Below are 288,358 nucleotides of genomic sequence, written 5' to 3'. Positions count from 1 at the left end.
GGACATAGCAGGTCCCCTGCCTGTGCTCAGTAGATCGGGGAAGACACGCAGCCTCCCTGTAGTGGATGCCACATGGGATCCAGAGGCTGGTGGTCTGGCCGCCATCACTGTGGCACAGGTAGCAGATGAGGAGGAAAGAGTAGGCCTAGGTGACAGGGTAGGTTTCCCGAGTCATAGGTCGACAGAGGAGGATTGGAGGGCAGGTCTGACAGTTCGGGCAGACAGTTGCCAGATAGGTATGACGGAGGTGCAGTGCCTGGGGCACCATGTGGGAGGAGACAGGGGTAGGCCCAAACCAGAGGGGGTGGAGGCAACCAGAGGCTGTCCCCGACCCACATCACCCAGACTGGTACTGACCTTAGAACTTCTAAGGCCCTACGGATATGTTGTCATTGACTTTAGTCCTGTAGTGAACCCCTTTACAGAGATGGCTAGGAAGGGCATTCCCAAGTCAGTGGACTTTGCACCTGCTTGCGAGTTGGCATTCCAGTCATTGAAGGAGGCTCTGGTACCCGCTCCAGTGCTGATGGCGCACATTCTTGACCAGGACTGTGTGTTACGAACTACTGCGCCACTGCATGGACTGGGAGCAGTACTGAGCCAGAAAGAGCCATATGGGCAGGAGAACCCTGTGGCCTGTTTGAGCAGAATACTGCTATGGTGGGAGATGCCACAATTGGGACACCGTGGGAGGCACTTGTGTGTAACTGGCCCCCCACCGTGGTGACTTACCACCCACCCGTTAGGTGGCTGCAACCTACCTTGGGGAAATTGGACAGACTTTTGTGGTGGTGCCTTGAACTTGGACTTCAGGTGGACTATTTGAACATTGTGCACCCACGAAGAGAGGCCCACTACACTATGGATGAACTGTCTAGACCGGTGCCTACGCCCCCCAGGTAGCGTCACCTTCAACCCAACAGACTGCGGGACCAGGGACCAAATCGTTGAGACATGGGTCCCTGGTTGACCCGCTTGAATGGGGGGGGAGGAGTGTGGCCGGAGAGACCCCAGCCCACGTGGACAATGGCCGCTGCAGCACTGAATGGGGTTAACCCCTAGTGCCCGGCGCCATGTTGCGGACAATAGGCGCTTGGCGTCGCTGTTAAATGTACTTACGGCGCTGGGCGCAGACTGTTTAAAATATGTTTAATAAGGTGTTATATGTTCTATTGCTGCGCAGTTGGAGAATGATGAACTGGTGGACAGGGCACTTATGAGGAAAGTACAAGGTATTTTGTTTCTAAAAGACCTTGACAATTGTTGTTCAGCAACTTGTACATAGCCAGTCATATGTTAATTGTCCTAGCTAAACCAGGGTGTCGATTAGCAGGCCTTTTGGTCGGCAAATGTTTTCTTTCAGGTACAAATGAAGGTTTGGAAAGAAGACTGTGCCTTCAGCATCTCCTGTGGTGTGATGACTCAAAACTAGTTTTGCATCGAGACACAAGTTGCTGCTAAATCAGATTGTGTTTTATGACTGCAAACTAGTGGGTTTCATTTACCAACAGTTTGATTTAACATTTCTTAGGCTGCATTATGTGTGATGCAGATTATGTTTAATTTACAGTATAAGAACGTTGTCTAGGTGTGAGAGGATGAATGCAATTGAAATACAAGTTACATTTACATGTGTGACAGAGACAGGAAGATGATAATCAGATTGTGTTTGGGAAAGCCACTGGTTTGGTTATATATGAAAAGGAGCAGGAATGTGCTTTATCTAATTCTTAACTTTTGAAATGTAACTTGTATTTATTTATATTTTGTGCGATAACCTGATTGGTTGGAGAAGACAGGGAGGGCTTACCCCCCTGTGGTACTGTGTGTAGAACTGAGATAAAAAAGAGGATGCCTGTGAGCCTCCAAGTGTATTGTACCATCTTCATTCTGCTGGAACATCTTGCTGTATGCTGTTGCCCCTAGCAATAGGGATGAGTCTTTGTTAAGGCTATTATTGAGCAAATAAACATCATCTGCCTCAAGAAGATTGCTTCATCTTGTGACCTACAGGGTTATGCCAAACATAGCCCCGTCCTCCGGCTGTCCAGGGAAGCACCTAACGTCTCCAAGTTCCGCCTTCCGCCAACTACTGGTAGAGGCCTAGCAAGTGGCTAGTGGGGATTCGTCAACACCACACAGGTGTGGTAAGGCAGTGCGTCGGCACATACAGAGCAGAACCGTGGTTCCAAACGCCACGGCAGGTTAGGAGTTTGGTGGTGGCAGCATAAACCCGCCCACAGCGCAGTGGGTGGAGTCAGTAACAAGCGGTTACTGACGGTAAGCGGGAATCCCCTATGTGGTCAGGCCTCGTGTGACCTGACCTTCCATTCTGTGCGCAGGAGAAGGGACGCGAAGGCGGTGAGTGCTTTCGTACGGAACCGTCCTGTCACAGAGGCCCAGAGTGAATGTACATTAAACACCACAGTACTGTGCTACGGATTTGCGTGTCTTACGCCCGACAGTTAGTTATGGAAACAGGTCTTTTCTTGTGTGCATAATTCTATTGAATGTAATTAAAAAAATAATAATTAAAAAAGTGTAAAAAAATAAAATAAAACCAAAAATACAAAGGCATTTGCACTTTGGGAATTGAATCTGGGACTCTGAGCATTGGGTGCAGGACACTTCACCGCTTGGCCACGACGCCTGGTGATAGAGACACAAGCTGTTTTGCAATGGGCCCCTACACATTGGCCGATCCATCACCGAGCTGCCCGACGGCGGATACGGGCGACCCGGCGGAGGGCAGTGAAGTTACTTCACTCCCCCCGTCACACGGCTCCATAGAACTGCAGACAAATATGGACGAGAACGTCCATATTGACCTGCATGCACAGCCGACGGGTAACCAGCGATCAACGAGCGCGCGGCCGCACATCGTTCATTGCTGGTGCCTCCACACTGCACGTTATGAATGGTATCTTGTTCATTAATGAACGAGATCCTTCATATCGTGCAGTGATGTCGGCCAGTGTGTAGGGCCTATAAATGTAAGCAATGATCCCTTCCCATGGGTTTTGCTGTATTGGCAAAGAAACTTGGACACTCACATACAGTACTGTATGCCTAACGTCAATGGACCATTGCTTTAACACGTTCGTTTGCGTCTGTATACACTATTTTTATTTATCGATTAGTCTACTTGATTTGGATGCTCACATAACCCATCAGTGGACCATTGCTTTAACACAGACATGTCCAAACTGCGGCCCTCCAGCTGTTGAGAAACTACATATCCCAGCATGCCCTGACACAGTATTGCTGTCAGAGAATGCTAAAGCTGTGTCGGGGCATGCTGGAATGTGTAGTTTCTCAACAGCTGGAGGGCCGCAGTTTGGACATGCCTGCTTTAACACATTCGCTTGCGTCTATACACTACTTTTATTGATTGATTTATTGGTTTCTTTTTATTAAATTGACTCTCTGTCTGACCATTGTCTGTGTGTACAGTAACATTACAGTCATCACTGACCAGTTGCCAGAGCTTGTAGATCATTCCGCCGTTATTCGCTCTACAGTACTGGATTAGTGGAGCATTAGCCACCCAGTGGTGAAGATGTGTATTGCATGCTGTGTATGTAGTCATGCCTCAACGCGCCTGTCCGTGCAACAACTGAACAACCCTGATATTGCTTAGGCGTAACTAATCCTCCATTTAGGCACAGAAACAGCAACGATGAGGGAGGCTCCATCTGTATTGTGTCACATTGTAACCATTATTCACAGAGAAAGTATTTCTGTGATACAGTGTGTGTTACATTCATTACTGTCCCCTCAGCGCCCCGTGTGTTACATTCATTACTGTCCTCTCAGCGCCCAGCGTGTTACATTCATTACTGTCCCCTCAGTGCCCCGTGTGTTACATTCATTACTGTCCCCTCAGTGCCCTGTGTGTTACATTCATTACTGTCCTCTCAGCGTGTTACATTCATTACTGCCCTCTCAGTGCCCCGTGTGTTACATTCATTACTGTCCCCTCAGCGCCCCGTGTGTTACATTCATTACTGTCCCCTCAGCGCCCCGTGTGTTACATTCATTACTGTCCCCTCAGCGCCCCGTGTGTTACATTCATTACTGTCCTCTCAGCGCCCCGTGTGTTACATTCATTACTGTCCCCTCAGCATGTTACATTCATTACTGTCCCCTCAGCGCCCAGCGTGTTACATTCATTACTGTCCTCTCAGCGCCCCGTGTGTTACATTCATTACTGTCCCCTCAGCGCCCCGTGTGTTACATTCATTACTGTCCCCTCAGCGCCCCGTGTGTTACATTCATTACTGTCCCCTCAGCGCCCCGTGTGTTACATTCATTACTGTCCTCTCAGCACGCAGCGTGTTACATTCATTACTGTCCCCTCAGCACCCATCGTGTTACATTCATTACTGTGCCCTCAGCGCCCCGTGTGTTACATTCATTACTGTCCCCTCAGCACCCATCGTGTTACATTCATTACTGTCCCCTCAGCACCCCGTGTGTTACATTCATTACTGTCCCCTCAACACCCTCAGAGATGTTCCCATTAAGTCCCCTGCGTGCATGGTGCAGGACACTGTGCGGGGAGGGCAGGTTCTCATGAAGTCATCAACTCAGCATGACATTTGCATTAGGGTTAGTGCGGGATAGACTCGCATCAAAAACACATTGTCGACACTGGGAGGATAACGAGGTGGTTCTTGGCATTGCAAAACTAATTGTTCAGTAGAACACGGGTCAGGAAAACTGGCAAGACTCCCTAGGAACCCTCTGTCAGAAATTGCCCCTGTGCATAGCAGTGAACTGGCCGTGCATGCACAGAGGCCCAAACACCGCACTTGGCACATTGCACTGCACAATAAAACTAGTTACGGCTAGATTGCACAAAAACCCTGGACTGGTGTGCTGTTTCCTGGCTGCTGTGTGTTTGGAGGTGCTCATCTACCCCAGGAGACAGCACCCCTACCCTGATCCCCTCACACCTTGTTCTATAGAAAGAGAACAGCCATCATTACAGCTTTCATAGTTGCAATTATCTATAGATGTATCCAGGAATACCACTAGGTGGCAGCAGAGGTGCTCCATGTGCATTATAATATAGAAGGGAGAATTGGAAGGAAGCACAAACCACAAATGTCCACTAGGGGGCATATAACGTGGTCTATGAAGCTTTCTGTATCGTTTAAAAGTTTGTAAACTCTAATTATTTTATTATTTATTAACAGTTTCTTATATAGCGCAGAAAATTCCGTTGCGCTTTACAACGACACAACGATAAAACAAAACTGGGTGAGAGGGCGTGGCCACGGCAGCTAAGGAGTAGGTTGCGGATCTTGGGAGCTCCCCGGCTACAATAATCCTATCACCCATCCTGACCCCCTCTGGTGTCCCTACCCAGGCTGAATACCTCCCTCATACTGCTGGGCACCGGCGGGCATCCTCCTCTGCAATCTCCGGGACCCGTGGAGCGGCGACGGCTGACTTCCGGCCCTGCGGCCTGTGCCTCCTCCGGATCCCCGGCCTCAATTTCGGCACCCTCGGCCGCGTGATACCCGGAGCTCGAGCGGCGGGCTGCCGCTGCCGCCAAGCACCCCGGGACGACTGGGAGGTGGAAGCTGCCTCTCCTCTCCCCGACAGGCTGCGGCCCGGAGCCCCGATACCCGGAGACGAAGCAGGTACTCCTAGGGAAGGGGAAGGGGCACTGCGGCCATTTTGGGAGAAGCTTATACAGACGGCCCCACTGCTCTGGGCTGATATCCATGCTTGGAAAGGCTACATTCATCTGAAGGGGATTCTCATGTGCCCTGTGAACTGTCTCTGCACTCTGGGTCCTTGCTGCATGTTGATCTCTCCCATTCTTAATCTCTTAATAACTTTGCTTCCAATCACAGGTGAAATTTAGCAAAGTCAGCTACTACCACTGCACAGCTCTTCCATTCTACCACACAGGAGCTGCATATAGATTGGAACTGACTACACTGCTGTACTGCACTAATATCCTACAGTGTACTACACACCAATATCCTACCTTTGCCTCCCGGAATTTGCTGCAGGATATTCCCTCCTCAATATTCCCGTCCTTATTGTTACTTTTACACAAGCCTGTGCTTCCTATCCATTGATATTTTGACCTACAGACCGGGCACGGTTGGTTCCCGCCACTGATTATACACAACCTTGCTGCAGCCGCCTTCTAATTACACTTCTATACTGTAACCCTAACTTGGGGAGAGTGTGACTGCTCCTGTCCAATATGGTTAAGGGCGGCCAGAGTGCGGCCGCGGCCAAACTAGAAAGATTTGCCAGACAATCCAATCTCAAGGTCCTTCTCATGGAGCCTCTCCGACACACTCGACCTCTCCTCCTGAGTCTGCAGTCAATTCCCCGGAGGCAGCGGAGGCGCCGTCTATTCAGCAGGTGCTGGAGGCTATAGCTGGCAGTGAACAGCGTCTCTCCGATAAGATGGAGAAGGTGCAGTGCGATCTCTCCTTGCTCCGACAAGATGTTCAACGTATCCGAGAGAGAGTGGGTGAGGCGGAGACACGGGTCTCCAATCTGGAAGATGTGTGTGGCCCCCTAAAGCAGTCCGTATCCACGGTGACCCAGCAGGTTTCCTCCCTCCAGACCAAGCTCTTAGATATGGAGGGACGGCTGCGCAGGAACAATGTAAGATTTGTAGGCCTGCCTGAAAGTGAAGAGGGCTCGCAGCCGGAGGACTTCCTCGAATCCTGGCTTAAGGAGATGTAAGGCGCTGAGTCCTTTACGGCCCAATTCACGGTGGAGCGGGCACATAGGATACCATCTCGGCCGCTACCTCCTGGTGCCCCTCCTAGCACCCTCATCGCCAAATTCCTGCACTATAAGGACCGTGACTCGGTTCTCCGCTTAGGTCGCACGAAGGGCCCGTTGGTCCGCAATGGAGTCAAGGTGTCGGCCTTCCCAGACTTTGCCGCAGACTTCCAGAAGGACCGAGCCCAGTTTATGCCTATTAAACGGCGTCTGCGAGACCTCAACATTTCATACTCCATGCTGTTTCCTTCAAGGCTCCGGGTTGTGGCGGATGGGGAGACCAAGTTTTTTAATTCCCCTAGAGAGGCGGCCCAATGGTTGGACAGATTTGCGCCAGGTGCTCGGCAGCTGGCTCCGGATTGACCTCCTGCGTTGAAGAGCCTGGGGCCTGGTCTGCCGGAGGAAACAATCACAGATCGGGGAGCCCCCCTCCTTTGCATTGGTGGCTCAAGACTTTTACGTCCAAGTGGTGTTGGTTAGAGAGGGTTAGAGGTTCAGTTGAGAATCTAGGCCTTCTTAGCGCTTGGTAGTTTGGGTTGTTTGTTCGGGATATAAGTATGCCGGAGTTTGGGGTGGTGTACGGGGACGGAATGGTTAATTGGGAAGCTGCTAGTTGCGCCTCCTTTTGCTGTTTTCGGTTTTCTTTCTTTAGTTTGTTATTTTTCTTATTTAAGTATTTTCTGAAGCAAGGATGTTTAATATTTCAGATGCAATGGCTTACACCGCAGGGCTCATATACGTCATGTGTTGCTGGTGTTAATAATGCTGATTCTCAAGATGTATTTTGGGAGATGTCTATCTGGGTGGTACATAGAGCTTACATGGGATCATGATTAACCTAAAATTTCTGGCATGGAATGTCCGAGGTCTGAATAACAAAATCAAACGATCTTTGGTTCTGAATATGATTAAGAAATATGACCCGGATATTGCATGCCTCAGTGAGACCCACTTGGAGGGACATAGGTTACTGTCCTTACGTCGGGCCTGGGTGGGATGGGCTTACCATGCCTCTCCCTCCTCCTTTTCTAGGGGTGTCTCGGTTCTGATTAAAAAGTCAGTGCAATTTGAGTTGTTATCGATTAAAACTGACCCGTATGGTAGATTTGTATTTATGGAGTGTAAGCTGAGCTCCCAGCCCTATTACATTTTAGCGGTGTATGTCCCCATTCCTTTTTCATATGCTGTGCTGCAGCAGGCTGCTTCTTTCATTGCTCCTTCTACCACCCCAGTGATTTGCTTGGGCGATTTTAATAACATCCTAGATTTATCTTTGGACCGATGGCACTCCCCGAAGGTTGCGCTGGCGGGTGGTGGTCCTACCAAGTTTGCGGATTTTTTGAATAGTTTGCAGTGGGTGGATGTGTGGAGGCTTCGTCACCCTGCGGTCCGTCAGTTCTCCTGTTTTTCCAGCACTCATGGCTCCTTCTCCAGGATTGACCTGATGTTGGTGTCCCCCGCCCTCGTCCCTGGGATCATTGATATCCACTACGAGGCTCGAGGGGTCTCTGACCACTCCCCTCTGTTGATGACTCTTGCTGTGGAAAGTCAGAGGGGGCACTCTTATTGGAAGTTGGACCCCTCTTGGCTGACCCAGCTGGGTGGCTGCGGTGATCTGGAGACTCAGTGGGGGGGTTACTTTAACGACAATGCAGGATCTGCCCCGGGTACAGTAGTTTGGGATTCATTTAAGGCGTTTTTGAGAGGTTCATATATTGGACGTATAGCGGCTCATAAAATGTCCTCCAGGGAGAGAGAACAGGACCTTGAAAGGGATGCTAGGGAACTGGAATCCCAATATTTGTCCGATGGTGCCCCCGCGACAAAGACACGCTGGCTAGTGGCTCAGTCGGCTTGGTTGGCCCACCTGTCTGATAAAAACTCTCGATCCCTCCTCTTTAAGGCTACTAATATTTATATGCAGGCTGATAGGACGGGGGGCCTCCTGGCCCGTCTTATACATTACGATCGTCCTGGGACTACAATCACCCAAATGTCCGGTGGAGATGGCTCCCTTGTTGACACCACGCCGGACATTGTGCTGTTGTTCCGATCTTATTACTCTGAGGTTTATAGCTCACAATTGACATGCTCTACTTTAGATCTTTCATATTACCTGGGGGGTATTCCGCTGCCCGCACTCTCCTCTGAAGCCTGTGAGCTGCTGGAGGCACCTTTGTTGCTCGAGGAGGTGACTGCGGCCATTGGTATGTCCCCTAATGGCAAGGCTCCGGGTTGTGACGGAATTCTCTCTGAGGTATACAAAAAGCATGTTGATTTCTTTGGGCCCAGGCTCCATGCCCTATACTTAGATATATTTGCCAATAACGAACTTCCCCCCTCTATGTCAGAGGCAGTTATAATAGTGATCCCAAAGCCCGGTAAGGACCCATAGACCGATATCCCTGATTCCCACCGATGCTAAGGTCCTGGCAAAGATTTTGGCAGTACGGCTTAACACGGTGATCACCTCCCTCGTTCACCCGGTCCAGACTGGCTTCATGCCAGGGAAGTCCACGTCTATCAATTTACGTAGACTGTATACCATTTTACAACTCCCACATGACTCCCCTTCTGACTCGGCTGTGGTCTCGTTAGACGCGGCCAAGGCCTTTGACAGCATTGAATGGGCTTATTTATGGGACGTGATGGCTTGTATGGGCTTTGGACCCAACTTTATCAGATGGACTAAATTACTGTATCAACATCCGAGTGCCAGGATCTTGGTGAACGGCTATGTATCCCCCTCTTTTCAACTGTCCCGTGGTACTAGACAGGGCTGCCCCCTATCCCCCGCGCTGTTTGCCTTGGCCATCGAGCCCCTGGCCTGTTTGATAAGATCGCACCCAGATATTGTGGGAATCTGTACGGGTTCACGTGAGGATAGGATCGCTCTCTACGCCGATGACATGTTGTTGTTTTTGCAGGATTACACCAAGTCAATGCCCGTTCTGCTCCGTGTGATTGAGAGCTTTGGAGATCATTCGGGTCTTAGAATTAACTGGTCTAAATCATACATTATGCCAGTCATAGGCCCCCCTCCTACTGTCTCCAAAATCCCCCTGCCATTATGTTGGACGGTACAATTTAAGTACCTCGGAATCCAAATAACTAACGACCCTTCTGATTTTGTCCCTCTGAACCTGGACCCGACCATGCAGTGGGTCATGGGCAAATCCAAAACTTGGTGTAAGCTTCCACTGACGGTGTCGGGCAGGGTTAACCTCATTAAAATGATTATAATGCCCAAACTCCTATACATTATTCTCCAGTCCCCGGTATATATTTATCCAATATTCTTTAGGAAATTAAATAGCGTTTTATCCTCACTGATATGGGCTAACAAACGACCTAGGATACAGCTAAATAACCTTACCAGGCAGCGATCTGACGGTGGCCTGGCTCTGCCTAATTTTCAGATGTATTACTACGCTGCTCAGCTGACTCATATCAGTGCGTGGGCGCAGGATTCTGGGGTTAACTCTTTACATTGTGAGTTTATTCCCTGTTACTTTCCTCACCTCTCTCCTGTGCAGGTGCTGCTGAGCGGGAGCATAGCTCGGTTCCTTCCCCCTATTATTTTCCAGGCCTTAAAGATATGGCGGGCCCTGAGGGACCTCTTGAGGTATGATGGCCTGGACCCAGATACCCCCCTCTGGTACTCTGACTGGCTCCCTGAATTACATGCGCTTGAGGGGCGGGAGATATGGGCCCCTAGATCGGTGGTTTCTATTTCTCAACTCTACCTAGATAATGTACTCAAATCCTTTCAACAACTGAGAGATGAGTTTGACTTACCCAATTCCTATTTCTTCAGATACCTCCAGCTTCGTCATGCCCTCCAGTCCCAATTTGCTAAATCCTCCCCACGAATCCTCCCGTTCCCCATCAAGACCTTTGTGGCTACTTTGGGTCGAGCTAAGATGGTCTCCCTTGCGTATGGATATCTTCTTACCAAGCTCCATACGGACCCTCTGTCGCGTCTCCGTGGAAAGTGGGAGGAGGATATGGGTCTAATAACTGAGGAGGACTGGACCCTTGCTCTGGAATACCCTGCCAAATCTCTCAGATATCAGCAAATTCAATTCTTCATTTTACACAGAACATATATGACTCCAGCTAGGCTGGCTACTTTTGGGACAGGCGGATCTGGCCTTTGTCCTAAGTGCGAGGGGGCGGTGGGAACATTCTGGCATCTAATGTGGGATTGCCCGAGGTTGAGGGTGTTCTGGTTGGGGGTCAGGTCAATTCTGGAGAGTACGGGAGTGACTGGCGGACTGCTTACCCCACAATTCTGTATTTTGGGGATGGGATGCTCTACTTCTTTGTCTGTTTCAATGGGTCTTTATGCTCGCAGTGTATGTGCCTTGGCTAAGGTTTGCATTGCGAGGCTATGGATGGCCCCTAGAGGCCCTTTAGTATCTGCGCTTAAGACCTTAATTAATGACACAATAATTAAGGAAAGATACATATATATGAAACAAAACGCATCAGCCAAATTTGAAAAGGTTTGGTCTCCATGGCTAGACTCCCCCCATTCCCACCTGGTTCCCTAAATATAGTGGGCACTGAAGTGCTAACCTACCCCAAAAAATTTAATGTTTAGAGATGTATATTGGGGATGCTTGGCGGGAGAGCCCTGCGGGTTCGCCTACTTAAATACATGAATAATGCGGTCCTAAATTAGTTGATTCCTTCTCACTTTGCTTCTGTTTTTTCTTTTTTTTTCTTACTGTTTAGTTTAAGGGCGTAAATATAAAAGTTAATGGAGATTTATATATTTGGCTACGGATTTTGCAGACCCAAATGGTCTGAACAATAGGAAATCCTTGTATATTCCCTCATGGACTCGGCCTATTATTCCACTGCTGTAAACTTCTCTCAAAAATGTGGCTATGATTCAAGATGATTTGATGTATTTTTTGTGATATGATGATGCTCTGCAATGTCTGTACCTTTTTTCTCCAGACTACTGAATAAAAATTACTTTATTTAAAAAAAAACAAAAAAAAAACTGGGTGTGACAGGACGATACCGTACGAAAGCACTCGCCGCTTTCGCGTCCCGTTGACTGCGCACAGATTGGAAGGTCAAGCCGCACAAGGCCTGACCACATAGGGGATTCCCGCTTACCGTCAGTAACCGCCTGTTACTGACTCCACCCACTGCGCTGTGGGCGGGTTCTCGCTGCCACCACCAAACTCCTAACCTGCCGTGGCGTTTGGAACCACGGTTCTGCTCTGTATGTGCCGACGCACTGCCTTACCACAGCTGTGTGGTGCTGACGAATCCCCACTAGCCACTTGCTAGGCCTCTACCGGTAGCTGGCGGAAGGCGGAGCTTGGAGACGCTAGGTACTTCCCTGGACAGCCGGAGGACGGGGCTAGGTTTGGCCTAACCCTGTTGGTCACAAGATGAAGCAGTCTTCTTGAGGCAAAGATGTTTATTGCTCAATAACCTTTAAAAAGGCTCCTCCCTATTGCTAGGGGTAACAGCATACAATCAGATGTTTTCAGCAGAATAAGATGGAATAATACACTCTCCTATGGGCCAACTGCCCTCCTTTTATCCCTCTCCAAGACCCCTTACCACAGGGGGTAAGCCCGCCCTGTGGTGCACAACCAATCAATGTTTACCCATGAGCTGTGCATGCCTTGGTCACATGCACAGCTAACATTGTCCTCTATGGACAGTGGGGAGTGGTCGGTCTCCTTTGACTCTCCCATCTTGGAGAGTCAGGATACTCCCCGGTGCCGTTCAGTCTGGCTGGGGGAAGTTTTCCCTCCTAAATCTGACCTCCAGAAACCTGCCCGGGACCCATCTCACTGCCTGCAGCCTGGATTTGGGCTCCAGAGCTGGGCAGCCTGGCTCCCCGGTCCAGGTCTCTTGGCCACTACGGGTGTTCTCCATGGAGCTCCAAGAAACCACTCAGCTTGTTTCATAGCTGAGCTGCTTCTCTCTCTCCCTGTGCCCCTTGGAAGTGTGAGGCTGGATGGGAAAGCATTCCGTTTTTGAAGGAAAATGTCTGGGAGAATCCATCAGCCTGCACAGCCATGGATTCCCCTCTCCTGGGACACACAACCAAGTAAGTGCAATTTACCTTTAAATACATTACATTTAAATCACACTGTACATGTTATACATTTAAATACACTCTGAGCCTGCACAGGCTCCACATACCTAGGCACTGCAGTGCCTTACAACACACTGTACTTTCTACATTTAAACAATGTCTGGTTTGTGGAATACTGTGTCCTTGTCCTGCAGCCTGGCTGCTAGGACCCTGTCTGTGCTGGCTCCCCTAGCCCTGCAGCCTGGCTGCTAGGGCTCTCTCAGTGCTGGAGGTATGGGGCTGGCTTCCCCCACCCTCCAGCCTGCCTGCCTGCCACTGGGGTCCAGGGAGCTGGCTCTCCCTGTCCCCCCAGTGTGGCACTACCTTTGTGGCCTCGCCGCATGCAGCGGCGCACCCCCCTGTACTGAAGCCCGGCGGCCCGGGACACTTGTCCCGGCCGCCGTGACTCTGGCTTTGTTGTAGCGCTGAGGCGCCGGGAGCGTAGCTCCCGGACCCCAGCGCTCATCAGCCTAATTCACCCACGCCGCTAGGGAGCCGGCTAGCCCGGTCCCCCATGAGCGGCACCTGTCTTGTAGCCTCGCCACAGTGTCCGGCGGGGAGCCGGGCTACGGCGCACCCCCATCGCTGCCCAGCAGCCCGGGACGTCCGTCCCGGCTGCTGCGGCTTGCCACCCGTGCTGGGCTGAGGCGCCGGGAGCTCTCCAGCGGCGGCACACACAGAGAGCACTGCAGCGGGAGCCGAGCTCCCAGCCACAGCGCTCACCCTTCTCCCTTCTCCCCGGCGCGCACACTCCAGTGCGCCCGGGGCTACACTGACCGCTGCCGGGAGCGGAGCTCCCGGACTCCGGCGGTCAGCGGCTCCCTCTCCCCCGGCGCGCACACTCTGCTGAGCGCGCCGGGAGCTGTCCTCACTGCCGTGGTCTCCGGAGGGGTCCGGGACCACGGCACATTGAAATATATTTTGAAACAGTCAATTGTTCATTTTATAAACATGGCGCCTAGCGCCCACAGCATTTTTAAATCTGGCGCCAAGCGCCCTTTGTACTTTCAAATGGCGCCTGGCACTAGGGGTTAACCCCTTCAGCGCCGCGGCGGCCATTTGCCTCGTGGCTGGGCCTCTCCGGCCACACTCCTCCCTCCCCATTCAAGCGGGTCAACCAGGGACCCGTGTCCCAACGATTTGGTCCCTGGTCCCGCAGTCCTTAATGAGGTTACCGGGAGTTCTTTGGGGGTTCAGGCTCCTCCTGACGTGACAGTCCATCTGCATTGCTATGAGCCTTGCCTTGCTTGTGGATAATATGGAAGTCATAAACCTGCCGTTTTCCCCCGTGGTGTGCTGGAGCCACCGTAATGGATTGTGGTCCGTTACCACCGTAAAATGGCGGCCATACAAATAGGGCTGAAGCTTCTTCACAGCCCAAACAATAGCCAAACACTCCTTTTCAATTGTGGCATACCCCACCTCCCGCGGTAGCAGCTTTCTGCTCAAATAGGCCACAGGGTGCTCCTGTCCATCCGGCCCCTCCTGGCTCAGTACTGCCCCGAGTCCGTACTGTGACGCATCAGTTTGTACAACAAAGTTTTTACTATAGTCCGGCGCCATCAGTACTGGGGCTTGTACTAGAGCGGTTTTCAACGACTGGAATGCCAACTCACATGCGGTCGTCCAGTCAACTATCTTGGGGAGTTTCTTCTTCGTCAGATCAGTCAGGGGTTTGGCCACGGAACTAAAGTCGGGGACAAAACGTCTGTAGTACCCTGCGATCCCTAAGAAAGCCAGGACCTGTCTCTGGGTTGTGGGCCGGGGCCAGTCGCGGATCGCCTCCACCTTCGCTGGTTCAGGCTTCACCTTACCTCCCCCCACACGGTGCCCCAGGTACTGTACCTCTGTCATCCCCATTTGGCACTTGTCTGCCCTGATGGTCAGACCTGCCCACCGAATCCTCTATAACACCAACCCCACATGCCCCAGGTGCTCTTCCCAGGTTCGGCTGAAGACAGCAATGTCATCCAATTAGGCCTGGGCGAACTCTCGGAACCCCTTCAGCAGGTCATCGACCACACTCTGGAAGGTGGCTGGCGCATTCTTCATCCCAAATGGCATGATCTTGAACTCAAACAAGCCAAAGGAGGTGATGAAGGCGGACCGTTCCTGGGCCTCGGGAGTCATTGGTATCTGCCAATACCCCTTGCTCAGGTCGAACGTAGAGATGTACTTCGCCCCAGCCAGCTCGTCTAACAGGGCGTCAATGCGGGGTAGGGGATAGGCGTCTGATTTGGTTACTTCGTTCAACCGGCGGTAGTCTACGCAGAACCTGGTTGTCCGGTCCTTCTTGGGAACCAGCACAACGGAGGCGGCCCAGGGACTGTTGGAGCGCGTGATTACGCCTAGCGCTAACATCTCCTGCACCTCTTGGTAGATACTCGCCTGCGCCTCTGGTGAGACCCGATACGCGGGTTGCCGAATCGGCCTATGCTCACCAGTGTCTACATGATGGGCACGTAGGGAAGTCAGGCCGGGCTTCCTGCTGAACTGGGCCTCAAAGGACTGCAGCACTGACTCCAGCTGCTCCCTCTTGTGGTTACCAAGCTCACTGCTCCAGCTAACTTCCTCTACACCACCCTCACCCTTGGCATCCGCGAGGAGGTCAGGAATGGGATCTTTTCCTGGTTCCTCCATCGGCAGGCAGCACACAGCGGCTACCGACTCCACACGCTCGTGGTATGCCTTCAACATGTTTATATGGTAGGTACGCTGTCTCCTACCATCGCTGTCAAATGACACCACGTAGGTGATGTCGCTTAGGCGTTTTGCGACCGTGTACGGTCCCGCCCAGGCAGCCTGGAGCTTGTTCTGACGTGTGGGCACCAGGACCAGCACATTCTGCCCTACTCCAAAGACCCGAGCACGCGCGCCCTGGTCATACCAAGTCTTCTGCTTGGCCTGTGCTTCCGCAAGATTCGCTTGCGCTAGTCCCATGAGATTCTCTAACCGATCTCTGAGCTTCAACACATACTCCACCACGGACTCATCCTGGTGGATCAGCTCCCCCTCCCAAGACTCCCGGAACAGGTCAAGAGGTCCACGGACTCTGCGGCCATATAGTAACTCGAAGGGCGAGAATCCGGTTGACTCCTGGGGCACCTCCCGATATGCAAACAGGAGGTGCGGCAGGTATCGCTCCCAGTCTCCCCCCTCCGAAGTCACAAATGCCCGTAGCATCTGCTTCAGAGTGCCATTGAATCTCTCGCAAAGTCCGTTAGTCTGGGGATGATAGGGGGCAGTGCGGAGTTGGCGCACTCCGCACTTCGCCCAGAGACACTGGACCAGATCACTCATGAACTGTGTCCCTTGATCGGTAAGGATCTCACTGGGGAACCCTACTCTACTAAATATGCCTAGCAGAGCGTCCGCTACCTTTTCCGCAGTGATGGCGGACAGAGCCACAGCCTCTGGATACCGGGTAGCATAATCCACCACGGTGAGGATGTATCTCTTCCCCGATCTACTGGGCACAGGTAGGGGACCGACTATGTCCACGGCCACTCGTTGGAAAGGTTCCCCGACTATTGGCAAAGACTTCAGGGGAGCCCGAGCGCTGGGGCGTCCAAGCCGTTGGCACACATCACAGGACTTACAGTAGGTCCGGACGTCATCCGACACTCCGGGCCAAAAAAAGTTCTGCGTCAGGCGCCTCAGTGTTCGATCCCTCCCCTGGTGTCCCGCCAAAGGAATTTCGTGGGCAACTGACATCAGTTGCTCCCGAAAGCTCCTGGGAACCACCAGTTGAACTTGCTCCCGCACTGGCCTATCCCCTTCTACCTTGGCTACCCGGTACAGTAACCGTTTCCACCAGGTCACACTCCCTGCCCCCATCCCAGCAAGGCCGCGGCCAGCTTGGCGCCTCATACCTTCCAGGGATGAGTCAGAGAGCTGAGCTTCCCTAAATTCCTGCCTGCGGCCCTCACTTTCTCCTAAGTTTGGACACTCTACAGGGGGAATATTGGGGTCAGTCAAGTTGGGGTCAGTCATGGTAGGGTCGGGGTAGTCACTCATACTCACCGCCGGAGTTGGCAAACCAATAGGGACAGGAGCATCACTGGGCACCCCCACAGGATTCAACAAACTGGAACCGACATCCTCTGCGTTGCTAGGGGACGTAGGCCCACCAGAGGCAAGGGGCAGATGTGCTGATCTGGCCGCTGTGGTCTTTTCCTCTGGGATGGCTGACGCTGTGGTTGGCAGTTGTTCAGCCGCTGTGGTCGTTTCCTCTGGGCTGGGCGGTGCTGGCAGAGACGATGAAGACTGTAGTCTGGCCGCTTGACTCCGGGTGATGGCGTTCGCGAAGGCAGTAACGATTCCTCCACCAAGATCATTCCCCAAGATGACATCAGTTGGGAGGCCATCCATTACGGCAACATCTCTTAGCTCTTGTCCAGCTCCCCAGTCGAGGTAGACTCTGGCCATGGGCACTTCTCGCTCTAGCCCATCGGCCACTGTAACTTTTGCAGTGCAACCCTGCAGTACGGCAGCAGGGTCGACCAGGTGGGGGCTTACAACGGTTATGGAGGCCCCAGAGTCTCTTAAGCCTTCGCCCTGCAGGGATCCCACTTGGACCGGCTGCAGGTGCCGCCACATATTTGGTGGGGGCTTCTTAGCCATACAGGTGACTCTTTCCGTGGAGTCCACATGCTTCTTGCCACACTCCATCGGACTGACTGGAGGGGGTACAGTCTCTGGAAGCTCATCTTCACGGGTTAAGCAAGCAATCCGGGCTCCAGCACTCGGATTTGGGGCGCGAGTCTGGGGTGCTTGGGATGCAGGACAGTTCATCCTCAGATGTCTGATCTTCCCACAGCCATAGCACTTTTTGTCCAGGCGTGGCTCCGATGGCCTCTGATTACTGGCAGGGGCACTGCGGGGCGGTTGCTGGCCAAAAGCACCCGGGTTGGAAGATGCTTGCTTTGGGGGGCGATGAGCTGAAGAGGGGTGTCCCCAAGGTGGTAGTCTTTTGGGGCTGGCTGCTGGTTGGGCGCTTCTGCCCCTGCGGCCGAATTGCCACATACTTGTCTGCTAACTGGGCAGCCATCTTTAAGCTGGGTGGCTCCCGATCTAGCACCAACTCCTTCACTTCTGGGGCGCACCTGCGGTAGAACTGCTCCCTGCAGATCAGGTCGATCAGTGCGTCCCACGTAGTGGCTTCCGAATCCTTCACCCACTTCACCACGTACTGCCGCAGCTGGGTGGCGAACTGCTCATGGGTGCTGCTAGGATTCTTGGGCAAGTCTCTGAACTTCTTCCTGTAAGACTCTGGAGTGATGAAGAATCGCTGGAGGAGGGCCTTCGCGACTTCATCGTAGTTCCCACAGTCCTCTGTCGCCACTCCTCGATAGGCCTCCAAGGCCTCTCCATGCAGAGTGGGCACAAGGTGTCTCACCCACTCCGACTTGGGTAGATCGTGTAGTTTGCAAGTCCTTTCAAAAACTTGTAAATGTCCATCAATGTCCCCATCACTGTCTGCAAACTTGGCAAACTGAACTCGTCCTGATCTGTGTACAACAGCTGACAACGGCTCCCGGGGTACCACGGCTGGTGATGCCCGCTCCGCATGCCACATCCGGATGACAAGCATGCGTTCTTGCTCCGTTGCCCTTTCCCCCAATTCCGCTAGCCGATCTGCTAGGGTATCCGGGCCGCCCCCCCCCCCCCGGGACGTTGGGATCCTGGCGCTGCTAGGGATTGCTGGGAAACATGGCTGCTGGGAGAGAGGGCGGGGCTTGTGGTTCTCACCGGTTCTGTGCGAAGGTCCACTGTTGGGTCGTCCTCTGCGATGCTGACGCCGTCAGTGTTTTCCACCTCCACCTGATGAGACTTCTCCCAGCTCCTGAGCGCCGCCTGCATGACGCTCCTGGACGCGTTGAAAGGGATTTCCACACCCTTCCCCTGGCATACGATCTCCAGATCCTCCTTGGACATTCCGCTGAATTCCGCCATCTTGTGCGTTCTCCTGCGCTGCAGTTACTCCTCTCCTCAGTAACTCGGCTTCTCCAGTCGGGTGATGAAAAGCCGCCTGGGAATATCCCACCACTATGCCACCAATTTCTGTGACAGGACGGTACCGTACGAAAGCACTCGCCGCTTTCGCGTCCCGTTGACTGCGCACAGATTGGAAGGTCAAGCCGCACGAGGCCTGACCACATAGGGGATTCCCGCTTACCGTCAGTAACCGCCTGTTACTGACTCCACCCACTGCGCTATGGGCGGGTTCTCGCTGCCACCACCAAACTCCTAACCTGCCGTGGCGTTTGGAACCACGGTTCTGCTCTGTATGTGCCGACGCACTGCCTTACCACAGCTGTGTGGTGCTGACGAATCCCCACTAGCCACTTGCTAGGCCTCTACCGGTAGCTGGCGGAAGGCGGAGCTTGGAGACGCTAGGTACTTCCCTGGACGGCCGGAGGACGGGGCTAGGTTTGGCCTAACCCTGTTGGTCACAAGATGAAGCAGTCTTCTTGAGGCAAAGATGTTTATTGCTCAATAACCTTTAAAAAGGCTCCTCCCTATTGCTAGGGGTAACAGCATACAATCAGATGTTTTCAGCAGAATAAGATGGAATAATACACTCTCCTATGGGCCAACTGCCCTCCTTTTATCCCTCTCCAAGACCCCTTACCACAGGGGGTAAGCCCGCCCTGTGGTGCACAACCAATCAATGTTTACCCATGAGCTGTGCATGCCTTGGTCACATGCACAGCTAACATTGTCCTCTATGGACAGTGGGGAGTGGTCGGTCTCCTTTGACTCTCCCATCTTGGAGAGTCAGGATACTCCCCGGTGCCGTTCAGTCTGGCTGGGGGAAGTTTTCCCTCCTAAATCTGACCTCCAGAAACCTGCCCGGGACCCATCTCACTGCCTGCAGCCTGGATTTGGGCTCCAGAGCTGGGCAGCCTGGCTCCCCGGTCCAGGTCTCTTGGCCACTACGGGTGTTCTCCATGGAGCTCCAAGAAACCACTCAGCTTGTTTCATAGCTGAGCTGCTTCTCTCTCTCCCTGTGCCCCTTGGAAGTGTGAGGCTGGATGGGAAAGCATTCCATTTTTGGGGAAAAGGTCTGGGAGAATCCATCAGCCTGCACAGCCATGGATTCCCCCCTCCTGGGACACACAACCAAGTAAGTGCAATTTACCTTTAAATACATTACATTTAAATCACACTGTACATGTTATACATTTAAATACACTCGGAGCCTGTGCAGGCTCAACATACCTAGGCACTGCAGTGCCTTACAACACACTGTACTTTCTACATTTAAACAATGTCTGGTTTGTGGAATACTGTGTCCTTGTCCTGCAGCCTGGCTGCTAGGACCCTGTCTGTGCTGGCTCCCCTAGCCCTGCAGCCTGGCTGCTAGGGCTCTCTCAGTGCTGGAGGTATGGGGCTGGCTTCCCCCACCCTCCAGCCTGCCTGCCACTGGGGTCCAGGGAGCTGGCTCTCCCTGTCCCCCCAGTGTGGCACTACCTTTGTGGCCTCGCCGCATGCAGCGGCGCACCCCCCTGTACTGAAGCCCGGCTGCCCGGGACACTTGTCCCGGCCGCCGTGACTCTGGCTTTGTTGTAGCGCTGAGGCGCCGGGAGCGTAGCTCCCGGACCCCAGCGCTCATCAGCCTAATTCACCCACGCCGCTAGGGAGCCGGCTAGCCCGGTCTCCCATGAGCGGCGCCTGTCTTGTAGCCTCGCCGCAGCGTCCGGCGGGGAGCCGGGCTGCGGCGCACCCCCCTCGCTGCCCAGCAGCCCGGGACGTCCGTCCCGGCTGCTGCGGCTGGCCACCCGTGCTGGGCTGAGGTGCCGGGAGCAGAGCTCCCGGCCCCCAGCGGCGGCACACACAGAGAGCACTGCAGCGGGAGCCGAGCTCCCAGCCGCAGCGCTCACCCTTCTCCCTTCTCCCCGGCGCGCACACTCCAGTGCGCCCGGGGCTACACTGACCGCTGCCGGGAGCGGAGCTCCCGGACTCTGGCGGTCAGCGGCTCCCTCTCCCCCGGCGCGCACACTCTGCTGAGCGCGCCGGGGGCTGTCCTCACTGCCGTGGTCTCCGGAGGGGTCCGGGACCACGGCACATTGAAATATATTTTGAAACAGTCTTATTGTTCATTTTATAAACATGGCGCCTAGCGCCCACTGCATTTTTAAATCTGGCGCCAAGCGCCCTTTGTCCTTTCAAATGGCGCCGGGCACTAGGGGTTAACCCCTTCAGCGCCGCAGCGGCCATTTGCCTCGTGGCTGGGCCTCTCCGGCCACACTGGGTAATAACAAACAGTCATAGAGGTAGGAGGGCCCTGCTCGCAAGCTTACCATCTATAGCAGGCCTGGCCAACCTGTGCCTCTCCAGCTGTTGTAAAACTACAAGTCCCATCATGTCTTGCCACAGTTTTGCTATTAGGGAATGCTTAAACTGTGGCAAGGCATGCTGGGATGTGTAGTTTCACAACGTCTGGAGAGCCACAGGTTGGCCAGGCCTGATCTATAGGGAAAAATGACTGCACGTTTTCGTAACACTGATGAAGGGTGTGATACTGGGTATGGGACGCATGGTCGACACCAATTAGGTCGACACTGGAAATATGTTGACATGAGTTCTTTGTTTTTTTGGTGTCGTTTTCTCCGTCAAGTGACCAGTAACCCCAATTAGTGCACTGCATCCACCGGGCTCCGCAACTGCTGCGATCGGCACAGGTCACCGTTCCCAATCGTAGTCCACGTGGATCGTAAAGTATGAAAAAGTCACCCCTAAAATAAAATTGTGAAAAACTCATGTCGACCTTGTTTCACGTATCGACCTATTTGTAGTGTCAACCTACCCACTGTCGACCAATGGGTGTCGACCTGATTGCTGTCGGCCTGCAGTCTGGATACCGTAATACTGCAGTAACAATTTGTGCATTACATGAATGTTTTCTGTTTGTTTTTTATTGTTCAACATTTTTCATACTCAGAAAAATGCTATAAAAACGTGTCAGTTGTGCGCATTACCGGGAACCTTCACATCCAATCCCTGCTGTGCCGCTCATCCGCGGGAAGAAGACTGGGGCATTACCTGCTTCCTGAGGAGGGGAACGGTCACATCCAATCCCTGCTGTGCCGCTCATCCGCTGGAAGAAGACTGGGGCATTACCTGCTTCCTGATGAGGGGAACGCTCACATCCAATCCCTGCTGTGCCGCTCATCCGCGGGAAGAAGACTGGGGCATTACCTGCTTCCTGATGAGGGGAACGCTCACATCCAATCCCAGCTTTGCCGCTCATCCACGGGAAGAAGACTGGGGCATTACCTGCTTCCTGATGAGGGGAACGCTCACATCCAATCCCAGCTTTGCCGCTCATCCGCTGGAAGAAGACTGGGGCATTACCTGCTTCCTGATGAGGGGAACGCTCACATCCAATCCCTGCTGTGCCGCTCATCCGCGGGAAGAAGACTGGGGCATTACCTGCTTCCTGATGAGGGGAACGCTCACATCCAATCCCTGCTGTGCCGCTCATCCGCGGGAAGAAGACTGGGGCATTACCTGCTTCCTGATGAGGGGAAAGCTCACATCCCATCCCTGCTGTGCCGCTCATCCGCTGGAAGAAGACTGGGGCATTACCTGCTTCCTGATGAGGGGAACGCTCACATCCAATCCCAGCTTTGCCGCTCATCCGCGGGAAGAAGACTGGGGCAGTACCTGCTTCCTGATGAGGGGAACGCTCACATCCAATCCCAGCTTTGCCGCTCATCCGCTGGAAGAAGACTGGGGCATTACCTGCTTCCTGATGAGGGGAACGCTCACATCCAATCCCTGCTGTGCCGCTCATCCGCGGGAAGAAGACTGGGGCATTACCTGCTTCCTGATGAGGGGAACGGTCCCATCCCATCCCTGCTGTGCTGCTCATCCGCAGGAAGAAGACTGGGGCAGTACCTGCTTCCTGATGAGGGGAACGCTCACATCCAATCCCAGCTTTGCCGCTCATCTGCTGGAAGAAGACTGGGGCATTACCTGCTTCCTGATGAGGGGAACGCTCACATCCAATCCCAGCTTTGCCGCTCATCCGCGGGAAGAAGACTGGGGCAGTACCTGCTTCCTGATGAGGGGAACGCTCACATCCAATCCCAGCTTTGCCGCTCATCCGCTGGAAGAAGACTGGGGCATTACCTGCTTCCTGATGAGGGGAACGCTCACATCCAATCCCTGCTGTGCCGCTCATCCGCGGGAAGAAGACTGGGGCATTACCTGCTTCCTGATGAGGGGAACGGTCCCATCCCATCCCTGCTGTGCCGCTCATCCGCAGGAAGAAGACTGGGGCATTACCTGCTTCCTGATGAGGGGAAAGCTCACATCCCATCCCTGCTGTACCGCTCATCCGCTGGAAGAAGACTGGGGCATTACCTGCTTCCTGATGAGGGGAACGCTCACATCCAATCCCTGCTGTGCCGCTCATCCGCTGGAAGAAGACTGGGGCATTACCTGCTTCCTGATGAGGGGAACGCTCACATCCAATCCCAGCTTTGCCGCTCATCCGCGGGAAGAAGACTGGGGCAGTACCTGCTTCCTGATGAGGGGAACGCTCACATCCAATCCCAGCTTTGCCGCTCATCCGCTGGAAGAAGACTGGGGCATTACCTGCTTCCTGATGAGGGGAACGCTCACATCCAATCCCAGCTTTGCCGCTCATCCGTGGGAAGAAGACTGGGGCAGTACCTGCTTCCTGATGAGGGGAACGCTCACATCCAATCCCAGCTTTGCCGCTCATCCGCTGGAAGAAGGACTGGGGCATTACCTGCTTCCTGATGAGGGGAACGCTCACATCCAATCCCAGCTTTGCCGCTCATCCGCTGGAAGAAGACTGGGGCATTACCTGCTTCCTGATGAGGGGAACGCTCACATCCAATCCCAGCTTTGCCGCTCATCCACGGGAAGAAGACTGGGGCATTACCTGCTTCCTGATGAGGGGAACGCTCACATCCAATCCCAGCTTTGCCGCTCATCCGCTGGAAGAAGACTGGGGCATTACCTGCTTCCTGATGAGGGGAACGCTCACATCCAATCCCAGCTTTGCCGCTCATCCGCTGGAAGAAGACTGGGGCATTACCTGCTTCCTGATGAGGGGAACGCTCACATCCAATCCCTGCTGTGCCGCTCATCCGCGGGAAGAAGACTGGGGCATTACCTGCTTCCTGATGAGGGGAACGCTCACATCCAATCCCAGCTTTGCCGCTCATCCGCTGGAAGAAGACTGGGGCATTACCTGCTTCCTGATGAGGGGAACGGTCCCATCCCATCCCTGCTGTGCTGCTCATCCGCAGGAAGAAGACTGGGGCATTACCTGCTTCCTGATGAGGGGAAAGCTCACATCCCATCCCTGCTGTGCCGCTCATCCGCTGGAAGAAGACTGGGGCATTACCTGCTTCCTGATGAGGGGAACGCTCACATCCAATCCCAGCTTTGCCGCTCATCCGCGGGAAGAAGACTGGGGCAGTACCTGCTTCCTGATGAGGGGAACGCTCACATCCAATCCCAGCTTTGCCGCTCATCCGCTGGAAGAAGACTGGGGCATTACCTGCTTCCTGATGAGGGGAACGCTCACATCCAATCCCTGCTGTGCCGCTCATCCGCGGGAAGAAGACTGGGGCATTACCTGCTTCCTGATGAGGGGAACGGTCCCATCCCATCCCTGCTGTGCTGCTCATCCGCAGGAAGAAGACTGGGGCAGTACCTGCTTCCTGATGAGGGGAACGCTCACATCCAATCCCAGCTTTGCCGCTCATCCGCTGGAAGAAGACTGGGGCATTACCTGCTTCCTGATGAGGGGAACGCTCACATCCAATCCCAGCTTTGCCGCTCATCCGCGGGAAGAAGACTGGGGCAGTACCTGCTTCCTGATGAGGGGAACGCTCACATCCAATCCCAGCTTTGCCGCTCATCCGCTGGAAGAAGACTGGGGCATTACCTGCTTCCTGATGAGGGGAACGCTCACATCCAATCCCTGCTGTGCCGCTCATCCGCGGGAAGAAGACTGGGGCATTACCTGCTTCCTGATGAGGGGAACGGTCCCATCCCATCCCTGCTGTGCCGCTCATCCGCAGGAAGAAGACTGGGGCATTACCTGCTTCCTGATGAGGGGAACGGTCCCATCCCATCCCTGCTGTGCTGCTCATCCGCAGGAAGAAGACTGGGGCATTACCTGCTTCCTGATGAGGGGAAAGCTCACATCCCATCCCTGCTGTGCCGCTCATCCGCTGGAAGAAGACTGGGGCATTACCTGCTTCCTGATGAGGGGAACGCTCACATCCAATCCCAGCTTTGCCGCTCATCCGCTGGAAGAAGACTGGGGCATTACCTGCTTCCTGATGAGGGGAACGCTCACATCCAATCCCAGCTTTGCCGCTCATCCGCGGGAAGAAGACTGGGGCATTACCTGCTTCCTGATGAGGGGAACGCTCACATCCAATCCCAGCTTTGCCGGTCATCCGCGGGAAGAAGACTGGGGCAGTACCTGCTTCCTGATGAGGGGAACGCTCACATCCAATCCCAGCTTTGCCGCTCATCCGCTGGAAGAAGACTGGGGCATTACCTGCTTCCTGATGAGGGGAACGCTCACATCCAATCCCAGCTTTGCCGCTCATCCGCTGGAAGAAGACTGGGGCATTACCTGCTTCCTGATGAGGGGAACGCTCACATCCAATCCCAGCTTTGCCGCTCATCCGCGGGAAGAAGACTGGGGCAGTACCTGCTTCCTGATGAGGGGAACGCTCACATCCAATCCCAGCTTTGCCGCTCATCCGCGGGAAGAAGACTGGGGCAGTACCTGCTTCCTGATGAGGGGAACGCTCACATCCAATCCCAGCTTTGCCGCTCATCCGCGGGAAGAAGACTGGGGCATTACCTGCTTCCTGATGAGGGGAACGCTCACATCCCATCCCTGCTGTGCCGCTCATCCGCGGGAAGAAGACTGGGGCATTACCTGCTTCCTGATGAGGGGAACGCTCACATCCAATCCCTGCTTTTGCATGCTCCTGATCATCTCCATAAAACAGCTGAAATTCACCACAACTGACCTATAAATCATCATAAATATCCAAGGACTTACCTTTAACTTGTTCTACTCTACGCGGTCATCTCATCAAAACCAACGGATTGCATTCCTGCGCTGAGATACACACTAGATTGAAACCTCTGCAACTCTCCACTTAGAAGTCCTTCAGTTTGGAATCTACTGTGCTCTGTATTGGACATCCCAGACAAGGTACTGTGGACTACAACCTATATTTGGCTCCATCCAGCCCCTCACTTAGACATAATCCACCTCTGTTCTCTGAGCAAAAAATAACTGACTTCTTGCATTAATGAACTAATATCCGTATATTCAGGCTCTGAATCACTGAAGGGTCACTGCTCACTTCAATTTGCAAGAGCCATTCCACAGGACACATGTTATCACTACCCCCCACAAGAAATTTACTTCAAAGGCCTCTCACACTGAGATCTTTCACACCTACACAACAGGAATTGGATTCTAACACCTCTCCATAAGGCTGCTTTTGACTAAATGAGCAACAGAAAAAGCAGTTATTTTATTCACAGTATCACTTGTTTCAAATATACCCATTGTAGTAAGGAGCAGCAATAGGTTACAGCAACAACGATTATAGCGATTACAATCTAAGATGGCGCCGCAGATGGATGCCTCAGAGCTACGCAGCTCAGCCAAAATACCTGTTTCCCCTTGTTTTCCCCTTGTTTTCCCCTGCCCTTGTCTACCCCACCGGTGACCAAATACAGCAGGGAAGCCCTCCTAAGTTGGAGCGCTCCCGAGGTGCTTACCACACGTTCGAGCCCGTCGGCGGGCGGATCAACGGCCCTTGCAGCCCTCGCTGCCCTGTGTGGCAAGGATGCAGACATTGTGGACACCGAAGTGGATGACCGAGCGGCCGCCCCCCCCCCGCCCCCGCAGCATGGGTGGCGACTGGTGGGTGGATCGCCGGCCCCGGAAAGAGAATGACGGAGGCCCTCATGTCGGCCCTAGTAGAAGGACCTGGGCTCAGAGGAGAGGCTGTCGCGCAGGCGCCCTAGTGAGGTGGCGGCGGTGAGGGCACCGGTCTGCACTTCCCGCGATCCTGCTTTCAAATGTGCACTCACTGGCAAACAAGTTCGATGAATTGTCCCTCCTTTTGGGCAGCGCAGGGTCAGGCATTACAGGGTCATCTGTCCTCTGCTTTACGGAGACGTGGCTGGACGACCATATTGCGGACAACCCGATGTCTCTGCCGGGCTTCAGTCTCTTCAGTTAAGATCGCTCCAAGGTTCTCTCAGGAAAAACGAAGGGTGGTGGCATCTGCTTCTACATCAACGACGGATGGTGCACCAATGTCATGATCATAGGCAAATCATGTAGCCCTCACTTGGAGATGCTGAGTATCAACTGCAACCCCTTCTATTCCCCCCGGGAATTTGCCTCAATTGTTCTTGTGGGAGTGTACATCCCCCCCTCGCCTGCGCGAACGAAGCCCTGCACCACCTGGCCGTATGCATATCCGGCATAGAACAAAAACACCCAGACTCTCTGCTTATAGTACTGAGCAACTTCAACAGAACTAACCTGAGCAAGGAGCTACCTAAGTACAAACAACAAGTCACGTGTCCCACCAGAGAAGGGCGCACCCTTGATCACTGCTACACTACCCTCAAGTCTGCCTTCCGGTCTATCCCGCGTGCTGCACTCAGCCTATCTGACCACTGCCTCGTCCACCTACTCCCTACCTATACACAGAAGCTGAGAGCGGTTAAGCCTGTCGTCAAGACTGTTAAGAAATGGACCAATGAGGCCAAGATGAAGCTCCAGGCCTGCTTTGACTGCATGGAATGGGGGGTCTTCGAAGCCTCAGCAACCGACCTGAATGACCTGACAGACACTGTCACATCCTACATCAGCCACTGTGAGGACATGTGTGTACCTACCATGACTTACCGCATTTACAACAACAACAAGCCCTCATTCAATGCCCAGCTCAGGCAACTTCGTCGAGCCAAAGAGGAGGCCTATAGCAGCGGTGACAGAGCACTATACAACCGTACTAGGAACCCTCTGACTAAAGGAATCAGGCTAGCAAAAAAGCGGTTCTCGGACAAGCTGACAAACGAATTCTCCACCAATGACCCCGTATCTGTATGGAAAGGGATGCAATCCATAACCAACTATAGGAGAACATCAAAGTCCACCACCATGCACCAAGACCTAGCAGACGAACTGAACTACTTTTATTGCAGGTTCGCAAAAGAAGTCCCCTGCAACCCAAACAATCACCTCTACGATGCCCCGAACACCGACGGCCAACCCCAGGCACTGCAAGTCGCCCAAGAAGAGGTGGAGGCATTGTTCAAAAGGGCCAAACCCAGGAAAGCTCCGGGTCCTGACGGAGTGTCACCATCTGCCCTAAGAGCATGTGCGGGTCAGCTCGCCCCCATATTCACCAAGATCTTCAACAAATCGCTGGAGCTACAGAAAGTCCCTTCCTGCCTCAAAAGGTCTACTATCGTCCCGGTCCCCAGGAAACCCTCTATCACGAACCTGAACGACTACAGGCCGATAGCACTGACGTCTGTGGTCATGAAAACGTTTGAGCGTCTGGTTTTGAATCACCTGAAAACTGTGACTGGCCCCCAACTGGACCCCCTGCAGTTCGCCTATCGATCGAATCGGTGTGTCGAGGATGCAGTCAACCTGGGCCTGCACTACATTCTACAGCACCTAGACATTCCCGGTACCTACGCGAGGGTCCTGTTTGTCGATTTCAGCTCGGCCTTCAATACAATCATCCCCAGCATCCTCCACCCCAAATTACTTCGCCTAGGGGTCCCAGAAGCTACCTGTTCCTGGATAGTGGACTTCCTGACAGATAGGACACAGGTGGTGAAAGCGGGGGAATTCACCTCTCAAGCGCGGTCCATTAGTACATGGGCCCCTCAGGGCTGTGTCCTCTCACCCCTGCTCTTCTCCCTGTACACAAATGACTGTACCTCAGAGGCGCAATCAGTAAAGATCATCAAATTCGACGATGACACCACTGTCATCGGCCTCATGAAGGACGGGGACGAATCAGCCTATAGACGGGAAGTAGACCGGCTGGCCCAGTGGTGCATCCACAACAACCTTGAGCTCAACCCCCTCAAAACTGTCGAGATGATAGTGGACTTCAGGAAGAAGTCATCTAGTGCACCTCCGCTAACGATTGCTGACAGTGTAGTATCGCTAGTGGACTCTTTCAAGTTTCTAGGGACCACAATCTCCTGGGACCTTAAATGGGGGTCCAACGCTGACGCCACTGTTGGGAAAGCGCAGCAGAGGTTGTTCTTCCTCAGGCAACTAAGGAAGTTCAACATCCCACAGAAGCTTCTGCTCCTCTTCTACTCCGCGATTGTGGAGTCAGTACTGTGCTCCTCAATACTCGTATGGTACAGTTCCGCCAGCGCGATGGACAGATGCAGGCTCCAAAAAGTGGTCAAAACCGCAAAGAAGATCATCTGGGCCGACCTTCCCTCAGTTCAGAACTAAAAAGCGGGCAATGAAGATAGTAAAAGACCAGCTACACCCCAGCCACAGCATGTTTAACTTGCTTCCTTCAGGCAGGCGTTACAGGGCTGTCCCCGCCAGGTCCACCAGAAACCTCAAAAGTTTCTTTCCCCAAGCGGTCCGCCTGCTGAACTCCTGAACATTGACTGACTAGAAGTACATGTAACTAACTTGTGTCCCTATGGTATACTTATCTGTATACTTATCCCCACCACCTGCTTATCTGTTACCTACTTGGCTGTTGTATAGCAAACGGGAGACAAATTCCTAGTATAAGGAAGTATACCTGGCCAATAAAGCTGATTCTGATTCTGCTGTGCCGCTCATCCGCTGGAAGAAAACTGGGGCATTACCTGCTTCCTGATGAGGGGAACGCTCACATCCAATCCCTGCTGTGCCGCTCATCCTCGGGAAGAAGACTGGGGCATTACCTGCTTCCTGATGAGGGGAACGGTCACATCCAATCCCTGCTGTGCCGCTCATCCGCTGGAAGAAGACTGGGGCATTACCTGCTTCCTGATGAGGGGAACGGTCACATCCAATCCCTGCTGTGCCCTTCATCCTCGGGAAGAAGACTGGGGCATTACCTGCTTCCTGATGAGGGGAACGCTCACATCCCATCCCTACTGTGCCGCTCATCTGCGGGAAGAAGACTGGGGCATTACCTGCTTCCTAATGAGGGGAACGCTCACATCTAATCCCTGCATACATTGTATTAATACGGAAAATGCAGATTATTCTTCACTATTATATTTTTTTTTAATAGTTATTTTTATTCAAAAGAATGGAGATATAGTTACAGAAATTGCACATCAACGACATATCACGTATAACAAACAAATCAAGGTACCATTTATGGCACAGAATTTACATCAAGTGGAGTAATAAGCTATGTCACTGATGAAATGAGCAAATATATACAGTTGTTCATAATACATGGACTTGCAAGATCCGCAACCAATGTAAAAATCCTCATTAATCTTTTTGTTTTTTAACCCGTAAACTAACCCAAGAAGAAAGTACAAGAAAAGAAAAAGGAAAGAAAAAAAAAAAGCATAGAAAGAAGCATAGTGAGGAGGAATCACCCAACTCAGAACCTCTTCAGCCGTCCATAGAATTAGGCGAGCATGCAGAGCTCCTCAGACAAAAACTGAGCATACATCATTAAACATTAATTCAGAGACACGATAGCATTCCAGTGACCACTATAACTGAGGGACCAGGTGGGAGTGGGGAGAATCCAGCCATGGAGACCAGACTCTATCAAATTGAAAGCAGAGACTAAAGGGCCACCAGGGGCCATCCAGAGCTTTGCAATGCATACCTTAGCCAAGGCACATACATTACGAGCATATAGACCCGCCGGATCAGACACAGAAGCAGAGCATCCCATCCCCAAAATACAAAACTGTGGGGTAAGCAAGCCACCAGTCACTCCCGTACTCTCCAGAATCGACCGGACCCCCGCCCAGAATACCCGCAGCGTCGGGCAGTCCCACACTAGATGCCAAAATGTTCCCACAGCCACCCCGCACTTAGGGCAGAGGCTCGACCTGCCAGTCCCAAAAGCGGCCAGTCTAACTGGAGTCATATATGTTCTATGTAGAAAGAAGAATTGAATTTGTTAGTACCTGAGAGACTTGGTGACTGTAGCAGGATATTCCAGAGCAAGGGCCCAGTCCTCCTCAGTTATTAGACCTATATCCTCCTCCCATTTTCCACGGAGACGTGTCAGAGGGTCCGTATGGAGTTTGGTAAGAAGATACCCATATGCAAGGGAGACCATCTTAACTCGACCCAACGTAGTTACAAAGGTCTTGATGGGAAATGGGAGGATTCGTGGGGGGGACACAGCAAATTGGGACTGGAGGGCATGACGAAGTTGAAGGTATCTGAAAAAGTAGGAGTTGGGTAAATAAAACTCATCTTTCAGTTGCTGAAAGGATTTGAGTACACTATCTAGATAAAGTTGGGAAATAGAAACCACAGATCTAGGGGCCCAAACCTCCCGTCCCTCAATCGTATGCAGTTCAGGAAGCCAGTCAGAGTACCAGAGGGGGGTGTCTGGGTCCAGGACGTCGTACCCTAAGAGGTCCCTCAGGGCTCGCCAGATCTTCAAAGCCTGGAAGATAATAGGGGGAAGGAACCGAGTTATGCTCCCACTCAGCAGCACCTGCATAGGAGAGAGGTGAGGAAAGTAGCAGCGAATGAACTCACAATGTAAAGAGTCAACGCCAGAATCCTGCGCCCATACACTAATATGAGTCAGCTGAGCAGCGTAGTAATACATCTGAAAGTTAGGCATAGCCAGGCCGCCATCACAGCGTTGCCTGGTGAGAGCATTTAACTGTATCCTGGGTCGTTTGTTAGCCCAAATCAGTGAGGATAAAACACTATTCAATTTCCTAAAGAATAATGGATAGATATATACGGGGGACTGAAGAATAATATATAAAAGTTTGGGCAGTATGATCATTTTAATGAGATTAACCCTGCCAGACACAGTCAGTGGAAGCCTACACCAAGTTTTGGATTTGCACGCGACCTGCTGCATGATCGGGTCAAGGTTCAAGGGGATAAAATCAGAAGGGTCGTTAGTTATTTGAATTCCGAGGTATTTAAATTGTATAGTCCAACATAATGGCAGGGAGATTTTGGGAACAGTAGGAGGGGGGCCTATTACTGGCATAATGTATGAGTTAGACCAGTTGATTTGAAGACCCGAGTGAGCACCGAAGCTCTCTATCACACGCAACAGAATGGGCATTGACTTGGTGTAATCCTGCAAAAACAACAACATGTCGTCAGCGTAGAGAGCGATCCTATCCTCGCGTGAGCCCGTACATATTCCCACAATATCTGGGTGCGATCTTAACAGACAGGCCAAGGGCTCGATGGCCAAGGCAAACAGTGTGGGGGATAGGGGGCAGCCCTGCCTAGTACCACGAGACAATTGAAAGGAGGGGGATACATAGCCACTTACCAAGATCCTGGCACTCGGATGTTCATACAGTAATTTAGTCCATCTAATAAAATTGGGCCCAAAGCCCATACAAGCCATCACCTCCCATAAATAAGCCCATTCAATGTTGTCAAAGGCTTTGGCCGTGTCCAGCGAGACCACAGCCGAGTCAGAAGGGAAGTCATGTGGGAGTTGTAATATGGTATACAATCTACGTAGGTTAATAGACGTGGACTTCCCTGGCATGAAGCCAGTCTGATCCGGGTGAATGAGGGAGGTGATCACTGTGTTGAGCCGTACTGCCAATATCTTTGCCAGGATCTTAGCATCGGTGGAGATCAGAGATATCGGCCTATAGGAGTCTGGAGACCTAGGGTCTTTACCGGGCTTTGGGATCACTATTATAACTGCCTCTGACATAGAGGGGGGAAGTTCATTATTGGCAAAAATATCTAAGTATAAGGCATGGAGCCTGGGTCCGAAAAAATCAATATGAGTTTTGTATACTTCGGAGGAAATTCCGTCACACCCCGGAGCCTTGCCATTAGGGGACATACCAATAGCCGCAGTCACCTCCGCGAGCGTCAAAGGCGCCTCCAGTACCTCACGGGCCTCAGAGGAGAGTACGGGTAATGGAATAGCCCCCAGATAATATGAGAGATCCAGTGTAGAGCATGTCAACTGTGAGCTATAAACCTTAGTGTAATAAGATCGGAATAACTGCGCAATGTCCGGCGTGGTGTCAACAAGGGAGCCATCACTGTCGGACATTTGGGTGATTGTAGTCCCAGGGCGATCATGATGTATCAGCCGGGCCAGGAGGCTACCTGTCCTATCAGCCTGCATATAAATATTAGTAGCCCTAAAGAGGAGGGACCGTGAGTTTTTATCAGATAGGTGGGCCAGCCAAGCCGACTGAGCCACCAGCCAGCGTGTTTTCATCGTGGGGGTACCATCCATCAAATATTGGGATTCCAGATCTCTGGCGTCACCCTCAAGGGCCTTTTCCCTCTCCCTACAGGATATTTTATGAGCTGCTATGCGTCCAATATATGAACCCCTCAAAAACGCCTTAAATGAATCCCAAACCATCGTCCCCGGGGCAGATCCTGTATTGTCGTTGAAGTAACCCCCCCACTGAGTCTCCAGGTCACTGCAGTCACCCAACTGAGTCAGCCAAGAAGGGTGCAGCTTCCAATAAGAGTGCCCCCTCTGACTTTGCACAGCTAGAGTCATCAACAAAGGGGAGTGATTAGAGACCCCTCGGGCCTCATAGTGGACGTCAGTGACCACAGGGAGGAGGGCGGGAGACACTAGGATCAGGTCGATTCTAGAGAAGGAGCCATGTGTGCTGGAGAAACAGGAGAACTGGCGGGCTGTAGGGTGACGAAGCCTCCACATATCTACCCACTGCAAACTATCCAAAAAATCAGCAAACTTGGTAGAACCACCACCCACCAGCGCAGTATTCGGAGAATGCCATCTATCCAAAGACAAATCTAGTATATTATTAAAATCACCCAGACATATCACCGGGGTGGCAGGAGAGGAAGCTATAAAGGAGGCAGCTTGCTGCAACACAGCATATGAAAAAACAAGATTTTACTCACCGGTAAATCTATTTCTCGTAGTCCGTAGTGGATGCTGGGAACTCTGTAAGGACCATGGGGAATAGACGGGCTCCGCAGGAGACTGGGCACTCTAAAAGAAAGATTAGGTACTATCTGGTGTGCACTGGCTCCTCCCTCTATGCCCCTCCTCCAGACCTCAGTTAGGATACTGTGCCCGGAAGAGCTGACACAATAAGGAAGGATTTTGAATCCCGGGTAAGACTCATACCAGCCACACCAATCACACCGTATAACTCGTGATACTACACCCAGTTAACAGTATGAAATATAACTGAGCCTCTCAACAGATGGCTCAACAATAACCTTTAGTTAGGCAATAACTACATACAAGTATTGCAGACAATCCGCACTTGGGATAGGCGCCCAGCATCCACTACGGACTACGAGAAATAGATTTACCGGTGAGTAAAATCTTATTTTCTCTGATGTCCTAGTGGATGCTGGGAACTCCGTAAGGACCATGGGGATTATACCAAAGCTCCCAAACGGGCGGGAGAGTGCGGATGACTCTGCAGCACCGAATGAGAGAACTCCAGGTCCTCCTCAGCCAGGGTATCAAATTTGTAGAATTTAGCAAACGTGTTTGCCCCTGACCAAGTTGCAGCTCGGCAAAGTTGTAAAGCCGAGACCCCTCGGGCAGCCGTCCAAGATGAGCCCACTTTCCTTGTGGAATGGGCTTTTACAGATTTTGACTGCGGTAGTTCAGCCGCAGAATGCGCCAGCTGAATTGTGCTACAAATCCAGCGAGCAATAGTCTGCTTAGAAGCAGGAGCACCTAGTTTGTTGGGTGCATACAGGATAAAAAGCGAGTCAGTTTTCCTGACTCCAGCCGTCCTGGAAACATAAATTTTCAAGGCACTGACTACATCCAGTAACTTGGAATCTTCCAAGTCCTTAGAAGCCGCAGGCACTACAATAGGTTGGTTCAAGTGAAAAGCTGATACCACCTTAGGGAGAAACTGGGGACGAGTCCTCAATTCTGCCCTATCCATATGGAAAATCAGATAAGGGCTTTTACATGACAAAGCCGCCAATTCTGACACACGCCTGGCCGAAGCCAAGGCCAATAACATGACCACTTTCCACGTGAGATATTTCAGATCCACAGTTTTAAGTGGCTCAAACCAATGTGATTTCAGGAAACTCAACACCACGTTGAGATCCCAAGGTGCCACAGGAGGCACAAAAGGGGGCTGAATATGTAGCACACCCTTTACAAATGTCTGAACTTCAGGCAGTGAAGCCAGTTCTTTCTGGAAGAAAATCGACAGCCGAAATCTGGACCTTAATGGAACCCAATTTTAGGCCCATAGTCACTCCCGACTGTAGGAAGTGCAGAAAACGACCCAGCTGAAATTCCTCAGTAGGGGCCTTCCTGGCCTCACACCACGCAACATATTTTCGCCAAATACGGTGATAATGGTTTGCGGTTACTTCTTTCCTAGCTTTTATCAGCGTAGGAATGACTTCCTCCGGAATGCCCTTTTCCTTTAGGATCCGGAATTCAACCGCCATGCCGTCAAACGCAGCCGCGGTAAGTCTTGGAACAGACAGGGCCCCTGCTGTAGCAGATCCTGTCTGAGCGGTAGAGGCCATGGGTCCTCTGATATTATTTCTTGAAGTTCTGGGTACCAAGCTCTTCTTGGCCAATCCGGAACCACGAGTATCGTTCTTACTCCTCGCCTTCTTATTATTCTCAGTACCTTTGGTATGAGAGGCAGAGGAGGGAACACATAAACCGACTGGTACACCCACGGTGTCACTAGAGCGTCCACAGCTATCGCCTGAGGGTCCCTTGACCTGGCGCAATCTCTCTTTAGCTTTTTGTTGAGGCGGGACGCCATCATGTCCACCTGTGGCCTTTCCCAACGGTTTACCAACAGTTGGAAGACTTCTTGATGAAGTCCCCACTCTCCCGGGTGTAGGTCGTGTCTGCTGAGGAAGTCTGCTTCCCAGTTGTCCACTCCCAGAATGAACACTGCTGACAGTGCTAAGACGTGATTTTCCGCCCATCGGAGAATCCTTGTGGCTTCTGCCATCGCCATCCTGCTTCTTGTGCCGCCCTGTCGGTTTACATGGGCGACTGCCGTGATGTTGTCTGATTGGATCAGTACCGGCTGGTTTTGAAGCAGGGGCCTTGCCTGACTTAGGGCATTGTAAATGGCCCTCAGTTCCAGAATATTTATGTGTAGGGACGACTCCTGACTTGACCAAAGTCCTTGGAAATTTCTTCCCTGTGTGACTGCCCCCCAGCCTCGAAGGCTGGCATCCGTGGTCACCAGGACCCAGTCCTGTATGCCGAATCTGCGGCCCTCTAGAAGATGAGCACTCTGCAGCCACCACAGCAGAGACACCCTGGTCCTTGGAGACAGGGTAATCAGCCGATGCATCTGAAGATGCGATCCCGACCACTTGTCCAAGAGGTCCCACTGAAAGGTTCTTGCATGGAACCTGCCGAATGGAATTGCTTCGTATGAAGCTACCATTTTTTCGAGGACTCGTGTGCAGTGATGCACCGATACCTGTTTTGGTTTCAGGAGGTCTCTGACTAGAGATGACAGCTCCTTGGCTTTCTCCTGCGGGAGAAACACTTTTTTCTGTTCTGTGTCCAGAACCATCCCCAGGAACAGTAGGCGTGCGGAAGGAACCAGCTGTGACTTTGGAATGTTTAGAATCCATCCGTGCTGTTGTAGCACCTCCCGAGATAGTGCTACTCCGAACAACAACTGCTCCTTGGACCTCGCCTTTACAAGGAGATCGTCCAAGTACGGGATAATTAAAACTCCCTTTTTTCGAAGGAGTATCATCATTTCTGCCATTACCTTGGTAAACACCCTCGATGCCGTGGACAGTCCAAACGGCAGTGTCTGGAATTGGTAATGGCAATCCTGTACCACAAATCTGAGGTACTCCTGGTGAGGATGGTAAATGGGGACATGCAGGTAAGCATCCTTGATGTCCAGGGATACCATGTAATCCCCCTCGTCCAGGCTTGCAATAACCGCCCTGAGCGATTCCATCTTGAACTTGAATTTTTTTATGCATGTGTTCAAGGATTTCAAATTTAAAATGGGTCTCACAGAACCGTCCGGTTTCGGTACCACAAACAGTGAGGAATAGTAACCCCGTCCTTGTTGAAGTAGGGGCACCTTTACTATCACCTGCTGGGAATACAGCTTGTGAATTGCCTCTAGCACAGCCTCCCTGCCCGAGGGAGTTGTCGGCAAGGCAGATTTGAGGAAACGGCGGGGGGGAGGCGCCTCAAATTCCAGCTTGTACCCCTGAGATACTACTTGAAGGATACAGGGATCCACCTGTGAGCGAGCCCACTGATCGCTGAAATTTTTGAGGCGGCCCCCCACCGTACTTGGCTACGCCTGTGGAGCCCCCGCGTCATGTGGTGGGCTCAGAGGAGGCGGGGGAAGAATTTTGATTCTGGGAACTGGCTGACTGGTGCAGCTTTTTCCCTCTTCCCTTGTCTCTGTGCAGAAAGGAAGCGCCCTTGACCCGCTTGCTTTTCTGAAGCCGAAAGGACTGTACCTGATAATATAGTTGTGGCCGGAGAGCCCCAGCCACGAGGAGAAAGGCCGCCGGCGGCACTGAAGGGGTTAACCCCTAGTGCCCGGCGCCATTCTACAGGGCAATGGGCGCTTGGCGCCATATTTAAAAAGTAATGGGCGCTAGGCGCCGGGCTGTATAAAATGTATAAAAATGTATTTTTTAATATGTGCCGTGGTCCCGGACCCCTCCGGAGACCACGGCAGGGAGAACAGCCCCCCGGCGCGCTCAGCAGTGTGTGCGCGCCGGGGGAGAGGAGGCAGCCGCTGACCGCCGGAGTCCGGGAGCTCCGCTCCCGGCAGCGGTCAGTGTAGCCCCGGGCGCACTGGAGTGTGCGCGCCGGGGAGAAGGGTGAGCGCTGCGGCTGGGAGCTCGGCTCCCGCTGCAGTGCTCTAGGTGAGAGCCGCCGCTGGGGGCCGGGAGCTCTGCTCCCGGCGCCTCAGCCCAGCACGGGTGGCCAGCCGCAGCAGCCGGGACGGACGTCCCGGGCTGCTAGTCGGCGAGGGGGGTGCGCTGCAGCCCGGCTCCCCGCCGGACGCTGCAGCGAGGCTAACAGACAGGCGCCGCTCATGGGGGACCGGGCTAGCCGGCTCCCTAGCGGCGTGGGCACATTAGGCGGCCAAGCAAGATGATGAGCGCTGGGGTCCGGGAGCTACGCTCCCGGCGCCCCAGCACCACAACAAGCCAGGGTCACGGCGGCCGGGACAAGTGTCCCGGTCCGCCGGACTTCGGTACAGGGGGGTGCGCCGCTGCGTGCGGCGAGGCCACTGATTAGTGCCACCCTGGGGGGACAGGGAGAGCCAGCTCCCTGGAACCCCAGAGGCAGAAAAGCAGGCTGGAGGATGGGGGAAGCCAGCCCCATACCTCCAGCACCCAGAGAGCCCTAACAGCCAGGCTGCAGGGCTAGGGAAGGCACTGCAGTGCCTGAGTATGTAGAGTCTGTGCAGGGCACAGGCTCAGTGTATATTTAAAAGGAAAAATGTACAGTGTGATTTAAAATGTAAATGTATTTAAAGATAAAGTGCACTTACTTGATTGTGTGTCCCAGGAGGGGGGAATCCATAGCTGTGCAGGCTGATGGATTCTCCCAGACCTTTTCCCTAAAAACGGAATGCTTTCCCATCCAGCCTCACAGTTCCAATGGGGACAGGGAGAAAAAGAAGCAGCTTAGCTATAAGACAAGCTGAGTGGTTTCTTGGAGCTCCATGGAGATCAGCCGTAGTGGACCAGAGACCTGGACCGGGGAGCCAGGCTGCCCAGCTCTGGAGCCCAAATCCAGGCTGCAGGCAGTGAGAAGGGGTCCCGGGCAGGTTTTTGGAAGTCAGTTTAGGAGGGAAAACCTCCCCCCAGCCAGACTGAACGGCACCGTGGGAGTAGCCTGCTCTCCCAGATGGGAGAGACAAAGGAGACCGACCACTCCCCACTGTCCATTGGGAACAATGTTGTGTGTGCATGAGACCAGAGCATGCACAGCTCATGGGTAAACATTGATTGGTTGTACACCACAGGGCGGGCTTACCCCCTGTGGTAAGGGGTCTTGGAGAGGGATAAAAGGAGGGCAGTTGGCCCATAGGATTGTGTATTGTAACATCTTCTTCTGCTGAAACATCTTAATTGTATGCTGTTGCCCCTAGCAATAGGGAGGAGCCTTTTTAAAGGTTATTTTGAGCAATAAACACCTTTGCCTCAAGAAGACTGCTTCATCTTGTGACCAACAGGGTTAGGCCAAACCTAGCCCCGTCCTCCGGCTGTCCAGGGAAGCACCTGACGTCTCCAAGCTCCGCCTTCCGCCAGCTACCGGTAGAGGCCTAGCAAGTGGCTAGAGGGGATTCGTCAACACCACACAGGTGTGGTAAAGCAGTGCGTCGGCACATACAGAGCAGAACCGTGGTTCCAAACGCCACGGCAGGTTAGGAGTTTGGTGGTGGCAGCGAGAACCCGCCCACAGCGCAGTGGGTGGAGTCAGTAACAGGCGGTTACTGACGGTAAGCAGGGAATCCCCTATGTGGTCAGGCCTCGTGCGGCTTGACCTTCCATTCTGTGCGCAGTCAACGGGACGCGGAAGCTGCGAGTGCTTCCGTACGGTATCGTCCTGTCACAGAAATTGGTGGCAGCAGTGGGATAATCCCAGGCGGCTTTTCATCACCCGATTGGAGAAGCCGAGTTACTCAGGAGAGGAGTAACTGCAGCGCAGGAAGACGCACAAGATGGCGGAATTCAGCGGAATGTCCAAGGAGGATCTGGAGATCGTATGCCAGGGGAAGGGTGTGGATATCCCTTCCAACGCGTCCAGAAGCGTCATGAAGGCGGCGCTCAGGAGCGTGGAGGAGTCTCATCGGGCGGAGGTGGAAAGCACTGACGGCGTCAGCATCGCAGAGGACGGCCCAACAGTGGACCTTCGTAAGGAACCGGTGAGATCCACAAGCCCCGCCCCCTTTCACAGCAGCCATGTTTCCCAGCAATCCCTAGCAGGGCCAGGATCCCAACGTCCCAGGGGGGGCGGCCCGGATACCCTAGCAGATCGGCTAGCGGAATTGGGGGAAAGGGCAACGGAGCAAGAGCGCTTGATCATCATCCAGATGTGGTGTGATGAGCGGGCACCACAGGCCGTGGTACCCCGGGAGCCGTTGTCAGCTGTTGTACACAGATCAGGACGTATTCAGTTTGCCAAGTTTGCAGACAGTGATGGGGACATTGATGGACATTTACAAGTTTTTGAAAGGACTTGCAAATTACATGATCTACCCAAGTCAGAGTGGGTGAGACACCTTGTGCCCACTCTGCATGGAGAGGCCTTGGAGGCCTATCGAGGAGTGGCGACGGAGGACTGTGGGAACTACGACGAAGTCGAGAAGGCCCTCCTCCAGCGATTCTTCATCACTCCCGAGTCTTACAGGAAGAAATTCAGAGACTTGCCTAAGAATCCTAGCAGCACCCATGAGCAGTTCGCCACCCAGCTGCGGCAGTACGTGGTGAAGTGGGTGAAGGATTCGGAAGCCACTACATGGGACGCACTGATCGACCTGATCTGCAGGGAGCAGTTCTACCGCAGGTGCGCCCAAGAAGTGAAGGAGTGGGTGCTAGATCGGGAGCCACCCAGCTTAAAAATGGCTGCCCAATTAGCCGACAAATATGTGGCAATTCGGCCACGGGGCCAGAAGCGCCCAGCGAGCAGCCAGCTCCAAAAGACTGTACCACCAGGGGGACCCCCCTCTTCAACTCATCACCCCCAAAGACAAGCATCTTCCAACCCGGGTGCTCTTGGCCAGCAACCGCACCGCAGCGTCCCTGCAACTGATCAGAGATCATCGGTGCCACGACTGGAGAAGAAGTGCTACGGCTGTGGGAAAATCGGACATCTGAGGATGAACTGTCCTGCATCCCAAGCACCCCAGACTCGTGCCCCAAATCCGAGTGCTGGAGCCCGGATCGCTTGTTTGACGAGAGGAGATGAGCCTACAGAGACTGTTCCCCCTCCAGTCAGTCCGATGGAGTGTGGCGAGAGACAGGTGCACTCTGCGGAGAGAGTCACCTGCATGGCCAAACAGCCCCTACACAACATGTGGAGGCACCTGCAGCCGGTCCACGTGGGACCCCTGCAGGGGGAAGGCCTAAGAGACTCTGGGGCCTCAATCACTGTGGTGAGCCCCCACCTTATAGATCCTGCTGCAGTATTGCAGGGTCGCACTGCCACGATCACCCTGGCAGAAGGAACAGAAAAAGCGGTTCCCATGGCAAGAGTCTACCTGGACTGGGGAGCTGGACCCGAGTTGCGAGAAGTTGCCGTCATGGATGGTCTCCCAACTGATGTGGTCCTAGGAAATGATCTGGGTGGTGGGATCGTCACTATGTTTGTTGGCGCCATTCCCCGGAGTCAAGTTCCAAAACCACCATTGACATCAGCTACTCCAGCACCGCCCAGCCCAGAGGAAAAGACTACAGCTGCTAGACAACTGCCAGCACAGCCAACCACAGCATCAACCAGCCCAGAGGAAAAGATTACAGCGGCTAGATCAGCACATCGACCCCGCATGCCTTTTGCCTCTGGTATGCCCACGTCCCCTAGCAACGCAGAGGATGTCGGTTCCAGCTCGTTTGATCCTGTGGGGGTGCCCAATGATGTTCCTGACCCAAGTGGTTTGCCAACTCCGGCGGTGAGTATGAGAAACCACATTGACTTTTCCATGACTGACCCCTACCAGACTGACCCTAGTAGTCCCCACCTAGATCCCCCTGTAGAGTGTCCCAATTTAGGAGAGATTGAGGGCCACAGGCAGGAGTTTAGGGAGGCTCAACTCTCTGACCCATCCCCGAAAGGCATGAGGCGCCACTCTGGCAGCGGCCTTGACAGGGTTGGGGCAGGAAGTTTGGCCGGGCGGGAAGGGTTAAGGTACAGGGTAGCCAGGAAAGTGGGAGGGGATAGACCAGATAGGGAATGTGTCCAACTGGTCCCCTCAGGGAACGTTCCTGCGCAACCGGTGTCGGTTGCCAGCGAAACCCCTTTGGACAGCAACCCGGAGATAGACCGTACCCTGAAGTGCCTGACACAGAGCTTACCCTGGTCTGGAATGTCGGATGACGCCCAGACCAACTGTAAGGCTGGTGCCATGCGTTGGCAGCCGGGGCACTCCAGCGGTTGTGTTGTCTCTGGGCCTCTGCCCATAGGAGAACCCTTGCAGCAAGTTGCTGTGGACATAGCAGGTCCCCTACCTGTGCACCGTAGATCGGGGAAGACACACAGCCTCCCTGTAGTGGATGCCACACAGGATCCAGAGGCTGGTGGTCTGGCCGCCATCACTGTGGCACAGGTAGCGGACGAGGAGGAAGGAGTAGGCCTAGGTGACAGGGTAGGTTTCCCGAGTCATAGGTCGACAGAGGAGGATTGGAGGGCAGGTCTGACAGTTAGGGCAGACAGTTGCCAGATAGGTATGACGGAGGTGCAGTGCCTGGGGCACCATGTGGGAGGAGACAGGGGTAGGCCCAACCCAGAGGGGGTGGAGGCAACCAGAGGCTGTCCCCGACCCACATCACCCAGACCGGTACTGACCTTAGAACCTGTAAGGCCCTACGGACATGTTGTCATTGACTTTAGTCCTGTAGTGAACCCCTTGACAGAGATGGCTAGGAAGGGCATTCCCAAGTCAGTGGACTTTGCACCCGCTTGCGAGTTGGCATTCCAGTCATTGAAGGAGGCTCGGGTACCCGCTCCAGTGCTGATGGCGCACATTCTTGACCAGGACTGTGCGTTACGAACTACTGCGCCACTGCACGGACTGGGAGCAGTACCGAGCCAGAAAGAGCCATATGGGCAGAAGCACCCTGTGGTCTGTTTGAGCAGGAAACTGCTATTGTGGGAGGTGGGGTATGCCACAGTTGGGACACCGTGGGTGGCACTTGTTTGTAACCGGCCCCCCACAGTGGTGACTTACCACCTACCTGTTAGGTGGCTGCAACCTACCTTGGGGGAATTGGACAGACTTTTGTGGTGGAGCCTTGAACTTGGACTTCAGGTGGACTATTTGAACATTGTGCACCCACGAAGAGAGGCCCACTACACTATGGATGAACTGTCTAGGCCAGAGCCTACACCCCCCAGGTAGCGTCCCCTTCACCCCAACGGACTGCGGGACCAGGACCCAAATCGTTGGGACATGGGTCCCTGGTTGACCCGCTTGAATGGGGGGGGAGGAGTGTGGCCGGAGAGCCCCAGCCACGAGGAGAATGGCCGCCGGCGGCACTGAAGGGGTTAACCCCTAGTGCCCGGCGCCATTCTACAGGACAATGGGCGCTTGGCGCCATATTTAAAAAGTAATGGGCGCTAGGCGCCGGGCTGTATAAAATGTATAAAAATGTATTTTTTAATATGTGCCGTGGTCCCGGACCCCTCCGGAGACCACGGCAGGGAGAACAGCCCCCCGGCGCGCTCAGCAGTGTGTGCGCGCCGGGGGAGAGGAGGCAGCCGCTGACCGCCGGAGTCCGGGAGCTCCGCTCCCGGCAGCGGTCAGTGTAGCCCCGGGCGCACTGGAGTGTGCGCGCCGGGGAGAAGGGTGAGCGCTGCGGCTGGGAGCTCGGCTCCCGCTGCAGTGCTCTAGGTGAGAGCCGCCGCTGGGGGCCGGGAGCTCTGCTCCCGGCGCCTCAGCCCAGCACGGGTGGCCAGCCGCAGCAGCCGGGACGGACGTCCCGGGCTGCTAGTCGGCGAGGGGGGTGCGCTGCAGCCCGGCTCCCCGCCGGACGCTGCAGCGAGGCTAACAGACAGGCGCCGCTCATGGGGGACCGGGCTAGCCGGCTCCCTAGCGGCGTGGGCACATTAGGCGGCCAAGCAAGATGATGAGCGCTGGGGTCCGGGAGCTACGCTCCCGGCGCCCCAGCACCACAACAAGCCAGGGTCACGGCGGCCGGGACAAGTGTCCCGGTCCGCCGGACTTCGGTACAGGGGGGTGCGCCGCTGCGTGCGGCGAGGCCACTGATTAGTGCCACCCTGGGGGGACAGGGAGAGCCAGCTCCCTGGAACCCCAGAGGCAGAAAAGCAGGCTGGAGGATGGGGGAAGCCAGCCCCATACCTCCAGCACCCAGAGAGCCCTAACAGCCAGGCTGCAGGGCTAGGGAAGGCACTGCAGTGCCTGAGTATGTAGAGTCTGTGCAGGGCACAGGCTCAGTGTATATTTAAAAGGAAAAATGTACAGTGTGATTTAAAATGTAAATGTATTTAAAGATAAAGTGCACTTACTTGATTGTGTGTCCCAGGAGGGGGGAATCCATAGCTGTGCAGGCTGATGGATTCTCCCAGACCTTTTCCCTAAAAACGGAATGCTTTCCCATCCAGCCTCACAGTTCCAATGGGGACAGGGAGAAAAAGAAGCAGCTTAGCTATAAGACAAGCTGAGTGGTTTCTTGGAGCTCCATGGAGATCAGCCGTAGTGGACCAGAGACCTGGACCGGGGAGCCAGGCTGCCCAGCTCTGGAGCCCAAATCCAGGCTGCAGGCAGTGAGAAGGGGTCCCGGGCAGGTTTCTGGAAGTCAGTTTAGGAGGGAAAACCTCCCCCCAGCCAGACTGAATGGCACCGTGGGAGTAGCCTGCTCTCCCAGATGGGAGAGACAAAGGAGACCGACCACTCCCCACTGTCCATTGGGAACAATGTTGTGTGTGCATGAGACCAGAGCATGCACAGCTCATGGGTAAACATTGATTGGTTGTACACCACAGGGCGGGCTTACCCCCTGTGGTAAGGGGTCTTGGAGAGGGATAAAAGGAGGGCAGTTGGCCCATAGGATTGTGTATTGTAACATCTTCTTCTGCTGAAACATCTTAATTGTATGCTGTTGCCCCTAGCAATAGGGAGGAGCCTTTTTAAAGGTTATTTTGAGCAATAAACACCTTTGCCTCAAGAAGACTGCTTCATCTTGTGACCAACAGGGTTAGGCCAAACCTAGCCCCGTCCTCCGGCTGTCCAGGGAAGCACCTGACGTCTCCAAGCTCCGCCTTCCGCCAGCTACCGGTAGAGGCCTAGCAAGTGGCTAGAGGGGATTCGTCAACACCACACAGGTGTGGTAAAGCAGTGCGTCGGCACATACAGAGCAGAACCGTGGTTCCAAACGCCACGGCAGGTTAGGAGTTTGGTGGTGGCAGCGAGAACCCGCCCACAGCGCAGTGGGTGGAGTCAGTAACAGGCGGTTACTGACGGTAAGCAGGGAATCCCCTATGTGGTCAGGCCTCGTGCGGCTTGACCTTCCATTCTGTGCGCAGTCAACGGGACGCGGAAGCTGCGAGTGCTTCCGTACGGTATCGTCCTGTCACAATAGTGCTTTCTTATGCTGTGAGGAAACCTGAGGTAAAAAATTTTCTTCCCAGCTGTTGCTGTGGATACGAGGTCCCAGAGACCATCCCCAAACAATTCCTCACCCTTATAAGGCAGAATCTCTATGTGCCTTTTAAAGTCAGCATCACCTGTCCAGTGTCGGGTCTCTAATACCCTCCTGACAGAATGGACATTACATCAATTCTGGATGCCAGCCGGTAAAATATCCCTCTGTGCATCCTTCATATATAAGACGACGTCTTTAATATGCTCGAATGTTAGCAAACTAGTATCCCTGTTTTACAGGGTCACAGACCACGCTGCAGCAGCAATATCTGTAGGTCTCAGTCTAGTACCTGAGTGTGTAAATACAGACTTCAGGATAGCCTCCTGCTTTTTATCAACAGGTACCTTCAAAGTGGCCGTATCCTAAGACGGCAGTGCCACCTTTTTTGACAAACGTGTGAGCGCCTTATCCACCCTAGGGGATATCTCCCAGCGTAACTTATCCTCTGGCGGGAAAGGGTACGCCATCAGTAACTTTTTAGAAATTACCAGTTTCTTATCGGGGGAACCCACGCTTTCACACACTTCATTCATTCATCTGATGGGGGAACAAAACACTGCCTGCTTTTTCTCCCCAAACATAAAACTGGGATCAAGTAACGGATGTTCCTAGTGGATTGTGTATATGTCTCAACCTCGTCGACACTGGAGTCAGACTCCGTGTCGACATCTGTGTCTGCCATCTGAGGGAGCGGGCGTTTTTGAGCCCCTGATGGCCTTTGAGACGCCTGGGCAGGCGCGGGCTGAGAAGCCGGCTGTCCCAAGCTGTTACGTCATCCAGCCTTTTATGTAAGGAGTTGACACTGTCGGTTAATACCTTCCACCTATCTATCCACTCTGGTGTCGGCCCCACAGGGGGCGACATCACCTTTATCGGCATCTGCTCCGTCACCACATAAGCCTCCTCATCAAACATGTCGACACAGCCGTACCGACACACCGCACACACACAGGGAATGCTCTGACTGAGGACAGGACCCCGCAAAGCCCTTTGGGGAGACAGAGAGAGAGTATGCCAGCACACACCAGAGCGCTATATAATGTGGGGATTAACACTATAACTGAGTGAATTTTCCCCAATAGCTGCTTGTATATACAATATTGCGCCTAAATTTAGTGCCCCCCTCTCTTTTTAACCCTTTGAGCCTGAAAACTACAGGGGAGAGCCAGGGAGCTTCCTTCCAGCGGAGCTGTGAGGGAGAAATGGCGCCAGTGTGCTGAGGGAGATAGCTCCGCCCCTTTTTCGGCGGACTTTTCTCCCGCTGTTTTATGGAATCTGGCAGGGGTATTTATCACATATATAGCCTCTGGGGCTATATATTGTGATTATTTTGCCAACCAAGGTCTAATTATTGCAGGGCGCCCCCCCCCCCCCCCCCAGCGCCCTGCACCCATCAGTGACCGGAGTGTGAGGTGTACAAGAGGAGCAATGGCGCACAGCTGCAGTGCTGTGCGCTACCTTGGTGAAGACTGAAGTCTTCTGCCGCCGATTTTTCCGGACCTCTTCTAGCTTCTGGCTCTGTAAGGGGGACGGCGGCGCGGCTCCGGGAACGAACATCAAGGACGGGTCCTGCGGTCGATCCCTCTGGAGCTAATGGTGTCCAGTAGCCTAAGAAGCCCAAGCTAGCTGCAAGCAGGTAGGTTCTCTTCTTCTCCCCTTAGTCCCTCGTTGCAGTGAGCCTGTTGCCAGCAGGTCTCACTGTAAAATAAAAAACCTAAAATATACTTTCTTTCTAGAAGCTCAGGAGAGCCCCTAGTGTGCATCCAGCTCGGCCGGGCACAGAAATCTAACTGAGGTCTGGAGGAGGGGCATAGAGGGAGGAGCCAGTGCACACCAGATAGTACCTAATCTTTCTTTTAGAGTACCCAGTCTCCTGCGGAGCCCGTCTATTCCCCATGGTCCTTACGGAGTTCCCAGCATCCACTAGGACGTCAGAGAAAGGAGGGGGGACATACACCGCTAAAATGTAATAGGGCTGGGAACTCAGCTTGCATTCCAGGAATACAAATCTACCATACGGGTCAGTTTTGATCGATATTAACTCAAATTGCACCGATTTTTTAATCAGGACAGACACACCCCTGGAAAAGGAGGAATGAGAGGCATGGTAAGCCCATCCCACCCAAGCCCGTCGTAGCAATAACAACCTATTTCCCTCTAAGTGGGTCTTGCTGAGACATGCAATGTCCGGGTCATATTTCCTAATCATATTTAAAACTAGAGAGCGTTTGATTTTATTATTCAAACCTCGGACATTCCATGCCAGAAATTTCAGATTAATCATGACCCCAGATGAGCTCTATGTGCCACACGGATAGACATCTCTCCGAATATATCTGAGAATCAACATTATTAGCAACAGCAACATATATCATATACAAGCCCTGCGTTATAAGCCATATCATCCGATACATTAAACATCCTTGTACCAGAAAATACACAGATATGAAAAATAACAAACTATAGAAAGAAAACAAAAAACAGCAAGAGGAGCCGCAACTGGCAGCTCCCCAACTATCCCTCCCCTCCCCATACACCACCCCGAACACCGGCATACTTATATCCCAAACAACCAACCCCAACTACCAAATGCTAAGAAGGCCTAGATTCTCAGCTAAACCTCTTTAAACAAAACCACTCAAAAGTGAAAAGTCTTGAGCCACCAAAGCAAAGGGGGGGGGGGGCTCCCCGAACTATGGTCGCCTCCTCCGGTAGTCAAGATCCCAGCATCTTCAACGCAGAGAGTCAGTCCGGAGCCAGCTGACGAGCACCCGGCGCAAATCTGTCCAGCCATTGGGCCGCCTCCCTAGGAGAATTAAAGAACGTGGTCTCCCCATCCGCCACAACCCGAAGCCGAGAGGGAAACAGCAGTTTTTAGGCATAAACTGGGCTCGGTCTTTCTGGACGTCTGCGGCAAAGTCTGGGAAGGCCGATACCCTGACTCCATAACGGACAAGCGGGCCCTTTGTACGACCCAGGCGGAGAACCGAATCACGATCCTTATAATGCAGGAATTTGGCTATGAAGGTGCGAGGAGGGGCACCAGGAGGTAGCGGACGAGATGGTATCCTATGTGCACGCTCCACCGTGAATTGGGCCGTAAAGGATTCAGCGCCATACATCTCTTTAAGCCAAGATTCGAGAAAGTCCTCCGGTTGAGAGCCCTCCTCTCTCTCAGGCAGGCCCACAAATCTTACATTGTTTCTACGTAGCCAACCCTCCATGTCTAGAAGCTTGGTTTGGAGGGAGGAAACCTGCTGGGTCACCGCGGACACGGATTGCTTGAGGGGGCCACACATATCTTCCAAGTTGGAGACGCGTGTCTCCGCCTCACCCACTTTCTCACGAATACGCTAAACATCTTGTCGGAGTAAGGAAAGATCGCACTGCACCTTCTCCATCTTATCGGAAAGATGCTGTTCACTGCCCGCTATAGCCTCCAGCACCTGCTGAATAGACGGCGCCACTGATGCTGTTGGGGAGTTGGCAGTAGACGCAGAGGGGGAGCATGAGTGTGTTGGAGAGGCTCCCTGAGGAGGAGCCAGCGACACCTTGGGGTTGGGTTGCCTAACAAACCTCTCCAGTTTGGCCGCAGCCGTACGCTGGCCGTCTCTAACCATGTTGAACAAGAAGCAGTTACACAACCCCCCCGATAGGGTCTCAATATAGAAGTGCAATCAGAAGGCGGCAACAGCGAGGTTGTATGTATTCAGCACCGGTAAAGCAGCCGTGTCCGATCTTTAGGTCAATATATCAATGGAGAGGAAAGCACAGGCAGTGTGTAAAAGTAAAAATAAAGGTAATATTGAGGAGAAAATATCTTGCAGCAAATTCCAGGAGGCAAAGGCAGAGTGTTGGTAGGTAATATACTGTGAGATAGTAGAGCAGCACAGCAGTACAGGCAGCTCCAGGCTATATGCAGCCCCTGCAGGTTAGAAGGGCAGAGCTGTGCAGTGAGGCTGTGTGTGGAGCTGCACCCAAAATGGCCACCGGGTTCACTGGCACTTCTCCCCTTCCCCAGGAGTACCTGCCTTCTTCGTCCAGCCAACAAGTTGTGGGCCACAGTCAGCCAGCCAGGCGCAGGAGGGATATCAGTGTCCCCCAAGGTGTCTCCTGCAGTCAGACAGCGCCGCCCGCCCACCAGTGAGGCCCCGGGAGTCGCGCGGCCGGGAGCGCCAAAATCTAGGCCGGGGATCCGGAGGAGGCACAGGCCGCAAAGCCGGAAGTCGTCCGCCGCTGCCCGAAGGTGAGGGGGGACCAGCACTGGGAGGTAGACACTCCGGAGGGGCTCAGGATGGGTACAGGAGCTATGTAATCGGGGAGCTCCCGGGATCTGCTGCCTACTCCTTCACCGCCGTGGCCACGCCCCCTTCACTATTATATTTATAGCTGTTCTACCCATTCTCCGCACAGGAGTGTCTGATTGTCACGGTTGTACATATAGATGTGTGTTAGTAATCTGGGTAATATATAGAGATGTAAATTTGAGGGTTCCGGTATGATAGATAGACAGTGTCTAGTTAGACAGTCAATAGATAGACACCATACAGTATGTTAGACAGACATTAGGTCCACAGGGTCAAAAGGTCGACAGGAAAGGGTCGACAGGGTCAAAAGGTAGACACCATGTTTTTTGTGGTTTGTGTGGATAGTTTTGTCATCTGGGACCCCCAGTTGTAGAAAGGCATACCCTCGCGGGGCTCGCTTCGTCCGCCACGCTTCGGCATGGTGGCTCGCAGCGCTCGCCACAAGGTTTAGAACCAACTCTATGCCGACATGGATAGAGAAAGTATGAAATAGTCCAAAATATGTTACATTAAAAAAAAACATTTGTCTATCTTTTTTATGTCGACCATTTTCATGTCGACCTTTTGACCATGTCGCCATTCTGACCTGTCGACCTTTTCCATGTCGACCTTTTGACCCTGTCGACCTAATGTCTGTCTAATATATGGTGTCTATCTATTGGCTGTCTAACTAGACACTGTCTATCTATCAAACGGATAGGAAATTTGAGACGTCTTAATGTAAGTAAATATTAATCCATGGTTCTTGGCGTTGTGAGGAGCCCCCATAGCGGATACAGTAAAAAGTGACAGGAGCATTTTTGTAGTTTATTACATTCTACACACTGGAGGTGCAATCCAAATTCTGATCCAATTGGGCGGTATCGTTCCCGCAACGCAAGCCATGCATCGGTAATGATGTCATTATGTCACCCCCTTTTCATCCCCTTAGGGGAGCTTTATTACATTTCTAATTACATCGTTTTCCTATTTCCCACCTGAAGAATCCCTGTTACATTTCATCTTCCTAACATATCGTGTGTATGTATATATATATATATATATATATATATATATAGCAACCAAGTCGTACGGTATATATATATATATATATATATATATATATATATATATAAAATGAATTATAGAAATTTGTTGTAGAGTTGTGTATATTACAGACACATTTATCTTGTAATGTACAGGTAAGTGATACTTCTCTATTTCATCCACATTATTAATATGTATACCATAGCCCCTCCCTTTTTGCACAGCTCTCTCATCTTTTCACACCTTTCCCTTGTGAACGTTTGCATACCTCCCAACATCTGGACCCTCTAATCCCATCCCTCGCCTGAAAAGGGCCGTGGCTTCACAGGAAGTCATGCCTCCAATTTTCATCACTGTGTGTGTCTATATAATTTCTATTTATTGATTATATATAAGGAGAGTTATGGTAGACTTACCTTTGTTAACTCTCTTTCTTCAAAGTCCATAGGGTCCATAGGGAGACAATAGGGTATAGGTGGTAAAGGACAGAGCACCAAACAGTTAAGCTTTTAGGTATGCCAAGATGCTCTGGTCCTTCCCTTCAATACCCTGTCTCCAGCTCAGGCTCCCCAGTTTTGTAAGCAAGCCCAAGGCAGGAGCAGGATAGGAGAGAAGGAAGAATTGGTACACACAAGAACTTACTCTCACAGAGAGGAGAAGAGAACCGGTGACCAAGGAAGAGAGTCCCATAGAAGCTAGCTGCATCACAGTGGGTGCCCTGTAGACCCTATGGACCTCAAAGAAAGAGAGTTAACAAAGGTAAGTCTACCATAACTCTACATTTCTTCTTCAGGTTCCGTAGGGCTCCACAGGGAGACAATAGGGATGTCCCAAAGCAGAGCTGTTTGGTAGACGCGCCACTGTGGGCTGCCCACGAAGAACCCACAGAGCGAGTAGAATGAGCAGAGACTGTATCCGGCACAGCGGGGTCAGCTTTCATGTAAGCCTGTGAGATAGTCATGCAAAGCCATCTGGCCGGAGTCTGTCAGCTAGCCAACCCGTCTTGTGGAATCCGTAGAGAATAAAGAAGGAATCTGATTTCTGGATGGAACTGGTACATTCCACGTAGCTCTGAAGGGCACAGACCACATCCAAGGAGGCCTCCTCAGCCGAGAGGTCCTGGGAGTAGAAGGCCACTACCACAGTTACTTTGTTAAGGTTGAAACGGGACACCACTGTGCGAAGATAGCCAGGGCGTGGGCGAGCCCTGTCCCAATGAAAGATCAGAAAGGTAAAGCAACAGGATAGTGCCCCAAAATCAGACACTCGTCTGGGCCAATGCACTAGCCAGAAAAAAGTCTTCGCAGTTAGCCATTTGAGGTCCACTGATTCCAGGGGTTCAAACGGAGGCTCCTGAAGTGCGTGAAGAACCAAATCCCACTGAAGACAAATCCCACTGAGCGTCCGGAGAGATGAAAGGGAGGTTGAAATACGGATGACACTCTGAAGAAAGGTGCAAACATCGGCAGTGGAGCAATTCTGCACTGGAGCCAGATTGACAGAGCAGAGATGTGCACTTTCAGGGAGGCCAGGCGGAGTCCATGATCCAATTCAGCTTAAAGAAAGACCAGGATTCAGGACACTCCAAACATCAGAGAGTCATAGCATCTTGCAGCGCACCACTGGAAGTATGTATGCAACACACAGTAATAGATACAGGAGGAGGCCGACTGAGCATGGTCTGGACCACGGAGAAAGAGAATCCTTTGGACCATAGGTGGGATGACTCAAGAGCCACGCTGTCAAAGACAGACGGGCTAGGTGCCGGTGTAGACAGAGACCCTGAGACAACAGGTCTGGTCGTAGAGGAAATGGAAAGGGAGCATCTATGGAGAAACTCTGGTGATCAGAGAACCAATGGCGTTTGGGACAGGCCGGAGCTAAAAGCTGTGGAGCAAGGGGCAGACCACTTGCTGTAGAGCGGAAATTTTGTCTGCAGGCAAAAAATAGGATTTTAGTACCTACCGGTAAATCCTTTTCTCCTAGTCCGTAGAGGATGCTGGGGACTCCAAAAGGACCATGGGGTATAGACGGATCCGCAAGAGCTTGGGCACAACTGGGTGTGAACTGGCTCCTCCCTCTATGCCCCTCCCCCAGACCTCAGTTAGAAAACTGTGCCCAGGAGAGATGGAGATTTCGAGGAAAGAATTTATAAATTAAACACAATGAGTGTTACACCAGCTCCCACCACGAACATACCGCAAGACATGGCCTTCAACAGAATACCAGCCCACGGTATGAAAAACATACAGTCATATGCTGCGAGAATATGTAACACAACCCGTGTGTCAACCCAACCAATAATAAGGAAACACATGCCATGGCATGAACAACGCCAGTAATAGCCTGACAGAGAAGAATCACCACAAAGTGCAACCAAAATCAATAACTGCAGACAGTACGCATTGGGACGGGCGCCCAGCATCCTCTACAGACTAGGAGAAAAGGATTTACCGGTAGGTACTAAAATCCTATTTTCTCTTACGTCCTAGAGGATGCTGGGGACTCCAAAAGGACCATGGGGTCTATACCAAAGCTCCAGAACGGGCGGGAGAGTGCGGACGACTCTGCAGCACCGATTGAGCAAACATGAGGTCCCCATCAGCCAGGGTATCAAACTTCAAGAGCTTTACAAAAGTATTAGAAACCCAACCAAGTAGCCGCTCGGCACAGTTAACCCGCCGAGACACCTCGAGCATTCGCCCAATAAGAGCCCACCTACCTAGTAGAATGGGTCTCCCCCGACTACGGTCACGGCAATCCAGCCGTAGAACTAACACGCCGAATCGTATCATAGATCCAGCGTGTAACAGACTGCAAAGACGCAGGCGCCCCAAGCACGCTGGGAGCATACCTGACAACCAGAGCCTCTGTTACCTCAAACTGAGCCCAATTGTCGACATAAATCTTCAAAGCCCTGACTACATCTAGAGACTTTGAATCAGCCAATGCTGAAGTTACCACAGGTATCAAAATAGGAAGATTTTTGATAAACCCCGAAAACCCTTTTCGGCAGAACTACTATCCGAGTTCTCAAATCTATCCGCTTGGTAGATCAAACAGGGACTCTTGTGAGACAAAACCGCTACTTCCGACAACCGCCTCGCAGTTTCTCAAAAGGCAAACGTATGACCACTCTCCAAGAGATAAAATTTAACACAACTGTGGCCGGAGACCCCCAGCCACGTGGACAATGGCCGCCGCGGCACTGAAGGGGTTAACCCCTAGTGCCCGGCGCCATAATCGGGACAATGGGCGCTTGGCGCCATATTCAAAATATTGTGGGCGCTAGGCGCAGTGTTTTTATAAATGTGTAAAAAATGTATTTTAACAATGTGCCGCGGTCCCGGACCTCTCCGGTGACCGCAGCAGTGAGGGCAGCCCCCGGCGCGCTGAGCAGAGTGTGCGCGCCGGGGGAGAGGTGAACCGCTGCAGCCGGGAGATCAGCTCCCGCTGCAGCGATCGGAGTGCGCTGCTGACCGCCAGGGTCCGGGAGCTCTGCTCCCGGCAACGGCAGCGGTGAGCACAGCCCCCTGGCGCACTGAGCTGTGTGTGCGCCGGGGGGAGAAGGGTGAGCCGCTGCGGCTGGGAGCTCAGCTCCCGCTGAAGCGCTCTGGGGGTTGCCTGTGCTGGGGGACGGGAGCTCTGCTCCCGGCGCCTCAGCACACTGGAGGCGGCCAGCCGCGGCAGCCGGGACGAACGTCCCGGGCTGCTGGGCGGCAAGGGGGGTGCGCCGCAGCCCGGCTCCCCGCCGGACGCTGCGACGAGGCCACCAGAGTGCGCCACTCATGGGGGACCGGGTTAGCCGGCTCCCTAGCGGCGTGGGGGCAAACAGGCAGTGAGTGCTGGGGTCCGGAAGCTACGCTCCCGTCACCTCAGCGCTACAACGGACACAGAGCCACGGCGGCCGGGACAAGTGTCCCGGGCCGCCGGGCTTCGGATCAGGGGGGGTGCGCCACTCCGTGCGGCGAGGCTACAAAAATGAATGCCGCTCTGGGGGGACAGGGAGCGCCAGGCTGTGGCTCTGTCCGCCATCACTGCGGAAAAGGTAGCGGACGCTCTGCTAGGCATATTTAGTAGAGTAGGGTTCCCCAGTGAGATCCTAACTGATCAAGGGACGCAGTTCATGAGTGATCCGGTCCAGTGTCTCTGGGTGAGGTCCGGAGTGCGTCAACTCCGCACTGCCCCCTATCATCCCCAGACAATGGTACTCTGAAGCAGATGCTACGGGCATTTCTGACTTCGGAGGGGGGAGACTGGGAGCGATACCTGCCGCACCTCCTGTTTGCATATTGGGAGGTACCCCAGGAGTCGACCGGATTCTCGCCCTTCGAGTTACTATATGGCCGCAGAGTCCGTGGACCTCTTGACCTGTTCCGGGAGTCTTGGGAGGGGGAGCTGATCCACCAGGATGAGTCCGTGGTGGAGTATGTGTTGAAGCTCAGAGATCGGTTAGAGAATCTCATGGGACTAGCGCAAGCGAATCTTGCGGAAGCACAGACCAAGCAGAAGACTTGGTATGACCAGGGCGCGCGTGCTCGGGTCTTTGGAGTAGGGCAGAAAGTGCTGGTTCTGGTGCCCACACGTCAGAACAAGCTCCAGGCTGCCTGGGCGGGACCGTACACGGTCGCAAAACGCCTAAGCGACATCACCGACGTGGTGTCATTTGACAGCGATGGTAGGAGACAGCGTACCTACCATATAAACATGTTAAAGGCATACCACGAGCGCGTGGAGTCGCTGCCTGCCGATGGAGGAACCAGGAAAAGATCCCATTCCTGACCTCCTCGCGGATGCCAAGGGTGAGGGTGGTGTAGAGGAAGTTAGCTGGAGCAGTGAGCTTGGTAACCACAAGAGGGAGCAGCTGGAGTCAGTGCTGCAGTCCTTTGAGGCCCAGTTCAGCAGGAAGCCCGGCCTGACTTCCCTACGTGCCCATCATGTAGACACTAGTGAGCATAGGCCGATTCGGCAACCCGCGTATCGGGTCTCACCAGAGGCGCAGGCGAGTATCTACCAAGAGGTGCAGGAGATGTTAGCGCTAGGCGTAATCACGCGCTCCAACAGTCCCTGGGCCACCTCCGTTGTACTGGTTCCCAAGAAGGACCGGACAACCAGGTTCTGCTTAGACTACCGCCGGTTGAACAAAGTGACCAAATCAGACGCCTATCCCCTACCCCGCATTGACGCACTGTTAGACGAGTTGGCTGGAGCGAAGTACATCTCTACGTTCGACCTGAGCAAGGGGTATTGGCAGATACCACTGACTCCCGAGGCTCAGGAACGGTCCGCCTTCATCACCTCCTTTGGCTTGTTTGAGTTCAAAACCATGCCATATGGGATGAAGAAAGCGCCAGCCACCTTCCAGAGTGTGGTCGATGACCTGCTGAAGGGGTTCAGAGAGTTCGCCCAGGCCTACTTGGATGACATTGCTGTCTTCAGCCGAGCCTGGGAAGAGCACCTGAGGCATGTGGGGTTGGTGTTACCGAGAGGATTCGGTGGGCAGGTCTGACCATCAGGGCAGACAAGTGCCAAATGGGGATGTCAGAGGTACAGTACCTGGGACACCGTGTGGGGGGAGGTAAGGTGAAGCCTGAACCAGCGAAGGTGGAGGCAATCCGCGACTGGCCCCGGCCTACAACCCAGAGAGAGGTCCTGGCTTTCTTAGGGATCGCAGGGTACTACAGACGTTTTGTCCCTGACTTTAATTCCGTGGCCAAACCCCTGACTGATCTGACTAAGAAGAAACTCCCCAAGATAGTTGACTGGACGACCGCATGTGAGTTGGCATTCCAGTCGTTGAAAACCGCTCTAGTACGAGCCCCAGTACTGATGGCGCCGGACTATAGTAAAAAATTTGTTGTACAGACTGATGCGTCACAGTACGGACTCGGGGCAGTACTGAGCCAGGAGGGGCCGGAAGGACAGGAGCACCCTGTGGCCTATTTGAGCAGAAAGCTGCTACACGGGAGGTGGGGTATGCCACAATTGAAAAGGAGTGTTTGGCTATTGTTTGGGCTGTGAAGAAGCTTCAGCCCTATTTGTATGGCCGCCATTTTACGGTGGTAACGGACCACAATCCATTACGGTGGCTCCAGCACACCACGGGGAAAAACGGCAGACTGTTGCGGTGGAGCCTTGCTCTTCAGGTTTATGACTTCCATATTATCCACAAGCAAGGTAAGGCTCATAGCAATGCAGATGGACTGTCACGTCAGGAGGAGCCTGAACCCCCAAAGAACTCCCAGTAACCTCATTAAGGACTGCGGGACCAGGGACCAAATCGTTGGGACATGGGTCCCTGGTTGACCCGCTTGAATGGGGGGGGAGTGTGGCCGGAGAGGCCCCAGCCCACGTGAAAAATGGCCGCCGCGGCACTGAAGGGGTTAACCCCTAGTGCCCGGCGCCATTATCGGGACAATGGGCGCTTGGCGCCATATTTAAAATACTGTGGGCGCTAGGCGCCGTGTTTGTACAAATGTTTAAACATGTATTTTAATGGTGTGCCGCGGTCCCGGACCTCTCCGGCAACCGCGGCAGTGAGGGCAGCCCCCGGCGCGCTGAACAGTGTGTGCGTGCCGGGGGAGAGGTGAACTGCTGCAGCCAGATCAGCTCCCGCTGCAGCGATCGGAGTGCGCCGCTGACCGCCAGGGTCCGGGAGCTCTGCTCCCGGCAACGGCAGCGGTGAGCACAGCCCACCGGCGCACTGAGCTGTGTGTGCGCCGAGGGGAAGGGCGAGCCGCTGCAGGCTGGGAGCTCAGCTCCCGCTGCAGCGCGCTCTGGGGGTTGCCTGTGCTGGGGGACGGGAGCTCTGCTCCCGACGCCTCAGCACACTGGAGGCGGCCAGCCGCGGCAGCCGGGGCAGCCGGGAGGAATGTCCCGGGCTGCCAGGCGGCAGGGGGGGGTGCGCCGCAGCCAGGCTCCCCGCCGGACGCTGCGGCGAGGCCACAGATCCAGCGCTGCATACAGGGGACCGGGCTAGCCGGCTCCCTGGCGGCGGGGGGATGACTAGGTTGGTGAGTGCTGGGGTCCGGGAGCAACGCTCCCGGCACCTCAGCACTGCAACAGACAGAGCTACAGCGGCCGGGACAAGTGTCCCGGGCCGCCGGGCTTCGGATCAGGGGGGTGCGCCGCTCCGTGCGGCGAGGCTACAAAAATGAATGCCGCTCTGGACCCCAGAGGCAGGCAGGAGGATGGGGGAAGCCAGCCCCATACCTCCAGCGCTGAGAGAGAGGGCCCTAGCAGCCAGGTTGCAGGGCTAGGGGAGCCCAGCGCTGAGCGCTGGGCACAGCATTTAAAGGGGAATGTACAGTGTGTTTTAAATGAAATGTATTTAAAGGTAAATGCATTTACTTGGTTGTGTGTCCCAGGAGAGGGGAATCCATGGCTGTACAGGCTGATGGATTCTCCCAGACCTTTTCCCCAAAAACGGAATACTTTCCTATCCAGCCTCACACTTGAAAGGGGCATTGGGAGAGAGAGAAGAAGCTCAGCTTTGAAACAAGCTGAGTGGTTTTCTGGAGCTCCATGGAGATCACCCGTAGTGGCCTGGAAACCTGGACCGGGGAGCTAGGCTGCCCAGCTCTGGAGCCCAAATCCAGGCTGCAGGCAGTGGGCTAGGTCCCGGGCAGGTTTCTGGAAGTCAGTTTAGGAGGGAAAACTTCCCCCAGCCTAGACTGAACGGCACCGGGGCGTATCCTGATCCTCCAGGATGGGACAGTCAAAGGAGAACGACTACTCCCCACTGTCCATAGAGAACAATGTTAGCTGTGCATGTGACCAAGGCATGCACAGCTCATGGGTAAACATTGATTGGTTGTACACCACAGGGCGGGCTTACCCCCTGTGGTAATGTGTATTGGAGTAGGATAAAAGGAAGGCAGTTGCCCCATGGAAGTTGTATTGTACCATCTTTATTCGGCTGAAACATCTTGTTGTATGCTGTTGCCCCTAGCAATAGGGAGGAGCCTTTTTAAAGGCTACTATTGAGCAAATAAACATCATTGCCTCAAGAAGATTGCTTCATCTTGTGACCTACAGGGTTATGCCAAACATAGCCCCGTCCTCCGGCTGTCCAGGGAAGCACCTAACGTCTCCAAGTTCCGCCTTCCGCCAGCTACCGATAGAGGCCTAGCAAGGGGCTAGTGGGGATTCGTCAACACCACACAGGTGTGGTAAGGCAGTGCGTCGGCACATACAGAGCAGAACCGTGGTTCCAAACGCCACGGCAGGTTAGGAGTTTGGTGGTGGCAGCATAAACCCGCCCACAATGCAGTGGGTGGAGTCAGTAACAGGCGGTTACTGACGGTAAACGGGAATCCCCTATGTGGTCAGGCCTCGTGTGACTTGACCTTCCATTCTGTGCGCAGCCGACGGGACGCGAAAGCGGTGAGTGCTTTCGTACGGGACCGTCCTGTCACAGCTTCCTACCACCCACTTGAAGCCTTCTGAACTAGCAGATTGACAGATGCAATGGGAAGAGATGTTGTGCTCTTCATAACACTTTCCTTTAGTACACAGCACCCCCTAGAGGGGGATGGATGGGAACATTGACCATTGGGGGGATAGAGCTGGGACAGGACATTACTGGGTGATTTGATGATTATAGCCCAGTTTCTGGAAGATGTCCGCTGTCCTTCTGAATAAATAATGGACCAGCAACGGAGAGCTCCCGGAACACCGAGCCTGCAGCATGGTGTACGCAGCAAGCCCGCAAGGGGCTTGTTGCGCTTTCCCCCAGCGGCATTCCGCTGCCAGGATCCTGGCGGAGGTATGCTGACCTCACGTATTCCCAACCCAATGGAGCTAACCCATGTAAGGCCTGACATGGAGTACTGAAGTAACCTGGCACCTGAAAGCCAGGTCTCCTATAGGCAGCTGCTGTGCCACTCAATGACGTTTAGATTTCCAATGGCACCAGAGTCTTGTGTTCTGGTTTTGCAAAACCACTCTCAAGTGTTCTGGTTCAGAATTCGGATTTAAAATCAGAACCTTGGGTTTTGATTTCTGGAAAAAGGAAAAAAAAAAACAGCTAAAGGCAGGAAATGTTTGCAATTCAAAACCCGAAATTCTTATGTAAAAATAAGAATTTACTTACCGATAATTCTATTTCTCGTAGTCCGTAGTGGATGCTGGGACTTCCGTAAGGACCATGGGGAATAGCGGCTCCGCAGGAGACTGGGCACAAAGTAAAAGCTTTAGGACTAGCTGGTGTGCACTGGCTCCTCCCCCTATGACCCTCCTCCAAGCCTCAGTTAGGATACTGTGCCCGGACGAGCGTACACAATAAGGAAGGATTTTGAATCCCGGGTAAGACTCATACCAGCCACACCAATCACACCGTACAACCTGTGATCTGAACCCAGTTAACAGTATGATAAAACTTAGGAGCCTCTAAAAAGATGGCTCACAACAATAAACAACCCGATTTTTTGTAACAATAACTATATACAAGTATTGCAGACAATCCGCACTTGGGATGGGCGCCCAGCATCCACTACGGACTACGAGAAATAGAATTATCGGTAAGTAAATTCTTATTTTCTCTGACGTCCTAGTGGATGCTGGGACTTCCGTAAGGACCATGGGGATTATACCAAAGCTCCCAAACGGGCGGGAGAGTGCGGATGACTCTGCAGCACCGAATGAGAGAACTCCAGGTCCTCCTCAGCCAGGGTATCGAATTTGTAAAATTTTGCAAACGTGTTTGCCCCTGACCAAGTAGCTGCTCGGCAAAGTTGTAAAGCCGAGACCCCTCGGGCAGCCGCCCAAGATGAGCCCACCTTCCTTGTGGAATGGGCTTTAACAGATTTTGGCTGTGGCAGTCCTGCCACAGAATGTGCAAGCTGAATTGTACTACAAATCCAACGAGCAATCGTCTGCTTAGAAGCAGGAGCACCCAGCTTGTTGGGTGCATACAGGATAAACAGCGAGTCAGATTTTCTGACTCCAGCCGTCCTGGAAACATATATTTTCAGGGCCCTGACTACGTCCAGTAACTTGGAGTCCTCCAAGTCCCTAGTAGCCGCAGGTACCACAATAGGTTGGTTCATGTGAAATGCTGAAACCACCTTAGGGAGAAATTGAGGACGAGTCCTCAATTCTGCCCTGTCTGAATGAAAAATTAGGTAAGGGCTTTTATATGATAAAGCCGCCAATTCTGAGACACGCCTGGCTGAAGCCAGGGCTAACAGCATTACCACTTTCCATGTGAGATATTTCAAGTCCACAGTGGTGAGTGGTTCAACCCAATGTGATTTTAGGAACCCTAAAACTACATTGAGATCCCAAGGTGCCACTGGTGGCACAAAAGGAGGCTGTATATGCAGTACCCCCTTGACAAACGTCTGAACTTCAGGCACTGAAGCCAGTTTTTTCTGGAAGAAGATCGACAGGGCCGAAATTTGAACCTTAATGGATCCTAATTTTAGGCCCATAGACAGTCCTGCTTGCAGGAAATGTAAGAAACGACCCAGTTGAAATTCCTCTGTGGGGGCCTTCTTGGCCTCACACCACGCAACATATTTTCGCCAAATGCGGTGATGTTTCGCGGTTACATCCTTCCTGGCTTTGATCAGGGTAGGGATGACTTCATCTGGAATGCCTTTTTCCATCAGGATCCGGCGTTCAACCGCCATGCCGTCAAACGCAGCCGCGGTAAGTCTTGGAACAGACAAGGTCCCTGCTGGAGCAGGTCCTTTCTTAGAGGTAGAGGCCACGGATCCTCCGTGAGCATCTCTTGCAGTTCCGGGTACCAAGTTCTTCTTGGCCAATCCGGAGCCACGAGTATAGTTCTTACTCCTCTCTTTCTTATGATTCTCAGTACTTTTGGTATGAGAGGCAGAGGAGGGAACACATACACCGACTGGTACACCCACGGTGTTACCCGAGCATCCACCGCTATTGCCTGAGGGTCCCTTGACCTTGCGCAATATCTGTCCAGTTTTTTGTTGAGACGGGACGCCATCATGTCCACCTTTGGTTTTTCCCAACGGTTTACAATCAGTTGGAAGACTTCTGGGTGAAGTCCCCACTCCCCCGGGTGGAGGTCGTGTCTGCTGAGGAAGTCTGCTTCCCAGTTGTCCACTCCCGGAATGAACACTGCTGACAGTGCTACCACATGATTTTTCGCCCAGCGGAGAATCCTTGCAGCTTCTGCCATTGCCCTCCTGCTTCTTGTGCCGCCCTGTCTGTTGACGTGGGCGACTGCCGTGATGTTGTCCGATTGGATCAATACCGACTGACCCTGAAGCAGAGGCCTTGCTTGACTTAGGGCATTGTAAATGGCCCTTAGTTCCAGGATATTTATGTGAAGAGACGTTTCCATGCTTGACCACAAGCCCTGGAAATTTCTTCCCTGTGTGACTGCTCCCCAGCCTCTCAGGCTGGCATCCGTGGTCACCAGCATCCAATCCTGAATGCCGAATCTGCGGCCCTCTAGAAGATGAGCCCTCTGTAACCACCACAGGAGAGACACCCTTGTCCTTGGAGATAGGGTAATCCGCTGATTTCTTTATTCTTTATTATTTTTTATACACTATTTTTTCCTGTACCTTTCAGTAATTATGTATATACCAGCAGACCCTCCGGGTTTATAAACTGAATAAGATAATTACAATTGCCACCAGGTTCCGCCCAGGAAGGGGCGGAGTAGCTAGTTCCATTTGGTATAAATACTAGTACATGTCATATCTCACATGCACCTTGAAAAAGACTCATTAGTCGAAACGCGTTGGAGCATGTGAGGATTTGAGGTACCACTCCAATCATCTCTATCAGCAGGAATACGGTGAGACACCCCGGGTTAACATCATTTTTTTCTCACCATTTGACTTTGCTGAAAAAACATCGATGAGATTGTCTGTTGTGGTATACCATCCAGAATTTGTTTTTATCGATCCATGTTGATCTTTTACAATAAATGTATATGAAACCTCATACATCCCTTCGTTTCTGTGCTTTATACCGAGCCTGAATACGAAATAAAGGGGGTGAATGAGGACGACCATCCAGCCTGCTGGGATAAAGATACCTTTATATGAAAGTACGGCGCCTTCTGAAGTAAGCTTGGATGTGAGCATCCTTTCAGAAGTGTCTGCATGTGAATGTTTGGAGCACAACCACCCTTAGCACTAAGAATATCCCTAAGTGGCTATAAAGAAACCTTTATAGGCCTGTTCCTTATGTATGAAAGTAAGCACACATGTGAGGGGCCACGTTTATCTTGAAACACCAGGGTGAACCCTTACGGATATCTTCACACTTTCCCGCCACATCATAGTCCAGAGAGTCCGGGGAGAAGTCACCTTCATTTTAAGACCATCTGCATTGGGAGAAATTCCCTTCTGAACCTTTGCATACCATTTGTGTTTTCTCCACATGTAACATCGATTGAGGGAAAAGAACTTTTCACACGAAGGACTGTTTCTAGGAACAGCTAAGGACTCTCTTACCCTAAACATTGGACATTGACTCCGCTACGCAACACCCCCGCCATCCACATTTTGCGCCCACAACAGGTCCTATCCCATTTTTTCTTGTGTATTTAATCCGCTGATGCATCTGAAGATGCGATCCGGACCATTCGTCCAGTTGGAATCAGCTGTGATTTTGGGATATTTAGAATCCACCCGTGCTGACGTAACACTACCTGAGACAGTGCTACTCCGAACTCTAACTGTTCCCTGGACCTTGCCCTTATCAGGAGATCGTCCAAGTAAGGGATAATTAAGACGCCTTTTCTTCGAAGAAGAATCATCATTTCGGCCATTACCTTGGTAAAGACCCGGGGTGCCGTGGACAATCCAAACGGCAGCGTCTGAATCTGATAATGACAGTCTTGTACCACAAACCTGAGGTACCCTTGGTGAGAAGGGAAGATTGGGACATGGAGATAAGCATCTTTGATGTCCAGAGATACCATATAGTCCCCTTCTTCCAGATTCGCTATCACTGCTCTGAGTGATTCCATCTTGAACTTGAACCTTTTTATGTAAGTGTTCAAGGATTTTAGATTTAAAATTGGTCTCACCGAGCCGTCCGGCTTCGGTACCACAAACAGCGTGGAATAATACCCCTTTCCCTGTTGTAGGAGGGGTACCTTGATTATCACCTGCTGGGAATACAGCTTGTGAATAGCTTCCAATACTGCCTCCCTGTCGGAGGGAGACGTTGGTAGAGCAGACTTCAGGAATCTTCGAGGGGGAGACGTCTCGAATTCCAAATTGTAACCCTGTGATACTACCTGCAGGATCCAGGGGTCCACTTGCGAGTGAGCCCACTGCGCGTTGAAATTTTTGAGACGGGCCCCCACCGTGCCTGAGTCCGCTTGTAAAGCCCCAGCATCATGCTGAAGACTTGGCAGAAGCAGGGGAGGGCTTCTGCTTCTGGGAAGAGGCTGCCTGGTGCAGTCTTTTTCCTCTTCCTCTGCCCCGGGGCAGAAATGAGTGGCCTTTTGCCCGCTTGTTCTTATGGGAACGAAAGGACTGAGTTTGAAAAGACGGTGTCTTTTTCTGCTGAGAGGTGACCTGGGGTAAAAAGGTGGACTTTCCAGCCGTTGCCGTGGCCACCAGGTCTGATAGACCGACCCCAAATAACTCCTCCCCTTTATACGGCAATACTTCCATATGTCGTTTGGAATCTGCATCACCTGACCACTGTCGCGTCCATAACGCCCTTCTGGCAGAAATGGACATCGCACTCACTCTTGATGCCAGGGTGCAAATATCCCTCTGTGCATCACGCATATATAGTAATGCATCCTTTAAATGCTCTATAGTTAATAATATACTGTCCCTATCCAGGGTATCAATATTTTCAGTCAGGGAATCCGACCAAGCCACTCCAGCGCTGCACATCCAGGCTGAGGCGATTGCTGGTCGCAGTATAACACCAGTATGTGTGTATATACCTTTTAGGATATTTTCCAGCCTTCTATCAGCTGGTTCCTTGAGGGCGGCCGTATCAGGAGACGGTAACGCCACTTGTTTTGATAAGCGTGTGAGCGCCTTATCTACCCTAGGGGGTGTTTCCCAACGTGCCCTAACCTCTGGCGGGAAAGGGTATAGTGCCAATAATTTGTTAGAAATCAGCAGTTTTTTATCGGGGGAAACCCACGCCTTATCACACACCTCATTTAATTCATCTGATTCAGGAAAAACTACTGGTAGTTTTTTCACACCCCACATAATACCCTTTTTTGTGGTACTTGTAGTGTCAGAAATGTTCAATGCCTCCTTCATCGCCGTGATCATGTAACGTGTGGCCCTACTGGACATTACGTTCGTCTCCTCACCGTCGACACTGGATTCAGTATCCGTGTCTGGGTCTGTGTCGACCATCTGAGGTAACGGGCGTTTTAGCGCCCCTGACGGTGTCTGAGACGCCTGAATAGGCACTAACTGATTTGCCGGCTGTCTCATGTCGTCAACAGTTTTTTGCAAAGTGCTGACATTGTCACGTAATTCTTTAAATACAACCATCCAGTCAGGTGTCGACTCCCTAGGGGGTGACATCACTAACACAGGCAATTGCTCTGCTTCCACATCATTTTCCTCCTCATACATGTCGACACAATCGTACCGACACCCAGCACACACACAGGGAATGCTCTGACAGAGGACAGGACCCCACTAGCCCTTTGGGGAGACAGAGGGAGAGTTTGCCAGCACACACCAGAGCGCTATATATATTCAGGGATAACCTTATATAAGTGTTACTCCCTTTATAGCTGCTGTATTATATATTAGCTGCCAATAGTGCCCCCCTCTCTTGTTTTACCCTGTTTCTGTAGTGTAGTCTGCAGGGGAGAGTCAGGGAGCCGTCCTTCCAGCGGAGCTGTGAAAGAAAATGGCGCTTGTGTGCTGAGGAGATAGGCTCCGCCCTCTTCACAGCGGCCTTTTCTCCCGCTTTTTTCTGGAAAACTGGCAGGGGTTAAATGCATCCATATAGCCCAGGAGCTATATGTGATGCATTTCTTTAGCCACATAAGGTTTTTATCAAGTTTTATTGCGTCTCAGGGCGCTCCCCCCCAGCGCCCTGCACCCTCAGTGACCGGAGTGTGAAGTGTGCTGAGAGCAATGGCGCACAGCTGCAGTGCTGTGCGCTACCTTATCTGAAGACAGGAACGTCTTCTGCCGCCGCTTTCTCCGGACCTCTTCGCTCTTCTGGCTCTGTAAGGGGGCCGGCGGCGCGGCTCCGGGACCCATCCAGGCTGAACCTGTGATCGTCCCTCTGGAGCTAATGTCCAGTAGCCAAGAAGCCCAATCCACTCTGCACGCAGGTGAGTTCGCTTCTTCTCCCCTTAGTCCCGCGCTGCAGTGAGCCTGTTGCCAGCAGGACTCACTGAAAATAAAAAACCTAAGTATACTTTTACTTCTAAGCAGCTCAGGAGAGCCACCTAGATTGCACCCTTCTCGGCCGGGCACAAAATCTTAACTGAGGCTTGGAGGAGGGTCATAGGGGGAGGAGCCAGTGCACACCAGCTAGTCCTAAAGCTTTTACTTTGTGCCCAGTCTCCTGCGGAGCCGCTATTCCCCATGGTCCTTACGGAAGTCCCAGCATCCACTAGGACGCCAGAGAAAACCGAATTCCGAACTGCGAGAAGATCGTACCCGGATCAGAACTCCTCAGGAGACTTGAACCGGGTTTTAATTTAGATCCACAACATTATGGTGGGTTTGGCGTTCTAGAAAACAGAACCACACATCTCTAGAGTAAATGTAGGTGCACATCCATTCTCTGCCAACATAACAACTCCCAGCAGCCACTATACTGCTAAAGAATGCTCAGATTCCAAGCAAACCACAGAATATAGGGCCAGCGACTGGCCACCAGTGGGGAGAGGACCAGCGACTGGCCACCAGTGGGTAGACGACCAGCCACCATTGAGGAGAGGACCAGCGACTGGCCGCCATTGGGGAGAGGAACAGCGGACTGGCCGCCAGTGGGGAGAGGACCAGCGGACTGGCCGCCAGTGGGGAGAGGACCAGCGGACTGGCCGCTAGTGGGGAGAGGACCAGCGGACTGGCCGCCAGTGGGGAGAGGACCAGCGACTGGCCACTATTGAGGAGAGGACCAGCGACTGGCCACCATTGAGGAGAGGACCAGCGACTGGCCACCAGTGGGGAGAGGACCAGCAACTGGCCACCACTGGTGACAGAACTGTGACCTCCCCTACATGACGCCTATAGCGCACATCATCTGTTCCTTCCTGGTGATGTTGTCCATGCATATATGGAGACACTTGTGAAATAACTGGTCAGTGGTTGGTTAGTTACGCTCCCAGTGTCTATTATAAAAGGATAAATGTAGTAATGACAGCGGGTTCAGGCTGCCACCAGGACTAACACAGCCTGTATGTAGGAGGTTGCTGGGGGGAGAATAGTATTTAATAGGTTTCCAGCTAAGGAATGTGTCCCTCAGTAGAGGAGGTGACATACAATCTGCCCATGATAGCGACATAACCAGACATAATTACTAGGTGGCATGAATGACCGGCCTGATTCAGGGAACTCGTCCATGTATCCCATGTGAGGTCAGAGACAGGGACATACGTGTAACAGGTGGCGTGACGATGGAACACACCTTAGTGCTGTAGTAGAGAACACACACACACACCTTTGTTGTCATGTTAGGATTTTATTGAAGTATGTGGAGTACAGTAGTTTTATGGTGTCCCTGGGGCATTTAGTGTCTACAGTTCCAGTACTGCACCTATACAGAATTCATCTGCTGTTCCAAGGGAACCCTACCACAGACCGGACGTACCCTAGCGTGTTCCGAACCTGTCTTACATACAGCTGTACAGTAGCATGTTCTGGGGTAGTCTCTTACATACACTAGCGTGTTTAACATCTACATTCTAAACATACACACGCATCTTCTGAGGATATATTCTTACATACACCAGTTGTACAGTAGCGTGTTCCTGGGTATAGTTTTACATATATCATACACTCACGTGTTCCGAGCACGTATTCCTACATACAACCGTTGTACAGTAGCATGTTCTGGAGTTGCCTCTATGGTGCAAAATCGCATCCAGAATGAGAGCTGCTAGTGTACATAAGGTACAGATGTAGCCACACGGCGTGCTGCGAGGCGAGCCAGGCTGTGACTATTCGCAGCCTGCGATTGCGCAATTGTTTCCTAAAGGAATTGTTCGCCGGCTGCAAATAGTACAGCATGCCATGATACAACGTGCCGCAGTAAGACGAGCGTGTTTACAGCTGTATCACCATCTCACCACGCGCACAGTCCGAGCGCCACCTGGCATGCAATCTCTCATTCATGACGTGTACAGGTAAGAGGATCAGACCTGCGTGGTGCAGGTCACGTAACACGTCAAGACCCACATACAACGTATTACACATAACTCACATAATAAATAAACATAGAACAGTAGTAAATAAAATGTCATTATTTTGAGTCTCCGCATTGCCGCACAGTTACTAGGCTTTCATCCCCACCTAAAGTGCGCAATAACGGACATTCCAGTTGAGGTCTGGCATCATGTGACACGTAGCGGCTGATCCCGTGATGCACACAACACGCTAATTAGGAGGTCATGCGCTGCAGGCACTGAGATGAGACACTCTGTGTGGGATTGGTGTTATCACACAGGGTATAGCAGCTGTCACATAGCACGCAGGGACTGAGATGAGACGAGGTGTGGGGGTTGGTGTTATCACACAGGGTATAGCAGCTATCACATAGCACGCAGGCACTGAGATGAGACGAGGTGTGGGGTTGGTGTTATCACACAGGGTATAGCAGCTGTCACATAGCACGCAGGCACTGAGATGAGACACGAGGTGTGGGGTTGGTGTTATCACACAGGGTAGAGCAGCTGTCACATAGCACGCAGGGACTGAGATGAGACACGAGGTGTGGGGTTGGTGTTATCACACAGGGTATAGCAGCTGTCACATAGCACGCAGGGACTGAGATGAGACACAAGGTGTGGGGTTGGTGTTATCACACAGGGTAGAGCAGCTGTCACATAGCACGCAGGCACTGAGATGAGACACGAGGTGTGGGGTTGGTGTTATCACACAGGGTAGAGCAGCTGTCACATAGCACGCAGGGACTGAGATGAGACACAAGGTGTGGGGTTGGTGTTATCACACAGGGTATAGCAGCTGTCACATAGCACGCAGGGACTGAGATGAGACACGAGGTGTGGGGTTGGTGTTATCACACAGGGTATAAGCACGCAGGGACTGAGATGAGACACGAGGTGTGGGGTTGGTGTTATCACACAGGGTATAAGCACGCAGGGACTGAGATGAGACACGAGGTGTGGGGTTGGTGTTATCACACAGGGTATAGCAGCTGTCACATAGCACGCAGGGACTGAGATGAGACACGAGGTGTGGGGTTGGTGTTATCACACAGGGTATAAGCACGCAGGGACTGAGATGAGACACGAGGTGTGGGGTTGGTGTTATCACACAGGGTATAGCAGCTGTCACATAGCACGCAGGGACTGAGATGAGACACGAGGTGTGGGGTTGGTGTTATCACACAGGGTATAAGCACGCAGGGACTGAGATGAGACACGAGGTGTGGGGTTGGTGTTATCACACAGGGTAGAGCAGCTGTCGCATAGCACGCAGGAACAATGGAAGCTGCTCGTCACACTCACACTGAGGCTGTCACTGGGACCCTTGTATAACAGTCTCCATGACACATATATGTGGGTTCTGTATGGTGACAGCGAGACGGCGGCGGGAACGTTCACAGCGTCACCCACAGACGTCAGTGGCTAATCGCGCTAACAAGGATCATGATCCAGTCACAGATCACATTCTGGGAACCAACAACTGAGTCACATACAGATCGGCAAGTGTCTGACTACGGAGACTCGGCGCAGAGCATCCAGTGTCCCTGTGACTGAGCGGGGCAGCGCAGAGCATCCAGTGTCCCTGTGACTGAGCGGGGCAGCGCAGAGCATCCAGTGTCCCTTTGACTGAGCGGGGCAGCGCAGAGCATCCAGTGTCCCTGTGACTGAGAGGGGCAGCGCAGAGCATCCAGTGTCCCTGTGACTATGGTAACTGAGCCCGACAGGGCAGTGCAGAGCCTCCAGTATCCCTGTGACTATGGTGACGGAGCCGGACAGGGCAGTGCAGAGCATCCAGTATCCCTGTGACTATGGTGACGGAGCCGGACAGGGCAGTGCAGAGCATACAGTATCCCTGTGACTATGGTGATTGAGCCGGACAGGGTAGTGCAGAGCATCCAGTATCCCTGTGACTATGGTGACGGAGCCGGACAGGGCAGTGCAGAGCATCTAGTATCCCTGTGACTATGGTGACGGAGCCGGACAGGGCAGTGCAGAGCATCTAGTGTCCCTGTGACTGAGCGGGGAAGCGCAGAGCATCCAGTATCCCTGTAACTGAAAATGGTGGTGCGGCGCAGAGCATCCAGTGTCCCTGTGACTATGGTGATTAAGCCGGACAGGGCAGTGCAGAGCATCTAGTGTCCCTGTGACTGAGCGGGGCAGCGCAGAGCATCCAGTGTCCCTGTGACTATGGTGACTGAGTGTGGCGGAGCTGCGCAGAGCATCCAGTGACCCTGTGAATGAGCGTGGCAGAGCATCCAGTATCCCTGTGACTATGGTGACGGAGCCGGACAGGGCAGCGCAGAGCATCCAGTGTCCCTGTGAATGAGCGTGCTAAAGCATCCAGTGTCCCTGTGAATGAGCGGTGCAGAGCATCCAGTGTCCCTGTGAATGAGCATGGCGGAGCGGCGCAGAGCATCCAGTGTCCCTGTGAATGAGCGTGGTGGCGCAGAGCATCTAGTGTCTGTATACAGTTACAGCCTGCAGAGCGGATCAGAGGGTGGCTATAATGTGTTAGACGTTACACATACACACGCACGTATCTACACAACCACAACAGCAGCCACCAATCCCCTGCCAGCTGCACACTGCCTTATTGCTACTCATAAGGCCTCAATAGGGTTCCAGTATTATAGAGGTAACCCAACTCCTGGAGTGTCTTTCTGCCCTTACAATGGAAAACAAGACTCATTACATATGTGCTGCACCATGGGCCTGTAGTATTAATAAGGAGAGACAGGCAGAGCGCAGGAAAAGGGACAAAGGTCACGAGCTAGAAGGTCACGGCGTCTGCCCCCCAGGGCGCTTGTTTTTGAAGGATCCAAGAAGTGACTGTACCCCTCTGCGGACGCTGGAGCCCACTCTGCGAGCCACAGAGTCCGGCGGTGTTGGGAGGCAGGAGGTGCTCTGAGGCCGAGCGTCCAAACACTTCTGATAGCGGAGCTGTAGGAGACAAAGGTTCTCATTACAATCACCAGCCGAGGACACAACACACAGATCACTTATAGAGAGGGACACCAGTAACTACATGCACCGGACAGGAGAAGAGGCACGAGGTTCCAGTCCAGGAGAGGAGGCGAGAGGCACAACACACACAGATCACTTATAGAGAGGGACACCAGTAACTACATGCACCGGACAGGAGAAGAGGCACGAGGTTCCAGTACAGGAGAGGAGGCGAGAGGCACAACACACAGATCACTTATAGAGAGGGACACCAGTAACTACATGCACCGGACAGAAGAGGAGGCGGGAGGTTCCAGTACAGGAGAGGAGGCGAGAGGCACAACACACACAGATCACTTATAGAGAGGGACACCAGTAACTACATGCACCGGACAGAAGAGGAGGCGGGAGGTTCCAGTCCAGGAGAGGAGGCAGGGAGGCAAAACACACACAGATCACTTATAGAGAGGGACACCAGTAACTACATGCACCAGACAGAAGAGGAGGCACAAGGTTCCAGTACAGGAGAGGAGGCGAGAGGCACAACACACACAGATCACTTATAGAGAGGGACACCAGTAACTACATGCACCGGACAGAAGAGGAGGCACGAGGTTCCAGTACAGGAGAGGAGGCGAGAGGCACAACACACACAGATCACTTATAGAGAGGGACACCAGTAACTACATGCACAGGACAGGAGAGGAGGCACGAGGTTCCAGTACAGGAGAGGAGCGAGAGGCACAACACACACAGATCACTTATAGAGAGGGACACCAGTAACTACATGCACCGGACAGAAGAGGAGGCGGGAGGAACGAGGTTCCAGTACAGGAGAGGAGGCGAGAGGCACAACACACACAGATCACTTATAGAGAGGGACACCAGTAACTACATGCACCGGACAGAAGAGGAGGCGGGAGGTTCCAGTACAGGAGAGGAGGCGAGAGGCACAACACACACAGATCACTTATAGAGAGGGACACCAGTAACTACATGCACCGGACAGAAGAGGAGGCACGAGGTTCCAGTCCAGGAGAGGAGGCAGGGAGGCAAAACACACACAGATCACTTATAGAGAGGGACACCAGTAACTACATGCACCAGACAGAAGAGGAGGCACGAGGTTCCAGTACAGGAGAGGAGGCGAGAGGCACAACACACACAGATCACTTATAGAGAGGGACACCAGTAACTACATGCACCGGACAGAAGAGGAGGCACGAGGTTCCAGTACAGGAGAGGAGGCGAGAGGCACAACACACACAGATCACTTATAGAGAGGGACACCAGTAACTACATGCACAGGACAGGAGAGGAGGCACGAGGTTCCAGTACAGGAGAGGAGCGAGAGGCACAACACACACAGATCACTTATAGAGAGGGACACCAGTAACTACATGCACCGGACAGAAGAGGAGGCGGGAGGAACGAGGTTCCAGTACAGGAGAGGAGGCGAGAGGCACAACACACACAGATCACTTATAGAGAGGGACACCAGTAACTACATGCACCGGACAGAAGAGGAGGCGGGAGGTTCCAGTACAGGAGAGGAGGCGAGAGGCACAACACACACAGATCACTTATAGAGAGGGACACCAGTAACTACATGCACCGGACAGAAGAGGAGGCACGAGGTTCCAGTCCAGGAGAGGAGGCAGGGAGGCAAAACACACACAGATCACTTATAGAGAGGGACACCAGTAACTACATGCACCAGACAGAAGAGGAGGCACGAGGTTCCAGTACAGGAGAGGAGGCGAGAGGCACAACACACACAGATCACTTATAGAGAGGGACACCAGTAACTACATGCACCGGACAGAAGAGGAGGCACGAGGTTCCAGTACAGGAGAGGAGGCGAGAGGCACAACACACACAGATCACTTATAGAGAGGGACACCAGTAACTACATGCACAGGACAGGAGAGGAGGCACGAGGTTCCAGTACAGGAGAGGAGCGAGAGGCACAACACACACAGATCACTTATAGAGAGGGACACCAGTAACTACATGCACCGGACAGAAGAGGAGGCGGGAGGAACGAGGTTCCAGTACAGGAGAGGAGGCGAGAGGCACAACACACACAGATCACATATAGAGGGGGACACCAGTAACTACATGCACAGGACAGAAGAGGAGGCGGGAGGAACGAGGTTCCAGTACAGGAGAGGAGGCGAGAGGCACAACACACACAGATCACTTATAGAGGGGGACACCAGTAACTACATGCACCGGACAGAAGAGGAGGCGGGAGGAACGAGGTTCCAGTACAGGAGAGGAGGCGAGAGGCACAACACACACAGATCACTTATAGAGGGGGACACCAGTAACTACATGCACAGGACAGAAGAGGAGGCGAGAGGCACGAGATCCCAGTACAGAAGAGACAGCGAGAGACACGAGATCCAAGTACAGAAGAGACAGCGAGAGACACGAGATCCCAGTACAGAAGAGACAGCGAGAGACACGAGAGCCCAGTACAGAAGAGACAGCGAGAGACACGAGATCCCAGTACAGAAGAGACAGCGAGAGACACGAGATCCCAGTACAGAAGAGACAGGAGATCCCAGTACAGAAGAGACAGCGAGAGACATGAGATCCCAGTACAGGAGAGACAGCGAGAGACACGAGATCCCAGTACAGAAGAGACAGCGAGAGACACGAGATCCCAGTACAGAAGAGACAGCGAGAGACATGAGATACCAGTATAGAAGAGACAGCGAGAGACATGAGATCCCAGTATAGAAGAGACAGCGAGAGACACGAGATACCAGTACAGAAGAGACAGCGAGAGACACGAGATCCCAGTACAGAAGAGACAGCGAGAGACATGAGATACCAGTACAGAAGAGACAGCGAGAGACATGAGATACCAGTACAGAAGAGACAGCGAGAGACACGAGATACCAGTACAGAAGAGACAGCGAGAGACACGAGATCCCAGTACAGAAGAGACAGCGAGAGACACGAGATCCCAGTACAGAAGAGACAGCGAGAGACATGAGATCCCAGTACAGAAGAGACAGCGAGAGACATGAGATCCCAGTACAGGAGAGACAGCGAGAGACATGAGATCCCAGTACAGAAGAGACAGCGAGAGACAGGAGATCCCAGTACAGAAGAGACAGCGAGAGACAGGATACCAGTACAGAAGAGACAGCGAGAGACACGAGATCCCAGTATAGAAGAGACAGCGAGAGACAGGAGATCCCAGTATAGAAGAGACAGCGAGAGACATGAGATCCCAGTACAGAAGAGACAGCGAGAGACAGGAGATCCCAGTATAGAAGAGACAGCGAGAGACAGGAGATCCCAGTATAGAAGAGACAGCGAGAGACATGAGATCCCAGTACAGAAGAGACAGCGAGAGACATGAGATACCAGTACAGAAGAGACAGCGAGAGACATGAGATACCAGTACAGAAGAGACAGCGAGAGACATGAGATACCAGTACAGAAGAGACAGCGAGAAACATGATACCAGTACAGAAGAGACAGCGAGAAACATGATACCAGTACAGAAGAGACAGCAAGAGACATGATACCAGTACAGAAGAGACAGCGAGAGACAGGAGATCCCAGTACAGAAGAGACAGCGAGAGACAGGAGATCCCAGTACAGAAGAGACATGAGATCCCAGTATAGAAGAGACAGCGAGAGACAGGAGATCCCAGTATAGAAGAGACAGCGAGAGACATGAGATCCCAGTACAGAAGAGACAGCGAGAGACATGAGATACCAGTACAGAAGAGACAGCGAGAGACATGAGATACCAGTACAGAAGAGACAGCGAGAGACATGAGATACCAGTACAGAAGAGACAGCGAGAAACATGATACCAGTACAGAAGAGACAGCGAGAAACATGATACCAGTACAGAAGAGACAGCAAGAGACATGAGATCCCAGTACAGAAGAGACAGCGAGAGACAGGAGATCCCAGTACAGAAGAGACAGCGAGAGACAGGAGATCCCAGTACAGAAGAGACATGAGATCCCAGTATAGAAGAGACAGCGAGAGACAGGAGATCCCAGTATAGAAGAGACAGCGAGAGACATGAGATACCAGTATAGAAGAGACAGCGAGAGACATGAGATACCAGTACAGAAGAGACAGCGAGAGACATGAGATACCAGTATAGAAGAGACAGCGAGAGACAGGAGATCCCAGTATAGAAGAGACAGCGAGAGACAGGAGATCCCAGTATAGAAGAGACAGCGAGAGACATGAGATACCAGTACAGAAGAGGCAGCGAGAGACACGAGATCCCAGTACAGAAGAGACAGCGAGAGACATGATACCAGTACAGGAGAGACAGCGAGAGACAGGAGATACCAGTATAGAAGAGACAGCGAGAGACAGGAGATCCCAGTATAGAAGAGACAGCGAGAGACAGGAGATCCCAGTATAGAAGAGACAGCGAGAGACATGAGATACCAGTACAGAAGAGACAGCGAGAGACATGAGATCCCAGTACAGAAGAGACAGCGAGAGACATGATACCAGTACAGGAGAGACAGCGAGAGACAGGAGATACCAGTATAGAAGAGACAGCGAGAGACATGAGATACCAGTACAGAAGAGACAGCGAGAGACATGAGATACCAGTACAGAAGAGACAGCGAGAGACATGAGATACCAGTATAGAAGAGACAGCGAGAGACAGGAGATCCCAGTATAGAAGAGACAGCGAGAGACATGAGATACCAGTACAGAAGAGACAGCGAGAGACATGATACCCCAGTACAGAAGAGACAGCGAGAGACATGATACCCCAGTACAGAAGAGACAGCGAGAGACATGATACCCCAGTACAGAAGAGACAGCGAGAGACAGGAGATACCAGTACAGAAGAGACAGCGAGAGACATGAGATACCAGTACAGGAGAGACAGCGAGAGACACGAGATCCCAGTACAGAAGAGACAGCGAGAGACAGGAGATCCCAGTACAGAAGAGACTTCGAGAGACATGAGATACCAGTACAGAAGAGACAGCGAGAGACACGAGATCCCAGTATAGAAGAGACAGCGAGAGACACGAGATACCAGTACAGAAGAGACAGCGAGAGACATGAGATACCAGTACAGAAGAGACAGGAGATACCAGTACAGAAGAGACAGCGAGAGACACGAGATCCCAGTACAGAAGAGACAGCGAGAGACATGAGATCCCAGTACAGAAGAGACAGGAGAGACAGGAGATACCAGTACAGAAGAGACAGCGAGAGACATGAGATCCCAGTACAGAAGAGACAGCGAGAGACAGGAGATACCAGTACAGAAGAGACAGCGAGAGACAGGAGATACCAGTACAGAAGAGACAGCGAGAGACATGAGATACCAGTACAGAAGAGACAGCGAGAGACATGAGATACCAGTACAGAAGAGACAGCGAGAGACACGAGATCCCAGTACAGAAGAGACAGCGAGAGACAGGAGATACCAGTACAGAAGAGACAGCGAGAGACAGGAGATCCCAGTACAGAAGAGACAGCGAGAGACATGAGATACCAGTATAGAAGAGACAGCGAGAGACAGGAGATCCCAGTATAGAAGAGACAGCGAGAGACAGGAGATCCCAGTATAGAAGAGACAGCGAGAGACATGAGATCCCAGTATAGAAGAGACAGCGAGAGACATGAGATCCCAGTACAGAAGAGACAGGAGAGACAGGAGATACCAGTACAGAAGAGACAGCGAGAGACATGAGATCCCAGTACAGAAGAGACAGCGAGAGACAGGAGATACCAGTACAGAAGAGACAGCGAGAGACACGAGATACCAGTACAGAAGAGACAGCGAGAGACACGAGATCCCAGTACAGAAGAGACAGCGAGAGACAGGAGATACCAGTACAGAAGAGACAGCGAGAGACACGAGATACCAGTACAGAAGAGACAGCGAGAGACAGGAGATACCAGTACAGAAGAGACAGCGAGAGACACGAGATACCAGTACAGAAGAGACAGCGAGAGACAGGAGATACCAGTACAGAAGAGACAGCGAGAGACAGGAGATACCAGTACAGAAGAGACAGCGAGAGACAGGAGATACCAGTATAGAAGAGACAGCGAGAGACATGAGATACCAGTACAGAAGAGACAGCGAGAGACACGAGATCCCAGTACAGAAGAGACAGCGAGAGACAGGAGATACCAGTACAGAAGAGACAGCGAGAGACACGAGATACCAGTACAGAAGAGACAGCGAGAGACAGGAGATACCAGTACAGAAGAGACAGCGAGAGACAGGAGATACCAGTACAGAAGAGACAGCGAGAGACAGGAGATACCAGTATAGAATAGACAGCGAGAGACAGGAGATCCCAGTATAGAAGAGACAGCGAGAGACACGAGATCCCAGTACAGAAGAGACAGCGAGAGACATGAGATACCAGTACAGGAGAGACAGGAGATACCAGTACAGAAGAGGCAGCGAGAGACACGAGATCCCAGTACAGAAGAGACAGCGAGAGACACGAGATCCCAGTACAGAAGAGACAGCGAGAGACAGGAGATCCCAGTATAGAAGAGACAGCGAGAGACACGAGATACCAGTACAGAAGAGACAGCGAGAGACAGGAGATCCCAGTACAGAAGAGACAGCGAGAGACACGAGATCCTAGTACAGAAGAGACAGCGAGAGACACGAGATCCCAGTACAGAAGAGACAGCGAGAGACACGAGATCCCAGTACAGAAGAGACAGCGAGAGACACGAGATACCAGTACAGAAGAGACAGCGAGAGACATGATACCAGTACCGAAGAGACAGCGAGAAACATGAGATACCAGTACAGAAGAGGCAGCGAGAGACACGAGATACCAGTACAGAAGAGACAGCGAGAGACACAAGATACCAGTACAGAAGAGACAGCGAGAGACACGAGATCCCAGTACAGAAGAGACAGCGAGAGACACGAGATCCCAGTACAGAAGAGACAGCGAGAGACACGAGATCCCAGTACAGAAGAGACAGCGAGAGACACGAGATACCAGTACAGAAGAGACAGCGAGAGACATGATACCAGTACCGAAGAGACAGCGAGAAACATGAGATCCCAGTACAGAAGAGACAGCTAGAGACAGGAGATCCCAGTACAGAAGAGACAGCGAGAGACACGAGATACCAGTACAGAAGAGACAGCGAGAGACACGAGATACCAGTACAGAAGAGACAGCGAGAGACATGAGATACCAGTACAGAAGAGACAGCGAGAGACATGAGATACCAGCACAGAAGAGACAGCGAGAGACATGAGATACCAGTACAGGAGAGACAGCGAGAGACATGAGATACCAGTACAGAAGAGACAGCGAGAGACATGATACCAGTACCGAAGAGACAGCGAGAAACATGAGATCCCAGTACAGAAGAGACAGCTAGAGAGAGGAGATCCCAGTACAGAAGAGACAGCGAGAGACACGAGATACCAGTAAAGAAGAGACAGCGAGAGACAGGAGATCCCAGTACAGAAGAGACAGCGAGAGACATGAGATACCAGTACAGAAGAGACAGCGAGAGACATGAGATACCAGTACAGAAGAGGAAGCGAGAGACATGAGATACCAGCACAGAAGAGACAGCGAGAGACATGAGATACCAGTACAGGAGAGACAGCGAGAGACATGAGATACCAGTATAGAAGAGACAGCGAGAGACATGAGATACCAGTATAGAAGAGACAGCGAGAGACATGAGATCCCAGTACAGAAGAGACAGCGAGAGACAGGAGATCCCAGTACAGGAGAGACAGCGAGAGACAGGAGATCCCAGTACAGAAGAGACAGCGAGAGACACGAGATCCCAGTACAGGAGAGACAGCGAGAGACATGAGATCCCAGTACAGGAGAGACAGCGAGAGACATGAGATCCCAGTACAGAAGAGGCAGCGAGAGACATGAGATACCAGTATAGAAGAGACAGCGAGAGACATGAGATACCAGTACAGAAGAGACAGCGAGAGACATGAGATCCCAGTACAGGAGAGACAGCGAGAGACAGGAGATCCCAGTACAGAAGAGACAGCGAGAGACACGAGATCCCAGTACAGGAGAGACAGCGAGAGACAGGAGATCCCAGTACAGAAGAGACAGCGAGAGACAGGAGATCCCAGTACAGAAGAGACAGCGAGAGACAGGAGATCCCAGTACAGAAGAGACAGCGAGAGACAGGAGATACCAGTACAGAAGAGACCGCGAGAGACAGGAGATCCCAGTACAGAAGAGACAGCGAGAGACAGGAGATCCCAGTACAGAAGAGACAGGAGATCCCAGTACAGAAGAGACAGGAGATCCCAGTACAGAAGAGACAGGAGATCTCAGTACAGAAGAGACAGCGAGAGACATGAGATACCAGTACAGAAGAGACAGCGAGAGACATGAGATCCCAGTACAGAAGAGACAGCGAGAGACATGAGATCCCAGTACAGAAGAGACAGCGAGAGACATGAGATCCCAGTACAGAAGAGACAGCGAGAGACATGAGATCCCAGTACAGAAGAGACAGCGAGAGACATGAGATACCAGTACAGAAGAGACAGGAGATCCCAGTACAGAAGAGACAGGAGATCCCAGTACAGAAGAGACAGCGAGAGACATGAGATCCCAGTACAGAAGAGACAGCGAGAGACATGAGATCCCAGTACAGGAGAGACAGCGAGAGACATGAGATCCCAGTACAGAAGAGACAGCGAGAGACATGAGATCCCAGTACAGAAGAGACAGCGAGAGACAGGAGATCCCAGTACAGAAGAGACAGCGAGAGACAGGAGATCCCAGTACAGAAGAGACAGCGAGAGACAGGAGATACCAGTACAGAAGAGACAGCGAGAGACATGAGATACCAGTACAGAAGAGACAGCGAGAGACACGAGATCCCAGTACAGAAGAGACAGCGAGAGACAGGAGATCCCAGTACAGAAGAGACAGCGAGAGACAGGAGATCCCAGTACAGAAGAGACAGCGAGAGACAGGAGATACCAGTACAGAAGAGACAGCGAGAGACAGGAGATCCCAGTACAGAAGAGACAGCGAGAGACATGAGATACCAGTACAGAAGAGACAGGAGATCCCAGTACAGAAGAGACAGGAGATCCCAGTACAGAAGAGACAGCGAGAGACATGAGATACCAGTACAGAAGAGACAGCGAGAGACAGGAGATCCCAGTACAGAAGAGACAGGAGATCCCAGTACAGAAGAGACAGCGAGAGACATGAGATACCAGTACAGAAGAGACAGGAGATCCCAGTACAGAAGAGACAGGAGATCCCAGTACAGAAGAGACAGCGAGAGACATGAGATACCAGTACAGAAGAGACAGCGAGACAGGAGATCCCAGTACAGAAGAGACAGCGAGAGACACGAGATCCCAGTACAGAAGAGACAGCGAGAGACATGATACCAGTACAGAAGAGACAGCGAGAGACACGAGATCCCAGTACAGAAGAGACAGCGAGAGACAGGAGATCCCAGTACAGGAGAGACAGCGAGAGACATGATACCAGTACAGAAGAGACAGCGAGAGACATGAGATCCCAGTACAGGAGAGACAGCGAGAGACATGAGATACCAGTATAGAAGAGACAGCGAGAGACACGAGATCCCAGTACAGAAGAGACAGCGAGAGACATGAGATACCAGTACAGAAGAGGCAGTGAGAGACATGAGATACCAGTACAGAAGAGACAGCGAGAGACACGAGATACCAGTACAGAAGAGACAGCGAGAGACATGATACCAGTACCGAAGAGACAGCGAGAAACATGAGATCCCAGTATAGAAGAGACAGCGAGAGACATGAGATACCAGTACAGAAGAGGCAGCGAGAGACATGAGATACCAGTACAGAAGAGACAGCGAGAGACAGGAGATACCAGTACAGAAGAGGCAGCGAGAGACAGGAGATCCCAGTACAGAAGAGACAGCGAGAGACAGGAGATACCAGTACAGAAGAGGCAGCGAGAGACATGAGATACCAGTACAGAAGAGACAGCGAGAGACAGGAGATACCAGTACAGAAGAGGCAGCGAGAGACATGAGATACCAGTACAGAAGAGACAGCGAGAGACAGGAGATACCAGTACAGAAGAGACAGCGAGAGACACGAGATCCCAGTACAGAAGAGACAGCGAGAGACACGAGATACCAGTACAGAAGAGACAGCGAGAGACATGATACCAGTACCGAAGAGACAGCGAGAAACATGAGATCCCAGTACAGAAGAGACAGCTAGAGACAGGAGATCCCAGTACAGAAGAGACAGCGAGAGACACGAGATACCAGTACAGAAGAGACAGCGAGAGACAGGAGATCCCAGTACAGGAGAGACAGCGAGAGACATGAGATACCAGTACAGAAGAGACAGCGAGAGACATGAGATACCAGCACAGAAGAGACAGCGAGAGACATGAGATACCAGTACAGGAGAGACAGCGAGAGACATGAGATACCAGTATAGAAGAGACAGCGAGAGACATGAGATACCAGTACAGAAGAGACAGCGAGAGACATGAGATACAAGTATAGAAGAGACAGCGAGAGACATGAGTTACCAGTACAGAAGAGACAGCGAGAGACATGAGATACAAGTATAGAAGAGACAGCGAGAGACATGAGATACCAGTAAAGAAGAGACAGCGAGAGACATGAGATCCCAGTACAGGAGAGACAGCGAGAGACAGGAGATCCCAGTACAGAAGAGACAGCGAGAGACAGGAGATACCAGTACAGGAGAGACAGCGAGAGACATGAGATACCAGTACAGAAGAGACAGCGAGAGACATGAGATACCAGTACAGGAGAGACAGCGAGAGACATGAGATACCAGTACAGAAGAGACAGCGAGAGACACGAGATCCCAGTACAGAAGAGACAGCGAGAGACACGAGATCCCAGTACAGAAGAGACAGCGAGAGACACGAGATCCCAGTACAGAAGAGACAGCGAGAGACATGATACCCCAGTACAGAAGAGACAGCGAGAGACACGAGATCCCAGTACAGAAGAGACAGCGAGAGACACGAGATCCCAGTACAGAAGAGACAGCGAGAGACAGGAGATACCAGTACAGAAGAGAGAACGAGAGACATGAGATACCAGTACAGAAGAGACAGCGAGAGACATGAGATACCAGTACAGAAGAGACAGCGAGAGACATGAGATACCAGTACAGAAGAGACAGCGAGAGACATGAGATCCCAGTACAGAAGAGACAGCGAGAGACATGAGATCCCAGTACAGAAGAGACAGCGAGAGACATGAGATCCCAGTACAGAAGAGACAGCGAGAGACATGAGATCCCAGTACAGAAGAGACAGCGAGAGACATGAGATCCCAGTACAGAAGAGACAGCGAGAGACATGAGATACCAGTACAGGAGACAGCGAGAGACACGAGATCCCAGTACAGAAGAGACAGCGAGAGACATGATACCAGTACAGAAGAGACAGCGAGAGACAGGAGATCCCAGTACAGAAGAGACAGCGAGAGACAGGAGATCCCAGTACAGAAGAGACAGCGAGAGACAGGAGATCCCAGTACAGAAGAGACAGCGAGAGACAGGAGATCCCAGTACAGGAGAGACAGCGAGAGACATGATACCAGTACAGAAGAGACAGCGAGAGACATGAGATCCCAGTACAGGAGAGACAGCGAGAGACATGAGATACCAGTATAGAAGAGACAGCGAGAGACACGAGATCCCAGTACAGAAGAGACAGCGAGAGACATGAGATACCAGTACAGAAGAGACAGCGAGAGACATGAGATACCAGTACAGGAGAGACAGCGAGAGACACGAGATCCCAGTACAGAAGAGACAGCGAGAGACACGAGATCCCAGTACAGAAGAGACAGCGAGAGACATGATACCCCAGTACAGAAGAGACAGCGAGAGACATGAGATCCCAGTACAGAAGAGACAGCGAGAGACACGAGATCCCAGTACAGAAGAGACAGCGAGAGACAGGAGATACCAGTACAGAAGAGAGAACGAGAGACATGAGATACCAGTACAGAAGAGACAGCGAGAGACATGAGATACCAGTACAGAAGAGACAGCGAGAGACATGAGATACCAGTACAGAAGAGACAGCGAGAGACATGAGATACCAGTACAGAAGAGACAGCGAGAGACATGAGATACCAGTACAGGAGACAGCGAGAGACATGAGATACCAGTACAGAAGAGACAGCGAGAGACATGAGATCCCAGTACAGAAGAGACAGCGAGAGACATGAGATCCCAGTACAGAAGAGACAGCGAGAGACATGAGATACCAGTACAGGAGACAGCGAGAGACACGAGATCCCAGTACAGAAGAGACAGCGAGAGACATGATACCAGTACAGAAGAGACAGCGAGAGACAGGAGATCCCAGTACAGAAGAGACAGCGAGAGACAGGAGATCCCAGTACAGAAGAGACAGCGAGAGACATGAGATACCAGTACAGAAGAGACAGCGAGAGACATGAGATACCAGTACAGGAGACAGCGAGAGACAGGAGATACCAGTACAGAAGAGACAGCGAGAGACAGGAGATACCAGTACAGAAGAGACAGCGAGAGACAGGAGATCCCAGTACAGGAGAGACAGCGAGAGACATGATACCAGTACAGAAGAGACAGCGAGAGACATGAGATCCCAGTACAGGAGAGACAGCGAGAGACATGAGATACCAGTACAGAAGAGACAGCGAGAGACACGAGATACCAGTACAGGAGAGACAGCGAGAGACACGAGATCCCAGTACAGAAGAGACAGCGAGAGACACGAGATCCCAGTACAGAAGAGACAGCGAGAGACATGATACCCCAGTACAGAAGAGACAGCGAGAGACAGGAGATCCCAGTACAGGAGAGACAGCGAGAGACATGATACCAGTACAGAAGAGACAGCGAGAGACATGAGATCCCAGTACAGGAGAGACAGCGAGAGACATGAGATACCAGTATAGAAGAGACAGCGAGAGACACGAGATCCCAGTACAGAAGAGACAGCGAGAGACATGAGATACCAGTACAGAAGAGACAGCGAGAGACATGAGATACCAGTACAGGAGAGACAGCGAGAGACACGAGATCCCAGTACAGGAGAGACAGCGAGAGACACGAGATCCCAGTACAGAAGAGACAGCGAGAGACATGATACCCCAGTACAGAAGAGACAGCGAGAGACATGAGATCCCAGTACAGAAGAGACAGCGAGAGACACGAGATCCCAGTACAGAAGAGACAGCGAGAGACAGGAGATACCAGTACAGAAGAGAGAACGAGAGACATGAGATACCAGTACAGAAGAGACAGCGAGAGACATGAGATACCAGTACAGAAGAGACAGCGAGAGACATGAGATACCAGTACAGAAGAGACAGCGAGAGACATGAGATACCAGTACAGAAGAGACAGCGAGAGACATGAGATACCAGTACAGAAGAGACAGCGAGAGACATGAGATACCAGTACAGGAGACAGCGAGAGACATGAGATACCAGTACAGAAGAGACAGCGAGAGACATGAGATCCCAGTACAGAAGAGACAGCGAGAGACATGAGATCCCAGTACAGAAGAGACAGCGAGAGACATGAGATACCAGTACAGGAGACAGCGAGAGACACGAGATCCCAGTACAGAAGAGACAGCGAGAGACATGATACCAGTACAGAAGAGACAGCGAGAGACAGGAGATCCCAGTACAGAAGAGACAGCGAGAGACAGGAGATCCCAGTACAGAAGAGACAGCGAGAGACATGAGATACCAGTACAGAAGAGACAGCGAGAGACATGAGATACCAGTACAGGAGACAGCGAGAGACAGGAGATACCAGTACAGAAGAGACAGCGAGAGACATGAGATCCCAGTACAGAAGAGACAGCGAGAGACAGGAGATCCCAGTATAGAAGAGACAGCGAGAGACATGAGAAACTAGTACAGAAGAGAGAGCGAGAGACATGAGATACCAGTACAGAAGAGAGAGCGAGAGACACGAGATACCAGTACAGAAGAGACAGCGAGAGACACGAGATCCCAGTACAGAAGAGACAGCGAGAGACATGAGAAACCAGTACAGAAGAGAGAGCGAGAGACATGAGATACCAGTACAGAAGAGAGAGCGAGAGACACGAGATACCAGTACAGAAGAGACAGCGAGAGACACGAGATCCCAGTACAGAAGAGACAGCGAGAGACACGAGATCCCAGTACAGAAGAGACAGCGAGAGACACGAGATCCCAGTACAGAAGAGACAGCGAGAGACACGAGATACCAGTACAGAAGAGACAGCGAGAGACACGAGATCCCAGTACAGAAGAGACAGCGAGAGACGAGATCCCAGTATAGAAGAGACAGCGAGAGACACGAGATCCCAGTACAGAAGAGACAGCGAGAGACATGAGATACCAGTACAGAAGAGACAGCGAGAGACACGAGATACCAGTACAGAAGAGACAGCGAGAGACATGAGATACCAGTATAGAAGAGACAGCGAGAGACATGAGATACCAGTACAGAAGAGACAGCGAGAGACATGAGATCCCAGTATAGAAGAGACAGCGAGAGACACGAGATCCCAGTACAGAAGAGACAGCGAGAGACACGAGATACCAGTACAGAAGAGACAGCGAGAGACACGAGATACCAGTACAGAAGAGACAGCGAGAGACATGAGATACCAGTATAGAAGAGACAGCGAGAGACATGAGATACCAGTATAGAAGAGACAGCGAGAGACATGAGATACCAGTACAGAAGAGGCAGCGAGAGACATGATACCAGTACAGAAGAGACAGCGAGAGACATGAGATACCAGTACAGAAGAGACAGCGAGAGACATGAGATACCAGTACAGAAGAGACAGCGAGAGACATGAGATACCAGTACAGAAGAGACAGCGAGAGACAGGAGATACCAGTACAGAAGAGACAGCGAGAGACAGGAGATACCAGTACAGAAGAGAGAGCGAGAGACATGAGATACCAGTACAGAAGAGACAGCGAGAGACAGGAGATCCCAGTACAGAAGAGACAGCGAGAGACACGAGATACCAGTACAGAAGAGACAGCGAGAGACACGAGATACCAGTATAGAAGAGACAGCGAGAGACATGAGATACCAGTACAGAAGAGACAGCGAGAGACATGAGATACCAGTACAGAAGAGACAGCGAGAGACAGGAGATCCCAGTACAGAAGAGACAGCGAGAGACACGAGATACCAGTACAGAAGAGACAGCGAGAGACACGAGATACCAGTACAGAAGAGACAGCGAGAGACACGAGATACCAGTACAGAAGAGACAGCGAGAGACATGAGATACCAGTATAGAAGAGACAGCGAGAGACATGAGATACCAGTACAGAAGAGACAGCGAGAGACACGAGATCCCAGTACAGAAGAGACAGCGAGAGACACGAGATCCCAGTACAGAAGAGACAGCGAGAGACACGAGATCCCAGTACAGAAGAGACAGCGAGAGACACGAGATACCAGTACAGAAGAGACAGCGAGAGACACGAGATCCCAGTACAGAAGAGACAGCGAGAGACGAGATCCCAGTATAGAAGAGACAGCGAGAGACACGAGATCCCAGTACAGAAGAGACAGCGAGAGACACGAGATACCAGTACAGAAGAGACAGCGAGAGACACGAGATACCAGTACAGAAGAGACAGCGAGAGACATGAGATACCAGTATAGAAGAGACAGCGAGAGACATGAGATACCAGTACAGAAGAGACAGCGAGAGACATGAGATCCCAGTATAGAAGAGACAGCGAGAGACACGAGATCCCAGTACAGAAGAGACAGCGAGAGACATGAGATACCAGTACAGAAGAGACAGCGAGAGACACGAGATACCAGTACAGAAGAGACAGCGAGAGACATGAGATACCAGTATAGAAGAGACAGCGAGAGACATGAGATACCAGTATAGAAGAGACAGCGAGAGACATGAGATACCAGTATAGAAGAGACAGCGAGAGACATGAGATACCAGTACAGAAGAGGCAGCGAGAGACATGATACCAGTACAGAAGAGACAGTGAGAGACATGAGATACCAGTATAGAAGAGACAGCGAGAGACATGAGATACCAGTACAGAAGAGACAGCGAGAGACAGGAGATACCAGTACAGAAGAGACAGCGAGAGACAGGAGATACCAGTACAGAAGAGAGAGCGAGAGACATGAGATACCAGTACAGAAGAGACAGCGAGAGACAGGAGATCCCAGTACAGAAGAGACAGCGAGAGACACGAGATACCAGTACAGAAGAGACAGCGAGAGACACGAGATACCAGTATAGAAGAGACAGCGAGAGACATGAGATACCAGTACAGAAGAGGCAGCGAGAGACATGATACCAGTACAGAAGAGACAGCGAGAGACATGAGATACCAGTACAGAAGAGACAGCGAGAGACATGAGATACCAGTACAGAAGAGACAGCGAGAGACATGAGATACCAGTACAGAAGAGACAGCGAGAGACAGGAGATACCAGTACAGAAGAGACAGCGAGAGACAGGAGATACCAGTACAGAAGAGAGAGCGAGAGACATGAGATACCAGTACAGAAGAGACAGCGAGAGACAGGAGATCCCAGTACAGAAGAGACAGCGAGAGACACGAGATACCAGTACAGAAGAGACAGCGAGAGACACGAGATACCAGTATAGAAGAGACAGCGAGAGACATGAGATACCAGTACAGAAGAGACAGCGAGAGACATGAGATACCAGTACAGAAGAGACAGCGAGAGACAGGAGATCCCAGTATAGAAGAGACAGCGAGAGACACGAGATACCAGTACAGAAGAGACAGCGAGAGACATGAGATACCAGTACAGAAGAGACAGCGAGAGACACGAGATACCAGTACAGAAGAGACAGCGAGAGACATGAGATACCAGTATAGAAGAGACAGCGAGAGACATGAGATACCAGTACAGAAGAGACAGCGAGAGACACGAGATCCCAGTACAGAAGAGACAGCGAGAGACACGAGATCCCAGTACAGAAGAGACAGCGAGAGACACGAGATACCAGTACAGAAGAGACAGCGAGAGACACGAGATCCCAGTACAGAAGAGACAGCGAGAGACGAGATCCCAGTATAGAAGAGACAGCGAGAGACACGAGATCCCAGTACAGAAGAGACAGCGAGAGACATGAGATACCAGTACAGAAGAGACAGCGAGAGACACGAGATACCAGTACAGAAGAGACAGCGAGAGACATGAGATACCAGTATAGAAGAGACAGCGAGAGACATGAGATACCAGTACAGAAGAGACAGCGAGAGACATGAGATCCCAGTATAGAAGAGACAGCGAGAGACACGAGATCCCAGTACAGAAGAGACAGCGAGAGACATGAGATACCAGTACAGAAGAGACAGCGAGAGACACGAGATACCAGTACAGAAGAGACAGCGAGAGACATGAGATACCAGTATAGAAGAGACAGCGAGAGACATGAGATACCAGTATAGAAGAGACAGCGAGAGACATGAGATACCAGTACAGAAGAGGCAGCGAGAGACATGATACCAGTACAGAAGAGACAGTGAGAGACATGAGATACCAGTACAGAAGAGACAGCGAGAGACATGAGATACCAGTACAGAAGAGACAGCGAGAGACATGAGATACCAGTACAGAAGAGACAGCGAGAGACAGGAGATACCAGTACAGAAGAGACAGCGAGAGACAGGAGATACCAGTACAGAAGAGAGAGCGAGAGACATGAGATACCAGTACAGAAGAGACAGCGAGAGACAGGAGATCCCAGTACAGAAGAGACAGCGAGAGACACGAGATACCAGTACAGAAGAGACAGCGAGAGACACGAGATACCAGTATAGAAGAGACAGCGAGAGACATGAGATACCAGTACAGAAGAGACAGCGAGAGACATGAGATACCAGTACAGAAGAGACAGCGAGAGACAGGAGATCCCAGTATAGAAGAGACAGCGAGAGACACGAGATACCAGTACAGAAGAGACAGCGAGAGACATGAGATACCAGTACAGAAGAGACAGCGAGAGACACGAGATACCAGTACAGAAGAGACAGCGAGAGACATGAGATACCAGTATAGAAGAGACAGCGAGAGACATGAGATACCAGTACAGAAGAGACAGCGAGAGACACGAGATCCCAGTACAGAAGAGACAGCGAGAGACAGGAGATACCAGTATAGAAGAGACAGCGAGAGACAGGAGATACCAGTATAGAAGAGACAGCGAGAGACACGAGATCCCAGTACAGAAGAGACAGCGCTTACCATACAGGCGGCCTGAACGGCTTCAGACAGGTGAGCGGCGTTGGGCTCGCACCAGAACATGTGACACATGAACAACCCCGGAGCCTCTGCCATGATGAAAGCAAACGTGTGAACGTCACATCCAACCCCCATGAAGGACAGGAAGCGGACCCTGCATTCACCGAGAGGCTCCTCGGTCTGCAAGGGAAATGGGAGAGGTAAGTGGCCAAGTCTTACATGAAATCACATTATATTCATTGTTATATAATGGGAGACATGTAATAAGCAGATGGTCGTATTATTCCCTCAGTGTTATATAATGGGAGACATGTAATAATAAGAATTTACTCACCGGTAATTCTATTTCTCGTAGTCCGTAGTGGATGCTGGGAACTCCGTAAGGACCATGGGGAATAGCGGGCTCCGAAGGAGGCTGGGCACTCTAGAAAGATCTTAGACTACCTGGTGTGCACTGGCTCCTCCCACTATGACCCTCCTCCAAGCCTCAGTTAGGTACTGTGCCCGGACGAGCGTACACAATAAGGAAGGATTTTGAATCCCGGGTAAGACTCATACCAGCCACACCAATCACACCGTACAACTCGTGATATGAAACACAGTTAACAGTATGAAACAATAGAGCCTCTCAACAGATGGCTCAACAATAACCCGATTTAGTTAACAATAACTATGTACAAGTATTGCAGACAATCCGCACTTGGGATGGGCGCCCAGCATCCACTACGGACTACGAGAAATAGAATTACCGGTGAGTAAATTCTTATTTTCTCTAACGTCCTAGTGGATGCTGGGAACTCCGTAAGGACCATGGGGATTATACCAAAGCTCCCAAACGGGCGGGAGAGTGCGGATGACTCTGCAGCACTGAATGAGAGAACTCCAGGTCCTCCTCAGCCAGGGTATCAAATTTGTAGAATTTTGCAAACGTGTTTGCCCCTGACCAAGTAGCTGCTCGGCAAAGTTGTAAAGCAGAGACCCCTCGGGCAGCCGCCCAAGATGAGCCCACCTTCCTTGTGGAATGGGCATTGACAGATTTTGGCTGTGGCAGGCCTGCCACAGTATGTGCAAGCTGAATTGTACTACAAATCCAACGAGCAATAGTCTGCTTAGAAGCAGGAGCACCCAGCTTGTTAGGTGCATATAGGATAAACAGCGAGTCAGATTTTCTGACTCTAGCCGTTCTGGAAACATATATTTTCAGTGCCCTGACAACGTCTAGCAACTTGGAGTCCTCCAAGTCCCTAGTAGCCTAGGCACCACAATAGGCTGGTTCAGGTGAAACGCTGACACCACCTTTGGGAGAAACTGGGGACGAGTCCTCAATTCTGCCCTATCCATATGGAAAATCAAATAAGGGCTTTTACAAGACAAAGCCGCCAACTTTGATACTCGCCTGGCAGAAGCCAAGGCCAATAACATAACCACCTTCCACGTGAGATATTTCAGATCCACGGTTTTTAGTGGTTCAAACCAATGTGATTTTAAGAAACTCAACACCACGTTGAGATCCCAAGGTGCCACAGGAGGCACAAACGGGGGCTGACTCTGCAGCACTCCTTTTATAAATGTCTGAACTTCAGGTACTGAAGCTAGTTCTTTTTGAAAGAAAATCGACAGAGCCGAGATCTGTACCTTAATGGAACCCAATTTAAGGCCCATAGTCACTCCTGCTTGCAGGAAATGCAGAAATCGACCTAGTTGAAATTCCTCTGTTGGGGCCCTTTCGGCCTCACACCATGCAACATATTTTCGCCATATGCGGTGATAATGAGTTGCTGTAACCTCTCTCCTGGCTTTAGTAAGCATAGGAATGACTTCCTCCGGAATGCCCTTTTCCTTCAGGATCCGGCGTTCAACCGCCATGCCGACAAACGCAGCCGCGGTAAGTCTTGGAACAGACAGGGCCCCTGCTGCCGCAGGTCCTGTCTGAGTGGCAGAGGCCATGGGTCCTCTGATATAAATTCTTGAAGTTCTGGGTACCAAGCTCTTCTTGGCCATCCACGAGTATCGTTCTTACTCCTCGCCTTCTTATTATTCTCAGTACCTTTGGTATGAGAGGCAGAGGGGAGAACACATAAACCGACTGGTACACCCACGGTGTTACCAGAGCGTCCATAGCTATCGCCTGAGGGTCCCTTGACCCGGTGCAATATCTTTTATAGCTTTTTGTTGAGGCGGGACGCCATCATGTCCACCTGTGGCCTTTCCCAATGGTGTACAATCCTATTGGAAGACTTCTGGAGGAAGTCCCCATTCTCCCGGGTGGAGGTCGTGTCTGTTGAGAAGATCTGCTTCCCAGTTGTCCACTCCGGGAATGAACACTGCTGACAGTGCTAACACATGATTTTCCGCCCATCGGAGAATCCTTGTGGCTTCTGCCATCGCCATCCTGCTTCTTGTGCCGCCCTGTTGGTTTACATGGGCGACTGCCGTGATGTTGTCTGATTGGATCAGTACCGGCTGGTTTTGAAGCAGAGGCCTTGCCGGCCTCAGGGCATTGTAAATGGCCCTCAGGTCCAGAATATTTATGTGTAGGGAAATAACCTGACTTGACCAAAGTCCCTGGAAATTTCTTCCCTGTGTGACTGCCTCCCAGCCTCAAAGGCTGGAATCCATGGTCACTAGGACCTAGTCCTGTATGCCGAACCTGCGGCCCTCTTGAAGATGGGCACTCTGCAGCCACCACAGTAGAGATACCCTGGTCCTTGGAGACAGGGTTATCAGCCTATGCATCGGAAGATGCGATCCGGACCACTTGTCCAACAGGTCCCTCTGAAAAGTTCTTGTATGGAACCTGCCTAATGGGATTGCTTCGTAGGAAGCTACCATTTTTCCCAGGACTCGCGTGCAATGATGCACCGCTACCTATTTTGGCTTCAGGAGGTCTCTGACTAGAGATGACAACTCCTTGGCTTTCTCCTCCGGGAGAAACACTATTTCTGGTTTATGTCCAGAACCATTCCCAGGAACAGTAGACGTGTCATAGGAACCAGCTGTGACTTTGGACTGTTTAGAATCCAACCATGCTGTTGTAGCACTTTCCAAAATAGTGCTACCCCGACTACCAACTGCTCCTTGGACCTCGCCCTTATAACGAGATTGTCCAAGTACGGGATAATTACAACTCCCTTTTTTTGAAGGAGTATCAACATTTCGGCCATTACCCTGATAAAACACCCTCGGTGCCATGTACAGTCCAAACGGCAGTGTCTGGACTTGGTAATGGTAATCCTGTACCACAAATCTGAGGTACTCCTGGCGAGGATGGTAAATGGGGACATGCAGGTAAGCATCCTTGATGTCCCAGGATACCATGTAATCCCCCTCGTCCAGGCTTGGAATAACCGCCCTGAGCGATTCCATCTTGAACTTGAATTTTTGTGTTCAAGGATTTTAAATATAAAATGGGTCACACCGAACCATGCGGTTTCGGTACTCCAACCCGTGTGGAATAGTAACCCCGTCCTTGTTGAAGTAGGGGCACCTTGAGTATTACCTGCTGGGAATACCGCTTATTAATTGCCTCTAGCACAGCCTCCCTGCCTGAGGGAGTTGTCAGCAAGGCATATTTTAGGAAACGGCTGGGGGGAGACATCTCGAATTCCAGCTTGTACCCCTGAAATACTACTTGAAAGAAACAGGGATCCACCTGTGAGCGAGCCCACTAATTGCTGAAATTTTTGAGACGGCCCCCCACCGTACCTGGCTACACCTGTGGAGCACCCGCGTCATGGTGTGGCCTCACAGGAGGCGGGGGAAGAATCTTGATTCTGGGAACAGGCTGACTGGTGCAGCTTTTTTCCCTCTACCCTTGTCTCTGTACAGAAAGGAAGCGCCATTTGTTTCTGAAGCCGAAAGGACTGTACCTTTGTCTGTGAGGAAACCTGAGGTAAAATTATTTCTTCCCAGCAGTTGCTGTGGATACGAGGTCCCAGAGACCATCCCCAAATAATTCCTCACCCTTATAAGGCTCTCTATGCGCTTTTTAAGTCAGCATCACCTGTCCAGTGACAGGTCTCTAATACCCTCCTGACAGAATGGACATTACATTTATTTTGGATGCCAGCCGGCAAAATATCCCTCTGTGCATCCCCCATATATAAGACGACGTCTTTAATATGTTTTTATGTTTGCCAACTAGTATCCCTGTTTGACAGGGTCACCGACCACGCTGCAGCAGCACTATCTGCAGGTCTCAGTCTAGTACCTGAGTGTGTAAATACAGACTTCAGGATAGCCTCCTGTTTTTTATCAACAGGTACCTATTAAAGTGGCCGTATCCTAAGACGGCAGTGCCACCTTTTTTGACAAACGTGTGAGCGCCTTATCCACCCTAGGGGATATCTCCCAGCGTAACTTATCCACCTGGCGGGAAAGGGTACGCCATCAGTAACTTTTTATAAATTACCAGTTTCTTAACGGGGGAACCCACGCTTTCACACACTTCATTTATTCATCTGATGGGGGAACAAAACACTGCCTGTTTTTTCTCCCCAAACCTAAAACCCATTTTTAGAGGTGCTTGGGTTAAAGTCAGAAATGTATAACACATTTTTTATTGCCGGGATCACGTCACGGATGTTCCTAGTGGATTGTGTATATGTCTCCACCTTGTCGACACTGGAGTCAGACTCCGTGTCGACATCTGTGTCTGCCATCTGAGAGAGCGGGCGTTTTTGAGCCCCTGATGGCCTTTGAGACGCCTGGGCAGGCGCGGGCTGCGAAGCCGGCTGTCCCACAGCTGTTACGTCATCCACCCTTTTATGTAAGGAGTTGACACTGTCGGTTAATACCTTTCACCTATCCATCCACTCTGGTGTCGGCCCCACAGGGGGCGACATCACATATATCGGCCTCTGTTCTGTCACCATATAAGCCTCCTCATTCAACATGTCGACACAGCCGTACCGACACACCGCAGACACACAGGGAATGCTCTAAACGAGGACAGGACCCACAAAAGCCCTTTGGGGGGACAGAGTAAGAGTATGCCAGCACACACCAGAGCGCTATATATATACAGGGACTAACTGAGTTATGTCCCTAATAGCTGCTTTTTATATAATATACTGTATACAGTGCCAATTTTAATGCCCCCCCTCTCTTTTCCCTCTTACTGTACTGTAGAATTGCAGGGAAGAGCCAGGGAGCTTCCTTCCAGCCGAGCTGTGAGGAAAAAATGGCGCCAGTGTGCTGAGGAGATAGGCTCCGCCCCTTTTTCGCGGCCTATTCTCCCGTTTTTTATGGAATTCTGGCAGGGGTATTTACCTCATATATAGCCCCTGGGGCCATATATTGAGGTATTTTAGCCAGCCAAGGTGTTTTTATTGCTGCCTCAGGGCGCCCCCCCCAGCGCCCTGCACCCTCAGTGACCGGAGTGTGAAGTGTGTGAGAGGAGCAATGGCGCACAGCTGCAGTGCTGTGCGCTACCTTGGTGAAGACAGAGTCTTCATGCCGCCGATTTTCCGGACCATCTTCTTGCTTCTGGCTCTGTAAGGGGGACGGCGGCGCGGCTCCGGGACCGAACATCAAGGCTGGGCCTGCGGTCGATCCCTCTGGAGCTAATGGTGTCCAGTAGCCTAAGAAGCCCAATCCGGCTGCAAGCAGGCGAGTTCGCTTCTTCTCCCCTTAGTCCCTCGCTGCAGTGAGCCTGTTGCCAGCAGGTCTCACTGAAAATAACAAATTCTAAGACTATAACTTTCTAAGAGCTCAGGAGAGCCCCTAGTGTGCATCCAACCTCGGCCGGGCACGAAATCTAACTGAGGCTTGGAGGAGGGTCATGGTGGGAGGAGCCAGTGCACACCAGGTAGTCTAAGATCTTTCTAGAGTGCCCAGCCTCCTTCGGAGCCCGCTATTCCCCATGGTCCTTACGGAGTTCCCAGCATCCACTAGGACGTTAGAGAAAATAAGATTTTACTCACCGGTAAATCTATTTCTCGTAGTCCGTAGTGGATGCTGGGAACTCCGTAAGGACCATGGGGAATAGACGGGCTCCGCAGGAGACTGAGCACTCTAAAAGAAAGATTAGGTACTATCTGGTGTGCACTGGCTCCTCCCCCTATGACCCTCCTCCAAGCCTCAGTTAGGACACTGTGCCCGGAAGAGCTGACACAATAAGGAAGGATTTTGAATCCCGGGTAAGACTCATACCAGCCACACCAATCACACCGTATAACTCGTGATACTACACCCAGTTAACAGTATGAAATATAACTGAGCCTCTCAACAGATGGCTCAACAATAACCCTTAGTTAGGCAATAACTACATACAAGTATTGCAGACAATCCGCACTTAGGATGGGCGCCCAGCATCCACTACGGACTACGAGAAATAGATTTACCGGTGAGTAAAAATAAGAATTTACTTACCGATAATTCTATTTCTCGGAGTCCGTAGTGGATGCTGGGGTTCCTGAAAGGACCATGGGGGGGGGGATAGCGGCTCCGCAGGAGACAGGGCACAAAAAGTAAAGCTTTCCGATCAGGTGGTGTGCACTGGCTCCTCCCCCTATGACCCTCCTCCAAGCCTCAGTTAGGTACTGTGCCCGGACGAGCGTACACAATAAGGGAGGAATTTTGAATCCCGGGTAAGACTCATACCAGCCACACCAATCACACCGTACAACTTGTGATCAAAACCCAGTTAACAGTATGATAACAGAGGAGCCTCTGAAAGATGGCTTCCTAAACAATAACCCGAATTAGTTAACAATAACTATGTACAATTATTGCAGATAATCCGCACTTGGGATGGGCGCCCAGCATCCACTACGGACTCCGAGAAATAGAATTATCGGTAAGTAAATTCTTATTTTCTCTATCGTCCTAGTGGATGCTGGGGTTCCTGAAAGGACCATGGGGATTATACCAAAGCTCCCAAACGGGCGGGAGAGTGCGGATGACTCTGCAGCACCGAATGAGAGAACTCCAGGTCCTCCTTAGCCAGAGTATCAAATTTGTAAAATTTTACAAACGTGTTCTCCCCTGACCACGTAGCTGCTCGGCAAAGTTGTAATGCCGAGACCCCTCGGGCAGCCGCCCAAGATGAGCCCACCTTCCTTGTGGAGTGGGCCTTAACAGATTTAGGCTGTGGCAGGCCTGCCACAGAATGTGCAAGTTGGATTGTGCTACAGATCCAACGAGCAATCGTCTGCTTAGACGCAGGAGCACCCATCTTGTTGGGTGCATACAATATAAACAACGAGTCAGATTTTCTGACTCCAGCTGTCCTTGCAATATATATTTTTAATGCTCTGACAACGTCCAGTAACTTGGAGTCCTCCAAGTCACTTGTAGCCGCAGGCACTACAATAGGCTGGTTCAGATGAAATGCTGACACCACCTTAGGGAGAAAATGCGGACGAGTCCGCAGTTCTGCCCTGTCCGAATGGAAAATCAGATATGGGCTTTTGTAAGATAAAGCTGCCAGTTCTGACACTCTCCTGGCCGAAGCCAGGGCTAGTAACATGGTCACTTTCCATGTGAGATATTTTAAATCCACCTTTTTTAGTGGTTCAAACCAATGAGATTTTAGAAATTCCAAAACCACATTGAGATCCCACGGTGCCACTGGAGGCACCACAGGAGGCTGTATATGCAGCACTCCCTTAACAAAAGTCTGGACTTCAGGAACTGAAGCCAATTCTTTTTGAAAGAAAATCGACAGGGCCGAAATTTGAACCTTAATAGATCCCAATTTGAGACCCATAGACAATCCTGATTGCAGGAAATGTAGGAATCGACCCAGTTGAAATTCCTCCGTCGGAGCACTCCGATCCTCGCACCACGCAACATATCTTCGCCAAATGCGGTGATAGTGTTGCACGGTTACTTCCTTCCTTGCTTTAATCAAAGTAGGAATGACTTCTTCCGGCATGCCTTTTTCCTTTAGGATCCGGCGTTCAACCGCCATGCCGTCAAACGCAGCCGCGGTAAGTCTTGAAACAGACAGGGACCCTGCTGAAGCAAGTCCCTCCTTAGAGGTAGAGGCCACGGATCTTCCGTGATCATCTCTTGAAGTTCCGGGTACCAAGTCCTTCTTGGCCAATCCGGAACCACTAGTATCGTTCTTACGCCTCTTTGCCGTATAATTCTCAATACTTTTGGTATGAGAGGCAGAGGAGGAAACACATATACCGACTGGTACACCCAAGGCGTTACCAGCGCGTCCACAGCTATTGCCTGCGGATCTCTTGACCTGACGAATTACCTGTCCAGTTTTTTGTTGAGGCGAGACGCCATCATGTCCACCATTGGTCTTTCCCAACGGGTTACCAGCATGTGGAAGACTTCTGGATGAAGTCCCCACTCTCCCGGGTGAAGGTCGTGTCTGCTGAGGAAGTCTGCTTCCCAGTTGTCCACTCCCGGGATGAACACTGCTGACAGTGCTATCACATGATTCTCTGCCCAGCGAAGAATCCTTGCAGCTTCTGCCATTGCACTCCTGCTTCTTGTGCCGCCCTGTCTGTTTACATGGGCGACTGCCGTGATGTTGTCCGACTGGATCAACACCGGTTTTCCTTGAAGCAGATGTTCTGCCTGGCTTAGAGCATTGTAGATTGCTCTTAGTTCCAGAATGTTTATGTGAAGAGACGTTTCCAGGCTCGTCCACACTCCCTGGAAGTTTCTTCCTTGTGTGACTGCTCCCCAGCCTCTCAGGCTGGCGTCCGTGGTCACCAGGATCCAATCCTGTATGCCGAATCTGCGGCCCTCCAATAGATGAGCACTCTGCAACCACCACAGAAGAGATACCCTTGTCCTTGGAGACAGGGTTATCCGCTGGTGCATCTGAAGATGCGACCCTGACCATTTGTCCAACAGATCCCTCTGAAAAATTCGTGCATGGAATCTGCCGAATGGAATTGCTTCGTAAGAAGCCACCATTTTTCCCAGGACTCTTGTGCATTGATGTACAGACACCTTTCCTGGTTTTAGGAGGTTCCTGACAAGCTCGGATAACTCCTTGGCTTTTTCCTCCGGGAGAAAAACCTTTTTCTGAACCGTGTCCAGAATCATCCCTAGGAACAGCAGACGAGTTGTCGGCATTAACTGGGATTTTGGAATATTCAGAATCCAGCCGTGCTGTTTTAGCACTTCTTGAGACAGTGCTAATCCCATCTCTAGCTGTTCTCTGGACCTTGCCCTTATTAGGAGATCGTCCAAGTATGGGATAATTAATACGCCTTTTCTTCGAAGAAGAATCATCATCTCGGCCATTACCTTTGTAAAGACCCGAGGTGCCGTGGACAATCCGAACGGCAGCGTCTGAAACTGATAGTGACAGTTTTGTACAACGAACCTGAGGTACCCCTGGTGTGAGGGGTAAATTGGAACGTGGAGGTACGCATCCTTGATGTCCAAGGACACCATAAAGTCCCCTTCTTCCAGGTTCGCTATCACTGCTCTGAGTGACTCCATTTTGAACTTGAACTTCTTTATGTACAGGTTCAAGGACTTCAGATTTAGAATAGGTCTTACCGAGCCGTCCGGCTTCGGTACCACAAATAGAGTGGAATAATACCCCTTTCCCTGTTGTAGAAGAGGTACCTTGACTATCACCTGCTGAGAGTACAGCTTGTGAATGGCTTCCAAAACCGTCTCCCTTTCGGAGGGGGACGTTGGTAAAGCAGACTTCAGGAAACGGCGAGGCGGATCTGTCTCTAGTTCCAACCTGTACCCCTGAGATATTATCTGCAGGATCCAGGGATCTACCTGCGAGTGAGCCCACTGCGTGCTGAAATTCTTGAGACGACCGCCCACCGCCCCCGAGTCCGCTTGAGAAGCCCCAGCGTCATGCTGAGGCTTTTGTAGAAGCGGGGGAGGGCTTCTGTTCCTGGGAAGGAGCTGCCTGTTGGTGTCTCTTCCCCCTTCCTCTGCCTCGTGGCAGATATGAATATCCCTTTGCTCTCTTGTTTTTAAAGGAACGAAAGGGCTGCGGTTGAAAAGTCGGTGTCTTTTTCTGTTGGGGAGTAGCTTGAGGTAAAAAGGTGGATTTCCCGGCTGTAGCCGTGGCCACCAAATCTGATAGACCGACTCCAAATAACTCCTCCCCTTTATACGGCAAAACTTCCATATGCCGTTTTGAGTCCGCATCGCCTGACCACTGTCGCGTCCATAAACTTCTTCTGGCCGAAATGGACATAGCACTTACCCGTGATGCCAGTGTGCAGATGTCCCTCTGTGCATCACGCATATAAAGAAATGCATCCTTTATTTGCTCTAAAGACAGTAAAACATTGTCCCTATCCAGGGTATCAATATTTTCAATCAGGGACTCTGACCAAGCTACTCCAGCACTGCACATCCAGGCTGTCGCTATAGCTGGTCGTAGTATAACACCTGTATGTGTGTATATACTTTTTTGGATATTTTCCATCCTCCTATCTGCTGGATCTTTAAGTGCGGCCGTCTCAGGAGAGGGTAACGCCACTTGTTTAGATAAGCGTGTGAGCGCCTTGTCCACCCTAGGAGGTGTTTCCCAGCGCGCCCTAACCTCTGGCGGGAAAGGGTATAAAGCCAATAACTTCTTTGAAATTAGCATCTTTTTATCGGGGGCAACCCACGCTTCATCACATACATCATTTAGTTCTTCTGATTCAGGAAAAACTATAGGTAGTTTTTTCACACCCCACATAATACCCTGTTTAGTGGTACCTGTAGTATCAGCTAAATGTAACGCCTCCTTCATTGCCAAAATCATATAACGTGTGGCCCTACTGGAAAATACGGTTGATTCGTCACCGTCGCCACTGGAATCAGTGCCTGTGTCTGGGTCTGTGTCGACCGACTGAGGCAAAGGGCGTTTTACAGCCCCTGACGGTGTTTGAGGCGCCTGGACAGGCACTAACTGATTGTCCGGCCGTCTCATGTCGTCAAACGACTGCTTTAGCGTGTTGACACTATCCCGTAATTCCATAAATAAAGGCATCCATTCTGGTGTCGACCCCCTAGGAGGTGACATCCCCATATTTGGCAATTGCTCCGCCTCCACACCAATATCGTCCTCATACATGTCGACACACACGTACCGACACACAGCAGACACACAGGGAATGCTCTTAACGAAGACAGGACCCCACTAGCCCTTTGGGGAGACAGAGGGAGAGTTTGCCAGCACACACCAAAAGCGCTATATATGACAGGGATAGCCTTATAATAAGTGCTCCCTGTATAGCTGCTTTTATAATATAATTTTTGCCACTATTTTGCCCCCCCTCTCTTGTTTTACCCTGTTTCTGTAGTGCAGTGCAGGGGAGAGACCTGGGAGCCGTCCTGACCAGCGGAGCTGTGTAAGGAAAATGGCGCTGTGTGCTGAGGAGATAGGCCCCGCCCCTTTTTCGGCGGGCTCGTCTCCCGCTCTTTAGTGTATTCTGGCAGGGGTTAAATATCTCCATATAGCCCCCGGAGGCTATATGTGAGGTATTTTTTAGCCAAATAGGTTTTCATTTGCCTCCCAGGGCGCTCCCCTCCCAGCGCCCTGCACCCTCAGTGACTGCCGTGTGAAGTGTGCTGAGAGGAAAATGGCGCACAGCTGCAGTGCTGTGCGCTACCTTTAGAAGACTGAGGAGTCTTCTGCCGCCGATTCTGGACCTCTTCATGTTTCAGCATCTGCAAGGGGGCCGGCGGCGAGGCTCCGGTGACCATCCAGGCTGTACCTGTGATCGTCCCTCTGGAGCTGATGTCCAGTAGCCAAGAAGCCAATCCATCCTGCACGCAGGTGAGTTCACTTCTTCTCCCCTAAGTCCCTCGTTGCAGTGATCCTGTTGCCAGCAGGACTCACTGTAAAATAAAAAACCTAAGCTAAACTTTCTCTAAGCAGCTCTTTAGGAGAGCCACCTAGATTGCACCCTTCTCGGCCGGGCACAAAAATCTAACTGAGGCTTGGAGGAGGGTCATAGGGGGAGGAGCCAGTGCACACCACCTGATCGGAAAGCTTTACTTTTTGTGCCCTGTCTCCTGCGGAGCCGCTATCCCCCCCCCATGGTCCTTTCAGGAACCCCAGCATCCACTAGGACGATAGAGAAATCTTATTTTCTCCGACGTCCTAGTGGATGCTGGGAACTCCGTAAGGACCATGGGGATTATACCAAAGCTCCCAAACGGGCGGGAGAGTGCGGATGACCCTGCAGCACCGAATGAGAGAACTCAAGGTCCTCCTCAGCCAGGGTATCAATTTTGTAGAATTTAGCAAACGTGTTTGCCCCTGACCAAGTTGCAGCTCGGCAAAATTGTACAGCCGAGACCCCTCGGGCAGCCGCCCAAGATGAGCCCACTTTCCTCGTGGAATGGGCTTTTACTGATTTAGGATGCGGCAATCCAGCCGCAGAATGCTCCAGCTGAATTGTGCTACAAATTCAGCGAGCAATATTCTGCTTAGAAGCAGGAGCACCTATTTTGTTGGGTGCCTACAGGATAAAAAGCGAGTCAGTTTTCCTGACTCCAGCCGTCCTGGAAATATAAATTTTTAAGGCCCTGACTACGTCCAGTAACTTGGAATCTTCCAAGTCCCTAGTAGCCGCAGGCACTACAATAGGTTGGTTCAAGTGAAAAGCTGATACCACCTTAGGGAGAAACTGGGGACGAGTCCTCAATTCTGCCCTATCCATATGGAAAATCAGATAAGGGCTTTTACATGACAAAGCCGCCAATTCTGACACACGCCTGGCCGAAGCCAAGGCCAATAACATGACCACTTTCCACGTGAGATATTTCAAATCCACAGTTTTAAGTGGCTCAAACCAATGTGATTTTAAGAAACTCAACACCACGTTGAGATCCCAAGGTGCCACAGAAGGCACAAAAGGGGGCTGAATATGTAGCACTCCCTTTACAAATGTCTGAACTCCAGGCAGTGAAGCCAGTTCTTTCTGGAAGAAAATCGACAGAGCCGAAATCTGGACCTTAATGGAACCCAATTTTAGGCCCATAGTCACCCCTGACTGTAGGAAGTGCAGAAAACGACCCAGCTGAAATTCCTCTGTTGGGGCCTTCATGGCCTCACACCACGCAACATATTTTCGCCAAATACGGTGATAATGGTTTGCGGTTACTTCTTTCCTGGCTTTTATCAGCGTAGGAATGACTTCTTCCGGAATGCCCTTTTCCTTTAGGATCCGGAATTCAACCGCCATGCCGTCAAACGCAGCCACGGTAAGTCTTGGAACAGACAGGGCCCCTGCTGTAGCAGATCCTGTCTGAGCGGTAGAGGCCATGGGTCCTCTGATATCATTTCTTGAAGTTCTGGGTACCAAGCTCTTCTTGGCCCATCCGGAACCACGAGTATCGTTCTTACTCCTCGTTTTCTTATTATTCTCAGTACCTTTGGTATGAGAGGCAGAGGAGGGAATACATAAACCGACTGGTACAACCACGGTGTCACTAGAGCGTCCACAGCTATTGCCTGAGGGTCCCTTGACCTGGCGCAATATCTAGTTTTTTGTTTAGGCGGGACGCCATCATGTCCACCTGTGGCCTTTCCCAACGGTTTACCAACAGTTGGAAGACTTCTGGATGAAGTCCCCACTCTCCCGGGTGTAGGTCGTGTCTGCTGAGGAAGTCTGCTTCCCAGTTGTCCACTCCCGGAATGAACACTGCTGACAGTGCTAAGACGTGATTTTCCGCCCATCGGAGAATCCTTGTGGCTTCTGCCATCGCCATCCTGCTTCTTGTGCTGCCCTGTCGGTTTACATGGGCGACTGCCGTGATGTTGTCTGATTGGATCAGTACCGGCTGGTTTTGAAGCAGAGGCCTTGCCAGACTTAGGGCATTGTAAATGGCCCTCAGTTCCAGAATATTTATGTGTAGGGACGACTCCTGACTTGACCAAAGTCCTTGGAAATTTCTTCCCTGTGTGACTGCCACCCGGCCTCGAAGGCTGGCATCCGTGGTTACCAGGACCCAGTCCTGTATGCCGAATCTGCGGCCCTCTTGAAGATGAGCACTCTGCAGCCACCACAGTAGAGATACCCTGGTCCTTGGAGACAGGGTTATCAGCCGATGCATCTGAAGATGCGATCCCGACCACTTGTCCAAGAGGTCCCACTGAAAGGTTCTTGCATGGAACCTGCCGAATGGAATTTTGCTTCATAAGAAGCTACTATTTTTCCCAGGACTCGTGTGCAGTGATGCACCGATACCTGTTTTGGTTTCAGGTGGTCTCTGACTAGAGATGACAGCTCCTTGGCTTTCTCCTGCGGGAGAAACACTTTTTTCTGTTCTGTGTCCAGAACCATCCCCAGGAACAGTAGGCGTGTGGTAGGAACCAGCTGTGACTTTGGAATGTATAGAATCCATCCGTGCTGTTGTAGCACTTCCCGAGATAGTGCTACTCCGACCAACAACTGCTCCTTGGACCTCGCCTTTATAAGGAGATCGTCCAAGTACGGGATAATTAAAACTCCCTTTTTTCGAAGGAGTATCATCATTTCTGCCATTATCTTGGTAAAGACCCTCGGTGCCGTGGACAGTCCAAACGGCAGTGTTTGGAATTGGTAATGGCAATCCTGTACCACAAATCTGAGGTACTCCTGGTGAGGATGGTAAATGGGGACATGTAGGTAAGCATCCTTGATGTCCAGGGATACCATGTAATCCCCCTCTTCCAGGCTTGCAATAACCGCCCTGAGCGATTCCATCTTGAACTTGAATTTTTTTATGTATGTGTTCAAGGATTTCAAATTTAAAATGGGTCTCACCGAACCGTCCGGTTTCGGTACCACAAACAGTGTTGAATAGTAACCCCTTCCTTGTTGAAGTAGGGGCACCTTGACTATCACCTGCTGGGAATACAGCTTGTGAATTGCCTCTAGCACAGCCTCCCTGCCTGAGGGAGTTGTCGGCAAGGCAGATTTGAGGAAACGGCGGGGGGGGAGACGCCTCGAATTCCAGCTTGTACCCCTGAGATACTACTTGAAGGATCCAGGGATCCACCTGTGAGCGAGCCCACTGATCGCTGAAATTTTTGAGGCGGCCCCCCACCGTACCTGGCTACGCCTGTGGAGCCCCCGCGTCATGCGGTGGACTCAGAGGAAGCGGGGGAAGAATTTTGATTCTGGGAACTGGCTGACTGGTGCAGCTTTTTCCCTCTTCCCTCATCTCTGTGCAGAAAGGAAGCGCCTGTCAAAGTCAGAAAAATATCACGATGCACACTGCCATATTTGCACCTCATACAGGTCCGCGCTGCGCATGCGTGCGCTCTCCCGTGCGTGCGCATACTCGCTGTTGCGGGCACCCGCAGGCGCACGGTATGCGCATTTACGGTAGAGTTTCTGTGCGCCCAGCGTGCGACTCAATCGATATATATTTTCACCATATAATGTATTTTGTAGATTATGGTCCCCTTGATAGATTCTGAAAGTTTAGTTAATATAGCATGTTCATGGACAGAGAGATCCCTCTTTGTTTGATACGAAGGGTCAGACATGGGTCATACAGTGGTGTTTAGTATCCATCGGAAGAGTATTTAATTAGCAATATTCCGTGTTGGTTTGAAGCTGATTGATCGGTCGTGCGAATAGTTATGGACATAAGAAGTTTATGTACATTTACTATTATTTGCACTTACTTATCCATGCGGCGGGAAACCTAGTTTCCCACCCACCTGAGCAGTTGGAAATGGTCTCAGCCCACCTGTATGAATCAACCTATGACCTCTTGTTATAGTGCGAAGACGAATTCCTGTGTTCAATGAACAATGAGATTGTAGGGACCATTGAATTGTATTGTGTGTGGGGCATAAATAGACAAGCCGATGATATCCAGCTCACTCTCTTCAACGGTTCTCATTGCTGATAATCGGGAGCTGGATATCGAGGCGCATGCGATCGTTCCCCCTGTGCGTAAGTTTTCTCCGCAATCATATTGTCTTTATTGTTATTGTGAGCCATATCTCTCTCTCTCTCTCTCCTCCTCTTTCTCTCTCATTTTCCCTTAAAACGTAATTGTATTGTATTGTATTTCCTGTGTAGTTATTTGGTTAGTTAGTCTATGTTATATTGTAGTGTATGACTTGTATTGTATTATTCTTTTTCAAAGTATAACATTCATATAAGGCCCTGAGTCCGGTATTTGTGTATTTCTTATAGTGTTAAGTATTCTCAGAGTGTCGGTGACGCTCGAACAGCTTTTAAGTTAATAAGGTTACACTGTGTTGCATCTACACTCTATCATTACATAAAGGTTTCACTGCATAATACATTGTTTATGGTTTAGACATAAAGGTTTAACATTGTGAGCGTTAGCGTCGCTGGTGATCTCCTTGTGGTCCTAAGCGTCCGCTTCGCTGTAGCGAAACATTACGTTAGTCGGCAGCCAATAGCCAGCCTGCCTGCCTGTGATCTCTTGGCCGTGAGCGAACGTAACGCTTGAGCGTCTCGACTACGGCTAAGCGATTGTTACGCAACGTGCGTACCCTTACGGTACTCCATACGTAAATAGCGTACAGTGTTCTTAGACCTCTTAAAGGGTTTTAAATAAGATAAATATTCAGCTTTATCACGCCTTTGACCCGCTTGCTTTTCTGAAGCCGAAAGGACTGTACCTGATAATACAGTGCTTTCTTAGGCTGTGAGGAAACCGGAGGTAAAAAAATTTTTTATTTTTTTTCTCCAGCTGTTGCTGTGGATACGAGGTCCCAGAGACCATCCCCAAACAATTCCTCACCCTTATTAGGCTCTATGTGCCTTTTAAAGTCAGCATCACCTGTCCAGTGTCGGGTCTCTAATACCCTCCTGACAGAATGGACATTGCATTAATTCTGGATGCCAGCCGGCAAAATATCCCTATGTGCATCCCTCATATATAAGACGACGTCTTATGTTCGCACAATAGTATCCCTGTTTGACAGGGTTACAGACCACGCTGCAGCAGCACTATCTGCAGGTCTCAGTCTAGTACCGGAGTGTGTAAATACAGACTTCAGGATAGCCTCCTGCTTTTTATCAGCAGGTACCTTCAAAGTGGCCGTATCCTAAGACGGCAGTGCCACCTTTTTTGACAAACGTGTGAGCGCCTTATCCACCCTAGGGGATATCACCCAGCGTAACTTATCCTCTGGCGGGAAAGGGTACGCCATCAGTAACTTTTTAGAAATTACCAGTTTCTTATCGGGGGAACCCACGCTTTTTCACACATCATTCACTCATTTGATGGGGGAACAAAACACTGCCTGCTTTTTCTCCCCAAACATAAAACCCTTTTTTAGTGGTACTTGGGTTAATGTCAGAAATGTGTAACATTTTTTATTGCCGGGATCATGTAACGGATGTTCCTAGTGGATTGTGTATATGTCTCAACCTCGTCGACACTGGAGTCAGACTCCGTGTCGACATCTGTGTCTGCCATCTGAGGGAGCGGGAGTTTTTGAGCCCCTGATGGCCTTTGAGACGTCTGGGCAGGCGCGGGCTGAGAAGCCGGCTGTCCCATAGCTGTTACGTCATCCAGCCTTTTATGTAAGGAGTTGACACTGTTGGTATATACCTTACACCTATCCATCCACTCTGGTGTCGGCCCCACAGGGGGCGACATCACATTTATCGGCATCTGCTCTGCCATCACATAAGCCTCCTCATCAAACGTGTCGACACAGCCGTACCGACACACCGCACACACACACACACACACACACACACACACACACACACACACACACACAGGGAATGCTCTGACTGAGGACAGGACCCCACACAGCCCTTTGGGGAGACAGAGAGAGAGTATGCCAGCACACACCAGAGTGCTATATAATTTTGGGATTAACACTATATTGAGTGAATTTTTCCCAATAGCTGCTTGGATATACAATATTGCGCCTAAATTTTGTGGGCCCCCCCCCCCCCCTCTCTTTTTAACCCTTTGAGCCTGAAAACTACAGGGGAGAGCCTGGGGAGCTGTCTTCCAGCTGCACTGTGAAGAGAAAATGGCGCCAGTGTGCTGAGGGAGAAGCCCCGCCCCTTTTTCAACTGACTTTCTCCCGCTTTTTCTGGAATACTGGCAGGGGTAATTTTACATCTATATAGCCTCTAGGACTATATATGATGTAGATTTGCCAGCCAAGGTGTCATATATTGCCCTCAGGGCGCCCCCCCCAGCGCCCTGCACCCTCAGTGACCGGAGTGTGAAGTGTGCATGAGGAGCAATGGCGCACAGCTGCAGTGCTGTGCGCTACCTTGGTGAAGACCGAAGTTTTCTGCCGCCGATTTTCCGGACCTCTTCTTGCTTCTGGCTCTGTAAGGGGGACGGCGGCGCGGCTCCGGGAACGAACACCAAGGCCAGTTCCATGCGGTCGATCCCTCTGGAGCTAATGGTGTCCAGTAGCCTAAGAAGCCCAAGCTAGCTGCAAGCAGGTAGGTTCGCTTCTTCTCCCCTTAGTCCCTCGATGCAGTGAGCCTGTTGCCAGCAGGTCTCACTGTAAAATAAAAAACCTAAAATAAACTTTCTTTCTAGGAGCTCAGGAGAGCCCCTAGTGTGCATCCAGCTCAGCCGGGCACAGAAATCTAACTGAGGTCTGGAGGAGGGTCATAGTGGGAGGAGCCAGTGCACACCAGATAGTACCTAATCTTTCTTTTAGAGTGCCCAGTCTCCTGCGGAGCCCGTCTATTCCCCATGGTCCTTACGCAGTTCCCAGCATCCACTAGGACGTCAGAGAAAAGCATATGGTCGTATTATACCCTTAGTGTTATATAATGGGAGACAAGTAATAAGCATATGGTCGTATTATTCCCTCAGTGTTATATAATGGGAGACATGTAATAAGCAGGTGTTATATAATGTGAGTCATGCAATTATCCGGGTGGTCTTATAATTCCTACATTATTATATAATAGTAGAAATAATAGGCAGGGCTGTAGTATAATTCCCTCAGTGTTATATAATTGGAGACATGTAATAAGAAGGGCTGTGGTATAATTCCCTCAGTGTTATATAGTGGGAAATATGTAAATAAGCAGGGCTGTAGTATAATTCCCTCCATTATATTGGGAGATATGTAAAGCAGGGCTGTAGTATAATTCCCTCCATTATAATGGGAGACATGTAATAAGCAGGGCTGTAGTATAATTCCCTCAGTGTTATAAGACATGTAATAAGTAGTGATTAGCAGATTCGGTTTTACTCGGTTCTCAAAACGGCATCTTATTGGCTGTCCAAAACACGTGACATCCGTGAGCCAATTAAGATTCCGTTTTGAGAACCGAGTAAAACCGAATCCGCTCATCACTAGTAATAAGTAGAGATGTAGTATAATCCCCTCAGTGTTATATAATGGAAGACATGTAATAATCAGGGCTGTAGTATAATTCCCTCAGTGTTATATAATGGAAGACATGTAATAATCAGGGATGTAGCAGAGCCGTAACTACGTGTGTGCCAAGGGGGCTTGGCACACAGCGCAGTTGCCCTGGGGGCGCACGGCCAGCGGCATGTAATGAGTCAAATTGACTCATTACATGCCGCCTCCGTGCGCCGCGCTGTGAAGCTGAAGACATCAGCGGAGGCAGCGGAGAAGCGGAGGAGGAGGGAGGGGGAGCAGGGAGCCGCAGCAGCGCTATGTTATTGGTAGTAAGCGCCGCTGCAGCATCCCCCTCTCCTTCCGTATTGGCTGCCCGGCAGCCAATACAGAAGGAGAGGGGGATGCTGCAGCGGCGCTTACTACCAATAACATAGCGCTGCTGCGGCTCCCTGCTCCCCCTCCTCCTTCTCATATCACTGCCGCCACCGAGGGAGCAGCACGAGGAGCCTGTCAGCGGGGAGAAGGTAAGTATATCCCCCCCCCCCTCTCTCTCTCTCTGTCTCTCTCTCTCTCTCTCTCGGACACCGCCTGCCGCAATGTGTAAAAAATGGGACTGGCTGCCGCAATGTGTAAAAAATGGGACTGGCTGCCGCAATGTGTAAAAAAGGGGGATGGCTGCCGAAATGTGTAAAAAATGGGACTGGCTGCCGCAATGTGTAAAAAAGGGGGATGGCTGCCGAAATGTGTAAAAAATGGGACTGGCTGCCGCAATGTGTAAAATGGGACTGGCTGCCGCAATGTGTAAAAAATGGGACTGGCTGCCGCAATGTGTAAAATGGGACTGGCTGCCGCAATGTGTAAAAAATGGGGACTGGCTGCCGCAATGTGTAAAATGGGGTCCTGGCTGCCGCAATGTGTAAAATGGGACTGGCTGCCGCAATGTGTAAAAAATGGGTACTGGCTGCCGCAATGTGTAAAATGGGACTGGCTGCCGCAATGTGTAAAAAGGGGGACTAGCTGCCGTAATGTGTAAAAAGGGGGACTGGCTGCCGTAATGTGTAAAAAGGGGGACTGGCTGCCGCAATGTGTAAAAAGGGTCTATCTGCCGCAATGTGTAAAAAGGGGGACTGGCTGCCGCAATGTGTAAAAAGGGGGACGCTGTCTGCTGTAATGTATAAAAGGGGCTCTACCTGGTGTAGTGGCGCTACTGTGCAGCGTAATTTGAATAATGTAGACTACTGTGCACCGTAGTATGAATTGCTATTATTTTGTGGCCACGCCCCTTCCCCGTGAAGCCACGCCCCTAGAATTTTTTTGCGCGCCTACGGCGCACTCTGCCCCTATCTTACATGGGGGGGGGGCGCCACTGTCGTTTCTTGCACACAGCGCTAAAATGCCTAGTTACGGCACTGGGATGTAGTATAATTCCCTCAGTGTTATATAATGGAAGACATGTAATAATCAGGACTGTAGTATAATTCCCTCAGTGTTATATAATGGAAGACATGTAATAAGTTGAGCTGTAGTAGAATTTCCTCAGTGTTATATAATGGGAGATATGTAATAAGCAGGGCTGCAGTATAATTCCCTCAGTGTTATATAACTGGTCTCGCTGTCACAGACTCAAAGCATGACCAATGCTATCTGTCTTTTAACCACTAACTGAAACCCAATTGTTGGTGCAGAATCTTTCATCTCTGTAAGGTTTGAGCATACACAGCACAGGGACTGAATACTTAAGCAAACATTTTTTATTTTATATCTGCATATAATGAATTAAGAGTTTATAAAACAAACTTTAACAGGTTACTGGCCTGCAAAAAAAACCAAAATACTGTCTGGAATAACCTGTGTAGGCGTCTGTCAAACATGCTGACATTTTAGAGGGTTGAATACTTTCGTAAGCCACTGTATGGGGCAGATATACTAAGCCTTAAGGGGGGTATACATCTGACTGACACGTCAAGAACAAATGTGTCTGGCGCTAAATTAAAAAATGTATATAGCCTCTGAATATAGAGAGGACAACCTAGATTTGGCTGCCTTCACAATGTGGAACTGGAAATCCACTCGACATAAAAGAAATGTGTTAGTCAAAGATATAAGTGAAGTCGCACAAAATGTTAACCGACTGCTGTTTTGATACAAGTTAATAATTTATTTCAAATTACTGATTAAAATCTTAATCTTAAAATGCAAACAATAAAGCAGAATTAGTAGCATAAGACCATGAAACATTAATTTTGTCAATTACTCCACATACAAGTAAATGTAAACTCCACACAGATTATGCTTTGGTCAGTAATGCTCCTTTTTACAAAAGGATTAATTGCTTACACCTACAAAGATTAGAGCAATTAAAAGAAAGTTCTTCTTCAGCTGAAATGATTCATGCACATAAGTAAACAAAGTTAGTATTTGTTCCAAGCAGAATAGTTGTTAGTTCACAAGAAAGAGATTTAATTGCATGCACTTGTGAGGTTTAAGGCAGTCATGAGATAATTCTCCAGCTGAGTAGATTTAATTTCATGCACAAATGGAGATAATTTATAAAGATTTTGGCTCCAAACAAGCTGACTGTTTATTTGCGCAGACAACAATCATAGGTGATGATTTTTTTTAAAAACAAGCCACTTTGAAAGAGATGCTGTTCATATATTGGGTGTTATTAGTTAATACTTCACCCATCCATTAGTGTCAGGAGCGCTCCTGGGTTGTGCAAGCTCGTATGTCCTCCTGGTGATTCCTCCTGCCTGGTCCACAATAGCTGGAATCCTGGTGTCAGATGCAGGAGATGGGGGACTCGTAGCTGAATCTACGGGTTCATGCACAGCCGCAGCAACTGTGGGAGAGTGGAAACGCCTGCGTGTGTCGCGTGCCGCGACTTCTGGGTTCGGGCTTCCGGACTTTGCGTTCCACTTGCGGTTCACGGGGGAATGAGTCACCTGACGCGTTTCTCCGCCCACAAAGATGGCGGTTTCATCAGAGGATGATAGGCTCATTACCATGGTCTCTTTTTATCCCTTCAGGGGGCTCCCCATTGGATAATGTATGTTAACTCTTAATCTCCCTTAGTTGGGATGCAATACCATTCTATTCTGTCAATGTTATGTAACCACAGCAGATAGTTAACAGATAAATTATTAGCTAATTAGTGTGTCCTTGCTCACATTTAAATAGTACAAAGCAGATATATTATAATATTGAGGTGCCTGTCTACTACTCAACTTAAAAAAATATATATAAAAAATAATAAATAATAATAAGATATATAGTATATATATATATATATATATATATATATATATATATATATACATATATACATATATACACACACAATTTATAATCCGGCAATTAATAAATGATAAAAAACAAAATACAAAAATTATCAGCATATACAAACATAAATAAACAAATGAATTTGTTCTGAGGAAAAATTTCTCCCTTAGATATATGAAAAATGTATATAAACATATATCATATGAATATATTTTTCCAGATTCTAATTACATTTTAATTTTTAATGTATAAATTACTATCCATTGTATCTTTAGCAGATTTTTTATGCATATATAAATAACTATCTTAATATTGATAGGGTCAAATAAACGCAAATATTTTTAGACAAATCTAACTGTAGAAAAGATATAGCTAAACAGTCATAAAACATAAAACCGATTATCCTATATAGAGAAACAGAGACAGAATAGGAGGAGGCGAACAGATGGGGGAAGGGGAAAGGGGGGGGGGGGAAGAGAGAAGAGAGGTGTATATATATATATATATATATATATACATATACAGACTATTCCATTCAGACAGAAGCATCGTAATTCTTATATATTGTTTAATTCGATATTCTCATTAAGTCCCAAAGGCTCCAATGTTTTCAATCTGAATATCCAATAAGTTTCCCTTCTGCATAGCAGATTAAACCTATCTCCCCCTCTTTCAGTCACTCTAATTTGTTCAATTATACATATTGTAATTTCTTTTTCATCCACTAGGGGTCACTGGAGTACTCTTGGGATATGGACGGCGTAGCAGAACAAAGGCACTGAATATTTAAATTTAGAACTCTCCACCCCTCCATATCCCAGAGTACCTCAGTGTACGAACCCAGTGTTTTTTCTGTGCTCAAAGCACTAACATCGGCTTGTGGGATTCCCACACTTGGATGGAAGATTTTATTAATTTTTCATTTTGACTTTTTTAATTTTTAATTTTACACTTAGCACATCCCTTCCCAGTCTCTGGAAAAACATGGGTCCGGGATGGTGCCGCTGCAAGGCAGCGCATGGCGTGTCGGTCCTCACAAAGAGCACCCTCACAGCCACAGGCAGCCCACTGTCTCCTGCAACAGCTGGACGGAGCTTACAGAAAGAAGCCCCGTCACAGCCAGGAAGAAATGATCAAAGAGCTGGACGGAGCTTACAGAAAGAAGCCCCGTCACAGCCAGGAAGAAATGATCAAAGAGCTGGACGGAGCTTACATAAAGAAGCCCCGTCACAGCCAGCAAGAAGTTATCAAAAGGAACAAGCTGGACGGAGCTTACAGAAGAAGCCCCGTCGCAGCCAGGAACAAGATGACTTGAAAGCTGGACGGAGCTTACACATAGAAGCCCCGTCGCAGCCTTGAATAGGAGAAAGGTAAGCTGGGGAACGGGGCGGTCAGCGCAGGCTGCCGCCCCGCTAGGTGGGTCACAGTGAATGCCGCTTCCACGCACCGCCCGCCACAGCGCCCAGCCGCTACGTCTGAGACTCGCTCCAGACGGCAGCGCTACGTCCGCCCGTCCCAGCCGCTCCGTCCGGCCAGCACATCCACCCGTAGACGCTCACTAACAGCGTTAACAGGGTGACAACCGGGCCGCTGCTCCGTCCGGCCGCCCAGCACCGCAGATGCCAGCCTCCCTGCAAGTCTTCCCGGCTGTTCCTGAGAAGACACAGTGTTACAGGGGGGAAGGGGGGCGGTGGAATCGGGCGGCTCACTGCGGAAAGGGTATGTAAAATACATATATAAACAGCAGTTATATATGCAGCTAGATGTGACAGTAAATAATGCAGACATGTATTATAACCTGTCCTGTGATATCAGACCTATATTAATGATTATCATGTATAATAGGCTATTGAGCCTATATTAATGCTGTATAATAGGCTATTGAGCATATATTAATGTCTGTAATTATCATAGGCTATTGAGCCTATATATATATATATATATATATATATATATATATATATATATATATATATATATATATATATATATATATATATATATATATATATAGAATGTACTCGGATCGGCACTCACCCTGCACGTTTAATGGTGCTCCGGTGCCATCTGGAAGAAGTATGCAAGCATTTTTCCAATAGGACAATCAGCGGCACTCGGAGACTGTAGACATCAAGGTTAAAGTGCAAGTGCTTTTATTCCATAACAACAAAAAGAAGGGGTGGTCCAACGTTTTGGGGCGCAGAGGCCCCTTTGTCAAGGTGTTGCTGTTTGTTCACCTTGACAAAGGGGCCTCTGCGCCCCGAAACGTTGGACCACCCCTTCTTTTTGTTGTTATGGAATAAAAGCACTTGCACTTTAACCTTGATGTCTACAGTCTCCGAGTGCCGCTGATTGTCCTATTGGAAAAATGCTTATATATATATATATATATATATATATATATATATATATATATATATATATATATATATATATATATATATATATATATATATCTGTCAATAGAACATATATAGGGGGCGCTCCATAGTGCATAAAAACTTTTTATTTTTAAAATTATACACAAGGTATTTAAAACCAACTGTAAGTATTCGTACCAGAAGGCAACCAGTGTGGGCTGGTTACCACGTGATTCAAATCAAAATGATCAATTGGAAAGGCAGAAACAAGTGTCAGGCGATCATACCGGATACCTCCACCCGCCGACGGCTGGTCTCCCCAGACTCTCGGGCAGGAATCACACACGTCCTATATATATTTATTCATAGAGCATGTGTTGTACCCATACTGTGATTATACTGTATAAGAGGCTATATTAACACTGAACAATTGTAACTTGTTCGGTGATTATCACAGTCAGCATGGCAAAGGGGCCATTTTAACATGCTTCCTGTTGTTTTTCCAGTTTGTAATTCTGGAACATTCCTGCCCTACATCTCTAAGCCACCAGAGGCGCAGGGGTGTTAGTGGGAATTTGGTTCGGGTTTCACATGCCCATGTGAATTGCTTTTCACATAAAGAATACTCTGGTTTCTCTTCAGATCGAATAAATCTTTCGCTTTTTACTACAGATTTCCGTTGAGAGAAACAACCATGAGTTTCATATAAATATGCTTTTCAGCAATAAAATATATATATGATAATAACTTCAATAAGTCGTGCAAGTGTCTGTCCGTTGACTATTGTGGTGTCTGTCTGCATAGCGAGTAAGGCTCTAGCGCAGACTAAAAATAATTTTAAAGATCCTATGTTAAGCATTGGCAATTCAAATTAAAAGAGCGGTAATCGGAGTCTCGGAAGTTACTCCACCAGCACTAACGAAGGACAGTCTTTCCAAAGGGCCAATTTCCCTTTGGGTACCAGGGTGTTTATTTAACTGGTCTTATAATTTAATGCACGATTCTATGTCAAATCTCACACCGATAACTACGAGTGAGAAGGGTACATTAGTCCAGCACTCAGATAGTGCGGGGTTTTTGACAACCATACATTGCTAAATCCCAGTGAGTCAATGTCTCCATTTTTACAGAGACTGAGTAGACTCTAACCACTATTTAAGACGCGATCCGCCATTGGTAAATGCGTCTGTGTCAAACATTATAAAGACCCAAGATACATTTGGGTCACTAGACTCTATGTATGGAAACAATGACGATCACTGTTAAAAGAAGCTGCAGAGTATATCTGTAAAGCTTCTGCTAACGCCGGTTACTTCGATTCTCACTTTTCATCGTCGCTAGTTTAAGCGCGACAAGGCCAGAGCTTGTTTGGTCCTAAATTTGATATTCAGCCATTACCGCATCCAGTATCAAAACGGAGATACTTGTGCCGGCGTTTAATCCCTTTAGACTTCAGTTTTTTCAAGGCGGTGGTACAAAACAGTCACGCCTTGTAACGACAGGACGCTACAGTCAGCAAGCCAGTGGCTTGACGACCTCTTAGGCCATCTCCATGTTCCAATTGTGGAAGCGCGTCTTGACACGTTACATTTGCGTTTCCAGACATCAACTCATGGATGTCTCAGCTATTTACAGATTAAAGGACAAGACTGCCTCTGTCGAACGGTTTGGCAGGTTGCCATTTAGTCTCTGCTGGTTTTCAGCTGTCTTTATAACCAGGCAGTAGTACACCAACAGAGTCAGGGTTACTTATTCCCCTCTGTTTGGGGTAACAAAACCAGACAGCTCCGTCGCAGTCTCAATCAGCAAGTCACTTACTGCAGTTTGAAAATGGATTTTCTGCGGTTAGTATTTGCATATTGGAGCCACAAAATTGCATAATTGCGCTTGATCTTCACAATGCGTATTTACCCATTCCGGTTTGGTCATCACAGGTTCTAGCGTTTGCAAAACGCCACAACCATTAACCATTTCAGGTCTACCGTTTGGCTTCTTGTCAACGCCTCGGGTATTTACCAAAGTGATGTTGGTGATGATAGCTCATCTCAGAGACCTGCCAGTGACAATCGTTCCATACTTAGACGATCTGCTCATAAGAACTCTGTCTCAACAGAGTTCCTCTAACTTGCGCTACTAATGTATACTGCGGTGGCAGGTCAAGTTCAAAAACAATCGCATCGAATTCCGTCTGAACGACGTCAATTCCTAGGTAAGATTATAAATACGGTAAATCAAAGACATTTACCTACTACACCAGCAAGAACAAATGTACATCTAGTAATTAGTGCAAAAGCCACGCACACTAGCGGTACATTGGTGTATTCGCCTGTTAAGAATAATGATGTGTTTTCAAAGCGCTTTAGTTCGCCGCCCTTCACTCGCGTTTCCCACAGAGGGGCGAGGGTGTATATACTCTGGACGAGAGTCTCAGAGGTTCAGGAGTTGTAGTTAAAAAAAAAAAAAAAAAAAAAAGATCAGCGACAGAGGTTCTAAAACGGATCACGACAGATTGCTGTCGATAAATGTCCTGGAACGCCGTGCAATTTACAATGCACTACATGCTTCGCTTTCAGTCTGACCAAGTGCAGTCAGACAACGCAACGGGAGTTGCATACACAACAACCAGGGAGAACCAAGAAGCCGCATGGCAATGCGGCAGGTAACTCGAATCCTCAATTGCCCAGAACACCATTATGTGATGATGTCAACGGGGTTCATTCCGCGAGTGGACATCTGTTAGACAGATGATCTCACCCGTCAGGATTTATATCCTGAAAACTGGACATTAAATCCAGAGGTGTTTCATATGTGAGCCCACAGAAGGGGTTACCCTCAGGTATACATGATGGCATCTCGCCACAATTACAAAAGCTCAGTATGTGTACAAAACGACAGATCACAAGGGCAGTGGCGGTGGAGTCTCTCACATTCGTGTGGTCATTCAGCATCGTGTATCTGGCTCCACCATTTTCCGCTGCTCTCTCCGTTGCCAAAACGGATCATAAGACAGTTCGTCACAGTCATACTAGTGATATCTCATGGGTTTCGGAGAGCTTGCTTCTCGAATCTCCAAGGAATACTTGCACACGATCTTGGCCAGCTCATAATACGTCCAACCTGTTACAACAGGGAACGTTCTTTTACCCATAGTTACCTATGTACCTATTACCTATGTACCGCAGCTGCGGTTGACGGGGTGGGGGTTCAGACCGCCCTCTTAAGAAAAGAAATAGGGCATTACAGTATCGGTTATACCAACCATGTTACGAGCTAGTAAGCCGCTTAAGGCAGCTCATTATTACAAAATTTGGTGTGCTTATATAGGTGGTAAAGCTCGGAAGTTTCCGACATCATCTTTCAAGTTACCCGTATTCTGTTATTTTACAAACGGGGTGGGATGGAGAACTGCGTTTATCTGCACTGAGGGTGCAGGTATCTGTGTGGTCAACTTATTTTCAAAGACGTTTGACTCTATTGCGTCGATACACACCTTTCTACAAGGTGTCATCAAAGTGCAGCCTCCATTTATCCCACCTACAGCGCCAGGCGACTTGAGGTTGGGTTCAGATTTCTTACAGTTTTCATATTTTGAACCCTTACAACAAATGGGGATTAAGTTTCTCACTTGGGAAAACATTTTTCTTCTAGCCTTAGCTTCGGCAAGGGTTTTGTTTTCATATTTGGGTGCCTTGTATTCCAAGCCACCGTATTTGAGTTTTCTCATGACAAAGCAGATCTTCGGACGAATTCCGCTTTCTTATTCTTCACATCAATATACCAATAGTGGTTCCTGTGTTGACAGCACATTCTAGAATTCTGAATGTGGTACACGCATTACGCGTCTATATGTCCCGAACGTCTACAGTACGTAATACGGATATGTTGTTTGTTCTCTATGATGCTGCCAACTGGGGTTAGCCAGTTTCTCAGCAGACATTATCCAGTTGGATAATAATGACTACAGGTCAGGCTTACTTTAAGGCTAGGTTACAGTCGCCTACGTCAGTAATAGCTCATCCCACAGGTTCTGTCTGTGGGAATGTCAGACCCAGCGGGTCGTGGAGCGTCTACAACGCGGCTACATAGCCTTCAGTGCACCACGTTTGTGCACGTTTACACGTTATGAATGGTTGCGGCATCAGCATCTAGCTTTGGCTGCCTACTGTTACAAGTGTCAAACAGCTCTCCGGCCCACGAGGGAAGCTTTGGTACGTCCCAAGAGTACTCCAGTGACCCCTAGTGGATGAAAAAGAAAATAGGATTTTGGTACTTACCAGGTAAATCCTTTTCTTTGAATCCATAGGGGGCACTGGACGCCCACCCAGAGCAGTTTTACCTGGGTTGTGTTAAGCTCACAGGAGCTTAGGGTAACACATTTTACCTGGTTTGTATTAAGCTCAAAGGAGCTTATGGTAACACATTTTCACCGATTGGTTCAAACTATAAAGGTCTATCGATTATGCTGTCAACTGTTTAGTTGACATTAACGTTATGGGTCAACTTTGTTGTTGTCCGTTATGTTATAGGAATTCTCCATTGTCAACCTCTCTATAGTAGTTCGCTCAGTAAAAACACTGGGTTCGTACACTGAGGTACTCTGGGATATGGAGGGGTGGAGAGTTCTAAATTTAAATATTCAGTGCCTTTGTTCTGCTACGCCGTCCATATCCCAAGAGTACTCCAGTGCCCCCTATGGATTCAAAGAAAAGGATTTACCTGGTAAGTACCAAAATCCTATTATTTCTTAATTCCCCTTGTTGACAATGGTTTGTATGTCTAGATACAAATAAACTTTTCCCTAAGATGTTACGTCTATGTTCCAAAAACCGTATTTTGAATTTTCTAATGGTGCGACCAACATATTGTCGGGTGCACCCACAGGTCAATAGATATACAACATAAGAGGATTCACAATTAGTAAAACTTTCTATAGAATGTTTCTCCTGTAGCAGTTGACTTATTACTAGTTATTTTCCTTGAACCCACATAATTGCAAGTTAGACACTTATTTTTAGCGCACTTGAAGAAGCCCATAGGTCTATCTAGTCTCCAGTCTATAGCACCCATATTCTTTTCTATCTTATCATTCTCTAGTTTTGGTTTCTTCTTCCCAAGCAAACTAGGGGCAAGTTTTGTCTGTAAAGTGTCCGACTTTCTATATACCACTTTGAAGTTCATGGCCGAACCTACGTTCAGCAAAGGGTCTACTTTCAATATAGCTGAATTCTGGTTAATAATTTTTCTTATGTCCGTGGCATACGTATTGTACTGTGTCACAAAATAGGATTTTGGTACTTACCAGGTAAATCCTTTTCTTTGAATCCATAGGGGGTACTGGAGTACTCTTGGGATATGGACGGCTTAGCAGAAACAAAGGCACTGAATATTTAAATTTAGAACTCTCCACCCCTCCATATCCCCGAGTACCTCAGTGTAGTACCTCAGTGTTTTTTACTGAGCCGAACAGGAACTATAGAGAGGTTGACAATGGAGAATTCCTATAACCTAACGGACAACAACAAAGTTGACACATAACGTTACTGACAACGAAACAGTTGACACCATAACCGATAGAACCTTATAATTTGAACCAGTCGGTGAAAATGTGTTACCATAAGATCCCCTGAGCTTAATACAAACCAGGTAAAACTGCTCTGGGTGGGCGTCCAGTGCCCCCTATGGATTCAAAGAAAAGGATTTACCTGGTAAGTACCAAAATCCTATTTTCTTTTTCATCCACTAGGGGTCACTGGAGTACTCTTGGGACGTACCAAAGCTTCCCCCGTGGGCGGGAGAGCTGTTTGACACCTGTAACACTAGGCGGCCAAAGCTAGATGCTGATGCCGCAAACGTATCAAACTTGTAAAAGCGCACAAACGTGTGCACTGAAGACCATGTAGCCGCACGGTCAAGCTGCGTCGTAGAAGCTCCACGACCAGCTGGCCATGACGTTCCCACAGAACCTGTGGGATGAGCTATTACTGATGTAGGCGACTGTAACCTAGCCTTAAGGTAAGCCTGACGTATAGTCGGTTTTATCCATCTGGATAAGGTCTGCTGAGAAGCTGACCCACCCCACTTGGCAGCATCATAGAGAACAAACAACGTATCCGCATTACGAACCGTAGACGTTCGGAACATATAAACGCGTAATGCGCGTACCACATTCAGAATTCTAGAATGTGCTGTCAACACAGGAACCACTATTGGTTGATTGATGTGAAAAAATGACACTAGCTTTGGTAAGAAATCGGGATTCGTCCGAAGTTCTGCTCTGTCATCAGGAAACACCAAATACGGTGGCTTGCATGACAAGGCACCCAAATTTGAAAAACGTTTTCCAAGTGAGAAACTTAATATCCACTTGCTGTAAGGGTTCAAAATATGAAGACTGTAAGAAATCTGAACCCAGATTCAAGTCCCATGGCGCTGTAGGTGGGATAAATGGAGGCTGTACTCTGAGGACACCCTGCAGAAAGGTGTGTACCGACGGCAATAGAGCCAATCGTCTTTGAAAATAAAATTGACAACACAGATACCTGCACCTTCAGTGTAGATAAATGCAGTCCTCCATCCAACCCCGTCTGTAAAAATAACAGAATACGGGTAACTTGAAAGATGATGTCGGAAACTTCCGAGCTTCACACCAACCTATATAGGCACGCCAAATTCTGTAATAATGAGCTGCCGTAACCGGCTTCCTAGCTCGTAACATGGTTGGTATAACCGATACTGTAATGCCCTCTCTTCTTAAGAGGGCGGTCTCAACAACCACCCTGTCAACCGCAGCCGCGCTAAATAGGGGTAAAAGAACGGCCCCTGTTGTAACGGGTTGGACGTAGTATGAGCGGCCAAGGATCGTCTGCGAGTAGTCATCAGAGATTCGAGAACCAAACTCTCCGAGACCCATGAGATATCACTAGTATGACTGTGACGGACACTCTTATGATCCGTTTTAGCAACGGAGAGAGCAGCGGAAAACGGTGGAAACAGATACACGAGGCTGTACGGCCACGCGATTGTGAGAGCATCCACCGCCACTGCCCTTGGGATCTGTCGTTGTGGACACATACTGGGCGTTTGTAATTGTGGCGAGATGGCATCATGTCCACCTGAGGGTAACCCCACCTGTGGACCAACATGTGAAACACCTCTGGATTTAATGCCCAGTCTCCTGGATGAAAATCCCGACGGCTGAGATCATCTGTCTAGCAGATGTCCACTCTCGGAATGAACCCAGTCGACAATATCACCTTGTGGTATTCTGGGCAATTGAGGATTCGAGCTACTTCCCGCATTGCCATGCGGCTTCTCGTTCCTTCCTGGTTGTTGTGTATGCGACTGCCGTCGCGTTGTCTGACTGCACTTGGACAGTCTGAGAGCGAAGCATGTAGTGCAATGTAAATTGCACGGAGTTCCAGGACATTTATAGACAGCAATCTGTCGTGATCCGTTTAGAAACCCTGTTGCTGACCATTTTAAACTACAACTCCCCAACCTCTGAGACTCTCGCCCAGAGTAGAGACACCCTCGCTTCCCTGTGGGAAATCTGCCTATGTGAGGGCGACTACTGCTGTTGAAATGGACGCGAGTGAAAACCTACGAACTGAAGCGCTTCGAAAGCCCATCATTGTTCCTAATAGGCGAATACACAAATGTACCGATAGTGTGCGTGGCTTGAGCACTAATTGTACCAGATGGCGTATAATCTGTACTTTCTGGTGTAGTAGGTAAATTCTTTGATTTACCGTATCTGGAAACATACCTAGGAATTGAAGTCGTTGAGACGGAATTAGATGCGATTGTTTTTGAACTTGACACTGCAACCGTGGTGTACGTTAGCAGCGCAAGTCGGAGGAGCATCTGTTGAGACGGAGCTCTTATGAGCAGATCGTCTAAGTATGGAACGATTGTCACTGCCAGAGATCTGAGATGAGCTATCATTACCAACATCACTTTGGTGAATACCTGAGGCGCTGACAAGAGGCCAAACGGTAGAGCCTGAAACTGTTAATGGTTGTGGCGTATTGCAAAACGCAAGAACCTGTGATGAGGTGACCAAACCGGAATGTGTAAGTACGCATCCTGGAGATCAAGCGCAATCATGCAATCTTGTGGCTCCAAATATGCAAATACTAACCGCAGAAAATCCATTTTCAATCTGTAGTAAGTGACTTGCTGATTGAGACTGCGACGGAGCCCTCCGGCTTCGGTACCACAAACAGACGGGAATAATAACCCTGACTTTGTTGGTGTACCAGGCCTGGAATTAAAAACTGCTGAAACCAGCAGAGACTGAATGGCAACCTGCCAAAACGCCTTATTTCGTCCGACAGAGGCAGTCCTGTCTTTTAACCCTAAAAAGCGGATACATCCATGAGTGGATGGCTGGAAACCCGGCAAATGTAACGTGTAAAGGCGCTACCACAATTGAAAATTCGAGATGGGCTGAGAGCCCGTCAAGCCACTGGCTTGTTGTGACTTTAGCGCCCTGGCGTTACAAGGCGTGACTGTTTTTGTACCACAGCCTTGAAAAGACTGAAGTCTAAAGGCTTTAAACGCCGGACCAGAGAGTATTTCCGTCTTGATACCGGAGGCGGCAATGGCTAGACTTTTCACCGAAATATGCATTTGTCAAATTTAGGACCAAACAACTTCTGGCCTTGTCGTGCTGAAACTAGCGACGATGAAAAACGAGAAACGAGGTAACAGGCGGCAGCAGACGCTGTACAGAGATACTCAGTAGCTTCTTATTAACGATAAGTATAACGTGATCGTCATTGTTTCCATACACAGAGCGCCCTAGTAACCCAAATGCAGGGGTTAAAGTGGGGGGGAACGAGGTGGAACTGAGTTCCACCACCTGTAATGGTAGGGGGAACTAGTTCCACCTCCACCATTGCCCTGCACAGTAATGCCAACAGAAAAGCCCAACTCATCATCTGCGTCAATCGATGATACAGGCGGCACTAGTGTTGCTAATGAGCTGCAGCCACCTACTCCTTCCTCAGGTTCTGGTGCCTCTATGGTCCTCCTCCAAGAGTTCCACCACCTCACTAGGACCACTTTAAGCCCTGCCCAAATGTATATTGGGTCTTTATAAGGTTTGACACAGACGAATTCACCAATGGCGGATTCTCCAATTTAGATGTCACTGTGTGGAAACGGGTAAATAGCCTTAAATCTTAGTAAGATATCCTAAATAAGAAACCCATTGAAGATCTGTCGTTTAGTAAATACGACGGATGAAATGTTAGAGGCTCCTTAGTCTCTGTAAATTTCAGAGACTGACTCACTGGTCATTAGCAATGTATGGTTGTCAAAACCCGCACTATCTGACTGTCTAATGTGCCCTCCTCACTCGTATTTAGCGCTGTGAGGTTTGACATAGAATTGTCAGACTGCAACATAGAAGAAAATGTTTAAATTATAAGACCAGTTAAATTAACCCCCTGGTATCCAAAGTGAAGTTGGACCTTTGGAAAGGCTGAGACTCCTCCGTTCAAGCTGGCGGAGTCACTTCCGAGACTCCGATCTTACCACTCCTGTCGAGCGGAGTCAATTTGAATTGCCAATGCTTAACATAGGATCTGGGAATGAACCGGCTTCCGGAGTGGAAACCTACAAAACATACTGAACATGTGGTAGATTTATGTCCAGACATTGTTTAAAAGTATTTTTAGTCTGTGCTGGAGCCTTACTCCTTATGCAGACAGACAACACAATAGGCAAAGGACAGACACTTGCACGACTCAGTAAAGTTATTACTTAAGGTGTGTAATATATATCTATCTATTTATGGCCGAAATGCAGTTCACATGGCCAGCCTATGTGAAACCTGAACCAAACTTCCCACTAACACCCCTGCGCTCCGGTGGAGTAGAGATGTAGGGCAGGAATGTTCTGGAATTACAAACTGGAAGAAGCAGGAAGCATGGTTAAAATGGCCCCCATGCCATGCTTACACTGATATCACAGGACAGGTTACAATTGCTGCAGTGTTAATATAGGCTCAATAGCCTATTATACAGTGATAATCACAGGCAGGCCACAATACATGCTCTAGTGTTAATATAGGCTCAATAGTCTAGTACACAGTGAAAATCACAGGCAGACCACAATACATGCTCTAGTGTTAATATAGGCTCAATAGTCTATTACACAGTGAAAATCACAGGCAGTTTACAATACATGCCTCCAGTATTAATATAGGCTCAATAGCCTATTATACATTAACTCTGCCTGCTGTTTATATAGGTATGGCAGCCCTTTACATTCCCTTGTAGCCGCGCTGTAATCAGCCAGATCCCCCCCCCCCTTCCCCCTGTACTCCCTGTAGCGCTGTGTCTCAGCGGGGAGCATTGCCGGGAAGTCTTTGCAGGGAGGCGAGGGACACTTCTTGCCGAGCAGCGGAGGTCGGCTGGCCGGAGTGGCGCGTAGTGGCTTCCGGCGTCGCTAGCCGAGCTGCGGCGGTTCTCCCCCTCTCAGCGCTGGCACCAATACAGCACTGACGGAGCGTCTGGGGCGGCCGGACGGTGCTGGGGCGGCCGGACGGAGCGACTGAGGCGGCCGGACGGAGCGGCTGGGGCGGCCGAGCGGCGGCATTACAACACTGACCCCACACAGCGGGGCGGCAGCCTGCGCCGACCGCCCCGTTTCCCCAGCATACCTTGTTGTAGGGAGGCCTGCGACGGGCTTCTAACTGTAAGCTCCGAGCTCTTCAGGTCATGGCTGCGACGGGGCTTCTATCTGTAAGCTCCGTCCAGCTGTTGCAGGAGGCAGTGGGCTGCCTGTGAGGGTGCTCTTTGTGAGGACCGACACGCCATGCGCTGTCCGTGCAGCGGCACTATCCCGGACCCATGTTTTTCCAGAAACTGGGAAGGGATGTGCTAAGTGAAAAAAGTAAAATGTAAAAGTAAAAATGAAAAATTAATAAAATCTTCCACAAAGTGTGGGAACTCCACACAAGCCTTGTTAGTGCTGTGAGCACAGAAAAAACACTGAGGTACTACACTGAGGTACTCGGGGATATGGAGGGGTGGAGAGTTCTAAATTTAAATATTCAGTGCCTTTGTTTCTGCTAAGCCGTCCATATCCCAAGAGTACTCCTGTGACCCCTAGTGGATGAAAAAGAAACACTGGTGTGTCCCTATATGAATCTTCTCTATCTCTTTCCCCTTCATCTTTATTATCACTTCTATCAATATTTTTATTCTTATTTTTAGTTAGTAGCATACACCTATCCTTCTTATTGGTGTCTTCTAATGCATTTTTCAGGATATAAGGAGGATAACCTTGATCTTCAAAAGCTTCATATATTATTTTGACCTGTTCCTGATAAGTATCCTGTCTAGAACAATTTCTTTTGATCCTATAGAATTGGCTTTTTGGGACATTGTCCCGCCATTCCCGCAAATGACTGCCGTCATATCTAAGAAAATTATTTGTGTCAACTGATTTAAAAAAGGTTTTAGTTTCTATGTTTTCTGTCCTGGACAGGAGCGCTACATCCAAAAAACTAATAAAGTGAGGATGTGTAGAGTGCGTAAATTTTAAACCAAAATTATTACAGTTACGGTGATTAATAAATGAAGTGATTGACATTAAATCCCCATCCCAAATAAAGAACAAATCATCAATATACCGCCTATAGAGGACCAGGTTCGCCCCAAAGCCACCACCCTAAATGTGCGCATCCTCAAGTGCACCCATATAGAGGTTGGCGTAACTCAGGGCGAACCTGGTCCCCATGGTGGTACCCCATGTCTGCAAAAAAAACTGTTTATTGAATGTGAAATAATTATGTTCCAATATATATTTCATTGATGCCACTATAAACACTCTCAATTTTTCTTCTAAAGATGAATCTTTCTCTAATACTTGGGTAATTACTTCCAACCCCCTCTCATGGGGGATGTTGGAATAAAGCGATTCCACATCGCATGTAAGGAAGTGATATGATTTTTTCCATTTAATTTCTTTAATAGTGTTTAGGAATTGTGTTGTATCTCTCATATATGATTCTAATTTAGTGACATACTTTTGCAAATGTGCATCAACAAAATGTGACAAATTAGAAGTGATAGACCCAATACCACAAATAATGGGACGACCTGGGGGTGAAATAAGTGTCTTGTTAATTTTAGGTAAATGATAATAAACTGGAGTGACGGGATAAGGGGTATAAATAAACTTCCATGTATCCTTGGAGATTGCGCCCCTGTCCAGGGCATCATCCAAAAGAACCTTCAGTTTCTTCTGAAAGGTTAATGTAGGATTAGAAGATAAGGTTTGGTAGAACAATTTATTATCTAACTGTGAGGAGGCTTCCTTTAGATAATAACTTGTATTTTGAATTACGAGATCACCGCCTTTATCGGCTTTCTTAATGGTAATGTTCTCATCCATCATCAGACTTTTGAGGGCTCTTCGTTCATCATTAGTTAATCTCTAAATGGAATTTTATCTGTTCTATCACATAACTTTCTAAAGTCTTCCATGGTGGTGTCATAAAAACTTTCCACCAGGGGACCTCTAAACTGAAGTGGATAGAACTCGTATTTTCTCTTAAAGACCCTGTCATCTTTTTTCTCAATACTGAATATTTTGGTAATAGTATCAGGGTCTAAAAGTACTCTCCCTTCCCAATTCCTCTAAATCTACCAGTGCACCTCTATCTGTTTCATCAAGTAAGATGGGTGTATTTATTTCTCCATCCTTTTTCTTATTCAATTTTTTCATGGCAAAATACCTTTTCCGACTTTGATTTCTAGTAAACCTATTAAGGTCGATAAAGAGGGTAAACAGATTGGGTTTTTGGCGGGAGCATACTTTAGACCCTTACTTAACAGCTGTTTTTCTGGAGAACTGAGTATTTTAGTAGACAGATTGTATATTCCCCTATAGTTCATACTTTTCTTTGATTCTTTTCCCTTCTTTCTCCTTCCTCCTCTACATCCTCTATGTCTCTGTCTCGACCTAAGTTTATTACATAGTGTATCTAGACATACAAACCATTGTCAACAAGGGGAATTAAGAAATATTACAATATGTATAATTGAACAAATTAGAGTGACTGAAAGAGGGGGAGATAGGTTTAATCTGCTATGCAGAAGGGAAGCTTATTGGATATTCCGATTGAAAACATTGGAGCCTTTGAGACTTGATGAGAATATCGAATTAAACAATATATAAGAATTACGATGCTTCTGTCTGAACGGAATAGTCGGTATATATAAGATGTGTAGGCGGAGAAGTCTGTGAATCTGTGTAGACCGCACAGGTTAATTTGATAATGGAGTGCAGGTGTTTGACCTAGTATAAAGTAAGGAGATGACAGACCATAGCCACACCCCCTGACAAAGTCCATTGACGAAACGCGTTGGGCGTGGCCTGTTGAGCAAAGGACAGATGGTCTGAACTTGGTCCTGGTCCCGGTGGAAGAGCAAACGGTATCCGTGACCCCTGCGGTAGAAGGAGATTCATCAACGGGAGAGAGCGGTTCCGATGCTGGATAGACTGGAGGACTGAGTGCACCGTTTTAAACCAAGATGTATGTGAGCATATGTTCAAAATAAATGAAATTGTGAACCTGTTGATTTATACCTGCGCCCTCCATTCTTCTTTCATTACATGCACATTGGGATTAGTGGCTCTATTCCCTAAAGGAGGAAGCGGCAGCGTACATCGCACAGAACGGGACTTAGGACATCAACAAAGGACTAAAAGCATTTTAAAGGAAAGTGTATTGAATGCGCAGCTTTTTACCTCTATATATATATATATATATATATATATATATATATAGAGATATATATATATATATATATATATAGAGATATAGATATATATATAGAGATATATATATATATATATATATATATAGAGATATAGATATATATATATATAGAGATATATATATATATATATATATATATATATATATAGAGAGATATAGATATATATATATAGAGATATAGATATATATATATATATATAGATATATATATATATATATATATATATATAGAAGCTGTGTAGTACGGCACTCAGACGCTGGTAGATGAATTGAGTTCAAGCCCTGGATAGCTGTCAACGTTTCAATTTAATAGAAATTTTTTTCAAGACATACATCTGAAAAAAATTTCTATTAAATTGAAACGTTGACAGCTATCCAGGGCTTGAACTCAATTCATCTACCAGCGTCTGAGTGCCGTACTACACAGCTTCTATCTACATCCCCCTGCATGCGGAGGAACAGTAAGGGCACCGGACCAAATAACCAGCCATACCAGTGAGTGCCAGATCATTACATTGAATATATATATATATATATATATATATATATATATATATATATATACACACACCCCTCTCTCCTCTCCCCCCCCCCTTTCCCGTTCCCCCATCTGTTCGCCTCCTCCTATTCACCAAATAATAAAGTATTAAATTAAATATGGAATATATATTTATAAAACATGTATCTGCATACGATTTCTGTCTCTGTTTCTCTATATAGGATAATCGGTTTTATGACTGTTTAGCTATATATTTTCTACAGTTAGATTTGTCTAAAAATATTTGCGTTTATTTGACCCTATCAATATTAAGATAGTTATTTATATATGCATAAAAAATCTGCTAAAGATACAATGGATAGTAATTTATACATTAAAAATTAAAATTTTATTAGAATCTGGAAAAATATATTCATATGATATATGTTTATAAACATTTTTCATATATCTAAGGGAGAATTTTTTCCTCAGAACAAATTCATTTGTTTATTTATGTATTTTTGGATATGCTGATAATTTTTGTATTTTGTTTTTTTATCATTTATTAATTGTCGGATTATAAATTGGATATATATCTTATTATTATTATTATTTATATATATTTTTTTAAGTTGAGTAGTAGACAGGCACCTCAATATTATAATATATCTGCTTTGTACTATTTAAATGTGAGCAAGGACACACTAATTAGCTAATAATTTATCTGTTAACTATCTGCTGTGGTTACATAACATTGACAGAATAGAATGGTATTGCATCCCAACTAAGGGAGATTAAGAGTTAATATATATTATCCAATGGGGTGCCCCCTGAGGGGATAAAAAGAGACCATGGTAATGAGCCTATCATCCTCTGATGAAACCGCCATCTTTGTGGGCGGAGAAACGCGTCAGGTGACTCATTCCCCCGTGACTCATTCCCCCGTGAACCGCAAGTGGAACGCAAAGTCCGGAAGCCCGAACCCAGAAGTCGCGGCACGCGACACACGCAGGCGTTTCCACTCTCCCACAGTTACTGCGGCTGTGCATGAACCCGTAGATTCAGCTACGAGTCCCCCATCTCCTGCATCTGACACCAGGATTCCAGCTATTGTGGACCAGGCAGGAGGAATCACCAGGAGGACATACGAGCTTGCACAACCCAGGAGCGCTCCTGACACTAATGGATGGGTGAAGTATTAACTAATAACACCCAATATATGAACAGCATCTCTTTCAAAGTGGCTTGTTTTTAAAAAAAATCATCACCTATGATTGTTGTCTGCGCAAATAAACAGTCAGCTTGTTTGGAGCCAAAATCTTTATAAATTATCTCCATTTGTGCATGAAATTAAATCTACTCATCTGAAGGAGAATTATCTCATGACTGCCTTAAACCTCACAAGTGCATGCAATTAAATCTCTTTCTTGTGAACTAACAACTATTCTGCTTGGAACAAATACTAACTTTGTTTACTTATGTGCATGAATCATTTCAGCTGAAGAAGAACTTTCTTTTAATTGCTCTAATCTTTGTAGGTGTAAGCAATTAAGCCTTTTGTAAAAAGGAGCATTACTAAACAAAGCATAATCTGTGTGGAGTTTACATTTACTTGTATGTGGAGTAATTGACAAAATTAATGTTTCATGGTCTTATGCTACTAATTCTGCTTTATTGTTTGCATTTTAAGATTAAGATTTTAATCAGTAATTTGAAATAAATTATTAACTTGTATCAAAACAGCAGTCGGTTAACATTTTGTGCGACTTCACTTATAGTGAAGCCAACTGACTGATCAGGGTTAGTGTACATACTCAATGCGTTGGTCAGGACACCGAACTGTGACGTCAGCCCCTGCAGCAAGAGTACGGGCGGTCACACACAGCCAGATGTATCGCCCATCGGCTGCGCAGCACAGGCTATCACAGACACACACGCCGACGGGCTCACGATATATCGGCCAGCGTGGACCCAGCTTTACTGTCAATTTTCAAACACAGCTTGCAACATGGCAGCTAGGAGCTGGATGGCTGATATTTTATCTCCATGCACTTTAGCTCTCTCCAAGGCTTAGTAAATAGACGCCTTTATCTCTTTCCATGGCTGAGTACATCTCCCCCTATGTCAGCTACAGAGGAGCTCACACCCAGGTAATGTGGAACATTACTACTCTCATTCAGAGACTGCTTCCCACACTTGCTGAAAGCTATTAGGTTATAAGAGCACATACTGGAGGGGGCTCTCTGTCACCTCTAGTGCCAGCTGGACGGTACTGCATGCACTAGTTACAGACAGAACCAAAAGAATCTCCTGAGACCTTTGAAAGCCGCTGTGGGGTTAAGGTGATCGCGCAACATCCGTTACCTGCTGATGCAAGACTGTAACAGTCGCTGACGCCACGTTGACCGTGACAGGAATCCAGGAGGCTCGGTCCGTGCTCAGCGCAGTCTGCAGAGTGCGATTTATCACCTCCATTCCTAGACGACAAGAAGAAGAGCGCTTCAGATTCCGCCCTCAGAAACACAGCGCCCCCCCCCTACCCCTCACTGATACTGGCTACAGTCCATTACTATACCTAACAAGATGGGAAGCCACATGTCAGCACGCTTGGTGTAGTGGTCACCACTGCTGACTTATAATACGTAGGTCTGATTCCCAGCAAAGCCCTGTGTGGACACCCTGGACTCTGCCATGATACAACCTGTGTGTGTGTGATTGATATCCTCTCTGTATGGCACGGCAGAATATGTGTGCGCTATATAGTGACTGGTAATAATTATTTCCCTGGTACCGCCCCCACCATACATATTAGCAGACTGCAGCGGGAAGACCATAGGATGACTTAGGACCACCTACCCACGGGTCTGCTGACTGGGACATTCCCTAGAAAGTAGACCTGGAAGCGCTGAACGAGTTCATTCTTTGGGGCTGGAAACTCAACTGGAAGAGAAGGGAAAGGCGTCCAGAATGAGAGGAGGAGACACGTTAGTCAGAGGCAGAAATAAGGGATGGAAGGGGAGGAGCCAGCACTGGGAGGGGAGGGGCCTGCACTGGGAAGGGGAGGGGCCAGCACTGGGGAGGGGTAACATGTGGTTTGGTCCCGCACCTTGGAAAGGAATATCTACCAGTCTGGACTGGTCCAGAAAGAGGCCATTCATGAGCGAGCGTGTGCTCCGTCTTTCAGCCATAATCTGTTAGGAAACATACAGTAACATGGTGAATAAAGTGGGAGGGTCAGGGGAGTGGCCTGCAAAGAAGTGGAAGGACAGCTCAGGCTAAATATGGGAGGGACAGGCCAGGTGCAGGGAAGGTAAGATGAGGGGGAAGGGACAGGTCAGGCATGGTGGCGGGGAAGAGACAGATCAAGCGCAGTGGCGGAGAAGGTAAGATGAGGGGGAGCAGGTCTGGTGCGGTGGAGGAGATGGTAAGATGAGGGGGAAGACAGGTCAGGTGCAGGGGTGGGGGAGAAGGTAAGATGAGGTGGCGAAATGTCGGGCATGGGGGTGGGGGATGGGACAGGTCAGGTGCGGGGGTGGGGGAAGGGACAGGTGCGATGGTGGAGAAGGTAAGATGTGGGTGAGACAGGTCAGGCATGAGGGTGGGGGAAGGGACAGGTCTGGTGCAGAGGTGAAGGCAAGATGATGTGGAGACAGGCCAGGTGCTGGGGTGGGGGAAGGGACAGGTCAGGTGCGGTGGTGGAGATGGTAAGATGAGGGGGAGCCAGGTCAGGTGCACAGGTCAGGTGCGGCGATGGAGAAGGTAAGATGAGGTGGAGCCAGGTTAGGTGCGGGGGTGGGGGAAGGGATAGGTCAGGTGCGGTGGTGGAGATGGTAAGATGAGGGTGAAGGGATAGGTCAGGCATGATGGCAGGGAAGGGACAGCTCTGGTGCGGTGGCGGGGAAGGTAAGATGAGGAGGGAGACAGGTCTGGTGCGGTGGTGGAGAAAGTAAGATGAGGGGGAAGACAGGTCAGGTGCAGGGGTGGGGTAAGGGACAGGTCAGGTGCAGGGGTGGGGGAGAAGGTAAGATGAGGTGGCGAAATGTCAGGCATGGGGGTGGGGGATGGGACAGGTCAGGTGCGGGGGTGGGGGAAGGGACAGGTGCGATGGTGGAGAAGGTAAGATGTGGGTGAGACAGGTCAGGCATGAGGGTGGGGGAAGGGACAGGTCTGGTGCAGAGGTGAAGGCAAGATGATGTGGAGACAGGCCAGGTGCGGGGGTGGGGGAAGGGACAGGTCAGGTGCGGTGGTGGAGATGGTAAGATGAGGGGGAGCCAGGTCAGGTGCGGCGGTGGAGAAGGTAAGATGAGGTGGAGCCAGGTTAGGTGCGGGGGTGGGGGAAGGGATAGGTCAGGTGCGGTGGTGGAGATGGTAAGATGAGGGTGAAGGGATAGGTCAGGCATGATGGCAGGGAAGGGACAGCTCTGGTGCGGTGGCGGAGAAGGTAAGATGAGGAGGGAGACAGGTCTGGTGCGGTGGTGGAGAAAGTAAGATGAGGGGGAAGACAGGTCAGGTGCAGGGGTGGGGTAAGGGACAGGTCAGGTGCAGGGGTGGGGGAGAAGGTAAGATGAGGTGGCGAAATGTCAGGCATGGGGGTGGGGGATGGGACAGGTCAGGTGCGGGGGTGGGGGAAGGGACAGGTGCGATGGTGGAGAAGGTAAGATGAGGAGGGAGACAGGTCTGGTGTGGTGGTGGAGAAAGTAAGATGAGGGGGAGACATGTCAGGGGTGGTGGCAGAGAAGTTACGATGAGGGGGAAGGGACAGGTCAGGTGCGGTGGTGGAGGTAAGATGAGGGGGAGACAGGTCAGGTGCGGTGGCGGAGCAGGTCGGATGAGGGGGGTGACAGGTCAGGCGTGGTGGTGGGGCAGGTAAGATGAGGGAGGACAGGTCAGGCGCGGTGGTGGAGTAGGTAAGATGAGGGGGGACAGGTTAGGTGCGGTGGTGGAGCTGGTAAGCTGAAGGGGAGACAGGTCAGGTGCGGGGTGGGGGAGAAGGTAAGATGAGGGGGGGGACAGGTCAGGCGCGGTGGTGGGGCAGGTAAGATGAGGGAGGACAGGTCAGGCGCGGTGGTGGAGCAGGTAAGATGAGGGGGGACAGGTTAGGTGCGGTGGTGGAGCTGGTAAGCTGAGGGGGGACAGGTTAGGTGCGGTGGTGGAGCTGGTAAGCTGAAGGGGAGACAGGTCAGGTGCGGGGTGGGGGAGAAGGTAAGATGAGGGGGGGGAGGGGGGACAGGTCAGGTGCGGTGGTGGAGCAGGTAGGATGAGGGGGGAGACAGGTCAGGTGCGGTGGTGGAGCAGGTAAGATGAGGGGGAACAGGTTAGGTGCGGTGGTGGAGCTGGTAAACTGAAGGGGAACAGGTTAGGTGCGGTGGTGGAGCTGGTAAACTGAAGGGGAGACAGGTCAGGTGCGGGGTGGGGGAGAAGGTAAGATGAGGGGGGGGGGGGGGGACAGGTCAGGCGCGGTGGTGGGGCAGGTAAGATGAGGGAGGACAGGTCAGGCGCGGTGGTGGAGCAGGTAAGCTGAGGGGGGACAGGTTAGGTGCGGTGGTGGAGCTGGTAAGCTGAAGGGGAGACAGGTCAGGTGCGGGGTGGGGGAGAAGGTAAGATGAGGGGGGGGGAAGGTCAGGTGCGGTGGTGGAGCAGGTAGGATGAGGGGAGAGACAGGTCAGGTGCGGTGGTGGAGCAGGTAAGATTAGGGGGGACAGGTTCGGTGCGGTGGTGGAGCAGGTAAGCTGAGGGGGAGACAGGTCAGGTGTGGGGGTGGGGGAGAAGGTAAGATTAGGGGGCAATATGTCAGGCATGGGGGTGGGGGATGGGACAGGTCAGGTGCGGGGGATGGGACAGGTCAGGTGCGGGGGGGTGGGAAGGGACAGGTGCGATGGTGGAGAAGGTAAGATGAGGGGGAGACAGGTCAGGCATGGGGGTGGGGGAAGGGACAGGTCTGGTGTGGAGGTGAAGGCAAGATGAGGTGGAGACAGGTCAGGTGCGGGGGTGGGGGAAGGGACAGGTCAGGTGTGGTGGTGGAGAAGGTAAGATGAGGGGGAGCCAGGTCAGGTGCGGGGGTGGGGGGGAAGGGACAGGTCAGGTGTGGTGGTGGAGAAGGTAAGATGAGGGGGAGCCAGGTCAGGTGTGGGGGGAAGGGACAGGTCAGGTGTGGTGGTGGAGAAGGTAAGATGAGGGAAGAGGTAGGGGAGGGGGCAGACCAGGCATCAGGTAACGGTGCGGAGGCGGCAGAGCAATGCACAGAAAATCAGGACGCACCCTGGAGCAGACCCCGTGCAGACCGGTCGCTATAGCCTTGGCTGGCGTCTCACAACGGAACACATGACACTTCAGCAGCTGCGTCAGTTTGTCTCTGGCTACATAAGCAAAGTCCCTGGAATTGGGAAGAGCGGGGGAAGAAGGGGATGAATAAATAATTCCATATGGCGGAGATGACAGGACTTTTATACAACATATAACACATATATGCACCATACCTCTCTCTGCATCCATACGCAGCACAGGGAACAGAGGAGAGAGGGTTAGTGGATGGGCAGAGGCGGTTACATATTCCCTAATTATTCACACGTGAGAATTTCTCTCTGATCCAATAAATCATCTTGTAATATGTAGAATATACACGCTTACATAAATCACATATACACGTATGTATCATGACTGTCAAACAGACGACGTGATTTATTCTCTCTCTGGACAGGCTATAAGGAACTATCCAACACCTGCCGACTCTCAGCGACATTACGCGGCGCAATTATCAGACTCCTCCCCCGTCCCCAGACCACGCCCTCCGATATTACCACTCCCGAGGAGGTGCGACAAGGCGGCTTTAAAGGAGATAAGTGACAGACGGGGCACCCTAGTGACCAGTAGTAACCGCCTCATAAGACTCCATCATAGGTACAGCCCCTCCAGGGCGCGGCCCACAGATCGCCGGTCACACATGCTGAGCTATGTACACAGTACACAAGAGCCTCACCTTCCGTCATCTCTCCCCACACCCCAGACCCGGATGCTGACAATGGGCTGAGAGTGCAGAAGCGTCTGTCCCATAGAGTCATAGAGCTTCAGTGAGTCCTCATCTAAGATCAGCAGCATCTGCTTCTCCTGTGAGACAGAGGACAGCAAGTTATACTGTGTATTTATGTGTATATATATATATATATATATATATATATATATATATATATATATATATATATATATATATATATATATTTCTCTGACGTCCTAGTGGATGCTGGGTACTCCGTAAGGACCATGGGGTATAGACGGGCTCCGCAGGAGACTGGGCACTCTTAAAAGAAAGATTAGGTACTATATCTGGTGTGCCCTGGCTCCTCCCGCTATGCCCCTCCTCCAGACCTCAGGTAGTATCTGTGCCCGGCCAGAGCTGGATGCACCCTAGGGGCTCTCCTGAGCTTCCTAGTAAAGAAAGTATTTGTTAGGTTTTTTATTTTCAGTGAGATCTGCTGGCAACAGACTCACTGCTACGTGGGACTGAGGGGAGAGAAGCGAGCCTACCTGCTTGCAGCTAGCTTGGGCTTCTAAGGCTACTGGACACCATTAGCTCCAGAGGGATCGAACACAGGCCCTGTCCTCGGTCGTCCGGTCCCGGAGCCGCGCCGCCGTCCCCCTTGCAGAGCCAGAAGAACGAAGAGAAGTTGAAAATCGGCGGCTGAAGACTCCGGTCTTCATTAAGGTAGCGCACAGCACTGCAGCTGTGCGCCATTGCTCCCTTAGCACACCACACACTCCGGTCACTGATGGGTGCAGGGCGCTGGGGGGGGCGCCCTGGGCAGCAATTAGATTACCTTACTTGGCGAAAAGCACATAATACAGTCTGATAAACTGTATATGTGCATTAACTCCCGCCATTAAAGTACATAAAAGGACAGAAGCCCGCCGCTGAGGGGACCGGGCCTTCTTCCTCAGCACACCGGCGCCATTTTCTCTTCACAGCTCAGCTGGAAGGAAGCTCCCCAGGCTCTCCCCTGCAGTATCCTGGTACACAAAGGGTAAAAAAGAGAGGTGGGGGCACATAAATTTAGGCGCAAAACTGTATATATATATAAGCTGCTATAGGGGAAAAATCACTCAGTATAGTGTACATCCCTGTATTATATAGCGCTGTGGTGTGTGCTGGCATATTCTCTCTCTGTCTCTCCAAAGGGCCTGGTGGGGGAACTGTCTTCAAATAGAGCATCCCCTGTGTGTGTGGTGTGTCGGTACGCGTGTGTCGACATGTCTGAGGTAAAAGGCTCCTCTAAGGAGGTGATAGAGCGGATATGTGTGTGGGAGGGTGTCTCCGTCGACAACGCCGACACCTGTTTGGATATGTGTAAGTGCTGAGGTAAAATTATTGCACAGAAGGTTAGGGAACAGAAAGGAAATCTACCCTGGTCTGTCCCTATGTCACAGAGTCCTTCAGAGTCTCTCTATGTTCACTATCCAAAATAACAAAGTATCGACACGGAGTTTAACTCCACTGTCGACTACGATAATGCAAAGTTACAGCCAAGAGGGCTAAAAGATATTCAATATATGATTATTGGAATAAAAGATGATTTGCATATCACTGATGACTCATCTGTCCCTGACACAAGGGTACACATGTTAAGGGGAAGAATGCTGAGGTAAATTTCCCTCCACTCATGAGGAAAAAGAGCGGGAATCTCCAGACAAGAGACGGCAGCTTCCCACAAGAGAATTCTCACGCTGTATCCTTTCCCCACTAGGGCCAGGATGTGTTGAGAATCTTCCCCTTGGGTGTCCTGTTTGCACTAGCTATTCTCAGGGATCCTGCAGATAGTGTGCACATTCTAGTATACTACCCAGACCGGCGATTGTGTCGGCATGGGTTTATAGCGCTGTGGCAGCGTGGAAAGGTACCTTATCAGCAGAGATTGAGACCCTGGTATGCATATAAATATTTTAATATGCTGTCTTAAGTGATAGATATATAATTATAAAGCATGCCCAAAGGGACATGAGTATACTGGGTCCTAGAGACAAAAGCTATGTCGATTTCTGCTTGACGTGACCTGTAGAATATACATTGGACAGATGATGCCGACTTAAGAGGCATATGGAAGGCTGAGGATTGTGTGGAGAAAGGTTCTCGGGCCTGGTCTCGACAGCTATAGCTGGTAATTCTGATATTTTGCCTTATATTCCTGCACAGCCTAGGAAAGCACGACATTATTAAATGCAGCTTTTCGAATAAAGAAACAAGAAAGTCTGAGGTGCGTCCTTTCTTGTCAGAGACGGGGGCAGAGGAAAGAAGCTGTACAACACAGCTAGTCCCCAGGAACAGAAGTCCTCCCCGGCCTCTACAAAAATCCACCGCATGTCGCTGGGGCTCCACAGGCGGAGCTAGGCCCGGTGGGGACACGCCTTCGTAAGTTCAGCCACAAGTGGGTTCACTCCCTGTTAGATCCCTGGGCAATAGAAATTGTATCGCAGGGATACAGGCTGGACTGTGAGAAGATGCCCCCTCACCGAGGACCCGGCGGGCTTCCCCCCAAGAGAGGGAGCCAGTGTTAACTGCAATTCGTAAATTGTATCTTGAACAGGTGGTGGTCAAGGATCCCCTCCTTCAACAAGAGGGTGTTATTATTCGACCATGTTATAATCCCGAAACCAGACGGTTCGGTTAGACCCATATTGTATTAAAATCCCTGAACATATACCTGAAAAGGTTCAGGTTCAAGATGGAATCGCTAAGAGCGGTCATTGCAAGCCTGAAATGAATCGGGACATAAGGGATGCATACCTTCGTGTCCCCATTTATCCACCTCATCAGGCGTACCTCAGAATTGCGGTACGGGATTGTCATTACCAATTTCACCAAGGTAATGGCGGATATGATGGTGTTCCTGCGGAAGCAAAGTGTCACTATTATCACATACTTGGATGATCTCCTCATAAAAGCGAGATCAAGAGAGAAGTTGCTGGACAGCGTATCACCTTCTCTGGAAGTGAAACGGCAACACGACTGGATTCTATATATTCCGAAGTCGCAGTTGGTTCCTACAGCTCATCTGCCTCGCCTAGGCATGATCCTAGACACAGACCAGAAGAGGGTTTATCTCCCGATAGAGAGAGCTCAGGAGCTCATGACACTGGTCAGGAATCCATTGAAAACCAAAACAGGTGTCAGTGCATCACTGCACTCGAGTCCTGGGAAGGATGATGGCATCATACGAGGCCATCCCCTTCGGCTGGTTCCATGCAAGGACAATGGAACTTACTGGACAAGTGGTCCGGATCACATCTTCAGATGCATCGGTTAATCACCCTATCCCCCAGGGCCAGGGTGTCTCTCCTGTGGTGGCTGCGGAGTGCTCACCTTCTCGAGGGCCGCAGATTCGGCATTCAGGACTGGGTCCTGGTGACCACGGATGCAAGCCTCCGAGGGTGGGGGGCAGTTACACAGGGAAGAAAATTCCAAGGTTTGTGGTCAAGCCAACAGACTTGCCTTCACATCAATATCCTGGAACTAAGGGCCATATACAACGCCCTAAGTCAAGCGGAGTTCCTGCTTCGCGACCAACCGGTTCTGATCCAGTCAGATTGCAGGGACTCATATAAACCGCCAGGGCGGCACAAGGAGCAGGGTGGCGAGGGTAGAAGCCACCAGAATTCTTCGCTGGGCGGAGAATCAAGTAAGCGCACTGTCAGCAGTATTCATTCCGGGAGTGGACACAACCTCCACCCGGGAAAGTGGTGACTTCATCAGAAAGTCTTCACGCAGTTTTGCAAATTGATGGAAACTGCCTCAGGTGGACTACATGGCGTCCCACCTCAATAAAAAGATAAAAAAGGTTTTACGCTGGGTCAAGGGACTCTCAGGCGATAGCTGTGGTCGCACTAGTAACACCGTGGGTGTTCCAGTCGGTCTATATATTCCCTCCTCTTCCTCTCAGACCCAAGGGCTGAGAATTGTAATAAACGGAGGAGTGTGAACAATATTCTTTGCTCCAGATTGGCCAAGAAGGACTCGGTACCCGGAACTGCAAGAAATGCTCTCAGAGGACCCATGGCCTCTGCCTCTCAGTCAGGACATGTTGCAACAGGGACCCTGTCTGATCCAAGACTTACCGCGGCTGCGTTGGACGGCATGGCGGTTGAACGCCGGATCCTAGCGGAAAAGGGCATTCCGGATGCAGTTATTCCTACGCTGATAAAGGCTAGGAAAGACGTGACAGCAAGACTTTTTCACTGTATATGGCGAAAATAGGTTGCTTGGTGTGTGGCCGGGAAGGCCCTACAGAGGAATTCCAGGGGGGTCGATTCCTGCACTTCCTACAGTCAGGAGTGACTATGGGCCTAAAATTAGGATCCATAAAGGCCAAGATTTCGGCCCTATCCCTTTTTCTCTCAAAAAGAACAGGCTTCACTGCCTGAAGTTCGGACGTTGTTACAGGGGTGCTGCATATTCAGCCCCTTTTGTGCCTCCAGTGGCACCTTGGGATCTTAACGTGTGTTGGATTCCTAAAATCCCACTGGTTTCAGCCACTTAAGACCGTGGAGCTAAAATATCTCACGTGGAAAGTGGTCATGCTTTTGGCCTTAGCTTGGACTAGGCGTGTGTCAGAATTGGCGGCTTTGTCATGTAAAAGCCCATATCTGATCTTCCATATGGAAAGGGCAGAATGGAGGACTCGTCCCCAATTTCTCCCTAAGGTGGTGTCATCGTTTCATTTGAACCTACCTATTGTGGTGCCTGCGGCTACTAGTGACTTGGAGGATTCCAAGTTGCTGGACGTAGTCCGGGCACTGAAACTTTATGTTTCCAGGACGGCTAGAGTCAGAAAAACTGACTCGCTATTTATCCTGCATGCACCCAACAAGCTGGGTGCTCCTGCTTCAAAGCAGACTATTGCTCGCTGGATCTGTAGCACGATTCAGCTTGCACATTCTGCGGCTGGACTGCCGCATCCTAAATCAGTAAAAGCCCATTCCACAAGGAAGGTGGGCTCTTCTTGAGCGGCTGCCAGAGGGGTCTCGGCTTTACAACTTTGCCGAGCTGCTACTTGGTCGGGTTCAAACACTTTTGCAAAATTCTACAAGTTTGATACCCTGGCTGAGGAGGACCTTGAGTTTGCTCATTCGGTGCTGCAGAGTCATCCGCACTCTCCCGCCCGTTTGGGAGCTTTGGTATAATCCCCATGGTCCTTACGGAGTACCCAGCATCCACTAGGACGTCAGAGAAAATAAGATTTTACTCACCGGTAAATCTATTTCTCGTAGTCCGTAGTGGATGCTGGGGACTCCGTAAGGACCATGGGGAATAGACGGGCTCCGCAGGAGACTGGGCACTCTATAAGAAAGATTTGGTACTATCTGGTGTGCACTGGCTCCTCCCTCTATGCCCCTCCTCCAGACCTCAGTTAGGATACTGTGCCCGGAAGAGCTGACACAAGAAGGAAGGATTTTGAATCCCGGGTAAGACTCATACCAGCCACACCAATCACACCGTATAACTCGTGATACTATACCCAGTTAACAGTATGAAATATAACAGAGCCTCTCAACAGATGGCTCAACAATAACCCTTTAGTTAGGCAATAACTATATACAAGTAATGCAGACAATCCGCACTTGGGATGGGCGCCCAGCATCCACTACGGACTACGAGAAATAGATTTACCGGTGAGTAAAATCTTATTTTCTCTGACGTCCTAGTGGATGCTGGGGACTCCGTAAGGACCATGGGAATTATACCAAAGTTCCCAAACGGGCGGGAGAGTGCGGATGACTCTGCAGCACCGAATGAGAGAACTCAAGGTCCTCCTCAGCCAGGGTATCAAATTTGTAGAATTTAGCAAACGTGTTTGCCCCTGACCAAGTTGCAGCTCGGCAAAGTTGTAAAGCCGAGACCCCTCGGGCAGCCGCCCAAGATGAGCCCACTTTCCTCGTGGAATGGGCTTTCACTGATTTAGGATGCGGCAATCCAGCCGCAGAATGCGCCAGCTGAATTGTGCTACAAATCCAGCGAGCAATAGTCTGCTTAGAAGCAGGAGCACCTATCTTGTTGGGTGCATACAGGACAAAAAGCGAGTCAGTCTTCCTGACTCCAGCCGTCCTGGAAACAAAGTTTCAAGGCCCTGACTACATCCAGTAACTTGGAATCCTCCAAGTCCCTAGTAGCCGCAGGCACCACAATAGGTTGGTTCAAGTGAAAAGCAGATACCACCTTAGGGAGAAACTGGGGACGAGTCCTCAATTCTGCCCTATCCATATGGAAAATCAGATAAGGGCTTTTACAAGACAAAGCCGCCAATTCTGACACACGCCTGGCCGAAGCCAAGGCCAATAACATGACCACTTTCCACGTGAGATATTTCAGATCCACAGTTTTAAGTGGTTCAAACCAATGTGATTTTAGGAAACTCAACACCACATTGAGATCCCAAGGTGCCACGGGAGGCACAAAAGGGGGCTAAATATGAAGCACTCCCTTTACAAAAGTCTGAACTTCAGGCAGTGAAGCCAGTTCTTTCTGGAAGAAAATCGACAGGGCCGAAATCTGGACCTTAATGGAACCCAATTTTAGGCCCATAGTCACTCCCGACTGTAGGAAGTGCAGAAACCGACCCAGCTGAAATTCCTCTGTTGGGGCCTTCCTGGCCTCACACCACGCAACGTATTTTCGCCAAATACGGTGATAATGGTTCGCGGTTACTTCTTTCCTGGCTTTTATCAGCGTAGGAATGACTTCCTCCGGAATGCCCTTTTCCTTTAGGATCCGGAATTCAACCGCCATGCCGTCAAACGCAGCCGCGGTAAGTCTTGGAACAGACAGGGCCCCTGCTGTAGCAGATCCTGTCTGAGCGGTAGAGGCCATGGGTCCTCTGATATCATTTCTTGAAGTTCTGGGTACCAAGCCCTTCTTGGCCAATCCGGAACCACGAGTATCGTTCTTACTCCTCGCCTTCTTATTATTCTCAGTACCTTTGGTATGAGAGGCAGAGGAGGGAACACATAAACCGACTGGTACACCCACGGTGTCACTAGAGCGTCCACAGCTATCGCCTGAGGGTCCCTTGACCTGGCGCAATATCTCTTTAGCTTTTTGTTGAGGCGGGACGCCATCATGTCCACCTGTGGCCTTTCCCAACGGTTTACCAACAGTAGGAAGACTTCTGGATGAAGTCCCCACTCTCCCGGGTGTAGGTCGTGTCTGCTGAGAAAGTCTGCTTCCCAGTTGTCCACTCCCGGAATGAACACTGCTGACAGTGCTAAGATGTGATTTTCCGCCCATCGGAGAATCCTTGTGGCTTCTGCCATCGCCATCCTGCTTCTTGTGCCGCCCTGTCGGTTCACATGGGCGACTGCCGTGATGTTGTCTGACTGGATCAGTACCGGCTGGTTTTGAAGCAGGGGTTTTGCCTGACTTAGGGCATTGTAAATGGCCCTCAGTTCCAGAATATTTATGTGTAGGGAAGTCTCCTGACTTGACCATAGTCCTTGGAAGTTTCTTCCCTGTGTGACTGCTCCCCAGCCTCGAAGGCTGGCATCCGTGGTCACCAGGACCCAGTCCTGTATGCCGAAACTGCGGCCCTCTAGAAGATGAGCACTCTGCAGCCACCACAGTAGAGACACCCTGGTCCTTGGAGACAGGGTTATCTGTTGATGCATCAGAAGATGCGATCCCGACCACTTGTCCAAGAGGTCCCACTGGAAGGTCCTCGCATGGAACCTGCCGAATGGAATTGCTTCGTATGAAGCCACCATTTTTCCCAGGACTCGTGTGCAGTGATGCACCGATACCCGTTTCGGTTTTAGGAGGTCTCTGACTAGAGATGACAGCTCCTTGGCTTTCTCCTGCGGGAGAAACACTTTTTTCAGTTCTGTGTCCAAAATCATCCCCAGGAACAGTAAGTGAGTGGAAGGAACCAGTTGTGACTTTGGAATGTTTAGAATCCAGCCATGCTGTTGTAGCACTTCCCGAGATAGTGCTACTCCGACCAGTAACTGCTCCCTGGACCTCGCCTTTATTAGGAGATCGTCCAAGTACGGGATAATCAAAACTCCCATTTTTCGAAGGAGTATCATCATTTCTGCCATTACTTTGGTAAACACCCTCGGTGCCGTGGACAGTCCAAACGGTAGTGTCTGGAATTGGTAATGGCAGTCCTGTACCACAAATCTGAGGTACTCCTGGTGAGGAAGGTAAATGGGGACATGCAGGTAAGCATCCTTGATGTCCAGTGATACCATGTAATCTCCCTCGTGCAGGCTTGCAATAACCGCCCTGAGCGATTCCATCTTGAACTTGAATTTTGTTATGTAAGTGTTCAAGGATTTCAAATTTAAAATGGGTCTCACCGAACCGTCTGGTTTCGGTACCACAAACAGTGTGGAATAGTAGCCCCGGCCTTGTTGAAGTAGGGGTACCTTGACTATCACCTGCTGGGAATACAGCTTGTGAATGGCCTCTAGCACAGCCTCCCTGCCCGAGGGAGTCGTCGGTAAGGCCGATTTGAGGAAACGGCGGGGGGGAGGCGCCTCGAATTCCAGCTTGAACCCCTGAGATACTACTTGAAGGATCCAGGGGTCCACCCGTGAGCGAGCCCACTGATCGCTGAAATTCTTGAGGCGGCCCCCCACCGTACGTGGCTCCGCCTGTGGAGCCCCACCGTCATGCGGCGGATTTGGAAGAAGCGGGGGAGGACTTTTGGTCCTGGGAACCTGCTGTGTGTTGCAGCTTTTTCCCCCTTCCTCTGCCTCTAGACAGAAAGGACCCGCCTTTTCCCCGCCTGTTTTTCTGGGGTCGAAAGGACTGTACTTGGTAATACGGTGCTTTCTTAGGCTGTGAGGGGACATGGGGCAAAAATGCAGACATCCCAGCTGTTGCTGTGGAAACAAGGTCTGAGAGACCGTCCCCGAATAACTCCTCACCCTTATAAGGCAAAACTTCCATGTGCCTTTTAGAATCTGCATCTCCTGTCCACTGCCGAGTCCATAAGCCTCTCCTAGCAGAAATGGACAATGCACTTATTCTAGATGCCAGCCGGCAGATCTCCCTCTGTGCATCTCTCATGTATAAGACTGAGTCTTTTATATGCTCTATGGTTAGCAATATAGTGTCTCTGTCTAGGGTGTCAATATTTTCCGACAGGGAATCTGACCAAGCAGCAGCAGCACTGCACATCCAGGCTGAAGCAATAGCTGATCTCAGTATAACACCAGTGTGTGTGTATATAGATTTTAGGATAGCCTCCTGCTTTCTATCAGCAGGTTCCTTTAGGGCGGCCGTATCCGGAGACGGTAGTGCCACCTTTTTAGACAAACGTGTGAGCGCTTTATCCACCCTAGGGGGAGTTTCCCAACCTGACCTATCCTCTGGCGAGAAAGGGAATGCCATTAGTAATTTTTTTGAAATCACCAATTTTTTTTATCAGGGAAAGCCCACGCTTCTTCACACACATCATTCAATTCCTCAGATGGGGGAAAAACTACTGGTAGTTTTTTCTCCCCAAACATAATACCCTTTTTAGAGGTACCTGGGTTTATATCAGAAAGGTGTAATACCTCTTTCATTGCCTCAATCATGCCACAAATGGCCCTAGTGGACATTAAATTTGACTCATCGTCGTCGACACTTCATCAGTATCCGTGTCGACATCTGTGTCTGCCATCTGAGGTAGTGGTCGTTTCAGGGCCCCTGACGGCCTTTGAATCGTCTGGGCAGGCACGAGCTGAGAAGCCGGCTGTCCCGCATTTGGCATGTCGTCAAATTTTTTATGTAAGGAGTCGACACTTGCACGTAATTCCTTCCATAAGTCCATCCACTCAGGTGTCTGCCCCGCAGGGGGTGACAACACATTTATAGGCATCTGCTCCGCCTCCACATAAGTCTCCTCATCAAACATGTCGACACAGCCGTACCGACACACCGCACACACACAGGGAATGCTCTTAAAGGAGACAAGACCCCACAAAAGCCCTTTGGGGAGACAGAGAGAGAGTATGCCAGCACACACCAGAGCGCTATAATAATACAGGGACTAACTGAATTATGACCCTTTATAGCTGCTTATTGTATTAAACTGCGCCCAAATTTAGCGCCCCCCTCTCTTTTTTACCCTTTCTGTGGTGTAGACTGCAGGGGAGAGTCAGGGAGCTTCCTTCCAGCGGAACTGTGAGGGAATAATGGCGCCAGTGTGCTGAGGGAGATGGCTCTGCCCCTTTTTCGGCTGACTTTTCTCCCGCTTTTTTCTGTATTCTGGCAGGGGTAATTACCACATATATAGCCTCTGGGGCTATATATTGTGGTTATTTTGCCAGCCAAGGTGATATTATTGCTGCTCAGGGCGCCCCCCCCCCAGCGCCCTGCACCCTCAGTGACCGGAGTGTGAAGTGTGTGAGAGGAGCAATGGCGCACAGCTGCAGTGCTGTGCGCTACCTTGGTGAAGACTGAAGTCTTCTGCCGCCGATTTTCCGGACCATCTTCATGCTTCTGGCTCTGTAAGGGGGACGGCGGCGCGGCTCCGGGAACGAACACCAAGGACGGGTCCTGCGGTCGATCCCTCTGGAGCTAATGGTGTCCAGTAGCCTAAGAAGCCCAAGCTAGCTGCAAGCAGGTAGGTTCGCTTCTTCTCCCCTTAGTCCCTCGCTGCAGTGAGCCTGTTGCCAGCAGGTCTCACTGTAAAATAAAAAACCTAATTTAAACTTTCTTTCTAGAAGCTCAGGAGAGCTCCTAGTGTGCAACCAGCTCGGGCCGGGCACAGAAATCTAACTGAGGTCTGGAGGAGGGGCATAGAGGGAGGAGCCAGTGCACACCAGATAGTACCAAATCTTTCTTATAGAGTGCCCAGTCTCCTGCGGAGCCCGTCTATTCCCCATGGTCCTTACGGAGTCCCCGGCATCCACTAGGACGTCAGAGAAAATAAGAATTTACTCACCGGTAATTCTATTTCTCATAGTCCGTAGTGGATGCTGGGAGCCCGTCCCAAGTGCGGACTCTCTGCAATACATGTATATAGTTATTGTTTAACTAAAGGGTTATTGTTATGAGCCATCTGTTGAGAGAGGCTCAGTTGTTGTTCATACTGTTAACTGGGTATAGTTATCACGAGTTATACGGTGTGATTGGTGTGGCTGGTATGAGTCTTACCCTGGATTCCAAATCCTATCCTAGTAGTGTCAGCTCTTCCGGGCACAGTATCCTAACTGAGGTCTGGAGGAAGGGCATAGAGGGAGGAGCCAGTGCACACCAGATATAGTACCTAATCTTTCTTTTAAGAGTGCCCAGTCTCCTGCGGAGCCCGTCTATACCCCATGGTCCTTACGGAGTACCCAGCATCCACTACGGACTACGAGAAATAGAATTACCGGTGAGTAAATTCTTATTATATATATATTAAAGGCAAAAAAGGAGATTGACTTATCGCAAAATCTCTTAAACCACAAGGCCTACAATCTTGAAACTTGGCAGGTATCTTCTCCTTAGGTCCCAGGTGCTTGCTAAGAACTGGTTTTCTAATGTCACTGTCCATCCACGAAAATTGCCAAAAGTGTGTGTGTGTGTGTGTGTGTGTGTGTGTGTGTGTGTGTGTGTGTGTGTGTGTGTGTGTGTTGGTACAGATAAGACTTACAATCTGGAACAAACACTGTGGGGGTAACACACCCCTATCATCCCTAGGGGTGGGACAGCAGCACAGAGTATATCAGGAGATGAGTGATGTGTCAGTGAGGACAGGGCTGCATGTGACAGGGGCAGTGATATGATGTGAGGAGGGGAATGGAGGCAGCAGGAAGTCACAGACTGAGAGTTATATAGTGGGAAGAGTAGGGTCCCCAGCAGCACAGAGTATATCAGGAGATGAGTGATGTGTCAGTGAGGACAGGGCTGCATGTGACAGGGGTAGTGACAATGATGTGAGGAGGGGAATGGAGGCAGCAGGAAGCCACAGACTGAGAGTTATATAGTGGGAGGAGCAGGGTACCCAGCAGCACAGAGTATACCAGTAGATGAGTGATGCGTCAGTGAGGACAGTGCTGCATGTGACAGGGACAGTGACATGATGTGAGGAGGGGAATGGAGGCAGCAGGAAGCCACAGACTGAGAGTTATATAGTGGGAGGAGCAGGGTCCCCAGCAGCACAGAGTATATCAGGAGATGAGTGATGTGTCAGTGAGGACAGGGCTGCATGTGACAGGGGCAGTGACATGATGTGAGGAGGGGAATGGAGGCAGCAGGAAGCCACAGACAGAGTTATATAGTGGGAGGAGCAGGGTCCCCAGCAGCACAGAGTATATCAGGAGATGAGTGATGTGTCAGTGAGGACAGGGCTGCATGTGACAGGGGCAGTGACATGATGTGAGGAGGGGAATGGAGGCAGCAGGAAGTCACAGACTGAGAGTTATATAGTGGGAGGAGCAGGGTCCCCAGCAGCACAGAGTATATCAGGAGATGAGTGATGTGTCAGTGAGGACAGGGCTGCATGTGACAGGGGCAGTGACATGATGTGAGGAGGGGAATGGAGGCAGCAGGAAGCCAGACTGAGAGTTATATAGTGGGAGGAGCAGGGTCCCCAGCAGCACAGAGTATATCAGGAGATGAGTGATGTGTCAGTGAGGACAGGGCTGCATGTGACATGGGCAGTGACATGATGTGAGGAGGGGAATGGAGGCAGCAGGAAGCCACAGACTGAGAGTTATATAGTGGGAGGAGCAGGGTACCCAGCAGCACAGAGTATATCAGGAGATGAGTGATGTGTCAGTGAGGACAGGGCTGCATGTGACAGGGGCAGTGACATGATGTGAGGAGGGGAATGGAGGCAGCAGGAAGCCACAGACTGAGAGTTATATAGTGGGAGGAGCAGGGTCCCCAGCAGCACAGAGTATATCAGGAGATGAGTGATGTGTCAGTGAGGACAGGGCTGCATGTGACAGGGGCAGTGACATGATGTGAGGAGGGGAATGGAGGCAGCAGGAAGCCACAGACTGAGAGTTATATAGTGGGAGGAGCAGGGTACCCAGCAGCACAGAGTATACCAGGAGATGAGTGATGTGTCAGTGAGGACAGTGCTGCATGTGACAGGGACAGTGACATGATGTGAGGAGGGGAATGGAGGCAGCAGGAAGCCACAGACTGAGAGTTATATAGTGGGAGGAGCAGGGTCCCCAGCAGCACAGAGTATATCAGGAGATAAGGGATGTGTCAGTGAGGACAGGGCTGCATGTGACAGGGGCAGTGACATGATGTGAGGAGGGGAATGGAGGCAGCAGGAAGCCACACACAGAGTTATATAGTGGGAGGAGCAGGGTCCCCAGCAGCACAGAGTATATCAGGAGATAAGGGATGTGTCAGTGAGGACAGGGCTGCATGTGACAGGGACAGTGACATGATGTGAGGAGGGGAATGGAGGCAGCAGGAAGTCACAGACTGAGAGTTATATAGTGGGAGGAGCAGGGTCCCCAGCAGCACAGAGTATATCAGGAGATGAGTGGTGTGTCAGTGAGGACAGGGCTGCATGTGACAGGGGCAGTGACATGATGTGAGGAGGGGAATGGAGGCAGCAGGAAGCCACAGACTGAGTTATATAGTGGGAGGAGCAGGGTCCCCAGCAGCACAGAGTATATCAGGAGATGAGTGATGTGTCAGTGAGGACAGGGCTGCATGTGACAGGGGCAGTGACATGATGTGAGGAGGGGAATGGAGGCAACAGGAAGCCACAGACTGAGAGTTATATAGTGGGAGGAGCAGGGTCCCCAGCAGCACAGAGTATATCAGGAGATGAGTGATGTGTCAGTGAGGACAGGGCTGCATGTGACATGGGCAGTGACATGATGTGAGGAGGGGAATGGAGGCAGCAGGAAGCCACAGACTGAGAGTTATATAGTGGGAGGAGCAGGGTACCCAGCAGCACAGAGTATATCAGGAGATGAGTGATGTGTCAGTGAGGACAGGGCTGCATGTGACAGGGGTAGTGACAATGATGTGAGGAGGGGAATGGAGGCAGCAGGAAGCCACAGACTGAGAGTTATATAGTGGGAGGAGCAGGGTACCCAGCAGCACAGAGTATATCAGGAGATGAGTGATGTGTCAGTGAGGACAGGGCTGCATGTGACAGGGGCAGTGACATGATGTGAGGAGGGGAATGGAGGCAGCAGGAAGCCACAGACTGAGAGTTATATAGTGGGAGGAGCAGGGTCCCCAGCAGCACAGAGTATATCAGGAGATGAGTGATGTGTCAGTGAGGACAGGGCTGCATGTGACAGGGGCAGTGACATGATGTGAGGAGGGGAATGGAGGCAGCAGGAAGCCACAGACTGAGAGTTATATAGTGGGAGGAGCAGGGTACCCAGCAGCACAGAGTATACCAGGAGATGAGTGATGTGTCAGTGAGGACAGTGCTGCATGTGACAGGGACAGTGACATGATGTGAGGAGGGGAATGGAGGCAGCAGGAAGCCACAGACTGAGAGTTATATAGTGGGAGGAGCAGGGTCCCCAGCAGCACAGAGTATATCAGGAGATAAGGGATGTGTCAGTGAGGACAGGGCTGCATGTGACAGGGGCAGTGACATGATGTGAGGAGGGGAATGGAGGCAGCAGGAAGCCACACACAGAGTTATATAGTGGGAGGAGCAGGGTCCCCAGCAGCACAGAGTATATCAGGAGATAAGGGATGTGTCAGTGAGGACAGGGCTGCATGTGACAGGGACAGTGACATGATGTGAGGAGGGGAATGGAGGCAGCAGGAAGTCACAGACTGAGAGTTATATAGTGGGAGGAGCAGGGTCCCCAGCAGCACAGAGTATATCAGGAGATGAGTGGTGTGTCAGTGAGGACAGGGCTGCATGTGACAGGGGCAGTGACATGATGTGAGGAGGGGAATGGAGGCAACAGGAAGCCACAGACTGAGAGTTATATAGTGGGAGGAGCAGGGTCCCCAGCAGCACAGAGTATATCAGGAGATGAGTGATGTGTCAGTGAGGACAGGGCTGCATGTGACAGGGGCAGTGACATGATGTGAGGAGGGGAATGGAGGCAGCAGGAAGTCACAGACTGAGAGTTATATGGTGGGAGGAGCAGGGTCCCCAGCAGCACAGAGTATATCAGGAGATGAGTGATGTGTCAGTGAGGACAGGGCTGCATGTGACAGGGGCAGTGACATGATGTGAGGAGGGGAATGGAGGCAGCAGGAAGCCACAGACTGAGAGTTATATAGTGGGAGGAGCAGGGTCCCCAGCAGCACAGAGTATATCAGGAGATGAGTGGTGTGTCAGTGAGGACAGGGTTGCATGTGACAGGGGCAGTGACATGATGTGAGGAGAGGAATGGAGGCAGCAGGAAGCCACAGACTGAGAGTTAGCGGGAAGAGCAGTGTCTCTTGGGGGCCCAAAAAGTGGTCCGGCCATTACACAAAGTGGGTAAGGGGAGCAAGATATGCCAATATATATATACTAGATCTCCAACCAATGTAAATTAACGAACTATAATTCTAATTTACCATCCTCATCCCGTAGCAAAGCATGGGTATTCAGCTAGTACTGTATATGACACACACACATGCACTGGCACGGACATTGCAATGATCACATATAAGACGAGTGATGCCAGACCCCCCAGCACATGACATACAGGGTATATTCCTTGCAGATATATACATGTAGCGGTGACGGGGGGTGATCCCTGAGAGCACGAGGCCACCAGTCAGTGATGGCAGTATTACCTGGCTCAGGCTCTGGCAGTGAAGTGACAACTGTCTGATGCAGCTATTCACCGCCACACTGCTTCTCCCTGGGGCCAAATCTTCCTCTGTGACTTCAACCCAACCAAGAGAGTGCACCGGGAACCTCTGCAAGAGACACCCCAATATCAGCCACTCATCACATGCAACATCCTCAGGCCTCTGTCCTACTGTTACATAGTAAAGATGCAGACATACCTGTGGCCCCGGGTCAGATATCGGGCCCCTCTCTTCATCCGAGGGCAGAATGGAGCTGTAATGCAAAAACATTCATATATAAAATACAATTCACTTATCTCATTAACCAGGGCAGCAAAGACCTGGAAGCCAGAGATTCTCCAGCAGGCCAGGCACTCCAATCACTTACAAATGGTTTAGAGCAGTGTTTCCCAACCACGGTCCTCAAGGCACACTAACAGTCCTGGTTTTAGTTATATCCAGGCTTGAACACGGGTGCCTTAATTAGTACTGCAGTTATTTTGATTTAACCATCTGTGCTGAAGCCTGGATATCACTAAAACCTGTGCTGTTGGTGTGCCTTGAGGACCGCGGTTGGGAATGCCTGGTTTAGAGGGAGCTGCGAGACGTCAGCCCTGTAAAGTGGACAATTCTATGGTCTGATGGGATCAGGGTATCTCTAGCGGTGGAAGCTATGTTTGGAGCACAACTATCGCTGAGTAATATCTTAGGGACAGAATCAGAACATTAAGCATTGAGGCTGCAGTATTAATAGGGGGAAGCTGCAAAACCTGGAGAAAGCTAGAGACAAATCCTGCAGGAAACCTACTTGCAGCCTGAAAGATCTACTGTACGCATGCCTAGAAAAGAGGTTCCGAAACACAGTCCTCTGCTCACCCTGGTCTACAGAGACTGAGAGGGGTGGTGTCCTCTGCTGCTCCTGGCCTACAGAGACTGAGAGGGGTGGTGTCCTCTGCTCCCCCTGGCCTATAGAGACTGAGAGGGTTGGTGTCCTCTGCTCACCCTGGCCTACAGAGACTGAGAGGGGTGGTGTCCTCTGCTCCCCCTGGCCTACAGAGACTGAGAGGGGTGGTGTCCTCTGCTCACCCTGGCCTACAGAGACTGAGAGGGGTGGTGTCCTCTGCTCATCCTGGCTTAGAGAGGGGTGTGTCCTCTGCTCACCCTGACCTACAGAGGGGTGGTGCCCTCTGCTCCCCCTGGCCTACAGAGACTGAGAGGGGTGGTGTCCTCTGCTCCCCCTGGCCTACAGAGACTGAGAGGGGTGGTGTTCTCTACTCCCCCTGGCCTACAGGGAGGGGTGGTGCCCTTTGCTCCCCCTGGCCTACAGAGACTGAGAGGGGTCGTGCCCTCTGCTCCCCCTGGCCTACAGAGACTGAGAGGGGCAGTGCCCTCTGCTCCCCCTGGCCTACAGAGACAGAGGGGTGGTGTCCTCTGCTCCCCCTGGCCTACAGAGACTGAGAGGGGTGGTGTCCTCTGCTCATCCTGGCCTAGAGAGGGGTGTGTCCTCTGCTCACCCTGGACTACAGAGGGGTGGTGCCCTCTGCTCCCCCTGGCTTACAGAGACTGACAGGGGTGGTGTCCTCTGCTCCCCTTGGCCTACAGGGAGGGGTGGTGCCCTCTGTTCCCCCTGGCCTACAGAGACTGAGAGGGGCGGTGTCCTCTGCTCACCCTGGCCTACAGAGACTGAGAGGGATGGTGTCCTCTGCTCCCCCTGGCCTACAGAGACAGAGGGGTGGTGTCCTCTGCTCCCCCTAGCCTACAGAGACTGAGAGTGGTGGTGCCCTCTGCTCACCGTGGCCTACAGAGGGGTGGTGTCCTCTGCTCATCCTGGCCTAGAGAGGGGTGGTGCCCTCTGCTCCCCCTGGCCTACAGAGACTGAGAGGGGTGGTGCCCTCTGCTCCACTGGCCTACACAGACAGAGGGGTGGTGCCCTCTGCTCCCCCTGGCCTACAGAGGCTAGGAGGGGTGGTGTATTCTGCTCACCCTGGCCTACAGAGACTGAGAGGGGTGGTGTCCTCTGCTCACCCTGGCCTACAGTGACTGAGAGGGGTGGTGCCCTCTGCTCACCCTGGCCTACAGAGACTGAGAGGGATGGTATGCTCTTCTTCCCCTACTCTTCTTCCCCTACTCTTCTTCTCTACACAGAGACTGAGAGGGGTGGTGCCTTCTGCTCCCCCTAGCCTACAGATACTGAGAGGTGTGGTATCCTCTGCTCCCCCTGGCCTACAGTGACTGAGAGGGGTGGTGCCCTTTGCTCAACCTGGCCTAGCTCTGCTCACCCTGGCCTACAGATGGGTGATGCCCTCTGCTCACTCTGGCCTACAGAGACTGATAGTGGTGGTGCCCTCTGCTCACTGTGGCCTGTGGGTGTACTCTGAATGCCTGTGGGTGTACTCTGAAGGCTGGAAGGTTGTTGCGCTAATAAGCTATGATAAGATGGGCTTTCGGTGGAGACATGGTTTTGTGACTGAGCTGCAGACTGAAGCCCTATGGAAACAGGGAAATATGACAGGAGACATACAGAAGGTGTACTCACTTCCCCCTGGCCTACAGAGACTGAGAGGTGTGGTATCCTCTGCTCCCCCTGGTGGTGTCCTCTGCTCACCCTGGCCTACAGTGACTGAGAGGGGTGGTGCCCTCTGCTCCCCCTGGCCTACAGAGACTGAGAGGGATGGTATACTCTTCTTCCCATACTCTTCTTCCCCTACTCTTCAGTGTGGTATCCTCTGCTCCCCCTGGTGGTGTCCTCTGCTCACCCTAGCCTACAGTGACTGAGAGGGGTGGTGCCCTCTGCTCACCCTGGCCTACAGAGACTGAGAGGGATGGTATACTCTTCTTCCCCTACTCTTCTTCCCCTACTCTTCTTCTCTACACAGAGACTGAGAGGGGTGGTGACTTCTGCTCCCCCTGGCCTACAGAGACTGAGAGGTGTGGTATCCTCTGCTCCCCCTGGCCTACAGAGACTGAGAGGGGTGGTGTCCTCTGCTCACCCTGGCCTACAGTGACTGAGAGGGGTGGTGCCCTTTGCTCAACCTGGCCTAGCTCTGCTCACCCTGGCCTACAGATGGGTGATGCCCTTTGCTCACTCTGGCCTACAGAGACTGATAGTGGTGGTGCCCTCTGCTCACTGTGGCCTGTGGGTGTACTCTGAATGCCCGTGGGTGTACTCTATAGGCTGGAAGGTTGTTGCGCTAATAAGCTATGATAAGATGGGCTTTCGGTGGAGACATGGTTTTGTGACTGAGCTGCAGACTGAAGCCCTATGGAAACAGGGAAATATGACAGGAGACATACAGAAGGTGTACTCACTTCAGACTTAGGTTATTGATATGGAAGGTCACATCATCTGTCTCATTGTGACTGAAATCTGACAGCTCCTCCTGTGATGTCTCCTAAACAAAGAAGAAAAGTGTGAGGAACGTGACATCATGATGAAATGTCCTCATTAAGCAAACAAGAGACTACCCGGAGCCTAGAGGAACCTTTTGCTTAGCAGCATCCATACCTGGATGTGCGACCAGCTGGAGACCTCCGCCTGGGTCTTATTCTCTGGTTATCACACACTATGTGATTTTCTGTTTCTACATTTCAGTGACGTAGTTACTTGGTGGTAACAATAGCGGCTCCTGGGAACCGCAGAGAAACCAGAAGCCTGCTGCTTATACTGTTCTATATGTATGAGGAGCGTGTCCTGGTAGGCCAAAACAGTGGGGACAACCCCAGTGGTCCCCCTGCCTGCTGCAGCTTGTTGACCCTGGCTGGCTTGGTCCCGGCAGCAGAGTTTTGGAAGGCTGCCTCTGCTGCTACTGCTCAGACTCATTTCACGTGCAGTGCATTTCTGGGGCACACGAGAAGGAATCACGATCTACAGTATGGGTCTCCAGGATCTCTGATCACACTGCCACATGCAGCTGGTATTTACATACACCCGGCTATTATAATGAACTTTCTTACATCATTACCTTGGCATTGTCCCTACCTCAGTGCCTCCTGGTAGCCTACAATGAGTTCCTGAACATTCTCTGAGTCCCAATATTGATTGCGAACCACACTCACCCACTTTTTACTACAGGTAGCTCTCCTGGAACATGGCCTTTCCTACTAATTAGCAATGTCCTGGTAGCACGCCAGTTGGCCATCTACACTCCTGCTAGTGACAAGCCATTTCTTGCTAAACTTCCTGTTTTTCTAAGGCCTCTTACTGGCTACACTCCATTTTACCTTCCAAATGCTTTATGGGGGGTACAAGAAAACCAAATACAAATCAGAACCAAGAAAGAGGGACAGTGATCCCGGTCCTGACATGCGTCAATATCTGAAGATAACTAGTTTCAGACTGGAGGTGTATACATCATCCCTTGTCTATCATGGGCCATCCTCCTCTCCCGATAGGATGTTTCCCTGGAAGTCCCGCATTCTCTCCCATAGATACATGTTTTTGTATTAAGCAGTGAAAAGAGTGAAGTCGGCCAAAGCACCCAATCAACTTCTGACATTATTAATGCTACCTCAAAGCTGGTTGCTATGGGCAACTTCACCACTGGTCCACACTGTTCACTGCTTAATACATCAGCCCCTAAGTCACGGATGACGTCTAAACAGATTTAGGCAGGTGGTGCCACATCAATCCACGGAAATTTGACCTCTGGTCTCGCATGGACGACTTGGATAACCGGGGTCGTCGCAGCAGGTATGTGTTTGGTCTGATTGATGTCATTACAAAAATCTTTGGGCCTGGATCCTAACAGTGAAGTCTTGTTGTACATAGAGATGGCCGTCCTAGAGTTCTGCCAATGGGCACACCTGGAGGTGTTATCTGTTGCCTTCATTACCACACTCTGAAAGTGGCAGTCCTGAGGAAGGCCCGTCAGCCCAATGAGATAGAGTTTAATGCTGATAAGATAGAAATATTTCCAGATCTTTTATAGTACACTTTACAACAAAGGTGGGCCCAAAAGACCCTACGGACGATCTTCACAAGCATGATTTGCAGTATCGCTGGGGTTTCCCGTTTAGCTTTCAGGGTTCTCCTCATGTCAATACCATTGCATGCATTGTTTGAAGGAACTGCTTCTCGTGGATAGATTATTATATGTACATAGACAATCCTTCTGTTATCTGATTGGAAATGTAAGAAACATTGCTAAAGCACCTCCTGCCACCTCTGAGCCACAGCTGCAACATCTAACCACCCTCCTCTTCATCAATCAGCTTTCCTTCCCCGGCAACATTTACCCTGTAAGACACCTTGTTCTTTCTTCTGTTTCTTTTACTGATGATATGCTATGCGCTATGGGGAGGGGGGAGTCCCATTCTCCCTCCTCAGACTGGCAGCGGCTTCTGTTTATGGCAGGAGGTACTGGGGTTCTGCTATGCACTATGTGGGGATTCCCGTTCTCCCTCCTCAGACTGGCAGCGGCTTCTGTCTATGGCAGGAGGTACTGGGGTTCTGCTATACACTATGTGGGGATTCCCGTTCTCCCTCCTCAGACTGGCAGCAGCTTCTCTCTATAGCAGGAGGTACCGGGGTTCTCCTATGCACTATGGGGGGGGGGGGGGGGGGGGAATTCCAGTTTTCCCTCCTCAGACTGGCAGCGGCTTCTCTCTATGGCAGGAGGTACTGGGGTTCTGCTATGCGCTATGGGGGGATTCCAGTTTTCCCTCCTCAGACTGGCAGCGGCTTCTCTCTATGGCAGGAGGCACTGGGGTTCTGCTATGCACTATGGGGGGATTCCAGTTTTCCCTCCTCAGACTGGCAGCGGCTTCTCTCTATGGCAGGAGGTACTGGGGTTCTGCTATGCACTATGTGGGGATTCCCGTTTTCCCTCCTCAGACTGGCAGCGGCTAGTGGAAGGGAGCCTGGCAGCGGCTTCTCTCTATGGCAGGAGGTACTGGGGTTCTGCTATGCACTATGGGAGAGATTGCTGTTCTCCCTCCTTACAGACTGGCAGCGGCTTCTCTCTATGGCAGGAGGTACTGGGGTTCTGCTATGCACTATGTGGGGATTCCCGTTTTCCCTCCTCAGACTGGCAGCGGCTTCTCTCTATGGCAGAAGGTACTCGGGTTCTGCTCTGCACTATGGGGGGATTCCCGTTCTCCCTCCTCAGACTGGCAGCGGCTTCTCTCTATGGCAGGAGGTACTGGGGATCTGCAATGCACTATGGGGGGATTCCCGTTTTCCCTCCTCAGACTGGCAGCGGCTTCTCTCTATGGCAGGAGGTACTGGGGTTCTGCTATGCACTATGGGGGGGATTCCCGTTTTCCCTCCTCAGACTGGCAGCGGCTTCTCTCTATGGCAGGAGGTACTGGGGTTCTGCTATGCACTATGGGGGGGTTCCAGTTTTCCCTCCTCAGACTGGCAGCGGCTTCTCTCTATGGCAGGAGGTTACAGGTTATAATGGGCTGCGGCTGACGGCGCTGTGTTACATGGAATGATACTCTGCACAGCACGATCACACAGACTCCCCAGGAAAACAGCAGGTTCCTACACCCTAGTCATCTGTATGTATCTGTATGTAAAAAGCAGCATCAGGGGCACAGTGTACCTCAGCCTCTTCTGTTGGGGTGTGCTCGGTGGAAGGAGAGTACAACTTTGGTTCCCCAGTGCACACATCAGACGGTGGCTCCCACTGAGTGGTGCCAGTGGGAATGTGCCAATAGTAAGTTCCTGAGGTGTCCTGCACCCGCATCCATCCTGACGGCAGATCAGAGTCGGTCTCCAGTGAGTTTCGTGGCCAGAAGCAATCTGCAAAGAGAGAATTTATCACATTACCAGAAACAAGGCATATACAGTATAATAATCACAGATCTTCCCAAAGATGGGACGCACACAGTAATGATCCCCAGGATCTCCCCAGAGATATCACACATACACTAATAATACCCAGAGATATCATACATACACTAATAATCCCCAGGATCTCCCCAGAGATATTATACATACACTAATAATCCCCAGGATCTCCCCAGAGACATCACACATACACTAATAATCCCCAGGATCTCCCCAGAGACAGCTCACACACACTAATAATCCCCAGGATCTCCCCAGAGATATTATACATACACTAATAATCCCCAGGATCTCCCCAGAGATATTATACATACACTAATAATCCCCAGGATCTCCCCAGAGATATCATACATACACTAATAATCCCCAGGATGTCCCCAGAGACATCACACATACACTAATAATCCCCAGGATCTCCCAAGAGACAGCTCACACACACTAATAATCCCCAGGATCTCCCCAGAGATATCATACATACACTAATAATCCCCAGGATCTCCCCAGAGACATCACAGATACACTAATAATCCCCAGGATCTCCCAAGAGACAGCTCACACACAATAATAATCCCCAGGATCTCCCCAGAGATATCATAGATACACACTAATAATCCCCAGGATCTCCCCAGAGATATCATACATACACTAATAATCCCCAGGATCTCCACAGAGATATCATACATACACTAATAATCCCCAGGATCTCCCCAGAGATATTATACATACACTAATAATCCCCAGGATCTCCCCAGAGATATCATACACACTAATAATCCCCAGGATCTCCCCAGAGATATCACACATACACTAATAATCCCCAGGATCTCCCCAGAGATATCATACACACTAATAATCCCCAGGATCTCCCCAGAGATATTATACATACACTAATAATCCCCAGGATCTCCCCAGAGATATCATACATACACTAATAATCCCCAGTATCTCCCCAGAGACATTATACACACTAATAATCCCCAGGATCTCCCCAGAGATATCATACATACACTAATAATCCCCAGGATCTCCCCAGAGATATCATAGATACACTAATAATCCCCAGGATCTCCCCAGAGACAGCTCACACACACTAATAATCCCCAGGATCTCCCCAGAGATATCATACATACACTAATAATCCCCAGGATCTCCCCAGAGACATTATACACACTAATAATCCCCAGGATCTCCCCAGAGATATCACACATACACTAATAATCCCCAGGATCTCCCCAGAGATATCATAGATACACTAATAATCCCCAGGATCTCCCCAGAGATATCATACATATACTAATAATCCCCAGGATCTCCCCAGAGATATCATACACACTAATAATCCCCAGGATCTCCCCAGAGACAGCTCACACACACTAATAATCCCCAGGATCTCCCCAGAGATATCACACATACACTAATAATCCACAGGATCTCCCCAGAGATATCATACATATACTAATAATCCACAGGATCTCCCCAGAGATATCATACATACACTAATAATCCCCAGGCTCTCCCCAGAGACAGCTCACACACACTAATAATCCCCAGGATCTCCCCAGAGATATCACACATACACTAATAATCCCCAGGATCTCCCCAGAGATATCACACATACACTAATAATCCACAGGATCTCCCCAGAGATATCATACATACACTAATAATCCACAGGATCTCCCCAGAGACAGCTCACACACACTAATAATCCCCAGGATCTCCCCAGAGATATCATACATACACTAATAATCCCCAGGATCTCCCCAGAGATATCATACATACACTAATAATCCCCAGGATCTCCCCAGAGATATCACACACACACACTAATAATCCCCAGGATCTCCCCAGAGATATCATACATACACTAATAATCCACAGGATCTCCCCAGAGATATCATACATACACTAATAATCCCCAGGATCTCCCCAGAGACAGCTCACACACACTGATAATCCCCAGGATCTCCCCAGATACATTATACACACACTAATAATCCCCAGGATCTCTCCAGAGACAGCACCCAGACACTAATAATCCCCAGGATCTCCCCAGATACATTATACACACTAATAATCCCCAGGATCTCTCCAGAGACATTATACACCCTAATAATCCCCAGGATCTCCCCAGAGACATTATACACACTAATAATCCCCAGGACCTCACCAGACACAATATACACACTAATAATCCCCAGGATCTCCCCAGAGACAGCACACATACACTAATAATCCAGAGGATCTCTCCAGAGACATTATACACCCTAATAATCCCCAGGATCTCTCCAGAGACATTATACACCCTAATAATCCCCAGGATCTCTCCAGAGACATTATACACCCTAATAATCCCCAGGATCTCTCCAGAGACATTATACACCCTAATAATCCCCAGGATCTCTCCAGAGACTTTATACACCCTAATAATCCCCAGGATCTCCCCAGAGACATTATACACCCTAATAATCCCCAGGATCTCCCCAGAGATATCATACATACACTAATAATCCCCAGGATCTCCCCAGAGATATCATACATACGTAATAATCCCCGGGATCTCCCCAGAGATATCATACATACACTAATAATCCCCAGGATCTCCCCAGAGATATCATACATACACTAATAATCCCCAGGATCTCTCCAGAGACATTATACACCCTAATAATCCCCAGGATCTCTCCAGAGACTTTATACACCCTAATAATCCCCAGGATCTCCCCAGAGACATTATACACCCTAATAATCCCCAGGATCTCCCCAGAGATATCATACATACACTAATAATCCCCAGGATCTCCCCAGAGATATCATACATACACTAATAATCCCCAGGATCTCCCCAGAGATATCATACATACACTAATAATCCCCAGGATCTCCCCAGAGACATTATACACACTAATAATCCCCAGGATCTCCCCAGAGATATCACACATATACTAATAATCCCCAGGATCTCCCCAGATATCATACATACACTAATAATCCCCAGGATCTCCCCAGAGACAGCTCACACACACTAATAATACCCAGGATCTCCCCAGAGACATTATACACACTAATAATCCCCAGGATCTCCCCAGAGACAGCTCACACACACTAATAATCCTGAGGATCTCCGCAGAGACATTATACATACACTAATAATCCCCAGGATCTCCCCAGAGACATTATACACACTAATAATCCCCAGGATCTCCCCAGAGACATTATACACACTAATAATCCCCAGGATCTCACCAGACACAATATACACACTAATAATCCCCAGGATCTCCCCAGAGACAGCACACATACACTAATAATCCAGAGGATCTCTCCAGAGACATTATACACCCTAATAATCCCCAGGATCTCCCCAGAGACATTATACACCCTAATAATCCCCAGGATCTCCCCAGAGATATCATACATACACTAATAATCCACAGGATCTCCCCAGAGATATCATACATACACTAATAATCCCCAGGATCTCCCCAGAGACATTATACACACTAATAATCCCCAGGATCTCCCCAGAGATATCACACATATACTAATAATCCCCAGGATCTCCCCAGATATCATACATACACTAATAATCCCCAGGATCTCCCCAGAGACAGCACACATACACTAATAATCCAGAGGATCTCTCCAGAGACATTACACACCCTAATAATCCCCAGGATCTCCCCAGAGACATTATACACCCTAATAATCCCCAGGATCTCCCCAGAGATATCATACATACACTAATAATCCCCAGGATCTCCCCAGAGATATCATACATACACTAATAATCCCCAGGATCTCCCCAGAGACATTATACACACTAATAATCCCCAGGATCTCCCCAGAGACATTATACACACTAATAATCCCCAGGATCTCACCAGACACAATATACACACTAATAATCCCCAGGATCTCCCCAGAGACAGCACACATACACTAATAATCCAGAGGATCTCTCCAGAGACATTATACACCCTAATAATCCCCAGGATCTCTCCAGAGACATTATACACCCTAATAATCCCCAGGATCTCTCCAGAGACATTATACACCCTAATAATCACCAGGATCTCTCCAGAGACTTTATACACCCTAATAATCCCCAGGATCTCCCCAGAGACATTATACACCCTAATAATCCCCAGGATCTCCCCAGAAACATTATACACACTAATAATCCCCAGGATCTCACCAGAAACATTATACACACTAATAATCCCCAGGATCTCACCAGAGACATTATACACACTAATAATCCCCAGGATCACCCCAGAAACATCATAGATACACTAATAATCCCCAGGATCTCCCCAGAGACATTATACACACTAATAATCCCCATGATCTCCCCAGAGACATTATACACACTAATAATCCCCAGGATCTCCCCAGAGACATTATACACACTAATAATCCCCAGGATCTCCTCAGAGACAGCTCACACACACTAATAATCCCCAGGATCTCCCCAGAGATATCATACATACACTAATAATCCCCAGGATCTCCCCAGAGATATAATACATACACTAATAATCCCCAGGATCTCCCCAGAGATATCATACATACACTAATAATTCCCAGGATCTCCCCAGAGATATCATACATACACTAATAATCCCCAGGATCTCCCCAGAGATATCATACATACGTAATAATCCCCAGGATCTCCCCAGAGATATCATACATACACTAATAATCCCCAGGATCTCCCCAGAGATATCATACATACACTAATAATCCCCAGGATCTCCCCAGAGACATTATACACACTAATAATCCCCAGGATCTCCCCAGAGACAGCTCACACACACTAATAATCCTGAGGATCTCCGCAGAGACATTATACATACACTAATAATCCCCAGGATCTCCCCAGAGATATTATACACACTAATAATCCCCAGGATCTCCCCAGAGACATTATACACACTAATAATCCCCAGGATCTCCCCAGAGACAGCTCACACACACTAATAATCCTGAGGATCTCCGCAGAGACATTATACATACACTAATAATCCCCAGGATCTCCCCAGAGACATTATACACACTAATAATCCCCAGGATCTCCCCAGAGACATTATACACACTAATAATCCCCAGGATCTCCCCAGAGACATTATACACAGTAATAATACCCAGGATTTCCAGAGACATTATACATACACTAATGATCCCACAGATCCCCCCCAGAGACATCATACACAGTAATGATCCCACAGATCCCCCCCAGAGACATCATACACAGTAATGATCCCACAGATCCCGCCCAGAGACATCATACACACTAATAATCCCCAGAATCTCCCCAGACAGGATGATCCAGTAACATTACTGGATCATCAGAAAGTGCCGCCACCTCTGTATAACAGCAGAAGTCGCTCTTCAGTCTGATGAGACGTACACAGTAATTCCCAGATAGTATGCAGCCCACAGTGAGAAAGATTATTTACATGGAGAAAATTGGAAACTTTCTTCAAATTTCCGACAGATCACAGTGTATGATGCTCCAAGAAATGGCAAAGTACCCAAAGCAGGGACCTACAGGCCTCAGGGCAATGGTTACAGTTTATTTATTACCAGTTACTTATGTAGCGCACACGTATTCCGCAGCGCTGTACAGTGATTATTTGTCCATTCACATCAGTCCCTGCCCCAGTGGAGCTTACACTCTATATTTCCTATCACATGTACACACACACACACCCATTCACACTAGGGTTCATTTTGTTGGGATCCAATTAACCTACCAGTATATTTTTGGATTGTGGGAGGAAACCGGAGTACCCGGAGGAAACCCACGCAAGTACGGGGAGACTATACAAACTCCACACATTTAGAGCCATGATGGGAATGGAACCCATGACCTCAGTGCTGTGAGGCAGTAATGCTCACCACACCATCCGTACGGCCCTACAATTCATGCATCTTCAACCAGAAGACGTGTGGCTATCATGGAACGACAGCCAGAAGAAAGCATTTTACCAGAAACCACCGCTGCAGTATGACTTCCGGTTACCGAGCTGGGCCTGAATGAGACACAAGATATCTGGAAGAATGTCCTCTGGACAAGCAAGAGCTAAACAAGGACCACATCCCAACAGATAGTGGTGAAGGAGGGAGGATTTGTGGGGTCCACAGGACCTGGAAGCATCTTTGCCAGAGTATTCTAGAAGGAAATTGGATGCCACCTTTCCATCCAACTGCGGAATCTTGTCTGAAATTGGACAATGATCCTAAGAAAATCCACAAATCTAAAACTGAACAGCAGACAGACAGGAATCAAGGACAAGTCCAGGCAATGAGACATGTACAGCAGTGGTTCTCAAACTGTGCGTCGGGGCACCCTAGGGGGGCCTCAGGTTGGTGGTCCAGGACCAATTCAAACTATTTATGGTCATAATAGGCAAAACCAGTGCTGGTGACTGCTAATCATAAACTATGTGGACTATTGTCCTCACCACATAACTGACCCCAAGTATGACATATAAACACAACTTACTTCATTTCAGATTTATTTTTCCATTTCTCAATAAGAAAGTTTTGGCCTAGGGGTGCCGTGAAAATAATTCTGATACTCTACCGGAAACAAAGGCCCTCAAATCAATGCACTGAAGCAGCGCTGGGAGGAATAGTAAGGCAAAGACCCCCAAATACAGTGTAGTCTCAGATATGAGTGTTTCACATGACTGTACATCACTTATATGACAGAGACCAATCATTACAATCATTTCCCATAGACATTCTCCATCTACCAGGGCTAAAGTGGATCAACCACACAACCATAACTCTTTCACTGACAGGTTTTAAGGTTGGCCTCTGGAAATGTAGCAAAACGACCACCCATTCCCCCCCCACCTTCGGGATGTGGCTCCTACCACCCGCTTCCCGCCTTCGGGATGTGGCTTCCCGCCTTCGGGATGTGGCTTCCTACCAGCCACTTTCCCGCCTTCGGGATGTGGCTTCCTACCAGCCGCTTTCCCGCCTTCTGTAGGTGACTTCCTACCACCCGCTTCCAGCCTTCTGTAGGTGGCTTCCTACCACCCGCTTCCAGCCTTCTGTAGGTGGCTACCTACCACCCGCTTCCAGCCTTCTGTAGGTGGCTACCTACCACCCGCTTCCAGCCTTCTGTAGGTGGCTTCCTACCACCCGCTTCCAGCCTTCTGTAGGTGGCTTCCTACCACCCGCTTCCAGCCTTCTGTAGGTGGCTTCCTACCACCCGCTTCCAGCCTTCTGTAGGTGGCTTCCTACCACCCGCTTCCAGCCTTCTGTAGGTGGCTTCCTACCACCCGCTTCCAGCCTTCTGTAGGTGGCTTCCTACCACCCGCTTCCAGCCTTCTGTAGGTGGCTTCCTACCACCCGCTTCCAGCCTTCTGTAGGCTTCCTACCACCCGTTTTCTGCCTTCGGGACATCGCTTCCTACCTCCCACTTTTGGCCTTCTGGATGTGACTTCCTACCACCCGCTTTTCTGGATGTGGCTTCCTACCAGCCGCTTCCAGCCTTTGAGATGTGGCTCCTGGCCATCCGCTTCTCGCCTTCTGGATGTGGCTTGCTACCACCCGCTTTCTGCCTTCGGTACGTCACTTCCTGCCTTCAGGATGTGGCTTCCAACCACCCGCTTCTCGCCTTCCGGATGTGGCTTGCTACCACCCGCTTTCTTCCTACGGTACGTCATTTCCTGCCTTCGGGATGTGGCTTCCTACCACCCGCTACCTGTGCTCAGGCTGCGGGCAACCCCTTCTGGTTATGGTCGGCTCCTTCAACACTGGCCACAGACTGAGCTAGGTAGTGGGATTAGAGTTGCAGATCTTAGCCGCAGGACACCTGGAGAACGGTTTGGTACTATTATGGTGGTTACTGGACACAAGCTTATGCAGCCATTGCTAAGTAACACAAAGATTATCTGATACAATCATTACCTTAGCTGAAGCTGCTAGGATTTGCCTGCTGCAGGTAAATCCCGCCCACTCTGTCCCCAGCCGTGGCCATCATCATTAGCATATGGGGCTCCACCCACCCGATGCAGAGTGCAGTCCTCAATATCTTTCTGTGGTGCATGCGCAGTTCCCAATATCTTTCTGCGGAGCATGCGCAGTCCCCAATATCTTTCTGCAGCACATGCGCGGTCCCCAATATCTTTCTGCGGCACATGCGCAGTCCCCAATATCTTTCTGCAGCGTATGCGCTTTATGCGGACATTGGCGAGAGACGCCCTACTTAGAAGAAGGCCCTGTAGGCTATCACAAGACGTGTCTACCCCTACACCGTGGGCGTTCTACAATGGATTATACACACACTGTATATCCTGCCTGCGTCATTAGGAAGGTATTACAGCGCACAAGACATACAGAGTACCCTATATACTCTATAGCCTACCTGCGTCATCGGGGGAGCCATAGGACGGACTGCCCTGAGACAGCGTGGCCCAGCTGGAGTCCTCATCGCTTCCAGCAGTGTTCCTCATCCCAAACAGGAGGCTGGCACTGCGCCCGGCTTCTCTGGGACCCTCATTAACATCCTTCCTGTTGTCTGGCACAATCTCAGAGCTGAGCTCCGAGGTCTCAGTAGTGATGGGGTCAGTGACCTCACTCTGCGCAGGGGTCAGGTCATCGTCTTCCTCATCGCCTTCCTCTGCCTCTTGCGCATGGATGAAGAGCGGAGCAGTGATCATGCTGCTGAGATTGACGCAGTTGAGGGCAGACACCTCCAGGTCCTGCAGCTCGCTCCGCTTCTCTTTCTCCTGATTCCGGTTGGTCCAGTCTTTGTTGCCACCTTCTGGATCAGGGTTGCAGTTCTGATCCTCCTTCTCATGTTCTGCCGCTTTGCGCAGTTGGTTCTGCCCTTCTTTTAGCCACTTTGGGTTGGTGCGGTCAGATGCAGCGCTGCCACCCAGCTCCGCGCTGACCAGCCCCATGGCACTCTGCAGATCGGTGTGGGCATAGATCTGCCGGCTCTTGGGGGACAGGAGGTCGTTGTGAGATGTGAGGAGGCTGAGGGTGAGGGCAGACACTGGACTCTTCTCAGTCAGAGGTCCTGACATAGTAACTGTAAGGCTGAGGAACAAGAGGAACATACAAAACACCCATCAGAACAGAGCAGATATCAGGACGAGCTACTGTATACACACACGGGTCACTACTAGTGCGAGCTATACACACCCGGGATACTACTAGTGCGAGCTACTTTATACACCCGGGTTACTACTAGTGCGAGCTACTGTATACACACGGGTCACTACTAGTGCGAGCTATACACACCCGGGATACTACTAGTGCGAGCTATTTTATACACCCGGGTCACTACTAGTGCGAGCTACTGTATACACACGGGTCACTACTAGTGCGAGCTATACACACCCGGGATACTACTAGTGCGAGCTACACACACCCGAGATACTACTAGTGCGAGCTACTGTAAACACATACGGGTCACTACTAGTGCGAGTTATACACACCCAGGATACTACTACTGCGAGCTATACACACACGGGTCACTACTAGTGTGAGCTACTGTATACACCCGAGATACTAGTGCGAGCTATACACACCTGGGATACTAATAGTGCGAGCTACTGTACACACCCTGGTAACTACTAGTGCGAGCTACTGTACACACCCGGGTAACTACTAGTGCGAGCTACTGTACACACCCGGCTTACTACTAGTGCAAGCTACTGTGTACACCCGGTATACTACTAGTGCGAGCTACTGTATACACCCGGGATACTACTAGTGTGAGCTACTGTATACACCCGGGATACTACTAGTGCATGCTACTGTATACACCCAGGATACTACTAGTGCGAGCTACTGTACACACCCGGGATACTACTAGTGCGTGCTACTGTATACACCCGGGTTACTACTAGTGTGAGCTATATACACCTGGGATATTACTAGTGCAAGCTACTGTATACATCCAGGATACTACTAGTGCGAGCTATACACACCCGGTACACTACTAGTGTGTGATACTGTATACAAACGGGACACTACTAGTGTGAGCTACTGTATACTCCCGGGTTACTACTAGTGCAAGCTACTGTATACACCCGGGTTACTACTTGTGCAAGCTACTGTATACACCCAGGGTACTACTAATGCAAGCTACTGTATACACCCGGGATACTACTAGTGCGAGTTACTGTATACACCCGGGATACTACTAGTGCAAGCTACTGTATACACCCGGGATACTACTAATGCAAGCTACTTTATACACCCGGGTTACTACTAGTGCGAGTTACTGTATACACCCGGGATACTACTAGTGCAAGCTACTGTATACACCCGGGATACTACTAGTGCAAGCTACTGTATACACCCGGGATACTACTAATGCAACCTACTTTATACACCCGGGTTACTACTAGTGCGAGATACTGTATACACCCAGGTTACTACTAGTGCGAGTTACTGTATACACCCAGGATACTACTAGTGCGAGTTACTGTATACACCCGGGATCCTACTAGTGCGAGTTACTGTATACACCCGGGATACTACTAGTGCAAGCTACTGTATACACACACGGGATACTACTAGTGCAAGCTACTGTATACACCCGGGATACTACTAGTGCGAGGTACTGTATACACCCGGGATACTACTAGTGCAAGCTACTGTATACACCCGGGATACTACTAGTGCGAGGTACTGTATACACCCAGGGTACTACTAATGCAAGCTACTTTATACACCCGGGTTACTACTAGTGCGAGTTACTGTATACACCCGGGATACTACTAGTGCAAGCTACTGTATACACCCGGGATACTACTAATGCAAGCTACTGTATACACCCGGGATACTACTAATGCAAGCTACTTTATACACCCGGGTTACTACTAGTGCGAGTTACTGTATACACCCGGGATACTACTAGTGCGAGTTACTGTATACACCCGGGATACTACTAGTGCGAGTTACTGTATACACCCGGGATACTACTAGTGCGAGTTATTGTATACACCCGGGTTACTACTAGTGCGAGTTACTGTATACACCCGGGATACTACTAGTGCGAGTTACTGTATACACCCGGGATACTACTAATGCAAGCTACTTTATACACCCGGGTTACTACTAGTGCAAGCTACTGTATACACCCGGGTTACTACTAGTGCGAGTTACTGTATATACCCGGGATACTACTAGTGCAAGCTACTGTATACACCCGGGATACTGCTAGTGCAAGCTACTGTATACACCCGGGTTACTACTAGTGCGAGTTACTGTATACACCCGGGATCCTACTAGTGCAAGCTACTGTATACACCCGGGATACTACTAGTGCAAGCTACTGTATACACCCGGGATACTACTAATGCAAGCTACTTTATACACCCGGGTTACTACTAGTGCGAGTTACTGTATACACCCGGGATACTACTAGTGCAAGCTACTGTATACACCCGGGATACTACTAGTGCAAGCTACTGTATACACCCGGGATACTACTAGTGCAAGCTACTGTATACACACGGGTCACTACTAGTGCGAGGTACTGTATACACCCGGGATACTACTAGTGCGAGGTACTGTATACACCCGGGATACTACAAGTGCAAGCTACTGTATACACCCGGGATACTACTAGTGCGAGGTACTGTATACACACGGGATACTACAAGTGCAAGCTACTGTATACACCCGGGATACTACTAGTGCAAGCTACTGTATACACCCGGGATACTACTAGTGCAAGCTACTGTATACACCCGGGTTACTACTAGTGCAAGCTACTGTATACACCCAGGGTACTACTAATGCAAGCTACTTTATACACCCGGGATACTACTAGTGCAAGCTACTGTATACACCCGGGATACTACTAGTGCAAGCTACTGTATACACCCGGGTTACTACTAGTGCAAGCTACTGTATACACCCGGGTTACTACTTGTGCAAGCTACTGTATACACCCGGGTTACTACTAATGCAAGCTACTGTATACACCCGGGATACTACTAATGCAAGCTACTGTATACACCCGGGATACTACTAATGCAAGCTACTTTATACACCCGGGTTACTACTAGTGCGAGTTACTGTATACACCCGGGATACTACTAGTGCGAGTTACTGTATACACCCGGGATACTACTAGTGCGAGTTACTGTATACACCCGGGATACTACTAGTGCGAGTTATTGTATACACCCGGGTTACTACTAGTGCGAGTTACTGTATACACCCGGGATACTACTAGTGCGAGTTACTGTATACACCCGGGATACTACTAATGCAAGCTACTTTATACACCCGGGTTACTACTAGTGCAAGCTACTGTATACACCCGGGTTACTACTAGTGCGAGTTACTGTATATACCCGGGATACTACTAGTGCAAGCTACTGTATACACCCGGGATACTGCTAGTGCAAGCTACTGTATACACCCGGGTTACTACTAGTGCGAGTTACTGTATACACCCGGGATCCTACTAGTGCAAGCTACTGTATACACCCGGGATACTACTAGTGCAAGCTACTGTATACACCCGGGATACTACTAATGCAAGCTACTTTATACACCCGGGTTACTACTAGTGCGAGTTACTGTATACACCCGGGATACTACTAGTGCAAGCTACTGTATACACCCGGGATACTACTAGTGCAAGCTACTGTATACACCCGGGATACTACTAGTGCAAGCTACTGTATACACACGGGTCACTACTAGTGCGAGGTACTGTATACACCCGGGATACTACTAGTGCGAGGTACTGTATACACCCGGGATACTACAAGTGCAAGCTACTGTATACACCCGGGATACTACTAGTGCGAGGTACTGTATACACACGGGATACTACAAGTGCAAGCTACTGTATACACCCGGGATACTACTAGTGCAAGCTACTGTATACACCCGGGATACTACTAGTGCAAGCTACTGTATACACCCGGGTTACTACTAGTGCAAGCTACTGTATACACCCAGGGTACTACTAATGCAAGCTACTTTATACACCCGGGATACTACTAGTGCGAGGTACTGTATACACCCGGGATACTACTAGTGCAAGCTACTGTATACACCCGGGTTACTACTAGTGCAAGCTACTGTATACACCCGGGTTACTACTTGTGCAAGCTACTGTATACACCCGGGTTACTACTAGTGCAAGCTACTGTATACACCCAGGGTACTACTAATGCAAGCTACTTTATACACCCGGGTTACTACTAGTGCGAGTTACTGTATACACCCGGGATACTACTAGTGCAAGCTACTGTATACACCCGGGATACTACTAGTGCAAGCTACTTTATACACCCGGGTTACTACTAGTGCAAGCTACTTTATACACCCGGGATACTACTAATGCAAGCTACTTTATACACCCGGGTTACTACTAGTGCAAGCTACTTTATACACCCGGGTTACTACTAGTGCGAGTTACTGTATACACCCGGGATAATACTAGTGCAAGCTACTGTATACACCCGGGATACTACTAGTGCAAGCTACTTTATACACCCGGGTTACTACTAGTGCAAGCTACTTTATACACCCGGGATACTACTAATGCAAGCTACTTTATACACCCGGGTTACTACTAGTGCAAGCTACTTTATACACCCGGGTTACTACTAGTGCGAGTTACTGTATACACCCGGGATAATACTAGTGCAAGCTACTGTATACACCCGGGTTACTACTTGTGCAAGCTACTGTAAACACCGGGATACTGCTAGTGCAAGCTACTGTATACACCCGGGATACTACTAGTGCGAGTTACTGTATACACCCGGGATCCTACTAGTGCAAGCTACTGTATACACCCGGGATACTACTAGTGCAAGCTACTGTATACACCCAGGGTACTACTAATGCAAGCTACTGTATACACCCAGGATACTACTAGTGCAAGCTACTGTATACACCCGGGATCCTACTAGTGCAAGCTACTGTATACACCCGGGATACTACTAATGCAAGCTACTTTATACACCCGGGTTACTACTAGTGCGAGTTACTGTATACACCCGGGATACTACTAGTGCAAGCTACTGTATACACCCGGGATACTACTAATGCAAGCTACTTTATACACCCGGGTTACTACTAGTGCGAGTTACTGTATACACCCGGGATACTACTAGTGCAAGCTACTGTATACACCCGGGATACTACTAGTGCAAGCTACTGTATACACCCAGGGTACTACTAGTGCAAGTTACTGTATACACCCGGGATAATACTAGTGCAAGCTACTGTATACACCCGGGATACTACTAGTGCAAGCTACTTTATACACCCGGGATACTACTAGTGCGAGTTACTGTATACACCCGGGATACTACTAGTGCAAGCTACTGTATACACCCAGGGTACTACTAGTGCAAGTTACTGTATACACCCGGGATAATACTAGTGCAAGCTACTGTATACACCCGGGATACTACTAGTGCAAGCTACTGTATACACCCGGGATACTACTAGTGCAAGCTACTGTATACACCCGGGATACTACTAGTGCAAGCTACTGTATACACCCGGGATACTACTAGTGCGAGGTACTGTATACACCCGGGATACTACAAGTGCAAGCTACTGTATACACCCGGGATACTACTAGTGCGAGGTACTGTATACACACGGGATACTACAAGTGCAAGCTACTGTATACACCCGGGATACTACTAGTGCAAGCTACTGTATACACCCGGGATACTACTAGTGCAAGCTACAGTATACACCCGGGTTACTACTAGTGCAAGCTACTGTATACACCCAGGGTACTACTAATGCAAGCTACTTTATACACCCGGGATACTACTAGTGCAAGCTACTGTATACACCCGGGATACTACTAGTGCAAGCTACTGTATACACCCGGGTTACTACTAGTGCAAGCTACTGTATACACCCGGGTTACTACTAGTGCAAGCTACTGTATACACCCGGGTTACTACTAGTGCGAGTTACTGTATACACCCAGGGTATTACTAATGCAAGCTACTTTATACACCCGGGTTACTACTAGTGCGAGTTACTGTATACACCCGGGATAATACTAGTGCAAGCTACTGTATACACACGGGTCACTACTAGTGCGAGGTACTGTATACACCCGGGATACTACTACTGCGAGGTACTGTATACACCCGGGATACTACTAGTGCAAGCTACTGTATACACCCGGGATACTACTAGTGCGAGTTACTGTATACACCCGGGATACTACTAGTGCAAGCTACTGTATACACCCGGGATACTACTAGTGCAAGCTACTGTATACACCCGGGATACTACTAGTGCGAGTTACTGTATACACCCGGGATACTACTAGTGCAAGCTACTGTATACACCCGGGATACTACTAGTGCAAGCTACTGTATACACCCGGGATACTACTAGTGCAAGCTACTGTATACACCCGGGATACTACTAGTGCAAGCTACTGTATACACCCGGGTTACTACTAGTGCAAGCTACTGTATACACCCAGGGTACTACTAATGCAAGCTACTTTATACACCCGGGATACTACTAGTGCAAGCTACTGTATACACCCGGGATACTACTAGTGCGAGGTACTGTATACACCCGGGATACTACTAGTGCAAGCTACTGTATACACCCGGGTTACTACTAGTGCAAGCTACTGTATACACCCGGGTTACTACTTGTGCAAGCTACTGTATACACCCGGGTTACTACTAGTGCAAGCTACTGTATACACCCAGGGTACTACTAATGCAAGCTACTTTATACACCCGGGTTACTACTAGTGCGAGCTACTGTATACACCCGGGATACTACTAGTGCAAGCTACTGTATACACCCGGGATACTACTAGTGCAAGCTACTTTATACACCCGGGTTACTACTAGTGCAAGCTACTTTATACACCCGGGATACTACTAATGCAAGCTACTTTATACACCCGGGTTACTACTAGTGCAAGCTACTTTATACACCCGGGTTACTACTAGTGCGAGTTACTGTATACACCCGGGATAATACTAGTGCAAGCTACTGTATACACCCGGGATACTACTAGTGCAAGCTACTTTATACACCCGGGTTACTACTAGTGCAAGCTACTTTATACACCCGGGATACTACTAATGCAAGCTACTTTATACACCCGGGTTACTACTAGTGCAAGCTACTTTATACACCCGGGTTACTACTAGTGCGAGTTACTGTATACACCCGGGATAATACTAGTGCAAGCTACTGTATACACCCGGGTTACTACTTGTGCAAGCTACTGTAAACACCGGGATACTGCTAGTGCAAGCTACTGTATACACCCGGGATACTACTAGTGCGAGTTACTGTATACACCCGGGATCCTACTAGTGCAAGCTACTGTATACACCCGGGATACTACTAGTGCAAGCTACTGTATACACCCGGGATACTACTAATGCAAGCTACTGTATACACCCAGGATACTACTAGTGCAAGCTACTGTATACACCCGGGATCCTACTAGTGCAAGCTACTGTATACACCCGGGATACTACTAATGCAAGCTACTTTATACACCCGGGTTACTACTAGTGCGAGTTACTGTATACACCCGGGATACTACTAGTGCAAGCTACTGTATACACCCGGGATACTACTAATGCAAGCTACTTTATACACCCGGGTTACTACTAGTGCGAGTTACTGTATACACCCGGGATACTACTAGTGCAAGCTACTGTATACACCCGGGATACTACTAGTGCAAGCTACTGTATACACCCAGGGTACTACTAGTGCAAGTTACTGTATACACCCGGGATAATACTAGTGCAAGCTACTGTATACACCCGGGATACTACTAGTGCAAGCTACTGTATACACCCGGGATACTACTAGTGCGAGTTACTGTATACACCCGGGATACTACTAGTGCAAGTTACTGTATACACCCGGGATACTACTAGTGCAAGCTACTGTATACACCCAGGGTACTACTAGTGCAAGTTACTGTATACACCCGGGATAATACTAGTGCAAGCTACTGTATACACCCGGGATACTACTAGTGCAAGCTACTGTATACACCCGGGATACTACTAGTGCAAGCTACTGTATACACCCGGGATACTACTAGTGCAAGCTACTGTATACACCCGGGATACTACTAGTGCGAGGTACTGTATACACCCGGGATACTACAAGTGCAAGCTACTGTATACACCCGGGATACTACTAGTGCGAGGTACTGTATACACCCGGGATACTACAAGTGCAAGCTACTGTATACACCCGGGATACTACTAGTGCGAGGTACTGTATATACACGGGATACTACAAGTGCAAGCTACTGTATACACCCGGGATACTACTAGTGCAAGCTACTGTATACACCCGGGATACTACTAGTGCAAGCTACTGTATACACCCGGGATACTACTAGTGCAAGCTACTGTATACACCCGGGATACTACTAGTGCAAGCTACTGTATACACCCGGGTTACTACTAGTGCGAGTTACTGTATACACCCGGGATACTACTAGTGCAAGCTACTGTATACACCCGGGATACTACTAGTGCAAGCTACTGTATACACCCGGGATACTACTAGTGCAAGCTACTGTATACACCCGGGATACTACTAGTGCAAGCTACTGTATACACCCGGGTTACTACTAGTGCAAGCTACTGTATACACCCGGGTTACTACTAGTGCAAGCTACTGTATACACCCGGGTTACTACTTGTGCAAGCTACTGTATACACCCGGGTTACTACTAGTGCAAGCTACTGTATACACCCGGGTTACTACTAGTGCGAGGTACTGTATACACCCGGGATACTACTAGTGCGAGGTACTGTATACACCCGGGATACTACTAGTGCAAGCTACTGTATACACCCGGGATACTACTAGTGCGAGGTACTGTATACACACGGGTCACTACTAGTGCGAGGTACTGTATACACCCGGGATACTACTAGTGCAAGCTACTGTATACACCCGGGATACTACAAGTGCAAGCTACTGTATACACCCGGGATACTACTAGTGCGAGGTACTGTATACACCCGGGATACTACTAGTGCGAGTTACTGTATACACACGGGTCACTACTAGTGCGAGGTACTGTATACACCCGGGATACTACTAGTGCGAGGTACTGTATACACCCGGGATACTACTAGTGCAAGCTACTGTATACACCCGGGATACTACTAGTGCGAGGTACTGTATACACCCGGGATACTACTAGTGCAAGCTACTGTATACACCCGGGATACTACTAGTGCAAGTTACTGTATACACCCGGGATACTACTAGTGCAAGCTACTGTATACACCCGGGATACTACTAGTGCGAGTTACTGTATACACCCGGGATACTACTAGTGCAAGCTACTGTATACACCCGGGATACTACTAGTGCGAGTTACTGTATACACCCGGGATACTACTAGTGCAAGCTACTGTATACACCCGGGTTACTACTAATGCAAGCTACTGTATACACCCGGGATACTACTAGTGCAAGCTACTGTATACACCCGGGATACTACTAGTGCAAGCTACTGTATACACCCGGGTTACTACTAGTGCGAGCTACTGTATACACCCAGGGTACTACTAATGCAAGCTACTGTATACACCCGGGATACTACTAGTGCGAGCTACTGTATACACCCGGGATACTACTAGTGCAAGCTACTGTATACACCCGGGATACTACTAGTGCGAGCTACTGTATACACCCGGGATACTACTAGTGCAAGTTACTGTATACACCCGGGATACTACTAGTGCAAGTTACTGTATACACCCGGGATACTACTAGTGCGAGGTACTGTATACACCCGGGATACTACTAGTGCAAGCTACTGTATACACCCGGGATACTACTAGTGCAAGCTACTGTAGACGCTTCCAAGCCACACAGCATACTCTGAGCTCCCAGTCTCCGCCAGCGAGTGCACCTTCTCACTACACCCGGCGCCAGCGGCTGATGCTTCCGAGTATTTTACCGGACCTAGGATAGTCCGTTTTGGAAAATGCGCTTCACCGACTATTCCACCCCACACACCGAGGGGAAAGAGGTCATAGAGCTGTGCAGCCTGACCACGGGATACTCCCACGAGACCGCCGGTGGTTTCCATCAAGAAGCCAGTAAGAGATTGCTATTGAGCTCCCGCACAAGCACTTTCATACAAATCCCGGTCTCATTACAGCTCAGTTCTCACCACCATATGCTCAAAGGAAAAGCCATAGAGTGGAATTAAATACGAACTATTCCTAAACCATTTGTTGGATTTAACTAATTAATTTTTCCAAAGTGATTACTGGGAGAGGAGACTTTAAAAACATCTGTATGCCGAGGGATTCCCTCTCCTTTATTTACCAACCAATCAGAATTTACCGATTGCCCTTTTTGGAGACTGTGTTTTAAACTCTATGTTACTTTGTCAAAACATTCAGAGACACCTCTCAGCTGGCTGTAACTACAATAATCACATCACTACATTTATACCTCTCAGCTGTCTGTAACTACAACAATCACATCGCTACATTTATACCTCTCAGCTGGCTGTAACTACAACAATCACATCGCTACATTTATACCTCTCAGCTGGCTGTAACTACAACAATCACATCGCTACGTTTATACCTCTCAGCTGGCTGTAACTACAACAATCACATTGCTACATTTATACCTCTCAGCTGGCTGTAACTACAACAATCACATCGCTACATTTATACCTCTCAGCTGGCTGTAACTACAACAATCACATCGCTACATTTATACCTCTCAGCTGGCTGTAACTACAACAATCACATCGCTACATTTATACCTCTCAGCTGGCTGTAACTACAACAATCACATCGCTACGTTTATACCTCTCAGCTGGCTGTAACTACAACAATCACATTGCTACATTTATACCTCTCAGCTGGCTGTAACTACAACAATCACATCGCTACATTTATACCTCTCAGCTGGCTGTAACTACAACAATCACATCGCTACATTTATACCTCTCAGCTGGCTGTAACTACAACAATCACATCGCTACATTTATACCTCTCAGCTGGCTGTAACTACAACAATCACATTGCTACATGTGTTACCTCTCAGCCGGCTGTAACTACAACAATCACATGGCTACATTTATACCTCTCAGCCGGCTGTAACTACAACAATCACATCACTACATTTATACCTCTCAGCCGGCTGTAACTACAACAATCACATCGCTACATTTATACCTCTCAGCTGGCTGTAACTGCAACAATCACATCACTACATTTATACCTCTCAGCCGGCTGTAACTACAACAATCACATCGCTACATTTATACCTCTCAGCTGGCTGTAACTACAACAATCACATTGCTACATGTGTTACCTCTCAGCTGGCTGTAACTACAACAATCACATCGCTACATTTATACCTCTCAGCTGGCTGTAACTACAACAATCACATCGCTACATTTATACCTCTCAGCTGGCTGTAACTACAACAATCACATTGCTACATGTGTTACCTCTCAGCCGGCTGTAACTACAACAATCACATGGCTACATTTATACCTCTCAGCCGGCTGTAACTACAACAATCACATCACTACATTTATACCTCTCAGCCGGCTGTAACTACAACAATCACATCGCTACATTTATACCTCTCAGCTGGCTGTAACTGCAACAATCACATCACTACATTTATACCTCTCAGCCGGCTGTAACTACAACAATCACATCGCTACATTTATACCTCTCAGCTGGCTGTAACTACAACAATCACATTGCTACATGTGTTACCTCTCAGCCGGCTGTAACTACAACAATCACATCGCTACATTTATACCTCTCAGCCGGCTGTAACTACAACAATCACATCGCTACATTTATACCTCTCAGCCGGCTGTAACTACAACAATCACATCGCTACATTTATACCTCTCAGCTGGCTGTAAATACAACAATCACATCGCTACATTTATACCTCTCAGCTGGCTGTAACTACAACAATCACATCACTACATGTGTTACCTCTCAGCCGGCTGTAACTACAACAATCACATCACTACATGTGTTACCTCTCAGCCGGCTGTAACTACAACAATCACATCACTACATGTGTTACCTCTCAGCCGGCTGTAACTACAACAATCACATCGCTACATGTGTTACCTCTCAGCCGGCTGTAACTACAACAATCACATCACTACATGTGTTACCTCTCAGCTGGCTGTAACTACAACAATCACATCACTACATGTGTTACCTCTCAGCCGGCTGTAGTATCACATCTGTAGTATCACATCGCTACATTTATACCTCTCAGTTGGCTGTAACTACAACAATCACATCGCTACATTTATACCTCTCAGCCGGCTGTAACTACAACAATCACATCGCTACATTTATACCTCTCAGCTGGCTGTAACTACAACAATCACATCACTACATTTGTTACCTCTCTGGCTGTAACTACAACAATCACATCGCTACATTTATACCTCTCAGCCGGCTGTAACTACAACAATCACATCGCTACATTTATACCTCTCAGCCGGCTGTAACTACAACAATCACATCACTACATGTGTTACCTCTCAGCCGGCTGTAACTACAACAATCAAATTGCTACATGTGTTACCTCTCAGCCGGCTGTAACTACAACAATCACATTGCTACATGTGTTACCTCTCAGCCGGCTGTAACTGCAACAATCACATTGCTACATGTGTTACCTCTCAGCTGGCTGTAACTACAACAATCACATTGCTACATGTGTTACCTCTCAGCTGGCTGTAACTACAACAATCACATGGCTACATTTATACCTCTCAGCCGGCTGTAACTACAACAATCACATCGCTACATTTATACCTCTCAGCCGGCTGTAACTACAACAATCACATCGCTACATTTATACCTCTCAGCTGGCTGTAACTACAACAATCACATTGCTACATGTGTTACCTCTCAGCCGGCTGTAACTACAACAATCACATCGCTACATTTATACCTCTCAGCTGTCTGTAACTACAACAATCACATTGCTACATTTATACCTCTCAGCTGTCTGTAACTACAACAATCACATTGCTACATGTGTTACCTCTCAGCCGGCTGTAACTACAACAATCACATCGCTACATTTATACCTCTCAGCTGTCTGTAACTACAACAATCACATTGCTACATGTGTTACCTCTCAGCCGGCTGTAACTACAACAATCACATCGCTACATTTATACCTCTCAGCCGGCTGTAACTACAACAATCACATCACTACATTTATACCTCTCAGCCGGCTGTAACTGCAACAATCACATCGCTACATTTATACCTCTCACCTGGCTGTAACTACACCAATCACATCGCTACATTTATACCTCTCAGCTGGCTGTAACTACAGCAATCACATCGCTACATTTGTTACCTCTCTGGCTGTGACTACAACAATCACATCGCTACGTTTATACCTCTCAGCTGGCTGTAACTACACCAATCACATCGCTACATTTATACCTCTCAGCCGGCTGTAACTACAACAATCACATCGCTACATTTATACCTCTCAGCTGGCTGTAACTACAACAACCACATCGCTACGTTTATACCTCTCAGCCGGCTGTAACTACAACAATCACATGGCTACATTTATACCTCTCAGCTGGCTGTAATTACAACAATCACATCGCTACATTTATACCTCTCAGCTGGCTGTAACTACAACAATCACATGGCTACATTTATACCTCTCAGCTGGCTGTAATTACAACAATCACATCGCTACATTTATACCTCTCAGCCGGCTGTAACTACAACAATCACATTGCTACATGTGTTACCTCTCAGCCGGCTGTAACTGCAACAATCACATCGCTACATTTATACCTCTCAGCTGGCTGTAACTACAACAATCACATCACTACATGTGTTACCTCTCATCTGGCTGTAACTACAACAATCACATCACTACATTTATACCTCTCAGCTGTCTGTAACTACAACACTCACATCGCTACATTTATACCTCTCAGCTGTCTGTAACTACAACAATCACATCGCTACATTTATACCTCTCAGCCGGCTGTAACTACAACAATCACATCGCTACATTTATACCTCTCATCTGGCTGTAAATACAACAATCACATCACTACATTTATACCTCTCATCTGGCTGTAACTACAACAATCACATCGCTACATTTATACCTCTCAGCTGGCTGTAACTACAACAATCACATCACTACATTTATACCTCTCAGCTGACTGTAACTAGAACACTCACATCGCTACGTTTCTACCTCTCAGCCGGCTGTAACTACAACAATCACATGGCTACATTTATACCTCTCAGCTGGCTGTAACTACAACAATCACATCACTACATTTATACCTCTCAGCTGGCTGTAACTACAACAATCACATCGCTACATTTATACCTCTCAGCTGGGTGTAACTACGACAATCACATCGCTACATTTCTACCTCTCAGCTGGCTGTAACTACAACAATCACATCACTACATTTATACCTCTCAGCTGGCTGTAACTACAACAATCACATCGCTACATTTATACCTCTCAGCTGGGTGTAACTACGACAATCACATCGCTACATTTATACCTCTCAGCTGTCTGTAACTACAACAATCACATCGCTACATTTATACCTCTCAGCTGTCTGTAACTACAACAATCACATCACTACATTTATACCTCTCAGCTGTCTGTAACTACAACAATCACATCACTACATTTATACCTCTCAGCTGGCTGTAACTACAACAATCACATCACTACATTTATACCTCTCAGCTGGGTGTAACTACGACAATCACATCGCTACGTTTATACCTCTCAGCTGGCTGTAACTACAACAATCACATCGCTACATTTATACCTCTCAGCTGTCTGTAACTACAACAATCACATCGCTACATTTATACCTCTCAGCTGGCTGTAACTACAACAATCACATCGCTACATTTATACCTCTCAGCTGTCTGTAACTAGAACACTCACATCGCTACATTTATACCTCTCAGCTGGCTGTAACTACAACAATCACATCGCTACATTTATACCTCTCAGCTGTCTGTAACTACAACAATCACATCGCTACATTTATACCTCTCAGCCGGCTGTAACTACAACAATCACATCGCTACATTTATACCTCTCAGCTGGCTGTAACTACAACAATCACATCACTACATGTGTTACCTCTCAGCTGTCTGTAACTACAACAATCACATCGCTACATTTATACCTCTAAGCTGGCTGTAACTACAACAATCACATCACTACATTTATACCTCTCAGCTGTCTGTAACTACAACAATCACATCACATGGCTGTCTGTAACTACAACAATCACATCGCTACATTTATACCTCTCAGCCGGCTGTAACTACAACAATCACATCGCTACATTTATACCTCTCAGCTGGCTGTAACTACAACAATCACATCTAGTGTTCATTCTAGCACCCTGCACCTTTCCAATCCTGTGCAGTTCCTCTCTCCTGCCTGGGGTGTCGCTCTCTGCTCTGGTGCTTCTCGGCACACACAGGTCTGTATCACAGCACTGAGTAACAGATCAGAGTGTGCTGAGTAGCACCACAGCAGAGAGTGACACCACAGGCAGGAAAGAGGAACTACATGGATTTTGAAAGGTGCAGGGTGCTGGAATGAACACTACACATCGCTACATTTATACCTCTCAGCTGGCTGTAACTACAACAATCACATCGCTACATTTATACCTCTCAGCTGTCTGTAACTAGAACAATCACATCACTACATGTGTTACCTCTCAGCTGGCTGTAACTACAACAATCACATCGCTACGTTTATACCTCTCAGTTGGCTGTAACTACAACAATCACATCGCTACATTTATACCTCTCAGCTGTCTGTAACTACAACAATCACATCGCTACGTTTATACCTCTCATCTGGCTGTAAATACAACAATCACATCGCTACATTTATACCTCTCAGCTGGCTGTAACTACAACAATCACATCGCTACATTTATACCTCTCAGCTGGGTGTAACTACGACAATCACATCACTACATTTATACCTCTCAGCTGGGTGTAACTACGACAATCACATCGCTACATTTATACCTCTCAGCTGTCTGTAACTAGAACACTCACATCGCTACATTTATACCTCTCAGCTGGCTGTAACTACAACAATCACATCGCTACATTTATACCTCTCAGCTGTCTGTAACTACAACAATCACATCGCTACATTTATACCTCTCAGCCGGCTGTAACTACAACAATCACATCGCTACATTTATACCTCTCAGCCGGCTGTAACTACAACAATCACATCACTACATTTATACCTCTCAGCTGGGTGTAACTACGACAATCACATCGCTACATTTATACCTCTCAGCTGTCTGTAACTAGAACACTCACATCGCTACATTTATACCTCTCATCTGGCTGTAACTACAACAATCACATCGCTACATTTATACCTGTCAGCTGGCTGTAACTACAACAATCACATCGCTACATTTATACCTCTCAGCTGGCTCTAACTACAACAATAACATCGCTACATTTATACCTCTCATCTGGCTGTAACTACAATCACATCGCTACATTTATACCTCTCAGCTGGCTGTAACTACAACAATCACATCGCTACATTTATACCTCTCAGCTGGCTGTAACTACAACAATCACATCGCTACATTTATACCTCTCAGCTGGCTGTAACTACAACAATCACATCGCTACATTTATACCTCTCAGCTGGCTGTAACTACAACAATCACATCGCTACGTTTATACCTCTCAGCCGGCTGTAACTACAACAATCACATCGCTACGTTTATACCTCTCAGCTGGGTGTAACTACGACAATCACATCGCTACATTTATACCTCTCAGCTGGCTGTAACTACAACAATCACATCGCTACATTTATACCTCTCAGCTGGCTGTAACTACAACAATCACATTGCTACATTTATACCTCTCAGCTGGCTGTAACTACAACAATCACATCGCTACATTTATACCTCTCAGCTGGCTGTAACTACAACAATCACATCGCTACGTTTATACCTCTCAGCCGGCTGTAACTACAACAATCACATCGCTACGTTTATACCTCTCAGCTGGGTGTAACTACGACAATCACATCGCTACGTTTATACCTCTCAGCTGGCTGTAAATACAACAATCACATCGCTACATTTGTTTCATTATTTGGGACTGTTTCCAAAACAAGCAACATTGTATTTAATGAACGGAATGCGAGAGCAAAAGTATCAGTGTGCTAGAATCATTCTGGTTTTAAGGCGGATCCTTCATACTTATCTAAACTGCAGCCGTCTAATGATTTATTTCTATGTATGCTTTTATTGTGTAATATATATGTATATTTTGTGAGAAACGTTTCTTAATGTGCAATTTCATTTTATTTGTGATATGTGATTTTTTTTTTACATTAAAAATAATATTTTTAATGAAAATTTCCTCACGGACAGCACTCATTTTCACTTCTTTATTGACTATACAGACTCTGTATACAGACTCAGTCACACATACTATACAAGTTCTGTTCCGTATACAGACTCAGTCACACACCCTATATACGTTCTGTTCTGCATACAGACTCAGTCACACACTATACAAGTTGTTCTGCTCCGTATATAGACTGTCACACACACTATACACGTTCTGTTCTGCTCCGTCTATAGACTCAGTCACACACACTATACAAGTTCTGATCTGCTCCGTATATAGACTCAGTCACACACACTATACAAGTTCTGTTCTGCTCCGTACACAGACTCAGTCACACACCTTATACACGTTCTGTTCTGCTCCGTATACAGACTCAGTCACACACACACTATACAAGTTCTGTTCTGCTCTGTATAGACTCAGTCACACACAGTATACATGTTCTGCTCCGTATATAGACTCATTCACACACACTATACACATTCTGTTCTGCTCCATATACAGACGCAGTCACACACACTATACAAGTTCTGTTCTGCTCCGTATATAGACTCAGTCACACACACTATACACATTCTGTTCTGCTCCGTATATAGACTCAGTCACACACACTATACAAGTTCTGTTCTGCTCTGTATACAGTCTCAGTCACACACAGTATACAATTTCTGTTCTGCTCTGTATACAGACTCAGTCACACACACTATACAAGTTCTGTTCTGCTCCGTATACAGACTCAGTCACACACACTATACAAGTTCTGTTCTGCGCTGTATACAGTCTCAGTCACACACACTATACACGTTCTGTTCAGCTCTGTATATAGACTCAGTCACACACACAATATACAAGTTCTGTTCTGCTCTGTATACAGACTCAGTCACACACACTATACAAGTTCTGTTCTGCTCCGTATACAGACTCAGTCACACACACTATACAAGTTCTGTTCTGTATACAGTCTCAGTCACACACACTATACACATTCTGTTCTGCTCTGTATATAGACTCAGTCACACACACTATACAAGTTCTGTTCTGCTCCGTATACAGACTCAGTCACACACACTATACAAGTTCTGTTCTGTATACAGTCTCAGTCACACACACTATACAAGTTCTGTTCTGCTCCGTATATAGACTCAGTCACACACATCTCCCTCACTGCAGCCAGCACCAGTGTCTCTCCCCAGTCCCCTATACTCGCATCCAGTCGCTCAGCTAGGCCTGTAACCACCTCCTCCACAACACCTGCCCTGTCCTCACTCAGGAGGTAGCTGTGGTGAAAACATCTGCTGCCGCGTCTACCACAGTAATCTCCTCACTGGCCTATCACTCGCCTACCTCGCCTTGTCACAGTCCCTCCACTCGCCCACCTCTCCCTGTCACAGTCCCTCCACTCGCCCACCTCGCCCTGTCACAGTCCATGATGAATGCGGTGGCCAGACTAATCCGCTTCTCCTGCCACGCCACAGCCCCCTACTCACAGATCACCATCTCCTACAGCATCTAACTGCCTACCCCCTTCTTACACCGCCGACCTCATCACACAATATTACCCTGCTGCTGCAGTACAGTCTGCTTCTGGCCTCTGCCTTTCCACCCCATCAATTACCTCCTCACTTCTCCCGACGTCTCCTTTACCACACCCCACCAGTCTCCCAGCTAGACCTTCCCATATCTGCCTCTCCCTAATCTCACCACCCCCTTTACAGCAGAACGTAGGCTCTCACAAGCGCGGCCCTCTCTACCCCATGCGTCCTGTCCTTGTTATATACACTGCGCAGTGGTGTTATATCACGTACAATATATACTCAGCAGGAGAGTAATCGTAGGTTCCGGGTGTCCTGTACCCTCACTACTGCAGCAATCCAAGGAAAGTAAATCTTCCCCAACCACTAAATTAAAGAGATTGACAAACCCTGGTAATAACCCTCTCATACCGACCACCAAACCTACAGTATGTCCCCCCCCCCCCATCATTAATGAGCACACAGTGGTGCAGATGTAGTAACCTGGAGAAGGCATAAGGAAGTGATTAACCAGTGATATGTGCAAGGTGATAAACGCACCAGCCAATCAGCTCCAATATGTATATTAACAGTTAGGATCTGATTGGCTGGTGCCTTTATCATCTTGCACATATCACTGGTTTATCACTTCCTTATGCCTTCTCCAGGTTAATACATCTGCCCCGTTCTATGGAGCCGCACAGGAAAATGATTCTGCACTGCTGAACAGAATGCATGGGCTTATCTCTGATGTAACAGCAGCACATTATATTACACCCCCTGAATGTGCTAAATGGGGATAAGAACCTTATGTAGCTAACAGACCCCCAGCTTCTCTCCATGACCCCTAGCTGCAGTTCCTCCCCAGCAAGATGCATTACTGTACCTGGGATTTTTGGAGGAAGCCAACCATTCTCCGCCAAGGCAGAATCCTGTAACAAAAACAAATAATTTATATAATATCTGCATTATACAGTCACACAATACAGGCCGCTGGAGCCACTCCCGTCATTTATAGGACAGTGACCTCATGGAGCCCAAGCCAGTAAGAGGAGTCACTGGAGCTGCTGTGTATGAATCCAACCAAATCCACACCAGGGACACAGACATACAGACTGCAAGTCCGTCAGTCACACCCTGCCTGCTCAGCTGCAGAACCTGCTGCAGAGGCTTTTACCATGGACAGAGAGGACAGCATTCCCTCAAGTGGGGGACAAGAGAGACCCCACATCCTCTCAGCGCAAGGGTACACAGCATAGACAATATGAGATAGCGATAGACAATTACACGCCTTGTACACATGCAGCTGTAGCCTGGATTTCTGCAAGTGTGAAAGGAGACAGCCTGGGACTAAGTATCAGGTCCACGCCCCTCCTCCCGACCAGCGTCATGGAGCGGAGACCCGGCAAACTCCCAGGTCACATGTCTGAAAGCGGCATTAGCGTCTTGCAGACACCGGTCACTTCAGGGCGGGAGTCACCAATGCCTCAATGCTGAAGGATCATTCACACCTGAGCCCTGGGATTGGAGACTATGTATTCTGAGGCGTCCTGCAGTATTGTGCACCAATCCTCTACCAGGCACCACATAAATGGGGATACAGGTCCCCTGTGGGAGAACATCCCAAATGCAAACAGAGGAAGAGTTCCCCCCGTGTAGACACAGAACAGGAGGTCCCCAACCCCAGGGTACTCATAAAGAAGGCAGATAGCACATGGCATACATATACAGGAGAGGAGGATCCCCGCACCAGATGTATATATACAGAGGAGGTCGCCCCATCCCAGGTGTACCCACACAGGGGATGTAACCCGACCCCGGGTGCACCCACACAGAGGAGGACCCCCACCCCGGCTGTACACACACAGAGGAGGACCACCACCCCGGCTGTACACACACAGAGGAGGACCCCCCACCCCGGCTGTACACACACAGAGGAGGACCCCCCACCCCGGCTGTACACACACAGAGGAGGACCCCCCACCCCGGGTGCACCCACACAGAGGAGGACCCCCCACCCCGGCTGTACACACACAGAGGAGGACCCCCACCCCGGGTGTACACACACAGAGGAGGACCCCCACCCCGGGTGTATATACACAGAGGAGGACCCCCCACCCCGGGTGTATATACACAGAGGAGGACCCCCCCACCCCGGGTGCACCCACACAGAGGAGGACCCCCACCCCGGGTGTATATACATACAGGAGGACCCCCCAACCCGGGTGTATATACACAGAGGAGGACCCCCCCACCCCGGGTGTATACACACAGAGGAGGACCCCCCACCCCGGGTGTACACACAGAGAGGAGGACCCCCCACCCCGGGTGTACACACACAGAGGAGGACCCCCACCCCGGGTGTACACACACAGAGGAGGACCCCCACCCCGGGTGTACACACACAGAGGAGGACCCCCCACCCCGGGTGTACACACACAGAGGAGGACCCCCCACCCCGGGTGTACACACACACAGGAGGACCCCCCACCCCGGGTGTATATACACAGAGGAGGACCCCCCCACCCCGGGTGTATACACACAGAGGAGGACCGCCCACCCCGGGTGTATACACACAGAGGAGGACCCCCCACCCAGGGTGTACACACACAGAGGAGGACCCCCCACCCCGGGTGTATATACACAGAGGAGGACCCCCCCACCCCAGGTGTATACACACAGAGGAGGACCCCCCACCCCGGGTGTATATACACAGAGGAGGACCCCCCCACCCCGGGTGTATACACACAGAGGAGGACCGCCCCACCCCGGGTGTATACACACAGAGGAGGACCGCCCACCCCGGGTGTACACACACAGAGGAGGACCCCCCACCCCGGGTGTATATACACAGAGGAGGACCCCCCCACCCCGGGTGTACACACAGAGAGGAGGACCCCCACCCCGGGTGTACACACAGAGAGAAGGACCACCCCACCCCGGGTGTACATATACAGGGGAGGACCCGGTAATCTCTCGGTCTGGCATCACCTGAGCACTTCCGCTTTCCCCGGTGGTCCCGTTATCTCTCTACGGTGCAAATCCTGAATAACGTTCCACCACTTCCGGTTGCTGATGACGCACTTCCGGAGAAACAACCGAGGACGCCATATTGAGAAGGTCACGTTGTATTCCTGACTATTGTATCTGGTTACCAGCCCGTCAATGTGACGGCTCGCCGGGCGCCATCTAGTGGCCGCAACACGCACAGCACTTCACTCACTGAGGAGCAGCGTTATATATTATCTATATTATCTATATTATATTATATTATCACACCCTCCAACGTGACCCGCTCCATCAGGTACACAATGCTCTGCTCCTGGCCTTCTCCCCCAATACCAGTTACAGGGGTGCAGCACAGTCCAACATTCATCTAGTGGGGCCGCACCCTCTGCCACCCCAACTCTGCCACCCCCAAACACTGCCACCCCAAACACTGCCACCCCCAAACACTACCCCAAACACTGCACTGCCACCCCAGACACTGCCACCCCAGACACTGCCACCCCAAACACTACCCCAAACACTGCCACCCCAACACTGCCACCTTAAACACTGCCACCCCAAACACTGCCACCCCAGACACTGCCACTCCAGACACAACCACCCCCAAACACTACCCCAAACACTGCACTGCCACCTCAAACACTGCCACCCCAGACACTGCCACCCCCAAACACTACCCCAAACACTGCCACCCCAACACTGCCACCTTAAACACTGCCACCCCAACACTGCCACCTTAAACACTGCCACCCCAACACTGCCACCCCAAACACTGCCACCCAAACACAGCCACCCCAGACACAACCACCCCCAAACACTACCCCAAACACTGCACTGCCACCCCAACACTGTCACCCCAAACACTGCCCCAGACACAGCCACCCCAGACACAACCACCCCCAAACACTACCCCAAACACTGCACTGCCACCCCAACACTGTCACCACAAACACTGCCACCCAAACACAGCCACCCCAGACACTGCCACCCCCAAACACTACCCCAAACACTGCACTGCCACCCCAGACACAACCACCCCCAAACACTACCCCAAACACTGCACTGCCACCCCAACACTGCCACCCAAAACACTGCCACCCCAAACACAGCCACCCCAGACACAACCACCCCCAAACACTACCCCAAACACTGCACTGCCACCCCAACACTGTCACCCCAGACAATGCACTGCCACCCCAAACACATCCCCAGACACAGCCACCCCCAAACACTACCCCAAACACTGCACTGCCACCCCAACACTGCCACCCCAGACAATGCACTGCCACCCCAAACACTGCCAGCCCAGACACAACCACCCCAGACACTGCCACCCCAGACACAACCACCCCCAAACACTACCCCAAACACTGCACTGCCACCCCAACACTGCCACCCCAAACACAGCCACCCCCAAACACTACCCCAAACACTGCACTGCCACCCCAGACAATGCACTGCCACCCCAAACACTGCCCCAGACACAACCACCCCCAAACACTGCACTGCCACCCCAACACTGTCACCCCAGACAATGCACTGCCACCCCAAACAGCCACCCCAGACACAACCACCCCCAAACACTACCCCAAACACTGCACTGCCACACCAACACTGTCACCCCAGACAATGCACTGCCACCCCAAACACTACCCCAGACACAGCCACCCCCAAACACTACCCCAAACACTGCACTGCCACCCCAAACACAGCCACCCCAGACACAACCACCCCCAAACACTGCACTGCCACCCCAATACTGTCACCCCAGACAATGCACTGCCACCCCAAACAGCCACCCCCAAACACTACCCCAAACACTGCACTGCCACCCCAAACACTGCCCCAGACACAGCCACCCCCAAACACTACCCCAAACACTGCACTGCCACCCCAAACACAGCCACCCCAGACACAACCACCCCCAAACACTACCCCAAACACTGCACTGCCACCCCAACACTGTCACCCCAACCACTGACACTGTCACCCCAACCTCACTGTCACCGGCACATCCCCGCCCCACTGACAGCAGCACATCCCCCCTCACTGACAGCACACATCCCCCCTCACTGACAGCAGCACATCCCCCCTCACTGACAGCAGCACATCCCCGCCTCACTGACAGCAGCACATACCCCCTCACTGACAGCAGCACATCCCCCCCTCACTGACAGCGGCACCCCCCCGCCTCACTGACAGCGGCACATCCCCACCTCACTGACAGCAGCACATCCCCGCCTCACTGACAGCAGCACATCCCCTGCCTCACTGACAGCAGCACATCCCCGCCTCACTGACACCGGCACATCCCCACCTCACTGACAGCAGCACATCCCCCCTCACTGACAGCAGCACATCCCCCCTCACTGACAGCGGCACATCCCCAGCTCACTGACAGCGGCACATCCCCGCCTCACTGACAGCGGCACATCCCCCCTCACTGACAGCGGCACATCTCCACCTCACTGACACCGGCACATCCCGCCTCACTGACAGCGGCACAATCCCGCCTCACTGACAGCGGCACACCCCCGCCTCACTGACAGCAGCACATCCCCCCTCACTGACAGCAGCACATCCCCCCTCACTGACAGCAGCACATCCCCCCTCACTGACACAGCACATCCCCACCTCACTGACAGCGGCACATCCCCCCTCACTGACAGCAGCACATCCCCCCTCACTGACAGCAGCACATCCCCCCTCACTGACACAGCACATCCCCGCCTCACTGACAGCATCACATCCCCCCTCACTGACAGCAGCACATCCCCCCTCACTGACACAGCACATCCCCCCTCACTGACAGCGGCACATCCCCCCTCACTGACAGCTGCACATCCCCCCTCACTGACAGCAGCACATCCCCCCTCACTGACAGCGTCACATCCCCCCTCACTGACACCAGCACATCCCCCCCTCACTGACAGCGTCACATCTCCACCTCACTGACAGCAGCACATCCCACCTCACTGACAGCGTCACATCCCCGCCTCACTGACAGCGTCACATCCCCCCTCACTGACAGCGTCACATCCCCGCCTCACTGACAGCAGCACATCCCCCCTCACTGACAGCAGCACATCCCCCCTCACTGACAGCGTCACATCCCCCCTCACTGACACCAGCACATCCCCCCCTCACTGACAGCGTCACATCTCCACCTCACTGACAGCAGCACATCCCACCTCACTGACAGCGTCACATCCCCGCCTCACTGACAGCGTCACATCCCCCCTCACTGACAGCGTCACATCCCCCCTCACTGACAGCGTCACATCTCCACCTCACTGACAGCGTCACATCCCCCCTCACTGACAGCGTCACATCTCCACCTCACTGACAGCAGCACATCCCCCCTCACTGACAGCGTCACATCCCCGCCTCACTGACAGCGTCACATCCCCCCTCACTGACAGCGTCACATCCCCGCCTCACTGACAGCAGCACATCCCCACCTCACTGACAGCAGCACATCCCACCTCACTGACAGCGGCACATCCCCGCCTCACTGACAGCAGCACATCCCCCCTCACTGACAGCGTCACATCTCCACCTCACTGACAGCAGCACATCCCACCTCACTGACAGCGGCACATCCCCCCTCACTGACACCAGCACATCCCACCTCACTAACAGCGGCACATCCCCGCCCTACTGACAGCAGCACATCCCCACCTCACTGACAGCAGCACATCCCCCCTCACTGACAGCGGCACATCCCCCCTCACTGACAGCGGCACATCCCCGCCTCACTGACAGCAGCACATCCGCAGCACATCCCCGCCGCACTGACAGCGTCACATCCCCCCTCACGACAGCGTCACATCCCCGCCTCACTGACAGTGTCACATCCCCCACCTCACTGACAGCAGCATATCACATCCTCACTGACAGCAGCACATCCCACCTCACTGACACAGCACATCCCACCTCACTGACAGCGGCACATCCCCCCTCACTGACAGCGTCACATCCCCCCTCACTGACACAGCACATCCCCCCTCGCTGACAGCGGCACATCCCCCCTCACTGACAGCGGCACATCCCCCCTCACTGACACAGCACATCCCACCTCACTGACAGCGGCACATCCCCCCTCACTGACAGCGTCACATCCCCCCTCACTGACACAGCACATCCCCCCTCGCTGACAGCAGCACATCCCCACCTCACTGACAGCAGCACATCCCCCCTCACTGACAGCAGCACATCCCCCCTCACTGACACCAGCACATCCCACCTCACTGACAGCGGCACATCCCCCCTCACTGACAGCAGCACATCCCCCCTCACTGACAGCGGCACATCCCCCCCTCACTGACAGCGGCACATCCCCGCCTCACTGACAGCAGCACATCCCCCCTCACTGACAGCGGCACATCCCCCCTCACTGACACAGCACATCCCCACCTCACTGACAGCGGCACATCCCCCCCTCACTGACAGCGGCACATCCCCGCCTCACTGACAGCAGCACATTCCCCCTCACTGACAGCGTCACATCCCCCCTCACTGACAGCGGCACATCCCCGCCTCACTGACAGCGGCACATCCCCGCCTCACTGACAGCAGCACATCCCCCCTCACTGACAGCGGCACATCCCCCCTCACTGACACAGCACATCCCCACCTCACTGACAGCAGCACATCCCCCCCTCACTGACAGCGGCACATCCCCCCTCACTGACAGCGACACATCCCCGCCTCACTGACAGCAGCACATCCCCCCTCACTGACAGCAGCACATCCCCCCTCACATACAGCAGCACATCCCCCCTTACTGACAGCAGCACATCCCCCCTCACTGACAGCAGCACATCCCACCTCACTGACAGCGGCACATCCCCCCTCACTGACAGCGTCACATCCCCCCTCATTGACACCAGCACATCCCACCTCACTGACACAGCACATCCCACCTCACTGACAGCAGCACATCCCCGCCCCACTGACAGCGGCACATCCCCGCCTCACTGACAGCGGCACATCCGCAGCACATCCCCGCCGCACTGACAGCGTCACATCCCCCCTCACTGACAGCGTCACATCCCCGCCTCACTGACAGCAGCACATCCCCCCTCACTGACAGCGTCACATCCCCCCTCACTGACAGCGTCACATCCCCGCCTCACTGACACCAGCACATCCCACCTCACTGACAGCGGCACATCCCCGCCCCACTGACAGCGGCACATCCCCGCCTCACTGACAGCAGCACATCCGCAGCACATCCCCGCCGCACTGACAGCGTCACATCCCTCCTCACTGACAGCGTCACATCCCCCTTCACTGACAGCAGCACATCCCCCCTCACTGACACCAGCACATCCCACCTCACTGACAGCGGCACATCCCCCCTCACTGACAGCGTCACATCCCCCCTCACTGACAGCGTCACATCCCCCCTCACTGACAGCAGCACATCCCCCCTCACTGACAGCAGCACATCCCCCCTCACTGACAGCAGCATATCACATCCTCACTGACAGCGTCACATCCCCGCCTCACTGACAGCGGCACATCCCCGCCTCACTGACAGCGGCACATCCCCGCCTCACTGACAGCGGCACATCCCCCCTCACTGACAGCAGCACATCCCCCCTCTCTGACACAGCACATCCCCCCTCACTGACACAGCACATCCCCACCTCACTGACATCATCACATCCCCCCTCACTGACAGCAGCACATCCCCCCTCACTGACACAGCACATCCCACCTCACTGACAGCATCACATCCCCCCTCACTGACAGCAGCACATCCCCCCTCACTGACACAGCACATCCCCACCTCACTGACAGCATCACATCCCCCCTCACTGACAGCAGCACATCCCCCCTCACTGACACAGCACATCCCACCTCACTGACAGCGGCACATCCCCCCTCACTGACAGCAGCACATCCCCCCTCACTGACAGCAGCACATCCCCCCTCACTGACACAGCACATCCCCACCTCACTGACAGCATCACATCCCCCCTCACTGACAGCAGCACATCCCCCCTCACTGACACAGCACATCCCACCTCACTGACAGCGGCACATCCCCCCTCACTGACAGCAGCACATCCCCCCTCACTGACAGCAGCACATCCCCCCTCACTGACAGCAGCACATCCCCCCTCACTGACAGCAGCACATCCCCCCTCACTGACAGCGGCACATTCCCCTCACTGACAGCAGCACATCCCCCCCTCACTGACAGCAGCACATCCCCGCCTCACTGACAGCGGCACATTCCCCTCACTGACAGCAGCACATCCCCCCTCACTGACAGCGTCACATCCCCCCTCACTGACAGCGTCACATCCCCGCCTCACTGACAGCGGCACATCCCCGCCTCACTGACAGCGGCACATCCCCCCTCACTGACAGCGGCACATCCCCACCTCACTGACAGCACAACCCCACCTCACATACAGCAGCACATCTCCACCTCACTGACACCAGCACATCCCCCCTCACTGACAGCGGCACACCCCCGCCTCACTGACAGCACAACCCCACCTCACATACAGCAGCACATCCCCCCTCACTGACAGCGGCACATCACCGCCTCACTGACAGCTGCACATCACCTCCTCACTGACAGCGACACATCCCCGCCTCACTGACAGCGGCACATCCCCCCTCACTGACACAGCACATCCCACCTCACTGACAGCGGCACATCCCCCCTCACTGACAGCGGCACATCCCCCCTCACTGACACAGCACATCCCCCCTCACTGACAGCAGCACATCCCCCCTCACTGACAGCAGCACATCCCCCCTCACTGACAGCAGCACATCCCCCCTCACTGACACAGCACATCCCACCTCACTGACAGCAGCACATCCCCCCTTACTGACACCAGCACATCCCACCTCACTGACAGCGGCACATCCCCCCTCACTGACACCAGCACATCCCCCCTCACTGACACCAGCACATCCCACCTCACTGACAGCAGCACATCCCCCCTTACTGACACCAGCACATCCCACCTCACTGACAGCGTCACATCCCCCCTCACTGACACCAGCACATCCCCCCTCACTGACACCAGCACATCCCACCTCACTGACACCAGCACATCCCACCTCACTGACAGCGTCACATCCCCCCTCACTGACACCAGCACATCCCCCCTCACTGACACCAGCACATCCCCCCTTACTGACACCAGCACATCCCACCTCACTGACAGCGTCACATCCCCCCTCACTGACACCAGCACATCCCCCCTCACTGACACCAGCACATCCCACCTCACTGACAGCGGCACATCCCCGCCTCACTGACAGCAGCACATCCGCAGCACATCCCCGCCGCACTGACAGCGTCACATCCCCCCTCACTGACAGCGTCACATCCCCGCCTCACTGACAGCGTCACATCCCCCACCTCACTGACAGCAGCACATCCCCCCTCACTGACAGCAGCACATCCCCCCTCACTGACAGCGTCACATCCCCCCTCACTGACAGCGTCACATCCCCGCCTCACTGACAGCGTCACATCCCCCACCTCACTGACAGCAGCACATCCCCCCTCACTGACAGCGTCACATCCCCCCTCACTGACAGCGTCACATCCCCGCCTCACTGACAGCGGCACATCCCCGCCTCACTGACAGCGGCACATCCCCGCCTCACTGACAGCGGCACATCCCCCCTCACTGACAGCGTCACATCCCCGCCTCACTGACAGCGGCACATCCCCGCCTCACTGACAGCATCACATCCCCCCTCATTGACAGCAGCACATCCCCCCTCACTGACACAGCACATCCCCACCTCACTGACAGCAGCACATCCCCCCTCACTGACAGCAGCACATCCCCCCTCACTGACACAGCACATCCCACCTCACTGACAGCGGCACATCCCCCCTCACTGACAGCGGCACATCCCCCCTCACTGACACAGCACATCCCCCCTCACTGACAGCAGCACATCCCCACCTCACTGACAGCAGCACATCCCCCCTCACTGACAGCAGCACATCCCCCCTCACTGACAGCAGCACATCCCCCCTCACTGACAGCAGCACATCCCCCCTCACTGACAGCGGCACATTCCCCTCACTGACAGCAGCACATCCCCCCTCACTGACACAGCACATCCCCACCTCACTGACAGCAGCACATCCCCCCTCACTGACAGCAGCACATCCCCCCTCACTGACAGCAGCACATCCCCCCTCACTGACAGCAGCACATCCCCCCTCACTGACAGCAGCACATCCCCCCCTCACTGACAGCAGCACATCCCCGCCTCACTGACAGCGGCACATTCCCCTCACTGACAGCGTCACATCCCCGCCTCACTGACAGCGGCACATCCCCGCCTCACTGACAGCGGCACATCCCCCCTCACTGACAGCGGCACATCCCCACCTCACTGACAGCACAACCCCACCTCACATACAGCAGCACATCTCCACCTCACTGACACCAGCACATCCCCCCTCACTGACAGCAGCACATCCCCCCTCACTGACACCAGCACATCCCCCCTGACTGACAGCGGCACATTCCCCTCACTGACAGCAGCACATCCCCCCCTCACTGACAGCAGCACATCCCCGCCTCACTGACAGCGGCACATTCCCCTCACTGACAGCAGCACATCCCCCCTCACTGACAGCGTTACATCCCCCCTCACTGACAGCGTCACATCCCCGCCTCACTGACAGCGGCACATCCCCGCCTCACTGACAGCGGCACATCCCCCCTCACTGACAGCGGCACATCCCCACCTCACTGACAGCACAACCCCACCTCACATACAGCAGCACATCTCCACCTCACTGACACCAGCACATCCCCCCTCACTGACAGCAGCACATCCCCCCTCACTGACACCAGCACATCCCCCCTGACTGACAGCGGCACATTCCCCTCACTGACAGCAGCACATCCCCCCCTCACTGACAGCAGCACATCCCCGCCTCACTGACAGCGGCACATTCCCCTCACTGACAGCAGCACATCCCCCCTCACTGACAGCGTCACATCCCCCCTCACTGACAGCGTCACATCCCCGCCTCACTGACAGCGGCACATCCCCGCCTCACTGACAGCGGCACATCCCCCCTCACTGACAGCGGCACATCCCCACCTCACTGACAGCACAACCCCACCTCACATACAGCAGCACATCTCCACCTCACTGACACCAGCACATCCCCCCTCACTGACAGCGGCACACCCCCGCATCACTGACAGCACAACCCCACCTCACATACAGCAGCACATCCCCCCTCACTGACAGCGGCACATCCCCGCCTCACTGACAGCGGCACATCCCCGCCTCACTGACAGCGGCACATCCCCCCTCACTGACAGCGGCACATCCCCACCTCACTGACAGCACAACCCCACCTCACATACAGCAGCACATCTCCACCTCACTGACACCAGCACATCCCCCCTCACTGACAGCAGCACATCCCCCCTCACTGACACCAGCACATCCCCCCTGACTGACAGCGGCACATTCCCCTCACTGACAGCAGCACATCCCCCCCTCACTGACAGCAGCACATCCCCGCCTCACTGACAGCGGCACATTCCCGTCACTGACAGCAGCACATCCCCCCTCACTGACAGCGTCACATCCCCCCTCACTGACAGCGTCACATCCCCGCCTCACTGACAGCGGCACATCCCCGCCTCACTGACAGCGGCACATCCCCCCTCACTGACAGCGGCACATCCCCACCTCACTGACAGCACAACCCCACCTCACATACAGCAGCACATCTCCACCTCACTGACACCAGCACATCCCCCCTCACTGACAGCGGCACACACCCGCATCACTGACAGCACAACCCCACCTCACATACAGCAGCACATCCCCCCTCACTGACAGCGGCACATCACCGCCTCACTGACAGCGACACATCCCCGCCTCACTGACAGCGGCACATCCCCGCCTCACTGACAGCAACACATCCCCGCCTCACTGACAGCACATCCCACCTCACTGACAGCAGCACATCCGCAGCACATCCCCGCCTCACTGACAGGGGCACATCCCCGCCTCACTGACAGCGGCACATCCCCGCCTCACTGACAGCGGCACATCCCCCCCTCACTGACAGCGGCACACCCCCGCCTCACTGACAGCGGCACATCCCCGCCTCACTGACAGCGGCACATCCCCGCCTCACTGACAGCGGCACACCCCCGCCTCACTGACAGCGGCACATCCCCGCCTCACTGACAGCGGCACATCCCCGCCTCACTGACAGCGGCACACCCCCGCCTCACTGACAGCGGCACATCCCCGCCTCACTGACAGCGGCACATCCCCCCTCACTGACAGCGGCACAACCCCGCCTCACTGACAGCGGCACAACCCCGCCTCACTGACAGCGGCACACCCCCGCCTCACTGACAGCGGCACACCCCCGCCTCACTGACAGCGGCACACCCCCGCCTCACTGACAGCGGCACATCCCCGCCTCACTGACAGCGGCACATCCCCGCCTCACTGACAGCGGCACAACCCCCCCTCACTGGCAGCGACACATCCCCACCTCACTGACAGCGACACATCCCCCCCTCACTGACAGCGGCACATCCCCCCTCACTGACAGCGTCACATCCCCCCTCACTGACAGCGTCACATCCCCGCCTCACTGACAGCGGCACATCCCCGCCTCACTGACAGCATCACATCCCCCCTCACTGACAGCAGCACATCCCCCCTCACTGACACAGCACATCCCCACCTCACTGACAGCAGCACATCCCCCCTCACTGACAGCAGCACATCCCCCCTCACTGACACAGCACATCCCACCTCACTGACAGCAGCACATCCCCCCTCACTGACAGCAGCACTTCCCCCCTCACTGACAGCGGCACATCCCCCCTCACTGACAGCGGCACATCTCCACCTCACTGACACCAGCACATCCCCCCTCACTGACAGCGGCACACCCCCGCCTCACTGACAGCACAACCCCACCTCACATACAGCAGCACATCCCCCCTCACTGACAGCGGCACATCACCGCCTCACTGACAGCGGCACATCCCCGCCTCACTGACAGCGGCACATCCCCGCCTCACTGACAGCAACACATCCCCGCCTCACTGACAGCACATCCCACCTCACTGACAGCAGCACATCCGCAGCACATCCCCGCCTCACTGACAGGGGCACATCCCCGCCTCACTGACAGGGGCACATCCCCGCCGCACTGACAGCGTCACATCCCCCCTCACTGACAGCGTCACATCCCCGCCTCACTGACAGCGTCACATCCCCCACCTCACTGACAGCAGCACATCCCCCCTCACTGACAGCGTCACATCCCCGCCTCACTGACAGCATCACATCCCCCCTCACTGACAGCGTCACATCCCCGCCTCACTGACAGCGGCACATCCCCGCCTCACTGACAGCATCACATCCCCCCTCACTGACAGCAGCACATCCCCCCTCACTGACACAGCACATCCCCACCTCACTGACAGCAGCACATCCCCCCTCACTGACAGCAGCACATCCCCCCTCACTGACACAGCACATCCCACCTCACTGACAGCAGCACATCCCCCCTCACTGACAGCAGCACTTCCCCCCTCACTGACAGCAGCACATCCCCCCTCACTGACAGCAGCACATCCCCCCTCACTGACAGCGGCACATTCCCCTCACTGACAGCAGCACATCCCCCCTCACTGACAGCGTCACATCCCCCCTCACTGACAGCGTCACATCCCCGCCTCACTGACAGCGGCACATCCCCGCCTCACTGTCAGCGGCACATCCCCCCTCACTGACAGCGGCACATCTCCACCTCACTGACACCGGCACATCCCCCCTCACTGACAGCGGCACACCCCCGCCTCACTGACAGCACAACCCCACCTCACATACAGCAGCACATCCCCCCTCACTGACAGCGACACATCTCCGCCTCACTGACAGCGGCACATCCCCGCCTCACTGACAGCAACACATCCCCGCCTCACTGACAGCACATCCCACCTCACTGACAGCAGCACATCCGCAGCACATCCCCGCCTCACTGACAGGGGCACATCCCCGCCTCACTGACAGGGGCACATCCCCGCCTGACTGACAGCGGCACATCCCCGCCTCACTGACAGCGACACATCCCCCCCTCACTGACAGCGGCACATCCCCCCTCACTGACAGCGGCACATCCCCGCCTCACTGACAGCGGCACACCCCCGCCTCACTGACAGCGGCACAACCCCCCTCACTGACACAGCACATCCCCACCTCACTGACAGCAGCACATCCCCCCTCACTGACAGCAGCACATCCCCCCTCACTGACAGCAGCACATCCCCCCTCACTGACAGCGACACAATCCCCACCTCACTGACAGCGGCACATCCCCGCCTCACTGACAGCGGCACATCCCCGCCTCACTGACAGCGGCACATCCCCCCTCACTGACAGCGGCACACCCCCGCCTCACTGACAGCGGCACACCCCCGCCTCACTGACAGCGGCACATCCCCGCCTCACTGACAGCGGCACATCCCCGCCTCACTGACAGCGGCACATCCCCGCCTCACTGACAGCGGCACATCCCCGCCTCACTGACAGCGGCACATCCCCCCTCACTGACAGCGGCACATCCCCCCTCACTGACACAGCACATCCCCACCTCACTGACAGCAGCACATCCCCCCTCACTGACAGCAGCACATCCCCCCTCACTGACAGCAGCACATCCCCCCTCACTGACAGCGGCACATTCCCCTCACTGACAGCAGCACATCCCCCCTCACTGACATCGTCACATCCCCCCTCACTGACAGCGTCACATCCCCGCCTCACTGACAGCGGCACATCCCCGCCTCACTGACAGCGGCACATCCCCCCTCACTGACAGCGGCACATCTCCACCTCACTGACACCAGCACATCCCCCCTCACTGACAGCGGCACACCCCCGCCTCACTGACAGCACAACCCCACCTCACATACAGCAGCACATCCCCCCTCACTGACAGCGGCACATCACCGCCTCACTGACAGCGGCACATCCCCGCCTCACTGACAGCGGCACATCCCCGCCTCACTGACAGCAACACATCCCCGCCTCACTGACAGCACATCCCACCTCACTGACAGCAGCACATCCGCAGCACATCCCCGCCTCACTGACAGGGGCACATCCCCGCCTCACTGACAGAGGCACATCCCCGCCTCACTGACAGCGGCACATCCCCGCCTCACTGACAGCGGCACATCCCCCCTCACTGACAGCGGCTTAACCCCGCCTCACTGACAGCGGCACACCCCCGCCTCACTGACAGCGGCACACCCCCGCCTCACTGACAGCGGCACATCCCCGCCTCACTGACAGCGGCACATCCCCGCCTCACTGACAGCGGCACATCCCCCCTCACTGGCAGCGACACATCCCCACCTCACTGACAGCGACACATCCCCCCCTCACTGACAGCGGCACATCCCCGCCTCACTGACAGCGACACAATCCCCACCTCACTGACAGCAACACATCCCCGCCTCGCTGACAGCACATCCCACCTCACTGACAGCAGCACATCCGCAGCACATCCCCGCCTCACTGACAGGGGCACATCCCCACCTCACTGACAGGGGCACATCCCCCCTCACTGACAGCGGCACAACCCCGCCTCACTGACAGCGGCACACCCCGCCTCACTGACAGCGGCACACCCCCGCCTCACTGACAGCGGCACATCCCCGCCTCACTGACAGCGGCACATCCCCGCCTCACTGACAGCGGCACAACCCCCCCTCACTGGCAGCGACACATCCCCACCTCACTGACAGCGACACATCCCCCCCTCACTGACAGCGGCACATCCCCGCCTCACTGACAGCGGCACATCCCCGCCTCACTGACAGCGGCACATCCCCGCCTCACTGACAGCGGCACATCCCCCCTCACTGACAGCGGCACAACCCCGCCTCACTGACAGCGGCACACCCCCGCCTCACTGACAGCGGCACACCCCCGCCTCACTGACAGCGGCACATCCCCGCCTCACTGACAGCGGCACATCCCCGCCTCACTGACAGCGGCACAACCCCCCCTCACTGGCAGCGGCACATCCCCCCTCACTGACAGCAACACATCCCCCCCTCACTGACAGCGGCACATCCCCCCTCACTGACAGCAGCCCATCCCCCCTCACTGACAGCAGCACATCCCCGCCTCACTGACAGCAGCACATCCCCCCTCACTGACAGCAGCACATCCCCCCCTCACTGACAGCGGCACCCCCCCGCCTCACTGACAGCGGCACATCCCCACCTCACTGACAGCGGCACATCCCCGCCTCACTGACAGCAGCACATCCCCTGCCTCACTGACAGCAGCACATCCCCACCTCACTGACAGCAGCACATCCCCCCTCACTGACAGCGGCACATCCCCAGCTCACTGACAGCGGCACATCCCCGCCTCACTGACAGCGGCACATCCCCCCTCATTGACAGCGGCACATCTCCACCTCACTGACACCAGCACATCCCGCCTCACTGACAGCGGCACAATCCCGCCTCACTGACAGCGGCACCCCCCCGCCTCACTGACAGCACAACCCCACCTCACATACAGCAGCACATCCCCCCTCACTGACAGCGGCACATCACCGCCTCACTGACAGCGGCACATCCCCGCCTCACTGACAGCGGCACATCCCCGCCTCACTGACAGCGGCACACCCCCGCCTCACTGACAGCAGCACCTCCCCGCCTCACTGACAGCAGCACATCCCCGCCTCACTGACAGCAGCACATCCCCCCCTCACTGACAGCAGCACATCCCCCCTCACTGACAGCAGCACATCCCCCCTCACTGACAGCAGCACATCCCCGCCTCAGTGACACCAGCACATCACATCCTCACTGACAGCGTCACATCCCCGCCCCACTGACAGCGGCACATCCCCGCCTCACTGACAGCAGCACATCCGCAGCACATCCCCGCCGCAATGACAGCGGCACATCCGCAGCACATCCCCGCCTCACTGACACCAGCACATCCCCGCCTCACTGACACCAGCACTTCACATCCTCACTGACAGCAGCACATCCCCCCTCACTGACACAGCACATCCCCGCCTCACTGACAGCATCACATCCCCCCTCACTGACAGCAGCACATCCCCCCTCACTGACACAGCACATCCCCCCTCACTGACACAGCACATCCCACCTCACTGACAGCAGCACATCCCCACCTCACTGACACAGCACATCCCACCTCACTGACAGCAGCACATCCCCCCTCACTGACACAGCACATCCCACCTCACTGACAGCGGCACATCCCCCCTCACTGACAGCAGCACATCCCCCCTCACTGACACAGCACATCCCACCTCACTGACAGCGGCACATCCCCCCCTCACTGACAGCAGCACATCCCCCCTCACTGACACAGCACATCCCCCCTCACTGACAGCGTCACATCCCCCCTCACTGACACCAGCACATCCCCCCTCACTGACAGCGTCACATCCACCCTCACTGACACCAGCACATCCCACCTCACTGACAGCGGCACATCCCCCCTCACTGACACCAGCACATCCCACCTCACTGACAGCGGCACATCCCCCCTCACTGACACCGGCACATCCCACCTCACTGACAGCGGCACATCCCCCCTCACTGACACCAGCACATCCCACCTCACTGACAGCGTCACATCCACCCTCACTGACACCAGCACATCCCACCTCACTGACAGCGGCACATCCCCCCTCACTGACACCAGCACATCCCACCTCACTGACAGCGGCACATCCCCCCTCACTGACAGCGGCACATCCCCCCTCACTGACACCAGCACATCCCACCTCACTGACAGCGTCACATCCACCCTCACTGACAGCGGCACATCCCCGCCTCACTGACAGCGGCACATCCCCCCTCACTGACAGCGTCACATCCCCGCCCCACTGAAAGCGGCACATCCCCCCTCACTGACACAGCACATCCCCGCCTCACTGACAGCAGCACATGCCACCTCACTGACAGCGGCACATCCCCGCCCCACTGAAAGCGGCACATCCCCCCTCACTGACACAGCACATCCCCGCCTCACTGACAGCAGCACATCCGCAGCACATCCCCGCCGCACTGACAGCGTCACATCCCCCCTCACTGACAGCGTCACATCCCCGCCTCACTGACAGCGTCACATCCCCCACCTCACTGACAGCAGCACATCCCCCCTCACTTACAGCGTCACATCCCCGCCTCACTGACAGCGGCACATCCCCCCTCACTGACAGCGGCACATCCCCCCTCACTGACACAGCACATCCCACCTCACTGACAGCGGCACATCCCCCCTCACTGACACAGCACATCCCACCTCACTGACAGCGGCACATCCCCGCCTCACTGACAGCGGCACATCCCCCCTCACTGACAGCGTCACATCCCCGCCTCACTGACAGCAGCATATCACATCCTCACTTACAGCAGCACATCCCCCCTCACTGACAGCGGCACATCCCCACCTCACTGACACAGCACATCCCACCTCACTGACAGCAGCACATCCCCCCTCACTGACACCAGCACATCCCACCTCACTGACAGCGGCACATCCCCCCTCACTGACAGCGTCACATCCCCCCTCACTGACAGCAGCACATCCCCCCTCACTGACACAGCACATCCCCCCTCACTGACAGCAGCATATCACATCCTCACTGACAACGTCACATCCCCCCTCACTGACAGCGTCACATCCCCCACCTCACTGACAGCAGCACATCCCCCCTCACTGACAGCGTCACATCCCCGCCTCACTGACAGCGGCACATCCCCCCTCACTGACAGCGGCACATCCCCCCTCACTGACACAGCACATCCCACCTCACTGACAGCGGCACATCCCCCCTCACTGACACAGCACATCCCACCTCACTGACAGCGGCACATCCCCGCCTCACTGACAGCGGCACATCCCCGCCTCACTGACAGCGTCACATCCCCCCTCACTGACAGCGTCACATCCCCGCCTCACTGACAGCGGCACATCCCCCCTCACTGACCGCGGCACATCCCCACCTCACTGACAGCGGCACATCCCCACCTCACTGACACAGCACATCCCCCCTCACTGACACCAGCACATCCCACCTCACTGACAGCGGCACATCCCCCCTCACTGACAGCGGCACATCCCCCCTCACTGACAGCAGCACATCCCCCCTCACTGACACAGCACATCCCCCCTCACTGACAGCAGCACATCCCCCCTCACTGACAGCGTCACATCCCCGCCTCACTGACAGCGGCACATCCCCGCCTCACTGACAGCAGCACATCCGCAGCACATCCCCGCCGCACTGACAGCGTCACATCCCCCCTCACTGACAGCGTCACATCCCCGCCTCACTGACAGCGTCACATCCCCCACCTCACTGACAGCAGCACATCCCCCCTCACTGACAGCAGCATATCACATCCTCACTGACAGCGTCACATCCCCGCCACACTGACAGCGGCACATCCCCGCCTCACTGACAGCGGCACATCCCCGCCTCACTGACAGCAGCACATCCCCCCTCACTGACAGCGTCACATCCCCGCCTCACTGACAGCATCACATCCCCCCTCACTGACAGCGTCACATCCCCGCCTCACTGACAGCGGCACATCCCCGCCTCACTGACAGCATCACATCCCCCCTCACTGACAGCAGCACATCCCCCCTCACTGACACAGCACATCCCCACCTCACTGACAGCAGCACATCCCCCCTCACTGACAGCAGCACATCCCCCCTCACTGACACAGCACATCCCCACCTCACTGACAGCAGCACATCCCCCCTCACTGACAGCAGCACATCCCCCCTCACTGACAGCAGCACATCCCCCCTCACTGACAGCGGCACATTCCCCTCACTGACAGCAGCACATCCCCCCCTCACTGACAGCAGCACATCCCCCCCTCACTGACAGCGGCACATTCCCCTCACTGACAGCAGCACATCCCCCCTCACTGACAGCGTCACATCCCCGCCTCACTGACAGCGGCACATCCCCGCCTCACTGACAGCGGCACATCCCCCCTCACTGACAGCGGCACATCCCCACCTCACTGACAGCACAACCCCACCTCACATACAGCAGCACATCCCCCCTCAATGACAGCGGCACATCACCGCCTCACTGACAGCGACACATCCCCGCCTCACTGACAGCGGCACATCCCCGCCTCACTGACAGCAACACATCCCCGCCTCACTGACAGCACATCCCACCTCACTGACAGCAGCACATCCGCAGCACATCCCCGCCTCACTGACAGGGGCACATCCCCGCCTCACTGACAGGGGCACATCCCCGCCTCACTGACAGCGGCACATCCCCGCCTCACTGACAGCGGCACATCCCCCCTCACTGACAGCGGCACAACCCCGCCTCACTGACAGCGGCACACCCCCGCCTCACTGACAGCGGCACACCCCCGCCTCACTGACAGCGGCACATCCCCGCCTCACTTACAGCGGCACATCCCCGCCTCACTGACAGCGGCACATCCCCGCCTCACTGACAGCGACACATCCCCCCCTCACTGACAGCGGCACATCCCCCCTCACTGACAGCGGCACATCCCCGCCTCACTGACAGCGACACAATCCCCACCTCACTGACAGCGGCACATCCCCGCCTCACTGACAGCGGCACATCCCCGCCTCACTGACAGCAGCACATCCCCCCTCACTGACAGCGGCACACCCCCTCCTCACTGACAGCGGCACATCTCCACCTCACTGACACCAGCACATCCCCCCTCACTGACAGCGGCACACCCCCGCCTCACTGACAGCACAACCCCACCTCACATACAGCAGCACATCCCCCCTCACTGACAGCGGCACATCACCGCCTCACTGACAGCGGCACATCCCCACCTCACTGACAGCGGCACATCCCCGCCTCACTGACAGCAACACATCCCCGCCTCACTGACAGCACATCCCGCCTCACTGACAGCAGCACATCCGCAGCACATCCCCGCCTCACTGACAGGGGCACATCCCCGCCGCACTGACAGCGTCACATCCCCCCTCACTGACAGCGTCACATCCCCGCCTCACTGACAGCGTCACATCCCCCACCTCACTGACAGCAGCACATCCCCCTCACTGACAGCAGCATATCACATCCTCACTGACAGCAGCACATCCCCCCTCACTGACAGCGTCACATCCCCGCCTCACTGACAGCGGCACATCCCCGCCTCACTGACAGCGGCACATCCCCGCCTCACTGACAGCGTCACATCCCCGCCTCACTGACAGCGGCACATCCCCGCCTCACTGACAGCATCACATCCCCCCTCACTGACAGCAGCACATCCCCCCTCACTGACAGCAGCACATCCCCCCTCACTGACACAGCACATCCCCACCTCACTGACAGCAGCACATCCCCCCTCACTGACAGCAGCACATCCCCCCTCACTGACACAGCACATCCCACCTCACTGACAGCGGCACATCCCCCCTCACTGACAGCAGCACATCCCCCCTCACTGACACAGCACATCCCCACCTCACTGACAGCAGCACATCCCCCCTCACTGACAGCAGCACATCCCCCCTCACTGACAGCAGCACATCCCCCCTCACTGACAGCGGCACATTCCCCTCACTGACAGCAGCACATCCCCCCCTCACTGACAGCAGCACATCCCCCCCTCACTGACAGCGGCACATTCCCCTCACTGACAGCAGCACATCCCCCCTCACTGACAGCGTCACATCCCCGCCTCACTGACAGCGGCACATCCCCGCCTCACTGACAGCGGCACATCCCCCCTCACTGACAGCGGCACATCCCCACCTCACTGACAGCACAACCCCACCTCACATACAGCAGCACATCCCCCCTCACTGACAGCGGCACATCACCGCCTCACTGACAGCGACACATCCCCACCTCACTGACACCAGCACATCCCCCCTCACTGACAGCGGCACCCCCCCGCCTCACTGACAGCACAACCCCACCTCACATACAGCAGCACATCCCCCCTCAATGACAGCGGCACATCACCGCCTCACTGACAGCGACACATCCCCGCCTCACTGACAGCGGCACATCCCCGCCTCACTGACAGCAACACATCCCCGCCTCACTGACAGCACATCCCACCTCACTGACAGCAGCACATCCGCAGCACATCCCCGCCTCACTGACAGGGGCACATCCCCGCCTCACTGACAGGGGCACATCCCCGCCTCACTGACAGCGGCACATCCCCGCCTCACTGACAGCGGCACATCCCCCCTCACTGACAGCGGCACAACCCCGCCTCACTGACAGCGGCACACCCCCGCCTCACTGACAGCGGCACACCCCCGCCTCACTGACAGCGGCACATCCCCGCCTCACTTACAGCGGCACATCCCCGCCTCACTGACAGCGGCACATCCCCGCCTCACTGACAGCGACACATCCCCCCCTCACTGACAGCGGCACATCCCCCCTCACTGACAGCGGCACATCCCCGCCTCACTGACAGCGACACAATCCCCACCTCACTGACAGCGGCACATCCCCGCCTCACTGACAGCGGCACATCCCCACCTCACTGACAGCAGCACATCCCCCCTCACTGACAGCGCACACCCCCGCCTCACTGACAGCGGCACATCTCCACCTCACTGACACCAGCACATCCCCCCTCACTGACAGCGGCACACCCCCGCCTCACTGACAGCACAACCCCGCCTCACATACAGCAGCACATCCCCCCTCACTGACAGCGGCACATCACCGCCTCACTGACAGCGGCACATCCCCACCTCACTGACAGCGGCACATCCCCGCCTCACTGACAGCAACACATCCCCCGCCTCACTGACAGCACATCCCGCCTCACTGACAGCAGCACATCCGCAGCACATCCCCGCCTCGCTGACAGGGGCACATCCCCGCCGCACTGACAGCGTCACATCCCCCCTCACTGACAGCGTCACATCCCCGCCTCACTGACAGCGTCACATCCCCCACCTCACTGACAGCAGCACATCCCCCTCACTGACAGCAGCACATCCCCGCCTCACTGACAGCGTCACATCCCCGCCTCACTGACAGCGGCACATCCCCGCCTCACTGACAGCGGCACATCCCCGCCTCACTGACAGCGTCACATCCCCGCCTCACTGACAGCGGCACATCCCCGCCTCACTGACAGCATCACATCCCCCCTCACTGACAGCAGCACATCCCCCCTCACTGACACAGCACATCCCCACCTCACTGACAGCGGCACATCCCCACCTCACTGACAGCAGCACATCCCCCCTCACTGACACAGCACATCCCCACCTCACTGGACAGCGTCACATCCCCCCTCACTGACAGCGTCACATCCCCGCCTCACTGACAGCGGCACATCCCCACCTCACTGACAGCGGCACATCCCCCCTCACTGACAGCGGCACATCCCCCCTCACTGACACAGCACATCCCCACCTCACTGACAGCAGCACATCCCCCTCACTGACAGCAGCACATCCCCCCTCACTGACAGCAGCACATCCCCCCTCACTGACAGCAGCACATCCCCCCTCACTGACAGCAGCACATCCCCACCTCACTGACAGCGGCACATCCCCCCTCACTGACAGCGGCACATCCCCACCTCACTGACAGCAGCACATCCCCACCTCACTGACAGCAGCACATCCCCCTCACTGACAGCAGCACATCCCCCCTCACTGACAGCAGCACATCCCCCCTCACTGACAGCAGCACATCCCCCCTCACTGACACAGCACATCCCACCTCACTGACAGCAGCACATCCCCCCTCACTGACACCAGCACATCCCACCTCACTGACAGCGGCACATCCCCCCTCACTGACAGCGTCACATCCCCCCTCACTGACAGCAGCACATCCCACCTCACTGACAGCGGCACATCCCCGCCCCACTGACAGCGGCACATCCCCGCCTCACTGACAGCAGCACATCCGCAGCACATCCCCGCCGCACTGACAGCGTCACATCCCCCCTCACTGACAGAGTCACATCCCCGCCTCACTGACAGCGTCACATCCCCCACCTCACTGACAGCAGCACATCCCCCCTCACTGACAGCAGCATATCACATCCTCACTGACAGCGTCACATCCCCGCCTCACTGACAGCGGCACATCTCCGCCTCACTGACAGCGGCACATCCCCGCCTCACTGACAGCATCACATCCCCCCTCACTGACAGCCTCACATCCCCGCCTCACTGACAGCATCACATCCCCCCTCACTGACAGCAGCACATCCCCCCTCACTGACACAGCACATCCCCACCTCACTGACAGCAGCACATCCCCCCTCACTGACAGCAGCACATCCCCCCTCACTGACACAGCACATCCCACCTCACTGACAGCGGCACATCCCCCCTCACTGACAGCAGCACATCCCCCCTCACTGACACAGCACATCCCCACCTCACTGACAGCAGCACATCCCCCCTCACTGACAGCAGCACATCCCCCCTCACTGACAGCAGCACATCCCCCCTCACTGACAGCAGCACATCCCCCCTCACTGACAGCGGCACATTCCCCTCACTGACAGCGGCACATCCCCCCCTCACTGACAGCAGCACATCCGCGCCTCACTGACAGCGGCACATTCCCCTCACTGACAGCAGCACATCCCCCCTCACTGACAGCGTCACATCCCCCCTCACTGACAGCGTCACATCCCCGCCTCACTGACAGCGGCACATCCCCGCCTCACTGACAGCGGCACATCCCCCCTCACTGACAGCGGCACATCCCCACCTCACTGACAGCACAACCCCACCTCACATACAGCAGCACATCTCCACCTCACTGACACCAGCACATCCCCCCTCACTGACAGCGGCACATCCCACCTCACTGACACCGGCACATCCCCCCTCACTGACAGCGGCACATCCCCCCTCACTGACAGCGGCACATCCCCACCTCACTGACAGCACAACCCCACCTCACATACAGCAGCACATCCCCCCTCACTGACAGCGGCACATCCCCGCCTCACTGACAGCGGCACATCCCCCCTCACTGAAAGCGGCACACCCCCGCCTCACTGACAGCGGCACATCCCCCCTCACTGACAGCGGCACATCCCCCCTCACTGACAGCGGCACACCCCCGCCTCACTGACAGCGGCACATCCCCCCTCACTGACAGCGGCACACCCCCACCTCACTGACAGCGGCACATCCCCGCCTCACTGACAGCGGCACATCCCCGCCTCACTGACAGCGGCACATCCCCGCCTCACTGACAGCGGCACATCCCCCCTCACTGACAGCGGCACATCCCCCCTCACTGACACCGGCACATCCCCACCTCACTGACAGCAGCACATCCCCCCTCACTGACAGCAGCACATCCCCCCTCACTGACAGCAGCACATCCCCCTTCACTGACAGCGGCACATCCCCCCTCACTGCAGCAGCACATCCCCCCTCACTGACAGCGTCACATCCCCTCCTCACTGACAGCGTCACATCCCCGCCTCACTGACAGCGGCACATCCCCGCCTCACTGACAGCGGCACATCCCCCCTCACTGACAGCAGCACATCCCCCCTCACTGACAGCAGCACATCCCCCTTCACTGACAGCGGCACATCCCCCCTCACTGCAGCAGCACATCCCCCCTCACTGACAGCGTCACATCCCCCCTCACTGACAGCGTCACATCCCCGCCTCACTGACAGCGGCACATCCCCGCCTCACTGACAGCGGCACATCCCCCCTCACTGACCGCGGCACATCCCCACCTCACTGACAGCGGCACATCCCCCCTCACTGACAGCGGCACATCCCCCCTCACTGACAGCGGCACATCCCCGCCTCACTGACAGCACAACCCCACCTCACATACAGCAGCACATCCCCCCTCACTGACAGCGGCACATCCCCGCCTCACTGACAGCAACACATCCCCGCCTCACTGACAGCACATCCCACCTCACTGACAGCAGCACATCCGCAGCACATCCCCGCCTCACTGACAGCACAACCCCACCTCACATACAGCAGCACATCCCCCCTCACTGACAGCGGCAAATCACCGCCTCACTGACAGCGACACATCCCCGCCTCACTGACAGCGACACATCCCCGCCTCACTGACAGCAACACATCCCCGCCTCACTGACAGCACATCCCACCTCACTGACAGCAGCACATCCGCAGCACATCCCCGCCTCACTGACAGGGGCACATCCCCGCCTCACTGACAGGGGCACATCCCCGCCTCACTGACAGCGGCACATCCCCGCCTCACTGACAGCGGCACATCCCCCCTCACTGACAGCGGCACATCCCCGCCTCACTGACAGCGGCACATCCCCGCCTCACTGACAGCGGCACAACCCCCCCTCACTGGCAGCGACACATCCCCACCTCACTGACAGCGACACATCCCCCCCTCACTGACAGCGGCACATCCCCCCTCACTGACAGCGGCACATCCCCGCCTCACTGACAGCGGCACATCCCCGCCTCACTGACAGCGGCACATCCCCCCTCACTGACAGCGTCACATCCCCCCCTCACTGACAGCGGCACATCCCCGCCTCACTGACAGCGGCACATCCCCGCCTCACTGACACCGGCACATCCCCGCCTCACTGACAGCATCACATCCCCCCTCACTGACAGCGTCACATCCCCGCCTCACTGACAGCATCACATCCCCCCTCACTGACAGCAGCACATCCCCCCTCACTGACACAGCACATCCCCACCTCACTGACAGCAGCACATCCCCCCTCACTGACAGCAGCACATCCCCCCTCACTGACACAGCACATCCCACCTCACTGACAGCGGCACATCCCCCCTCACTGACAGCGGCACATCCCCCCTCACTGACACAGCACATCCCCACCTCACTGACAGCAGCACATCTCCCCTCACTGACAGCAGCACATCCCCCCTCACTGGCAGCAGCACATCCCCCCTCACTGACAGCGGCACATTCCCCTCACTGACAGCAGCACATCCCCCCCTCACTGACAGCAGCACATCCCCGCCTCACTGACAGCGGCACATTCCCCTCACTGACAGCAGCACATCCCCCCTCACTGACAGCGTCACATCCCCCCTCACTGACAGCGGCACATCCCCCCCCCCCCCCCTCACTGACAGCGTCACATCCCCGCCTCACTGACAGCGGCACATCCCCGCCTCACTGACAGCGGCACATCCCCCCTCACTGACAGCGGCACATCCCCACCTCACTGACAGCACAACCCCACCTCACATACAGCAGCAGATCTCCACCTCACTGACACCAGCACATCCCCCCTCACTGACAGCGGCACACCCCCGCCTCACTGACAGCACAACCCCACCTCACATACAGCAGCACATCCCCCCTCACTGACAGCGGCACATCACCGCCTCACTGACAGCGGCACATCCCCGCCTCACTGACAGCAACACATCCCCACCTCACTGACAGCACATCCCACCTCACTGACAGCAGCACATCCGCAGCACATCCCCGCCTCACTGACAGGGGCACATCCCCGCCTCACTGACAGGGGCACATCCCCGCCTCACTGACAGCGGCACATCCCCGCCTCACTGACAGCGGCACATCCCCCCTCACTGACAGCGGCACAACCCCGCCTCACTGACAGCGGCACACTCCCGCCTCACTGACAGCGGCACACCCCCGCCTCACTGACAGCGGCACACCCCCGCCTCACTGACAGCGGCACATCCCCGCCTCACTGACAGCGGCACATCCCCGCCTCACTGACAGCGGCACAACCCCCCCTCACTGGCAGCGACACATCCCCACCTCACTGACAGCGACACATCCCCCCCTCACTGACAGCGGCACATCCCCCCTCACTGACAGCGGCACATCCCCGCCTCACTGACAGCGACACAATCCCCGCCTCACTGACAGCGGCACATCCCCGCCTCACTGACAGCGGCACATCCCCGCCTCACTGACAGCGGCACATCTCCCCTCACTGACAGCGGCACACCCCCGCCTCACTGACAGCAGCACATCCCCCCTCACTGACAGCAGCACATCCCCCCTCACTGACAGCAGCACATTCCCCTCACTGACAGCAGCACATCCCCGCCTCACTGACAGCGGCACATCCCCGCCTCACTGACAGCGGCACATCCCCCCTCACTGACAGCGACACATCTCCACCTCACTGACACCGGCACATCCCCGCCTCACTGACAGCAGCACATCCCCCCTCACTGACAGCGTCACATCCCCGCCTCACTGACAGCAGCACATCCCCCCTCACTGACAGCGTCACATCCCCCCACCTCACTGACAGCAGCACATCCCCCCTCACTGACAGCAGCATATCACATCCTCACTGACAGCAGCACATCCCCCCTCACTGACACAGCACATCCCCACCTCACTGACAGCAGCACATCCCCCCTCACTGACAGCAGCACATCCCCGCCTCAGTGACAGCGGCACATCCCCGCCTCACTGACAGCGGCACATCCCCCCTCACTGACAGCATCACATCCCCCCCTCACTGACAGCGGCACATCCCCGCCTCACTGACAGCAGCACATCCCCCCTCACTGACAGCATCACATCCCCGCCTCACTGACAGCATCACATCCCCCCTCACTGACACAGCACATCCCCCCTCACTGACAGCAGCACATCCCCCCTCACTGACACAGCACATCCCACCTCACTGACAGCGGCACATCCCCCCTCACTGAAAGCAGCACATCCCCCCTCACTGACACAGCACATCCCCACCTCACTGACAGCAGCACATCCCCCCTCACTGACAGCAGCACATCCCCCCTCACTGACAGCAGCACATCCCCCCTCACTGACAGCGGCACATCCCCCCTCACTGACAGCGGCACATTCCCCTCACTGACAGCAGCACATCCCCCCTCACTGACAGCGTCACATCCCCCCTCACTGACAGCGGCACATCCCCCCTCACTGACAGCGGCACATCTCCACCTCACTGACACCAGCACATCCCCCCTCACTGACAGCGGCACACCCCCGCCTCACTGACAGCACAACCCCACCTCACATACAGCAGCACATCTCCCCTCACTGACAGCGGCACATCACCGCCTCACTGACAGCGGCACATCCCCGCCTCACTGACAGCGGCACATCCCCGCCTCACTGACAGCAACACATCCCCGCCTCACTGACAGCACATCCCACCTCACTGACAGCAGCACATCCGCAGCACATCCCCGCCTCACTGACAGGGGCACATCCCCGCCTCACTGACAGGGGCACATCCCCGCCTCACTGACAGGGGCACATCCCCGCCTCACTGACAGCGGCACATCCCCGCCTCACTGACAGCGGCACATCCCCCCTCACTGACAGCGGCACAACCCCGCCTCACTGACAGCGGCACACCCCCGCCTCACTGACAGCGGCACATCCCCGCCTCACTGACAGCGGCACATCCCCGCCTCACTGACAGCGGCACAACCCCCCCTCACTGGCAGCGACACATCCCCACCTCACTGACAGCGACACATCCCCCCCTCACTGACAGCGGCACATCCCCCCTCACTGACAGCGGCACATCCCCGCCTCACTGACAGCGACACAATCCCCACCTCACTGACAGCGGCACATCCCCGCCTCACTGACAGCGGCACATCCCCGCCTCACTGACAGCGGCACATCCCCCCTCACTGACAGCGGCACACCCCCGCCTCACTGACAGCGGCACACCCCCGCCTCACTGACAGCGGCACACCCCCGCCTCACTGACAGCGGCACATCCCCGCCTCACTGACAGCGGCACATCCCCCCTCACTGACAGCGTCACATCCCCGCCTCACTGACAGCGGCACATCCCCCCTCACTGACAGCGGCACAACCCCGCCTCACTGACAGCGGCACACCCCCGCCTCACTGACAGCGGCACACCCCCTCCTCACTGACAGCGGCACATCCCCGCCTTACTGACAGCGGCACATCCCCCCTCACTGACAGCGGCACATCCCCACCTCACTGACAGCGGCACATCCCCCCTCACTGACAGCGGCACACCCCCGCCTCACTGACAGCACAACCCCACCTCACATACAGCAGCACATCTCCCCTCACTGACAGCGGCACATCACCGCCTCACTGACAGCGGCACATCCCCGCCTCACTGACAGCGGCACATCCCCGCCTCACTGACAGCAACACATCCCCGCCTCACTGACAGCACATCCCACCTCACTGACAGCAGCACATCCGCAGCACATCCCCGCCTCACTGACAGGGGCACATCCCCGCCTCACTGACAGGGGCACATCCCCGCCTCACTGACAGCGGCACATCCCCGCCTCACTGACAGCGGCACATCCCCCCTCACTGACAGCGGCACAACCCCGCCTCACTGACAGCGGCACACCCCCGCCTCACTGACAGCGGCACACCCCCGCCTCACTGACAGCGGCACATCCCCGCCTCACTGACAGCGGCACATCCCCGCCTCACTGACAGCGGCACAACCCCCCCTCACTGGCAGCGACACATCCCCACCTCACTGACAGCGACACATCCCCCCCTCACTGACAGCGGCACATCCCCCCTCACTGACAGCAGCACATCCCCGCCTCACTGACAGCGACACAATCCCCACCTCACTGACAGCGGCACATCCCCGCCTCACTGACAGCGGCACATCCCCGCCTCACTGACAGCAGCACATCCCCCCTCACTGACAGCGGCACACCCCCGCCTCACTGACAGCGGCACACCACCGCCTCACTGACAGCGGCACACCCCCGCCTCACTGACAGCGGCACATCCCCGCCTCACTGACAGCGGCACATCCCCCCTCACTGACAGCGTCACATCCCCGCCTCACTGACAGCGGCACATCCCCCCTCACTGACAGCGGCACAACCCCGCCTCACTGACAGCGGCACACCCCCGCCTCACTGACAGCGGCACACCCCCGCCTCACTGACAGCGGCACATCCCCGCCTTACTGACAGCGGCACATCCCCCCTCACTGACAGCGGCACATCCCCACCTCACTGACAGCGGCACACCCCCGCCTCACTGACAGCGTCACATCCCCGCCTCACTGACACCAGCACATCCCCCCTCACTGACAGCAGCACATCCGCAGCACATCCCCGCCTCACTGACAGGGGCACATCCCCGCCTCACTGACAGGGGCACATCCCCCCCTCACTGACAGCGGCACAACCCCGCCTCACTGACAGCGGCACATCCCCCCTCACTGACAGCGGCACATCCCCCCTCACTGACAGCGTCACATCCCCGCCGCACTGACAGCGTCACATCCCCCCTCACTGACAGCGGCACATCCCCCCTCACTGACAGCGTCACATCCCCGCCTCACTGACAGCACAACCCCACCTCACTGACAGCGGCACATCCCCGCCTCACTGACAGCAGCACATCCCCCCTCACTGACAGCAGCATATCACATCCTCACTGACAGCGTCACATCCCCGCCTCACTGACAGCGGCACATCCCCGCCTCACTGACAGCATCACATCCCCCCTTACTGACACAGCACATCCCCGCCTCACTGACAGCGACACATCCCCCCTCACTGACAGCAGCACATCCCCCCTCACTGACAGCAGCACATCCCCCCTCACTGACACAGCACATCCCCACCTCACTGACAGCAGCACATCCCCCCTCACTGACAGCAGCACATCCCCCCTCACTGACACAGCACATCCCCCCTCACTGACAGCGGCACATCCCCCCTCACTGACAGCAGCACATCCCCCCTCACTGACACAGCACATCCCACCTCACTGACAGCGGCACATCCCCCCTCACTGACAGCAGCACATCCCCCCTCACTGACACAGCACATCCCCACTTCACTGACAGCAGCACATCCCCCCTCACTGACAGCAGCACATCCCCCCTCACTGACAGCAGCACATCCCCCCTCACTGACAGCAGCACATCCCCCCTCACTGACAGCGTCACATCCCCCCTCACTGACAGCGTCACATCCCCGCCTCACTGACAGCGGCACATCCCCCCTCACTGACAGCGGCACATCCCCCCTCACTGACACAGCACATTGACAATGCTAAATTCCTTTGTCGTATAAACAACCCTTTATGAAGTCTAAGAACACGGTACGCTGTTTACTTAAGAAGTACCGTACGGGTACGCTGGTTGCGTAACGATCGCTCCGCCGTAGGCGAGACGCTCAAGCGTCACGTTCGCTCACGGCCCAGCGATCACAGGACAGCACGTTAAGGGCTATGACTAGAGTAATGATTCGCTATGGCGTAGCGGACGCTCGAGACCACGAGGAGATCACCAGCGGCGCTGACGCTCACAACGCTATACCTTTATGTCTAAACCTTATACCAATGAAATACACAGAATACCTTAATGTGAATACAGGGTGTAAGTGCAACCTTGTGTAACCTGACTAACTACAAAGCTGCTTGAGCGTCACCGACGCTCAAGTGAACACTTAACACTATAGGAAATACACAGATACTGGTTTAGGGTCCAAAGCCTATTAACTGTATTATATCTAATATACTTGTAAAAGGGGATAACAGTACAAATGATACACTACAATATAACAGAGACTTCCTAACCAAAATACAATACTATCTAATACAATTCAATACTAGTCTAGGGGAGATGTGAGAGAAAAGAGAAAGGAGAGAGAGAGAGAGAAATGGAGAGAGATGAGAGAAATTGGCTCACAGTAAGACAATGATTACGGAGAGAAACTTACGCACAAAGGGTATGATCGCATGCGCCTCGATATCCAGCTCCCGGTTATCAGCAGAAAACCGTTGATGAGAGAGTGAAGTTGGATATGGTCGGCCTGCCTATTTATGCCCCACACACAATGCAATCTCATAGTCCCTACAATCCCATTGTCCATTGGACGTCGGAATTCGGCCCTGTATCATAACAAAAGGTCATAGGTTGATTCATACAGGTGGGCTGTGACGATTTCAAACAGCTCAGGTGGGTGGGAAACTAGGTTTCCCGCCGCATACCTGAGTATGAGTAAATAATAGAAATGGACATAAACTTCTTATGTCCATAACTATTCGCACGAGCGATTAATACGCTCCAAACCAACACCGGAATATTGCTAATTAAATACTCTTCCGATGGGTACCAAACACTGCTGCATGACTCTTGTTAGACCCTTCCCACAATACAAAGAGGGATTCCTCAGCTCAGGGACATTCTATATTAACTAAACTTTCAGAAACTATCAAAGGGACCATGATCTACAAACTACATTAATTGTGAAAATATGTAACGATTGGGTCGCACGCTACGACTACATACTCTTTACCGTAAATACGCATACCGATGCGAGCGGGTGCACGCATCAGCGGGTATGCGCTATCACGGGAAAGCGCACGCATGCGCAGCACGGACCAGCATGAGGTGCAAATATGGCAGCGTGTATAGGGATATTTTTCTGACTTTGACAGTCCACCCTTTGGCAGTCAATAATAACTGCCACCTTCTAAAACATTTCAAAAGGAGAAAAATATATGTCAGGGGTTAATTCATTTCCATGGTTGGGTGAGGGAGGAGAGAGGAGTAGGTGTGAAGAGGGTATGACCTAGTGTGATAGCAGAAGCATGTGTGTATGAGTCCATGTTTGGAGGGTCATGTATCATCGTGCCGTACGTGTTGTAAATCAAGCTTCGATGTATTGCGAAGTATACATTTGAATTCCTTCTTATCCCGTGGTACGGGTCTGTGGATGGGCTGTCAAACTTTACCGAGCTCATTTCGGCTTTCAGTTGTAACAAAATGGGGATGCACATTTTAGTTGATGATACATGAATGGGGGAGGTATGTGGTTGCTGATATCTGTGCCTGTATTCCCTATCGTCTATGTGTGTCATTACCTGAGGGTTGTAGAGATGAAGATAAAGAACACTTATGGAAAATGCAATGATATTCTATGTCAGGGAAATGTACATCTGTCGTTGAAGTTGTGTTCGGTATCTGTTGAGAGTCGTCTTCTTTGCGCTGTATTGCTCCTTGGGCATGAGCAAATAGCTTTGTCAGTGCCATCAGATTTACAAAAAATGTTGGGCTAGCGTGAGTTTAAAAATACTAGGGAAACTGGGGATCCATGGCAAAGTTCATCAAGTGTCCATATCATAGGTTGTCAAAACTTCATCTTTGGTGCTTGTCTGTTGTCTGTATAGCGTCTCGTCAACTTCCTCGCCCAAGGGGGTCTTTGTATCTTGGAGAAAAGCAGAAAAACAGGTGAAAGAAACGGACCGTATAATCGCATTTTCATCACATTCTGGTTTCTATCATTGGGTCATAAATCAAATCCAGGTTAATTACAGTTTCCTCACTCCTCAAGCTCATCACTTTTGTACTTTGTTTGCACCTCATTAAAGCCTGCCCGCATCTAAATATCAATCCAATCGATATAACGACACCCAAGATACATAGTAGAAACTTTCCAACATCCATTATGACTCCTTGAGCCCAGTCTCCCAAACCGGAGAACCAATTTCGCGGGTTCAACCATGACACCCAACCAGTCAGCTCATTACCTACAGCAGCAAGGGTGAGATTGTGTTTTCGACGAAATTCCCACTTCAATTGGAGAATATCGTCCATCTTTTGGTCTATGACCTCTACCGGATCCTCGGTGCTATTTGTGATGTACGTGCAACACTTTATGCCGTACTGTGTTGCCAATGTAACACAATATCCGCCTGTTACTGCTGTAAGATAATTAAGAACCATCCTATGCTGAACTAGTTCTGTTTTATAAGCTTGAAGTTCTCTTCCAGTGTATCTAAACGTGTCATCATACATTTCAGTGATATTATCTAACAAATTGGCGAGTGCGGAAATGTATTTATAGTTCATCACTCCTCGAGCGGTGCGAGTGAAATCTAACGCTACCAGAACCTGAATCCCGGTGGATTCATGGATAAGATCAGAGGCCGGATGCTCTAACCTTTCTGACAGTTGTCTTTTAACTCGGTGCTCGTAATGAGTGTGAGTATAAGGAGCTTGGGCACCACGGTGTATGTCCTTCATTTTGTCATGTGTAACAGTCATCACTTCAGGCAATACTTTTCCAATATAACACAATCCTTCAGAGTTTGGGGCAAGCCACTTGTACGCCTTTCTCCCGCATATGAAATATGCATCATCGGGGAGAACATATGGGACGGAGAAGGACATTACCATGTTACAAACCTTCCAGGTGAAATCTCCTGACCCTAATTCTTCCATCTGCTTAATGCACGTATCAGTTTGTACGATATGTGCACAGTATCCTGGTGATACCTCTCCAACTCTAGTAATCCTATTTCCTAAGGTATATCGATACCGGAAAGATTTTCCTCTACTGGCTATGTGGCGTACAAGCTCTGTATCTGTAGGCATTCTATCTGCTCTGTGTGAAAAGGTCATGGTTAAATTGCTCCACGACACTTCCCAATTTCCCGGTTTTCTGGGATTGGAGATGTTGAAACATAAGAGGGACCTATCCACATGGTATTGGTGGAGCTTCAAACTAGGAGGGCTGGAGATATTAAACCTCCGGTCCACCGGTCTCCCACCACTTAGCTCAAGTACCTCCCCTAACGTTAAAGGAAATGGTACTAGCCCTGATTTGCTATGACCCTGAGGTACTTGAGAGCATACCCAACAATCTGTTTGGTTTAATACGTTACCCACTAAGGAGTGATAGTCACTCAATGGATGCCGGTCCATATGGATATTAAAACTGGATTGGCATTTCTTTATGCATCCATCTTCAACCAGATTATCACAGAGCCTACAGATACAGTTTTCTTCAGCTAACAATCCGTCACAATTTCTTCTATGATCAATGCTATCGGATCGTTTTCTGATACTCGCCTTTGCTTGTTGGTTTGGTTGATCTTGGAAAACTACGCCTCCATCATCATAATCGGAACCCATTCCAGAACCTCTCTCGACCTCTATGGTACTCTCGCCGGAACAGACTGCTCTGGTCAACATCATGGTCAACATCATAATCCGGATCACAGTCTCTTGGGGCAAGTCCATCTTTGAGGAGGAAATGGAGAAGAATGAGAAGGGGGAAAAAGAAATTTTAAGGGAGAGGGGATGGGAAGTGGAGAAAAACAATAAAAGGGAGAGGGGAGTCGACAACTGCTTTCGGTCTTCAAGGCTCAGGTGCCGCCTCAGTCCTCCTGGAACAGACACTCCAGTGATACAACCTCTACCGTCTGTTCCTTATCACGGGACTTCTCTGGATCAGCAACCTTTTTGCAGTGGGATGAATGGACCCAAGTCTCTCTCTCAGCAACCTTCAATGCTGTGGTGCTAGTCAATAAGACCTGGTATGGTCCTTCCCATCTATCAATAAGACAACCTGAGCGTAGAAAATTTCGTATCATTACATAATCCCCAGGTTCAATGTCATGACAATTACTATCTGGTAAATCAGGAATCACCAACTTCAGATTATCATTTTGATTCCTTAACTGTTTACTCATGTTAATTAAGTACTTTACAGTTACTTCATTGTTACATTTCAAATCATCCTGAGGGTTAATCATGACATGCGGTTGTCGACCAAACAAGATTTCAAAAGGAGACAGATTAAGAGGGGACCTGGGAGTGGTTCTGATGCTATACAAAACAATGGGTAAAGCTTCTGGCCACGTCAATCCTGTCTCTGCCATTACTTTACTCAATTTATTTTTAATAGTGCTGTTCACTCTTTCGACCTTCGCACTCGCCTGTGGACGGTACGGAGTGTGCAGCTTGCTATCAATACCCATTAATTTACACATTCCTTGAAAGACATCACCTGTAAAATGGGTACCCCTATCACTTTCAATGATTCTAGGGATACCATATCTACATACAAATTCCTGCACAATTTTCTTAGCTGTAAACATAGCGGTATTTGTAGCTGCTGGAAATGCTTCGACCTAATTCGAGAAAACATCTATACAAACAAGTACATATTTCAAATTTCGACATGGGGGTAATTGAATGAAGTCAATTTGTATTACCTGGAAAGGGCCGCCGGCAGGTGGGATATGGGATGGTTCTGTAGGTATTGCCTTTCCAATATTCTTTCTCAGACAGGTAAGGCATGACATTGCTCTTTTACTCGCATGAGAGGAGAATCCTGGGGCGCACCAGTATGCTCTTACCAATTTGCACATTCCCTCCTTGCCTAGATGAGTCAGCCCGTGAGCTGCTTCAGCCAGACATGGAAGATATGCTCTGGGGGCCACTGGTTTACCATGTCCATCCGTCCAGAGCCCTGAGGACTCCTGGCCATATCCCTTTGCCTTCCAGATTGCTCTTTCCTGTGTGGAACACAAATTCTGCATCTCACACAACTTTTGTGTGTTGATGGTATGAAATACCATCAGTTGTGTGGTGTCTGTCTGTATGGGGGTAGCAGCTGCAAGCTTTGCGGCTTCGTCTGCTCGGCTGTTACCAAGTGACACTGGGTCTTGACTATATGTATGTGCTTTACATTTGATAACAGCCACTCTGTCGGGTTCCTGTATCGCTGTTAGAAGCCTTTTTATATAAGCTGCATGCGCTATCGGTGTACCAGCTGCCGTCATGAAATTTCTGAGGCGCCATAGGGCTCCGAAATCATGTACTACCCCGAAGGCGTATCTAGAATCGGTGTAGATATTGGCTGACTTGCCCTTAGCCAATTCACATGCTCTGGTTAGGGTGACCAGTTCAGCAACCTGGGCTGAGTGAGGTGGGCCTAACGGTTCCGCTTCTATGGTGTCTTGGTCATCTACGACTGCGTATCCAGTACACAAGTCTCCCGAGTCTGACTGTCTATGACAACTACCGTCAGTGTAGAACGTGAGTTCTGCATCTTCCAGTGGATTGTCACTGATGTCAGGCCTTGCGGTAAAATTTTGGGTCAAATATTCCATACAATCATGTGTATCTTCCTTTGCATTAAATCCTCCTTCCCCATCACTCTCACCTTCCACCCTTTGTGTCTGACCAGGCACACCTGGTAGAAATGTTGCAGGATTTAATGCGCTGCATCTCCTTATGGTGATGTTTACTGGGGCCATTAATGCCAATTCCCATCTTGTAAACCTTGCTGATGAGACGTGTCTGGTTTGGGCAGAATTCAATAAGGCAGATACCGCATGTGGTGTATGGATTGTGAGGTTGTGGCCTAGCACGACATCTTCGCTTTTTGTCACTAGCAATGCTATCGCCGCAACGCTACGCAAGCATGTGGGGAGAGATCGCGCTACCGTGTCTAGCTGGGCGCTGTAGTATGCGACTGGCCTGCTGGCGTCACCGTGTTTTTGGGTTAGTACACCTGCTGCGCACCCAGCACTTTTTGTTCCGTATAGTTCAAAGGGTTTCCCATAGTCTGGCATACCTAGTGCTGGTGCCTGCGTTAGGCATTGCTTAAGTCTCTCAAATGCTGCTTCGGATTCGTCTGTATGCGAAATCCGATCAGGTTTGTTTGAAGAGACCATTTCCTGCAAAGGTAGCGCCAATATGGAAAACCCTGGGATCCAATTACGGCAATACCCACACATTCCTAAAAACGTCCTGATCTGTTGCTGGGTTTGTGGCAGTGTCATGTCTCTAATGGCTTGGATTCTATCAGCGGTCAGGTGTCTCAGTCCTTGTGTTAGACAGTGTCCCAAATATTTTACCTTAGTCTGGCATAATTGTAACTTGTCTTTGGAAACCTTGTGACCTGTGTCTGAAAGATGAAACAGGAGCTGTTTCGTATCCTTCAGAGAGGCTTCCAGTGAATCTGAACACAGCAGTAAATCGTCCACGTACTGTATCAATACTGATCCACTCTCCGGTTGGAAAGACTGTAAACAATCATGCAAAGCCTGAGAAAATATACTTGGACTGTCTATGAAACCTTGGGGTAACCGAGTCCACGTGTATTGGACTCCTCTGTATGTAAAAGCAAACAAATATTGGCTGTCAGGGTGCAGAGGTACCGAAAAGAATGCGGAGCAGAGGTCAATAACAGTGAAAAATTTGGCAGTGGGAGGAATTTGCATTAGGATGACAGCTGGATTAGGCACTACGGGGAACTGACGCTCAACTATTTTGTTAATCCCCCTTAAATCCTGCACTAGTCTGTAACCCCTCCCCCCACTCTTTTTAACAGGGAAGATGGGACTATTGGCTGTGCTGGACGTTCTTACTAGAATGCCCTGTTGCAGCAAGCGTTCTATTACTGGGAAAACTCCTAACTCCACCTCTGGCTTCAGAGGATACTGTGGGATTTTTGGAGCTATCCTACCATCTTTTACTTGTACAACTACTGGAGCTACGTTTGCCATTAATCCAGTGTCCTGTCCATCTTTTGTCCAAAGTGACTCTGGTATCTGAGATGTCATCTCTTCTACTTGGGATGGATTCCTATTTGTCATAATGGAATGTGACATTAATTTTGATGGGGAGTCTAACATGTCTCGTACCTCCTGAGCGTGATTCTCAGGAATGTCCAAGAATACACCTTCAGGAGTACAATAAATGACGCAACCCATTTTACATAGTAAGTCTCTACCCAGGAGATTAGTTGGTGCCGATGCAGCCAGCAAAAAGGAATGCTTGGTATGCAAAGGCCCTATTGTAATCTCGGCTGGTTTGCTAACAGGGTAGTGCTGGACTACTCCTGTTACTCCCATGGCTGGAATTGTCCTACCAGTGGTTCTCATGCCCACTGTCGAATTTATCACTGACTTGGCCGCCCCTGTGTCTACAAGAAAGTTTAAAGTTTTACCAGCTACATTGATTGCAATCTCTGGTTCGCTTCCAAGACTGGCAATCAACTTAACTGGCTGCAGATTACAGGTATGGCCACACCCCTATTGGGTATGGTGACCTGCCTGTACCCCGCTGGCAGCGACTACTTGTGAGGGAGTTAGCTGGGAACTACCAGAGGCATGCCAGTCTCTGTTCGGGGGATATCTTTTTGTTTCCCCTGTATGTGGCTCAAAACTCCGCCTCTGTGGACCCTGCTCCCAATGTCGTGTGTCGTGTCGTTGTCTAGGGGGTTGAAAAGATCTTTGTACACTCTTTGTTCTACATTCTCGTGCATAGTGTCCTGGTCTGTTACAGGAATAACAAGTTATTACAGTTGATTTACTTACAGGATTCGATGGTACATACGCAGGCTGCCTTGTGGTCAGCGCCTGTATACTTACTGACATCAACTTATCACTTTGCGACTCCCTGTGTCTAGTGATGTTTCTGTCGTGATCAATAGCAGCCTCTCTCAAAGTGGACACCGACAGACCTCGCCAACATGGTTGCGTGGTCTGTACCCTAGTCTTTAATGTTTCCTTTAAACCATCCATCAGTACAGATACTGCTACGTCTTGATGGTTTGGGTTGGTCTTAATGTCTTCTATTCCAGTGTACTTTGCCATTTCTAATAGTGCCCGGTGAAAATATTCTGATGCCGTCTCGGACTCTTTTTGTCTAATGGAGAATATCTTGTTCCATTTAACAACGGCTGGGAAATACTCCTTTAGCTGTAAATTTATCCTTTTTACATTATCCTTGTTGTACACGTCTGTAAGCGGTACATCTTTATCCAATGCACAGTCAGCTAAAAATTGAGTTGCGTCGACATTGGAAGGTAAACAAGCTCTTAGCAGTATCTGCCAATCCTTGTTGTTGGGTTCTACAGTGTTGCCTAGATCCCTGATGTATTTTTGGCTAGCAACTAAGTCCTTCCTGGGGTCAGGAAATTCGGACACTATTGTTCTTAATTCCATTCGGGAAAATGGAGTGTACATGGCAATGTTCCTTATGGGAGTGGCTCCAGACACATCTGTTTTTCCATTGGGAACTGCTATTACCCTTACAGGAGCAAGTCTAACAACCTCATTCTGTGTAGATTCTACAACTTGTGGTGAAATTGTTTCAGTGTAGTGCATGGTGCCGTACTTACCCGTTGACACGACCTCACCTATCCCTCCGCTAGGGGCTTTCGCTAATCTCGTGGGTGTTGTTGTGCCTACTGTGGTCTCTGCTATGGTGGCCGCGAGAGAGAGAGCTGAAATTGTTGTTGAATCGTCTTCTTGATCACACTCCTGAGGAAGGTTCAAAACAGGGTACATCTTGCACGGGTTAATAATTGCATGAGTTACTTGGTTAACATCATTAACATTTACGGGGTTACTAAGAGTTTGTGTTTTACAACCCAGTGCGTTTCTCTCCGCAATCAACTTCTCTCCTGCAATGTATGGTGGAGGAGGGGCTGTGGCTATCAGCTTCCTGACTGCCCCAGATCCTGCCGCCAGAGCCAAACCTCTCTGTATCTCACCTTCCTGGTGCCATAACTGTAAATAATCATGATGCTGAATTCGTCTCTTTGTTGATTTTAGGAGACATATCCTCCTCCTTAAATTTTGTAACACTTCTGGACTGAAGCTACCTATTCTTGGGAATTTGTCCCTGTCTTGTACAGTCATTCTCTCCCATTCATCACATAAAGATTCTGTGTGACTTCCGTATTTTTCACACATGATGTACCTTGCCGACCCGACGGGTCGGTTCTCTGAATCAACCCGAACCAAGGTTGATCGCCCCCTACCTGAACAATTGGCCCCCATAATCTGCAGGTGTTGCTTACTACTCCTGTGATCTTTATATCACGGTCTTCAGCGAACCCTTACAGCAAACCAAATTGTCCAAAAATAGGCCGGCGGTGGCGGTTTACCGAGTACCCCACTCACTCGCCCACCTCGACCAATACGACCTGATCACACCGATATGGTGCTGGCGTACTCGATACAGGGCCCCTATGGAACCTTCTGTTTACTGGAACATATGAGGGTTACCCGCAGGACACTTACTCTTTCCAGTAAAGGTGGGGTTGTTAGATAGTTCCTGAGTGACCAGCGAACTTCCCTTCCAAAAATAAAAAATTACACAAATCACGTCAGAATGTACAAATAGCGTTTGTGACCACTTTACTCTAATGGTATTAGGTCAGATTACTAACTACTGCACACAATTACGTGCGGTACAATCGTTCAGTACATAAGCACTACTTGTCATGTACTGAAAGATCAATGGAATCGATGTTTCCGGCCGCGATTCCTTCAGCAAGAGCTTGTATGGCCTATATGGGTTCTGCACCAACACCCCAGGCGTTGTGCCTCTTGTACCTTTATAGCGGACCTCTTTGTCTATTTAACCTGTTACCTTATGACCTCCTGGTCTGTTACCGTCTGTTAATGACCTCCTGGTCTGTTACCTTATGACCTCCTGGTCTGTTACCTTATGGTCCGCTATACTCTAATGCTCAAATATTATTTAACCAGGGATGCCTCCCTAGCCACCGTATATGTCACTTACACGTATGTCCTTTGACGAGTACCCGACTTTCCTTTTGGTTCAACCTCTAAGTTATATAAACTTATGTGATAAAAACACACTCACTCAACACATGTACACTTTTGTTTCTATATCTATTTCTGCGCAGAAATTTTCTTCAGCCCAGCTGTGTTACCAATTAGGAGCAGGATCTGTTAAACTAAATTTCAGATTTTTCCAAAAATAGATTTGCGTTATTTACCGCGTCGCGTTATCTACCGCTGTGCGTTACTTATCGCCTTTGCGTTAATTATCGCTTTGCGCTAAAATCCAACTTTTCGTGACTTGAGCTACGTGGGCGTAACCGGACGCTATGTTGCGTAATGAACGCTGCGTGCGTCTGCCTTTGGATTGCGTACGCTAGTCTTTGTTAGTGGCACGTGTACGCAAAACAAAGATCCACCGTAACACAATTTCTACTTTTATCAATGTAGATGATCCCTGATCATCTACCGCACACCACACTGACTGCCTTATCTCCCAGACAAGTCGTGTGTTGGTCTATACTTTAACTATTACCTCTATTATGAAATAACAGCAAATCTCTTTTAGCACTTTCTATCAACTATAAAATTTGCAAACAGGAATAGTGATATACGAAATTTGAAAAAAGAAATGCAGATATATATGTATGCGTGCGTGTATATGCAAGACAGAAGAGAAATAAACAGTTTTAAAAGACACAAGCGTTTTGTTCTTACTTCCGGTTCCCGGATTCCTTCAGCACTCTTTGTCTAAGCGAAGCAGACGCTTATCCCGTCAGCACAGCACTGCGAGACAACCTCCCACCCTTTGCTGGGGGATAATGTCTGCTGATCTACCTAGTGCAGATATGAGAAGGACAGGACGAGTCCCCAATTGACAATGCTAAATTCCTTTGTCGTATAAACAACCCTTTATGAAGTCTAAGAACACGGTACGCTGTTTACTTAAGAAGTACCGTACGGGTACGCTGGTTGCGTAACGATCGCTCCGCCGTAGGCGAGACGCTCAAGCGTCACGTTCGCTCACGGCCCAGCGATCACAGGACAGCACGTTAAGGGCTATGACTAGAGTAATGATTCGCTATGGCGTAGCGGACGCTCGAGACCACGAGGAGATCACCAGCGGCGCTGACGCTCACAACGCTATACCTTTATGTCTAAACCTTATACCAATGAAATACACAGAATACCTTAATGTGAATACAGGGTGTAAGTGCAACCTTGTGTAACCTGACTAACTACAAAGCTGCTTGAGCGTCACCGACGCTCAAGTGAACACTTAACACTATAGGAAATACACAGATACTGGTTTAGGGTCCAAAGCCTATTAACTGTATTATATCTAATATACTTGTAAAAGGGGATAACAGTACAAATGATACACTACAATATAACAGAGACTTCCTAACCAAAATACAATACTATCTAATACAATTCAATACTAGTCTAGGGGAGATGTGAGAGAAAAGAGAAAGGAGAGAGAGAGAGAGAAATGGAGAGAGATGAGAGAAATTGGCTCACAGTAAGACAATGATTACGGAGAGAAACTTACGCACAAAGGGTATGATCGCATGCGCCTCGATATCCAGCTCCCGGTTATCAGCAGAAAACCGTTGATGAGAGAGTGAAGTTGGATATGGTCGGCCTGCCTATTTATGCCCCACACACAATGCAATCTCATAGTCCCTACAATCCCATTGTCCATTGGACGTCGGAATTCGGCCCTGTATCATAACAAAAGGTCATAGGTTGATTCATACAGGTGGGCTGTGACGATTTCAAACAGCTCAGGTGGGTGGGAAACTAGGTTTCCCGCCGCATACCTGAGTATGAGTAAATAATAGAAATGGACATAAACTTCTTATGTCCATAACTATTCGCACGAGCGATTAATACGCTCCAAACCAACACCGGAATATTGCTAATTAAATACTCTTCCGATGGGTACCAAACACTGCTGCATGACTCTTGTTAGACCCTTCCCACAATACAAAGAGGGATTCCTCAGCTCAGGGACATTCTATATTAACTAAACTTTCAGAAACTATCAAAGGGACCATGATCTACAAACTACATTAATTGTGAAAATATGTAACGATTGGGTCGCACGCTACGACTACATACTCTTTACCGTAAATACGCATACTGATGCGAGCGGGTGCACGCATCAGCGGGTATGCGCTATCACGGGAAAGCGCACGCATGCGCAGCACGGACCAGCATGAGGTGCAAATATGGCAGCGTGTATAGGGATATTTTTCTGACTTTGACAACATCCCCACCTCACTGACAGCAGCACATCCCCCCTCACTGACAGCAGCACATCTCCCCTCACTGACAGCAGCACATCCCCCCTCACTGACAGCGGCACATTCCCCTCACTGACAGCGGCACATCCCCCCTCACTGACAGCGTCACATCCCCCCTCACTGACAGCGTCACATCCCCGCCTCACTGACAGCGGCACATCCCCGCCTCACTGACAGCGGCACATCCCCCCTCACTGACAGCGGCACATCTCCACCTCACTGACACCGGCACATCCCCCCTCACTGACAGCGGCACACCCCCGCCTCACTGACAGCACATCCCCACCTCACATACAGCAGCACATCCCCCCTCACTGACAGCGGCACATCACCGCCTCACTGACAGCGGCACATCCCCGCCTCACTGACAGCGGCACATCCCCCCTCACTGACAGCAACACATCCCCGCCTCACTGACAGCACATCCCACCTCACTGACAGCAGCACATCCGCAGCACATCCCCGCCTCACTGACAGGGGCACATCCCCGCCTCACTGACAGGGGCACATCCCAGTCGCACTGACAGCGTCGCATCCCCCCTCACTGACAGCGTCACATCCCCGCCTCACTGACAGCGTCACATCCCCCACCTCACTGACAGCAGCACATCCCCCCTCACTGACAGCGTCACATCCCCGCCTCACTGACAGCGGCACATCCCCGCCTCACTGACAGCGGCACATCCCCGCCTCACTGACAGCATCACATCCCCCCTCACTGACAGCAGCACATCCCCCCTCACTGAAACAGCACATCCCCCCTCACTGACAGCAGCACATCCCCCCTCACTGACACAGCACATCCCACCTCACTGACAGCGGCACATCCCCCCTCACTGACACAGCACATCCCCACCTCACTGACAGCAGCACATCCCCCCTCACTGACAGCAGCACATCCCCCCTCACTGACACAGCACATCCCACATCACTGACAGCGGCACATCCCCCCTCACTGACAGCAGCACATCCCCCCTCACTGACACAGCACATCCCCACCTCACTGACAGCAGCACATCCCCCCTCACTGACAGCAGCACTTCCCCCCTCACTGACAGCAGCACATCCCCCCTCACTGACAGCAGCACATCCCCCCTCACTGACAGCGGCACATTCCCCTCTCTGACAGCAGCACATCCCCCCTCACTGACAGCGTCACATCCCCCCTCACTGACAGCGTCACATCCCCGCCTCACTGACAGCGGCACATCCCCGCCTCACTGACAGCGGCACATCCCCCCTCACTGACAGCGGCACATCTCCACCTCACTGACACCAGCACATCCCCCCTCACTGACAGCGGCACACCCCCGCCTCACTGACAACACAACCCCACCTCACATACAGCAGCACATCCCCCCTCACTGACAGCGGCACATCACCGCCTCACTGACAGCGACACATCCCCGCCTCACTGACAGCGGCACATCCCCGCCTCACTGACAGCACATCCCACCTCACTGACAGCAGCACATCCACAGCACATCCCCGCCTCACTGACAGGGGCACATCCCCGCCTCACTGACAGCAACACATCCCCGCCTCACTGACAGCACATCCCACCTCACTGACAGCAGCACATCCGCAGCACATCCCCGCCTCACTGACAGGGGCACATCCCCGCCTCACTGACAGGGGCACATCCCCCCTCACTGACAGCGGCACAACCCCGCCTCACTGACAGCGGCACATCCCCCCTCACTGACAGCGGCACATCCCCCCTCACTGACACAGCACATCCCCACCTCACTGACAGCGGCACATCCCCCCTCACTGACAGCAGCACATCCCCCCTCACTGACAGCAGCACATCCCCCCTCACTGACAGCAGCACATCCCCCCTCACTGACAGCGGCACATTCCCCTCACTGACAGCAGCACATCCCCCCTCACTGACAGCGTCACATCCCCCCTCACTGACAGCGTCACATCCCCGCCTCACTGACAGCGGCACACCCCCGCCTCACTGACACCAGCACATCCCCCCTCACTGACAGCGGCACACCCCCGCCTCACTGACAGCACAACCCCACCTCACATACAGCAGCACATCCCCCCTCACTGACAGCGGCACATCACCGCCTCACTGACAGCGGCACATCCCCGCCTCACTGACAGCACATCCCACCTCACTGACAGCAGCACATCCGCAGCACATCCCCGCCTCACTGACAGGGGCATATCCCCGCCTCACTGACGGGCACATCCCCGCCTCACTGACAGCGGCACATCCCCGCCTCACTGACAGCGGCACATCCCCCCTCACTGACAGCGGCACAACCCCGCCTCACTGACAGCGGCACACCCCCGCCTCACTGACAGCGGCACACCCCCGCCTCACTGACAGCGGCACATCCCCGCCTCACTGACAGCGGCACATCCTTGCCTCACTGACAGCGGCACAACCCCCCCTCACTGGCAGCGACACATCCCCACCTCACTGACAGCGGCACATCCCCGCCTCACTGACAGCGACACAATCCCCACCTCACTGACAGCGGCACTTCCCCGCCTCACTGACAGCGGCACATCCCCGCCTCACTGACAGCGGCACATCCCACCTCACTGACAGCGGCACACCCCCGCCTCACTGACAGCGGCACATCCCCGCCTCACTGACAGCGGCACATCCCCGCCTCACTGACAGCGGCACATCCCCGCCTCACTGACAGCGGCACATCCCCGCCTCACTGACAGCGGCACAACCCCCCCTCACTGACAGCGGCACATCCCCCCTCACTGACAGCGGCACATCCCCCCTCACTGACACAGCACATCCCCCCTCACTGACAGCAGCACATCCCCCCTCACTGACAGCAGCACATCCCCCCTCACTGACAGCGGCACATCCCCCCTCACTGACAGCGGCACATTCCCCTCACTGACAGCAGCACATCCCCCCTCACTGACAGCGTCACATCCCCCCTCACTGACAGCGTCACATCCCCGCCTCACTGACAGCGGCACATCCCCGCCTCACTGACAGCGGCACATCCCCTCTCACTGACAGCGGCACATCTCCACCTCACTGACACCAGCACATCCCCCCTCACTGACAGCGGCACACCCCCGCCTCACTGACAGCACAACCCCACCTCACATACAGCAGCACATCCTCCCTCACTGACAGCGGCACATCACCGCCTCACTGACAGCGGCACATCCCCGCCTCACTGACAGCGGCACATCCCCGCCTCACTGACAGCAACACATCCCCGCCTCACTGACAGCACATCCCACCTCACTGACAGCAGCACATCCGCAGCACATCCCCGCCTCACTGACAGGGGCACATCCCCGCCTCACTGACAGGGGCACATCCCCGCCTCACTGACAGCGGCACATCCCCGCCTCACTGACAGCGGCACATCCCCCCTCACTGACAGCGGAACAACCCCGCCTCACTGACAGCGGCACACCCCCGCCTCACTGACAGCGGCACACCCCCGCCTCACTGACAGCGGCACATCCCCGCCTCACTGACAGCGGCACATCCCCGCCTCACTGACAGCGGCACATCCCCCCTCACTGACAGCGACACATCCCCCCCTCACTGACAGCGGCACATCCCCCCTCACTGACAGCGGCACATCCCCGCCTCACTGACAGCGACACAATCCCCACCTCACTGACAGCGGCACATCCCCGCCTCACTGACAGCGGCACATCCCCGCCTCACTGACAGCAGCATATCCCCCCTCACTGACAGCGGCACACCCCAGCCTCACTGACAGCGGCACACCCCCGCCTCACTGACAGCGGCACATCCCCGCCTCACTGACAGCGGCACATCCCCGCCTCACTGACAGCGGCACAACCCCCCCTCACTGGCAGCGACACATCCCCACCTCACTGACAGCGACACATCCCCGCCTCACTGACAGCGGCACATCCCCGCCTCACTGACAGCGGCACATCCCCCCTCACTGACAGCGGCACACCCCCGCCTCACTGACAGCGGCACACCCCCGCCTCACTGACAGCGGCACATCCCCGCCTCACTGACAGCGGCACATCCCCGCCTCACTGACAGCGGCACAACCCCCCCTCCCTGGCAGCGACACATCCCCACCTCACTGACAGCAGCACATCCGCAGCACATCCCCGCCTCACTGACAGGGGCACATCCCCCCTCACTGACAGCGGCACACCCCCGCCTCACTGACAGCGGCACACCCCCGCCTCACTGACAGCGGCACATCCCCCCTCACTGACAGCGGCACAACCCCGCCTCACTGACAGCGGCACACCCCCGCCTCACTGACAGCGGCACACCCCCGCCTCACTGACAGCGGCACATCCCCGCCTCACTGACAGCGGCACATCCCCGCCTCACTGACAGCGGCACAACCCCCCCTCACTGGCAGCGACACATCCCCACCTCACTGACAGCGACACATCCCCCCCTCACTGACAGCGGCACATCCCCACCTCACTGACAGCGGCACATCCCCGCCTCACTGACAGCTGCACATCCCCGCCTCACTGACAGCGGCACATCCCCGCCTCACTGACAGCGGCACATCCCCCCTCACTGACAGCGGCACAACCCCGCCTCACTGACAGCGGCACACCCCCGCCTCACTGACAGCGGCACACCCCCGCCTCACTGACAGCGGCACATCCCCCACCTCACTGACAGCGGCACATCCCCCCTCACTGACAGCGGCACATCCCCGCCTCACTGACAGCGGCACATCCCCGCCTCACTGACAGCGGCACAACCCCCCCTCACTGGCAGCGACACATCCCCACCTCACTGACAGCGACACATCCCCCCCTCACTGACAGCGGCACATCCCCCCTCACTGACAGCAGCACATCCCCCCTCACTGACAGCAGCACATCCCCCCCTCACTGACAGCGGCACATCCCCCCTCACTGACAGCGGCACATCCCCGCCTCACTGACACCGGCACATCCCCACCTCACTGACAGCAGCACATCCCCCACCTCACATACAGCGGCACATCCCCCCTCACTGACAGCGGCACATCCCCGCCTCACTGACAGCGGCACATCTCCACCTCACTGACACCAGCACATCCCGCCTCACTGACAGCGGCACAATCCCGCCTCACTGACAGCGGCACACCCCCGCCTCACTGACAGCACAACCCCACCTCACATACAGCAGCACATCCCCCCTCACTGACAGCGGCACATCACCGCCTCACTGACAGCGGCACATCCCCGCCTCACTGACAGCGGCACATCCCCGCCTCACTGACAGCGGCACCCCCCCGCCTCACTGACAGCAGCACCTCCCCGCCTCACTGACAGCAGCACATCCCCGCCTCACTGACAGCAGCACATCCCCGCCTCACTGACAGCGTCACATCCCCACCTCACTGACAGCAGCACATCCCCCCCTCACTGACAGCAGCACATCCCCCCTCACTGACAGCAGCACATCCCCCCTCACTGACAGCAGCACATCCCCGCCTCAGTGACACCAGCACATCACATCCTCACTGACAGCGGCACATCCCCGCCCCACTGACAGCGGCACATCCCCGCCTCACTGACAGCAGCACATCCGCAGCACATCCCCGCCGCACTGACAGCGGCACATCCGCAGCACATCCCCGCCTCACTGACACCAGCACTTCACATACTCACTGACAGCGGCACATCCCACCTCACTGACAGCAGCACATCCCCGCCTCACTGACAGCGGCACATCCCCCCTCACTGACAGCGGCACATCCCCCCTCACTGACAGCAGCACATCCCCCCTCACTGACAGCAGCACATCCCCGCCTCACTGACAGCAGCACATCCCCCCTCACTGACACCAGCACATCCCACCTCACTGACAGCAGCACATCCCCCCTCACTGACAGCGGCACATCCCCCCTCACTGACAGCAGCACATCCCCCCTCACTGACAGCAGCACATCACATCCTCACTGACAGCGTCACATCCCCGCCCCACTGACAGCGGCACATCCCCGCCTCACTGACAGCAGCACATCCGCAGCACATCCCCGCCGCAATGACAGCGGCACATCCGCAGCACATCCCCGCCTCACTGACACCAGCACATCCCCGCCTCACTGACACCAGCACTTCACATCCTCACTGACAGCAGCACATCCCCCCTCACTGACACAGCACATCCCCGCCTCACTGACAGCATCACATCCCCCCTCACTGACAGCAGCACATCCCCCCTCACTGACACAGCACATCCCCCCTCACTGACACAGCACATCCCACCTCACTGACAGCAGCACATCCCCCCTCACTGACACAGCACATCCCAGCTCACTGACAGCAGCACATCCCCCCTCACTGACACAGCACATCCCACCTCACTGACAGCGGCACATCCCCCCTCACTGACAGCAGCACATCCCCCCTCACTGACACAGCACATCCCACCTCACTGACAGCGGCACATCCCCCCTCACTGACAGCAGCACATCCCCCCTCACTGACACAGCACATCCCCCATCACTGACAGCGTCACATCCCCCCTCACTGACACCAGCACATCCCACCTCACTGACAGCGGCACATCCCCCCTCACTGACAGCGTCACATCCCCCCTCACTGACACCAGCACATCCCCCCTCACTGACAGCGTCACATCCCCCCTCACTGACACCAGCACATCCCACCTCACTGACAGCGGCACATCTTCGCCTCACTGACAGCAGCACATCCCCCCTCACTGACAGCGTCACATCTCCACCTCACTGACAGCAGCACATCCCACCTCACTGACAGCGGCACATCCCCCCTCACTAACACCAGCACATCCCACCTCACTGACAGCGGCACATCCCCGCCTCACTGACAGCAGCACATCCCCACCTCTCTGACAGCAGCACATCCCCCCTCACTGACAGCGGCACATCCCCGCCTCACTGACAGCAGCACATCCCACCTCACTGACAGCGGCACATCCCCGCCCCACTGACAGCGGCACATCCCCCCTCACTGACACAGCACATCCCCGCCTCACTGACAGCAGCACATCCGCAGCACATCCCCGCCGCACTGACAGCGTCACATCCCCCCTCACTGACAGCGTCACATCCCCGCCTCACTGACAGCGTCACATCCCCCACCTCACTGACAGCAGCACATCCCCCCTCACTGACAGCGTCACATCCCCGCCTCACTGACAGCGGCATATCCCCCCTCACTGACAGCGGCACATCCCCCCTCACTGACACAGCACATCCCACCTCACTGACAGCGGCACATCCCCCCTCACTGACAGCGTCACATCCCCCCTCACTGACACAGCACATCCCCCCTCACTGACAGCAGCACATCCCCCCTCACTGACAGCAGCACATCCCCACCTCACTGACAGCAGCACATCCCCCCTCACTGACAGCAGCACATCCCCCCTCACTGACACCAGCACATCCCACCTCACTGACAGCGGCACATCCCCCCTCACTGACACCAGCACATCCCCCCTCACTGACAGCAGCACATCCCCGCCTCACTGACAGCGGCACATCCCCCCTCACTGACAGCGGCACATCCCCCCTCACTGACAGCGACACATCCCCCCTCACTGACAGCGTCACTTCCCCCCTTACTGACAGCAGCACATCCCCCCTCACTGACAGCAGCACATCCCCCCTCACTGACAGCAGCACATCCCCCCTCACTGACAGCAGCACATCCCCGCCTCAGTGACACCAGCACATCACATCCTCACTGACAGCGGCACATCCCCCCTTCACTGACAGCAGCACATCCGCAGCACATCCCCGCCGCACTGACAGCGGCACATCCGCAGCACATCCCCGCCTCACTGACACCAGCACTTCACATACTCACTGACAGCGGCACATCCCACCTCACTGACAGCAGCACATCCCCGCCTCACTGACAGCAACACATCCCCCCTCACTGACAGCGGCACATCCCCCCTCACTGACAGCGGCACATCCCCCCTCACTGACAGCAGCACATCCCCCCTCACTGACAGCAGCACATCCCCGCCTCACTGACAGCAGCACATCCCCCCTCACTGACACCAGCACATCCCACCTCACTGACAGCAGCACATCCCCCCTCACTGACAGCGGCACATCCCCCCTCACTGACAGCAGCACATCCCCCCTCACTGACAGCAGCACATCACATCCTCACTGACAGCGTCACATCCCCGCCCCACTGACAGCGGCACATCCCCGCCTCACTGACAGCAGCACATCCGCAGCACATCCCCGCCGCAATGACAGCGGCACATCCGCAGCACATCCCCGCCTCACTGACACCAGCACTTCACATCCTCACTGACAGCAGCACATCCCCCCTCACTGACACAGCACATCCCCGCCTCACTGACAGCATCACATCCCCCCTCACTGACAGCAGCACATCCCCCCTCACTGACACAGCACATCCCCCCTCACTGACACAGCACATCCCCCCTCACTGACAGCAGCACATCCCCCCTCACTGACACAGCACATCCCACCTCACTGACAGCAGCACATCCCCCCTCACTGACACAGCACATCCCACCTCACTGACAGCGGCACATCCCCCCTCACTGACAGCAGCACATCCCCCCTCACTGACACAGCACATCCCCCCTCACTGACAGCAGCACATCCCCCCTCACTGACAGCGTCACATCCCCCCTCACTGACACCAGCACATCCCACCTCACTGACAGCGGCACATCCCCCCTCACTGACAGCGTCACATCCCCCCTCACTGACACCAGCACATCCCACCTCACTGACAGCGGCACATCCCCCCTCACTAACAGCGTCACATCCCCCCTCACTGACACCAGCACATCCCCCTCACTGACAGCGTCACATCCCCCCTCACTGACACCAGCACATCCCACCTCACTGACAGCGTCACATCTCCACCTCACTGACAGCAGCACATCCCACCTCACTGACAGCGGCACATCTCCCCTCACTGACAGCGGCACATCCCCCCTCACTGACAGTGGCACATCCCCCCTCACTGACAGCGCCACATCCCCCCTCACTGACAGCAGCACCTCCCCGCCTCACTGACAGCAGCACATCCCCCCTCACTGACAGCGGCACATCCCCGCTTCACTGACAGCGGCACATCCCCACCTCACTGACAGCGGCACATCCCCGCCTCACTGACAGCGGCACATCCCCGCCTCACTGACAGCGGCACATCCCCGCCTCACTGACAGCGGCACATCCCCCCTCACTGACAGCGGCACAACCCCGCCTCACTGACAGCGGCACACCCCCGCCTCACTGACAGCGGCACACCCCCGCCTCACTGACAGCGGCACATCCCCGCCTCACTGACAGCGGCACATCCCCGCCTCACTGACAGCGGCACAACCCCCCCTCACTGGCAGCGACACATCCCCACCTCACTGACAGCGACACACACCCCCCTCACTGACAGCGGCACATCCCCCCTCACTGACAGCGGCACATCCCTGCCTCACTGACAGCAGCACATCCCCCCTCACTGACAGCAGCACATCCCCCCCTCACTGACAGCGGCACCCCCCCGCCTCACTGACAGCGGCACATCCCCACCTCACTGACAGCGGCACATCACCGCCTCACTGACAGCGGCACATCCCCTGCCTCACTGACAGCAGCACATCCCCGCCTCACTGACACCGGCACATCCCCACCTCACTGACAGCAGCACATCCCCCCTCACTGACACAGCACATCCCACCTCACTGACAGCAGCACATCCCCCCTCACTGACACAGCACATCCCACCTCACTGACAGCGGCACATCCCCCCTCACTGACAGCAGCACATCCCCCCTCACTGACACAGCACATCCCCCCTCACTGACAGCAGCACATCCCCCCTCACTGACAGCGTCACATCCCCCCTCACTGACACCAGCACATCCCACCTCACTGACAGCGGCACATCCCCCCTCACTGACAGCGTCACATCCCCCCTCACTGACACCAGCACATCCCACCTCACTGACAGCGGCACATCCCCCCTCACTAACAGCGTCACATCCCCCCTCACTGACACCAGCACATCCCCCCTCACTGACAGCGTCACATCCCCCCTCACTGACACCAGCACATCCCACCTCACTGACAGCGTCACATCTCCACCTCACTGACAGCAGCACATCCCACCTCACTGACAGCGGCACATCTCCCCTCACTGACAGCGGCACATCCCCCCTCACTGACAGTGGCACATCCCCCCTCACTGACAGCGCCACATCCCCCCTCACTGACAGCAGCACCTCCCCGCCTCACTGACAGCAGCACATCCCCCCTCACTGACAGCGGCACATCCCCGCTTCACTGACAGCGGCACATCCCCGCTTCACTGACAGCAGCACATCCCCACCTCACTGACAGCGGCACATCCCCGCCTCACTGACAGCAGCACATCCCCACCTCACTGACAGCAGCACATCCCCCCTCACTGACAGCGGCACATCCCCGCCTCACTGACAGCGGCACATCCCACCTCACTGACAGCGGCACATGCCCGCCTCACTGACAGCAGCACATCCCCACCTCACTGACAGCAGCACATCCCCCCTCACTGACAGCGGCACATCCCCGCCTCACTGACAGCAGCACATCCCACCTCACTGACAGCGGCACATCCCCGCCCCACTGACAGCGGCACATCCCCCCTCACTGACACAGCACATCCCCGCCTCACTGACAGCAGCACATCCGCAGCACATCCCCGCCGCACTGACAGCGTCACATCCCCCCTCACTGACAGCGTCACATCCCCGCCTCACTGACAGCGTCACATCCCCCACCTCACTGACAGCAGCACATCCCCCCTCACAGACAGCGTCACATCCCCCCTCACTGACAGCGTCACATCCCCGCCTCACTGACAGCGGCACATCCCCCCTCACTGACAGCGGCACATCCCCCCTCACTGACACAGCACATCCCACCTCACTGACAGCGGCACATCCCCCCTCACTGACAGCAGCACATCCCCCCTCACTGACAGCGTCACATCCCCCCTCACTGACACAGCACATCCCCCCTCACTGACAGCAGCACATCCCCACCTCACTGACAGCAGCACATCCCCCCTCACTGACAGCAGCACATCCCCCCTCACTGACACCAGCACATCCCACCTCACTGACAGCGGCACATCCCCCCTCACTGACACCAGCACATCCCCCCTCACTGACAGCAGCACATCCCCGCCTCACTGACAGCGGCACATCCACCCTCACTGACAGCGGCACATCCCCCCTCACTGACAGCGTCACAACCCCGCCTCACTGACAGCAGCATATCACATCCTCACTGACAGCAGCACATCCCCCCTCACTGACAGCAGCACATCCCCCCTCACTGACAGCAGCACATCCCCCCTCACTGACAGCGGCACATCCCCCCTCACTGACAGCGGTACATCCCTCCTCACTGACAGCAGCACATCCCCCCTCACTGACAGCAGCACATCCCCCCTCACTGACAGCGGCACATCCCCCCTCACTGACAGCAGCACATCCCACCTCACTGACAGCGGCACATCCCTCCTCACTGACAGCAGCACATCCCCCCTCACTGACAGCAGCACATCCCCCCTCACTGACAGCGGCACATCCCCCCTCACTGACAGCAGCACATACCACCTCACTGACAGCAGCACATCCCACCTCACTGACAGCAGCACATCCCCCCTCACTGGCAGCGACACATCCCCACCTCACTGACAGCAACACATCCCCGCCTCACTGACAGCACATCCCACCTCACTGACAGCAGCACATCCGCAGCACATCCCCGCCTCACTGACAGGGGCACACCCCCGCCTCACTGACAGCGGCACCCCCCCGCCTCACTGACAGCGGCACATCCCCGCCTCACTGACAGCGGCACATCCCCGCCTCACTGACAGCGGCACAACCCCCCCTCACTGGCAGCGACACATCCCCACCTCACTGACAGCGACACATCCCCCCCTCACTGACAGCGGCACATCCCCGCCTCACTGACAGCGGCACATCCCCGCCTCACTGACAGCGGCACATCCCCGCCTCACTGACAGCGGCACATCCCCCCTCACTGACAGCGGCACAACCCCGCCTCACTGACAGCGGCACACCCCCGCCTCACTGACAGCGGCACACCCCCGCCTCACTGACAGCGGCACATCCCCGCCTCACTGACAGCGGCACATCCCCGCCTCACTGACAGCGGCACAACCCCCCCTCACTGGCAGCGACACATCCCCACCTCACTGACAGCGACACACACCCCCCTCACTGACAGCGGCACATCCCCCCTCACTGACAGCAGCACATCCCCCCTCACTGACAGCAGCACATCCCCGCATCACTGACAGCAGCACATCCCCCCTCACTGACAGCAGCACATCCCCCCCTCACTGACAGCGGCACCCCCCCGCCTCACTGACAGCGGCACATCCCCACCTCACTGACAGCAGCACATCCCCGCCTCACTGACAGCAGCACATCCCCTGCCTCACTGACAGCAGCACATCCCCGCCTCACTGACACCGGCACATCCCCACCTCACTGACAGCAGCACATCCCCCCTCACTGACAGCGGCACATCACCCACCTCACTGACAGCGGCACATCCCCCCTCACTGACAGCGGCACATCCCCGCCTCACTGACAGCGGCACATCCCCCCTCACTGACAGCGGCACATCTCCACCTCACTGACACCAGCACATCCCGCCTCACTGACAGCGGCACAATCCCGCCTCACTGACAGCGGCACACCCCCGCCTCACTGACAGCACAACCCCACCTCACATACAGCAGCACATCCCCCCTCACTGACAGCGGCACATCACCGCCTCACTGACAGCGGCACATCCCCGCCTCACTGACAGCGGCACATCCCCGCCTCACTGACAGCGGCACACCCCCGCCTCACTGACAGCAGCACCTCCCCGCCTCACTGACAGCAGCACATCCCCGCCTCACTGACAGCAGCACATCCCCGCCTCACTGACAGCGTCACATCCCACCTCACTGACAGCGGCACATCCCCCCTCACTGACAGCGTCACATCCCCCCTCACTGACAGCAGCACATCCCCCCTCACTGACAGCAGCACATCCCCGCCTCAGTGACACCAGCACATCACATCCTCACTGACAGCGGCACATCCCCGCCCCACTGACAGCGGCACATCCCCGCCTCACTGACAGCAGCACATCCGCAGCACATCCCCGCCGCACTGACAGCGGCACATCCGCAGCACATCCCCGCCTCACTGACACCAGCACTTCACATACTCACTGACAGCGGCACATCCCACCTCACTGACAGCAGCACATCCCCGCCTCACTGACAGCGGCACATCCCCCCTCACTGACAGCGGCACATCCCCCCTCACTGACAGCAGCACATCCCCCCTCACTGACAGCAGCACATCCCCGCCTCACTGACAGCAGCACATCCCCCCTCACTGACACCAGCACATCCCACCTCACTGACAGCAGCACATCCCCCCTCACTGACAGCAGCACATCCCCCCTCACTGACAGCAGCACATCACATCCTCACTGACAGCGTCACATCCCCGCCCCACTGACAGCGGCACATCCCCGCCTCACTGACAGCAGCACATCCGCAGCACATCCCCGCCGCAATGACAGCGGCACATCCGCAGCACATCCCCGCCTCACTGACACCAGCACATCCCCGCCTCACTGACACCAGCACTTCACATCCTCACTGACAGCAGCACATCCCCCCTCACTGACAAAGCACATCCCCGCCTCACTGACAGCATCACATCCCCCCTCACTGACAGCAGCACATCCCCCCTCACTGACACAGCACATCCCCCCTCACTGACACAGCACATCCCACCTCACAGACAGCAGCACATCCCCCCTCACTGACACAGCACATCCCCCCTCACTGACAGCGTCACATCCCCGCCTCACTGAGAGCGTCACATCCCCCACCTCACTGACAGCAGCACATCCCCCCTCACTGACAGCGTCACATCCCCGCCTCACTGACAGCGGCACATCCCCCCTCACTGACAGCGGCACATCCCCCCTCACTGACACAGCACATCCCACCTCACTGACAGCGGCACATCCCCCCTCACTGACAGCGTCATATCCCCCCTCACTGACACAGCACATCCCCCCTCACTGACAGCAGCACATCCCCACCTCACTGACAGCAGCACATCCCCCCTCACTGACAGCAGCACATCCCCCCTCACTGACACCAGCACATCCCACCTCACTGACAGCGGCACATCCCCCCTCACTGACACCGGCACATCCCCCCTCACTGACAGCAGCACATCCCCGCCTCACTGACAGCGGCACATCCCCCCTCACTGACAGCGACACATCCCCCCTCACTGACAGCAGCACATCCCCCCTTACTGACAGCAGCACATCCCCCCTCACTGACAGCAGCACATCCCCCCTCACTGACAGCAGCACATCCCCGCCCCACTGACACAGCACATCCCACCTCACTGACAGCAGCACATCCCACCTCACTGACAGAGGCACATCCCCCCTCACTGACACCAGCACATCCCCCCTCACTGACAGCAGCACATCCCACCTCACTGACAGCAGCACATCCCACCTCACTGACAGCGGCACATCCCCACCTCACTGACAGCGGCACATCCCCACCTCACTGACAGCAGCACATCCCCCCTCGCTGACACCAGCACATCCCACCTCACTGACAGCGGCACATCCCCCCTCACTGACAGCAGCACATCCCCACTCACTGACACCAGCACATCCCACCTCACTGACAGCGGCACATCCCCCCTCACTGACAGCAGCACATCCCTGCCTCACTGACAGCGGCACATCCCCGCCTCACTGACAGCAGCACATCCGCAGCACATCCCTGCCGCACTGACAGCGTCACATCCCCCCTCACTGACAGCGTCACATCCCCGCCTCACTGACAGCAGCACATCCCCGCCTCACTGACAGCGTCACATCCCCCCTCACTGACAGCGTCACATCCCCCCTCACTGACACAGCACATCCCCGCCTCACTGACAGCATCACATCCCCGCCTCACTGACAGCAGCACATCCCCACCTCACTGACAGCGTCACATCCCCCCTCACTGACAGCGTCACATCCCCGCCTCACTGACACCAGCACATCCCACCTCACTGACAGCAGCACATCCCCCCTCACTGACAGCAGCACATCCCCCCTCACTGACAGCGTCACATCCCCCCTCACTGACAGCGTCACATCCCACCTCACTGACAGCATCACATCCCCCCTCACTGACAGCAGCACATCCCCCCTCACTGACAGCGTCACATCCCCCCTCACTGACAGCGTCACATCCCACCTCACTGACAGCGTCACATCCCACCTCACTGACACCAGCACATCCCACCTCACTGACAGCGGCACATCCCCGCCCCACTGACAGCGGCACATCCCCGCCTCACTGACAGCAGCACATCCGCAGCACATCCCCGCCCCACTGACAGCGGCACATCCCCCACCTCACTGACAGCAGCACATCCCCCCTCACTGACAGCGTCACATCCCCCCTCACTGACAGCGGCACATCCCCCCTCACTGACAGCGGCACATCTCCACCTCACTGACAGCAGCATATCACATCCTCACTGACAGCATCACATCCCCCCTCACTGACAGCAGCACATCCCCCCTCACTGACAGCGTCACATCCCCCCTCACTGACAGCGGCACATCCCCCCTCACTGACAGCGGCACATCTCCACCTCACTGACAGCAGCATATCACATCCTCACTGACAGCATCACATCCCCCCTCACTGACAGCAGCACATCCCCCCTCACTGACAGCGTCACATCCCCCCTCACTGACAGCAGCACATCCCCCCTCACTGACAGCGTCACATCCCCCCTCACTGACAGCGGCACATCCCCCCTCACTGACAGCGGCACATCTCCACCTCACTGACAGCAGCATATCACATCCTCACTGACAGCATCACATCCCCCCTCACTGACAGCAGCACATCCCCCCTCACTGACAGCGTCACATCCCCCCTCACTGACAGCGGCACATCCCCCCTCACTGACAGCGTCACATCCCACCTCACTGACAGCATCACATCCCCCCTCACTGACAGCAGCACATCCCCCCTCACTGACAGCGTCACATCCCCCCTCACTGACAGCGTCACATCCCACCTCACTGACAGCGTCACATCCCACCTCACTGACACCAGCACATCCCACCTCACTGACAGCGGCACATCCCCGCCCCACTGACAGCGGCACATCCCCGCCTCACTGACAGCAGCACATCCGCAGCACATCCCCGCCCCACTGACAGCGGCACATCCCCCACCTCACTGACAGCAGCACATCCCCCCTCACTGACAGCGTCACATCCCCCCTCACTGACAGCGGCACATCCCCCCTCACTGACAGCGGCACATCTCCACCTCACTGACAGCAGCATATCACATCCTCACTGACAGCATCACATCCCCCCTCACTGACAGCAGCACATCCCCCCTCACTGACAGCAGCACATCCCCCCTCACTGACAGCGGCACATCCCCGCCTCACTGACAGCAGCACATCCCCCCTCACTGACAGCGGCACATCCCCGCCTCACTGACAGCAGCACATCCCCCCTCACTGACACAGCACATCCCACCTCACTGACAGCGGCACATCCCTCCTCACTGACAGCGGCACATCCCCCCTCATTGACAGCAGCACATCCCCCCTCACTGACAGCAGCACATCCCCCCTCACTGACAGCGGCACATCCCCCCTCACTGACAGCAGCACATCCCACCTCACTGACAGCAGCACATCCCACCTCACTGACAGCAGCACATCCCCCCTCACTGACAGCGGCACATCCCACCTCACTGACAGCGGCACATCCCCCCTCACTGACAGCGGCACATCCCACCTCACTGACAGCGGCACATCCCCCCTCACTGACAGCAGCACATCCCCCCTCACTGACACAGCACATCCCACCTCACTGACAGCGGCACATCCCTCCTCACTGACAGCAGCACTTCCCCCCTCACTGACAGCAGCACATCCCCCCTCACTGACAGCGGCACATCCTCCCTCACTGACAGCAGCACATCCCACCTCACTGACAGCAGCACATCCCACCTCACTGACAGCAGCACATCCCCCCTCACTGACAGCGGCACATCCCACCTCACTGACAGCGGCACATCCCCCCTCACTGACAGCGGCACATCCCCCCTCACTGACAGCGGCACATCCCCCCTCACTGACAGCGGCACATCCCCCCTCACTGACAGCAGCACATACCACCTCACTGACAGCAGCACATCCCACCTCACTGACAGCAGCACATCCCCCCTCACTGACAGCGGCACATCCCCCCTCACTGACAGCAGCACATCCCACCTCACTGACAGCAGCACATCCCCCCTCACTGACAGCAGCACATCCCCCCTCACTGACACAGCACATCCCACCTCACTGACAGCAGCACATCCCCCCTCACTGACACCAGCACATCCCACCTCACTGACAGCGGCACATCCCCCCTCACTGACAGCGTCACATCCCCCCTCACTGACACCAGCACATCCCCCCTCACTGACACCGGCACATCCCACCTCACTGACAGCGGCACATCCCCGCCCCACTGACAGCGGCACATCCCCGCCTCACTGACAGCAGCACATCCGCAGCACATCCCCGCCTCACTGACAGCGTCACATCCCCGCCTCACTGACAGCATCACATCTCCCCTCACTGACAGCGGCACATCCCCGCCTCACTGACAACATCACATCCCCCCTCACTGACAGCAGCACATCCCCCCTCACTGACACAGCACATCCCCACCTCACTGACAGCAGCACATCCCCCCTCACTGACAGCAGCACATCCCCCCTCACTGACACAGCACATCCCACCTCACTGACAGCGGCACATCCCCCCTCACTGACAGCAGCACATCCCCCCTCACTGACACAGCACATCCCCACCTCACTGACAGCAGCACATCCCCCCTCACTGACAGCAGCACATCCCCCCTCACTGACAGCAGCACATCCCCCCTCACTGACAGCAGCACATCCCCCCTCACTGACAGCGGCACATTCCCCTCACTGACAGCAGCACATCCCCCCCTCACTGACAGCAGCACATCCCCCCTCACTGACAGCGGCACATTCCCCTCACTGACAGCAGCACATCCCCCCTCACTGACAGCGTCACATCCCCCCTCACTGACAGCATCACATCCCCGCCTCACTGACAGCGGCACATCCCCCCTCACTGACAGCGGCACATCCCCACCTCACTGACAGCACAACCCCACCTCACATACAGCAGCACATCTCCACCTCACTGACACCAGCACATCCCCCCTCACTGACAGCGGCACACCCCCGCCTCACTGACAGCACATCCCACCTCACTGACAGCAGCACATCCCCGCCTCACTGACAGGGGCACATCCCCGCCTCACTGACAGGGGCACATCCCCGCCTCACTGACAGCGGCACATCCCCCCTCACTGACACAGCACATCCCCACCTCACTGACAGCGTCACATCCCCCCTCACTGACACAGCACATCCCACCTCACTGACAGCGGCACATCCCTCCTCACTGACAGCAGCACATCCCCCCTCACTGACAGCAGCACATCCCCCCTCACTGACAGCGGCACATCCCCCCTCACTGACAGCAGCACATCCCACCTCACTGACAGCAGCACATCCCACCTCACTGACAGCAGCACATCCCCCCTCACTGACAGCGGCACATCCCACCTCACTGACAGCGGCACATCCCCCCTCACTGACAGCGGCACATCCCCCCTCACTGACAGCAGCACATACCACCTCACTGACAGCAGCACATCCCACCTCACTGGCAGCAGCACATCCCCCCTCACTGACAGCGGCACATCCCACCTCACTGACAGCGGCACATCCTCCCTCACTGACAGCAGCACATCCCACCTCACTGACAGCAGCACATCCCCCCTCACTGACAGCAGCACATCCCCCCTCACTGACACAGCACATCCCACCTCACTGACAGCAGCACATCCCCCCTCACTGACACCAGCACATCCCACCTCACTGACAGCGGCACATCCCCCCTCACTGACAGCGTCACATCCCCCCTCACTGCACCAGCACATCCCCCCTCACTGACACCAGCACATCCCACCTCACTGACAGCGGCACATCCCCGCCCCACTGACAGCGGCACATCCCCGCCTCACTGACAGCAGCACATCCGCAGCACATCCCCGCCGCACTGACAGCGTCACATCCCCCCTCACTGACAGCGTCACATCCCCCCTCACTGACAGCAGCACATCCCCCCTCACTGACACAGCACATCCCCCCTCACTGACAGCAGCATATCACATCCTCACTGACAGCGTCACATCCCCGCCTCACTGACAGCGGCACATCCCCGCCTCACTGACAGCGGCGCATCCCCGCCTCACTGACAGCATCACATCCCCCCTCACTGACAGCGTCACATCCCCGCCTCACTGACAGCGGCACATCCCCGCCTCACTGACAGCATCACATCCCCCCTCACTGACAGCAGCACATCCCCCCTCACTGACACAGCACATCCCCACCTCACTGACAGCAGCACATCCCCCCTCACTGACAGCAGCACATCCCCCCTCACTGACACAGCACATCCCACCTCACTGACAGCGGCACATCCCCCCTCACTGATAGCAGCACATCCCCCCTCACTGACACAGCACATCCCCACCTCACTGACACAGCACATCCCCACCTCACTGACAGCAGCACATCCCCCCTCACTGACAGCAGCACATCCCCCCTCACTGACAGCAGCACATCCCACCTCACTGACAGCGGCACATCCCCGCCCCACTGACAGCGGCACATCCCCGCCTCACTGACAGCAGCACATCCGCAGCACATCCCTGCCGCACTGACAGCGTCACATCCCCCCTCACTGACAGCGTCACATCCCCGCCTCACTGACAGCAGCACATCCCCCCTCACTGACAGCGTCACATCCCCACTCACTGACAGCGTCACATCCCCGCCTCACTGACACCAGCACATCCCACCTCACTGACAGCGGCACATCCCCGCCCCACTGACAGCGGCACATCCCCGCCTCACTGACAGCAGCACATCCCCGCCGCACTGACAGCGTCACATCCCCCCTCACTGACAGCGTCACATCCCCCACCTCACTGACAGCAGCACATCCCCCCTCACTGACAGCGGCACATCTCCACCTCACTGACAGCAGCACATCCCCCCTCACTGACAGCGTCACATCCCCGCCTCACTGACAGCAGCATATCACATCCTCACTGACAGCAGCACATCCCCCCTCACTGACACAGCACATCCCACCTCACTGACAGCGGCACATCCCCGCCTCACTGACAGCAGCACATCCCCCCTCACTGACACAGCACATCCCACCTCACTGACAGCGGCACATCCCTCCTCACTGACAGCAGCACATCCCCCCTCACTGACAGCAGCACATCCCCCCTCACTGACAGCGGCACATCCCCCCTCACTGACAGCAGCACATCCCACCTCACTGACAGCAGCACATCCCACCTCACTGACAGCAGCACATCCCCCCTCACTGACAGCGGCACATCCCACCTCACTGACAGCGGCACATCCCCCCTCACTGACAGCAGCACATCCCACCTCACTGACAGCAGCACATCCCCCCTCACTGACAGCAGCACATCCCCCCTCACTGACACAGCACATCCCACCTCACTGACAGCGGCACATCCCTCCTCACTGACAGCAGCACATCCCCCCTCACTGACAGCAGCACATCCCCCCTCACTGACAGCGGCACATCCCCCCTCACTGACAGCGGCACATCCCACCTCACTGACAGCAGCACATCCCACCTCACTGACAGCAGCACATCCCCCCTCACTGACAGCGGCACATCCCACCTCACTGACAGCGGCACATCCCCCCTCACTGACAGCGGCACATCCCCCCTCACTGACAGCGGCACATCCCCCCTCACTGACAGCAGCACATCCCCCCTCACTGACAGCAGCACATCCCACCTCACTGACAGCAGCACATCCCACCTCACTGACAGCAGCACATCCCCCCTCACTGACAGCGGCACATCCCACCTCACTGACAGCGGCACATCCCCCCTCACTGACAGCGGCACATCCCCCCTCACTGACAGCGGCACATCCCACCTCACTGACAGCACATCCCCCCTCACTGACAGCAGCACATCCCCCCTCACTGACACAGCACATCCCACCTCACTGACAGCAGCACATCCCCCCTCACTGACACCAGCACATCCCACCTCACTGACAGCGGCACATCCCCCCTCACTGACAGCGTCACATCCCCCCTCACTGACACCAGCACATCCCCCCTCACTGACACCAGCACATCCCACCTCACTGACAGCAGCACATCCCACCTCACTGACAGCAGCACATCCCCCCTCACTGACAGCGGCACATCCCACCTCACTGACAGCGGCACATCCCCCCTCACTGACAGCAGCACATCCCACCTCACTGACAGCAGCACATCCCCCCTCACTGACAGCAGCACATCCCCCCTCACTGACACAGCACATCCCACCTCACTGACAGCGGCACATCCCTCCTCACTGACAGCAGCACATCCCCCCTCACTGACAGCAGCACATCCCCCCTCACTGACAGCGGCACATCCCCCCTCACTGACAGCGGCACATCCCACCTCACTGACAGCAGCACATCCCACCTCACTGATAGCAGCACATCCCCCCTCACTGACAGCGGCACATCCCACCTCACTGACAGCGGCACATCCCCCCTCACTGACAGCGGCACATCCCCCCTCACTGACAGCGGCACATCCCCCCTCACTGACAGCAGCACATCCCCCCTCACTGACAGCAGCACATCCCACCTCACTGACAGCAGCACATCCCACCTCACTGACAGCAGCACATCCCCCCTCACTGACAGCGGCACATCCCACCTCACTGACAGCGGCACATCCCCCCTCACTGACAGCGGCACATCCCACCTCACTGACAGCGGCACATCCCACCTCACTGACAGCAGCACATCCCCCCTCACTGACACAGCACATCCCACCTCACTGACAGCAGCACATCCCACCTCACTGACAGCAGCACATCCCCCCTCACTGACACCAGCACATCCCACCTCACTGACAGCGGCACATCCCCCCTCACTGACAGCGTCACATCCCCCCTCACTGACACCAGCACATCCCCCCTCACTGACACCAGCACATCCCACCTCACTGACAGCGGCACATCCCCGCCCCACTGACAGCGGCACATCCCCGCCTCACTGACAGCAGCACATCCGCAGCACATCCCCGCCGCACTGACAGCGTCACATCCCCCCTCACTGACAGCAGCACATCCCCCCTCACTGACACAGCACATCCCCCCTCACTGACAGCAGCATATCACATCCTCACTGACAGCGTCACATCCCCGCCTCACTGACAGCGGCACATCCCCGCCTCACTGACAGCATCACATCCCCCCTCACTGACAGCGTCACATCCCCGCCTCACTGACAGCGGCACATCCCCGCCTCACTGACAGCATCACATCCCCCCTCACTGACAGCAGCACATCCCCCCTCACTGACACAGCACATCCCCACCTCACTGACACAGCACATCCCCCCTCACTGACAGCAGCACATCCCCCCTCACTGACACAGCACATCCCACCTCACTGACAGCGGCACATCCCCCCTCACTGACAGCAGCACATCCCCCCTCACTGACACAGCACATCCCACCTCACTGACAGCGGCACATCCCCCCTCACTGACAGCAGCACATCCCCCCTCACTGACACAGCACATCCCCACCTCACTGACAGCAGCACATCCCCCCTCACTGACAGCAGCACATCCCCCCTCACTGACAGCAGCACATCCCCCCTCACTGACAGCAGCACATCCCCCCTCACTGACAGCAGCACATCCCCCCTCACTGACAGCGGCACATTCCCCTCACTGACAGCAGCACATCCCCCCCTCACTGACAGCAGCACATCCCCGCCTCACTGACAGCGGCACATTCCCCTCACTGACAGCAGCACATCCCCCCTCACTGACAGCGTCACATCCCCCCTCACTGACAGCATCACATCCCCGCCTCACTGACAGCGGCACATCCCCCCTCACTGACAGCGGCACATCCCCACCTCACTGACAGCACAACCCCACCTCACATACAGCAGCACATCTCCACCTCACTGACACCAGCACATCCCCCCTCACTGACAGCGGCACACCCCCGCCTCACTGACAGCACATCCCCACCTCACATACAGCAGCACATCCCCCCTCACTGACAGCGGCACATCACCGCCTCACTGACAGCGACACATCCCCGCCTCACTGACAGCGGCACATCCCCGCCTCACTGACAGCAACACATCCCCGCCTCACTGACAGCACATCCCACCTCACTGACAGCAGCACATCCGCAGCACATCCCCGCCTCACTGACAGGGGCACATCCCCGCCTCACTGACAGGGGCACATCCCCGCCTCACTGACAGCGGCACATCCCCCCTCACTGACACAGCACATCCCCACCTCACTGACAGCAGCACATCCCCCCTCACTGACAGCAGCACATCCCCCCTCACTGACACAGCACATCCCACCTCACTGACAGCGGCACATCCCTCCTCACTGACAGCAGCACATCCCCCCTCACTGACAGCAGCACATCCCCCCTCACTGACAGCGGCACATCCCCCCTCACTGACAGCAGCACATCCCACCTCACTGACAGCAGCACATCCCACCTCACTGACAGCAGCACATCCCCCCTCACTGACAGCGGCACATCCCACCTCACTGACAGCGGCACATCCCCCCTCACTGACAGCAGCACATCCCCCCTCACTGACAGCGGCACATCCCCCCTCACTGACAGCAGCACATCCCACCTTACTGACAGCAGCACATCCCCCCTCACTGACAGCAGCACATCCCCCCTCACTGACACAGCACATCCCACCTCACTGACAGCAGCACATCCCCCCTCACTGACACCAGCACATCCCACCTCACTGACAGCGGCACATCCCCCCTCACTGACAGCGTCACATCCCCCCTCACTGACACCAGCACATCCCCCCTCACTGACACCAGCACATCCCACCTCACTGACAGCGGCACATCCCCGCCCCACTGACAGCGGCACATCCCCGCCTCACTGACAGCAGCACATCCGCAGCACATCCCCGCCGCACTGACAGCGTCACATCCCCCCTCACTGACAGCGTCACATCCCCCCTCACTGACAGCAGCACATCCCCCTCACTGACACAGCACATCCCCCCTCACTGACAGCAGCATATCACATCCTCACTGACAGCGTCACATCCCCGCCTCACTGACAGCGGCACATCCCCGCCTCACTGACAGCGGCACATCCCCGCCTCACTGACAGCATCACATCCCCCCTCACTGACAGCGTCACATCCCCGCCTCACTGACAGCGGCACATCCCCGCCTCACTGACAGCATCACATCCCCCCTCACTGACAGCAGCACATCCCCCCTCACTGACACAGCACATCCCCACCTCACTGACAGCAGCACATCCCCCCTCACTGACAGCAGCACATCCCCCCTCACTGACACAGCACATCCCACCTCACTGACAGCGGCACATCCCCCCTCACTGACAGCGGCACATCCCCCCTCACTGACACAGCACATCCCCACCTAACTGACAGCAGCACATCCCCCCTCACTGACAGCAGCACATCCCCCCTCACTGACAGCAGCACATCCCCCCTCACTGACAGCAGCACATCCCCCCTCACTGACAGCGGCACATTCCCCTCACTGACAGCGGCACATCCCCCCCTCACTGACAGCAGCACATCCCCGCCTCACTTACAGCGGCACATTCCCCTCTCTGACAGCAGCACATCCCCCCTCACTGACAGCGTCACATCCCCCCTCACTGACAGCATCACATCCCCGCCTCACTGACAGCGGCACATCCCCCCTCACTGACAGCGGCACATCCCCACCTCACTGACAGCACAACCCCACCTCACATACAGCAGCACATCTCCACCTCACTGACACCAGCACATCCCCCCTCACTGACAGCGGCACACCCCCGCCTCACTGACAGCGGCACATCACCGCCTCACTGACAGCGACACATCCCCGCCTCACTGACAGCGGCACATCCCCGCCTCACTGACAGCAACACATCCCCGCCTCACTGACGGCACATCCCCCCTCACTGACAGCGGCACATCACCGCCTCACTGACAGCGACACATCCCCGCCTCACTGACAGCGGCACATCCCCGCCTCACTGACAGCAACACATCCCCGCCTCACTGACAGCACATCCCACCTCACTGACAGCAGCACATCCGCAGCACATCCCCGCCTCACTGACAGGGGCACATCCCCGCCTCACTGACAGGGGCACATCCCCGCCTCACTGACAGCGGCACATCCCCGCCTCACTGACAGCGGCACATCCCCCCTCACTGACAGCGGCACAACCCCGCCTCACTGACAGCGGCACACCCCCGCCTCACTGACAGCGGCACACCCCCGCCTCACTGACAGCGGCACATCCCCGCCTCACTGACAGCGGCACATCCCCGCCTCACTGACAGCGGCACAACCCCCCCTCACTGGCAGCGACACATCCCCACCTCACTGACAGCGACACATCCCCCTCTCACTGACAGCGGCACATCCCCCCTCACTGACAGCGGCACATCCCCGCCTCACTGACAGCGACACAATCCCCACCTCACTGACAGCGGCACATCCCCGCCTCACTGACAGCGGCACATCCCCGCCTCACTGACAGCATCACATCCCCCCTCACTGACAGCGGCACACCCCCGCCTCACTGACAGCGGCACATCCCCGCCTCACTGACAGCAACACATCCCCGCCTCACTGACAGCAGCACATTCCCCCTCACTGACAGCGGCACATCCCCTCCTCACTGACAGCGGCACATCCCCGCCTCACTGACAGCGGCACATCCCCGCCTCACTGACAGCGGCACATCCCCGCCTCACTGACAGCGGCACATCCCCGCCTCACTGACAGCGGCACATCCTCGCCTCACTGACAGCGGCACATCCCCGCCTCACTGACAGCGGCACAACCCCCCCTCATTGACAGCGGCACATCCCCCCTCACTGACAGCGGCACATCCCCCCTCACTGACACAGCACATCCCCACCTCACTGACAGCAGCACATCCCCCCTCACTGACAGCAGCACATCCCCCCTCACTGACAGCGGCACACCCCCGCCTCACTGACAGCGGCACATCCCCGCCTCACTGACAGCAACACATCCCCGCCTCACTGACAGCAGCACATTCCCCCTCACTGACAGCGGCACATTCCCCTCACTGACAGCAGCACATCCCCCCTCACTGACAGCGTCACATCCCCCCTCACTGACAGCGTCACATCCCCGCCTCACTGACAGCGGCACATCCCCGCCTCACTGACAGCGGCACATCCCCCCTCACTGACAGCGGCACATCTCCACCTCACTGACAGCGGCACATCCCCGCCTCACTGACAGCGGCACAACCCCCCTCACTGACAGCGGCACACCCCCGCCTCACTGACAGCACAACCCCACCTCACATACAGCAGCACATCCCCCCTCACTGACAGCGGCACATCACCGCCTCACTGACAGCGGCACATCCCCGCCTCACTGACAGCGGCACATCCCCGCCTCACTGACAGCGGCACATCCCCGCCTCACTGACAGCGGCACATCCCCGCCTCACTGACAGCGGCACATCCCCGCCTCACTGACAGCGGCACAACCCCCCCTCACTGACAGCGGCACATCCCCCCTCACTGACAGCAGCACATCCCCCCTCACTGACACAGCACATCCCCACCTCACTGACAGCAGCACATCCCCCCTCACTGACAGCAGCACATCCCCCCTCACTGACAGCAGCACATCCCCCCTCACTGACAGCAGCACATCCCCCCTCACTGACAGCGGCACATTCCCCTCACTGACAGCAGCACATCCCCCCTCACTGACAGCGTCACATCCCCCCTCACTGACAGCGTCACATCCCCGCCTCACTGACAGCGGCACATCCCCGCCTCACTGACAGCGGCACATCCCCCCTCACTGACAGCGGCACATCTCCACCTCACTGACAGCGGCACATCCCCGCCTCACTGACAGCGGCACAACCCCCCTCACTGACAGCGGCACACCCCCGCCTCACTGACAGCACAACCCCACCTCACATACAGCAGCACATCCCCCCTCACTGACAGCGGCACATCACCGCCTCACTGACAGCGGCACATCCCCGCCTCACTGACAGCGGCACATCCCCGCCTCACTGACAGCAGCACATCCTCGCCTCACTGACAGCACATCCCACCTCACTGACAGCAGCACATTCGCAGCACATCCCCGCCTCACTGACAGCGTCACATCCCCCCTCACTGACAGCGTCACATCCCCGCCTCACTGACAGCGGCACATCCCCGCCTCACTGACAGCGGCACATCCCCGCCTCACTGACAGCAGCACATCCCCCCTCACTGACAGCAGCACATCCCCCCTCACTGACACAGCACATCCCCACCTCACTGACAGCGTCACATCCCCGCCTCACTGACAGCGGCACATCCCCGCCTCACTGACAGCATCACATCCCCCCTCACTGACAGCAGCACATCCCCCCTCACTGACACAGCACATCCCCGCCTCACTGACAGCATCACATCCCCCCTCACTGACAGCGTCACATCCCCGCCTCACTGACAGCGTCACATCCCCCACCTCACTGACAGCAGCACATCCCCCCTCACTGACAGCGTCACATCCCCCCTCACTGACAGCGGCACATCCCCCCTCACTGACAGCGGCACATCCCCCACCTCACTGACAGCAGCACATCCCCCCTCACTGACAGCGTCACATCCCCCCTCACTGACAGCGTCACATCCCCGCCTCACTGACAGCGGCACATCCCCGCCTCACTGACAGCGGCACATCCCCCCTCACTGACAGCGGCACATCTCCACCTCACTGACACCAGCACATCCCCCCTCACTGACAGCGGCACACCCCCGCCTCACTGACAACACAACCCCACCTCACATACAGCAGCACATCCCCCCTCACTGACAGCGGCACATCACCGCCTCACTGACAGCGACACATCCCCGCCTCACTGACAGCGGCACATCCCCGCCTCACTGACAGCACATCCCACCTCACTGACAGCACATCCCACCTCACTGACAGCAGCACATCCACAGCACATCCCCGCCTCACTGACAGGGGCACATCCCCGCCTCACTGACAGCAACACATCCCCGCCTCACTGACAGCACATCCCACCTCACTGACAGCAGCACATCCGCAGCACATCCCCGCCTCACTGACAGGGGCACATCCCCGCCTCACTGACAGGGGCACATCCCCCCTCACTGACAGCGGCACAACCCCGCCTCACTGACAGCGGCACATCCCCCCTCACTGACAGCGGCACATCCCCCCTCACTGACACAGCACATCCCCACCTCACTGACAGCGGCACATCCCCCCTCACTGACAGCAGCACATCCCCCCTCACTGACAGCAGCACATCCCCCCTCACTGACAGCGGCACATCCCCCCTCACTGACAGCGGCACATTCCCCTCACTGACAGCAGCACATCCCCCCTCACTGACAGCGTCACATCCCCCCTCACTGACAGCGTCACATCCCCGCCTCACTGACAGCGGCACACCCCCGCCTCACTGACACCAGCACATCCCCCCTCACTGACAGCGGCACACCCCCGCCTCACTGACAGCACAACCCCACCTCACATACAGCAGCACATCCCCCCTCACTGACAGCGGCACATCACCGCCTCACTGACAGCGGCACATCCCCGCCTCACTGACAGCGGCACATCCCCGCCTCACTGACAGCACATCCCACCTCACTGACAGCAGCACATCCGCAGCACATCCCCGCCTCACTGACAGGGGCATATCCCCGCCTCACTGACGGGCACATCCCCGCCTCACTGACAGCGGCACATCCCCGCCTCACTGACAGCGGCACATCCCCCCTCACTGACAGCGGCACAACCCCGCCTCACTGACAGCGGCACACCCCCGCCTCACTGACAGCGGCACAACCCCGCCTCACTGACAGCGGCACATCCCCGCCTCACTGACAGCGGCACATCCTTGCCTCACTGACAGCGGCACAACCCCCCCTCACTGGCAGCGACACATCCCCACCTCACTGACAGCGGCACATCCCCGCCTCACTGACAGCGACACAATCCCCACCTCACTGACAGCGGCACTTCCCCGCCTCACTGACAGCGGCACATCCCCGCCTCACTGACAGCGGCACATCCCACCTCACTGACAGCGGCACACCCCCGCCTCACTGACAGCGGCACATCCCCGCCTCACTGACAGCGGCACATCCCCGCCTCACTGACAGCGGCACATCCCCGCCTCACTGACAGCGGCACAACCCCCCCTCACTGACAGCGGCACATCCCCCCTCACTGACAGCGGCACATCCCCCCTCACTGACACAGCACATCCCCCCTCACTGACAGCAGCACATCCCCCCTCACTGACAGCAGCACATCCCCCCTCACTGACAGCAGCACATCCCCCCTCACTGACAGCGGCACATTCCCCTCACTGACAGCGGCACATCCCCCCTCACTGACAGCGTCACATCCCCCCTCACTGACAGCGTCACATCCCCGCCTCACTGACAGCGGCACATCCCCGCCTCACTGACAGCGGCACATCCCCTCTCACTGACAGCGGCACATCTCCACCTCACTGACACCAGCACATCCCCCCTCACTGACAGCGGCACACCCCCGCCTCACTGACAGCACAACCCCACCTCACATACAGCAGCACATCCTCCCTCACTGACAGCGGCACATCACCGCCTCACTGACAGCGGCACATCCCCGCCTCACTGACAGCGGCACATCCCCGCCTCACTGACAGCAACACATCCCCGCCTCACTGACAGCACATCCCACCTCACTGACAGCAGCACATCCGCAGCACATCCCCGCCTCACTGACAGGGGCACATCCCCGCCTCACTGACAGGGGCACATCCCCGCCTCACTGACAGCGGCACATCCCCGCCTCACTGACAGCGGCACATCCCCGCCTCACTGACAGCGGCACATCCCCCCTCACTGACAGCGGAACAACCCCGCCTCACTGACAGCGGCACACCCCCGCCTCACTGACAGCGGCACACCCCCGCCTCACTGACAGCGGCACATCCCCGCCTCACTGACAGCGGCACATCCCCGCCTCACTGACAGCGGCACATCCCCCCTCACTGGCAGCGACACATCCCCATCTCACTGACAGCGACACATCCCCCCCTCACTGACAGCGGCACATCCCCCCTCACTGACAGCGGCACATCCCCGCCTCACTGACAGCGGCACATCCCCGCCTCACTGACAGCGGCACATCCCCGCCTCACTGACAGCGGCACATCCCCGCCTCACTGACAGCAGCATATCCCCCCTCACTGACAGCGGCACACCCCAGCCTCACTGACAGCGGCACACCCCCGCCTCACTGACAGCGGCACATCCCCGCCTCACTGACAGCGGCACATCCCCGCCTCACTGACAGCGGCACAACCCCCCCTCACTGGCAGCGACACATCCCCACCTCACTGACAGCGACACATCCCCGCCTCACTGACAGCGGCACATCCCCGCCTCACTGACAGCGGCACATCCCCCCTCACTGACAGCGGCACACCCCCGCCTCACTGACAGCGGCACACCCCCGCCTCACTGACAGCGGCACATCCCCGCCTCACTGACAGCGGCACATCCCCGCCTCACTGACAGCGGCACAACCCCCCCTCCCTGGCAGCGACACATCCCCACCTCACTGACAGCAGCACATCCGCAGCACATCCCCGCCTCACTGACAGGGGCACATCCCCCCTCACTGACAGCGGCACACCCCCGCCTCACTGACAGCGGCACACCCCCGCCTCACTGACAGCGGCACATCCCCCCTCACTGACAGCGGCACAACCCCGCCTCACTGACAGCGGCACACCCCCGCCTCACTGACAGCGGCACACCCCCGCCTCACTGACAGCGGCACATCCCCGCCTCACTGACAGCGGCACATCCCCGCCTCACTGACAGCGGCACAACCCCCCCTCACTGGCAGCGACACATCCCCACCTCACTGACAGCGACACATCCCCCCCTCACTGACAGCGGCACATCCCCACCTCACTGACAGCGGCACATCCCCGCCTCACTGACAGCTGCACATCCCCGCCTCACTGACAGCGGCACATCCCCGCCTCACTGACAGCGGCACATCCCCCCTCACTGACAGCGGCACAACCCCGCCTCACTGACAGCGGCACACCCCCGCCTCACTGACAGCGGCACACCCCCGCCTCACTGACAGCGGCACATCCCCCACCTCACTGACAGCGGCACATCCCCCCTCACTGACAGCGGCACATCCCCGCCTCACTGACAGCGGCACATCCCCGCCTCACTGACAGCGGCACAACCCCCCCTCACTGGCAGCGACACATCCCCACCTCACTGACAGCGACACATCCCCCCCTCACTGACAGCGGCACATCCCCCCTCACTGACAGCAGCACATCCCCCCTCACTGACAGCAGCACATCCCCCCCTCACTGACAGCGGCACATCCCCCCTCACTGACAGCGGCACATCCCCGCCTCACTGACACCGGCACATCCCCACCTCACTGACAGCAGCACATCCCCCACCTCACATACAGCGGCACATCCCCCCTCACTGACAGCGGCACATCCCCGCCTCACTGACAGCGGCACATCTCCACCTCACTGACACCAGCACATCCCGCCTCACTGACAGCGGCACAATCCCGCCTCACTGACAGCGGCACACCCCCGCCTCACTGACAGCACAACCCCACCTCACATACAGCAGCACATCCCCCCTCACTGACAGCGGCACATCACCGCCTCACTGACAGCGGCACATCCCCGCCTCACTGACAGCGGCACATCCCCGCCTCACTGACAGCGGCACCCCCCCGCCTCACTGACAGCAGCACCTCCCCGCCTCACTGACAGCAGCACATCCCCGTCTCACTGACAGCAGCACATCCCCGCCTCACTGACAGCGTCACATCCCCACCTCACTGACAGCAGCACATCCCCCCCTCACTGACAGCAGCACATCCCCCCTCACTGACAGCAGCACATCCCCGCCTCAGTGACACCAGCACATCACATCCTCACTGACAGCGGCACATCCCCGCCCCACTGACAGCGGCACATCCCCGCCTCACTGACAGCAGCACATCCGCAGCACATCCCCGCCGCACTGACAGCGGCACATCCGCAGCACATCCCCGCCTCACTGACACCAGCACTTCACATACTCACTGACAGCGGCACATCCCACCTCACTGACAGCAGCACATCCCCGCCTCACTGACAGCGGCACATCCCCCCTCACTGACAGCGGCACATCCCCCCTCACTGACAGCAGCACATCCCCCCTCACTGACAGCAGCACATCCCCGCCTCACTGACAGCAGCACATCCCCCCTCACTGACACCAGCACATCCCACCTCACTGACAGCAGCACATCCCCCCTCACTGACAGCGGCACATCCCCCCTCACTGACAGCAGCACATCCCCCCTCACTGACAGCAGCACATCACATCCTCACTGACAGCGTCACATCCCCGCACCACTGACAGCGGCACATCCCCGCCTCACTGACAGCAGCACATCCGCAGCACTTCCCCGCCGCAATGACAGCGGCACATCCGCAGCACATCCCCGCCTCACTGACACCAGCACATCCCCGCCTCACTGACACCAGCACTTCACATCCTCACTGACAGCAGCACATCCCCCCTCACTGACACAGCACATCCCCGCCTCACTGACAGCATCACATCCCCCCTCACTGACAGCAGCACATCCCCCCTCACTGACACAGCACATCCCCCCTCACTGACACAGCACATCCCACCTCACTGACAGCAGCACATCCCCCCTCACTGACACAGCACATCCCAGCTCACTGACAGCAGCACATCCCCCCTCACTGACACAGCACATCCCACCTCACTGACAGCGGCACATCCCCCCTCACTGACAGCAGCACATCCCCCCTCACTGACACAGCACATCCCACCTCACTGACAGCGGCACATCCCCCCTCACTGACAGCAGCACATCCCCCCTCACTGACACAGCACATCCCCCATCACTGACAGCGTCACATCCCCCCTCACTGACACCAGCACATCCCACCTCACTGACAGCGGCACATCCCCCCTCACTGACAGCGTCACATCCCCCCTCACTGACACCAGCACATCCCCCCTCACTGACAGCGTCACATCCCCCCTCACTGACACCAGCACATCCCACCTCACTGACAGCGGCACATCTTCGCCTCACTGACAGCAGCACATCCCCCCTCACTGACAGCGTCACATCTCCACCTCACTGACAGCAGCACATCCCACCTCACTGACAGCGGCACATCCCCCCTCACTAACACCAGCACATCCCACCTCACTGACAGCGGCACATCCCCGCCTCACTGACAGCAGCACATCCCCACCTCTCTGACAGCAGCACATCCCCCCTCACTGACAGCGGCACATCCCCGCCTCACTGACAGCAGCACATCCCACCTCACTGACAGCGGCACATCCCCGCCCCACTGACAGCGGCACATCCCCCCTCACTGACACAGCACATCCCCGCCTCACTGACAGCAGCACATCCGCAGCACATCCCCGCCGCACTGACAGCGTCACATCCCCCCTCACTGACAGCGTCACATCCCCGCCTCACTGACAGCGTCACATCCCCCACCTCACTGACAGCAGCACATCCCCCCTCACTGACAGCGTCACATCCCCGCCTCACTGACAGCGGCATATCCCCCCTCACTGACAGCGGCACATCCCCCCTCACTGACAGCGTCACATCCCCGCCTCACTGACAGCATCACATCCCACCTCACTGACAGCGGCACATCCCCCCTCACTGACAGCGTCACATCCCCCCTCACTGACACAGCACATCCCCCCTCACTGACAGCAGCACATCCCCACCTCACTGACAGCAGCACATCCCCCCTCACTGACAGCAGCACATCCCCCCTCACTGACACCAGCACATCCCACCTCACTGACAGCGGCACATCCCCCCTCACTGACACCAGCACATCCCCCCTCACTGACAGCAGCACATCCCCGCCTCACTGACAGCGGCACATCCCCCCTCACTGACAGCGGCACATCCCCCCTCACTGACAGCGACACATCCCCCCTCACTGACAGCGTCACTTCCCCCCTTACTGACAGCAGCACATCCCCCCTCACTGACAGCAGCACATCCCCCCTCACTGACAGCAGCACATCCCCCCTCACTGACAGCAGCACATCCCCGCCTCAGTGACACCAGCACATCACATCCTCACTGACAGCGGCACATCCCCCCTCACTGACAGCAGCACATCCGCAGCACATCCCCGCCGCACTGACAGCGGCACATCCGCAGCACATCCCCGCCTCACTGACACCAGCACTTCACATACTCACTGACAGCGGCACATCCCACCTCACTGACAGCAGCACATCCCCGCCTCACTGACAGCAACACATCCCCCCTCACTGACAGCGGCACATCCCCCCTCACTGACAGCGGCACATCCCCCCTCACTGACAGCAGCACATCCCCCCTCACTGACAGCAGCACATCCCCGCCTCACTGACAGCAGCACATCCCCCCTCACTGACACCAGCACATCCCACCTCACTGACAGCAGCACATCCCCCCTCACTGACAGCGGCACATCCCCCCTCACTGACAGCAGCACATCCCCCCTCACTGACAGCAGCACATCACATCCTCACTGACAGCGTCACATCCCCGCCCCACTGACAGCGGCACATCCCCGCCTCACTGACAGCAGCACATCCGCAGCACATCCCCGCCGCAATGACAGCGGCACATCCGCAGCACATCCCCGCCTCACTGACACCAGCACTTCACATCCTCACTGACAGCAGCACATCCCCCCTCACTGACACAGCACATCCCCGCCTCACTGACAGCATCACATCCCCCCTCACTGACAGCAGCACATCCCCCCTCACTGACACAGCACATCCCCCCTCACTGACACAGCACATCCCCCCTCACTGACAGCAGCACATCCCCCCTCACTGACACAGCACATCCCACCTCACTGACAGCAGCACATCCCCCCTCACTGACACAGCACATCCCACCTCACTGACAGCGGCACATCCCCCCTCACTGACAGCAGCACATCCCCCCTCACTGACACAGCACATCCCCCCTCACTGACAGCAGCACATCCCCCCTCACTGACAGCGTCACATCCCCCCTCACTGACACCAGCACATCCCACCTCACTGACAGCGGCACATCCCCCCTCACTGACAGCGTCACATCCCCCCTCACTGACACCAGCACATCCCACCTCACTGACAGCGGCACATCCCCCCTCACTAACAGCGTCACATCCCCCCTCACTGACACCAGCACATCCCCCTCACTGACAGCGTCACATCCCCCCTCACTGACACCAGCACATCCCACCTCACTGACAGCGTCACATCTCCACCTCACTGACAGCAGCACATCCCACCTCACTGACAGCGGCACATCTCCCCTCACTGACAGCGGCACATCCCCCCTCACTGACAGTGGCACATCCCCCCTCACTGACAGCGCCACATCCCCCCTCACTGACAGCAGCACCTCCCCGCCTCACTGACAGCAGCACATCCCCCCTCACTGACAGCGGCACATCCCCGCTTCACTGACAGCGGCACATCCCCACCTCACTGACAGCGGCACATCCCCGCCTCACTGACAGCGGCACATCCCCGCCTCACTGACAGCGGCACATCCCCGCCTCACTGACAGCGGCACATCCCCCCTCACTGACAGCGGCACAACCCCGCCTCACTGACAGCGGCACACCCCCGCCTCACTGACAGCGGCACACCCCCGCCTCACTGACAGCGGCACATCCCCGCCTCACTGACAGCGGCACATCCCCGCCTCACTGACAGCGGCACAACCCCCCCTCACTGGCAGCGACACATCCCCACCTCACTGACAGCGACACACACCCCCCTCACTGACAGCGGCACATCCCCCCTCACTGACAGCAGCACATCCCTGCCTCACTGACAGCAGCACATCCCCCCTCACTGACAGCAGCACATCCCCCCCTCACTGACAGCGGCACCCCCCCGCCTCACTGACAGCGGCACATCCCCACCTCACTGACAGCGGCACATCCCCGCCTCACTGACAGCGGCAAATCCCCTGCCTCACTGACAGCAGCACATCCCCGCCTCACTGACACCGGCACATCCCCACCTCACTGACAGCAGCACATCCCCCCTCACTGACACAGCACATCCCACCTCACTGACAGCAGCACATCCCCCCTCACTGACACAGCACATCCCACCTCACTGACAGCGGCACATCCCCCCTCACTGACAGCAGCACATCCCCCCTCACTGACACAGCACATCCCCCCTCACTGACAGCAGCACATCCCCCCTCACTGACAGCGTCACATCCCCCCTCACTGACACCAGCACATCCCACCTCACTGACAGCGGCACATCCCCCCTCACTGACAGCGTCACATCCCCCCTCACTGACACCAGCACATCCCACCTCACTGACAGCGGCACATCCCCCCTCACTAACAGCGTCACATCCCCCCTCACTGACACCAGCACATCCCCCCTCACTGACAGCGTCACATCCCCCCTCACTGACACCAGCACATCCCACCTCACTGACAGCGTCACATCTCCACCTCACTGACAGCAGCACATCCCACCTCACTGACAGCGGCACATCTCCCCTCACTGACAGCGGCACATCCCCCCTCACTGACAGTGGCACATCCCCCCTCACTGACAGCGCCACATCCCCCCTCACTGACAGCAGCACCTCCCCGCCTCACTGACAGCAGCACATCCCCCCTCACTGACAGCGGCACATCCCCGCTTCACTGACAGCAGCACATCCCCACCTCACTGACAGCGGCACATCCCCGCCTCACTGACAGCAGCACATCCCCACCTCACTGACAGCAGCACATCCCCCCTCACTGACAGCGGCACATCCCCGCCTCACTGACAGCGGCACATCCCACCTCACTGACAGCGGCACATGCCCGCCTCACTGACAGCAGCACATCCCCACCTCACTGACAGCAGCACATCCCCCCTCACTGACAGCGGCACATCCCCGCCTCACTGACAGCAGCACATCCCACCTCACTGACAGCGGCACATCCCCGCCCCACTGACAGCGGCACATCCCCCCTCACTGACACAGCACATCCCCGCCTCACTGACAGCAGCACATCCGCAGCACATCCCCGCCGCACTGACAGCGTCACATCCCCCCTCACTGACAGCGTCACATCCCCGCCTCACTGACAGCGTCACATCCCCCACCTCACTGACAGCAGCACATCCCCCCTCACTGACAGCGTCACATCCCCCCTCACTGACAGCGTCACATCCCCGCCTCACTGACAGCGGCACATCCCCCCTCACTGACAGCGGCACATCCCCCCTCACTGACACAGCACATCCCACCTCACTGACAGCGGCACATCCCCCCTCACTGACAGCAGCACATCCCCCCTCACTGACAGCGTCACATCCCCCCTCACTGACACAGCACATCCCCCCTCACTGACAGCAGCACATCCCCACCTCACTGACAGCAGCACATCCCCCCTCACTGACAGCAGCACATCCCCCCTCACTGACACCAGCACATCCCACCTCACTGACAGCGGCACATCCCCCCTCACTGACACCAGCACATCCCCCCTCACTGACAGCAGCACATCCCCGCCTCACTGACAGCGGCACATCCCCCCTCACTGACAGCGGCACATCCCCCCTCACTGACAGCGTCACAACCCCGCCTCACTGACAGCAGCATATCACATCCTCACTGACAGCAGCACATCCCCCCTCACTGACAGCAGCACATCCCCCCTCACTGACAGCAGCACATCCCCCCTCACTGACAGCGGCACATCCCCCCTCACTGACAGCGGTACATCCCTCCTCACTGACAGCAGCACATCCCCCCTCACTGACAGCAGCACATCCCCCCTCACTGACAGCGGCACATCCCCCCTCACTGACAGCAGCACATCCCACCTCACTGACAGCGGCACATCCCTCCTCACTGACAGCAGCACATCCCCCCTCACTGACAGCAGCACATCCCCCCTCACTGACAGCGGCACATCCCCCCTCACTGACAGCAGCACATACCACCTCACTGACAGCAGCACATCCCACCTCACTGACAGCAGCACATCCCCCCTCACTGGCAGCGACACATCCCCACCTCACTGACAGCAACACATCCCCGCCTCACTGACAGCACATCCCACCTCACTGACAGCAGCACATCCGCAGCACATCCCCGCCTCACTGACAGGGGCACACCCCCGCCTCACTGACAGCGGCACCCCCCCGCCTCACTGACAGCGGCACATCCCCGCCTCACTGACAGCGGCACATCCCCGCCTCACTGACAGCGGCACAACCCCCCCTCACTGGCAGCGACACATCCCCACCTCACTGACAGCGACACATCCCCCCCTCACTGACAGCGGCACATCCCCGCCTCACTGACAGCGGCACATCCCCGCCTCACTGACAGCGGCACATCCCCGCCTCACTGACAGCGGCACATCCCCCCTCACTGACAGCGGCACAACCCCGCCTCACTGACAGCGGCACACCCCCGCCTCACTGACAGCGGCACACCCCCGCCTCACTGACAGCGGCACATCCCCGCCTCACTGACAGCGGCACATCCCCGCCTCACTGACAGCGGCACAACCCCCCCTCACTGGCAGCGACACATCCCCACCTCACTGACAGCGACACACACCCCCCTCACTGACAGCGGCACATCCCCCCTCACTGACAGCAGCACATCCCCCCTCACTGACAGCAGCACATCCCCGCATCACTGACAGCAGCACATCCCCCCTCACTGACAGCAGCACATCCCCCCCTCACTGACAGCGGCACCCCCCCGCCTCACTGACAGCGGCACATCCCCACCTCACTGACAGCAGCACATCCCCGCCTCACTGACAGCAGCACATCCCCTGCCTCACTGACAGCAGCACATCCCCGCCTCACTGACACCGGCACATCCCCACCTCACTGACAGCAGCACATCCCCCCTCACTGACAGCGGCACATCACCCACCTCACTGACAGCGGCACATCCCCCCTCACTGACAGCGGCACATCCCCGCCTCACTGACAGCGGCACATCCCCCCTCACTGACAGCGGCACATCTCCACCTCACTGACACCAGCACATCCCGCCTCACTGACAGCGGCACAATCCCGCCTCACTGACAGCGGCACACCCCCGCCTCACTGACAGCACAACCCCACCTCACATACAGCAGCACATCCCCCCTCACTGACAGCGGCACATCACCGCCTCACTGACAGCGGCACATCCCCGCCTCACTGACAGCGGCACATCCCCGCCTCACTGACAGCGGCACACCCCCGCCTCACTGACAGCAGCACCTCCCCGCCTCACTGACAGCAGCACATCCCCGCCTCACTGACAGCAGCACATCCCCGCCTCACTGACAGCGTCACATCCCACCTCACTGACAGCGGCACATCCCCCCTCACTGACAGCGTCACATCCCCCCTCACTGACAGCAGCACATCCCCCCTCACTGACAGCAGCACATCCCCGCCTCAGTGACACCAGCACATCACATCCTCACTGACAGCGGCACATCCCCGCCCCACTGACAGCGGCACATCCCCGCCTCACTGACAGCAGCACATCCGCAGCACATCCCCGCCGCACTGACAGCGGCACATCCGCAGCACATCCCCGCCTCACTGACACCAGCACTTCACATACTCACTGACAGCGGCACATCCCACCTCACTGACAGCAGCACATCCCCGCCTCACTGACAGCGGCACATCCCCCCTCACTGACAGCGGCACATCCCCCCTCACTGACAGCAGCACATCCCCCCTCACTGACAGCAGCACATCCCCGCCTCACTGACAGCAGCACATCCCCCCTCACTGACACCAGCACATCCCACCTCACTGACAGCAGCACATCCCCCCTCACTGACAGCAGCACATCCCCCCTCACTGACAGCAGCACATCACATCCTCACTGACAGCGTCACATCCCCGCCCCACTGACAGCGGCACATCCCCGCCTCACTGACAGCAGCACATCCGCAGCACATCCCCGCCGCAATGACAGCGGCACATCCGCAGCACATCCCCGCCTCACTGACACCAGCACATCCCCGCCTCACTGACACCAGCACTTCACATCCTCACTGACAGCAGCACATCCCCCCTCACTGACAAAGCACATCCCCGCCTCACTGACAGCATCACATCCCCCCTCACTGACAGCAGCACATCCCCCCTCACTGACACAGCACATCCCCCCTCACTGACACAGCACATCCCACCTCACAGACAGCAGCACATCCCCCCTCACTGACACAGCACATCCCCCCTCACTGACAGCGTCACATCCCCGCCTCACTGAGAGCGTCACATCCCCCACCTCACTGACAGCAGCACATCCCCCCTCACTGACAGCGTCACATCCCCGCCTCACTGACAGCGGCACATCCCCCCTCACTGACAGCGGCACATCCCCCCTCACTGACACAGCACATCCCACCTCACTGACAGCGGCACATCCCCCCTCACTGACAGCGTCATATCCCCCCTCACTGACACAGCACATCCCCCCTCACTGACAGCAGCACATCCCCACCTCACTGACAGCAGCACATCCCCCCTCACTGACAGCAGCACATCCCCCCTCACTGACACCAGCACATCCCACCTCACTGACAGCGGCACATCCCCCCTCACTGACACCGGCACATCCCCCCTCACTGACAGCAGCACATCCCCGCCTCACTGACAGCGGCACATCCCCCCTCACTGACAGCGACACATCCCCCCTCACTGACAGCAGCACATCCCCCCTTACTGACAGCAGCACATCCCCCCTCACTGACAGCAGCACATCCCCCCTCACTGACAGCAGCACATCCCCGCCCCACTGACACAGCACATCCCACCTCACTGACAGCAGCACATCCCACCTCACTGACAGAGGCACATCCCCCCTCACTGACACCAGCACATCCCCCCTCACTGACAGCAGCACATCCCACCTCACTGACAGCAGCACATCCCACCTCACTGACAGCGGCACATCCCCACCTCACTGACAGCGGCACATCCCCACCTCACTGACAGCAGCACATCCCCCCTCACTGACAGCAGCACATCCCACCTCACTGACAGCGGCACATCCCCCCTCACTGACAGCAGCACATCCCCACTCACTGACACCAGCACATCCCACCTCACTGACAGCGGCACATCCCCCCTCACTGACAGCAGCACATCCCTGCCTCACTGACAGCGGCACATCCCCGCCTCACTGACAGCAGCACATCCGCAGCACATCCCTGCCGCACTGACAGCGTCACATCCCCCCTCACTGACAGCGTCACATCCCCGCCTCACTGACAGCAGCACATCCCCGCCTCACTGACAGCGTCACATCCCCCCTCACTGACAGCGTCACATCCCCCCTCACTGACACAGCACATCCCCGCCTCACTGACAGCATCACATCCCCGCCTCACTGACAGCAGCACATCCCCACCTCACTGACAGCGTCACATCCCCCCTCACTGACAGCGTCACATCCCCGCCTCACTGACACCAGCACATCCCCCCTCACTGACAGCAGCACATCCCCCCTCACTGACAGCAGCACATCCCCCCTCACTGACAGCGTCACATCCCCCCTCACTGACAGCGTCACATCCCACCTCACTGACAGCATCACATCCCCCCTCACTGACAGCAGCACATCCCCCCTCACTGACAGCGTCACATCCCCCCTCACTGACAGCGTCACATCCCACCTCACTGACAGCGTCACATCCCACCTCACTGACACCAGCACATCCCACCTCACTGACAGCGGCACATCCCCGCCCCACTGACAGCGGCACATCCCCGCCTCACTGACAGCAGCACATCCGCAGCACATCCCCGCCCCACTGACAGCGGCACATCCCCCACCTCACTGACAGCAGCACATCCCCCCTCACTGACAGCGTCACATCCCCCCTCACTGACAGCGGCACATCCCCCCTCACTGACAGCGGCACATCTCCACCTCACTGACAGCAGCATATCACATCCTCACTGACAGCATCACATCCCCCCTCACTGACAGCAGCACATCCCCCCTCACTGACAGCGTCACATCCCCCCTCACTGACAGCGGCACATCCCCCCTCACTGACAGCGGCACATCTCCACCTCACTGACAGCAGCATATCACATCCTCACTGACAGCAGCACATCCCCCCTCACTGACAGCGGCACATCCCCGCCTCACTGACAGCAGCACATCCCCCCTCACTGACACAGCACATCCCACCTCACTGACAGCGGCACATCCCTCCTCACTGACAGCGGCACATCCCCCCTCATTGACAGCAGCACATCCCCCCTCACTGACAGCAGCACATCCCCCCTCACTGACAGCGGCACATCCCCCCTCACTGACAGCAGCACATCCCACCTCACTGACAGCAGCACATCCCACCTCACTGACAGCAGCACATCCCCCCTCACTGACAGCGGCACATCCCACCTCACTGACAGCGGCACATCCCCCCTCACTGACAGCGGCACATCCCACCTCACTGACAGCGGCACATCCCCCCTCACTGACAGCAGCACATCCCCCCTCACTGACACAGCACATCCCACCTCACTGACAGCGGCACATCCCTCCTCACTGACAGCAGCACTTCCCCCCTCACTGACAGCGGCACATCCCCCCTCACTGACAGCGGCACATCCTCCCTCACTGACAGCAGCACATCCCACCTCACTGACAGCAGCACATCCCACCTCACTGACAGCAGCACATCCCCCCTCACTGACAGCGGCACATCCCACCTCACTGACAGCGGCACATCCCCCCTCACTGACAGCGGCACATCCCCCCTCACTGACAGCGGCACATCCCCCCTCACTGACAGCAGCACATACCACCTCACTGACAGCAGCACATCCCACCTCACTGACAGCAGCACATCCCCCCTCACTGACAGCGGCACATCCCCCCTCACTGACAGCAGCACATCCCACCTCACTGACAGCAGCACATCCCCCCTCACTGACAGCAGCACATCCCCCCTCACTGACACAGCACATCCCACCTCACTGACAGCAGCACATCCCCCCTCACTGACACCAGCACATCCCACCTCACTGACAGCGGCACATCCCCCCTCACTGACAGCGTCACATCCCCCCTCACTGACACCAGCACATCCCCCCTCACTGACACCGGCACATCCCACCTCACTGACAGCGGCACATCCCCGCCCCACTGACAGCGGCACATCCCCGCCTCACTGACAGCAGCACATCCGCAGCACATCCCCGCCTCACTGACAGCGTCACATCCCCGCCTCACTGACAGCATCACATCTCCCCTCACTGACAGCGGCACATCCCCGCCTCACTGACAACATCACATCCCCCCTCACTGACAGCAGCACATCCCCCCTCACTGACACAGCACATCCCCACCTCACTGACAGCAGCACATCCCCCCTCACTGACAGCAGCACATCCCCCCTCACTGACACAGCACATCCCACCTCACTGACAGCGGCACATCCCCCCTCACTGACAGCAGCACATCCCCCCTCACTGACACAGCACATCCCCACCTCACTGACAGCAGCACATCCCCCCTCACTGACAGCAGCACATCCCCCCTCACTGACAGCAGCACATCCCCCCTCACTGACAGCAGCACATCCCCCCTCACTGACAGCGGCACATTCCCCTCACTGACAGCAGCACATCCCCCCCTCACTGACAGCAGCACATCCCCCCTCACTGACAGCGGCACATTCCCCTCACTGACAGCAGCACATCCCCCCTCACTGACAGCGTCACATCCCCCCTCACTGACAGCATCACATCCCCGCCTCACTGACAGCGGCACATCCCCCCTCACTGACAGCGGCACATCCCCACCTCACTGACAGCACAACCCCACCTCACATACAGCAGCACATCTCCACCTCACTGACACCAGCACATCCCCCCTCACTGACAGCGGCACACCCCCGCCTCACTGACAGCACATCCCCACCTCACATACAGCAGCACATCCCCCCTCACTGACAGCGGCACATCACCGCCTCACTGACAGCGACACATCCCCGCCTCACTGACAGCGGCACATCCCCGCCTCACTGACAGCAACACATCCCCGCCTCACTGACAGCACATCCCACCTCACTGACAGCAGCACATCCCCGCCTCACTGACAGGGGCACATCCCCGCCTCACTGACAGGGGCACATCCCCGCCTCACTGACAGCGGCACATCCCCCCTCACTGACACAGCACATCCCCACCTCACTGACAGCGTCACATCCCCCCTCACTGACACAGCACATCCCACCTCACTGACAGCGGCACATCCCTCCTCACTGACAGCAGCACATCCCCCCTCACTGACAGCGGCACATCCCCCCTCACTGACAGCGGCACATCCCCCCTCACTGACAGCAGCACATCCCACCTCACTGACAGCAGCACATCCCCGCCTCACTGACAGCAGCACATCCCCCCTCACTGACAGCGGCACATCCCACCTCACTGACAGCGGCACATCCCCCCTCACTGACAGCAGCACATCCCCCCTCACTGACAGCGGCACATCCCCCCTCACTGACAGCAGCACATACCACCTCACTGACAGCAGCACATCCCACCTCACTGGCAGCAGCACATCCCCCCTCACTGACAGCGGCACATCCCACCTCACTGACAGCGGCACATCCTCCCTCACTGACAGCAGCACATCCCACCTCACTGACAGCAGCACATCCCCCCTCACTGACAGCAGCACATCCCCCCTCACTGACACAGCACATCCCACCTCACTGACAGCGGCACATCCCCCCTCACTGACAGCGTCACATCCCCCCTCACTGCACCAGCACATCCCCCCTCACTGACACCAGCACATCCCACCTCACTGACAGCGGCACATCCCCGCCCCACTGACAGCGGCACATCCCCGCCTCACTGACAGCAGCACATCCGCAGCACATCCCCGCCGCACTGACAGCGTCACATCCCCCCTCACTGACAGCGTCACATCCCCCCTCACTGACAGCAGCACATCCCCCCTCACTGACACAGCACATCCCCCCTCACTGACAGCAGCATATCACATCCTCACTGACAGCGTCACATCCCCGCCTCACTGACAGCGGCACATCCCCGCCTCACTGACAGCGGCGCATCCCCGCCTCACTGACAGCATCACATCCCCCCTCACTGACAGCGTCACATCCCCGCCTCACTGACAGCGGCACATCCCCGCCTCACTGACAGCATCACATCCCCCCTCACTGACAGCAGCACATCCCCCCTCACTGACACAGCACATCCCCACCTCACTGACAGCAGCACATCCCCCCTCACTGACAGCAGCACATCCCCCCTCACTGACACAGCACATCCCACCTCACTGACAGCGGCACATCCCCCCTCACTGACAGCAGCACATCCCCCCTCACTGACACAGCACATCCCCACCTCACTGACACAGCACATCCCCACCTCACTGACAGCAGCACATCCCCCCTCACTGACAGCAGCACATCCCCCCTCACTGACAGCAGCACATCCCCCCTCACTGACAGCAGCACATCCCACCTCACTGACAGCGGCACATCCCCGCCCCACTGACAGCGGCACATCCCCGCCTCACTGACAGCAGCACATCCGCAGCACATCCCTGCCGCACTGACAGCGTCACATCCCCCCTCACTGACAGCGTCACATCCCCGCCTCACTGACAGCAGCACATCCCCCCTCACTGACAGCGTCACATCCCCACTCACTGACAGCGTCACATCCCCGCCTCACTGACACCAGCACATCCCACCTCACTGACAGCGGCACATCCCCGCCCCACTGACAGCGGCACATCCCCGCCTCACTGACAGCAGCACATCCCCGCCGCACTGACAGCGTCACATCCCCCCTCACTGACAGCGTCACATCCCCCACCTCACTGACAGCAGCACATCCCCCCTCACTGACAGCGGCACATCTCCACCTCACTGACAGCAGCACATCCCCCCTCACTGACAGCTTCACATCCCCGCCTCACTGACAGCAGCATATCACATCCTCACTGACAGCAGCACATCCCCCCTCACTGACACAGCACATCCCACCTCACTGACAGCGGCACATCCCCGCCTCACTGACAGCAGCACATCCCCCCTCACTGACACAGCACATCCCACCTCACTGACAGCGGCACATCCCTCCTCACTGACAGCAGCACATCCCCCCTCACTGACAGCAGCACATCCCCCCTCACTGACAGCGGCACATCCCCCCTCACTGACAGCAGCACATCCCACCTCACTGACAGCAGCACATCCCACCTCACTGACAGCAGCACATCCCCCCTCACTGACAGCGGCACATCCCACCTCACTGACAGCGGCACATCCCCCCTCACTGACAGCAGCACATCCCACCTCACTGACAGCAGCACATCCCCCCTCACTGACAGCAGCACATCCCCCCTCACTGACACAGCACATCCCACCTCACTGACAGCGGCACATCCCTCCTCACTGACAGCAGCACATCCCCCCTCACTGACAGCAGCACATCCCCCCTCACTGACAGCGGCACATCCCCCCTCACTGACAGCGGCACATCCCACCTCACTGACAGCAGCACATCCCACCTCACTGATAGCAGCACATCCCCCCTCACTGACAGCGGCACATCCCACCTCACTGACAGCGGCACATCCCCCCTCACTGACAGCGGCACATCCCCCCTCACTGACAGCGGCACATCCCCCCTCACTGACAGCGGCACATCCCCCCTCACTGACAGCAGCACATCCCACCTCACTGACAGCAGCACATCCCACCTCACTGACAGCAGCACATCCCCCCTCACTGACAGCGGCACATCCCACCTCACTGACAGCGGCACATCCCCCCTCACTGACAGCGGCACATCCCCCCTCACTGACAGCGGCACATCCCACCTCACTGACAGCACATCCCCCCTCACTGACAGCAGCACATCCCCCCTCACTGACACAGCACATCCCACCTCACTGACAGCAGCACATCCCCCCTCACTGACACCAGCACATCCCACCTCACTGACAGCGTCACATCCCCCCTCACTGACACCAGCACATCCCCCCTCACTGACACCAGCACATCCCACCTCACTGACAGCGGCACATCCCCGCCCCACTGACAGCGGCACATCCCCGCCTCACTGACAGCAGCACATCCGCAGCACATCCCCGCCGCACTGACAGCGTCACATCCCCCCTCACTGACAGCAGCACATCCCCCCTCACTGACACAGCACATCCCCCCTCACTGACAGCAGCATATCACATCCTCACTGACAGCGTCACATCCCCGCCTCACTGACAGCGGCACATCCCCGCCTCACTGACAGCGGCACATCCCCGCCTCACTGACAGCATCACATCCCCCCTCACTGACAGCGTCACATCCCCGCCTCACTGACAGCGGCACATCCCCGCCTCACTGACAGCATCACATCCCCCCTCACTGACAGCAGCACATCCCCCCTCACTGACACAGCACATCCCCACCTCACTGACAGCAGCACATCCCCCCTCACTGACAGCAGCACATCCCCCCTCACTGACACAGCACATCCCACCTCACTGACAGCGGCACATCCCCCCTCACTGACAGCAGCACATCCCCCCTCACTGACACAGCACATCCCCACCTCACTGACAGCAGCACATCCCCCCTCACTGACAGCAGCACATCCCCCCTCACTGACAGCAGCACATCCCCCCTCACTGACAGCAGCACATCCCCCCTCACTGACAGCGGCACATTCCCCTCACTGACAGCAGCACATCCCCCCCTCACTGACAGCAGCACATCCCCGCCTCACTGACAGCGGCACATTCCCCTCACTGACAGCAGCACATCCCCCCTCACTGACAGCGTCACATCCCCCCTCACTGACAGCATCACATCCCCGCCTCACTGACAGCGGCACATCCCCCCTCACTGACAGCGGCACATCCCCACCTCACTGACAGCACAACCCCACCTCACATACAGCAGCACATCTCCACCTCACTGACACCAGCACATCCCCCCTCACTGACAGCGGCACACCCCCGCCTCACTGACAGCACATCCCCACCTCACATACAGCAGCACATCCCCCCTCACTGACAGCGGCACATCACCGCCTCACTGACAGCGACACATCCCCGCCTCACTGACAGCGGCACATCCCCGCCTCACTGACAGCAACACATCCCCGCCTCACTGACAGCACATCCCACCTCACTGACAGCAGCACATCCGCAGCACATCCCCGCCTCACTGACAGGGGCACATCCCCGCCTCACTGACAGGGGCACATCCCCGCCTCACTGACAGCGGCACATCCCCCCTCACTGACACAGCACATCCCCACCTCACTGACAGCAGCACATCCCCCCTCACTGACAGCAGCACATCCCCCCTCACTGACACAGCACATCCCACCTCACTGACAGCGGCACATCCCTCCTCACTGACAGCAGCACATCCCCCCTCACTGACAGCAGCACATCCCCCCTCACTGACAGCGGCACATCCCCCCTCACTGACAGCAGCACATCCCACCTCACTGACAGCAGCACATCCCACCTCACTGACAGCAGCACATCCCCCCTCACTGACAGCGGCACATCCCACCTCACTGACAGCGGCACATCCCCCCTCACTGACAGCAGCACATCCCCCCTCACTGACAGCGGCACATCCCCCCTCACTGACAGCAGCACATCCCACCTCACTGACAGCAGCACATCCCCCCTCACTGACAGCAGCACATCCCCCCTCACTGACACAGCACATCCCACCTCACTGACAGCAGCACATCCCCCCTCACTGACACCAGCACATCCCACCTCACTGACAGCGGCACATCCCCCCTCACTGACAGCGTCACATCCCCCCTCACTGACACCAGCACATCCCCCCTCACTGACACCAGCACATCCCACCTCACTGACAGCGGCACATCCCCGCCCCACTGACAGCGGCACATCCCCGCCTCACTGACAGCAGCACATCCGCAGCACATCCCCGCCGCACTGACAGCGTCACATCCCCCCTCACTGACAGCGTCACATCCCCCCTCACTGACAGCAGCACATCCCCCTCACTGACACAGCACATCCCCCCTCACTGACAGCAGCATATCACATCCTCACTGACAGCGGCACATCCCCGCCTCACTGACAGCGGCACATCCCCGCCTCACTGACAGCGGCACATCCCCGCCTCACTGACAGCATCACATCCCCCCTCACTGACAGCGTCACATCCCCGCCTCACTGACAGCGGCACATCCCCGCCTCACTGACAGCATCACATCCCCCCTCACTGACAGCAGCACATCCCCCCTCACTGACACAGCACATCCCCACCTCACTGACAGCAGCACATCCCCCCTCACTGACAGCAGCACATCCCCCCTCACTGACACAGCACATCCCACCTCACTGACAGCGGCACATCCCCCCTCACTGACAGCGGCACATCCCCCCTCACTGACACAGCACATCCCCACCTAACTGACAGCAGCACATCCCCCCTCACTGACAGCAGCACATCCCCCCTCACTGACAGCAGCACATCCCCCCTCACTGACAGCAGCACATCCCCCCTCACTGACAGCGGCACATTCCCCTCACTGACAGCGGCACATCCCCCCCTCACTGACAGCAGCACATCCCCGCCTCACTTACAGCGGCACATTCCCCTCTCTGACAGCAGCACATCCCCCCTCACTGACAGCGTCACATCCCCCCTCACTGACAGCATCACATCCCCGCCTCACTGACAGCGGCACATCCCCCCTCACTGACAGCGGCACATCCCCACCTCACTGACAGCACAACCCCACCTCACATACAGCAGCACATCTCCACCTCACTGACACCAGCACATCCCCCCTCACTGACAGCGGCACACCCCCGCCTCACTGACAGCGGCACATCACCGCCTCACTGACAGCGACACATCCCCGCCTCACTGACAGCGGCACATCCCCGCCTCACTGACAGCAACACATCCCCGCCTCACTGACGGCACATCCCCCCTCACTGACAGCGGCACATCACCGCCTCACTGACAGCGACACATCCCCGCCTCACTGACAGCGGCACATCCCCGCCTCACTGACAGCAACACATCCCCGCCTCACTGACAGCACATCCCACCTCACTGACAGCAGCACATCCGCAGCACATCCCCGCCTCACTGACAGGGGCACATCCCCGCCTCACTGACAGGGGCACATCCCCGCCTCACTGACAGCGGCACATCCCCGCCTCACTGACAGCGGCACATCCCCCCTCACTGACAGCGGCACAACCCCGCCTCACTGACAGCGGCACACCCCCGCCTCACTGACAGCGGCACACCCCCGCCTCACTGACAGCGGCACATCCCCGCCTCACTGACAGCGGCACATCCCCGCCTCACTGACAGCGGCACAACCCCCCCTCACTGGCAGCGACACATCCCCACCTCACTGACAGCGACACATCCCCCTCTCACTGACAGCGGCACATCCCCCCTCACTGACAGCGGCACATCCCCGCCTCACTGACAGCGACACAATCCCCACCTCACTGACAGCGGCACATCCCCGCCTCACTGACAGCGGCACATCCCCGCCTCACTGACAGCATCACATCCCCCCTCACTGACAGCGGCACACCCCCGCCTCACTGACAGCGGCACATCCCCGCCTCACTGACAGCAACACATCCCCGCCTCACTGACAGCAGCACATTCCCCCTCACTGACAGCGGCACATCCCCTCCTCACTGACAGCGGCACATCCCCACCTCACTGACAGCGGCACATCCCCACCTCACTGACAGCGGCACATCCCCGCCTCACTGACAGCGGCACATCCCCGCCTCACTGACAGCGGCACATCCTCGCCTCACTGACAGCGGCACATCCCCGCCTCACTGACAGCGGCACAACCCCCCCTCATTGACAGCGGCACATCCCCCCTCACTGACAGCGGCACATCCCCCCTCACTGACACAGCACATCCCCACCTCACTGACAGCAGCACATCCCCCCTCACTGACAGCAGCACATCCCCCCTCACTGACAGCGGCACACCCCCGCCTCACTGACAGCGGCACATCCCCGCCTCACTGACAGCAACACATCCCCGCCTCACTGACAGCAGCACATTCCCCCTCACTGACAGTGGCACATCCCCGCCTCACTGACAGCGGCACATCCCCACCTCACTGACAGCGGCACATCCCCGCCTCACTGACAGCGGCACATCCCCGCCTCACTGACAGCGGCACATCCCCGCCTCACTGACAGCGGCACAACCCCCCCTCACTGACAGCGGCACATCCCCCCTCACTGACAGCAGCACATCCCCCCTCACTGACACAGCACATCCCCACCTCACTGACAGCAGCACATCCCCCCTCACTGACAGCAGCACATCCCCCCTCACTGACAGCAGCACATCCCCCCTCACTGACAGCAGCACATCCCCCCTCACTGACAGCGGCACATTCCCCTCACTGACAGCAGCACATCCCCCCTCACTGACAGCAGCACATCCCCCCTCACTGACACAGCACATCCCACCTCACTGACAGCGGCACATCCCTCCTCACTGACAGCAGCACATCCCCCCTCACTGACAGCAGCACATCCCCCCTCACTGACAGCGGCACATCCCCCCTCACTGACAGCAGCACATCCCACCTCACTGACAGCAGCACATCCCACCTCACTGACAGCAGCACATCCCCCCTCACTGACAGCGGCACATCCCACCTCACTGACAGCGGCACATCCCCCCTCACTGACAGCAGCACATCCCCCCTCACTGACAGCGGCACATCCCCCCTCACTGACAGCAGCACATCCCACCTCACTGACAGCAGCACATCCCCCCTCACTGACAGCAGCACATCCCCCCTCACTGACACAGCACATCCCACCTCACTGACAGCAGCACATCCCCCCTCACTGACACCAGCACATCCCACCTCACTGACAGCGGCACATCCCCCCTCACTGACAGCGTCACATCCCCCCTCACTGACACCAGCACATCCCCCCTCACTGACACCAGCACATCCCACCTCACTGACAGCGGCACATCCCCGCCCCACTGACAGCGGCACATCCCCGCCTCACTGACAGCAGCACATCCGCAGCACATCCCCGCCGCACTGACAGCGTCACATCCCCCCTCACTGACAGCGTCACATCCCCCCTCACTGACAGCAGCACATCCCCCTCACTGACACAGCACATCCCCCCTCACTGACAGCAGCATATCACATCCTCACTGACAGCGTCACATCCCCGCCTCACTGACAGCGGCACATCCCCGCCTCACTGACAGCGGCACATCCCCGCCTCACTGACAGCATCACATCCCCCCTCACTGACAGCGTCACATCCCCGCCTCACTGACAGCGGCACATCCCCGCCTCACTGACAGCATCACATCCCCCCTCACTGACAGCAGCACATCCCCCCTCACTGACACAGCACATCCCCACCTCACTGACAGCAGCACATCCCCCCTCACTGACAGCAGCACATCCCCCCTCACTGACACAGCACATCCCACCTCACTGACAGCGGCACATCCCCCCTCACTGACAGCGGCACATCCCCCCTCACTGACACAGCACATCCCCACCTAACTGACAGCAGCACATCCCCCCTCACTGACAGCAGCACATCCCCCCTCACTGACAGCAGCACATCCCCCCTCACTGACAGCAGCACATCCCCCCTCACTGACAGCGGCACATTCCCCTCACTGACAGCGGCACATCCCCCCCTCACTGACAGCAGCACATCCCCGCCTCACTTACAGCGGCACATTCCCCTCTCTGACAGCAGCACATCCCCCCTCACTGACAGCGTCACATCCCCCCTCACTGACAGCATCACATCCCCGCCTCACTGACAGCGGCACATCCCCCCTCACTGACAGCGGCACATCCCCACCTCACTGACAGCACAACCCCACCTCACATACAGCAGCACATCTCCACCTCACTGACACCAGCACATCCCCCCTCACTGACAGCGGCACACCCCCGCCTCACTGACAGCGGCACATCACCGCCTCACTGACAGCGACACATCCCCGCCTCACTGACAGCGGCACATCCCCGCCTCACTGACAGCAACACATCCCCGCCTCACTGACGGCACATCCCCCCTCACTGACAGCGGCACATCACCGCCTCACTGACAGCGACACATCCCCGCCTCACTGACAGCGGCACATCCCCGCCTCACTGACAGCAACACATCCCCGCCTCACTGACAGCACATCCCACCTCACTGACAGCAGCACATCCGCAGCACATCCCCGCCTCACTGACAGGGGCACATCCCCGCCTCACTGACAGGGGCACATCCCCGCCTCACTGACAGCGGCACATCCCCGCCTCACTGACAGCGGCACATCCCCCCTCACTGACAGCGGCACAACCCCGCCTCACTGACAGCGGCACACCCCCGCCTCACTGACAGCGGCACACCCCCGCCTCACTGACAGCGGCACATCCCCGCCTCACTGACAGCGGCACATCCCCGCCTCACTGACAGCGGCACAACCCCCCCTCACTGGCAGCGACACATCCCCACCTCACTGACAGCGACACATCCCCCTCTCACTGACAGCGGCACATCCCCCCTCACTGACAGCGGCACATCCCCGCCTCACTGACAGCGACACAATCCCCACCTCACTGACAGCGGCACATCCCCGCCTCACTGACAGCGGCACATCCCCGCCTCACTGACAGCATCACATCCCCCCTCACTGACAGCGGCACACCCCCGCCTCACTGACAGCGGCACATCCCCGCCTCACTGACAGCAACACATCCCCGCCTCACTGACAGCAGCACATTCCCCCTCACTGACAGCGGCACATCCCCTCCTCACTGACAGCGGCACATCCCCGCCTCACTGACAGCGGCACATCCCCACCTCACTGACAGCGGCACATCCCCGCCTCACTGACAGCGGCACATCCCCGCCTCACTGACAGCGGCACATCCTCGCCTCACTGACAGCGGCACATCCCCGCCTCACTGACAGCGGCACAACCCCCCCTCATTGACAGCGGCACATCCCCCCTCACTGACAGCGGCACATCCCCCCTCACTGACACAGCACATCCCCACCTCACTGACAGCAGCACATCCCCCCTCACTGACAGCAGCACATCCCCCCTCACTGACAGCGGCACACCCCCGCCTCACTGACAGCGGCACATCCCCGCCTCACTGACAGCAACACATCCCCGCCTCACTGACAGCAGCACATTCCCCCTCACTGACAGTGGCACATCCCCGCCTCACTGACAGCGGCACATCCCCACCTCACTGACAGCGGCACATCCCCGCCTCACTGACAGCGGCACATCCCCGCCTCACTGACAGCGGCACATCCCCGCCTCACTGACAGCGGCACAACCCCCCCTCACTGACAGCGGCACATCCCCCCTCACTGACAGCAGCACATCCCCCCTCACTGACACAGCACATCCCCACCTCACTGACAGCAGCACATCCCCCCTCACTGACAGCAGCACATCCCCCCTCACTGACAGCAGCACATCCCCCCTCACTGACAGCAGCACATCCCCCCTCACTGACAGCGGCACATTCCCCTCACTGACAGCAGCACATCCCCCCTCACTGACAGCGTCACATCCCCCCTCACTGACAGCGTCACATCCCCGCCTCACTGACAGCGGCACATCCCCGCCTCACTGACAGCGGCACATCCCCCCTCACTGACAGCGGCACATCTCCACCTCACTGACAGCGGCACATCCCCGCCTCACTGACAGCGGCACAACCCCCCTCACTGACAGCGGCACACCCCCGCCTCACTGACAGCACAACCCCACCTCACATACAGCAGCACATCCCCCCTCACTGACAGCGGCACATCACCGCCTCACTGACAGTGGCACATCCCCGCCTCACTGACAGCAGCACATCCCCCCTCACTGACAGCAGCACATCCCCCCTCACTGACACAGCACATCCCCACCTCACTGACAGCGTCACATCCCCGCCTCACTGACAGCGGCACATCCCCGCCTCACTGACAGCATCACATCCCCCCTCACTGACAGCAGCACATCCCCCCTCACTGACACAGCACATCCCCGCCTCACTGACAGCATCACATCCCCCCTCACTGACAGCGTCACATCCCCGCCTCACTGACAGCGGCACATCCCCGCCTCACTGACAGCATCACATCCCCCCTCACTGACAGCAGCACATCCCCCCTCACTGACACAGCACATCCCCACCTCACTGACAGCAGCACATCCCCCCTCACTGACAGCAGCACATCCCCCCTCACTGACACAGCACATCCCACCTCACTGACAGCGGCACATCCCCCCTCACTGACAGCGGCACATCCCCCCTCACTGACAGCAGCACATCCCCCCTCACTGACACAGCACATCCCACCTCACTGACAGCGGCACATCCCCCCTCACTGACAGCGGCACATCCCCGCCTCACTGACAGCGGCACATCCCCGCCTCACTGACAGCAGCACATCCTCGCCTCACTGACAGCACATCCCACCTCACTGACAGCAGCACATTCGCAGCACATCCCCGCCTCACTGACAGCGTCACATCCCCCCTCACTGACAGCGTCACATCCCCGCCTCACTGACAGCGGCACATCCCCGCCTCACTGACAGCGGCACATCCCCGCCTCACTGACAGCAGCACATCCCCCCTCACTGACAGCAGCACATCCCCCCTCACTGACACAGCACATCCCCACCTCACTGACAGCAGCACATCCCCCCTCACTGACAGCAGCACATCCCCCCTCACTGACAGCAGCACATCCCCCCTCACTGACAGCAGCACATCCCCCCTCACTGACAGCGGCACATTCCCCTCACTGACAGCAGCACATCCCCCCTCACTGACAGCGTCACATCCCCCCTCACTGACAGCGTCACATCCCCGCCTCACTGACAGCGGCACATCCCCGCCTCACTGACAGCGGCACATCCCCCCTCACTGACAGCGGCACATCTCCACCTCACTGACAGCGGCACATCCCCGCCTCACTGACAGCGGCACAACCCCCCTCACTGACAGCGGCACACCCCCGCCTCACTGACAGCACAACCCCACCTCACATACAGCAGCACATCCCCCCTCACTGACAGCGGCACATCACCGCCTCACTGACAGTGGCACATCCCCGCCTCACTGACAGCAGCACATCCCCCCTCAC

General features: G+C 53.7%; 1 protein-coding gene and 1 non-coding gene across 2 annotated transcripts; one reads left to right on the top strand and one right to left on the bottom strand.

Moving 5' to 3' along the window:
- Positions 1-67,394: 67,394 nt before the first annotated feature.
- On the bottom strand, positions 67,395-189,048 carry APBB1 (amyloid beta precursor protein binding family B member 1). Its single transcript, XM_063950771.1, has 14 exons — positions 188,943-189,048; positions 186,838-186,883; positions 166,362-167,038; positions 157,728-157,927; positions 154,492-154,574; positions 151,402-151,456; positions 151,186-151,311; positions 135,472-135,599; positions 134,754-134,868; positions 131,602-131,686; positions 131,352-131,435; positions 130,860-130,972; positions 89,356-89,532; positions 67,395-71,060 (listed from the first exon to the last, which is right to left on the bottom strand). Exons 3-14 carry the CDS (start codon positions 167,023-167,025, stop codon positions 70,899-70,901), a joined length of 1,992 nt encoding a protein of 663 aa, XP_063806841.1. The 5' UTR covers positions 167,026-167,038; positions 186,838-186,883; positions 188,943-189,048; the 3' UTR covers positions 67,395-70,898.
- LOC135054162 (U5 spliceosomal RNA) lies at positions 114,842-114,962 on the top strand. The gene has a single exon (XR_010243400.1). It is a non-coding gene; the product is annotated as a U5 spliceosomal RNA (small nuclear RNA).
- Positions 189,049-288,358: the final 99,310 nt, after the last annotated feature.

Source organism: Pseudophryne corroboree, chromosome 2 (genome assembly GCF_028390025.1).
Source record: "Pseudophryne corroboree isolate aPseCor3 chromosome 2, aPseCor3.hap2, whole genome shotgun sequence".
NCBI classification, from domain to species: Eukaryota; Metazoa; Chordata; class Amphibia; order Anura; family Myobatrachidae; genus Pseudophryne; species Pseudophryne corroboree.
Note: the sequence above shows the minus strand (reverse complement) of the source record. Positions and strands in the feature narration are given on the sequence as shown.

Coding starts and splice junctions, on each gene's coding strand:
- APBB1 (XM_063950771.1), bottom strand. CDS start 167,025: ATGTCAGGACCTCTGACTGAGAAGAGTCCAGTGTCTGCCCTCACCCTC. Junction 135,600..151,185: donor ACTGCCAGAGCCTGAGCCAG/GTAATACTGCCA, acceptor TCTGTCTCACAG/GAGAAGCAGATGCTGCTGAT. Junction 71,061..89,355: donor CCGTTCAGGCCGCCTGTATG/GTAAGCGCTGTC, acceptor TGTCTCCTACAG/CTCCGCTATCAGAAGTGTTT.